This window comes from Anser brachyrhynchus, assembly GCF_964034855.1.
Source record: "Anser brachyrhynchus genome assembly, chromosome: 1".
NCBI classification, from domain to species: Eukaryota; Metazoa; Chordata; class Aves; order Anseriformes; family Anatidae; genus Anser; species Anser brachyrhynchus.
The window spans coordinates 71,964,441-72,252,798 of NC_137694.1; the positions used below are offsets into that span (position 1 = coordinate 71,964,441).

The following is a 288,358-nucleotide window of genomic DNA, read 5'->3' on the forward strand; positions in this document are numbered from 1 at the left end:
AAGTACTTCAGAGTCATGGCAGTGACAGGTCATCTGCTCATCTTTTCCATGCACACTCCTGCGTCTTTTCTTTTGAGGCAGAGAATGTCTAGCACTTGGTGTGCTCGGACTTATAACATATTGACTATAATATAAAAAAATGTGGCTGGGAAAAGCTCAGGGAAAGATGTATGCTCCGTCATTCCTCATCAGATACTGGCTCTGAAAAATCTCTCCTCATTGTACGATGCCTATCTTTGCCCTTAACAAAGCCTTTCCTTCTAAAGTTGCAACTCAATAAAGTCTTTTGTGAGCTTGGACTATCTCTATTTAAACATACAGGCCACTATCCATTGCCAAGTACTATTTTTTTTTTCTTCTGGATAGATTAACCCTCTTGTTAAGTATAGGCTAAGATCAAAAGTCATGTTAGTAGAATAGCTGATAGAAGTGCTATCATGGAAATGTACCTCTTGTTTTTTCGGTAGGAATGGATTAGATTAACCCACTATTTTTTTTCCCCATTTCTAGTATTCATGTTCCCATAAAGAGGTTCTCTGTTTTTAATGAACTGGTGTGGACTTGATTTCTTCCAGACATCATGTGATTCCTGCAGTTTCTCTGCATATCTTCTCCCTTTGCAAGTATCATTTCTGCTGCTAGGTATTCTTCCCATTAAAAGACCCACTGCTGATGGATGGCTGGATACCTGGACACCACAGACTTCCCTGTCATGATGGCCTAAGCAATGTGAAATGAAAAAGGCCAGTAGTTTCTCTGGTATCGGACATTAAGGGCTGCTGAGCTTCTGGCAACCAAACTAGGAGTGGCTTTTTGCCTCATGCAAAGCACCCTCATGATGCAAACCAAATCAGAGGTGTAAAAAACAGGGTACCTTGCAAAGAACAAAAACAAAACCCAAGAAAGAAACATGTATCTAGGGTTTCTTTTTTCTGGTCTTTTAAATCATGTTAAAAACAGGCAAGCTGAGACAAGATTCCTGGATGGCAAAGCTGTGGGGTGGGGAAGAGTTGTGAGAGGCATAAACAAACAAAGCCAAAATCAATTCCAAGGTATCAGTACAGCTATTTGGTCTCTAGTTCTCTACCATCAGTTTTTAGATTGGTGAATCATCTACCTCTCCAGTGGCACAAAATGATCCTGGAGTAGTTTCTGAGTAGTACAAACCATATGATGGGTCCCTTTGCACTGTCCTTAAGATGTAAGGAACAGTCCTTCACCTTTCACCCCAAAATTGCTAGCAGGTAAAAGAAAAAAAAAATCCCTTTTGTAATTTCAGATGTTTCAGCCTTTGCTTTTTTATCAAAGGCTCTGATCTGAAATTCTGCTTTGTGCATATATTGTGGGGTTTACGTATAAACATATATATATATGAAATGTTTCTCTCTATATACATATATATTTATATTCATCCCTGCCCCTCTCCCCCCCACTCCATTCTATCACTTCTTTACTAGAGGGAGGGACAATGTCAACATCAGTCTATTGCAGAGGTTTGTCACATTTATTTTTCTCCTCCCTGGAGCACTTAGGTGATTGGTTTTGGTCCATATGCCCTCAGTAAATAGCCACTTGCAGGACTCATGAGCCCAACTACGCTGGAATGCTATCCCAGCCAATACATGAAGGGTGACTCCTCTTCATTTGACAGACATGTGTGGTAAATTCTTCTGGTAGCTTCAACACATTTCCCAGTCGCAGCACATATACATTGATCCAAGCAAACTGGAACCCTTGAGCAAATCCCTCCTGTGTTGCTATTGTTTTACGCAGTGTTACATCATGAGACTTGCACAGAAAATAAGAGTGCTCTATTTCCATAGGAAAGCCTTCCCAAAAAAAAAAGCATAATCTGATGTCTTGTCCTATGTGAGATAAGGAAAATCAAACTGCATGTTTATTAGGGGGAAAAAAAAACAAATCCAACAAAAAAAAAAGAAAAACAACAAACAAAAAAATGAAACCAAAAAGAAAGAAAGAACTCAAGGGAGACTCTGCAGGAACAGTGAAGTAGTGCATAAGTCCAGGCTTTCTCCCCTTTACTTTTCTGCCAGCACCACTTCTGCCTGTTAGTTTGTTTTGTTAAGGTGCTTCAGGTCCTGCATGGTCTTCAAGCTAAGTGGAGACCGCAAGTACTGCTTCTGTGTTGTTGCTTCCCCTCCCAAACTGTGCCAGCCATCCAGGCAGATGTTTCTCCCGTGGACACACAGAGGCGGTGCACCAGTTCCCTTCAGCACTCGTCTTCTTGGTATGTTTGTTCATCCAGTTCCTGGGACTCAAGGTGCTCGAGGCGGTCTGTTCTGCCACTCATAATCTCATCTGGGGTCTTCATGAACCTGCAAAACAGAGAAACAAGTTGATTTCCCAGCGGTCTCAGCCTTTCTCCTTATCAAGATGCTGAGTCCCCTGACCTCTACAGCTCCCCAGAATCATCTTTGCTGTATCCTCTGGTATGACTTGGTATTTCCCAGCTTTTCCCCAGCCTACTGGTATCTTTCCTCCCCATACATGGAAATGAAGTAAGAAAAATCACAAGCATTTTCTCCTGCTCCCTTTTTCTAAAGTCCAAATCAAAACCCACAGTCTTTTCCAAAGAATGATATTTACTTCTTTTTCTTCATATTGTTTGCTGTTGCCATATAAGATGACAGTATGCCACATGTCCACTCATTTACGGAGTCTGGTGACAGAAATGTAAGTGATCTTTATTGTAAGCATATTTCAAAGCAAATCACTTGCGAGGCAGAAGGCTACTCATTTCTGCCAGCTTGTGTGCAGGTGAGTGAAGATAAATATGAAACACCAAAATAGCAGGTCTGGAAAAAGCCAAGGACCAAGTCAGAACAAGCTCTGGGAAATGAAAAAAGCCCTGAGAGAAAAAGCTTTTGGACTAAGCTTTAACTGGGAAAAGGGAACTGTGCACAAAGACAATATCTTCCTGTGTGACTGTAGCCAAGTGTAATTGCAACGTAGCAGTGTCCTCTGTAAATAAATGCCACAGCTCCCAGCACTAATGTCTTGATGCAGTAAGTCTGCAGGGGGTTAGAAACAGAAACTGCCTCTGGGGAGGCATGGCAGCAGTAGGAAATGGGAAAGGACATCCACCAGCCTGCAGATCAGATTTGCAGTCTTGATCTTTGCCAGGGTGCTTTTGTGTACCTCTGCATACGGACAGCACAGAAGAGCTCTGCTTTTTCTTTCTGGATTTAATGGCGCAGGAAGAGAAAATGGCACAGGAAGGATGAAATCCTAGTTTAAACACAAACCACTTTCCTAACTTGTAAGTACTTCTGGAAAAATCAGAATAGGACATGTTTATGCTGGAAGTGTTACAAAATGTTGCATTTCTTCATTAATTATGTACTGGCTAACATTCAGCAGTACAAAATGTGTTAATCAGAGGAATTTTACTTAGGTTGACGATATGCTCAGTATCCTGGCCCCAGTGAAAACAAAACCAACTGACAGGAGCCTCATTACTATCAGTGACCCAGAAAAATCACTGCTGAAGCTAATGGGCAAGATTTGCCTCCTCTTCTGCCTCTGAGGTTATAAAGTTTAGGGCTTTCAGTTTGAAATATCCAGGGCCTCTCAGCAAATGCGTAGCACTGCCTGGAACTAACCTTTTGCCACCCCTTCTAATTTTGGAAATCATGTGCACATGTGCATTTATGAAAAAGAGATCAGCTATGACTCACTTCTGTGTCACTCCTATTTGCATGCTGGAAGAACTCTGCTGATATAAATGGTGTTACGGTGCTCAAAAACTAGCATACAGAAGTGGTGAATCAGTCCCTGGTTATCCAGTGAAAACTCACCAAAGCCTACAGGCCAGACCATGCCCTGATTTAAACCCTGTGCTTGTCCTGTTGATCCTGAGTGAGGATGAAATCAAAATGGAACAATACCACTGTCCCCCTACCTTCTGTCTGTTCTGCTTCCTAAATCACATGGAAGATAGGCTGATAAGAACTGTACAGTATTACTTCGGGAATTCTTTCTGGTCTGTGTTTTAAGTCACGTCATGGAACTCAAAGTATTTGTAATAGCATTTGAATAAATTGAAAAGAAAAACCAACCAACCAAAAGCAACAACAAAACCGAAACAAAACAAAAACCCTAACAAACAAACAAACCAAAACCAAAAATCAACCAGACCAGAACTACCTGCCAACAAAGAAACAGTATCTATGACCTCTTTTGTTGCAGAAGGCATTCTGCCCATTATTAGAAGACCTTCTCTGACTCCATTAAACTTAAAGCTCTGTGCAGATATCTGCAGATGACAACTGCCTGCATGTTGCTTATAAAGTCACATTTCCTATTTTTTTCTGCGATTGCGAGAAATGGCCAAGAAAGGCACATTAATGGCTTGATTTTCTGCAGCTGTTCTTCTTTTTCTCTTCAGATATAAATAGGTCTAAGAAAACAACATCAATAAGTTCTTATTGGGAATTGTGCAAGAAATGCTTTGTTCCCTCCCCCCCCAGTTTCCAAAGGAAATGAGGTTTGTACACTCATGTTTTTTGCTGCCTGGTGACCTTTGGATCTGTTGGTCAATTCTGGGCAAATCTGACTGAGGAACTGAGGTCTCCAAGGGTATTAAGTTTCTACAGTTCTGAGAAAATAGGCAGCCTGGTTGAGGAGAGATGGACTCCTGTTTTGTTTGTGCTCCCACCAAAGGAAAAGCTCAAAGATAAGCACAGGCATTATTCAGCATCACAGAATTCCCCTGGGAAGTGCAATCTTCACACAAGGCTACAAAAACCCAGGCTCCTTTTGCACTGTTGCTTATGGATCAGCTTTAACTTTCTGCCAAAAAAAATTAAAATAACACAGTTGATTTTGCCTGTGATTCCTTTTTCCCTTCATTATCTTTTCTCTGTCTTAAGTCTCTTTCTAAAATGGTATCAACAAGACATTCCACAGAAACCTCTTCAGCTGTAGGTAGTCTGAGTGCTAATGCAGTTCTGTTAGACATTTAAGAAAACAAACTCCAAGACTGCCTTCCTATTGATATCATTTCCAAGAACATTACTGGATCAAGACCAGTAATCCAGACCAGATCCAAAGCAGCCTTTGGCCTAAGTTCAGCACTCTGTGGGTCAGACTTATACACTAGGATTCCCTGATCCTGCCTGCAGAGAACTGGAGTGCTCACACTCAGTGGTTCTGCCAGTTGCACTCAAGTTCATTCATTAACCCTCTGCTTTACACTGTTCAGGGTCCTATTTCCTAAATTCTCGGTTGTATCATCCTATCTGATGTTTTATGATCAGCTCTTGCAGGTCCCTCTCTTCCTTGAAGGCACTGCTGCCAAAGACAAGTTCATCAGCACTTCTCTTCTGCGATGTTGATGCTCTCGAGGAAATGCCAGATTCCTGCTTAGCATTCACCAGCAGCTGTGTCTGTAAGAGTTGAACATGGACTGGATTTTCCAGGAGTTTGGCTGAGATCACAAATCATTTAGCTAAGGTCTTAAAAAATGGCACAGCCTGCTTGAAGTGAGTGAAAAGATTACTACTGACTCCACTGATCACTGAAGCAGGCTTGTATTTTTCTAAATTAGTGCAGTTGTCTTGAAAGCTGGGAAGCACTGGTCTAGACAGCTTTTACAAATGCGTGCCCATTGTCAATGATGTTAGAGCCGTGGCAATGAAGTATCACACACAGAATTCCGTCTTCCATCTTCAAAAACTAATTGTCTGTAGAAAGGAATGGCAAAGAAAAGAAAAAATTACCTGAACAAAAGCCTTTGTCCTGGCTCCTTCCGGATAATATTTAGTTTGTAGTAGTGGCGTAGGGCTCTGGACATTTTCTCATAAGTCATATTTGTTCTGTTCTGTATTTTTCAAAAGAAAAGGGAAAAAAATGTGTTAAGATGATTCATGAAAACCTTCCTAAGCCCCCAAAGGAATTACAGAGCTATCACAGGTAGCTAAAATATCCAAGCCAGTACAAGAAATTACACGTTCCATTATTCTGCTGTTTGCAGGTCCATCCTGCCCCTCCAGCCCTCATCAGGAAACTTTTACGGGTCTCTTTTCATACAGTGCAATTTAAGCTAGAATGTCTACCAAAAATTCCAACTGAGGTTTTTCTATAGTTTCTTGGATCACACATAACAAAAGGCTTCAGCAACCACAAGAGGAGATATTAGATGGAGATGCTCATGCCACATGAGATGTGACAGGTCTGTTCTTAATGAAACCACCTTTTGTAAAAGCATAAGAACAGTGGCTAATAGACTGCATTCGTCAGCAATCCCTGCTAAGAGCGCTGTTCCTCTGGGAATCCCCTCCATTAACTAGTTGATGCTTACTGAGCACTGTGGAGATTGAGAGCCTGTTTCTCCTCTCATTATAGGGGTGTAAATCAAATGGTCCATTAAGTTGTATATGTGCCTCTGTGACAGAGCCTCCCCTTCATTTTGGGAACTGCTGACCCCACAGCCAGAGCACTGCAGAGTGACTGAGGCACGACGCCGCTTCAGCTGAGTGTCACAAGGCAACAGTGATGGGCATAGGCAGAGCTGCATGGGGCCAGCCATCACAGTACTTGCCTGGGTTGGGATAACAGGATCAGTCCCTCAGGCTACGTCTGCATGAAGACCATTTTTCTGGTACAAGAATCACTGTTTACCATGCAGGCAAAGAAACTCCAGCAGAGAGGGAACTACACTGGCACTGGCAAAACCATGTTTGCATGAGTATTAAGAAGCTGCCTTGCCATAGGCAAAACAAGCCAAACTAGAAGAAGCATGTTTTTGCTCTGTGAGCCTTCATGTTAAGAGTTTGGCTTGGCACAGCTCTGTCAATCCGAGACCAGGCAGAAGTCTATAGCGTTGACCTGCCTTTATTAAATGAGACTGATCTGCCTGTCCAAAATGGCCCCTAGTAACAGACCTCCATTGCTTGCCCTGACTTTGAAAAATCTAGACCCTGCTCAATGGGAAGCCCCCTGAAATAGTTTTTGTGTTTTTTTCCATTTCTTATATGCTAAAAGGCCACTACTGTGTCTCCCAAGTGACTAATGGTTTGAAGTAGCTTCAGTTTCAGACAGCCAACATGAGAAACACAAGGCCTAATTATCAGCATGTAGGTGAGGCAAGGGCAGTATTACTCCTCATTCACAGAACTCTTCATCCCATTCCCAGTGCTGCAGCCCAAACCCTCTAGGAGAGATTTAAGTCATGTCACACAAGAAAATCTTGACCGTATCAAGATGTATGCTCATACACAGAATAACAGTATGGTTAAGGTTGGAAGGCACCTCTGGAGATCATCTAGTCCAATCTCTCTACTCAAAGCAGGGACAACTAGAATGGGTTGCTCAGGTCTGTGTTCAGTCCAGCTTTGAACATCTCCAAGAATCTCCAAGAATGGAGACTCCTGTCTCTCTCTGGGCAACCCATTCCAGTGTCTGATCACCTTCCTAGTAAAAATGTTCCACACCTAGGGTCATTCCTCCCCAGGTGTGGAACTCTGCATTTCCCCTTGTTAGGTTTTATGAGATTCCCATTAACACATTTCTGCACAATGTCCAGGTCTCTCTGCAAGGCAGCACAACCCTGTGGTGTATCAACCACTCCTTCCAGTTTTGTATCATCTGAAAACTTGCTGAGGGTGTCCCATCATCCACGTCATTAATGAACATGTTAAATAGTAATGGCCCCAGAATCAATCCCTGGGATAATACCACTAGTGAATGGACTTGGTGCTGTTGATCACAAGCCTTTCAGCCTAGCAGTTCAGACAGTTTTCAGTCTATTTCACTGTATTCTTGTCTTGTCCATATTTCATTAATTTGTCTGACATTACAGGAGAGACAGTCTCAAAAGCCTTTCTTAAGTCAAGATACCCAATATCTACTGTTCTCCCTGCATCCACCAAGCTAGTCATTTTGTTGTACAGGTTGGTCAGGTAAATCTATGTAAATCTATGTTGACTACTCATACACTCAATATGTCTATACTTGTATATATATACACATATAGATATGAGTGTGTATCTGTACTCATATAGATATATGTGTACATACTCAGCCCCATACTGCAAATATCAGTAACTGCTTTCCAGTGAACAAGAAGAGCAACATCTTACACGGAAATACATAATCCTACAGCATTTGATGTCTGTCACAGGGCAACAGTCTCTCCTTTTGTGAAATCTGAACAGAAAGGAAGCTTCTGCTGAGGTGTAGTACACAACTCTTTGCAGACCACATCTTACCAGAACATCCTTAGCATCAGGTTTCAGGAATAAATGATTTGCCTTGAGAGAGAAGGACCGTTAATTCTTATGTTCCTTGTAATTTTATAATTAAAAGTGTTTATAACTAAATGCCTTTAAACCAAACCAACAGGTTCTTCATGTGAAGAGTAAGTTTTAGTGCTTGAGGCCGGATGCTTTATATTTCTAATATACGTACAATGAAAGATTACGACCTTCCAGGAGTAGTTTATATGCACATGCTTCCCTTCCTTTCTCCCCTGTTTATAAGTAAATCTTGTGATGTTACAAAAGGTGATGTGCTGTAGGAGGAAAAATGCATTGCTCCCTTACCTTGTGGTTTCCCCACAGCCGGGCCAGCCCGTTGGGATCCACTATCCGAAATATTTTGGATTCCTTATCTTCCCATCGGATGAAATTTTCGTACCGGCTGTCAGAAAGCAGCTGATAAACATAATCCCAAAGCAACCTACAGTCTGTGAAGAGAGAAGAAAGAAAGTATTAATGATTTTCTTTGGAATTAATTCTGGGAACTTCAGGGTGGATTTATAGTGAAAGCACAGTGGGGAACATGGCTGAAACTGCTACTGCAATCTGAAATGCAAATGACCTGGTTGGTATTGACTAATAATTGCAAAATGTACTGGAATATACATAGTCTCTTCTGATGTGTCCTGGTCCTCCTGACACTGACTGAGCATCTTTATCAAATTACAAGCTGTGTGAAATGACCAACTGATCTTTGTTGTGTTTACTCTTGTACTGACACGCATAAAACCATCACAGTTAGCCCTGATAATGTTGCAGGCTGTTTCAGGGTGGAAATCAAGAATCCTGCATCCTGCTCTCCCTACGTGAGGTTGCCCCATTCTGTGTCAGCTCAAGGGGTCTGAGGCATGGACAATGCTACATCTTTCCTTTGTAACAGAGGGTTTCACTGTTAGAAATCACATAAAACAGACACCTTCTGCCATTTTTGAATTTGCTTTTTATTTTTTAAGGTTCCTGGAAAACAAACAAACAAACAAACAAAAAAAACCCACAAGTATTATAATTACTTGAGTGCTACTGAGAGGTTAAATACTTTCTATTTGGATAATTGAATTCAAATTTCCTCTTGGCAAACACTCCTTAGGTCGCTAATTAAAGGTCTAACAGATACTTAGGTTTTAGTTTAGTGTTTTTCAGTTTCATGGCAGTCTCTTGAGATGGCGGAAGCCAAGAGCTGAGCTGCTCCTACTTCCTGCTTGCAATGTGTGTTGTGAGAAACACTCTGTAGCCAATAACATAGGCTCAGGAGAGGATCTCACTGAAGTAGCATTTTTATTCGCGATTGCAGCGGCAGGCATCCCGCAAGCAGAAGTGCACCTACTAGTTCCATAACACAGTTTATATACTTTTTTTTTTTTTTTTTTTCCCCGAGGACCGGAACCCTCCCCTTTTTCCCCATGACTGGGTTATCCAGGTTCACAATCCATCCAGTGCTTCACAGACAATACATGGCTTTCAGTTGCTGGCCTGTTATAAGTCAAATTTCTTTTGACTTTTATACTCTTTGAGGTGGTAATGTTTCTTACACAGTGATTTCTGCCTAATTGCTCTAAGGATTCTGGTTGTCTGCATTTTACAAGGTTGTCTGTTAAGCTTTCTTATCACTGCAAGCATATCTCAATACCACATTCCTTCCCTCTAAACAATGTAACTCTGTGCAAAAACAACATTTTTTTTCCCACAATTCCCCCCTTTTCTTCTTTATAAATTGTTGGGTTTTGCAAAACTTTTCTCTAAGGTGTAATTTGGTAGGTATCTTCCTCTTCTTCACTTTCTTTGCTTTCCATCTCCTCGATATCATCATCTTATCTGAGTAAGGTGGTGGCTCCATGGTCATTTGTTTCAATAGTGCAGTTTCAATTAACCACTGGATTAGTCCTCCTACGCAGGGGATAATGCAACAGCCGATGGCTGTCAAAACTCCTGCTACTGCGATCAAGGATGTAACTATGGACATTACCATCCTTTTCCATTTACCAAACCAAGATTCCAACCATCCTCTGATGGAAGTGTCTGTTCCCAAGTTTTCTGCCAATTCATTGGCAAGGGTGGTAAGCCCTTGCAATGCTCTAGTTACTATGCCATCCAGGACAGTATTGTTGGGGATAAAAGTGCAACAACGGTTGCCCAGCATCACGCACACACCTCCTTTCTCTGCGAGCATCATATCTAACGCTATTCTGTTTTCCCAAGCTATCTTGCTGGTGGCATCTAGTTGTTCAGCGATTCCTCTTATCGCATCCCTTGTATGACTTATGAATCTCTGCTGATTATAATAAATATAATTAATTCAATCCTCATTCTTATTGATTGTTACCCACCAGAACAGTGACTCAAACCCTGCAGCGATTTGATTCCTGGCTTTATGTTCATTGGGAACTCCTCTAGGCACCCCAATAGAATCTACGTATACTCCATCATCGAATGATACTCCTAAGCTTCTTTTACTTCTTCTGGGTATTTGTGATGTTTCTCTTTCAAATGCCAGGGTGAAGGGTATAGCTAATTGAACAAGTGCACAAGTGCCTCCCCAGTTAGATGTGTGGACCGTAAGATCTTCCCTCCACAGTACCACCAGAGATCTGCCCTGGGGATCTCAAGTCTTGAGCAGTTCCCCATCAAGTCCTTGGTAGCATTCAAGGTCCTCGTGCACAAGGCAAATTCTCCCAGATGCTGGGTAGCACTCACACCCTGCCGTGAGAGGCAAGCTGTATGGTTACCTATAGCTTTGGAGAATACACGGGGAATCCTGATATTGCTATCACAAAAGGAAGGGAATAGCAAAGAGAGAAACTTACAGGCCTCATTTCCCCAGGCAGTCTTTTCTTGGTACAATGCAATCATACATCACATCCCCTGGGAGTCCTTGGTCCACCCCAATGGGAAGGGCACACTATCTGGGCAATTGGTTGTCCCAAGGAACAAGCATAGCAATTGCTATGGTTGAGACTCTGGACAGTATATTTGACCCATTCTATCCAGGCATTCACATCCCCATACCTTGTTTCAATCTCAAATGTTTGCCTAAGATCTTTTATTTCTTTAACTGTGACAACTGCTGCATTTCAAAGAGGGCCTCCTGTTTTCTCCTTGAGTTTCTCTCTATCTTTGGTGGCAATAGAGGATCGTTTCCATTTAGCTATTTTCAACCTGGCTGTTGGGTCTCTCCCAGTTACATCTGCTTCGAGACCATAAGTATGGTTAGTAATGAAATCAGTCTGACTAATCGTTATAGTTATTGGATTACATTGTAGATGCTGACAATTGGGCTGAACGGTTCCTTTAAATATGTTCTTTTTTTTAATTATTTTATTTTTATTTTTCTAACCTCATGAAGTCAACAGCTGACATGGGTGTATGCGACCACCCTTTATGAATGGTTGTCCACCATCCATTAGTCCATCTTGGGCAAGGGGGTCCTTCAAACATCCCTCTTGTCTTAGGTTCAGGACAGAGATATTTGTTCTCTCTGCTCAATTGTTGTTGGGCATTTAAATCTCCACAAGCTAATACCTCACAAGCATCAAACGTGACGGATTGTGGTACATAACCCTCTGTCACATTCACCCATATTTTGACGGGGTATCCCGTCTTTGCTATTATCTGGTCATGCCTTTCCAAGTTGCCAATTAACCAAGGCCTTCTCTGAGGCCTACAATCACTAGAAACAAAATTAATAGTTGATTTTTCCCTGTCATTATTTTTAAACCTTAGGTTTCCAAATAATTATCAATACAAAGAATAAGATGTACACTACTACTAGAACAAAAACCCCTTGGTTCCCACTTTGATTCCCTATAGGCCAGTCCTTTCTCTCAATCACAAGTCACACTCATTAGTTACCTGTGAAAATAAAAGGTTAGTTTACAATTGTAAGCTTTTATCTTGCTCAGAGTCTATTATGAGATTTTTCTTTTTGATTTTAACTTTCAACAAGTCTTCTGTAGAAACATCTTCCCTGGTACTAGGGTCGATGGATGCTTTCACTCGAGTATAGTGAGTCCAACCTTTTTCTGCAGTTCTTACGCCTGTTTCAGTGGTTAGTAGTACTTGAAATGGTCCTTCCCATTCAGGCCAGAGTTTTGATTCTTTCCAGGTCCAAATCAGGACCCAGTTTCCTGGCTGATGGGGGGTGGGGGTGGGGGGGGTGAGCCAACAACCCATGGGTCCTGAGAGATGACAAAGAAGAGGACAACCCCAGAATACAGTTCTTAAGAAAACTCTCATTTCGTACTGTGGTATCTCATCCCTTCTGCCCAGATAGGGTAATCTGAACAGCATCCCATATGGTGAAATTCCTATATCCTTTCTTGGCGCTGTTTGAACCTGGAGGAGTGCTAAAGGTAAGCATTTTACCTGAAGAAGTTGGGTTTCTAACACTAATTTAGTTAATTGCTTCTTTAATGTCTGGTTCATTCGCTTTACCTTCCCAGAAGAGGAGGGGTGCCAGGGGGTGTAAAAATCCCACTCAATCTCTAAGGCCTGTATTAACCCTTGCAGTACTTGTGAAGTGAAATGACTTCCTTGATCTGAATCAATGTTTTCAACTATCCCATATCTAGGGACTATTTGCTCCGGTGATACCTTAGCCACAGTGTTCGCAGTGGCAGATACCAAGGGGAAAGCTTACACCCATCCAGTCACGTTGTCAATTAGGACAAACAAGTACTTAAGTCTCCCTACTTTAACTCAGTACAGTCTACCTGTAGACTTTGGAAAGGTCGAATCCCTGGTTCCCATCCATCTCTAGGTGTGTTACAGATGACCTTTTTATTTACCTTTTGACATATGGTACATCCTCTGCATATTTGCTTCACTAAAGTGTATATTCCTACACAGCCATACTTTCTTAGCACAACACCACATGTTGCTTGCACCTCCCAATGACTCTCTTGATGTAAAATGATTAATATTTGCCTCATTGGTGCTTTATTCAGCATTTCTCTCCCACCAGGGAGTATCCATTTTCATTCAGACTTTGTGGCTCCTGATTCCTTAAAAAAATCTTTCTCTTAAAACTTTTTAGTTCTTTCTTAGGTTTCAACAATTCCCTGAATCCTCTCTGGATTCATTCTCCGTTTTCCCTCAGACATTAGATGCCTTAAATACCTGACTTCTCTTTCTACATATTGTAATTTATTTTTCAATACTCCCAAGCCCTGCTTTCCCAGAAAGTTGAATAGCTTGTTAGTAGTTTCCTTCACAACTGTTTTCTCCTGTCCTGACAATAAAAGATCATCCGCATATTGTAACAGTAACACCTCTCCGTGAGGTTAGAAATGCTCCAAAATCTGTTCTAGAACTTGCCCAAATAAATCGGTGGCTCTGTAAACCCCTGAGGTGAAACTGTCCATCTGTATTGTTGCCGTCCCCATTTCAGGGTCTTTCCAGTCAGAGGTGAAAATACCTTTGCTCTCAGGGCCTGAGAGCACTCCATTAATAGCACTGTTATTCCAGTCTAACAATTTACTATTTGAATGCCCAATTTCATCATCAAATGCCTTCCCAACAAGTTAGTCCCAGCCTTGGTATCCCCTATTCTCCCACGTGCCTGGTGACAGGACGAGGGGGAATGGGCTAAAGTTACGCCAGGGGAGGTTTAGGTTGGATATTAGGAAGAACTTTACTGAAAGGGTTGTTAGGCATTGGAATGGGCTGCCCAGGGAAGTGGTTGAGTCGCCATCCCTGGAGGTCTTTAAAAGATGTTTAGGTGTAGAGCTTAGTGATATGGTTTAGTGGAGGACTTGTTAGCGTTAAGTCAGAGGTTGGACTAATGATATTGGAGGTCTCTTCCAACATAGATGATTCTGTAAGTCTGTGATGATTCTGTGAAAAGTGGCACTGTTATCCCAGCCCCTTCTACCCCCATCACTTTTTAGGGTTTCATTAGTTAACTTAATCCCTGATACTTTGCAGGCCAGTAATGACCTAGCTGCCCCAGTGTATTGGGTTCAATGGCAAGGTTCTGGGGGGCTGCAGTGGCAGCCCCTGTGAGAAGAATCCAGAAGCTGCCCCGTGGCAGATAAGGGACAATTTCATCTGGCCCCAAAGGGGCCCACCGCTGCCCAGAGCCAAGCCATGAGCAACACAATCCGTGCCTCTGTGAGAGCACATCCAAGAAAATGAAAACAAACAAACAAACAAACAAAAACCTGCTGCTGATGGGGTCCTCAATTAAAGGCTTCATCTCCTTCTTAAAACTCCTAACCTCTCTGCTGGTATGGGGGGGGGGGGGGGGGGGGGGGGTAGTTCACCTAAGAGGATACACAGTTAGTGTTAGTACTGTTAGTAACAGGGAAGGCAAAATTCTCAGTATCTCTTATACCTTGTTCTAATTCTTACCAGAGCCTAGAGTACGCTCTTTCTCTAGGGACAGCGTTAATTGCAGTCCCTGTCTCCCTTCCTGGAGCGACTGCTGCTGCCACCGGTGCAATATTAGGATTATAGGGAGCATAACTTGGCTCCTTCTCCGAAAAAGGAATCAATCTTACTGCTTACATATAAATTTAAAGCCTGAATTTTCATCAGACCTGTATTTTGGCCAAAATACTGATGTTTCCTTAATTGGTTCTTTTGTTCAGACTGATACACAATATTTAACCATTTTATTCTTTTATCATTTCCTCTAATTTTGGGATTCTTTTTCCAATTTCTTATCATTCTTCCAGAAGGACTGTCGGTAGGCACTCCCCCAGGGATATCTCCCTGTCCCGTGGAACCCCTATTTTCCCATTTTTCCCAGCGCTTGTCAGGGTGCTGCTACAGAAATTTACCTCCTGCAGGGTACCACACACTAACATTACAATTCTGGAAAATGGGGGTGTACTGCCAAGCACTTTCCCATGCAAGGGGTACCACACACCTATGGGTTTACCAGATTCGCTGGTGTACTGCCAAGCACTTCACCATGCGAGGGGTACCGTACACCAAATTTCCCGAGACTCTTCCTTTTTCTCTCTTATCTCACACTTGACTCGCGTCTGTCTCCGGCCGTGCCCTTCGTGGTGCTACAGAACCACGGATCAGGACTCCACACTTGCTTCGTACAAAAGTGCGTCTCAATCACAAGTCACACAGAGTCTCATCCGACCCCCCAAGGCAATACTTAATATTTCTTACCTTGGTCTGTGCACAGAGTTACCGGATCAATTCTCGAACCCGGAGTGCCTACCTTCTTCCCTTCCCCAGTACTTCATGGATCCTGCCTCTTTAATCAGTCTCGGGCCCTCTGTCAGCTCTCCACAGAACCGCCACCATTGATGCACAGGACCGCTGAAATCAGTAGGGCATGCCTTCCTGCTGCTGCTGCAGTGGGGCTCCCCGGTAGGTGACTGGATCCCGGCTGAGCCCCCAAATTGTGAGAAACACTCTGTAGCCAATAACATAGGCTCAGGAGAGGATCTCACTGAAGTAGCATTTTTATTCGCGGTTGCAACGGCAGGCATCCCGCAAGCAGAAGTGCACCTACTAGTTCCATAACACAGTTTATATACTTTTTTTTTTTTTCTCAACGACCGGGACCGTCCCGTGTTTTCCCATTGACTGGGTAGTCCAGGTTCACAATCCATCCAGTGCTTCACAGACAATACATGGCTTTCAGTTGCTGGCCTGTTATAAGTCAAATTTCTTTTGACTTTTATACTCTTTGAGGTGGTAATGTTTCTTACACAGTGATTTCTGCCTAATTGCTCTAAGGATTCTGGTTGTCTGCATTTTACAAGGTTGTCTGTTAAGCTTTCTTATCACTGCAAGCATATCTCAATACCACATTCCTTCCCTCTAAACAACGTAACTCTGTGCAAAAACATTTTTATTCCCACGGTGTGTACGGAATAACTGGCACCTATGAAATATGGAAAATGAGTTGCATAGAGCTAGGTAGGTGTTCTGCTGCTGTCAAAAACAACACATTTTTTTACAGTGCAATGGCCAGATCCCTCAGATGGACATGTAGTTGCATTTTACTTTGAAAGCAAAACCAGTCTCTGAGACACGGCTTGTTGCAGTGGTCAAAGGATAGGTAACCAAAGGCATCTAGCTTCTAGGTGCTAAAATGAATTTTTGCCACCCTGTCTTTCTTTTCCTTTCTGTCTCAGTTTGATATGTGTTACAACAGGGATGATGATATGTTCATCAGTATGAGAATATGAAATGCTTTTTGAAAAGGGATATGAATAATACATTCAGTGAGTGCACCTGAAATGGTTAGGGATATTAACATTATTGATGGTATTTCCCACTTTCAAACTGTAAGAGTTATCTCTGAAATGTGTACTGACTCTAAACCCAGAGCTTAGTTTGCTGCTGCCCTTACTATAGACTTCTCCTACGGAGAACAAAGCAGTGTATTTTGAAGAGATGATGTCTGGCAAAAAATGCAGACTTCTGTCCTAGCTAAAACCTACTGCAGTGGTAACCTCATCCACAGCCTCTACGAGAGGAAGCATGTAAAAGAAAGGAGGCACTCAGATTTTTTGGTTGGAAAAAACTACCGGCAGCTAGGACCAGAACAGGGCCTGAGAAATAATTTTCTCTTCTGCATTCCCTAATGACTAGCCTAGACTGGCCCCTTCTCTGTGCAGGGATGAAGAGAAACCTTCCTCTCCCCTTCCTCTCATCCCAAGTTGCATATGTAGCCCAGACACCTACCCAAGGCTGCAGATACAAAGCTGGTAGCTGGCTAAAATTAAATGCCAAACACAGCCGCTTCTAACCCCTTGTGCAGTGCTGGGCACAAGTGGCTTCAATCAACTTTCCACCAGTAATTTTTCCCATACATGCACTTAATCTCTCTGACATGCATGCATAAGAATAAATAAATATATATATATATTTTCTAGATTCATTTGTAAAGAGCAAGGGAAGGGAGGTTATATGGCTTTACTGGTCTGCACCTTTTAATGACATGGGATGTGCTCAAGTAATATAGTAATAAGTGCCTTCATAAGTGGTTTCTTGACACACATGCAATTCATTCCTGAGCTCTTTCACTGAAAGGATGTACAGAAAACATTTTTTAGTGCAGAAATCTTTTAAAAAAATCTTTAAGCATCATTTTTTCTTTTCCTTCTCCTTCATTTCCACTGGCTCTGACTCCCCCAAGGCATATTTTGCCAAATGATCACAGTTGGTAATACTGTTGCATTCCAAAAACTACCAGATTTTATTTTTCCTCCTGTGTAATCTTTGTTAACTTTAACAGTAAAACCTGAAAAGTCACAGTCAATGGTTTGTGTTGAATTCACCATTTTAGATTAGTTTTTCCCACAGATCCTCATGCTTTCTTTCTGTCAGGTTCTTCATTAAAATACCGTAAAGGTGATGCGATTCTCTAGGCCAGCAGTGAATCATTCACCAAGGCCACACAAACCATCAGCGGGCAATATGCTGCCACGTGCAAAGCTTATCTGCCAACTGGTCTCCATACAGATGTGCCCAAAAGGTACCTTCCACCTCTGCAGGTAGCTAACAGGTTGCTCCGCAGGTTACTGCAGTTGGATTAAGGATCGAGGGTGGCAGGAATGGTGATTTAGCCAGGAGCTGTGTCTTGAACAGTGGGGGCTGAATTAGGTCAGAGCAGTGCACTCCATGTGGATCCCAAATACTCCAGCAGCTATGAAGGCTGTCCACATAGCCATGCTCCAGGGTTTATTTCAGTATAGGAGTAACTCTGGCTTCTGCTGAGGCCTACAGGTTCCACACAGGGCTGTGTTGGGCTTGATCCGGCCCCACTAAGAGGTCTGTCTTGCTGGAAGCTGTTTCAAATTGCAAAACATTCACTTAGCTGGTATTAAGGAAAAAAGACACTTTTTGGTCAACGTGTGAATTTATTAGAAATCTGAGGGGAATGGAAAGATGCGTGGGTCTGTGGCTGAACCAGTGCTTTCAGGACTGTGCTAGGAGGGAGGTTGCTGAGGTTGTTGACGGGCATATGGTCCCAGCATGAGAGTGCTGTATGGAGTCGGTGTCCCAAAGTCAGTCATTTGGGTTTCAGTGTGCCACCACTGCTAGTCCTAGAAGTAGTAGCCTTCCTTGGCATCAGAGGGAGGGGTGGCACTTCCACAGAAACATGTGAATGTCAGACTGTCATATTCCTGAATACGCAACCCATGGCAGATGTTCTCTGATTACAGTAACTTACAGCTAATATTTACATTTCTGCAGATATATCATTTGCCCAAAACTTTACTTTCATCTCATTATTTGCAATGTGCAATGTTATTTATAATCAATAGCGTTATGCTGTAACTATGCTTCAGAAAATTTCCAAGTGTATAAACACAACTTTTACTGAAGGAAATGGCTGACTCTTCATGTCTTCTGTACAGAGGCCCCTGGAAGAGTTTAAAGAACCTGATGTATCCTTAAAAATTGACTGGAACTGTACACACTATGAGCATTGCCAAGACTGTACATTCACCTGTGTGTGACTAGCAAGTAAATTCTAGTCTAACATAATGGTTTTGGTTATTTTTCATTGGCTGTTATTACTTCCCACACACACAGCTTCTGCCCTCCCTTCACAAAACCGAGAAAGTACAAAAAAAATCAACCTGAGATGTCTGGGTGGCAAATTATTGGACTAACAACAGAGCTTCAGACTCTGAGAAGAGGTCATATTCAAGGGCAGATTTGTTTTTTGTTGTTCATTTAATTTTTAGAATAGATTCAGGCTAAGCTTGAATATAAATATTCCTCAAATGAGAACTCAGATCTGCATCTTGAGATCTTCATAAGAAAGTCCCAAGTGATCAAGGGCCTCACCCCATATTCTAAACTGACTGAGCTGCTCAGACTTGCAGAGGTATTTAGTAGGCTGGTAGAATTGCAAAAACAAGAAAACAAAACAAAACAAACAAACAAACAAAAAGCAACAACCACCCAAGTATCTTAGGCCTCTAAATCTCTGTTTGCTTCAACAAGAAACCTGAAAATTCTTGAAAATTCTGCTTGGCTCCTACAACGAATTTTAATCTAGTCTTCAAAAGCTACACTTGTCAATCAGCAAATTTAGATATATGTCTAAGTTGCAATAATTTAATGAGCTGGCATGCATCAATTCAACAATGGAAATTGTGTCTCCAGCTACTGCAAACAGGAAATAAAAAGGATTAAACAGCAGAAGCACTTTGCAGAGTACCTGCATCAGTGCCTTAATTCAAGTTTCAAATGGTAGACCTTTAGGAATGTGAACATTGGCACTCTTTTTTTCTTTTTGGAAGTGGGTATCTTTCTCTGTGATTTGCAGGGTTTAAAAAAAAAAAAAAGAGGTCAAAGACTACTTGATGATTCTTTGCCAGTGTAATGAATTTAGAGTATACTAGAGCCCATGTAGAGTAGACTGCAGCCTATGAAATTCAAGAAAACCTAAGAAAAGGCAGTGCTAGCAAATGCTATAAAGGAGCTTCTCCACTGGGATAGGGACACCTCCACAGAAGGCTGGTAAGAACAATACAGAAGTTGTGTTCTCCAGGAAGGTCAAAACTGTTAAATGTTTTTTCAGGATGGATGGAGAAACTGAGAAAGGGACTTGTTTGCAGATGGTTGCTTTGAAAGTTTAAGTCATTTATTTGAAGAAACTCTGGATGCTGTGAATGTCTCCAGGAAGCCAAAGCAGTTCCTTGTATGTCAGAAGGCCTCCAAAGGAGCAGTTTTATGGTAGGACTCTCCACAGGGTATGTGTTGGCTAGCGAGCTATGGCAAGAAAGCACAAGGATGTTGCCGAAGCCTGGCAAGTTTACACATGTGGGAGATTCAGTCAGGGAGTTGAGTCAGGGCTGGTACCTAAATTGTTTGGGCATGCTGCAATTTCCTGTCTTTTGGCTTATTTTAGCTTTCTTAGAAAGTAGCTATGTCTCTGTAGCACAAGGACACAACATTTCCCCCCTAACACACACATACTTTTTGTTTAAGTGAACTCAGATTGTTGAAATGTGTACAATCTGAAGCTAAAGGGATTTATCTGAGGAGTGAGCTGGGACTGAGAGGCTTTAAGGTGATGCAGTATCAATTACTGACTGTTAAACCCCTTTGACAGCAGCAAGCTTGCCTCCTTGCACTAGTTTTAAGCCCCCCTTTCACGTGGCAGAAGCACACAAGCCTCAGCCACTCCTCCTTGGCATGATCAAACTCAAGTTTCTCTTTTACAGTTTCTCAGTTTTTCTGTCTGAAAAGCTGTTTACTGCCCATGTTTACAGCACTCCTTCAGCAATGTTACAGAAAAGGGGTGACTGTATTATTGTTGTTAAGAATCCCTTGTGACAGTCAAATACATGCTGTGTGAGTGAAGGCATGTATTATAAAATCTTCATTCAAAATATCCTTTAAGTGTAGGGGCAGAGTCTTCTGAATATACACCTAAAGGAACACTGACATATATATGCTTCCTAACGGCTGTATGATGGTAATACATATATCCCTTAGACTTGAAATACCATCTCATAATGATCTATAAATTCAACATTATGTGTTTTAGGTTTCAAATATTTTGATCATTGTCCTGTCATTAGGAAATGGCTTCTCTGGTATCAATTTGCCAAGGTAGACACACATGATGTTACAGTGGTCAGATAACTCTTAAATACGTGCTCTCTTAGACTCAATAATGCTGCTAACAGTATAGGCATATATATGCAAAGACCTCTTTTGTTCAGAATATAACATTCTTCTGCAATGCAATATTCTCTAAAACATACACTGCATCTGAGACCCCTGTTGTCTAAGTGAGGCCCATGGCACTGAAGTAGAGCTAACTCTCTTCATGTATCAACTACCAAAATCATCTCTTAACCACAGAAATGTTCTAAGTTCCACCCACATCTTGCCCCGAAGATCATTATATAGAATGCATTTAATCTAGCAGATGACTGACTTGGAAGCGAGTATGGCTTCACAAAGAGACTATGCCAAAGTAACTTTGTCATACTCCCCTCTAACATCAGCTGATGACTTACCCCTTGCTGAGTAGGTTAGCCTAAAATTTCTCCAGCATGATATCATTTGACTTGAATGGTTCTGTGATTTCTACCAGCTGAAAAGTTTCCCCAAACTCAAGCCTCTTTTTTTTTTTTACAAGGCAGTATGTGCTTCAACTGCATTTGCTCACAGCAAAGCAAACATCATGCAAACAGCTGTTCACAACTGATGCTAATGGACAGAACTTATCGAGAACTACTTATGGTACTCTAGTTTCTGTAAGCACACCTGAAGTGTGGCTAAGATAGTTAACATGGTGATGATCACAGTATCACAGTTATGAAGTGGTAAATTTCAGCTGACCATAGCTGCTGCGAGGATAAGGTCCCAATATCCCTTCTATTTTATCCTTCCTCCTGCTGCTTACCTTGTGCTGGCTCCAATTTTGTTAATTTCTCTGTAAGCTGACTTAATTCACTTAAACAGAAGAAAACCAACCCTGCAAAAAACACTGGCCTGCTTTCTGCCATTTGAGAGCTGTATCTGCTTTTAGGAAAATCTGGTGAATGCTACAGCCAGCACAAAGAAGGTGGCAAGACTACACTGGCAGAGCGGGCAAGGATAGGGAGGAAAGAGGGAGAGGCACAGAAGGTGCCTGAGGACTTTCAGCCTACAATCTGTGATCATTCCCCTTGTTCAAGGAGGTCAGAAAGTCTCTGAAAAGAGGACACTACTTTGGGGCATCTGGATTTGTTTAAACTGCAGCCAGAACCAAAAAATCATGAAGTTGTTAATGGCTGTTCACTTGTATGGAAACAACAACAACAACAAAAAAAAGACTGGGAAAGAACTCCTGTGTCCTGACTTGTTTTAGGCTTGCCATGGAGATGAGTTCCAATTGCATTTTAACCATATCCTAAACTGTGCATCAGGCAGAGCTTTCTGGACATGCCGAAAGGACCTTCAGGCTATCAAGCTGGTACCTCATGCTCACCAGGCTGGCTGATACTGTAAGTCATTTCATGAGTATGGTGAGAACTAGTTTATTAGCTTTCTTTAATCACACAAATGGAGAGGAAGGAAAAATAAAGCTGGTGAGGAGAAGGAAGACATATGGCTGGACCATATCAGATCTTCTTTATATTTGCTGAAAGCCTTTTCTGTGGCTAAAGACAGCAAAGACAGAGAGAAAGAAAGAAAGAAGTGCTACAGCAGGATTACTGCTGTGCTGAGACAGTTCTGAACAATCCATCCTCAATATCTATTTAATTACATGTATTTTAGAAGACAAAACTACAAAAAAAATTAGTAAATGAATCTCATGACTAAAGGGTTAAATGGCTCTAAGCACTGGGATAGGATAAGTATTGATACTGAGATGAAGCTGTCCTGCTCATCACTATCTGGTAATCTGTGTCCAGGTTACCGAGGGAAAAAGGGTTTTCTTTCTATGAACAGTGTCTGCTGTTAGAAGCAGAATGGTAAGCTAGTATAGTAAAGCCAATGTTTCTATGTGAAGAAACCTTCTGACAGACAACTGTTTGTTCAGCTCTGTAAATTCAAGCTGGGGCTGGAGAAAGAGGTTGCCAGATCACACAATAAAACAGTTGTATGTTGCTTCTGTCTTGTACCCAAATGCTGAGTGGGAGACCAGGCAGAAGGAGAACAGGAACCTGAGATTGTCATGCTGTGAACAGTTGTCGAAATAACACAGAAAGATGAGGCCAAGCTCTGCCTTTGGCAGTAAGAATGTGTGAGGGGTAGGAGGCTCCAAAAGGTTCATATCCCTCATGTGACTGTGGAAAAGAGCACTCGAATCACAAAGAATATGTAATGGATGGGCCAGAGACTAGGAAGGGACAGTTTGACAGATAAAGATCTTGGAAGCTAAAGGCTACTGTAGTAAGAAATGTGATCCCTGTCCTATTCTTCTGCTCCATCCCTCTATCCCCAACAAACAGACAAGTATTTCCAGTATTAAGTTTCAAATGTTGTTCTTTACCTGCTCCACCCCAATGATAAGGGAGCATTCTTCCATTTATCTTGCTAAAGGAGTCTGCCTCTGATCCTCCTATGGCTTTTCCTCACTTTTATTGCTCATGAAGGGCAATGACAAGTAACAGGGAGAGAAATTCAACCTCTGCCTGTTTCCATGCACTTTAATATCCTCCTACAAACACCTCATATCTTGTTTGACATCAGAAAAGGGACCAAATGCTTTATGAGGATTAAAGATGAACCTTCATCTTCTGAATTCTACTTTATGGAGGCAGATAAAAGTAGGAGTGACTTTACTACAGTAAAGTACCCAACAGGGGTAGTGATTTGTGACCTCACAATGTGAAACGCTCCACTGTCTTCTGTTACAAGCTCAGTTGACCCTTGACTTGTGAGGTATTTGAGCTGTTGTTTTGTTTTTTCAAAAACAGAATATCATTATTTACTGGAGACCACTGTCCAAGGACCTCACTTCTATGCTCCGTCAGAAAGCCAGTGCATGGCTGGAGGATGTGGCTCCTGGTATGTTCCCAGGAATTCCTTCCTGAACGGACTTCTTCATAAGCTGTAAACTTGTCAGTTCTGATGGGCCCCTCGCAGAAAACTGGAATGTGACCTCCCTGTCTGGGGGTTAAACCTCCTCATTTAGACATAGCCAAACCCTTCACTAAACTGAGATGGAAAACAGTATGTTACAGGGACCTCATCTATATTTGGAGTCCTATCAGATTAAAGGTGTGCATTTGAATTAACATAAAATGGCATAAACTTCCGTATGCCACTTGTAACAGATCAATATTAAAACCAGTCTTAAATAAGCCTATCTCTGAAGAGAGTAAAGTGTAGTGTCAACATTAAGGTGTATTTTCCTGGTTTAACTAAGAGGGTTCAAAGTGATGCAAGTATGCTTTATAGAAGAGAATCTGAATTACTGACATGACTCCAGCCTGAAGAAAGTGTGAAATATCAGGGAAAATAAAGGTAATGTCTTCATTAAAAAGCTATGTACTTCAAGTGTTTAACATCCTGCTGAACTCAATGAAAGCTGAGGGTAGTCTGAACCCACTTACCACATCTGTCTAGCCATGACACGTAGATACTACAGTACAGTAATGAGAAGGATGAAGACTAAATTAAATGGTTGAGCATTCCTATAGCTTGGTCAATCCTAGCTTCTGAGTAGACCAGAACAAGCCCCGGCTGCAATTTCTGCTCCTGCAACTGTGCAGCACGGAGGCAGCTGTAAAGCAAGACACCTCACAGAAAATCTGAAACTATCTATCCAAGTTATTGCCATTCAGCTATTGCTTGAGTGTCATTAGTTAAACCGGCAGGGAAGGCACACTTTCATGCTGAAATTAATTGTTAATGCCATGTTAAGATGACTCTCAAGGTTATAATGAAAACTTATCCTATGAAAATGAACTCTATGAACTTAATTGTCATCCATACTTCAGTCTCTTTATAGTAGTCTGGATTTCCACTAAGGGCTTAAAATGGATGTGGCATATACTGCAAATCTAACTCTGTACATGACTGCAAGGGCAGGTGATTTAACGAGGCCAGAAACATTATCATTGTCAATCCAAATGGGAGTGACAGGACATGCCTACATCAAGAATCCCAGGTTCTTTCAAGGCTCTGATCTGTTGCCCTAATACAAAGGAGGTCAGCTACTTGGAAAGCAAGCACTGAATCCCCAACCCTTACAGCTTAGCATGCTAAAGTGAACCAGTATTTTGGCTTTCTGTAGTTTGCCAGGCTGTAACTTCTACCTGTTCAGCTGCTAAGACTGGAGGTGGGTCTTGTCACAGCTGCTCCCAAGTAAAGGCCATGCTTCACAAAAGCTCACCAGTCAGTATTATGTTGTCAGCCCTGGCTGGGATCATGTCTCATGGGGGGTGAAGATAGTCTTGGAGTGCGTAAGTAGTCTCCTATACAGCACTAGCAATGATATGTGCTTTCTTAAAGAAAACAGCATACCTCTAGGGAGGCACACAACAAAAGCTAAGCCTCTGCAGCTTGGCTTGTCAGTCCTCATCCTCTGCAAAGGAGGAGAGAGCTATCATTTTCAGTTCAGATATGAATTCAGCACAGTGAAACTCATGAGGCAGCTCTGGAAGGGGGACAGTAACAAATCAAACAGTGATGCACATCCCTGTCTACATAGTAAGCTTGAGGGCTGGTGCACACAGGGAACCTGACTTTCTTTCCAATATCAAGTGCTACAGTAGGTCTCTGTGGATATGTCTGTCCACAGCAAGTGAATGTCTTCTACTAGTTTTCTACTTACAAAGCAATATTGTCATTCTGGAATAAAGTCACTTACCAACCACCGGATGACTGTAAGAAGGAATTAGGTTCAAACCTTTACTACTAATACCTGTTGTGCTCACTGACTTACACCTGTAGGCAATCCATAGTGCAAAAAAAAAGACCAGAAAGGCCGAATTAGGTTCTAGAACCCAAATTACTGTCCTAGTAGTAGATGGGCACACTTTTGGGCAGGTTCTGCTTTTACATAGAAGATACAACTGCAACACTGATGTGCAAGTGCCTATTATCACATAGATAATAGGCAATAGACAAAAGCAGGAGCAGATAGCTCAGTAAGGCATGTACCTGGCGTCTTGAGTTTATGGCTAGCTCAGGTTGCTCTTATGATGAGAGGTGTAGCAAAGAGTAAAAGCAGGACTATCACACTGCAGGGTCTTATTTGTTTCAGTTTTTAAGTTGGGTAATATTTTTTTTAAATAAACTGGAACCTCCAAATGTGAGGCACTGTAGCATAACAAAAGGTGTTACTAGTTATTAGAATCTGGAAGTAAATTTAACCTACAATTCTGAGTGTGGGACTGGTCAGACGGTGTCTACTGATACATATTTTCTGCTATACTGTATAGTTCTCTCTTCCCTACTGTTTCTGATCAGTGCTGGAACTCTTGAAAACACCTTTCACCTTTCTGTGCCCTTCCTTTCTTCATATTTACCTTCTCTGTTTGGACAGTAAACTCTTTGGGGCAGGGACATCAGCACAATAGAGCCCATAGATACTACTGTACTGCAAAGGGAACAGGAAGCTGCATCCCTTATGTGAGGGCTAATAGTATCAGCTGCTGCAAAACTTTTAATTCTTACTTTGTGCTTAGTTTTTGTTTCTTACCACCCTTACTGTACAGGCATAACTGCTCTTTGTCTCCTTTCCCACCCTCCTTCCCTACTACCCAACATAAGCCATTGTATAGCAACCATGCTTCTATAGCTGTTTTGTACAGTAAGGAAAATAAATTGATGTGGTGTAACTGCATTTGTACAAAGGATTTTGCTGAAATATCGGTTAAAAAAAAGATCATCCTACAACTTGACGTGGTTGTAAATCTCACAATGACAAATCTGGAGTAAATGCAGATGCTGGGACTCCAATTCTAGTGGGTAAATTGAGGAGGAATCACCAAGTTGCAGTATTTTGAAGTGCAGTGACTTAGAACGTAGAAGTTCTAAATGTTTAGTGTTATGAATCTAGTAGCTCAATCAGCTGAATTTGTTTTTCTTATCGTTCTTCAAAAGAAGCTTTCCAGCTCAACTCCAAAGTAAAAAAATAAGTACCAGTTGATTCACAGCTTTTTTAAGCACTATGTTTGTAAAAATTCACTCAGTTAACTCCTCTTGTCTTTTCCCCTCCTATACAAGTTTTTAAGAAGTGATTAAGTTTTTCAGACAAAGGTAGAGGAGAATCCTTGATCCTGTTCCTCCTCCAACCTCTCTCCACATGCAGCTCTGCAAAACTACTGTCTTTACAGAGGTTTGGGGTGAAAGACGTCCCCATGCTCAGAGCCAGCACATAGCCTACGCCTATTATAAGCACTGTTTTGTAGATTTCAGTAGAACGTGAGTCATTCGTGGCTGATGTGCTCTCAACAGGCAGGGGACTGCATTTTCAGTTTTGGCAATCAGATTATTTATATTGAGGGATCGCTTATACAAACCTGTGGGTTTCATGCTATGTCCCTGTACTCTCTGGGCTTGTGGCACACCGAGGGACTGAGATGGACAGCAAGTCAGAAGCAGAGCTGGAGGGAGATCTCTTTCATAATTTTGACAGGGTAAGAATCTTGCCTATCTTCATTCCGACAGCAGTCAATAGTTTTACGGGCCAAACCAACACAGGAGTAGGCAATGTGCCTCCGTACACTTTAAGCATTACCCGGCTTTTCCTCACACTGCTAATGGGGAAGAAACAAATCTGGCAGCTCATAAAGCTAAATACAGCCTAGTTGCTAAGGTAACCCAGCTGATAAGAACTGCATACTAATAGACAACAGCAGGCACAAGAGACTCACCTGCCTTTGGATTTTTTTTCCCTCCTGAGAGCGGAGCAGAATCAAAAGTAATATGCAGGGTGGGGCTCTATAGCTATGCTCATCCTTCCAAGCCGCTTGTACAAATTGGATAGGTCTGCCTTAGGCGTGCACAGGGAGAACCCAGAGTTTCAAGGGTTTCATCGGGTTCCAACTCCAACAGGACATGGAGCCCCTGGGAGGAATCCAGCCACACCTACCATTGCTCTCTGGCACCTCGCCTTTCCTACCTGCACAGTCATTCGGTTATTACCTGTACTGGATGAATGGCAATGTCAGAGCAAAGGGGTAGCACAATGTCTGTTCCCAAAGTTCCACTGCCAGTGGTTGCCTGGATTCATGAACAAGCTGTTCAGTCCCAGAGAGCTGGTACAGAAACACACTGGAAGCTGGAAATCTCAGAAACCCACTTGGCAATGTATTTCCCCTCACAAAAAAAAAAATAAATTTAGAATTGTATTAGTGAGTTTTAAGTGACTGAATCAAAAGTGAGGTAATTTGAAACATATCATTAAATTCTCACGTTCCTAAGCCAACCTCTATGTAATAAAAGTTTGGATGAAACCAACCCTATTGTAGCTGCCTTTAACTGCCTCTTGCAGGGACTCCTATGTCTTCCTTTAGGTAACTGACAGGTTTCTGGTTAGATCAAGTATGCCAACCACCCATTTTCCTTCGTGCTAGTAAGCTAAAGTGGACCTTGCTACTGGAAAATGGACATTTTTGACACCTACACATAGTTTTGTGGTTAAAATCAGCCCTAGTTGGAGTCAACAACAGCGCTTCCAAGAAAAGCAATGGGTGCAGAACTTCAGCATGGCTGCAAGGACAGTTTCTGGTGGCTATGGCTCTACCACGGGTGCTGTGCATGCCTCAGTCACGCTGCGCTCAGGAAGCCTGCCAACGCAACAACCCTTGCCTATCCTTGTACCTTGGGGAAGTACCTTTTATGAGATATCAAAGTCCTAAAATGTTTGACAGCAAAACCCTCCCAGTTAGAGGTGTATGGGGAGTGGAATTTCCATTCTGCAGAAAAGCTAATTTCAAGCACCAATCTTGATCAAAACTGCAACTGAGCTTAAAAAAAAAAAAAAAAAAGAGAGAGAGAGAGAGAGAGAGAGAGAGAGAGGGAGGTGTTTTTCCATGGGGTAGAATTCTTTGAGATGATTTTGGGGGAACCAAGATATACTGTTTTTTTTTAGTCAGCCAGACAGAGAGCCTGCTTGCTAGAGTTCAAGTTAGGGGCTGTCTACCAACACTGTTGTTGCTTTCAATTAGAAGTTCCAGTGGGAAAATTGTCTGTTACACAGTTTTGCTAAACTCCCTTTCTTAGGTACTTTTAGTATTTTTAAATGATGTCATAACTAGATGACTATTGATGCCTGAGTGAGTTAGCTTAAATCTTGGCTAGTGTTATTTAAAGGGTATACAAGTCTGCCTTTGGATTATCCCAATCCAATGTCCTCTAGTTCTGACAAAGTTACAGAAAGGACTTGTGCATATTGTGTTGATAAGATAGCTAAACATGTTTTTTAAAATCAACTCTAGCCACAAATGAATAATAAATGGAACCTTAATGAGTAACATAAAGATACTCTATATCTCTTACTTGCTAGAAAAGTGTAAAATGGCCATAGAGCAAAAGAAAATAAGGTCTTCAATTTTAAATTCTTTGCTGTAAAAGAGAAAGTACTTTACTGGTAAAATTAGTATTTTGAGAAATGATATTACATAAAAAGGTAGGAAAGATTAACCAACCTGTTGTAGAGGTCATTATTTTGTCTGACAGGAAGTCTGGAGCTTTATTGATTGACTTTCTCAAAACATAGTATTCATAGATAGCACCAAGCAAAAACATTGTTTTCTTCCTCAGCACCAAATAATTGCATACTGCATTTAAAAACAGTCTCTATCTACAAGTAAACAGGTTTATGAGGCTGTGAGGTATCTTAAGTCCAGGGAGAATTCCTTCTACGTTTTAACATATTTGATCTTGGAATAGAACACGTTTTGGAGCTCAGCTCAATGTTTTAGTCAGCAGCCCCTGGGGCTTCCTTGGTAGCTGCTTCTCATCACTGTCTCCCATGGCAATCACCTGCATGCAAATGGTTAAGCCAATAGAAAGTCCAGGCTCCCTTCTCACCAGTGTAAGTAAATAAGTACTTAGCTCTGCAACTGGACTATTGGTAAGTGTTTCCATTACCCTACCCATCAGTCTTTCTCATGCATAACATGGAAATAATGCCAGTGATTTTTAAAAAGCTTTTTTCATCAATACATCTATATTGACGTATCTTCACAATGTAAGAGCCCAGTGCTGAAATTCTCATGGTCTCTCTTAAATCAAAGTGGCAAGTCATGGTTCGTCAAAAGCCTCCATGTTATCTATAGCAGTGTCAGTAAAGATAAAGACACTTGAAAAAAGATTTATGTTGACATACAAAAGAAATGTTCATACAATGAAATCATTTAATGTCAAGACCTCTAAATTGAAGGCTATGAGATGGCGGGAAGCAGGTAGAAAGGTGTGTGCTTTCTTTCCAGGGGACCTAAGTATGCTGCCATTGAATTCAACGGCACAGATAAAGTTGACTTCAGGTATGAAAAATGGGCTGTTTACATTTTTGGTAGTAATTCAGGTTTGGCCGGCTTTAAATAGGCTGTGAGCCTTTTATAGAATCCAGCTACACTTCAGAATCCAAGAGAAGCCAACCAGAATAGCACTAGCTTGTGCCTTCACAGCAACTGAGGCTTGTTGGTGTTTACAATTTAATTGGGCATGGAGTAGCGATGGAAGAACACAGATTTATCAGTAGAAATCTAAGGTGTTAGCAGCTGCCAGATAAGTAACCCCTCTACCTTTGGCCATAAAGTACTGTTCTCATCGGAAATGAATGCTCAAGTAGGCCTCAGGTCTTTTGGTATGAAATACTTCACCAGTTATTTAAGACATGCTACTGGTTGGTCTAAGCAAAGCCACTAAACTGCAAGTGGAAGCAGCTCAGGCTGTGTGTAACACTTTAAACTACTACACATATTTGCTAAGCAACCGTGTTAGGCCCAAATATCCATGGCATAAGGCACTGCTGCCCTGCAAGCAACACAGGGTTGGAGTGGATGCGAGAGTACTAGTTACAGGGCTGGTGACATTGTACCCAGCGCACAATGTACACCAAAACCAAAGATTCCTAATTATGTAAGAAAACTCCAGGGTTTAAATTTGAAAATAAAAAACAACAATAAAACAAACAAACATTTTTTCTTATATTCTTTCTAGTCTAGGCTTCATTGTTAGAGAATGTTTCCTTCTAAAAAAAAAAGAAACCAAACAAATAATCCACCTGATTTTCCAGTATTATTTCAAGGAAAGGAAATTTTCAGTAATGAAACCTGTAGGGTATCTTCTCTGCCATAACATCAAGTATATTTCTTAACTTGCTGAGATTAGTATGGGTAATAAAAATCAAAAGGAGAGACACAAATGTCAGTCAAGCAAGAATGCCAAAAGATTAATTTCCATAACTTATCTCTCTCTTAGGTGAAAGGATCATGATCCTTTTTGTGCTTGTTGTGTGACTAGCTGGTGAGATACGTACCTTTTGATATAATGTGATAAGTCTTTAAAAAATAGAAAATCTACCTCATTGAAACTTAGGCAGCATTGCATCTGGAACAATTTTAAGGCATGTAAGTACAGAAATGAACACGGTATTTTGACATATACCTCTGTGGACACACGTAATACCCCACAGGAACTGGGTATCACTTTAGCTTGCTGCTGACATAAATTCGTGGAACATTTTTGGGTGTGGTATGTATTTACATCTCTCAAAAGAAACTAGTTATTGGGGCATTCAGCATATTTCTGAAGTGGTTGGATTCCCCTTCCCTCTCTCCCTATCTATTTACAGTTCCCTTTCAAGTACGAAAAAAAAAATCTGTAACCTCAGCTTCCTGATTCAGCTGCTGTGATGTCAGTTATTTACGATAACAAAAGTGAGACAATGACTGTGGTTTGCGTGGGACAAAGGCAACCTTGTTTCTGTAAAAAGGGACAATCCTAGTGTAAGAAGCACAGGAAAGCCTACAAAGTAGGACTCTGAGATGTGCTTTCATTAGTCCCACCATCTCTATCATAGCAGGCTTGACACTTTATTGTCTCAAAGGTAACCGACAGAAGGTGTTTGCCTTTCCATTGGGCTCGACGCTAGTGTGAATGCAACTCTTGGAAAATTACCCTGGTAGGACAGGCCTTTGGAGATAGGTATCTTGGGAAATAAATGGATTGCTAGTGGGTAAAGAGGCATTAAGCATCAGGACACAAGTGTTTCACTGTTACTAATTATGCATTCCATGGTCACAAGAATGTCACTGCATCTTTGCTTACCTGCCATGAAACTGGTTTAATCATACTTAACTGCCTAAACCACAGATGTGGTGAAACTTGCAGAATGCCAGTAATTTCTGAGGGAGGTCGCAGAGTGGCAAAAGGAAACGAGAAGCTATTAACACAGTATGTTAAGTTATGAATGAAGAGTGTCAGCTTTGGTGTAGCCTAGAGAATGTCACTTACCCGCTATTCTTCCTATTGGCATTGCATGGTCCTCAGGAGGGGATACAGACACCATGATGTGGTTCATGTAAGCTAACTCTTCTCGGTGGGACAAGTTGATTGGCTTTACCTCCCTGTGCAGCCCATCCTCAGACAACCTTGGAGGTTTGAAATCGGAGTGCCTGGGGTTCAGTATCAAAGGATGCATGATAGGGCTGGGCATCAGCTGGATGACCCTGGTGTTCTCCTGGCGAGGGCTCGAGGGCTTCTGGAGCACCTCAGGAGGAGGCGGGCAGTGGTTGTTCTCTACTGGGGACACTGAGAGAGGATAGGACTCCTGGTGGTTGTTCTCTTGCTGATGCCTTGACCCTGGCACCCTGTCAGCTGGGGAGAGGCGACGGATAGTGTTGTCCATAGGGGACTTCAGTGGCCACTGATCGGGGTCTGGTGATGGACGGTGGTTGTTGGTGATGGGTGATCTAGAACGATGCAACAGTTCAATGGTTGGGGTATTGTGGTGGACTGTTTCTGTGGATGGTCTTGAAGGCCTCTGGACAAAGCTATCTGTGGAGACAAACAAAAAAAACCCAAAAAATACAGAGAGTCTATATTGTGATCTAGCTGTAGGATCTAACTGTTAAACTGCTAGCTGGGTTTACTGGGTACTGCTGTTAGCTGGAAAATGTTTTTGTTTGTGTGACTTACAGATCCCCTGAAAAATACCACATAAATGTAGATAGTTGTTACTATACTGAACAAAATCAGTACCATGAAAACAATCTCCCTCCACCACCACATACGAGTGGCTCCTGGGGAAATGTGTTAAGAGAAATCCCATTTTGAGTAGCTGACTCGAACGCTTGTGAAGAAAGTAAGATCTGATCTAGCTATACTAACTGTATTTCTGTGCAACTGCTTTGAAACTTTTATCCTGTCATTCACATCTCTATGTGTGGTTCCTGTTACTGTACAATGAGCACTGCAAGGTAGAGGACGGAGATAAAAAGGAAAAATGTCTCCTGGAAAATACTGAGTGATACGTTTGGGATGCTAGAGACTTGGGTCAAGGCACAGAATCTTAGTTTGAAATATGGACTGGGTTATCCAAGAAAATTCACTGGTAGGCAGCTCTTCATGAAACACTAGCTAAATTTTATCCCTGCCTTGATTTTAAAACAGTGTTAACAGCTTCATATGGATATTTTCAACTTCCTGTAGTTAGCTTGTGCTGCCTTGTCCCACATAAGCTCTTGTATTTCTTCAGCAGGAGGACTTCCAGTGTCACTTTTGCATGGGCATACTTCCTTGGCTGTGATTCCTAACAGCTAGGGGGGCATAAATCATGTCTCTGGATAACTGTCTTTAGATACTAATAATCCCCTCACAAAATGAAATGCTTGGCATAAACAGTGCACACTTTCACCTTAGCTAAGGCCATCAATTTTGACTGGGGAAATTACTGACAGAGAGGAAAATACCACCAGGGAGCACTGACTAACAGGTTTTTATCTGAAGAACAAAGATCAAATTTCAATGCTGTTTGTTGAAAGCCTTGGATGGTAACAGAAGGAAACTGCTGGGTACATGTCAACAATTGAAACAAGTATCTGCCTATTTGTGGCTGCCTGTTTGTTCACTCCATTTGCTCTGATCCTCTGTAAAAGAACGATTCTCTTGCTTTCTTGCCAAGGCAGTGATACACGTTGAAGACCCTGTAGAGGTGCACAGAAAATCCAGGGGCTTCTGCCATCCTGGAACCCAGGCAGGCAGCAGGAGCAGGATGAACATGTACCTAGAGAAAGGTATGAACAGGAAAAGCTCTAGTCCTGAGAAAATGCAGTGCCAGGCATTGACACAGCACCAGCCTTCATATCAACTTTTTTCCCCTACTCAACAGACTGCTCATCTAAACAAGGACACTGAAGGCTCCAGGAAAACCTAAAATTTCAGGTGGATACTACATGGCTTCCAAATACTTATTTCACATCCTTGAGGTCCCAGACAAGAAAAATACATTTGTAGAGCTATTTAAGGTACTCACAATGAAATACCTGGAGGAAAAGAAACTCCAGAGCCATGTATTGTTCTTGACTAAACACAAACAGCTTTAAATACAATGTGGCAAGCTAGTATGTTATAACCAAAATGATGTGAAGATCAAAGAAAAGGAATTAATCTACGACTGCACCTACCTTTTGACAGTCATTTCTTAAAGTCTCATTTCTTTGCCACAACTGAAAGAAAGCAGTAACTATTCATACCCTTCCCCCCAGGTTGTACTCAGTGTCTTATATTCTGCAGACTATCCGCTCCTGTCACTGTACTTTTAAATACACGGTGCTCATTCCTGGCCTGTAAGTGTATACTAGAATACTGTACTGTTTGTCCTACTTATTTGAAGTGACGTGTCTGTGGGGAGCAGCTATCCTGAAAGCAGAAAGTATTGTCTTGCTGTGCTTTCCACTGAGCTCTTTGCAAACATTAGTTGGCTCTGACAAACTCCAGACAGAAGCAGACCTCTCTGTCTGATTCCAAACCATGGTGATCCTGAGCCAGGATAGGGCAAGAGGAAGAACCAGAAAAGGATTCACACCAGCATTCCCTTCCCTCCACGATCTTCACTTTGAAATATTTAACTAAAGAATCCCCTCATGGCTGAAGTTGCTGTTTGCCACAAAACAACCCAAACTCAAACTCAGCTCCAAGCAGTTCCATTGCCACAAATGGCCCTGAACAGAATAAAATCCTCATCACATTCATTCCTTCACACATCTGATGACTGTGAGTTGAGCACATATGGTATATCATTTCCTGCAGGAACAGATTCATTCCTCAGTCTGGCTTTTCATTCTGAGCAACCAACAGTCTTTTCTTGAAGGGAAATCTGTGAAAGGGAAATCGTCGCTCAGGAAAATTGCTAACCTATCTAATCCATACAGGGACGGGTGAGGCTGCACGCACTGTGGATGTGAGCAGTCACTGCAGTGGCAGTCCCAAAGACTGGCACTCTGTGCTTACCCATAAAAGAAGTGCAGGGAATGACAGTGTAAGCTTCCTGTATGGCAACCTTTCAAATGACTCAGTGCTGCATTAGAAAGACCACTGGAGATGCAGATAATTCACTCTCCATTGCTCATCCCTGTATAGGGCCAGAGACTGATGCCTGGAAGGCAGATTCCAAGCCAATGCCAATGCACCTTGGAGATATCCTCAAAGGTCAACTGGTTTCAGTCAAGCTCACTTTGCTTAAGTTAGTAAAAAGCCATTAGATGTAAATGTTGATCCAGACTCAGATGATTCTGGATTAATGAATTTAAAACATTTAGAAGCAGAATCATAAATGTATTGTATAATCTATCAAGAAAGCCAGAAGAGGAAAATGAAAAAGGTCACTGAAATAAGGACAGACTCTAAAAAATCATCTGTGAAATTTAGCCAAATTTAGCCAATTGTGCCAAACAAACACCTGACCCCCCTGCTCAGTTTGTAAATTAGGCGGGGTTAAGCTCTGCTTCTCACATTTATTCTTTTTTTGTTTAAAAAAACTAAGTTGCATTCCCTTGAGGGAAAATGGTAAACTTAATTGTGCTAGTTTCTCCCAAGTGACTTTGTGGAACAGGAAGAAAGAGGAATGTCAAAGTACATAAATAAATTCACCTGCCTATACATTTTTGGCATAAAGATTTTCTGGTTGGTCAGAGGATGTGGCAGGCAAGCTGTAGTCTTTTTTGTTTGTTTTGAAGTTCCTCTTGTACCAAAACAAAAACTACTTTTTGTTATTGTACGAAAAGTTTTAAGTAACAGCACATATCTCTCAAAAAATACAGTGGTACTATTAGCAGTCACAAAGGAGAATATCGTGAAGGAGAAATGAGAATGGTTTCTTAAGCATCCTGTACTCTGTCAGAAGTTGGACTAGAATTCAAAGGGCTTATGTTTTAAGTGACATGTGAAAGACCAACTCAACATCCCAGAAATCCTCTGGGTTTTCTAGTTTGAAATTCAACACTTTTGTTCAGCTGTTCTGTATCTTTAGTGCATGGGTGTCTGAGAGGGCAGCCTGTATTTCTGTTTGAAATTTAAAAAGGGAAAACTATGGGTGAATGTCAAGCTTCAGGAAAAAAATAGAGGTTTTTATAATGGCTGCTGCAAAATGCCTATCTTGAAACATTAGGCAACTTTCTCCTGCGCAGCTTTGCCAATTCAATCTCATCCTAACCTGCAGCACCCTCTTCTAATCTGAAATATTTACACAGCTTTGTGGAAACGCTTTGGAGTATCCTGATCCCACCTGCTGCTTTCCTGCTCTTGGCTTAGTCTCAAAGTTTTGCTGGTGCCCTTTGATTCTGGCTTAATTAGGCTGGCTACAGGCTCCTTGTACAGTGCCCCTGAATCTTGTTTTGCAATCCCATGTTGAATTCTGAGACAATTTGTTTATCTTTTCTCCAGTGAGCAGAGACTAGGGAGATACCCTAGCCCAATTCTGTTTTTTCATCCTCCTTATTTAAAAAAAGGAAAAACACTTATTTTTCCTATTTTTTTTCTAATTAAAAAAAGAAATCTATTTGGTGTTTTCATTGAAAGGACCTCTTGAAAAGCTCAGGCTTTATATTTTTCGAGGTTTGGAGATAACCAGGAAGTTCTTTAGTATGTTTACTTCCAGAAAATAAAAACTAAAATTTCCATTAAAGGAAACACGCTTATATTTTGATCTCTGCTGATACTGAATAATGGAAGCCCAAATCTGCAATGCCACAAACACATATCTATTCTTTCTTCACCACCTGTATGTGTGGTGTGTTCACCACCACGGTATGTGTGGACACTACTAGAAGGCTAACTAATAAAATAAGCAAATACTTCCGATAGTAAAAATGAGAGAAAACCTGCAGAAAAAAAAAAAAAAACAACTTTTCTCAAAATGAATTGTTCAACCATTTCAAAAGCTGAGCAACAAGATGGGCTCAGTGCCAGGAATAATGCGCTGACAGACTGTCATCTGAAGTAAACTTTGAGTTAGACGTTCCTCTCTGAGTTCGCCTTTTCTCCTACTCTGCAAACAATTGCATCTAGTTGCATCTACAGGATACTAAAAGTCCATGATGCACCTTTTCTACCCAACTGAGAATGAGGAGAAATGAATCAACGGGGTCAATAAAACTTTCTGGCATGTTTTTTTAAACTACATTTGGCATAGTTTTTAAGCAGGCTTTGGAAGCAGGACCGAATAATAGAAAATAAATGGAGAATAGATAGTTGACTCCCTAGACCAGGTGACTGTTAACAGCTATCAAGACAAAGGGAGGAGAGTAACTTTATTTAAGTAACTTTGGAGCAAGAAAATGACATCATTCCTCACAGCCTTACTCAAGTGGCCTCCATAATAATAGCTCCCATAAGAATGAGACAGTTACCTTCATCATGGTTCTGGTGTAATAGGACCTCTGGCTGAGCATGGATTGAGTTCCCAGGGTGGAAAAAAGGTGGGAACAGCATACGAGCTTTCCTTTGCTTCAGGATATTCTGAAGGAGTTCATACAGAACATCGCCTGAAAGACAAACAGCAGGAAAAAGGAAATGAACACCTACATACTGCTGAGAAGACTCATTTAGCCATCTGATGTATGAATTCATGGCTCCTGGGTGCTATTTTCAGATGCAAACATGCCTGAAGTAAAATCCTGCAGTTGGCTGTTTTGCAACATTCTTCCCTGAAAGGAAAAAAAGAAAAAGAAAAGCCACGTGTCACACCTCTGCGTATGACTGTGGAAGAATGGGAGAATGAGAAGTGTCTCTTATAATCCCAATACAGGGCCTTTTCAGGCTACATAATTGCCTGTCTGGGATTTCAAAACCTTTACAAGCAGCAGTCAATTCAGTGTCCCACCTTCTCTCATCACAGCCTCAGTTTTTTAGCTAAGACACCTCAGGACACATAATTCTTAAATACAGAACCCATGACTATGCAGTGAGTTGCTGGGAGCAAATGCAGTGTTTTTCCCTAATTACTGACCGATTTAGGCTTCATGAGGCAAGGAGGAAGAAGATTTTGTAAAGCCTCTCCACGCAACACTGTTGCCTCAAGTGCTGAGGCAGTGCGCTACTGGCTACTCCAATCTAGGAGATAAGTTACTTTGGGGTGAACTCAGAGACTTGAAGAGATTTAACTATCCTGAACTCCCTTGCTGTGGTGACAACTTCTGCAGATACTTGACTGCTACAGCTGCCTTAGGAACTTCTGTACATCATTCTTGGTGTCCCAGGACGGACTTCTCGAAAGCCCAAATGGGGTCCCAAAACTATTTATTTCTTGATACTAGACTCTGTATAGGGCTCACTGCAACAGGCAATATTAGAAGAGGGATATGATGCATACTAAGGAGCTTAATGCAGAGGACTTGGTGCTCTGGATGGACAAATACAGTCTGCTAGTTGCTATTGTATCACTCTTCCACAAAAGTGTCTGCAGTAAATTCTACTACACCAAGCTGACATGACTTAATCCAAATGCTTGTTTCTTTTAGGGGTGCAAGCAGACTGTTCGTTGCTTCTTCCCCCCATTCCGTCACCAGAATTGTTATATCCTTCCTCAGAGGAACACTTCGCTGTAGTTATCTAGGAGACCAATGTGTTAACTGCTTCCTTTGTGTCTTCTTAAGTATTACATCTCATACTGATGCCCTCCCTTCAGCAACATCTATATGATATACCTAGGTACTTACATGTTTTGTGTAATGTAACTGATTGCACATTTCAAAGTAAAAAGGTACACAGGGTAGGAAGTCTCCCAGCTTTTAATTCTGCCTCCTCTCCTCTGTTTTTCATACCTCATACTATAGAGGACTAGGTTACAGCAGAAGCATATTATCTGAAAAGGAACTCTGTGAAGTTTCAACTAGGAAACCTTGGATTTTCTAGGAAAGTTTTCTCAAGTGTGTGTGGGGTTAGTAATTGTTCCTATGAGACTGTAAGCTGTGTGCCATTCAGTTGTTTTCTCTACAAACTGCCAATGTTCTACTTGTGGAGAAGTTTGGTGTCTTAGCATGAAATAGTTAAAGCTATCCTGCTTTCCACAGTTCAGCTTCCTCTATTTTTAGCACCTTGGCTGCTTTTACTGTCTCAGCAGTGACTTTAGGGCATTTTAAAGAGGTGATAGTAATACCTGAATATCTAATTAAAAACAAAGCCTCAAGAATCCAGTTACCATTTCCATGTTTAGTACATAAAAGTCTAAAAAGTGATTTTACCACATAATTTGCATCTTTGAATGCAATAGTGGCATAATCGTAACTAGTGCTGTAACACTCCAAGCAATAAGGTAGCAAATTTGTACCTCTTTCAATTTGGCCCGACAGATTAGTGAAAATGTTCACACAACTGGCAGTCTTTTTCTACCTAATAAAACAGTTATATTTATGCACCACAAAGATGCAATTGTACTAGCTACAAAAGTGAGAAGTCTCTTCCCACTCTCTCCCTCCTCTGCTCTCTCCCTTTCCCTCGCCAGCACTAAACAGGAGAACAGCTGTGGGGCTGTGAGCCCACTTTATTGCTAGGACCACTGGGGGGAGTGGATGCTGTTCTACTGGTTTAACCATGAGTGGAATGGATACAGCTTTTATGTACCTACACTCCTGAAAAACTTAAAGCTCTATGGCAAGCGTTATTTCATAGTTTTTCTTCGACTTCATAAGTAACGTGTAGTTTGTTTCTGGGAAATGTTTAGGTAACCTCCCTTTACCTATAGTCACTCACATTTTTAGGGACTTACTGAGATATCCTCTAAAATGCTTATTATCAGTAGGGAATATCTGGAGAAAAAGAGCAGAGAAAAGGAGAGGGTGGAGGCCATTTAAACCCGAATTTAGGTAAACAAGAGTTTAACCTTCTGCACTGAGTGTATTTAAAAGCCAGAGGCTCTTTTCTTGGAATGCTCTATCTCTAGCCTACAAACATTTTAATCCTACTCATTTCAAGAGCCATCACAGCACATAAAGGGAAGAGTAGAGGCATAACTTGTAGGCAGCAAGGCACTGGGATGATAAGAGGAGTAGCAAACAAGATACACACAAAGCTGTCCTCTACCGTCCTTACTCACTTTCAATACTCCTTTTGTCTTAAGGCTGGGTTATTTTATAATGAAATGATTCAAAATGGTGTACCAATATTAAACAGAGAATGTTTCCAGGCATCAGTTTTCACTAATGTATTATAGTGGTGATAGACATGTATGTTTGGCATCTCCTTCCATATAAATTTAGTCCTCATTTAAAGCACATGCCTTGAAAACTTTGTACAGAATCAATGTAAGCTATAGTTTGGGAGGCAGATTCTGCAGGAGGATAGTTGCAGTGGTGCGTTTGAGGGAGTCACTAAGCAGCTTGACGCAGAATTAGTGCCACTGCTTGTTTATCAGCGAGAGCCAAGCAGCGCCAGCTGTACTTCTGTGCTGAGTGAGCCTTGTGCTGGAAGCCTCATAACAGCAGTTCTGCAACCATTTGGTCCAAATTCTTCAATAACCTACAGTGATTGAATTACAAACCTTTTTATTTAACAGGAGTACCTTGTATGGTCATAAGAAAAGCTCACAACTCTTTTTCAGTTAAACATCCCTGACAAAGGAGGGCGGAGGCTTACTCTGACTGTAAAGCTGGAGCAGACAGACCACAGGGGATATAAATACAGGCAGTCCACATAACACATTTCTAAATCTTCTTTGTGAATAAATGAAGACATAATTTGAGCAATAAGCTGATTGATTCACACACCTGTCTGTGTTCTGCCTTGGGCCAGACTCCAGCACGTGAGAGAATATGGCGAAGTAAAGTAAAGCCCACAGGGGCTGTAAAATAGAGGAAAGGTCCCCCAGGGATAAGTTTTGCAGTCACTTTTAGCAGCACATCAGCCAAGCCAACTGTGAGGCAGAATGCTAATACCAGCTTCTTAAGAGGCTGGAGCACTTGATTAACTTACTGCTGTAGTTGGGTCTGTGAAAAGATAACCCTTTATGGGGAAGTCATGAAGTGCTGCCAGAGAAGCTTGCTTTCTGTGGAGTTCTGCAGGGAGTTTTAATGAGAAACAGGTTGCATTGTTTTGTTTTAGAGTTGCATTCAAAATTGCCTACAACTCAGGTGTATCTGGATTTCTCTCCCACATTGTTCTTTTTGTCCTTGCCTCATTCAAGCAAGCAGCTCTGTCCCTTCTCTCCTCCCTGGCCCAGTCCACCCTAACAAATATGACTGTATCCTCCTCTGTCCCTCTCCAGATTCTGTTCCAGCTTCTTCTTTCTTTTCAGTCATTGCTTCAGTAAGAAATCCTCACCTGAATGAGGAGACCTGTATCGAAAGTCCTCTTTGGTCAGGAGCAGCAGAGCCTTGCCATTCATCTCAAAAGTGTTGCTCTCAATCGGCCTCAAGGAAAACTCCTTCTCTGCCCATCTGAGCCACTGTGCCACATCATCCCTGCTCCAGTAAACGGGCTGCAAACCTGTGGCAGGAAGAGACCGTGATTGTGTTACAAAATTGAGACAACGCATGGGAATATAGGCAAATACCAGTGAAACCCCATTTCTCCCCACACCCTAACATGCAAAGTCTCTGAGCAAGGTGTGGGAGAGGGATGCCATGGTAATGTAGGATTACACTAAGCACTGGACTGTGCAACACTTCATTAGCTTAGGCATCGTGGTTTATTTTAGACATTCAGAAAAACAAGAACTGCCTCAGCATCCCCCAAAGCTTATAGGATATTACTTAATTCCAAGTGCCCAGTGTGAGATGGAATTGTCCCCCACCTGCTCCTTCTAAGGTGCAGAGCAGGCAGGAGACTAAGCTGTTGGCTCCATCCCTCCTTTGTGTGTGTCCTCTCCTAGAAGAGAGGAGTGTCCTCTCTTCACACCCCTCATAAAGCAACAGATCAAGCATAACAAAGAGCAGTCAGATGCAAGAGACCTCTGTACTTCCCTGTAGGTGGGTGTGGACTGTAAAGAATGGCTGCTGCACATAGCCTCTCTAACAGTGTATGTGTAAGTGGGTATTGTTTAGAGAGGTGCCTTCAGACCGGCACACCGCTCCTGCAGATGCAGTTAGGCTAGTAACTCCTATTCCCATACTGGAGAGGAAAGTAAGTGCTGAGGCTCTGGCACCTTTAGTACTGCTTCATACTGTGTCTCCTGTACAGCAGTAAGGTACCACCAGTGCAGCTCTGACCATATGAAGGCGGTACGGCGCATTATTGTAAAGTAGCAGGTGTGTTGCATTGGGCATAGATTTTCCAGGCCTCCAAGGAGAGTCCAGCACTCCATTTCCCCCAAACAGCCCATGCAGCACATACAGCCTGGAGTTTAGCCACAGGGGCCCAACCAAGTTACCATGAAAGTCAAAGATCTCTTGCCAGCCACATTCATTGGGCCCAGGCAGAGAGATATGGGAGGTGTGACAATTCAAGATCTGTTTTACAGTCAGAATAAAACCAGCTTCCTTCTCCTGGAGAGAAGACATCACAGTGAAGAGCTGTTTATACCTAGGTAGACAGATTATCTCCAATCCACTGGGAGATAAAAGCTTTCTTTCCTTTTCCCCTCGTGAGATGACTCATTGTTTAACTTGTTACAATGTGTTGCGTAGAAATGAAAGCTTCACACTGTGCATAGGAACATAAAATTTGCCATATCTGATCAGATCTCTGGTACACAGCCTCTGGCAGGGGCTAATACCTTATGCTTCAGAGGAAGATGAACCTCCCTTCCTCATATTGCACCTGGCTGATTGTATGCTGCACATGGGAAGAAATTTCCTTCCTGGCACACCACTCTATGAAATCTGATTACCCTCATCTTACTGAGTCCTAAAAGAAATCTGGGAGATTTGTACTGTTTTACTGTTTTGTTTTGCCTTTTTTTTTTTTAGCTGTTTTAACAGATAGGCAACCCTGTTTTCTGTTTTAGCAAGAGTGAATTGCATTCTGCTGCTATGCCAGATTCCCAGACAGAGGCTTTGGAAAGTCCCAGCACCACAGCTGCACAAAGAACTGAATCTGAGCTGAAGCAGGCATGGAGATTGAGCCTGAAAAAGGGTCAAGGCCGACCTGAGGAAGGGATGTCTTCATTGCAGCTGCAAGAGTTTCCATCAGCTTCCAACTACCCCTGTAGCACAGTGCCACACAGACATAAGAAGTAGCATTTACTTATTTATGAAGGACTTAAATTCTCTCCCCTCATATTGAATTGGGATCTGATTGCTGAGGTCAGAGTTTTCTGTAGGTCCTTTCTTTTCGAAGGGAGTGCAGTCAGGTGTAGGTCTGCTCAGAGACATACAAACTGTCATCTAAAATGCCAAACTTATACCTGCAGAAAACACACTGCAGATCCCAGTCTACTGCTGGGTAGGATGCACATTGACTGCAGCTAGGTAAAGCAGAAAGAAGTTAAATGCAATGCAGCCAGAGCACAACTTGTGAAAGGTATAAAAAACATCTGGGAAGAGCGTGAAATGCTCGTGCATGGCTTCTGCCTCTATCTTCCCCCTTTGCCATGCCATGCAAGCAGTAAGTTGCCTAAAGGAATGCTGTAATGTGGAAATCTAGCTGGAGTTTTGATGCGCTCTTCACAAGATGAGGCAAGAAACAAAACATTGCTGGGAAAATCAGGCTGCAATGAGCAGAGCTGTACGATAACTTCACATGATCTGCATGTTCCCTTACTGATAACAACGTAATAAATAAATCACTCCCTGTACAAACATTAATCCTGACTTCCTATGTGCTGGTTGACAGTGTACTTTTGCATTCGTTCAATTAATTTAAAAGTACCATGTCTAACAGAGCTTCGACTGATCAGCGCTAGACACCAAACAGCCTACAGAGGCTAGTCCGAGCCAGGTGTGCTGTGCTGGCAACTCCGAAAGAAGACACAACACTTCACAGTGCCCATCAGGTCTCTGCTGGGTTTCAGCAGCATCTCTGTAGTTTGTGAGAAAGGGAGACAGAGTCTTCATGGGGAAAAAAAAAAAAAAAAAAAAAAGAAGCCAAAAAGTATTATGTCCTAGGACCCCCTGGCTTCTGGTTACCAAAAATGAGCATGCAGCCTTTCTAATTCAGTTTGGCTAGCACTAAAGTGAGGGGGTGGAGGAGCTATATCTCTCCACCCATGGGGTGATACCATAATTCAATGCTTGCATTGTGTTTTGAAGATATGAAGTACTATAAAATATGTTATCTGCTTTTCCCTGGATGGATTGCCACTTCTCTCATTTCCTTCTCTCCCTGCCATGTCACCTTCCTGGCAAGTTGGTTTCTCCACAAAGCCCTCTGTAGTTGCCTGTCCCCACCGCATGCCCATTTGCTTTGTGAGGCTGAATCAGTTCAGTCACAGGAGGCTTTCCTCAGGGTGCACACCAGCGCTGCTGAAAGTGCTTCAGAAACTGCCGTTCGTAAATTCTTTCATGTGCAGTACTGCATTTGCTAAACTTGCATACCACCTTCTTTGCCCTTTCTTAAAAAGAAGCTGTTGGTATTGTGAAAACAAGGGCATGAGAGGGTTGGCTTTGCAGCTGAACAGATTTTACAGCACAGCATAAATGGCTATCAGTAGGTCCTGAAAATGCTTTTCTATACTCTCCATGAAAGAAAACTAATCCTGCTTATACAATTTTTTCTTTTTTGGATGCTGTTTTTTATTTTTCCCTCTCCATCTTCTCTTTTATTGTCATACCCACGGTGGAGGAAAATGGGCTCTTTTATCTCTCCAGTTTTCTCCTCTGTGAAAGCTAACAGCATTGTCTTGAACTAACAAAGATATTTACCAAGCAGAATAAAGTGAGCAAAGAGAGTGCTGTGCTACAAAATGAGGACGGGGTTTTGCCTGCTGGACTGACTGTTGAAATCAGCGGGAAGGCTTTGCTGCTTTCAGTAGGTGCTGATCAGGCACAGCGGACTCTGCCTCTCTGCCAGCCTGCCCCCTTGGTAGCCAGCGTGGCCATGGACTGCAGAGGGTGAATTTTGCCTTGGGAGTCAACCTGGCACTGCTCCCATCTCTGCCACTGCTCTACTAGTTCAAATCTGGCAAGCGTTCCCAACCTCAGTCTCCCTCTTTGTGTAAAAATAAACACTAACGAAAAGTTCTTGAACTCACCAACTGAAAGCAGATTAAAAAGAGCCACGTAAACTGTCAAAATCTGTCTCTGAGAGATCCCAGCATAGTTTCTTGTTTGTCTTCCATCAGCTTCCAAGCACTATCACCAGTGTAGTAAACTACAGTAATTTACAGATGTGCTTATGATTTGATAGCTTCATATGCATTAAACAGGGAGCTAAATTCCTGGTCCCCTTTCTAATGCTGCAGGCTGGAGCACTTAGTAGTCTACTGGTGTCTTAGTAGATGATCTACTTCTGTTGCTTGTTCCTCACCTGAAGTCCTGCTTCTAACACCTGTTATATCAGCCAGCTTATAAATGCCAAGAGTGATCAATTCTCACACTCCAGGGGCACAGGCTGATAACCATCTGGACTGCAGAAGAAATCTCTGTTCCTTTACATTCTTGGAGAGCAAAAACAAGTACAAAGAAGAGGGGCTAATTTACACCTTCTTCTTCGAGTAGGCAGTAAAATTGTTTACATATGTTCAAGCATTTATGCACGCACGCACACACACACAGCACTTCACATGCACACACACACACCAGAATGTACTGGTGTGTTGAAGAGGAGTTTAAGTTGATGGTCTCTAAAGGCTTCACTCCTGTTTTACAGTGAGCCCCTCAGGAAACTTAAGCATGGTCAGGCTTTGAGGCTGGAACGCAGTGCTCTGACCACCTGGACCAGCCTTTGGCACACAAAACTGCAGTGTCAGCCAGCAATATTTGCAACAGGCCATAGACTCCTGGTGGGGTTACAACTTTGTTTTTTAAAAAGATGTGGCTGACCTTGAACCTTGCGATGCACTCATGTTTAGCAACTCCTTTCCTTTGGAAAAGAAGGTATGTATTTTATGGTATGAGTTGCTATGTACAACACACGTAGCAGATACGTCTGAAACGTGAAGTGCAACGTACTGTAGGCTGTTTTCACCTTGACTCATTTGGAACAATCTGAAGACGCAAATCCAGTGCAAGATGTCATGTACAGTGTAACTGAGAGCTGCTGTTACGTTTTAGTTTCAATATGAGGACACGGCCACAGTAGAGCCTGCATGATGGAAACAGCACTTGCAGTGAGTTTCGTTTATCTTCTTGTTCCACTTCAGCCCTCCATCCTCTACGCCTGGCTGCCTGGCAGGCAGAATGAGGAGGCGAGAAGGGGGTAAAGACAGACCTCTCCTTTATCCCTGCGTTCTGGAGGGCAGATAGAATTGTTCTCACTCCCACGCCCAAAGCTACTTAGCACAGTTGGGCAAACAGCAAAGCGGCCAGCGCATGCAAATCTGCAGCTCATCTCTGAACACCCAGGGACAGATGCACCCTCATGCTGGCAGCATCAGGCAGCCTGGCTCCAACTATAGGACAATGCTTGAGCCTTTACTGGGAAAACAACTCTGGAAAAGCTCAGAAGACTCGAATGTCTGCTACCAACTAGCTCTTTTGGAACTGAAGCTCTCTTTTTTGTTATTAATTAAATAAATTCTTCCATGATACCCATAAAGCATAACATGTTGTTCTGCATACACTGGTGCATGTGAAACAAGACAGAGGCATGAGCATGTGTTTCTCTCTTCATTTCTGTGCAAAGGCAACACAGTCTGGAAGAAAGGCGTATGATTAGATTCAGATCCTTCTCCCAGGCTCTGTGAATGAGACTTTTTAAAGGTCCTCTCCTTCTGTCTTATTTCTTTGTTTGGAAAGCTACAGTACCAAAAAGCACAGAGGTGTCATGCCAGTTAACGTGTGAAGTGCACTGAAAGTGCAAAGTGCTGCACAGCAGCTTTGAGTGAGTCCTGCTCGATATTCCTGCAGTGCTGTCCTTGCTGCTGCCTGGTTCCCCTATTGCTCAGAGGCACTGATGCTTGATGTAAGCCAGGAGCCCTGCTCTGAACCTCGCAGCACAAACTGTGAGATACTGCTCCCCGAGATGGGCTGCAGCAGTGAGTTCAACAGCTGAGAGCTGATTACGCTGGAGGAAGTTTCAAGTTAGATCACGAGCTGGGCGCTCAGGTCCTCCTGAGAGTGCAATTTTATGCTGTATTTTTTGATCTTCTATTGCAAGTGCCTTCCCTTTGCTACCAGTGCTGCCAGGCTCCCACCCAGAAGGTGCTCAGCAGCCCTTTAGGCCTACCTGGACTATGGATGGTAAAGGCAGGAAGATGAAGGACTCTGCTTCCCGGGGAATTCTTTCTAATTCCTCAGAGCTGGGGAGCAGGTGACAGACATCTGGGGCATGCTTAGCCATCCCCATGCAGGTGGGAGCCTAAGTAAGTCTCCTTGAGCTGGCTCACATGTGGATGATGCAGCGGAGAGGCAGTAGCCAGTTGCTGCTGCTGGCCCACGGAGATTGCTTCATCCTACAGTAAAAGGCTGGCTCTGTAGTTTGGAGGCCCAGAGATAAGCAAAGATATAAAAACAGGGAAAGGTTAATTCTGGCTAATCCTCAGGGAGAATTATTTGGGAGGCGAGTACAAACTAGTACAAGGGAGATGGATGGCAGCAGAAGAAAATGTGCCTTTACAGACCTTGTTCAGGAAAAAAGTGATTGGATAGGGAACAGAGAACTTGTGTGATGGGCAGAAACAGAGACCCTGGTGGGTCTTGCGTGTCCTTTAAAAAGGTATAAAACTGCCTGTAATCAGAATGACAAGGCTTAGGGAAGCTTCCCACACTGCTGGGAACAGAGGGTGAAACAGCTTTTTTCAATAGTAATCTGAAATAAAAGGAATAGGCTCATGTCTCCTGCTGTCCTGTTGAACAGGGTGTTGGAGATGGAGCACAAGTAGACGCAGTGCTTTGTGCTGAGTGCCTGCTTTGGGGCCCCCGTGTATGCAGACATGCTACAGAAACAAGCCTTGTGAAGCACTGGGACAGATTCCTTCCATGCTGATTTTGCTAGCATTGTGCCCCGTGACCCAGCCTTTCTTTTCCCACTGTCTGTACAGAGACTTGCAAAGTTGACACACCCTAATCCCTTAGGGCTCCAGGGTCATAAAATAAATAAAATTGCTTTTCTAATGCAGCCTTTGGAAAGCCTGTAAGAAACATATTGATTGGAAAATGCTTGATTAGAATGATCAAGCGCCGAGCTCTCATACAGGGAAATAAATCTTTTCAATTCCCCACACCCAGTGCCAAGCTCAGCTTCCTGGAAGCAACTATGGCCCTTTCTGGAACTGAAGTGAAAATCCCATGTTCCATCACCTCTCTGACCTGCTGACATTACACACAGTTTGCATTTGCTGATCAAATGCACAAGCAGGACTCTAAATTAGCTTGCTGGGTTGAGATAGCTTGCTGATTAATGACGGCAGATGAAGTCACCGGTACAAAAACCCCACAAAGTCTGAAGTCAGTTTAAGTGCAAAACGAGAGACGAAAGGCCACACTCTGCAGAATATAACACGAAGAACATATTCTCACTCTATAGCCAAACCTTTTCTTCACACATACAGGTTAGTAAAGTAAGTAACTCTCCTATGCAAAATTACTCAGCTATGTTTAAGACCCTCTGCCCCAACAACAGCCAGAAAAGTCCCTGAACAGTGCAGACCAATTCCTGAAGTCCTTACAGTTGTAACTGATGTCAGAATAAAGCTTCAAGTGCAGCCACAGTCATTTAACGTGGCCAGTTGTGCTGCACTTCTTGTAACTGAAATCAGTATTTGAGCCACAGTGGCCGCCCCACTCCTTTCTGTTTCCACCTGCATCATCTGGAGTTTGCTTGCAGAAAAAGCAGACCTTAGGATTTAGTGCTCTTTCCTCTGTGAGCTGCCCCTATATGGGATCAGCCACGGAAAATGTCATGATGCAGGAGCAGCCTACCTGCTGTGGACAGGCAGTTTGCAGCCTGGATGGAGAATTCATGCAGGATGCCCTCCTCTTTCCTGGGGCAGATCAGTCTAGATAAATGGTGCTGATATGCATGCTGAAGAGGCCAGTGTTCTAAGTTCTGGAAGGAAAAAGCTACCAGCCAAAGAAGCAAGCATCCAAAGGGGTGATGAAAAGACCAGCCTGTTTTCTAGGCACTCGTTCCATGAGCCATGTCCAAGAGTTTTCAAGAACTGTGCAGAACAGCTCCAGCTTCCTTTCATGCTGTTTGCAAAAACCTTCTTAGAAGCCCAGCAAGAGTGCTCCTTCCAGGGGAGGATGAAGGCTGGCTTTTTGCATCTGGGCACCACATTCAGGGAAGGCCAGAGCGTGACAGTGAGTCAGTGAGCTGCTGACAGCACAACGCTGTTCGGCTGACTGCACCCGCTACCGCAGTTACCACACACAGCAAAGAACTTGCCTGGGTCCAAGATGACCCCTCTCTTTGCTCTTCTCATGACCACAGCTGGAGAGGGCAGGTGACCATGGGATTCCTACCAGAGCAGCTCGTGCAACAGAAACAGCTGGCAGGGAGATGGGGAATGGGGAAATGTTGGCTTGGATCTGATCCCAGTCATAGTCCTAATCCACTCCTGACTCCTTCTCAACCAATTCTTGGCTGTTTTCCACAAAGCAGACATTGCTTTCCTACTGCTCCCTTCCAAAAGGAGCTGAAAGAAATGTCTTCTGTTGCTTTTTTTCCTTGTATGTGCAAAAACTATATCCTAAACAAAACTAGCTGAGCCCTGACACTGACATGGGTTAGTTAGCTCAAAAGACTACACTGCAAGAAGCAAGTGGTTTTGCAAGCAAAAATCAAGGAGATTATAAAAAAAATCATTTACTTCTCAGAAAACCTTTACTGTTTCAAAACAATTCATCGTAATCTAGGTCAAAATTCAGACCTAAACACTCTTCACAGTTTTCCTATACTGAATGACAGTCACTGCTGCATCCGTGAATTACTACTATTAGTAATACTTGCACATTTACACTACACAGTGCCTTACAACTGCAGACAGATTAGATTGTTATAGCTTTTATAGATGGGACGTACAAAATCACTGGACACCTGCCCATACACCAAATCTATTATAGTAGGAATTGAATCTAGGAACTATATTTTGCTCCTTTTTACAACTGGACAACTACAGAGCACCTTTACACCCTTAGTTAACACCCACATTTCCCTCCTATTTCTTGTGGAGCTTACTCAGGGTGTCCTGGCAACAGTAATTTTAACTTCAAGTAAGCCCGCCCCCCCCCCCCCCCCCCCCAAAAAAAATATTTATAATGGATTGTTAATGTTTTTGGTCTTTTTTTAACACAATATAGCCTTGATCCCTGGCTGGGGTGTTGAAAATTTGTAAGCAATTAGAAATAAATAGATCTTGCTAGTCTTGACCTACATATGGTTTTACTTAAGTCTTTTGCCTGCTGCCTGCTGCACAGTGGAGAGGGGTGCTAAAGCTATGACCATGCTTAGTAGTATTACTGGTGATGGAACTGAAAGCCCTGATTTTGGGTATCCCATCAGCGCTCCACAAAGATATGAAAAACTGGTGAAATAGTTGCTAGTTACCATCAATGCAGCTGCTAAAATTAAGGTGGTTCTTTCAGCAATTTATCAGTTTAACCTAATATCAGCTAAACCACCTTGATCTTCCAAATGGCTGCAAACTTATAGGTGATTCTACCATTTCAGAAGAGAGGTCAGAAGTCCTTTTTGCACAGCTGAATCAAGTGGAAAGTTTTGAAATCTCAGTTTCACATGCCAGCAAAACACCACCACCAACACAGCAAGACACTGTAATCCTCCTGTATTAAGAAGCTGCTTTCTTCTCACAAGGAGATTTTGTTCTCAGAGGCTCACATCCTGATGAATCTGGGTCCCTTTCCCTTGAGGAATTTTGGCTGGGACTTTGTTTCCTAACTCAGCCGTGATTGTAAGAGCTGGGGAGGGGGGAGTGTATACACAAAGAGTATTTTTTCCAGGCTGTTTCCAGGGAACGTGAGGCCAGCTCCGCTACAGAACAGTCTATGCTGTGACAGCAAGATGTCACACGTTGGCTTCCTCAGCACTGGGGCTCCAAGCCTTGTGAGGTGCAGCTGCGTTCGTGCTGCTACTGGGAAAGCAGAGTTTGGCAGTGCAGCCAGATCCATGGCTTGCTTTGCCTGTAACCATTGAGCAAACCAGTGTAAAGGAAATTTTACCACCAGCATGTGGTCAGAGTATGTCATACATTTGCTTCAAACGATTTCACTTTTGGTCCTCTGTCTCTGTCCATACAGGCATTCTCCTTCAGACTCCTAATCCAGGAGGGCTATAAAAGCCTGCTTTGATCCACCAGTGTATTAGTTCTTCTGTGCTTTATGGAAAGACCTGCCTTCAGGTGGCATTAAATATTAAAGAACTGGGGGAAATGGTTAAAATTACAGCTCTAGAGACTGCACGCTATATGTACTCAGTTTTGAACCATATCTTGGGGGTTGCAGGTAAAAGCCTGCTCTTAGTGTGCTGCAGACATTTTCTGCTCCCAAGATGCTGCAAACCAGAGCTCTGACATGGTTAAAAACATTCAGATTTAGCTTCACTTCTTGATGGTTCCTTAATGAACCAAATCCATGCAGCTCTTGCAAACTGTCAGTCATTTCTCTAAGACGACATTGCTGTCCTAGAGGAAGGTCAGGTACTTAAAACAACAACTGTAGATGCTGGGAGTCCTCTTCCACGCCCAGGGGGATGCGAAGGCCACCGAGATGGACTCCAAACTGCACTACAACACATTTCCCATACAGAAGAAGTAACTGCATTGCATTTGCATGGGGCCCTTTATCTCTACCCTTCCAGTATAACCTGTGCACAGAAAGGCTTCTTGCACTAAGGTACTTGTGCTTGAAATACATTGATAATGAGAACAAATTAAGTGTGTGCTCTTTGATTATCAGATGATAAATTATCATGATTATCTTTGCTGCAGCTTGAGAATTGCTTCCTCTTCAGGGTTTAACTCCTGCTTGCTCTGAAGTTAGCACACTCACTAACTTCTCATATTAGGACCCCAAAAAAACTGGCTCCCTCCCTGTTATTTCTGTGGAAGTCTAATGAAGTTCAGACAGCTCTTCTATTTGGGGCCACTTGGAACACACTCTCCAAGCAATCAGAAATCAACAAACTTTATTAATTGGGATGGAAGGCAAGATCCCAATTCATCAGCTTATCAGATTAGAAGCAAGCTGCTGTGCTGTCTGTCTGGAAGACGTGCATGCTGCAGCCAGAGGCATGTCATGCCTGGGACACCCTCTGAACTAGCTCCCCAGGGTCCCAATCACAACAAGGGCTTGAGCATCCACTACATGTTCAGCACACTCTCCCTGACACCATGGTAGCTAGTTCACACTGAGGTCTGTGGTACTATGGCTTTGGCAAGTTCTTGGACACATCTAGGCATGAAAGACTCACCCTGACTGCAGCTATGTTTACCTCTCGGTGACAGCTGAAGATGTCAGAAATATGTGTTTCGTTTTCATCCCTCCAGCTTCAAAGGTGTCTTGTTTGAGTCCTGTGCTTGAGGGAAATATACTCCTGAACTGGAGATATCAGTCCCCCTTTCTGTTATTCTGTCTGGCATGAAGGAGGCATAAGGAAGACGATGATTTCCATCCTGACGCTGGCACGTCAGCACTCACTACACCACCCTTCAAACAAGCTACTTTCAGGCCACCACTCAGAACTCAGTAGCAGCGCTGACTTAGTATTGTTCTTTGGCTCCTTCCTCTGATATGCCAGTGAAATTGGCAGGGGGCTTAGGCTGTGGACTTGATGAGAGAGATAAGCTGTATTTAAGTATATACATACACTGGATTCTGCTGGATCAGCTTTCTGGACTGATTAAGAGCACAATTGCACTAACAGTCAAGACTGCAGTAACAGGTCAACACAACAGGTGAGGGGTTGACAAACTACAGAAAGAATAATAGCTGGATGTGGTGACTGAGAAGGGAAAAAATGCTTCAACTACTATTGCTAAAGAACACATCATGTCACTGAAAAATGCATGGGATCACTGTATTATTTGAGTTTAATCTTGATGATGTCATTGAGAAAGGCTTGCTTCCAGGACTGGAAAAATTACTGCAATGTCAATAGAGGCAAATAATTTACCTATGCACTTCCAGTAGAGGATCAAGCTTTGAATGAAAACAAATAGATGAGATAATTCACAAGGAGGCTCTGTCTCATCCTGCTTTTTGTGTTTCTTGCAAAGGTAAAGGTGTTGTGAGAGAGACCACATACCTAATAATACTGGGTAACTGATACCACCACCAGTTCACTATTCCTAATACTCTGTAAACCCATTGTGCTAGTATAGACACCTGACTTCAAGATCAGTGAAGCTATCTTGTGCTGTCCCTCTTTCAACACTTCCATTCCCACATGGAATGGCCATCCCTGTGCTTGCTATCTCCATCAACCTACTGCAGATGTGCTGTGGGAAAGGGGACCTGTGTCTCTTGAGAGGGGTGTTATATGCAGCTGGGCATCCCAGGGCCTCCACCATGGGGGCAAATGTCCCTGGGCACAAATCAGGGATCCAACTGAGGTCAGATCGACTGGTGACAGAAGAGAGGGGTGAGAAAGTTACCCCTGTCAGTCCCACTAACTGTGACCCCTCTTTTGAAAAGGTGGGGGATAGCATGATTATCTTTCTTCGTTTAAGTATTGTGAAAAAATCAAGTGATATCACCTGTCGCAAATATTTAGCAACCCCTGATAGCTACTTTACATTGCTTACAGTTGTGCCTACTAGTATAAAACATTAAAAAAAGGAGGAATCCCTGCCTGGAGGATGTAACAATATAAACAGACAGGATAGGAAAGGGATCGAATGTACAAGCAAAGCGAACAATATGATGGTGTGCAGACAATGCTGGTCCCCCTGGGAACCAACTGAAACTACTGCACTCTTTGCTAAGTGGATATTCTGAAAATGTAGTTGAAATACTCTTTCATCAACTTGTCTAATTAAAATTTTCATAGTAGCTCTTCCCCTTACTTTGGCAAATTTCAACCAGCTCTATGACAGACACTTGTCAAATTACATCTCTTATCTGATGCAGAAATCCAGATTTGTATGTATATCTGTTCACACAATTTCTATTCACAAAAACTGAGACATTCACAATCACATTGGAGTCAGGAATGCAACAGAGGTGTCTCACTATAAGGTAGCAATTTCTCTTCTGTTCTTCCAATCCTTCACGACTTGCTTAGTTTACAAAGTCCAAACCAGTTTAGCTTCATTCTTCAGTATCATAACTTCCAAATCTTCTCAAGTTTCTGCTCTCCTGGGAAGACTGATTCACAACCACCTTGCACAAGAGAGAACATCTTTTAAAAAATCCACTGTTTGGACCTACTGATCATGTGTCTGGACTTGTTTGAACTTGGCCATCCTTGATGCACTATATTCTGTCCCACTAAGAAACGCTTGCTTGCATCACCTCTCTCTGCTTTAGCAGACTGTGTCACAAGTTAAGCACCCATGAAAGCTGCTTTTGCCAACCATACTAGCAAGAGCAATTTTTTGGAAACGCTCTTCAGTATTAGAACAAAGGAAGGAAAGTTTCTTGATAACCAGAGCACAGATTTCAACTGCTTATAAGCTGCTCAGGCTGTGGATTAAAGTGTGCATTTGTATGAGAGGAAGATGGCAGGGAGTGGAAGGAGTAGAAAGAAAGACTTGAGAAGTAAGAGGGTAGGAAGTGAACAAGCACATTAGGGAAGGATAGTGAACCATGTTTTGAAGAAAGGATACCTTTTAACCTATCAGGTTGCCTTAAGTCTTCATGGCTGTTTCTACAATTTCTACAAGCTAATACATACACGTTATCAGTGCAAAGCAAGTTGATATTCTAGGTCTTTTCCTCCTACTTAACAACCTAGAAGTGAAAAAATACTTCTGTGAAATGCTTTGCTTATTAATGTGATTTTTATTTTTTTCATGTGACTGGGGTCAACTGGCTTAGCACTGACAGCATGGTACAGAAATGCAGACATGGGCACAGTATCAGTTGGGGAGAGGGCCAGGGGGGTTAGCTTAAGTCTCCTTCAGCAATTTCACACAAAATGACATTAGGAAATGCAACGTGCCAAAAATTTTCCCGTGAAGCACTGAAAAGATCTGCAGACTCTACATGTCTCACACACTCTGGCAGATAATAAACAGAGAGCATATGGACTCAAATACTGTATGTTCATGAAAACACAGTACCCCGTGTTTGACACCATGTTGAGTTTCTGAGAACGTGAATGCAATTTCTAAAAAGATTTACGTCCTTGTTATTCAGGTGTTTGGACGACTAAACAATGGAAATTCAGAAAAAGATTTATTTGTGGGCTGGTTTATTCCATAGCAAATCATAGCATTTTTTTCTTATACCTTCCTCTGAAGCAGCTGGAATGGGCAACACTTAGGCTGGTCCTGTCCAATCCTGTCTCTTCCCTAGTCTGACCAATTTTTTTAATTTCTAGGTCCTGAAACAAAACTTGACTTTAAGATTAATTCTCAAATGAAAGTATGATTTTTTTTAAACTTCTGGATTACTTTTTTTGTTGATGCCTCATTTTAAACTTTTTCTAGATTTCCTCTTCCCCTCATTACCTCTGAGGTGTGTACACTGTGTGAAGAGGAGCTTTCTTTTGTCAGCCCAACCTCACCCTTATTCATTTAGTGCTGTCACAGTCATGCTTTCACAACTGCTGACGGAATCAGGTAGGAGGAAGGAGGAGGAGGCTGATTCGGCAAGAGGAGTCTTTTGTTTGCACGTAAATAGCTCGGTGTTATCAGAAAGAAAACAAGGAGTGAGCAGCCTGTGTTGAACAACAACAGCAAAAAAATCACAGCACTATTATTCTGTTTGCCCATTCTCTTCCAGAAATATAAGTGAGCTTCTGTGTATAAGAGAAGGGCTGGTGTAGATAACAAGAGTCGCTTCACTGCCTCCCCTCTGTTACTAAAAGGCATCCTTGTAGCAATTACAACAATTGCTAACATAGAGAAACCATACTGGGAAACAGGTTGTTCTCAGTAAGGGGTATTAAAAACTCCACATAGAAACTAGCTTTGAGGAAAAAAATTATTTAGAAAACTTACTAATGAAGAAGGAACCTAGAGGAATGGGTTTGGACATTTGGCCAATAATAAGGCCAAAGAGTCCCAGACAGTATACGAGCTTATTCCACTCAGCTGAATGTTAAATCAGTGACCAGTTAATACCTGTTCAAGGTTTTAAAAACATTGGCCTTCAGTCCTGAAAAGCACGTCTGCATCTCCTGTGGAAATCAGTGGCAATTTCGACTATTTAGCTGCAGTGTTGGGCAGCTAAGACACTGGGTTGCTAGTGTCAGGCACTAGAAGGGACAAAAAAGCTTCCCAGAACATCAGAAGGTCACGTTCCTGATTTTGAATGTAATGTCTTTCTTTTGTGTTAATTACCAAAACACTTCATAGATCTTGACACACGCTGCTGCTTGGAAAACGCTGCATAAGATTAGCCGGTGCTTTCCTTTGCTTCCGTTCAGCTTGCCCAACTGTGAGAGTGGATTTAATCATAAACGATAAGACAAAAGGAGAGCAGCACACCTGGATCAGGCATGCTGAGTAGGGCTGCACAACAGGAATTGTTTCCTCCCTCCTGTCTTCAGAGTGAGAGTCTGAACGGAGGGACATTAGCACAGAAATTTCTGTGAGGCCTTCAAAGAAATCCAGTACTATTTCTGTACCCTCGTCAAAGCCTAGTGGTTCCTTTTGCTCCTTTGGGATGCTGGAATCCATATGAAATTGAAAAAATGTAAGAGGGATACCATCAGGGTGCTTGCCCTGTCCAGGATTCATTTAGCATCTTTGCCAACCTCTTAAAAAGGCATAAAAGAGGAGACAATTTTTAATCTCTTTTCACAGTGTGGTTGCCAACATTGCAGGCTAAAGCTGCATCTCCTCAGGAAGAGGGAGCTGAGTTTGTCCGTAGCTGCTATTTCCTAATTGGCAGGCACAATGGAGAAGCCTTTTGGTTACCCTGATAAGGTCATTTGCATAACTCTACCCAAGTGGCTTTGCATATATTTTTTTCTCTTATTTTTCCTTCTCTCTCCACTTCATCAGTTCTCAGACACTTCTCCCTGTGTCAGAGAACTCTAGGAAGAGCTTGTATGTCGTTAATCCCTATATTCATTCAGTTATACATTTTAGATTTATTTTTTATTTCTTGGAAATAGCCAGTCCATTTAGGTAACTCTATTCTTATTTGCACAATGTTACAAAAGAAAACTACAGTGTTAGTGCAAAAAGAATTCTGCTTTCTCCACATAGGTTTCTTTCGAATTCAGCTAAAATAGCTGTGAGTTATCTTTCTACTTTTAAATGAAAGCCTCCTGATTGCAATTGTTTAAATGAAATAATTGAAAAAGCTTGTGAGCTTTTCCTTACACAAACACTTAAAGTGATTTTAGCAAGATGCCTCACTTGGTAACTGCCTTCCAGGGAAAGAAATGCCTGAAAAATGTGTCTTACTCTTGGTTAATTTTTTTCAGAAATGCATATTTTTAACCTAGAATGGTATCTTTAATTCCAGATTCTTCTGGAAAGGATTATGATGAAATTTTGACACATTCCAAAGTTCTCACTAACTATACAAGCTCTTGCTTTGTGTTTTTTCACAGCAGCTAACAAATATCCAGTAGCTGTAAATCAGTGGGACCGATGCCCTATTTGTACAAAAGGACAGAACAGTTATTTTACCAACTACAGCAGCTCGTACAATGAGGCCCTGGTCCATGTGAAGGGCCAGAAGGCACTGCCCTAATAGAAATCAAATGATCCTCATCATCTAATTTAATACTCCTGCATTACTATTCTGCTTAATTGTAGTCTCTCAGTTGCAGTCACAGACCAGGACCCCAGTGTGCTTGGTAAAGCACACAAACAGGAGAGAAATTATAGAGAGTTTCCCTAGATTGTAATCTCTACATAGAGCTATGAAGAGGATGTAGTTTATTGGTATTTTACCCAAATCTCCATCTCATGAAAGCTAAACAAAACAGAATGATGGAGTAACACTGTAGAGTGTGCTACAGGAAGCAGCACCTTTGTCTCCACAGATGGTAAGTGAGGGAAAATGGGAGAAAAAAATAAGAATAAAAAAGAGTTCATGGCACTCAGGAGACTGGTAAGCCTCTAACAATGTTTGTTTGAATATACAAAATCAGATCCACTGAAAAAATAAAAAGGCAAAAATGCATTATTTCATGGCTGGTATTAATCTGTTGCATTTGAAACAGAAATACTTTTCAGTGCTTTCATTTCACAACGTTTACTGTAGTATCTATTTTGAGTTTTGGGGCAAGCAAAATTTTCCATAACTGTTATGAGAATCTTTTTGATAACCACTGCTAAAATCTCTTTTTATCCAACTTAGAATATTTTGGAATAAAAGTAAAAGTTTTTATAGTACTGACCTCTTCTAAGAAGAATTTTGTTTCAAAAACTGCTGCTTGTATACTATTAAAAATTAATGCCAAGAAAGTTTACTGACAGATAAGCTCTACTAATGACTTCACTTCTGAACCTCATTATTTGTATTTACAAATTAACGGTATGAATTCTCAGTTTACTAATCTGCCAGTTGGATCATTTTTTGCAGCCTTGAGCTGTTTCACTTTACTTCACTGAAAATATTTAATAGCCAAGCTGTATTAAACTCTCATTTCCCCATGACTTTATTATGTTTACACAATATATTACAGAACATTTCCTAGTGTATTATTAAGCATTATGAATTATTAAAACCAAATTACATTTTTTGAATGAACGATACGGTGCTTTATCCTGGACTTTCTATAGCACACTTACTCAGTTTGTAAAACCCCATAGCAAGGTATATGTATTACTGCTACAGCATGAGAAACACACTTTAAAACACACACCCTAATATACAGATCTCCCAGTCACACACCTTATGACCTAAAGGAGTTAGGAAATGGAAAGCCTTCCTCTTGTGATTTGAGTGGACTCAGGTCTCCTGATGAGTGAATTTCCAGCTTGATAGCACATGTATATGTTCAGCAACCTTCGCACTGTCTCAGTTTAGCTTACCAATTCTCCATCTCCAGCCTGCAAAACACATACTGGTGATCTGCAGACAGCTGGCTCTACTCCTTTTTTCTCCATCGCTAAATTACATTATGGATTACTAAAAATATAATGAATACTTTCCTACTATTACTTTCCCACATAAACAGCTGAGTTATTTGCCACAGGGATACTGAATATGAATGGAAGGGAAGGTAGGTCTGCACAATGCTTCAAAAGGAAGATGCTTCTCTCAAGGAGGACACTGGTCAAGGGACCAGAAAAACCTGAGTTCGGCCACAGGCCTCCTATGTGATTTGGCACAATCCACATCTGACCTAACAAACCCGCAGGTACTAAATACAGCTAGGAGGAAACTCTCACACACTTCAAAGACAACCATTCCAGTCCAGCTGTAGTGACCAAAGCTGAAATGGTTATGGACAGCCTGCAAGCTGAAAAAACACTAATCACACTAGACATCAGTGAGTAGACCAAGGGTCCCTCAGACTTAATAAACTTCTCCTGTGATCTTCTCCACTGACCATATGCTTACCCTCTTTCCTCTTCATTAGTATTTAGTAAACTTATTCATGCAGAACCTGGAGTTTCCACTTTACTAGATGCTGCATGTGTTAATGCATATGCAAAGCTTGTGTAATTAAAAGATCAATGTGCATACAGGCAATGTTAATTCTGACTTTTCCACGCCTTTACAATATTACTATCTGTAACACAGAGTATATACATATTGTGTGTAATTTTTTCCCTTGTTTTTAAAGTATCAGTAATGGGGAGAAAAAAACTTCAGAAATTCCACCCTGGCATCATAATGAAACCTGCATGGGTCAGCAGAAGATCTATCACTTTTAGATCCAACCTACAGACCTCTGCCATTTTTTTTACTAAGCGGGACACTGACAGCAGCAGCAATATGCTGTCTCGTGTTACAGGATCCAACACTGGGAGTAAGGCATGTAACACTTGCCATGACCCCTGCTCATTTTGCCAGCAGGTTATGCAGATGTCCGTGACAGCAAAGGAAGGGTGAGGTTAAGAAATCCATCCTCCTAGCTCAACTTCAGGTCCTTCTCTCTGCACTTCTGGTTGTGGTCAACGCTAATCTCCTCTACCAGCCTTCTTGCTCCAGGCTCTTCCCCCTGCCCGAGTCTGAGCTTTGCTCCTTTTTGGTTGTGAATAGGCAGATTCCTCTCCCATCTGCAGGGCCCATCAAAGGGGACGTGGAAACAACAGCAGACAGCCTCTCTTCCTTGAAGTCTGTTCCAAATCTTAGGACGCTAGTTCTTTTGAGAGTTTAACACCAACGTACTGTTCTGTCCTGGCAAAGAAAATATCAGCCAGAGCAGCTAGAAAGTAGAGAAGTTGTAAAACTATCAAAAATAAATTCTTATCATGGGAAGTATCTGGAAACCTGAAAAACAAGTGGTGCTAACATTCACTCCACAAAAAGAGCTAGTCATTTTTCCTGGATGCCTTTAGTCCATAGCATGTTACACAACATGAGGACTGGTGGCTATGTATAACCCCAAAGCCCTTTGTTTGCCCTACCAGGAAAACATAAACAATGCCTTGATCTTGCCTGCCCCATAGCTGAGAAGCAGCACTTGCAATTTGGGGTCCCCTATCAATGAAGAAATGACAGACAGTTGGCCTATCTCACAAACCCAGGTGACTGGCTGGCTGGCCACTTGGCCGACCTGCATACATTTATGAGTATTAATCAAACTGAAACAGTTACTACTGTTTGAATGAAGGTTTTATTGAAACCCTGCCATATTGAAAACGAAAAGCTTAAAGAATCTACCTTTTCTCATCTAAGGGAAGTGGACCTTAAGAAGTTCTTTCAGGACTTCTTAGTTTAATTTAATTTGATGTCAACGTGAATCTCTAAAATAAGACAAACAGAAAAGCAAGGAGGCAAATTGAATGTATTCATCAGATTAAAGAGGTTAAGCTGTAAAGAAAAACAGGAAGATCCAGGTCTGAATGTCTGGAATACTATTCTCTTTTCCATCTGTTGGTGTAAAATTGCCATAGGTTCCTGGCATAAATCAACATAAAAGAGTTACATGCAAAAACCAGACCCTGTCATATAAAAATACTTAGGTAACTGACCACAAATGGAGATGAGAATACTACAAAAAGGAGGTATAAGGAACGTTATCATAAACCAGCACCATTGTAAGAACTGTAAAAATCATTGTGTGGTACAGATGCAGACAGCAAACAGCATGGAGAGCTGAGGTATTGTAGGGGCAGAGGAAACAGTTAAAGACTTGCAGGGGACACTGCAAAAGGGTAGTTTGGTAAGAGAGAAGCTCAAAGTATTGTTTATGGAGCAGGTGTACCACTGTGTTGACAGACTGACAACTCTGAAGTCCTACTTACACAGCCACCACTGATCTTAACTGAGTAGATGGCATGGGGGTAGAAAGAAGCACTAGCACCTGAGGAAGCTGAGGTACTGTGAGGTTAAATAGCAAAAGCTGTGGAAGGATGTAGGTCATTTCCAGGTACCTTTACGAGCCTCAGCTTTCCCCAAGGTCTCAGCTAACTGCATAAGCAATGTGACATCTATTGGCATTGTGTGCATTTGGCTTAAGAGCTTTGCACCAGGCTGCTTTCCCCAAGCAAGTTTCAGACTGTCAGCTTTGGACCAACCAAACCACTGTTGCACAGTTGCAGGTCACTGTTCCTGGGAAGTCACTAAGCTTCAGTCTTGCTGAGCCATATCCCTTGCCCAAAATAGCAAGAGATCTCTGCCAGAGCCTAGGGTGCCATTTTTATTAATAGTTACTTGACATCCAGGCCTTTTTTTTTTTTTTTTTTTACCAATAAAAGAGCAAATTGCAGTAAGTGATAAGAATGCATATTTCACAGACTGCCAGGGACAGCCACAGGCTTGAGAACGGTACAGCTGCAGGACCATCTCTTCAAGAAAGCAATTAGTAACAGATGGGCAACGTTTTTGAAAGGTGGAGACCTTCCATGTGGCAATGTTTTTTCCCTTAACTTGTGAGCTTTAGGGCCATACTTGGTACCCAGCTCGCAACGGGATTCTTAACTACACACCTTCTTCAGAGCTTAAGAAATGCTGACCTGGCTGACCCATAAGGAGTCCCGTGTGATAAAATGAATCCCTAGCTTCCAGGACTTGGGCTCAACAACATCAAACTGCAATGGCTAGCCCTAGCAAAGATTTCATCAGTCAAAAGCAGTCACGGGTTTTCCAGTGAGCCGTTCTCCTGTCCTATCGCCCCAGATCACTCAAGAAAGTGGCTGGCTCTTCCTGCCGCCCAACCTCCTCCGGCAGAAAGCGCCAGGTGACAACGCCTCTTCAGCTGCTGCGGTTTGCGGGTTCGAGCGTCTCTGTTATCTGCCCCCGGCAGCATCTCGTCTGACAGGAAGTTTCCCCCGAGTTTTCCATCACAGGAAATTTCCTGTGGGGAAGCACTTAGTAAGCAAACAAAGAGTTCCTTGGTACAAAAGAGAAGTGCACACACATACAGCTGTAAGAAAAAAGAATAAAAACAAAACAAAAAAATACCGCTGAAGCAGCTTGGGCAAGGGCGCTAGGTCACAGGGCCCGAACTATGTGAGAAGAACCATGCTACCTGAGATACTGGGGCTTAGAGATCACCAGACGAAACCATTATGCTCAAGCTTGGCTCATTAGGTTGAAGTTCAAATGTTAGAGTCAGCTGCTGTTTGACCCCTCTGAAGAGATTCAACAGCCTTAATGCTGCTTTCAACAGGGATGGAGAGAGCACAGACCACAACCTCAGGCACCAGTTCAGTGGCTTTTTCTTTGGCACCTTCTCCAGCGAGGCCAATCACCAGGTACAGGCAAAGGGTGTACCTTCCCAGATTAAGTTGGGATTAAAGTCTAGGACACACTGCCAAATATCCATATTGAGCTCACTCTGCCATCACCTAATAATGGGTCTGATATCCCCTGTTCCCAACCTCCTCTGTAGGCTGTTTTGAAAATCCCCTCCCCAGGGCATGCCTAGGTAGTTTGTAAAGTCAGCATATGAAAGCTGGTACCAAACTGCCACTGACCTTCAGGTGCCTTCATTTAACGCAGCTCGACACTGCAACCTCTGAGACAAAGTCTGTTTTTTTACCTCAATTAGGATCTACCATTAGGAAAAATACATTTGTTTCCAGAATGCCTAGTTTCCCTTTTTATAAAATCTGTGCTGCTGGTGTCTTTTTCTTTCTCTCCTCTTCTCTTTCTGCCCTTTGAACTATACTAATTTCCTGCTGTTATCCAGGGAAAACCCTGCTGGACAGTGCATGCTGACTAGCAATGTCTCATATATCCCGCAAGGTACCGGACTCTGGTGGTCTACAAAACGCAGGGACTGAGGATTGACTTCATTCTCAGGTGTGAGACCAATCTTGAAGAGGTCTCCTTCTAGCAGCATCAAACCCTGGGTTACTCCCATGTACACCAGGTTAGTCAGAACTGTGTAAGGTGGGCATGAAGTACAAGTAGAGACAACCTACAACTCTGCACCATTCTTATTTGCTCTTTCTTCGGTTATGAGAGCAATCATCTGCAAACCCACAACCCTGATTTAACATTTACTCATGTATTATTTTTTTTTTAAACTGTCTAGTTCAGACTCCCAGCTTGAACTATATGCCTGCAAAAGGCAATGCTATTTTCCACCCTCTTCTAGTTAATTGCAGCTGTGGTAAAGGGACTTCTGCCAACAGACCCACAATGCTCTGCTCCACAGGAAGTTCCCAAGATCTCTTCCTGCACAGGAAATTTCCTGTGGTCCAACAGACATTCCTCTTGGCTTTTATCACTCACATACATTTGTTTTGGCAAATATCTGTTCTTAAGAACAACAAGAAACGGACAGAGCAAAAGCAAACAGTGACGAGAAAAAAAAAAAAAGGCAGCTATGGTTAGGGTAACAATCATGACCAAATTAGCCTCCGTCACACATGAAAATATATGCTCCTGGAGCTGACTTGTGAGGTTTTCTACCTTAAGCGTTATTCAGAAATAAGGCCTACTTGATATACACAGACATACTGCTTTGAAGAATCCACACACAAGTTTTCTTTGCCTTTTTGAAACATTTTACTGATGCAGTTTCCTAGAAATGTTAGGCACTGTGAAAGGAACTCCGAATTTTACATTTCTTATGGCCCTAGCTCTGATTTTATCTCGTGATTATTAGCATCAGCAATGTCAACAGAATGATAAGGCTTCCTATACAACTTTACCTCAAAAAGAAATGTTTTGGCTATATTTCACCAGACGCATCTTCCTGTAATCAAAGCCCCTACAAATCCTGAAGCACTGTTCATAACCACAAGAAGGATAACAGTTTTGGAAGGAAAAGAGATTTTACTTTCAAGTTTTCAAATTACTAAAGTCATGAAGCCCAGCAGACTTTGGGTAGGATTTTCAGATGTACTTTCACACTTAAAAACAAAGGTAAGAGCCATGGGGGACCTCTAGAAATGCCAGGAGAGTGTAAGATCTACTTTGCTCAAACACTCCTTAGAATACCAAAAGGCACCTGGTTACTGGTTAAATACATCTGGTTTTAAGCAACTGATTACTTTTAATCGCTTAAAAAGTTGAAGTAAGAAATTCCAACTGGAAAATCTCTTTCATCATGAGGACACTCAAGCACTGGAACAGACTGCACAGACATGCTGTGCTGTCTCCATCCTTGAAGGTTTTAATGACCAAACGAGCTAAAGCACTGATGGATTGTCCATCAGCTACAAGTCTGACCTTGTAGCTGAAACTGCTTTGAGCAAGAGGTTGGATTAGAGGCCTCCTAAGGTCCTTTCTAACTTGAATTATCCTGTGATCCAAAACATCTCTGTAAATTCAGCCCACTATCCTTTAAAGTTCTAATTTGAAACTACTTCAGCCTGTAATTTTTCTTAAATGGCAATAGCAGAGTTAGAGCTCACCATTCCCATCTAAAAGATAGAACTTTTGAATGGACTTCAGTGAATTAGGAAAATAAAGGGAATAGATGATATCTCGTAAACTAGGGTTTCAATTAATTTAGGAATTGCTTGTGATTACAGACTATTCTGACACTCAATTAGCAACTACAGTCACAATCAGTCCTCTCCTCCCTATCTCCACACCTTTTGTTTTGGTTTATTTTAACCCCCCAGCAGACTAAGGATAACAGTCAAACAGCATGAGGTTTCCTTCATTTTCTCAAGGTTCATCAGCCTGCACATACCACAGAATCACAGAATAGATGAGGCTGGAAGGCACTTCTGTAGACCATCTAGCCCAACCCTGCTTAAAACAGGGTAAGCTAGAGCAGGTTGCTCAGGAGCAGTCAGGTTTTGTGTATCTCCAAAGGTGGAGACTCCAGGACCTTTCCAGGTAACCTGCTGCAGTATTTGTTCACCCTTCCAGTAAAGAAGTTTTTCTTATGTTTAAATGGAATATTTTGTATTTCAGTCTGTTCCCATTATTACTGTATACCACTGAGAAGAGTTTAACTCTGTCTTTATTCTCTCCCATCTAGTATTTACACACAACTATAAGATCCCTCCAAGCCTCCTCTTCTTGAGGCTAAACAATAGCAGCTCTCTCAGCCTCTCCTCATGTGTTAGATGCTGCAGCCTTTTAATCATCATCCTCTAGTATGAACATGTGTCTCTTGCACTGGGAAGCCTGAGACTGGACACAGCACTCCAGATGCCGTCTCAACAGGGCTGAGCAGAAGGGAAGGATCCCCTCTGCCTAATGCAGTCCAGGATGCTGCTAGCGTATCTAGGAGACTGAGGTAGAACAAATGACATGTTTCTATGCCACCAACAGAAATGTTACATCCTAATTGCAAACATTAGATTAGGCTAGTCAACATCAGAGAGTCTCAGCGTGGAGGTTCAGAGACAAACCTTTTTCTTTAGTCTCTAAAGAAAACAGATCACTACAAAAAAAAAAGCCATTTTTTGAGATGATTTGCTTTGGAGAAGATCTCTGAAAAAAAAAAGGAATAAGTAGAAAAAGAAATTCAGCAAATCTCCAAAGAAGTGAGGAGACTTTATAGCTCACCTTGCTATGCTACCTGACAAAGTCTCTTTGGGGAGTCACCATGCAACCCCTGATGGACTGTGCAGGCACTGGCGCAGCACCCAGGCTTCAGCTATTCTCTCACGTCTGGGTAGTGGCTGTAGCTTGCTCTGTAAATACTGGGCCATCCAGTGCAGTAAGAAGTGCCAGACAGTTAAAACAGCAGGTACTACAAAAGATGCTTTCAAGGAAAGCAGTGTGACAGAACTGTTCTACAAGACAGATTCAGCCCACCACTGTCAGTTGGACAACTTCAGTCAGTTCAGTGCTTGCTTATTGTCCTGAGCATCTAATAATACCATGAAAGCTTTAGTGATCTCTTTATTATTCTTTGAATATACAATTGCACCATTTCCTGGAATGTTTTTCTTTCTGGACCAGACAACTTGTATGTTGAAAGTGCCAATGTTACACCCCATCCAGTAAAAGTCATTACCCTCATGCGTTTTGAAAAATCTGTCCTGGGCACAGTGCAATCCACAGAGGACTTGGAATTTGATATACAGATCATTTGTACACATACAAGTACCTGGGGTTAATTTCCATTTGGAGTTCCAAGATTTGTAGGGATATTTAGATTTGCAACAGGATTTTGTTTCCCCCATTACATCTGTCTAAAAATGTGCCTGGTTTCTCACTATTTCCATTCTTCTGTCTTTCAGACACTATTTCCTCATTGGCAGCTCCCTATCTTCCTCTCCCATTCTCAGACAGTGAGGCATAAAGGCACTGAATTTTAAATATATACTTAAGCACACCCATCTACAAGTAAATACAGAGAAAGAAAGAGGAGTAGAGTGCAAAGTACCATGGAGATGGCGGCAGTTGCCAACGTGGGCACAGTATACAGAATAGATAAAAAGCATCGGGTAGCCAGGATGATGACTGGCTATTTGATCAAGACTCATCTTTTGAAAACCACAGTAGGTGACAACAAATTTCTGCAAATCACCAATAGCTGACAGAGCAGACATACACACAATGAATGACCTGAATAACTCAATCAGCATGTCCAGCTATAAACTGAGAACATAGGTGTTTCACTAGGTGCATATACTGATAATCCCTACTTGCCTTCCCACTGACAAGAAATTGCTGACTGACTTTGAGACCTGCTGTGATCTACATCACAACAAAATCCTTCTCACTTAAATTTATCAGCCGCTGATAAATGCAACATAAGACAATCAATAAGTGAGAAGAGTTATTGGTAGGATGACCTCATTCAGTGCCTCAGTCTTGCTTCAGAAAAACAAGCATCCTAGTGTTTGGAGGGAAATACTAGTGGTCAAAACTTATTATTAGCAATCACAACCATTTCTAAGAGTAGTCCCCCAAACTGAAAAATGGAACAAAAGCTGAGATGTAATTAAATGTGCTTAGAGCTGTGATCAGGAGTTATGTTGCAAGAAACACTCTCAGAGTGGGGCACAGCAATCTACGAGACTACAGCCTCTGAGCATGGAAAAGTGCTCTGCTAAGAAAGCCATTTGGAAACAAGCCTGATAAGAGGAAAATCCTACAGTTTTTTTTTTCTTCTCTGCTCGCACAAGCATTCTACCAGGGAACTGCATGTGCTTTATAGAGTGAAGCAGTGGGAGGCGACAGACAGGTGAGACAAATCAAGTCCTCACATCTCCAGACAGAGCGACAGACAGGAGCCTTCGCCAGCTGCAAACCCCGATCTACTGAAGGCTCCATGCCCTCTGGAGCTCCTTGCCCTGCTTGCAGCCTTTATTCCCTGACACCCTACCATCCACAGCAATACCTGAGCTCAGTGCAGTGGTTTTCTGGCAGTCCTGAGAGAGCTTAGGAGAGACGCACACATCCTCTGGCCTCTCCTGGGACTGGCTCTCCCCATGTGATGAGTCACTTGGGAATAAGTTCCTTGCTGCAGTCTCAAAGTAATCACCTCAGCTATCTGCTCTTTACTTCCTAAAAGCCATTACTCTTACCTAAACAAAAAAGTGGACATAAATCATACTAGTGGAGTAAGCATGCAACCTCTCTCATAGTACAGGGAAGAGTAAAAGCCAGAACCTTTGGCATCCAAAGCACAAGGGTCAACTCTATAGTTAAAGAACATAAAGCCCCTCATTTAAGTGACAAAATCTTGGGTGAGGTTTATTGTAGTGATGACCAGCACCACAGCTCTGAAATCCTGGATTTTGGAAGAGCTTCCTTTGACAAGCAGCAGAGGACACTCCCTATGCTGGCTAGGTGTGCAGTGTCTACATATGCATCCAGCTCCAAGGGAAGTGTTAGTATTCTCTCAATGTTAGCACCAAAATTCGGAACATTCAGAGCCAACAATGCATGTTCAAATATGCCCCCCCCACAAAGACCATGCATCAAACAATGCTTTTATAATGCAGCAAAACAAGGATCTTGCCTAAATAAAGCAGTGTAGCATTGTGTGTTTTTTTTTCCTGCAGTACACATTAGGAAAAAAAAATAAAGCAGATGCTGGCCAGATACCTAGTAAAGCAAATTGCTGACAGTTTATTGCCACTTGACTTCTTTTGATCCTCCATCACGCCTCTAAGAAAGTGAAGTCTCGTTCTTCTGAGCTGTGTACTTTATTGATACCTATTCAGCTGCTGAGACAAGGCAGGAGGCTTTTACAATCACCCAGCAGTAGGAAATTAAGACATCTTCCTGAGGGGTCTTTTCCAGTCATGTTTATTCTAACTTTCTTTGGGGTGATCTCAGCTTCCATGATCTTTAAGATTAAAAACATTTTGGAAAACAAGGGGAGCAAATACTTAAAACTTAGTTTTTGTTTTTAATGAGATCTGATACAGCCTCACTCCTTTTTTTCTTTTTCTTCTTTGTGTGCGTATGGAATTGAGAATTTAATACCAAGTTCCTCTGAGAGGACAATGAACAACAGCCAGTGTGTCCTGAGGGATTTAGGCTAAGACCAAAGCTCAAAGAGCTTTGGCCAACGTGAAAATGCGTGCAGGACTTCACTCTGCCCTGTACATCCTTTTAAAGCTGAAAATTGGACTTTGCCAGGAAATAAACACCAGGAAAAGTTTCTTCCATGTCCCTTGTTTCCCTGGCTGCTCTTACTTGTAAGGACTAGAGGTGTCACACCTGTAAATCAGATGATTAAGGAAAAAGAAAAAGGAAAAACACATTAGAGTGATTAAATGCTATTATTAGGCTAGGGGGAGTACGTTTTTCCATGTTTAGAGAACACAGATGAGAATTAGTGGATTCCACATCTTGTGCTTGACAGTTGCCTCTGTATGCAATGTCTCTGCTCTGCACTCACTGCTTTGACTACAGCTGGTGTAGGCTGCCCAGGCTAGCCACAATTCAGATACAGCAGCAAACAACCTGACTTTGACCCTGTGCACTCTAGCTCACTGGACTAAAGCTGACTTGTGGAAGCCCACAACAGTGGCATGAACAGACCTTAAATAAGCTATTTAATTGTACCTTGGGCCATAGTTTTTATGAGCGGTTTAACTCAGTTTTAACTGGCACTGCCATAATAAATCATTCCTACCTACTCCCGTCTCATATTCCAGTTTTCATACTGCTCCTTTGAAACATAACGTTCGAGTAGTTGTACAGCAGGCTGATCAAGGAAAAGACTCGGGTAAAATTCACTCTTTTCTCCCAGCATTAGTTTCAACGCAGAGGAATCTCTCAGTCTGAATATTTGAAGAGAAGAAATAGAAATTTTGTCAGTAGCCAGTGTGCAGGTGGGAAGAACAGAGAAACAGGAGGTCAAGACTGGCATTTTACAGATATAACACTACACTACCCTGGTTTACACTATGTGAGGAAATTACAGCCTTGACTTCCACCTTCTCTGAAATGGGCAATGGTAATGATAATAATACCACCACCTTCCTCAACAAGGACTGTAAGGGTTTTGGAAGACCCTCAGCAAAAATGGTATTTGAGGAACTTCAGATGAAGAGCATCATTGTCATACAAACTCACATGCTTTTATTAGCAGCCAGATCAAGGACTGCATTAGCAAATGATCCCCTTTGAATGCTATTTTGTCAGTGGCATGGAGTATTACCAAGGCTTTAACATTGCCTGTATGCTAGGTATAGACAATTAGCATGTTGCCAGGGTCTTCGACTCCTTAATCCTGCAAAAATAACGTCAATGCCTTCAGCATACCAAACAATTTATTCATAAAAGAGGCTTAATCTCTTAATGGTTATTTGTTGAAGAGCTTCTTGCTGTGTTGAAGAGAATTATGATTGTTGATGGTTGGACTCCTTGTGTATGTTTTGTTATTATTGTTTTACTGATGATTAAAGTCCTAACCGTGAAGGAAATGCCAGGGGGCGGAGGGACTGACAAAATGCTGAGTTTGTGCTTATTTTTTAATTCGTTCAGCTGACACGTGAGTTTTTCTTGGCTTCTCTCCCCTCTCTGATGCTGCACCATTTATCTTTATCACTTTCCATATCACTTCCATATCTGAAGGGAAGTCAGTGCTGCGGGAAATCATGGAAAACCAGCTCTGAAGAGTGACATGATCAACAAGACCTCTATCCCATAGAACAGAAAAGAGCTATATTACATGTCTCTGCCTCGGCTATGTGTTATCCCTGGCACGGAGAGGCCATTCTGAGCTGTGAGAACCTGTTTTACTCTAATTCTTCCTGACCTGGCAGATCAGCTATCAGCTCATGGCTTCACCTATACTTGGTTTAACGATGTGGGCTGGATGTGCATGGACGGTTCTTCACTGAGGACTGGACAGAGAACATCCACTCATTTAACAGAAGCCACCGAATCCAAGTGTTTATTTACAATCACTGCTAGCATGATTTGGACTCAACCCAAATCTATTAAGGTTCCCCTGAGCCAGCTTGTTCTCCCTTCTCAACCCTCCCTCTCATTTCTCCCCCTAGACTGATCCATGACTGGAATAAGAAATTATGTACATTACATGGGTTTTATACCCCATCTGGCAGGCTATCGGGTGGATTTTGGGGAAATGGAGTTGGTGAGGTGCTAAGAGAACAAAGCCTGTACTAATAAGTAGGGCAGAATAATAAACTTGTTTTTTAAAATAAGCAAACAACAACAAAAACAGACTGGAAGACCAGGACATAAGGAACACCATCTCTGAAACACATTTGAATCCCAGTATGTTTGGGGGTATGGGAGGAGGCAAGGGAATATGATGAATCAGAAAAAGCTGTTGAAGTGGAAGCTTCAGCTCTTGCAACCAGAGCTTATTTAGCTGAGTATATGTTCAGCGTCCCTGATCGTGGCTGTATAAAAGGTTCTGCATCAGAGGACATGGGTCATCTCACTGGAACAATTCCTTCCGGGCAGTTCGAGATTCCCCATCTATCTTCTTTAGTATCTCTGTAAAGGAGATTCCAGTTTCTATATCATGTTTCTCTCACAATAAACATGGAATACGATGAAGCAGGACCCGGTCCAGGGCAACCTGGACCACTGGAGTTGAAGATTCAGATTGAATTTCCTTACTTCCTGCAACCTTAAGAAATATCATAAAGTCTCATGGAAAAGAGCAGACTGGAAGTAAACTGGCTCTGGACAAGCCCCAGCAAGGCTCTCTTTCATTGTTTTCTACGACTCTGAAAGCTCCCTGGACTATGAAAAACTTATGTCCTCCACTTAAAATGGTTTACTGAAGCTGGAATTTTTTGCCTGTTACTGGACTGATTCTGTTGAGCCTCGCTTAGAACAACCAGACAGTCCTCAACTAGCCACAACTTTATGTCAGTCCTTACTGAGTCAGCCTTCTAAAGTTGAAGACACCTCTTTGGCACTGTCAAGGAATTTGGCTTTTCAGGGAGAGCTACTTCCTTTTAACAGCCGTTTATGCTTATGTATTTAGCAGTCATCTTTATATTTACCTGAAAAGTAAATAGTTGGAAGTCTATAGTTGATAGAAACCACCCAGACCAGTAAACTGCCAATAACGTGAGGTAACAAAAGGGAAATAATTAAATGCAACACATGTCAAGGCTTTTAAAATAAGACAAAAGATAAATATTGGTACTGGTCTCAAATACCAAAGCTTAAATCTCCTTTCCCTTTTCCACAAGTTCTGCATTGCTGCAGATCTGCTCAACTTTTGTCTTTCTGAAATGATACCAGTAAGACTGAAATCACCTTTACTTCAAACACAGTCAAATCAGTGCCTCTTAAAATGAATTAGATCATATTGCCTTTCATCCTACAGAAACCCTATGGAAAATACAAAATCTGCATTTGTTTTTTACGTGCTTGAAGAGAAATTTGCAACCAAACCCCACACAGGAAACAATGTCAGAGCTACTCTTTCTGAAGTTCCCAGAGTATGCATTCACCGCTATCACTACTAGCAGTAAAAAACCCAACAAACCAACATGTCTTGCTTACAGTAATTGAGCCAAAACATTTTCCAAAATGCCACCATCATCTTTTTCAGTGTAATCAGATTATTGTGACCATTTTGGGAATGGACAATGGAAAAGAATTAAGCTGTCAACAACAATGTATAGCTACATTCAAAGTCTTGATAACTAAAAGTAAGGAAAGATCTCCCTGGATCAAGTTTTGTTTACTCTGCTCCCTCCCGAGTTATTGTTGTATTTTACAGACTTACCATACATCTAGGGATGGACTTTGGAAACACAGATGTGATAAGACATAATGCAGCTCCAGCCTCTCTCAACACTGCACAGTACAAAGGCATGCTCCTGCATTTAGCTGCCCTTCCTCAAATGGTTGCAGATCTTACATACTAAAGGCAGGCTTCTCTAGTAGATAAGCTTCCAATTGTCAATGCCTTTTGACCCATATTCCTTATTCTTCCATCTTCTTTAGAAAGAATTATTGCTAATACTCTGGAGATAGTGGAAAGAAGCACCTTTCATCAGCAAATTTCAAAATATTTTCTAAGTATTAATGTGTTTATCCTTGCAAAGGACCTTTTTCTGGGTAGAGAAAGTGAGTAGCATCATGCAATAAAGTGTCACAACCAGTAAAGGATTGCAGAAGGTTTGATAACCTGTAGATCATTAAACACAGCAAATGGGACAGTTTTTTTATCAATAATGCAAGCCTTGGGCAAACTCACGTAAGTGAAGAATGACACATAAACTCTCTGTTTGACAGTCAGATAAAGAAACCACATCCGTCATTCTGGTGATGAGTCTCACCATTTGATTATCACCCAATAAAATGTAAGAGTGTATTGATTCATTCATATTCATTGCCTAAGCCTTCAGAAAATCAACAACTTCTGCTGAAATAATGTGTTTTGCACCCATTTGCAAGTCACATGATGCCAAGTACGCCAATGTTTTGTCCCAATGCAGGCAGCTTATCCCTAGATTCCTGCCTTTCCTTTTCCACAGAGCAGACTAAAGGTATACTGCATACCCATTACACTCTCACCTCTTGGCTTCACAGAAAAATCCTATTCTGTATTTCACTAACTCCCCAGGTAATACTTTTACTCATCTCACCTCTCTCTTCTTCTTGGTCCTGACTCTAATCCCTTCTACTAATATACACACATACAGTCTGCATGGGACAAGGGTTTCTGAGGCATGTGATAACCACAGGTAAGTCAATAAATCTCAGGTGTTCCACACATCTCAGGCACCTTCATAAATCTTGACTTGGAAGACTTCACAGAGCACTCCAGATTTGTGGGAGAAGAACACAGCTTTCAGGCCACAAGCCATTGGTTTAGAAGGGACCTCTAAGTGAATCACTCTTCAGAAGGTATCACCAAATTGAATCCTCTCTATGACAATTCTATTTAAAAGCACCTTCATCAGCCGCTTAGGTTGCTTGAGCCACTAATCCTGCTGAATGGCTCTTAGAATCTCATTCCTCTGACAGCTATACACCTTACATATCCCAGATCAATTTGTTCATGGACATTACTGGTTTTGGTTTTCATTCATGCAAAGTCAGAGGTTGGTACTGAGATTTTACTTACTTTAATCACTTGATTATCCTAATTTCTGTAAGACTCACCCCTCTCATTGCTGAGCACCCTTGTAATAATGAAAGTTATAGTACTGAGAGACAAGTAAGACATTCTGCCCTTACAGGCATATCATGCATTACAGCGCCTGATGTACAGTTATGCAGTGGTAACGCCAGTAAAACAATACAACCTCTAGTTCATTTGTAGGAGCATATGTAGAATATACTCTGGTGGGGAAGATTAAGGTGAGAATATAAGGCTGTCATTTAAGTCTGGCATGGTGCTGAAAGCTGAAATGCAGATCTTTGCTAGGTTGGGGTATGTTGCATCTTTCACAGAAATTTTTGTGGTGGAGTTGGAAATTGCTATTATGTCCTAGACCTAGCTGTCACCACAGACCATACAGAACCCTATGGAAGTAGAATAAAATAAGTGATCCACTAGGAAGCACTTTAGAATCTCATCGCGCAGCCATCTCCCTCTTAGTGCTAGTTCTTTGACTGAACAGTAAATCTCATGCACTAGTCCTCGGAACAATCCCTGTGGTTTGGCACCGCACACAAACACTTAGGCAGGTACTATTCATGCCCACTTGTGTGTTCAGTCAATGAATAGGGAAGAAGAAAGGTATATTTATTCTCTCTGCTCCAACAGCTGCAGAGAGTACATGGCCCTTCAATGCTAAGGGATCAGCACTCACATTTATTTAATAGCTGAGATTCTTTCTTGAAATTGTGCAATTCAGCCCATGGAAATTTCCTTGTTTGCATAATTCTGTCATGTTGATATTGCTGGGGTTAAACTCAAAATGTTGCATGATGATGACTGAAAAATCTCTTCTGGTAGAAGTAAAGGGAGGGGGGGGATTTTTTTTTTTTGTTGTTGGTTTTCAAGTTAACTTCCAGTAAGGCTTGGAGGTCATTTTGGGTTGAATAAATTGCAGGCACAAGTCATCCTCTTCTGAGTATAAGCAGTACAATTCCCAGAGTCTTAGGCATAACAGCTAAAACAGTATTTAGAAGTTCTGGCTCATCTGCTCCCAGATTTCCTGGACAATGGTTTAACACATGCAAGAAAAACCTGAATCAGTAGCAATGGAACACAGAAGTTCAGTCCTGCTGCTCTTCTCTTTCCTGCCCAGATTTTCTCAATGAGGCATAAAAGTCCATCCTTAACCCACAGGCAGGGACTAACAGAACTCTCTGAGGGTTGCCACTCACCAGTATTTAAAGGATCAGTCAGACTTTCATAGGAGATCTGACTGAACTTCTGTCATGCTTGTTGTGTCTCTTTTGTGCTTCTGTTCTTCCTAGCTGATCTTCAGGCTATGACATTAAGCTGCAGGGGCTCACTGCTGGCAACATAATGGCAAGCAGGCTTTGATTTTACTTTTTTGTTCTTGTAATGTTACATTACTTTACATCAGAGTACTTCCGTATTCAGGGACATGAATCTGTAGCTGCTAATGACGTAATAGGCCAACTGACAATACGTTAAAAAAAGCAGAACTAGGAAATACCTAAGCCCTATGCCTTTAAAATACCCTTGTCTTTTTAAATAGTTAACAGAAAGGAGCTACTTCTAACAGACAAGTTTTCATTAGTGAATGGTACGTCACCAACGGCCTTTTCCAGGAAATGTGTAATCAGGGCACTCCCTCGACTCATACTGGATTTAAAAATAATAATAATAATTTTATATGACTAACTTCCTTAGAAAGGAAATTTCCCTAAGAAAAACACCACTTTGTTTTGCTTACACCTGAGAAAAACTGTATGAAATTACTGAGACAGATCACCTCTCTTCACCTGCTGCAGGAATGCTAACTGTCCATCCCTAAAAAAATTTAAAAACAGTTATGGTCACATTAGTCTAACTATGACATGGGTAAAAGGGACAAGGGAAATTCAGATGATTTTGGTTTCAAATATCCCAGCTCTTGATCTCCATTGTTTTTTGAGACTACTCTTCAATGTGAGCGTGCCACAACTCCTGCCCTTCTGCTACATTCCCTGGCCACCAAACTGAGCAGATATTCAGTGAAAATGACAAATACTTTCTTTTCGAATGCTACTTTGTGTACTTCAGGGGGTCTTTTGAACTATGTCCAAGAAGGCTTTGGGAGATAATTGAAAAAGTAAACCTATGGTCAGTAAGCCTTGCTTAGCGATACAGGGATTGTCACCTGCCCTGGAAAAAAAAAAAGTGGAAAGAGCAGCATTGGAGAGAACCACAAATTATTGAAGACTATGAAAAGTCTGACTTGGCCCATCTTATCTGTGCCTTATATTGAATTTTAATCCAGGTCTTCAGTACTAAAAAAAGTAGTGTACCAATTCACTATATTATTCACACTTTAACAAAGTGAGGTGCATGGGGAGTTGCATCTTTTTTTCACCCTTTTCCTTAAATGTCACTTTAAAGTAACATTTGTTCAAATACTGGGACAGAGATTTCCTGGAGAAAATCATTACGTCCATCAACAGTTAGTAAGTTAAGCATTTTTATACACAATCAGGCCTAGGAATTGAAAACCCCTAAAATCAGGGACCGCGCAAGATTTTCACTTTCAACCCTAGGGTTTTCTACGAGAATCCATTTTCTCATGGGAAGCAAGTGCAGCTGGTGTAGAGCTAATGCCATGTTGTAATGCAGTCATAGTGACAACTTGGGCAACATACCAACTAGCATTGCTGCACACGTAGTTCTCTCTCCCTCCGGATCCCCAAGAGAAGAACCTACCTCAAAGTTAGGCTCTCCCAGGACTCCCTGGGAAGCTCTATTTTATTCTTAATCGAATAACTCCCTCAACACAAACATATAGATATTTAGAGGAAGTCAAACAGAGTCAGTGTTTACATCTCTTTCCTGTTAACATTTCTTGCTGCAATAGATCTGTGATGGTAAATTACACTGAGGTGAAAAAGGAAGCATTTCAAATGATCGGGGCAAGATCCAGCTTGATAAAATACCAGTTACTCTCCTGACAGCCTACAAGCCAGAATAGGACAAGAATCTGAAGAATGGTTACCTTGAAATGATCTTTAGCCCAGGCATTCTTTCCCCAACTATTCCAACACCAGATCTGCTGAGTTTTCTAAAACATTGCACATATATCATGCAGCACTGTAGGAGAAGCAGTGTAGTGAGAGAAATGCCTGCACACAGCTGGTATCAACACCATGCAAGCAGAGATTTTGAGCGGTCCAAGTCAGTGTAATTCAGAAAATGGAAACTTAGCAGGACCAACGGAAAATGGAGGCTGAATGCCATTCTCCTATGGGTGAGACTTACTTGTCTCCCAAGAGAAGTCATAGAGGCTCCACCAAAATGGACAGGCATGTAACAAAATGAACTGTGCTGGAGTGGGAACACGTATTATACCCCTCACCATCTCCAGCTTCTCTCTCCTTTCAAGCAGAAATATATGCTACACAGAGGGACAGAGCTCAAGATAAGGACACAGAATGCCACCAGTAAGAGCAGAGTCTTTGGGTAATAAGTTGTATCCTACCTCATCTCTCCAGTCTTTCCTTTGTCCTCAAAGACCTTGCATTGTAGCAGCTATTCCTATGATAGGATGAATTGCCTACAATTTATTTAAACTCCATTGCTGCTAGTTCTTAGCTGATTAGAGAAATCCCTATTGACCCACTATTGCCAGAAGTGAAATATAAGATTTCCATCCTCTGCCAACCCAGCAAGAACGTCTACTAGGAATCTTTGGGCTTTCCACGTGGAAGTAGGAACAATACCCTTAGAGATCAGTCGTGCGGTTGTGATTTTCATGTCCTTTTTCTATCTCATTTCCTTTCAGCACTCTTTTGATATCATGCCAAGAACAAACAGTGAGTGTGTTTAAAGCAAGAAAAAAAAGAGCACAAATTAAGTGTCCTCCCACCCGCATTTTACTGGAACTCACTATCATTAAGCCGAATAGTGAGCTTGGAGTGGCACCTGATTAACAATGTAAACCTCTGTTGTAAAAGAAAAAAAAACTGAGTGGAACTGTTCTGTCCTACGTGCAGCTCAACAATTGTGCTCCCACTCAGATTTCCTCCTGGCGTGGCCACGGCTGCTGCCGCTGCAGGATATTACCTAGATTTTAGTTCTGACTAGATTGGAAGTAATTCAGTTTAGTTTTTACTCAAAAAAGAAAAATACAACAGAAATTAGTTCTGTGTTCTTTGGGGAAAGATGAGAGACTAGGAGTTCTCAGTTTGGGAAGCAGGGGTGGTAAATCGCAGAACTGTTTGAGGCTGCATCAAGTACAGAGAGAGGAACAGTTCACTCTAGCCTAAGAAAGAGGCAGGCAGGCATTGCAACTGCAACGAAGTTTCTTTAGGTGGAGATTAGCCGAACAAATTACGTTAGCAAGGACAGAAAGAGGAGCAACATATGTAAACAGCATGATGTATACTGATTTTAAACATTACTTTAATGCTATCAAAGGTGGGGACAGCATAAAGGCCTTGAGCAGGGTGTTTATCCATGCTTTGCAATCAGATTGCCTACTACACTTCTGGGTGCCTCAAAAATCAACAGTAAGAAACTGGCCAAGCAGTAAGCCTGTTAAACGTCCCACACAAGGCCCCATCCAATGTATGTCATCCACTTTAGCCAAATGTTAACAATTTAGCCTCTAAGACCTTTCAAGCTGAACAGACATTGTATCTGGCATGGAAGCCGCTTCTGAGAGGCCATCCTCAAATTCCAAATCTGCTTCTGAAAGCAACAGCACTGCAAGTAAAAGTTACCAGGTATCTTACAAAACAGATTGAAAACAAAGTATGTATTTCCATACTGTTCTTTGCTGGTCTATATCTCGGCTGCAGAAACTGTCTTTTTAAAACCAGCACTACTTACAACTGCATTCAGCACTGCCTTTTAAAATGTTTCTGTTCAGGATTTTCATTGGGTCAGGAAGTAGAGCAACTCAAAATGCAAGTGGTGGTAAGGATTTTTCTGCTCTGAACTTAGTTTGCAACCCTTTGCAACCCACTCTGTCTCAATAATACAGCTGAATGAATATGAGAGCCTACTATCACACACCAAAAGCCTGCCTCCCCCAGGAACGCCTATATGCTGTAGCCCTGTGGCTGCACATCCTTTGTACAGGTTACCGAGAACGGATCCTTCCTTACTTCCATTTAAGAAGCAGTACCGTGTCTTCCAATTGCTGTAAGACAGCCCTGGCCACATCACAGCACGGTGTCAGATTTGCTTTCACAATGCTGTCATGCATTGTATGCATGTGGTATATAGTATACCAATCATGATGAACAAAGTTCTACATTTTGAACTTTACACTTTGCATATCTGTACAATATGAGGAATGATTACAAGTCGTTATTGATGAGACAGTCTCCTAAACTAGTAGCAGAGTTCTGTTTCTTCCATACCTCCAGGACTACCAAACCCAAATATCTGAAAATGAGGCAACTGGACTTCAGTGAAAAGAAGTTAAAACTGACAAAGCTGTGAAAAATAAGTCATACACATACGATCTCACACACGCATATTTTTTCTTTGGTGTCCTTCGTAGCTGGCTTCTGAGTATTGTGAATCACATTTCCTTGCTTTTCTTTATGCAGTCCAGCAACTTGCTTAAAAAATACAAATAAAATCTCAAATTCTTTCAGTCATGTGACTTTAGCAGCTGCAATTTTAGAGAAAAAAATCCCCAAACTGACACACTCACTATAAAATCCTAACAGAAAACAACGTTCTGCCAATGATTCAAATGTCTCAAAAAGCCTAAAGTAACTACTGAAAAAAGTGAGAAGGCCTCCTTACCAGGAGGCGGCATATAATACACACCAATTCAGAAGGCTACTGCAAAGTACTAAAGCTGTTTTAATTACCAGCTGAATAGGAGGCAGGGAATAAAGGCCCACTCTCAAAGGAGGAAAAAGAAAATGCTGATTCTACACTTGTTACCAGTGCATACCAGATAAATTTGTACAACTAGGTATTATTAACAGGATGATCAATAAATTTTACAGATGAAGTAGTTGAGACAGAAAAGAGTGAACTGAAACTTTTGTATGTTCATTTCCCCTATATCTATGTCATCTGAAATCATATCCTCCAACTCCATCCCAAATGTGTTCAGCAACCCAAGCAGTCTCATCTAAGCACTTTGCCCAGTTCACCTGAACTCCCAGCTCTAGGAAACCCATAGGGCACAGTGACCCACTAGTGCTTCCCTTCTCACTTCTCAACCAATTAGGATCGTACAAAGCAGGAAAATAACATGAGCCAATTTGTGCCTATTGAAAACTCTGCTGTAACAGCCTGAGCTCTCTGGGGATGCCCTCCCTCCATTGTGTCTTGGCTGGAATGGAGCAAAGGTCCTTTTTTTCCTCTGATTTAACAGGAAACACATCTGCAACCCCTCCTCCCTGTCATTTTCATGATCACGCCAAGATGTTCCTTTTTATAGGGACTGACTTAAACTCCTTGGTACCCCTAATTTCACCTTACACAATCACATGCACAGCCACGGCATCCAGTTCTCGTGGTAGCCACTTGCAGTTTCTAGGTCCCACGTCCGGGGCTCTGGTAGCACCAGCAGGGCTTAAACCGGAGCCATGGGAGGCGGAGCAGAGTGTCTCCTCCATTTAACAAACCATCTCCAACATCACACCCGTCTGCCTCATTGGTTGGAGGGGGTTGTAAAAGATATATGAGACAGCAGCAAATAGCAGGGGAAAGGAAAAGGGGGAGGCAGGAGAGGAAAGTGAGACTTACAGGGAGGAAGGCTGGGGGGAAGGATATGCTCTGCTACAGAGAATCCAGTCAGGATGCAATTTATTTTCATTTTGTGCAGGAGTATAATGGTGTACTGCCTGAGCTCCCTCAATAGCTGTTTTGAAGCGAACCAGGCTGGTATGTCTTTAATTTATCATTTCATTATGAAACAGTTTCCCTTCCAAGAAGCCTTCAAGTCAGGAAGCTCTGTCTGCCCACACAGGAAATTCCTTTGCAGCAACTTCCCCAAAAAGGAAATTTCCCTCAGAAGCAAGCCCAGCTCATGCCTTTGAGCAGAGCTGTTTGAAGAGGCTCTGGCATGCGAGCCCCACAAACACCCCTGGCTTCTCCCTGCAGCCAGCGTGCCGGGATCTGCGGCTCTGCCTTTGCGCTGGTGTGCACAGACCCCGCTGCACTTGACTTTTCTCCTGCTTCCCCTGCCAGAGACAGCCAGAAGCACTCAGAGGAGACCAATTTCTGAGCTTTTACTAGAGAAAAATCTCTCTGTTCAAGAAAGAGGCACAGGACGCATGCATACATAGCTGAGACTGCTGTGAAATAGCGGTGGAAGAGGACGGTATGCTGTAGGAAAACTTCCCAGACTACTCCAATCCCCTAACTTGGAAATCAGGGGGAAAATCTGCAGTGTGTCTTAGAGCTCTTCCAATGGCACCCCAGAGACCGCACTCCGGCCCTTACACGTACTCTGGTTTTAATTCAGTGAACTTTTGCAGTGAAGATTTGCAAGCAAAGGGGAAGGGAGGGGAGAATATATGGATGGAAAGGGGGGGAAACCACATTTACAAAAATGAATCTCACAGACATCTTGTGAATCATTAAGTGGGAGAAAGCCAAGAACATCCAAGCCAGAGTGAATAACAACATACAGCATTTTATGAAGCACCTTAGCAAAGGGGACAGACATAGATCAGAAGCACTGCCAGACTTCCAGTAAGTTTTCAATTTACTGTGTCAAATCACAAGTAATACTGAATAACTTTTTTTTAATGACTATGCCCAGAAACCCAAACTGGGGTAAGAGAGGAAGCAGAATTGAATTTCACATTACACATTATATGGATGAGACAGGGCCACATAAGGGGCACATGCTGAACTGGATCTTGGACTGGATGACAACAGGAAAATGAAAGCAACCCGCTGAGAGCATGTGGGAGAAACAAGTGCTAGGGATGACAGAACCACCTAAGGGGGTGATTACAGTCTACTGGAGGCCTATACACTACGAAGAAATACTCTCAGCCTTTCCCCTCACTCTCTACTTTAAAATTTGTTTTTCCAACACTTGATGGGAGATCTGGTCCTTGAACCCAAAGCTCCAGCAGGCAGCTGCCTGCCCTCCTCTCTCATTCCCTCCTTCACCAGATAGCTTTGCCCTGTTCCCTCGCCAGCTAATTTACATGACTTTTTTTTTTCTATCACTGCCCTTGGCATTACGTTCAGTGATTCAGTCAGCTGTTGTGTAAAGAGACTTTTGTCAGAATTGTTTAAAGGCAAATCCCCCCACTTTTATCCACAACCACTAGCTGATGAGTTAGTTATCACCTAAAAGAGCCCTTTGGCATAGCAGATGCATACTGAATACTTATTTACTTGGACGGCATCCACACTACTGTCAAGCCACTGGAGAAGGTTATGAGATGGGGTAAAATTTAAAAACTGCCACACTAGAAAAGACCGCTGGCCCATCTAGCCAAATGTCTTTGGGAGTGGTTGCATAAGCAGAAAGTACAGGGAGTAAGGAAGCATTAAGTAATCTCTTCTATAACACATTGCTTATCTCAGTCTCTGGTAATCCATGCTTTAAGGACGTCATGAGCTGTGGTTGCAACCAGAGCATTGTCTGAATAGTATAAACATAAATAAAATATAAAGTATAAAATATGTATACATAGTGTAGAATATACTGACCAAGTGACCTACCCCTTCACAGGTTTATTTTGTTCTTCTTAGATCCAATTACACTTTCAGCCCCCTAAATATCTTCTTGCAACAATTTCCTCCATATAGTGATGCATCCTTATTCATGTATCTTTTATGTATGCTGCCCAATAACTTACTTCAGTTCTCTGGATTTGTTGTTCTGGAAAGAACTGTGAATACCTCTTCACCTTCTTATAGCAAGTGTGATTTCATAGCCACATGGTAACTAACATTCTTTCTCCGTGTCAACCCATTCACTTAGGAAACTATCTTATCCTCAGACTGCAAAATCCTATCGTTGTCTTTAGTCTCTTGGGAAGCAGAAAACTGGGGAAGCAGAGAGTTGTGGTTAGGTTCCTTATCACAGCAAAAACGACACTGTGGATAAGACCACAGACTAAGTGGGACTGAGTTTGAACAAACACAAGGTATTAAAAAAAACTCTCTAGAAGTTCACGAGACTCAATAAGGAACTTCTACTTCCTAGCAATTTTGGTGCAAAATCATGGAATTGATGCAGAGTTGCTCAACAAACTGGTGACTGATTTTTGACAAATGTCTTTGCTTCACTTTGCACTCAAGGGACATTCACAGGTTATAAAGTAAACCCCCATCAAAATGTCATAAGCTACTCACATTCTTAACTGTTTTCTACTGAACAGCCCCAACATCTTTCTGGGTGAGATTTCCCTGTACTGTGGTCCCATACAAACACCAGGAGCTGAGCTGCTGTCTCTCAAGAAGAAATGAGGAACTATTATTAAAATGAGAATAATTTACTGTCATCCCTATTCTGAGCGACACTTGGAGCAGTTAATTTAGCAGATGACCATAACTTCAAGCGGTAAAGACATGCTAGGCCTTTTATTCATACAGAAAACGATGATGTCCATGCTCTTCCAGTTGTCAGGATCTATTAAAGTGCAGTTCTCCTCAGATGCAAATTATAAAAAGTGTACATGCAATTTAGAGCTGGTTAAGAGACAGGTTTTGTACCACTTTAACTGTATTTTTACAGACTTTGTATTTTTGATGTTACATCAACTTACAATTGTTGTAAAAATGCTTCAGAGTGGGGACCGTGTAATTTCAGAATAAAACTATCAACGTAAACTGCCTTTATTTACTTTCATAGAATCATAGAATATCTCGAGTTGGAAGGGACTCACACGGATCATCAAGTCCAACTCACACAGGTTTACCCTAAAATTCAGACCATGTGACTAAGTGCACAGTCCAAACGCTTCTTGAACTCCAACAGGCTTGGTGCAGTGACTACTTTCCCTGGGGAGCCTGTTCCAGTGCGTGACAACCCTCTCGGTGAAGAACCTCTTCCTGATGTCTAGCCTGAACCTCCCCTGCCTCAGCTTGACACCATTTCCACAGGTCCTCTCACTGGTGACTAAAGAGAATAGATCAGCACCTGCCCCTCCACTCCCTCTCGTGAGGAAGCTGTAGACCGCAATGAGGTCCCCCCTCAGCCTCCTCTTTTCCAGGCTGAACAGGCCAAGTGACCTCAGCCGCTCCTCATATGTCTTCCCCTCTAGTCCCTTCACCATCTTTATAGCCCTCCTCTGGACACTCTCCAACAGTTTTACATCCTTTTTGTACTGTGGTGCCCAGAACTGCACACAGTACTCGAGGTGAGGCCGCACCAGCGCAGAGTAGAGCAGGACAATCACTTCCCTCGACTGACTAGCGATGCCAGTTTGATTATTTCAGTTTCCAAAGTGGTGACAAGACTGTTTGTGAATTAGTCTTCACATTAGCAGTCTTTAGGAAGTGGCCGATGGAGTGCATTCAGTAAGAAAGTACTACATGCAGCTGACTGGGTTGCACCTGTAACTCTAACAGATTTCAAACCATATGCAATACTGCCAACTCTGTGCACCTGATCTCATAAAAACAGATTGAAAGATCATTTCACCTGGGCCTCTACTTTCAAACACAGGCTAACTCTCCAGAACCTGCTTCATGCAGCTGAGATATGGGGAAGACAGCACTGTGAGCCTACTGGGGAGAGCACGTAGCACAAGAGGTGCTGTCCACCATTTTTGTGTCCATTTTTTCTGATCATAAGCAATAATTTTACAACTTTGCCTAAAAGGGGTGGTTGTAACATGCTGTGTTAGTAAGTTTCAAGGGAAAAATGAAGAGTAATAGAATCTGTGTATGAAACCTAAGTTCTTGAGCTAGCCTCTTCTCCATCAGATCTAAGTATTTCAAACATGTACATACACACGATGTGTCAAAGTAAAAAATAAAAAAAATAAAATTGAAGCTTCTCAGCTTTGACAAATTTTGACTGCTAACTCTTCTCTGGGTTGAATTTTTTTTTGTGCATACATGTTCTCACTGCAAACAGCGGAGCACCAGGAAGGCCCAGGGTGGGAAGCAGTGCTTTCATGGTCACGCTGGATTCTCCCAGAAGTCACACAAGAAAATCACAGTTACGGAGGACTCACCACAATACTAAATATCCAACCGATTTGAGAGAGAGATGTTTGGATTTACCTCTGGGCATTCTGTTGAACCGAATCAGACACCAAACTTTGAGATTCAGCCATCATTACTGCACATGCCGATAATGCCGTGGTAGGAGGCCAACAGCAAACATTGACTCTTTACCAGTCCAGCTGCTTCAGGTCTGCCCACCACAAATATGGCTACTCTTGCTGTCACCCTCAGTCCCTCTGCTTGTTTTTCATTCTGATTTTAAAATTGAGAGAGGGTTTAAAAGTAGATGAGGACTGTAAATGTTCCATCTCTTACAGACATTGAGTGCTATCCCTTATTTGCATTCTGCTGAGCTCCAAGGCTCTGATTCTGAACCAAATCTTGAACTTCTACTGTACGTGACCCATTTGCTGCCACCACACACTGTGCATTGCATCTGTGAGAACGATACAACATGGAAGTAGAGAACAACTCCTGTGATCTGGCTATGCTCCCTTTCAACAGGTGAAAACCACCAAGCAAGTTGCAGAGCAGTGATGAAACAAGCTCAATGTATTTAACAATGGTATTTGTCACCAGTGCTTATTAGTATTTAAAGAGCAGTAAAAAAAAAAAAATACCTCTAGTAAGAAGATCAAGGTGCCTTAAACAATTACACACCCAGCAACACAGTAATGACTACCCATAGTAATGCAGCTAAAAGCCCAGAGGTAATAGGACTAAAGAAGTTTCCAAGGAAGCAATATACAAAGAAGTATGACACAGGAAAAAAAAAAAGAGGGAACAAAGAAGTATCTGTGTTTTTCTGACAAAAAGCCTTCACTAAAGCACAGAGAGGAAGTGAAAGCCAACAAGGAGGTTAAAAACTGAAGGAGACAGATTGCTTGGAAGAAATCAGAACGGAAGAGAGACTAGGAAGGAGGAACTTGTATACATAAAGGGAGATTTCCCCCACTAGGAAGTACACAAGGACACACACAAGTGGCAGAACTGAAATGAGTAACTGGTTTGTGGACCAGCAGGGACCAGGGCTAATTCCTTCTGCACTACCGAGAAGGAGGAAGTGGAAAGGGAGAAATTCTCAGAATTGCATAAGACAAAAGTGGCACAGTTGTTCCTTCCTCTCTTCCCCCAACCACCGTTCAAAGTAGAAGCACAGCACAAAACTCCACGTTTACTTCTACACAAACATTCTGAATAAAGCCACAGCAGCTGCTAAGGCAAAGACAACTCCTATTGACAAGTGGATCCAGAAGGTCACACACTTTTTTTCACCCTGCAAATATCTATTAGGCTGGCTTGACAAACCCTTTCTGGTTCAGTACCAATGTTTTCATCTAGTACTTGTGCATTTTTACTCAGGAGAGTAGATCCACAGTTGTGCTTCCTGAACCTTTCTTTATCACTATTATTGATATCAGAGCCCAGGGCAGCAGGACTTTGAGCTCTAGAGTCTGTAAGGAAGGAGGGCTTAAATATCACAGCATCTCTCTGTTGGCTTGAGTTGGTGGAAATGTTCTTTAAAGCTCAGCATCAAAGCATTCACTGTATAAGCTGGAAGCTTTGGTTCTTGTGCCAGCAGTGACTTCTCCCCATAATTAATTAATACCATATTAATTGTGCATGTTCCACAGGCCTGTTGAGGAGGTGCGGCAAGACCTGCACACACAGATCAACCTTTTGGGTGCAGCCCCAGCGCACAGGAGGGAGAAGGTAATGACATTTCAAGTACTCTCCAAGGAGAGCAGATTACAAACGATGTGCTCAGGAGGCTGTGCAAGTTGCTTGCAAGCCCTGCAGTGGCACTTTAGCAGGTAACACACAGCAGGGGCAAGGAGGGATCTTCCACCAGCTGCACCCTTGTGCAATCTGATGGGATCCAGGCCAGCTCTGAGGACAACCAGCAGGCCAAGAGGAAGGGCCCATGGCAGCTGAGTACCCTCGTGGGTAAGATTTGGCCACAAGTCATAAGATCCTGCAAAACTGCTGGAAGGAGAAAGGGGTGGGAGGAGGAAAACAGAGATGAGTTGACCCAGTCCCTGCCATGCTGGGACACATCTCTCAGGTAACTGCCATTGGCAAGAAAGTCACACCCATCCAGTTGCTTTGACCATGGAGGAACCTGTGCTCCCCCTCAGAAAACCAAGAGGAGAGTTGAGACAGAAACCAGGGAGAAAAGAGGACACAGCCACCAACGCCACCTGTAAAGCTGCATGTCCTCAGACACGCTGCAGGACGCTGCTGGAGATGGCCACCCACCCATCAGCAGCCACATGAGACGCTTCAGCCCATGGGCAGATGCAAGGATTGAAACCAGCACTAAGGCCTACCTGTTGATGAGGGTGATTTATGGCATGGACTCATCCTCCATAAAACAATCATGCTGGTGGACACGTATACATTTTCAATTGCAATCTGAACAACGGGTACAGCTGGCCTGAAATCTAACCTGTAAAGAAGTTTTCACTCTACTGCTTGCACCAGATTAACTCATCTCTATAAAATTTTGTGTGGGTAAACAATTATTTGCTTTTCTGAAGGTATTGTGTGTTTGGCACTGCTAAAAGAACTATTTAAAGGAACAAAGAAAAACAGGACTAGCAAGGGAAAATTTTAGCTAGAGTCCAAAACCAAAAGCTGCAACATTAAAAATACATGAAAAAGAACCATAAAAAAAAGGGAGATAATACAGAAAATTTGCAAGGCTTATACACTAACAGCACAAATTTATCCCAACAAGTTACTTTTAGAAAAAGGGAAATCTATGCCTTACTATGAATGTGTTACAGCACATCCACAGAAAATACTAAAAAAAAAAAGAAAAAGTAGTTAAAAAGAAGTGTAGATAAAGACCATGCTACCTATCCTGAGATTACAAGTCACCTTAACAAACTATATATAGAAAGAGAACCAATAAAAAGCAGGCTTATAGCAAAACCATTGTGAATTCTGCTTAAGGCAAGTAATACTTTTTTTCTCATGAGGAAGGCTAAAGGCAATTTATGTTAACCATATAGAAAGGTAGCATTTTTTTCCTTTACAATGGCATGAGAAAGACAAGCAGAAATAAACAGACAACTAAACTTTATGTAATGTAATTAGTTGTATAAATACAGATTAAAAACTTAATCTGTGGATCTGGAGATCCAGTGAGTGCCAAATCTAAGACTCCAATCCTATACTGTCCCATTCTTTCATCAGTTTGAAAGAAAGGCTGAACAAGTCTCTCTACATTTTAAAAAATAAAAAGGTAGCTATTTATAGCTGCATTTATTGGAGCTGTTTCCTTATCAGGAAGCATGTAGCTGGGAATTACTGTCTGCCTACATCGGAAATTCTTTCAGAGATACAAAAACCCAAAAAGGAAATTTCCCTTCAAAAATATTCTTCTTTTTATTTTTTCCTGCTGGTGGGTTGAAAATAAAAAAAGTTAGTGCTCTGACCCGGTCACTGCCCATTTGGGAGGTCTGTTCTGTCAAGAAGCTTCAAGACACCTGAGGAGAACATTAAAAAATGCTTCTATAGACCTGAAAGAGCACTTTGCCATAGGAGGAGTCCCTCATCCCGTCTCTCCACTGAACACATACCACACTACACCTGTGCCTCTGAAGGCAGGAAGGACAGCTGGTGAATCACTGGAGATATTAACTTAATTTTAACTTGTCACAGCTTAATTTGACAGTTTCATTTTCTGATCTGTATAATTGCTGTAGAGTTACTTGACCCTGCTGTCAGTGGAGAACAGACACTTTCACTCAGTGGGATATAGAAGTATACAAAGATCAAAATCACACAGGCATATGTAATAAATAAAGCAGGTTGCCCAAGGCTATTCCCAGGGTATGATTTTTATGCGTAAAGATCTATAAGCAAAGATTTGGAGCTGAGCAAACATCCCAGTTCTTTGACCATAGAAAGCCCATCAGTGGTCACTGTTCATTAACTCCCAGCATCACTAATTGTATTCCTACTAAATATATAAACAACTCCACAGATCTTGAACAAAGATCACTGGTACAATAATAGTAGCATGCTAGTCCTGTACAAAACAAAGTTTGAACAAATATGTTCACTTCTTGTGTAAACATATTCATTCCACAAAAGGCAGACAGTGCACAAGCATCCACAGCAGAGGACTGGCTGACTCACAAGTGCTTTCCCCCTCCAAATACATCTGGAAAGTGATTTGAGAAGAGATTCTTAACTAAGGTGTTGGTGGCTGGGCCTCCAAATCTGGATAGAACCATCTTACAAAAGACTTCTTCAATGAACATACAAATCACTGAGTCCTTCTGCTCCAGCAGTAAAATGAGGAGTTGTAAATCAAGCATTTAATGGAGATTCTATCAGGCTGTACTTGTTAAGTATCAAGAAGGAGTGCCAGCACAGGGGAAAGAAGACATACAAGTAGTGCAGAAGGAAATCCAATGCAATAAAAAGGACATCAAATAATTGGTGTGTGTGTGCGCGCGTACACACACATCTCATTACATTAATCCCAAGTGCCTTGAATCTGTAGTAGGTTTCTCCTCACAAACGATGAGCCCCTCTAATGCTGGACAGTGGTGTTCTCTTCCAATGTTCAGAGGCTCAGCCCTGTTTTATTATTACAGGACTGGACATAGCATGCATGGCCTGTTGCTTCTGAAGTTGTGTGTTTTTGGTTTTTTTTGTTGTTTTTTTTTTAACCACACTTCTGTTTTTTGTTGCAAGGTGCTCGACACAAAACGGTTTGTTATTGTGGAGTTTCTAGTCATGACTTACACACAGTCTGTCTTCTGTGTCTTCTATAACTGCAGCATTATTATAAGTATCGGGCTCTTTACATTAATTTTAGTTCTTAAAAAGATTAACGTAGAAGCATTTGTAACATAACACAAACGAAAAAAATAAATAGACACATTTGGGATGGAAAAAGAAAAAGCAATCTAATTTTAGATTCAGTGATCTTGACAGCATCCCTTTAAGACAAAGCTAAAAATGCTTCAAACACAGCAATACCATAAATGTCCTGCTGCTTTTGATTCTTATTCCTCCCCACACTTTCCAGGGGAATTCCACTAGGGATCGGCTTGAATCCCACATTAAAGGGACAATGCTCCCTTTCCCCTCTGAGCAGAGGTGAGTCTGTGTTTTGAAGACTTAAAACCCTGGAGTGAAGATTTGCAGGAGTATAACAGGCTGGCTTAGTACCACTGGGAATCCCACACCACAACCTGTATATGCCCCAAAGCATGGGTCTCACCCTCCCACCTTGGGGCTGCTTTACAAGTTCCCTCTAGGATAGGAAGGATCCTATCCTTCCACACACTTTGACTGGGATTGTCACTGCAGGAAAACACTGCACTAACTTCGTCTGCGTATATACATGCATGTGTGTGTGTGTGTATACAATATGATACACACATACACACAAAAATACGTGTATACATAAATGCATATATAAATTAACAAACAAACAAAACAACACTCAAGTCCAAAATACTCTCTCAAGAAGCAGAAGCCAACTCACAGCACTGTCCCTCTAGGACACTTTTCACACTTGATCTGGATGCCTCTGCCAACAGTAACTAGGCAGCGGTAAGGAGATTTAGGGTTCAACTCGCCTGCTGTTTGTATCAGGCTTGACACCTAAATGGTCCCCGAGTCACCCCGCTGTAAACCTTGTGACAAAGGGCTCAGTTTCCCAGAGGTGATGAAAAAAGACCACGTCAGAAAAATGTAAACCAGGATTTTCCTGATGCAAAGGTCACGGTTTTCACAGCTGGATCAGTGATGAGGGTTTAGCCCTCCCAATCCAGCATATTCTGGATCAAGTTCTTTCAAGAAGAGTGGCTGCATCTGTACTGTGTTCAGACATGGTGCCAGAATGAATCTGAGACTGGGCTTCCCACCCATCCAAAGTACCAGCCTGTATGATTGCTTCAAAGCTGGCTGGAGATTCACTGTAAGAAACACCCAGGAGGCAGGCTGTGCTTTATAACACACCCAAGAGGTCAAAGGCCTGCCATATTGATAAACTACATTTTGCTAAGCTTTAGCATACATCCTTTGCTTTTGTGGCACGATCTGAAGCAAGCAAAAATACAGACAGTGGTCCCTGATACTAGAGAAAATCTGTAGATGAGTTAAATTCAGATAAGCCACTGGGGAAACTGGCCTTTTAGGCAAGAGACAGGTATAACTGACCTCTCAGAATCACAGAATCATCTAGGTTGGATGAGACCCCCAAGACCACCTAGTCCAACCTCTGCCCTAACACTAACAAGTCCTCCACTAAACCATATCACTAAGGGCTACATCTAAACGTCTTTTAAAGACCTCCAGGGATGGCGACTCAACCACTTCCCTGGGCAGCCCATTCCAATGCCTAACAACCCTTTCAGTAAAGAAGTTCTTCCTAATATCCAACCTAAACCTCCCCTGGCACAACCATAGCCCATTCCCCCTCGTCCTGTCACCAGGCACGTGGGAGAACAGACCAACCCCCACCTCTCTACAGCCTCCTTTAAGGTACCTATAGAGAGCGATAAGGTCGCCCCTGAGCCTCCTCTTCTCCAGGCTGAACAAGCCCAGCTCCCTCAGCCACTCCTCATAAGACTTGTTCTCCAGACCCCTCACCAGCTTTGTTGCCCTTCTCTGGACTCGCTTGAGCACCTCCATGTCCCTCTTGTAGCGAGGGGCCCAAAACTGAACACAGTACTCGAGGTGCGGCCTCACCAGAGCTGAGTACAAGGGGACAATCACTTCCCTAGCCCTGCTGGCCACACTGCTTCTTTTACAAGCCAGGATGCTGTTGGCCTTCTCGGCCACCTGAGCACACTGCTGGCTTATATTCAGCCAGCTATCAAACAATACTCTCCCTTGTTCATGCTTTTCATCCTAACAACTAGATGTAATTCACAGTCATGAAGGAGCCAGGCCCAGTCACTTCACTAGGGCTGACCAAAATAATGGTCACTGAGGCTGAAAGGACGGCTAGCTAGCATTTCCGCAGTCCAGCCAGCCTGTCAATAGATTATTATGAGTTATAAATTGTGCCTTAAGACCACAAAAAAATTATGATCTACTAAGGGAGGCACTGCTAAACAGTGTAAACAGATAGACCCTGCCCTTAGTAGCTCACAATATAAATGTGCAAGAAAAGCCCACAGTGGAAGAAGATGCAACAGCAGAGAGATCAAACATTCCAAACAGCAAGGTGGTAGTGAACAGTGCAATTATTCTGTTTTTTTTTTTTTTAATTATTATTATTTGTGTGTTTTTTTTATTTGTCTGTGTTTTTGTTTGTTTGGTTTTTGAGTGGATTGGGATTTCTTAGAAAAGTACAAGCTATCCAGAGAGAGAATAAAACAAAACATAGAAAGGAGATGAGGGGGAGAGGCGAGCCTATAAAGGACAGCAAGAGGGAGGAATGAGGCTTAAGAGGCCATATTGTGAGAGAAGAGCAAAAAGGGGTATGGAAAAAGCCAATCATCTCAGAAAGAGGCCAGTTCAGATCCTGTTAGATTCAGTGGGAATCATAGCACTCATTTCAGTGGGACCAGGATTAGTCTCAGAGTCATTAATTTGACATTCTGGCCACCTCGCACAGTCCCTTTGTCTTATGAAGCTTTTATTTTATTTTCCCTGAATGTGCGTCAGTTAGTTTTGTTCCACAAAGATCCTTCCAAAGCAAATATTTTTATTGCTTGCTGCTCTAAATGTGGCTTAGGGTGAAGGGCTTTTTTTCCCGTCTCATTACATACTTTCAGTTCAACGCACTGAATATTCTAGTAACTAAATAACAATATGCTTAATGCTTCGAAGTGGCTGTTCCAGCTGCTAGCCAAAACTGCAGAATAATTAACAGGTGCCAAAGGATTAATAAAAGGAGTAGCATAATTAATAGACACTACACAGAAAAAATGGATCCTTGGCAACCCTGACAGTGTTGCTGTTTCCTCCTCCTTTATTGTTTCCTGCATTCCCTTAAAAAAAGAAAACTGGTGCCCTTAAAACACAAATGACGCATCTAAACACCAATGTATGATCAGGAAAAAGAAACTCTTGCTTGCTTTCTTTAAATTAATTTTGGGTCTGATAAATGCCTTAGGTTAAAGTACCCACCAACTGAAAGCCCTTCAACTGCTTGGCCTGCCCTTCTAACTCATGTCCTGACTTAACCATGACAAAGAGGGCCTTTTTGCAGAATGTGGTACAGCTAGGGTCACGAAGATGTACAACCAGCACAGAGTCACGAGACTGTTCTCCACTGAATTAGAGTTTCAAATACCAATAAAAAAAGGCATGCAGGAAGATTCCTATGAAGTACTCACTTAAAAGTTAAAGTCCTTAATACAATCATGTCAGAAAATTAAACAGATTTCCTTTCTGTCCTCCTCAATGAAGGCAGTAGAACAGACAGTAGATACAAGGGACACAAAGATGTTAAGATAAAAAATATGATCAGACTAGCTGTATATGACCAGAACTATATGCTCTGAAGTTCATCAAAATCATCTGTAGCCTGGAACATATCCCAGACTGGAAAACCAAAGACCAGAACCCAAGCTTGCATTTGAAACAAGGAGTTCTCAAAGAATTTTACAAACAGGTTCCCATCTTCCTCCGCCTCCCAAGCCCCCATCCTAAAAAGTGAGTGAAGTCAACATGATGACAAACACCACATTCCCTATGTAAAAGTTCACCCTTTTGAGGCGATGCATGTACTGTGACCTCTGGGGGTGCCTTTTCACTCTGAATATCAGTGCAGGCTGTCAGGAGTTCAAAGAAAGGCAAGAGCAATAAAAGTTAGTTGCTGCCAAGAATAATTGGTATGTGCGTACAGAAAAGAATGTGCAACGTGCCTTGCTATGACAATGGGTTGCAGGCATATAAAGGATGCCAACACTAAAGAAAGAAGAGTAATTAGTGCAGAGGAAGAAATGAACTCTTGTTCACGCTTGTATCAATAGAGAACACTGAAATCTTTGCCTGTGAGATAATGTCCATCTCCTTAAACAAACACATGCGTTCCCAAAGGAAGGCGCCCTTCAGAGATAAAAATCAGACCGTACAAATTGACAGAAATGTGTAAGGGGGAACGCTGCTTTACAGGCAAAGACACAGATCAGAGCATGCAACAAGTCCTTTTTCAGCATTGATATTTCTGTCTCTCTTCTTAAAGAAGTTTTATGTTCTCTCTGAACATAAAAAAAATAATCATGAAGCCTTTAAGCACATAATTACAGTTGCTGTTCTAGAAGAGAAGGCAAAACACCTTATTTTTATTCTGTATATTAAAAAAAAAGGAAAAAAGGTTTTCTCTCTGACTTATTGCATATTAAGACACATCCATAACTTAAATGGAGTTCCCTCTATTCTGCTCCAAGAGTTTTTTACCCCAAGGTATTGGCCATAGCAGAAAAAGAGTAACTAATAGCATTGAACCAGATAAAAAAGGTTTTTGTTTGTTTTTGTATTAAAATCTGTTAAAAAAAAGAGAGAAAACTTTTTCTCAATTGTAATATGAAGTAAGCTTCCTTGGAGTTAAGGGGTTAAGGGGTATGCAAATAGTTTCACAGCTTCCACCTATCTCAGCATTCTCCATTATCACAGTATCTGGGCAGACACTTTATTAATCTTCACAACTTCTAAAAAAAATCTATGCAATCACCGTTTTTTCATTTTAGAGTAAGGAAGCTAAATCAAGATGCCCAAGGTCACAGAAGACACCAAGGGCAGAGCCTTGTATGAGAACTGAACTTGCTTCTCTGGAGTTCTTGGTAAACATCTCCATTTTCCAAATGTTCTCTCTACCTGACTTCAGTGCAGTCTGGTAGAGATTAGATTTGCTGCAAAGTTACCACAGCACACACACCAGGGACAAAGAGCAAACTGGAGATGACTGTACATTCTGACTACATACTTAAAATAGAGGAAAACAGTCTCCAGCTCCCCACTAACAGTTTATTTACAACGCTCCCAATACTTATTTAATAAATAAGAAGTGGATGTTAGGCAAATGTCTATGTTTATAAGTATGGGTCAAAAATCTCTTACAGAGAAGTACAATACCAGAGAAAATGTTGCACGATCAGAAAATCATTCTCACTATTCCACAGCTTTATAAATAATACAGCTGATTACACTGCAGTTCTATACTACAGCAGTAGTAGCTGGGAAGAAACTTGCTAGTTAAAAAAGAAAAGGAGGTGTAAGAATGGAAAAAACTTTTCACATCAACCCCAGGATAAGGGGTTTCTCTGTAGACTTCAATCTGTGTTGACCAAAGAGAAAGGAGAAGTGCTTTGTATGCTTGCAGCTAAGAGGGATATGCATCCCACTCTTCCAAACTTTTCATTTCTCTTTTCTCCAGTCTCTGGATCAAGTCAGGCCAGCATAGCTAAGAACCATGTGCTCACCAAACAGTGAGGAATAATTCATAGAACCAAAAGAAATTGCTCTACTAATTGTCCAGATACTATTGGCTATTAGCACCTTTAAAGTGCTCTTAAACATTAGCAAAAGTGAAATTTCCAATAGGAAGGGACAGAACACAGTCCGAATCTATCGAGTGCATTTCATGGTCCATCTGAAACATTTCTCTCCTGTTCTTCTCCTCCTACATTGCCACTGAAGGTGAAAATCAGTGCTTGGGCAAACTGTTACTTTCACAGTTGCACTTGTAGCACAGCTCTTGAATTCGCAAATTGGCAGAAATGAAAATGTACAGTTTAGGACACTGAACTCTTGCCTTTGGTTTGGTAAATGTCATCAGAATTTCATGAAAATAGAGAATGAGGGGAGCCCTCTCCAACTACCAGTTCTGTGTATGGCTGCAGACACTTACCAGATTTCCCTGTTGCATTGGAGTGAGGGTTAAAGGAGATTCTTAATCTTTATATAATGCTTTACCTAATCAACAAAAACAATAATAAGAATGGAACCAAACAAAAACTCAGATTTAAAAAACCCTCAGACTTTGGATCTAGATCTAGTCTTCATACATAGTAGCACAGTCTGAACTAGAACATGGCTACTTTCCCTTTTAAGGTAGTTCAGATCTGGGTCCAAATCTGTGCCTCAGACATCTCTAAAAAGTGAGAGGGGTACATGCACGATTTGCAAAATCCCATGTTAATACCTCTTGAACCTCATGACCCCAAATCCAAATGGTACTTAGCTTTTTCTATACCTGGTATTAGGAAGACTGCTCCTGGAATATGATCTTGAGCTCTGATGTCCTCATTTTAAGAAGGATGTCTTAGATGAGAAACAGTTCACAAGAGATGATACAAAAATAATTTGAAATCTAGAAGCAGTACAGAAAGATTGACAGCTTTGAGAACCTCTCTTCCTATCCAGTTTAGCCAAGAAAAGGTTAAGAAGTGACTTTATCTAAAAGCACCTATATCAAGAGTAGTCTTTTGACAGTATTTAGCAGGAAAGGCGATAATGAGATCTAATAGTTTGAAAATGAAGATTGACAAATTCAAACTATAAATAGGGCACTTAAAAAAAAAAGCAGCAAATAGGGAGGATAATTAAGCATTGAAACAACTTACGTAGAGGCCTTCTATCCCTTTCATCACTTAAGTCTTTACATGGAGAGAAGAAATCTTTCAGCATAACATGCTCAAACCCTTACTGAACTTAAAGGCTACTATAACTCAGGTAGTAACAAATTATTTTAGAAATGCATAACGGTCCCTTCTGGCTCAGCTATGAATCTGTATACTTTAAACGGTGGTTCTTAATGTGACTATTACTGCATACTGAGCTAAAAAACACTATACTGACATGTACCATAACTAGTAAGGCTATGTAAACGTGCTTCGCATTGTTTATTATCTGATACACCGACTTTGTGGAAGGATATTCCACAGATGCTTAATGATTAATCTTCTATGTTTTTACACTGTAGCACATCAGACCAGTGTGGAAGTATTAATGGGATGAAAGCCTCCTTGCAAGTTTAAAAATATGCCAATCAAAACAAAATAAAAAAAAAATAAAAAATCGAGGCAAAAGTTGAATCACACCTAAAATAGCAGATAAAAAAGCTTTGACTGAAAGGAAACCCTTTAAACTTCACACTTTACCTAGCATGCCGGCTAGCTGATGGGAAGGAAGCTGGTAGTAAATACACTGAGTGCCCCACCTCTTTCAGTATCAAGGGTCTCCGCCTTCCCGTCTTGTGCATCTGCTAAACCCAGTTGGGAAGGCAATAATTAATTTGAAAGCCAGCCATGATCCTAGGTTTGGAAAGGGCAGTGACTCCCAATGAAGAATTAAATAGCACCAACTAATGGGATGAAAAGGAAAAAAAAAAAAAATCTCGGGCTAAAAGCCACGGTGTGGAGAAGCACTGCTTCTGTGTCTCACTTTTTCCTCTAAATTTTTGACATAATCTTCAAAATGCATTCTAAGTGCCACAGCAAGTCCTCCCTGGACTGGGGAAAGAGGCCAGCAGCCACATGCACAGGCAGGCATGCTCTGGGAGCTCTGGAATACTGGCAGAGGCCAGAGCCAGGCAGAAAGGCTGCGGTGCCAGCTTGCATTCCTGCGCATCAGAAGTACAACCTGGGCTATGCTGCAGAGCACAGGCAGAAGGGAGCAAGAGGCAACAGCAGGCAAAATCACGACTGTGCAGAAAACAGCATGGGCAAGGAGTGATCCTGGGGCAGTGCAACTCACTGGCCTGCAAGCGAGCAAGCACAGGATTACTGAAGTGCTGGGAGAACAGTTTGCATCCAGAAAGGAATGTGCCTGAAGATTGCTGAGGACAGGAATGAGAACATCTCATGATAAACATGGACTTTTTTTTTTTAATAGACTACCTCAAAGACCATTTCCTTTTCTAAAATCCCAAAGACATCTGTGGGTTAGCAACACAAAGTTAGTTTGCTGCTGACCTTGTTGCTGCTTGTTGTTCAACTACCCCAGGAATGTGACACCTGAAAAAAGTTTTCTTAAAACCTCTCTATTTACATCAGAACTGTTTCCTCTCTAAAAAGGAAAATTCCACACTTCCTCATCCCCGCCCTATCTCACTAATTCACCTCTCAATGGCCAACAGCCCTTGGCCTTTCCTATTCCTCAAACATTAAATCATTTCAGTAAGGAAGTGCCTGGCTCTTGCCTCGCCCCCAGCTCCAGCTTTTGTTCCAATGTCAGGGATGTGCCCTTCCTCCTTTGCAGCATCCTTTTGTGCACAGCTAGGCCCTTTCTTCCTCTTTCCCCACTGCTTCTGTCAGTGCAGTAGTAGTGTGTCTGGGCACCAGGAGCATTTACTACTGAGACCCGTAACAGCCTAAAAAATACATCTGTCACAGTTTGTGAAACTGACCTTGTGCCACAGCACATCACTGAGAAACTCCCACTACTTGGACAGATGCACAGTGCTTCCCATCAAAATAAAACCTCCATGTTTTTCCCTGTCATGAGAAATAAGCCCAAACTTTGATGAGAAGTGGAAGGGGGGAGATGACAGAAAATAACATCTGCGCTGTAATTGAGTGAATTCCATTGTTTAAAAATAATATAGAGAGAATCAAACTAGCAAAAGCTTAGAAGAAAGTCTAAAGCCAAGGGCTTCCCCCACTTCTCTTCCATGAAAATAAATAAATAAAATCACCCCCTCACCCTGCCCCGCACCCTCCTCAGCTGCAGGAGGCATGCCTCCGCACTGACACTCACGCAGGTGTGCTGGCAGTCTGATCGTGTCTTCCTCCATCCTTATCGCTCGAGGCACTGGGACATGTAGTGGTGTCGAGGAAGTGTGATTTGGTACCGGGCTCGCTGGAGGTGTGTAGGAAATTCTTTCCTGCTGTTAAAAAGAAAGCAAGGGGGAGAGGGTAGAAAAAAAGAGAGGACAATGTAAACTTTGGAACAGAGGTGTGAAACCAAGCCGGGGAGGGGGATGCAGGAGGAGGGATGGAGGGGTATGCATGGTGGGGCCAAACGGCACCGGGGGTCACGGCTGGACCACAGCCTGCTCCGAGCCTGCAGCCAGAGACTGAGCAGCTTTTACAGTGATGGTTTTAATTTTCAGGAGGCCCAAGAAGTTTCCAAGGGTTTTCTCAGAAATTTGCTAGGGGAGGAAAGGGAAGTGACACAGAAGTGGGGAGCCTGAGTGGGTTTTATGTCGGTGAAAATCTGACAGCAACAACATTATATGTGCAGGCGTACTGTTACAGAAAGCACTAAAAACACTTAATCTTGTGCTAACAAAGATCTGAGCTTGTTTATTAAGTATTCAACAGTTCACACCTTCAGAGCATTTTAAAGACATTGGTTTTCTGCAGCGAAGACAAAACTAAACTATCACTGAAAAGTACCCTATCTACCACTGAGTAATGTGGCACTTTTTTTTTTCTTCCCACCTAAACTAGTTACCAGCACTTTCTTTGAAGTAGTTTATCTTGCAACCAAATAAATCAGCATACAGAAAGCAGCTAAGCAAGGACAGCAAAATAGAGTTAAAGGACAATCCGCAAATGTTGTGTTAGGTTCATAATTGTCACTTTATTTTTTTTTTTTTTTTCTAATGAAAATGTCTGCCAAGAAATTCAAGACTGAAATTTCATCCGATCTGGTGGGAAAACTCTTCCATATTCTAAACATGACCTCCAATCACAAAATAAATTTTACCCTTTGTAAATAAACATAGCCACAATTCAGTAGAAACATAAAGAAATCATTATCATATGTTTCTTGGAAGGCAGTGCATATTATGCCCCAGAATTGGGCTGCCAACATTTAATGATGGCAGTGCAAAGAGCGTGGATTTACATCCACATTCTGTAGAAGCAAAAGGAGCTGCTTTTGCTCCCAAGTGTTTGCAGGACAGTATAGGTGCAACTCCCTACCCTCACCCTGATCTCTGGCAAGTGGAAATGACAAGCCCCGTTGGAGGAAGAAAAAGTAATCACTTCCATTACAAACTACAACATTATCATGGCTGTGCAACAGGGAGTTGGACTGACACTGATAGAGGCACCTGTACAACATAACATTAGCACCCTCACTGCCAGCAAAGGGAAGTAGAGCTTTGTACAATATGAGTAAATAAATATACTAAAGCAGAAAACTCTTTGGGCAGACTAGGTGACATGTCCAAAGAGAAAAGGGCCATGCAACACCTGGAAAGTCCCGTGTCTCTCAGCCACTGCTTCTAACCAAGCCCAGGTCAGCCTGGCATAAGGTGCTGCTATCAGGTACCTGCTCAGGTAGAAGCAGGAGTCTCACCTCAATGTCTGGATTCCCACCACTGTACTTTATCTACCGCTGCTGACTGTCAGATGGAGAATAAGCAATCCATTTTAACACTACCTGTTCTGGGTTTAGGCTGAGTGGGATGGCGGGCTGATTCTCACTCCACCACCACTACGTTGCTAATTCTGTGAGCACAGCCTCCCTGGCTTTCAGCATACTACTTTGTACCACAAACTGTTCACTTTTATGTTCCAGTCTTCCACAGTGTCCTTCAGTGTCTTACTCTGTCCACTCAGGCTCGGCTTTTGTCCATCAGCTCTTATGAATTTAGGTATTCTTCATCAACAGGGATGTTCACTAGGACATGCTTGAAAGACACACCTGTGGAGCTTTCTGCTCCACAGCATTCTGCTTCTAACTTACACAGTTCATTCCCTGACCTGAAATGGCTGGCACTAGGCCTCACACTCCTGGGAGGTTCAGATCCATGCCCAGAGCACATCCTGCAGCCTCACTGGGAATTTGCACCTTCTCATCAGTGGTGTACATACGAGCGATTAGCAACAAGACCAGCCACTTCCTAGCATTTCCTGCTGCGATCCACAGCTCAGATAATCGAACCACACTGCAGCTGCTCATTTTGTTTATAGAATATTTATAAAAAGAGGAACACTTCTGAAACACAGCCACACAGATGCTTGCCTCTGCAAACAGGCACTAGAGGACAGATGGGAGACCTGAAGTCCTTTTCCCCCTGGAGAACACAGGGTGCAGACTGACCTCAGGTCCCACTTCATGCTCACACAAATACTCAAATCACCACTGCTAAGTCAAGTGCTGAGCATCTTCAAAGGGCCTTCTCACTGGCCAACAGCAGGAGGAAAGTAAAAGAAGCAGACAAAACTAAATCCAATGCATTTCCCTCAACACCCAGAAGGTGCTACACCAAAACAAGATGTAATGCATGCAGTACAAGCTGCCTTTCCCTCAGCACTGATTAACCTCCTAAAGGCGTATGGTAACCCGATTAATACCAAGACAGTTGCATGGAGATGTACTGTTTTAAGTAAATACATTTGATTCATTGTTTCCTAGTATTCATAAGAACAGGACAGCAGAAAACAAAAAGAAGTTGTGGAAATGCAGACTCATTCATTCTGTCCCAGTTATTTTTTCCACACAACTTAGATATCCACAGTAATGTGTGAATTGGTAATATTTGCAGAAAACATTTTAAAGGTACAAAGGGGAATTAGTTCTCTGGCTCTTATTTGTGCCTTTGAAATGTCCTCTCTTACCAATTCTGCATTTTTTCCAGCACCTTTAACCCAACTATCAAAGCAATCTGCAGACATTAGGTAAGTCTTTTTCTTTTTATTAGACACATAGGCAACCTGAGTTACAGAAAGAGCAAAGCTCAAATGAGCTAAGTAATTTCAGAGTTAAGCTGTCTTGAAAAAAGACCGCATGTGCCTCTCAAGTGCAATAGACTTAACAAGTGCATCCTGAAATAGTGGCCCTCGTAACTGTCCTGGCCAGATTTCCAAAAGGTGTGGAATAGTAAAGTCACAGGGAGGTCAAGTCACTGGGCTCGTGAAAAAAAATTAACATCATCCCTGTTTGCAGCATGAGTCAGTAACATGGCTGGAAGCAGAACTGCAAACATCATTCCAGCCCTGCAACCTACCATAGCTCCGTGCTTCAACCATACACAGCACCCTGCCTACACAAGAGTGTGAATGCATGAGGTCACACATGCTTCTCCAGTATTTTTGAGGCTCTTAAGAGTCACGCTTCCACAAGATATCTGTTGTCTTCATACCAGTGAAAACAGATTGTTTGAGAACGGTTGTGGAGTTGTGAAGATAAAAAACAAGTGGTACTTTTCCTACAGGATCCATCAAACAAAATATGGCTGGCATCTCATGCTCTTAAGGTTATGCAACCAGATACTCTCCTACAAGAACTTTTTCTGAAAGAGTTTCGTAACCAGTCAGTTAAATATTTTCCTTTGCATTAAGGCCAAGAATAGATGGTTCAATGGTAGGGTTGTTCAAGCAACAGCTTGGGAGGCAGGATAGGTAGTACAGGGAGCAGAATCAGGATGAACCTCATTGTGTGTACTTGAGCCTTGCTGCAGTTTAGTCTACTAGTAAAAGAGGCTAAGTCAATACACATTTGTTGTGGTCCTCAGATTATTGGCGATGAGTGCTAGGAAAGAGTTTGGCATTATTGCATTCCAGATTCACCATGCGCCAAGGGACTCTAGAAACACTTAAACCCACAAGGGATCAAATGCTCAGCCCCAAACAACTAGAATCTACAAACAACTTCAAAAAATAGCAGATCCCTAACATTTTGCAAGTAGCCACAACGCAGTAGATAAAACAAATGGCACCTTGCCTGCTGTGATAGTTTTTGAAAGGCTTTCTTTAGCTCACACTGAGTCAGGGAAGTTTCACCATGAAATGTCACCTTGATTACAGGAAGTCAGCCTTCACAGAGTTTACTCTAGGGGTTGCTCCAGTGGCTGGTGCTCCAACAGTATCACTGAGACAACCACCCAGGCAGGACTGCTGAGACCACAGAATGCTTTCAGCTGCCCTATCTAGTAGGGACTGATTTAGATATATGCTTAAGAACCAAGACAAGGTACCTTTTTTTCTTCTTTGTACTAGGAAAGTACGAAATACTAAATATCCAGGTGCTGAGAAAGCCTCAGATCAAACCATCCTGTCTAAAAAAAGTAAGGTAACTTAACAAGCTGTATTGATCATGACTACCTAGTGGAAGTGTACTTAACAGCTGACCAGACTCCTGAAGCCACTACACACTGATTTCACATTGAAGAACTGAGATAGATCCTTTACAGACAAAACCTAAACAATTAGAAAATTCTGGTTAGGAACACAAATTGTTCATACTGCCGGGTTTTAAATATACATGTATATCCAAATCGTAAAATTAAATTTGTAGTCGCCTTTTAATAATAGTTAAAAAAAGTTTAACAGTTGAGGATGAGTGACATTGCAATTTAAAAACAACTTCACACCTTTGCTAAATGTACACCCTCCTAAACTCTGAAACAGTGACCTTCATTACAAAAGTTCTCCAGCTTGCACTCTAACAGTCTTGTCCCTTTATTAAGTCTTCTCTGATGGCATGCACAAAAGACATATAATTTCACATAAATTAAAATAAAATACATAAAGTATGGTAAGCAAGCCCCTATGTTATCCCAATGACATGACATTGAAATAGCTGGATTGAGTGGTATGCCAAAATGACTTTTTTATTTATTAATAAAGCAAAGAAATATGTTACCAATGCAGCAGCCTCCAGGAAATCAAAATGGCCAATGTTGTCTGCAAATACGCTACGTTGGATATAAGGCAGCTGACTTATCACTGTGTAAAAACCTATTCCTGTACTTAATGCAATGATATTACAAAAGGCAAGTCAACCAAGAGAGAAAGTTGATATGCACTTGCCACCCAGGCTGCTGGTGTGCCTCCATCACTCTGCCCATCTCATTACATTTCCTGCTTACCCTAGCTACTCCAAACGGCCAAGGCTTCCTCCAGCTTCCCATGAGAAGTGGGTGGTACCACTAGGTGGAGATATGGAAATTTGGGTTGTGGTAACTATTGGGGGGCAAACAATTAGAAGTAAAAGAGCAGAACATTACCTGTTGTGTCCTCACAGGCTGTCCTTACTCATTGAGATGCTGCTTTAAAGGGAAGCTCCCAGCTGCCTGGGTATCATCCTATCACCCTACTCCAGTTCCTCACCTGTGGGATGCGTTCAGAGAGGGCAGCAATAGCAGGTGTGCTGAGGTTTTGGTGCCCTCTTTGATTCTGGGGAAGCCCTGGCTTAAAAAACCCTGAAGTAACACACTCTTGGATTGCGCAAATCCAGGTTTGAAATGTATGGTTGTAGCTCTCGGGACCACAGAAGCCAATGCTCTGCACGTAAAACCATACACCCCAAATCATGGAGGATGTTCAGCTCTGCAAGGACACATCACCAGGGCTTCCACCTCCTTCAGCAAACATATCTAGAAATGGAAAGTGGTAAGACAGGTTCTAGGGACCAGGAGCTGGGGGAGCCTGGAAGTCTGGGGCGGGGGGGCTGTCTTTGCTACTGTGGCTCTTCTTAGGCATGGGTGCCTTGGGTAAGTCAGCAGGAAAAAATAGCCTTGGAGGAGAGTGCTGCTGGTGGGAAGGAGCTGCTTGCAGGAAAGCCTCAGAGGGCCCTGTATTTCTGGGCACTCAACAGGGCTATGCCAGCAAACCTGCCGAAGATTAGCACAGGAGTCGACAGCAAGAGAGCAAGCATCATTAGGGACGAAAGTCAGGAGAAGAAGAAAGGGAAGGAAGATGTATGCAGTGTTCACCAGTGTTTTGTGTGCAATGCTACAGCTGGATATAAAAGTCCAAGAGACCACCCACAGTTACAGGGTCTAACGCAGGGAGGAGGGAGGAAATCGGAGCCCCTAAGAGTCTGTACAGCACTGGGTATACAAGTAAAATATTGTGGGATTTTGGTCAATGTTGTAGCTTGCATACTCTAACTGCTGCCAGGGAAGAAGGATCAGGCTCCAGAAAAAGAAAAGTAGAGCTCTGCAGTATCAGGGTATGAATTAAACTCTCCACTTCCCTCCCTTCCCCCAGTTGCTGTCGTCTCCTTAATTTCCATGGCAGACTTCTCATTTTTGATCCCATTAATACAGCAATTCACGTCAAATCTATAGCAGCATAATCAGCACACTATCAGTAATTAGAGAAATTAAAACAAACACAGCTCTCTGGAATGGACCTTATGCAAAGCAGCACTGGGAAAAGATTAACATCTCATTTCCTGCACACAGGGAGCAGAGATTGTCTCAGTGACCTTAGTGATTTTGTGAAGTTCAGTTCCTCCCCGCCTCCTGCCTTCAGCCTGCCTCTGATGAAACTCCCAGCACAGGGGCAGGAGATGGCTACCCCCTCAGGTCTCAATCCTCACTCAGGCAGATAAAAGACAGAGAGGTGCAAAAGAAAGGGAAGGGGAAAGGAGACAGTAGGGAAGTTCATGCCTCTCCCAAAATGATTACAGCCACTGCTCTAATTAAATTTAAGTCTTACGGGCAGCAATATTAATGCATTCAAGTGTTGTGAGAAGGCAGCTTGCGGAGGTCAATCTTGTTGTTGAAAATGCCATGAAAGGGTTCTATTATTGTCTGAGCACCTCAAAATATCTCTAACAAGCAAACATAAATGAAGCAAGAAACTTGCTGAACCACATTCTCAAAAAGTATCTCTTCACTAAGGTCACTGCTAATATGGCGGAATAGAGGGTAGAAACAGGCTGAAGGAAGATAACATCAAGTAAAACTACAAGACAATACTCAGGCAAAGAGCTTAGTAAGATTTAAGAAAGGATTATTCATTTCTATGAATAAAAAAAGACTGTTGTCCATAGATATCCAAGGGAGGCATCATAAAATATATATGGGAGGCAAATCCTGGTTCAAAAATTGCAAGAGGAATTGTCAGACACCAAGATGGGAGTAAAGCCTTACCAAGTCGAAGCAGGAGACCCTTCCAGGCTCCGCAGAGAGGCAGCAAAGCTCACAATTGGCCCACCTGGCCTGCTACTTCAAGGCAGAAGTCAACCTTGAATTCAACTGCCTGATGTTAAGAAGAAACTCCAGCTCCCTGTGGTCTCCCCGGCTCCCTTCCACCTGTAACTACGAAGTTTGTGTTATGGGGTTATCATCTCAAATTTCTCTGAAAAATCTGCTGCTGACCTCCGTTCAGCCAAGATATGGTGAAAGTTAGCTGCTTCTGTGATCCAAACAGCAACCCCTTTTGCACCTAGACCATGATCCTGCTTGCACATGCTCTTAGCACAAAGCACCACAGAAGGCTCGAGAGAGAGGTTACAGCAGGGCTACAAAAACACGAGGCTTTAAAGTGCTGTGGACAGTGAGCAAGAAGCAGGGAGAGCAATTGAGAGACTTTCCAGGCTGAGATAGCTAGCTGCACACATCAGGGATTTTACTGCACTTTTTTTTGCATTCTCATTTGTAAAGCAGGGAGTGCTGGGGAGCTTCATCTCTAGCATATGGAGGTTGTACAACCCTGTCCCTGTGCATGGGAACTCACACCCTCAACACCCATCATGGGAGTCACGCACTCATCACTTGAGTGCAAAATTTCCGGAGGCCATGAAACTGAGATGGGAAAACAAAGGGGAAACACGGTATACAAGGAGCTGCCCTCTCTCATGTTACAGGAATGGACAATCCCAGAGCTACCCTGCGGTTTCTTCGGACTAGCATGGCAGCTCAAGTGTTTCCACTTGGTCACATTAGGGAGCTGTGAGGATACTGGAAAGCTGCAACATTTTTACTGAACCTACAATTACTATGAACAGGATCTTTCTTGATAGGGGATATTAAGCACTTCCATAGCGCAAACCCCATGTCAGAACCATCACACGGACAAGTTCAAGTCATTCACTGCCATGGATTATCCACGTGCCCACCAGTCAAGCAGAAAACCCAGGGGAGAGTAATTCGTGTAAAAGTCACAGTTTCTTTTAATCATCAGTCATTAATAGAAACAAAATTCTTGAGCAGCTACAACATTGCAAAATACACATTTTTAAAATACCATAAGTATAAGAAATGGCCTATCTCAATCCTGTTGCATGGCTGGACTCTGCTGTCATCTGTACCTGCAACGTTCTCCAGTAGCTTTCTGTAAGCAGCAATTCTGGTCCTGATTTAAACCATTGGAAGTAAAGTCCACATAGCCATCTCACTCAATCTTTACCTTCCCCAGCAGTCACTTAATTTTACTCTCTCCCCATATCTACATGAAATCAGTTGGAACCTGAGGGTGAACGGTGTGTATACCTGTTTGAAAACAACTTGCATCATGATATGCCATAATTATCTTGTAACTGTTATCACTCAAAAGTACAGGCACACCCAAAAATCAGCTACTATAACAAACTGAAAAAAAGTTGTTTGTGTGTGATCAGGTAGGTGCCTGCCCTGGTAAGTATGAGAACGTGTCCTCTTCAAGAAGGTTATCAACTTCTGGAGGCACTGAGAAAGCAACCCTGACTGCAGGCTTGGCTTCTGGCACTAGAAGACCACTTCAGACTAGAGAACAGTTGCACCAACTGACTATCCCACAAAACTACAGTTTAACCCTGCAGGGTTGAGGTCTTTACAACTTACCTCACCAGCAAAATGAAACACATGGCATACACTGCACCACCTCATATCCATGATGGCATTTTATTACACCTCAAACTTCCCAAGAAAAAGGACATACCAAATAAATACCCAGAGAAACCCGAGGGTGCCATGACAGGGTCTAACCCTACACCTTACAGTTGCTGCTCCTGAAGGTTCAAATGGTACAAAAGCAACTCAGCATAGGCAGCCAGGCAGAGAATGTGCCATACCCTCCTGTTCAACACCACCTCTAAGTAGGTAAAGGCAACTTTCCAGAGGGAATATAGGCCAGTCCTCCCTCTCCTCCCCCAGCCTGGGAAGAGGAGAGCTATAATAAGGGCTGTTGGTGAAAAAACAGGCAGACCCACTCGGGTGCTCAGGTAAACCGAACAGAATCCAGGGAGAGAGAAAGACAGCCACATAAAATACCCATTCTCAAAGATCTTCTTAATAAGCCAGTGCAGAAAGAAGTGGAGATGGATATTTGCCACAACAAAATATCAGGTCGATTCAGATTATTTGAACCCCAGCATACTGAATGCAGAGGGAGTTCCTAAAAAGGGCCATACTTCCACTGACCTTGTCTGCTGTACAGAAACTGGATATGGAAGAAACATCAAATTACAATCCTTCCCTCCCACTATCTTACACCTACTCCAGCCACTTACTTTAAAGTGAACAACATGAGATCAGTGTGACTAAAAAGGAAACTCTAACAAAAGAGTATATAAAAAACAGCTGGCAGGATTTCTCGTAGAATATTGCATCCTGCACATTTGGTGGCTTCTCATTCTGCATTTTATCCTATATGCACATATATATATATACACACATATATACACACATCTCCATGTATACAAGAAAGACAACTATTACAAGAGTCAGAAGGTCTAGCTTATAAGGAAGGAATAAAGGAGCTACAGAGACAAAGAGGGATATGACAGATACAGCCCAACAGCCAAAAGGAAATAAAAACAAAGGAAAGGAAATATATACTGTGAAGACATTGTAGAAGGATGATTAAAACATTAAGATTCAATGGAAGACCACTGAAGGAAGCTGAGTTACATCAGAAGAAATAAAATCTGCAGACAGGTTAACCTGTAAAAGAAACATTTTTAGCAGCTACTCAACAACTTCTTTAGCAAGCTATTTAACATCTTTTTGAAGGTCCCTCCAGACAGCAGTCTGTGAGTATCAGAATGCACACTAGAAGAAACTGAGCCTTCTGCTGATCTGATCAACACATCAGATACAAAGCATTACTTAGAAAAAGTAAATAAACCACCTTGGAAGATAGCTTGAGGCACAGCAAAATCTTTTATTTCCTCCAAAACATGGTCCTTCCAACACAGAACCATCAGCATTGGCAGAACTTTAAGGAGACTTTTTAAATATGTTTGTAAAGAAACAACTGGCATGGCATATCTGATTTAAAAGAAGAAAAGATGAGCTTTCACATGGGCTTGAAAAGAAGCTGAAGATTCCTAGCAAGCCATCCTTTTAAGAAGAGGTGATAGGATGAGAGCAGGGACTGAATTTAACAATATGGTCTGTATTCTGGGGACAATGACAGGGTCGAGTGATGTCTCTTTATTAAATGCTTTCTCCTCCACTAATGCTGCACACTCTAATGATCTGGCCATTAGCATTAACAAATCTGCAATGTCCCTGCCTGGAGCTAATAAGTAATGAACTAAGCGGGTGAATATTCTGTTGTGTAAGGAGCGCTATTAGCAATCCTTTCCCAACTGCTCTGAAAACAAGAGATGCCTTCCAGGTACGACCTGTCCATGTGACAGAGTACATCCCACACAACCCTCACGCTGTGGAAATTCCACAGGCACTCCCAGCACTCCAAAGGGGAACAAGAAGTGGATCACCCGCTGCACGGTGCTGCTGCATGGGGCTGGGCAGCAGGTGCTGCACCACGGGGTGCAAGACAAAACATGCTCCACAGAAGAGGCTTGAAGAAAAATGGTGAAAAGGACAGGAGATGGGAAGTTCTGTTCCAAAACTCACTCTAAAAAACAAGTTGTGGCATTACCACAGCCCTGTGAACCTCTGTTGTGCCAGGGAGGCAATGGGATAACGCTGAGCCCACAGGCCTGTCAAGCCTTGGGATGGCTAAGTGCAAAATCATCAATTTAGCTATTCTTCTGCTATCGCTTTTCCTGGTCACTGAGTACCCCAACTTTTAATTGTTCCTTTCAGCCTCCGCATTGTGTTTTGTTCTTCCTCAAATTATTATTTTGTTCTAGCTTATAATCCCAAAACATTGGTTATGACACTGCTCCTGGCAAAAAAGAAGTGCTAAAGTTTCTCTCTGGTTGTCTTTGGCTTGTTTTCACAACGAAGAACTGCTAGTTCATACCGGAACGGACACTGCAGTGAGATCCCCTCCACCGTTACCGTAAGACTGCTGATGAGCTGCAAATATTGCCTCACTACAGAAATGACAAGCTTGGGAAGTGAGCCAACTGAAATCTTGTAAATCGATGTCATCTTTAAGAAAAAGAGTGAAATGCTAGTTCTGGGCCAATTTTGGCTCAATATGAAAGCTTGTTTATGGGCCCCACCACCATGCTATATCTACATAGGCCCCATAACATCATTACCGCTTTCCTGCAATGAAGAGAAGTGTTCTTACACTCACCTTTAAAAGCAGAGAGACCCAAACACAAGGAGACTAGGCGATTAGCCCATCAGGAGCACAGGGCAAAGCAAAAAGCTACTTTGACACCTTAGCAGGTAATATTCTCTCCTAAGAACACTATCAGGATCTAAAACCAGCTATTACGACGTGACCATTACACCGTGATAACACCCGGAGGCAAACCAAACCATAGTGCTGTTGTTCAAGGTGCTGCAGAAACACAGCAAAGGATAGCCCCAGCCCTCGAGAGCTCAAAGACAAAACAGTTGAGATGGAAAAGCACCAGATGAAGAAAACCTTTTGAATCCTATTTTACAATCAGGAAATGGAGGTGCAGGAAGTAGCAGGAAGTTGCCTACTTCCCATCCTGACTCTACCCGCAGTGTCGTGTTTCTGCGGTTACACTGCTGCTCTGGTAACAGAAGGACAAAGATGAAGGGAAAAGCTGACTTCAGGGAAATCAGGCAGGCGAGGTGGCATGCAGGTATCATGTAAACACCCTCAGAAGGCATCATTTCATTTTGCATTTTAATATTGATTTTAAATACCCCTCAACCTCCAAAAGCACTTCTGACTTCTTAATGCTCCTCCTTGCCAAAGCATCGACCAAAACCTTCTGACAAGCACGTAGCAGAGCTCATCTGCACAAAAGAGAGCCGTGAGCCCATTCCAGAAACATGTCCCTCCTCTGCCACAAGAATCGGGACAGAGGCGCCCCAACCCTTCCCCCAGTTATGCAACTCCACAGATCCAGCTTGGAAGGCAGGTTTCCCTACCCGACCCAACTGTCACAGCACAAGTGCCTTGAAAAGCAGCACAGCATTTCTCAGGCACAGGCAGAGCAAAAAAAAAAAAAACAGAGGGCACCAATCACCCCCACCTAACCAAGCTGGGTGTGTTTAACACCCGAGCTGCACTGTGAGACTGTCAGGGGAGATGGGGTGGAGAGGGGGAACCACAACAAACTGCTTACAAGAATCACGACAAAATGCTGCTTCTGCTCCTACAACCAAGAAGGTGGCCGGGACAATTGCCCAGCACATTCCCAGCATCTGAGGACACACATGTTCATTCTAGCAAGCGTCCCCCAGCCCTTCCCACCACACACCCTTCCCCACAACCCTGCTCACACATAGCAATGGCTGAGGTTTTCGTTAGGGGAAAATTAACCGGATTTTTTTTATTTTTTTTTCAAGCTGGCAACAAAGATGTGCGACTTTTCCTGGCATTTCTCCTGTTTATACAGGACCTGCCAAACCGGTTGTGTGATTTTTATGCTGCTTTCTTTTCCACAAAGTCCTTCGAAAGGCAGAATAACAGAAAGCAAATAAGGAAAAGGTTTGGTTATATAGGTCCAAAGATCAACCCTTGGTAATACAGTTGAAAATCAAAAATTAACTAGAAACTTCCTAAATTTATTTTGAATAACCAAAGTTGTTTATGCTTGTTAGGACTATGTCAAAGCAGAGCAGTTGCTCTGACTAGTGAGAGGCAGTCCTACTTCTAACTGTTTAACATCCAAACAGGTAAGGTATGCAGCAGATAAAATGGAAAATGAGGCACGGACCAGTCAAGTGAGTCGCTCTAGGTCACACAGAGCCAGGGAAGGAAAGCAGGTCTTCTGATCATCCACCAAGCTCCATGGATATTGGGTCATGCCATTTCCCTATGTGCATGCGTCTAATTCCCAACCAAGGTTGGCCTAGTCTATGTGGGTATGGCTGCCTTACCTTCAGCACAAAATAGTTCCTAAACATGGAGAAGTATGCTGCCTTTCCTCCTACAATGCACTACACAAGCACTAATTATCCATTGTAACTGCCCAACGACAAATCCACTGCCAGGGATCTGAAGACCAGAAATGGTAACAAATTTTACAGTTCACATTTCTCTCAGCACCCACAAAAAAACAAAATATTCCAACAAAAATAGCTATTTCAATTGCTACATAACTTCTTTTATTTTTATTTTTTCAAAATAGCTTATCTTGATTGCAGTGGCACACTGTGCTGCTGCACTTTCCAAGTGGAACATTTGGTCTTTGACTCAGAAGAAACTTCTATTTTGATATTAATTTTGCTATCCACATTCAAAAACCTGAAGCAAAATGAAAAAAAAAAAAGGCAGCCATGCAAGCCTAGCTTTCCATTTGGAGCACTCTTGTCTTGTTCTACTCTCAGAATTTCCTCACAGGATGAAAACGCTACAGGCATAAAAAAAAAAATCAATCAAATGTATAAAACCGGTCACTCTACCTACAGGGCACTGGGTGCCCAGTGTTTACTCAGGTGTTCCCCTATCTTCTCAGATGGCACAGAAAGCACAGCTTTCTGGCAGAGAAAGCACAGCTTTCCCCTCCAGCACTGGGGTATTGTGCGGCTCTTGCCCATGAGGCCACCTAGTACGCAGGGAGCCTGTCACTCAGATGGCCCTGGTGTAACTGACACAGTAAATATTCATTTACACTGGGCTGTATAACAAAGGATGAGATAAAACCTTGAGCAAACAAATGGGCAAAGTTCGAGCTTACAGCTGCTCCTTGTGGGCCACTTTGTACTGACACACCTGCTTCTTTGGCAAGTGGTTTTGCTCCCAAAGGCTTGGACTTTGCAAGGCTGCTGCAGCAGGGCTGGATGATGTGTTTATACAGAATCCGCCTGCCAGCCAGAAGGATCCTGAAGTGATTTACAAACAATTTAGGAGTGCTCACTGCACAACAAGTGAACAGGCACCACTGCTTAACAAATTGCAAGTAAAGAAACCACTAACCAGGTTCCATTTACACCAGGAACACAACTGTACGGGAGCTCTTAAATTGGCTTAGATGAGAACCACCAGCCCTCCTGACCCCGCACACTACCCAGGAACACCATCCCTATGACTGTAAGCTGTCTGAGCCGCACCAGCTCCCTCCCAGCACCCAGCAGGGCACAGGCACAGGCATAATGCAACCACCCTATGCAGAATCTTCTATAGCGTGCGTCTTTTGAGCCACTTCTGGGCTCAGGCACAGACACCCCACCCATGGGCACTGCGCTTCTTGGCACCACGAGAACATGGTCTGAATTAGCATGGTGCACGCTGTACATGTGATGGGATGATGTCCACGCAACAAACTGTGTTCACCATGCAAGCAGCAACTATTCCACTTGTCTCCTGTCTGCTAATCTGCTTCTACTGTGATCAGTGCTAACATTACATAGCTTTGTGAACTGCCACAAAAAACGTATTTCTTTTTTCCCCTTCTCCAAAAGCTTCTCCTCTTCCTATCCCCAAGGCCCCAGACTGGAAATGCTGAAACTACTAACACATTTAAAAGCAGAGTTTGTAAGGAAACCTCTAACTTTTTATTGGATTAGTTGGTGTCATTGTCAGAGTGGACAGGCTCCCAGGCAGAGATCCATCTTTCAACACATGCCTGCATGTGTGCACATACTGGCACGCTGTACATACATATCATTACATACCTCCACCGCAACTTTAACCTTAGTGTTGAAACTTATAGTAATGACCTGTGCTGAAACGCATCTAAACCTGTGAGTCTGTAAAAATAAAAGCACGATCTTAGTCTTTGATGTTGAATGAACTAATCTTAAAAAAACTGTGAGTAAGCATTTGTGTTACTACTGACAAAAGGGAGCTACAGGTTTCGCTGAACACTGGAAAATACGGAAGTGGGAAATGGAGATACCGGTATCTTTAGTGAGCAGAACTACCTGCTCCTATTACTTGCAATAGCTGGCTGGTGACATAGTCTGTGATACATTGCAGCATGACAATAACCCTTGCCATAGCTAAGCCCATAATTACAGAACAGCTGAAAAAAATGCATCAACCCTGTGGGGAAAAGAAAATAAAAGAGCGAGAACAGAGATGCATATAACAATCTTGGCACAACAGAAGCGATCCTTAGATGTATACTGAGCTCCTCTCCAGGTTTGGGGAGAGAATAAGGAAGCCTGTTACTGAGAGGGAAGGATTTAAGGGCACATATTCCCTTGCACACGGAAGAAGAGAAAAATGAGATACGCTGCCAGCCCTAGCTATAGCACAGAACACAAAAGAGAATCACATCTCACCAATGGGCAGGGAAAGGAAACACGAGGTGCCCAGGAAGGCAAATGGGAGGAAACCCCATGAGCTCTCTGGTCTGAAGCAGCAAAGACTATTACCTTCAAGGTATAACCATGAAAGGTGTGAAAGTCAGAAAAAAAAAGCATTCTTTTATAAACATTTTTAATTAAAGATTTTTCTTTTCCTTTACGGAAACACAAAGCTCTAAGGGCACTAGATAGACAGACTTCAGACAACTACAAATTCAAAAAAGCTTGCAAGTCCTAATGAACAGACACTGAAGTACGTTTGTGCCTACTAATACAATGAACAAAGCAAGTCTTTTTTCCTTAAAAAAAATAAATAAATAATGTATTTTACAACACCCACGTACCCTATCAAAATTAGTTCTTCTGCTTAAACGTAAATTTGTAGATTTCTTTTGGTCAGTGTGGATTCATTAACACCAGCTGCCTCTGAAATACTTAGACAAAGCCTAGACAAATTCTTTATAGAGAGACAACTCAATGCTAATCTTACGATAAAACTCATTGCTGTGCTGGTGGTCATATCTAGTGTTTTGTTCTCCTATATTAATTCAAAACAATTTATCTCAGTACACATTAGAAGAGACATTGCAGGTGCTGCAACAAACATATCACATGCCGTCAGTCTCAGAAAGTGGTGTATCAGCCTAGGAAAATCACCCACAGCAGGCATCCTTAACGAAAAGTTAGTGTTTTTTTTTTTTTTTTTAAACTGTTAGTTAATTTCAATTTATACTGGACTGCAACTTCCAGTCCAGCCAAAGCACAGGGTTCAGCAAACAACTGTAGGGGTTTAATTGCTGCTCCTTACCACCCTCCCATCAGCAGTCACTAACCCAGAGCAGATTAGGCAGAGTGCAAGTGCTCTGTACCCACTCAAGCACAAAGTCCTGCACTGGGGGGGGGGAGCAGTTCAAGCCCAAGCAGGAATGACCCCCAGGTTAAACAGAGCCATTTGGCTAGCAGCACAGTGACTGCATCAGCAGCTGCAGAGTTAATGTAACTATCACTGCTCTCTCTCAGCCAGGTCTGTAACTTGAGCTCCGGTAACAGAGGAGTTTCAATGCTTAAGCTCAAGGAAAATGCAACACTCAGGTGGAGGGAAGGATATGCATATAAACAGGAGACAGCAGAGGAAAAACTGTAAGTACAAGATGAACTCTCAGAGCAGTGAGGACAAATCTTTAGTGGCCAGCCTCTCTTGAGATTGTTTTTTTCCACAAAACAGGTGCTAGTTACACCATACAATCTGCATCATTAAAACAAAAACCAACACACTCCCCAACTCCAAGAATTCTAGTGCAAATCAGACAACCTGTGTTTTGACATATTGTGTATACACTTAAAATACTTACCTCCCTCTTCCCCATTTCGATGCATGATCCCTAACCTCCTGGCAGCTAACCTGTTCAGCAATGAGGGTAATATCAGGTGCAAGCGCTTTGTTCCCTGACACAGATTTACAGGGGCAATTTGTATCATTAAAGAACATTAGCAGCCACATGACTATTTGCCTATCTTTTTCTTTACATCTTTTTCTACCTATCAGTTCCAGAAACTGTGAACACAAAAAATAGTGGCTTTGTTCACTTCACACACCGACACAAGGTCTTGGCCAAGAGTCAGTAAATCATCAGCACCCAGAAACAATCCATTGCTACTTTCTGAACATACACCTTAGGCTGTGGTTGCCCACACTAACTCCTGCATGACACACACTGGTGTAGATAGGGGAGAAAAAAAAAAAAAAAAAAAAGCTTTGATGGCTGGGCAGCACAGACTGAACAAGCTTTGAAAGTAGAAGCAGTACAGCCACATGAAGCCTTGCTGTCCTCACATTGCACTATGCTGAGGTTATGATTCCCTGGTGCACCTATACAAACATTGACCAAAATGACACCTCAGCCTTCAGAAACCTTCAGGTCTGTATAAACAATCCTTACCTCGTTATTCCATATGATGTGCAAACACTTCTAAGGATGTTTGTACAAACAGTAGCTGTCACATGCTGTTTTGTTGCTATCATTCAGCTAGAATTTAGAAGTTCAGAGTTTTATTCAAAGACCCCTGAAGCTCATGGGAAAAATAAATAAATAAATAAAACAGGGAGAAAAAACAAATGAGCTTTTCAGTTAGATTTTACTTACACTGATGCTACAAATCTCCACCACCACTGCAAACCCACTGAGTCGGGCTGAACTTTGGCCTCATTTTCTTCAAGTTTCATGAAAAAAACAGGCTTCCAGACAACTTGGACATGGTTTTGTCCCTTTACAAGTACTTGAACCATAGATTAAACAAACTTTGACTCTTCTTAATCTCTTTACCATGGGGATGACTGTTCGCACTTCTCCAGGCAGCTCGTTGCTGCTCAAGTGTGTCTCCTGTCACTCAGGGTAGGTTAAGATTTCAGGTGGGGGATTAGCAGCAGGGGCAGACAGATTCTTAAGAGGCAAATAACATTGTTTTCATGATGGCATTGTTTGCAAGGAAAAGCCACTGGAGGAATCTCCTCTCCCCCCCCAATTATGTCAAAGCAGAATTTTGTCAAGTAAAAATCTTGTCCAAAGTTCCTTGCTGCTGGCCTTTTGGATGAAATACTACAACATACTTCCTTTTAAACCACTGTCACCTGCTTCTATCAGACCACAAACATCTGATTACAGAACCCCTAATAAAGGCTCAGCACCAGACAATTTCAGGAGGTGACTAAACTGCCACAGTAGAACGGCTCCACCGCTCAAGGAAAAACCTGTTGTTACAGGAAGGGTTACAGCCACCTCCCTTCAGCCAGAGCTGGAAGAGACCAAGCCTGTCTCTCAGCACAGTCATCCTGCTAATGCTCACGCTTATTGCTTAATCCTATCTCGAAGTCCTGTGAAGCATCCTTCCTAGCAAAACATGAAATCAGCAGGATACAGAGATGGTTTATGGACTACATGCTGCTGAGCACAAGCCTTGCCGTTTGCATCAACAGTTAAATTTAATATAAAAGAAAGGGCCTGAAAGAAGGGACACTTTGCCCCACCAGACTGATGAGACCCTCTGCTTCTAACTCTTTTCCTTACTCTCCCTAGTCTTTTAGAAAGAGGAGTCACTTTCTCAGTAGTTAGCAGAGGGATGAAAATTGAGCTTCAACAGATGTTGCAGAGCTTGTGATAGAAAGTGATTAACATTTCCATACAGAGTACACATATAATCGCCATGGAGGCAGAGGAGCCTGGTTTTGCATGGAAGACCTCCTGACCCCAGGCAGTAACTCTGCCCAATCAAGCCAGGAGAATCACAGAATCACAGAATCGTCTAGGTTGGAAGAGACCTCCAAGATCACCTAGTCCAACCTCTGCCCTAACACTAACAAGTCCTCCACTAAACCAGATCACTAAGGGCTACATCTAAACGTCTTTTAAAGACCTCCAGGGATGGCGACTCAACCACTTCCCTGGGCAGCCCATTCCAATGCCTAACAACCCTTTCAGTAAAGAAGTACTTCCTAATATCCAACCTAAACCTCCCCTGGCACAACTTTAGCCCATTCCCCCTCGTCCTGTCACCAGGCACGTGGGAGAATAGACCAACCCCCACCTCTCTACAGCCTCCTTTCAGGTAACTGTAGAGAGCGATGAGGTCGCCCCTGAGCCTCCTCTTCTCCAGGCTGAACAAGCCCAGCTCCCTCAGCCGCTCCTCGTAAGACTTGTTCTCCAGACCCCTCACCAGCTTCATTGCCCTTCTCTGGACTCTCTCAAGCACCTCCATGTCCTTCTTGTAGCGAGGGGCCCAAAACTGAACACAGTACTCGAGGTGCGGCCTCACCAGAGCCGAGTACAGGGGCACAATCACTTCCCTAGACCTGCTGGCCACACTGCTTCTTATGCAGGCCAGGATGCTGTTGGCCTTCTTGGCCACCTGGGCACACTGCTGGCTCATATTCAGCCGACTATCAACCAATACTCCCAGGTCCCTCTCGGCCAGGCAGCTTTCCAGCCACTCATCTCCCAGCCTGTAGCTCTGCTTGGGGTTGTTACGCCCCAGATGCAGGACCCGGCACTTGGCCTTGTTGAACTTCATGCAGTTGACCTCAGCCCATCGGTCCAGCCTATCCAGATCCTCCTGCAGAGCCTTCCTTCCCTCGAGCAGATCGACACACGCACCTAACTTGGTGTCATCTGCAAACTTACTGAGGGTGCACTTGATCCACTCATCCAGGTCATCGATAAAGATATTAAAGAGGACCGGCCCCAGCACTGAGCCCTGGGGGACTCCACTAGTAACCGGCCTCCAACTGGATTTGGCTCCATTCACCACAACTCTCTGGGCCCGGCCATCCAGCCAGTTTTTAACCCAACAAAGCGTACGCCAGTCCAAGCCCCGAGCAGCCAGTTTCTCGAGGAGAATGGCGGCAGCAGGTCAGCTAGAGCAAGGCTGGGATCAGAAAATACATCATGGCAATGAATTACCTGCTGATTAAAGCTGCAGGGTGATAATTTCAATTACCTGCAGCTCTGAAACCCAGCCTATAGGCAGATGGGAACAGCACCTCAGCTGCACAGCTCCTAAACTAAGCCATGCTCTCTGTGCCAGCTGCAACTTAAATCTGCAGAATGGTTCAGGCTCCAAGGGAGAGGAGTCTCTTCATCCCCAGCTGCCCACAGACAGGACAATGCTGCAGCAAGGCAAAGCCTGCAGTAGTAAAGCTGAGAGACCACGACACTGCCCTGGCTGCTGGGGTGCCATGCAGTACAGCCCAAGGGCAGGAGCAGGCTGGCTGTGTGGAGGTGCCCTACAAGCCCAGCCGATGGAAGGATAACTGTCATCCATGTTCATTACTTCTGGTTTCAGCCCGTGCGCTTTTGTTTCCTCTGTGGCTGTGAGAAAGTGGGAGCTCGCAGCAAAACATCCCTTTTGCACCAATTAAGTATCGACATCCCTGAACAGATTTCAGGCACACACGCCCAGCCAGACACAACACGTCAATGCCAGCAACACCACTGCCTTGTCCACACAGCGCCTTACAAAGGAGATAGCACCTTACACCCCTCAGAACAGCATGCAAGCAACCAAAGGGTGTCCAGGTTCACCTCTCTGGCCAGCGGCAAAGCCAAGGGAAGCAGCCCGGCTCCCTCCTCCCATCACTGCAGCCTGGTGATGCCACATCAGTGTGTTTGCAAAGATGGGGTACACCTGCAGCACAAGTAGTTGCCACTCCAAGTACCGCTTTCTGAGGAGCCACAAAGTGAAAACACCACTGCTTCTCAAGAAAAGGAGAGATGCAGGCTGCCCGGTGCTGAGGTGGCTGGGGCACTTTCCATGCCATCACTTAACGCCAAAACAGGAGGGGCAGTGGAGGCACTGACAGCAGCACTGCTGCTAGTTTTCCTGCCTTGGGGGTCCTGTGCGCCCCAGCTTTCTGGCCAGCAATCCCATGGGATCAGAGATGGGGAGCCCACATGGGGAGCAGCATGGTGACAGAACAGCCCCGCCCAGCACCCCAGCCTAGGCAGCCCCCGGCCCACCTCAAGCCATGGCCAAAGCGAGGGTCAGGACAGGCCTTGGGCAGCTGTGCAGCACCTCAACAGGCAAGCCAAGACCCTCCCCACACCCTTACCAGAACAAGCCATTCCCCAAGAGCAAATAAAGTAATGCACGCTGCCAAAAATTCCTGCCATCTGCTTTCCATATTTTCCTATAATGGAAAAATAGATCCTCTGCTATTTTTAAACTAGACTTAGTTTGCTGTCTTCTTTTCTTTTTAACTAACGTATTTACCTCACTATATATGTGCCACTCAGAAAACAGGCTTTAAATATAGGAAAAACCTGGCTCAGGAAATCAGAAGGGACCCTAGGACCAGAGGGAAGTAAATCCTCTTAACCTATTCTCCATATTGGAAATACTCCCTACCCCAGGTTGAAGCCACTCAAAATACACAGCTACCAGGGGCAGGAGGGGAAGGAGAGTTGTGTTAGGAACATGGGAACCTCAACTTCCCAAACAATTTCACCATTTAACTTAAAGAAAATGTCAACTTCCTAATTAAAAATAAAACAAAATCCAGTATCTAGAACACATTAACAATAATTTTAAAAAGCAAATAATTTCATAGAAGTGGATTAGGAAGCAACTACAGAGGCAAACCTGAGAGAGTAAGAGTCAGGTTGGAGGTAGAAAGAACAAAATAATATAGCAAGAAGCCTTTGAGGCAGCATCTCTTCAATCCAAGTTAGTTCCAGACAGAACATCACATCTGACCAGCTCTTCAACCTGATTTCTCCAAGTCCTGTGACATGCTGATAAGCTTCCATATCTATTTGAATTGATAACAGGTGAGGGCACTCAACAGTTTTTACGACAGATGTTCATAGCAGAGATCAGAGCAGATGGAGAAATGGCTGATTTTCTGTTGTGGTTTACAAACTTAAGTCCTTGTTTTTATGAAAAGCTGTGTTTCTTCTGAAAATTGATGTAAAAGAATGTGTTTTTTAATTAGAAAGGAAAACCTATAAAGATATCATTTCTTTTGACATTTTCCATGGAAAATGCCCCTTAATACTACTTCTATTTCTCATCCTGCAAGTTCCATACTCATATATGAATTTATGTATAACAAAAGGAAGGGACCAAGTAAGTTTTACTTTAATCCCCCCATCTTTTTTTTTGTTGTTTTTTTTTTTGTTAAACTCCTGCTTTATTCCTGAAGTGGGTGCTTTAACACATCATCATGTGGGTGATTTTCTAAAAACTGGCTTGTGAAGTATCTGGAATTAACATCATGCATGTGCATGTGTGTAGTGTATTAGCCAGTATTCACATTAATAGAAAAGTTAGAGAGGTTAAAAGTACAGCTAAAATAGAAAGGAGTCATGTAAAAGCTTTGCAAATGAGCCCAAAATGCTTAGGCTTACAGATCTTGTTAGATCCATGGGATTCAGGCACAAACGATGGAAACTGTAAAATCTCATCCTTGGGGTCTGTTCCAAGTCCATTTGTAGGATCCAAACGTGTTGCAATATGAGTTAATTTATTGGATATTTTTCTTGTTCTGTACTAGTGCAAAAATGCAATGACAGATAAAACTTGTCCTCTAGGTTGCTTATCAACATCTCCATTGGAATGTGAGAGTGGGTAACCTTGCTCAGGGATCTCAAAAATAACACCGTTCCAATGCTTTGAACCGCCTGGGTCACACCCCAGATTCCCCATGTGTTCACCCCCAAAGCAACAGCAACACTTACGCTCTTCTACTAGTATGGGGCCACAATCCTACAATCAGATCGGCGTAGGTGGGTATCTGCACATGTAAAGAGTCCCACTGAAGTAACAGGCACAGAGGTCCACCTACACAGACCTGATTGCAGGATCAGAAGTTTGGCTGGAGTCCATAGTAAGGGCTTGTCTACACTTGGGTTTGGGGTTGTTTTCTTGTTTTGTTTTTAACTAGAATAACTACAATTCAGCAAAACTTCACAGCAGGAGAGCTGTGCTGATATAAAAAGGGATTCATGTCACTGCCTTTCACCTCAGTTTAAAACACACATTGCCTACAGAAGGCAACTGAGCAGCATAACTATTGCAGATGAAGCTGTTGCCCAATTTTTATTTCGGAGTAGCTACCCATGTGGAGACAATTCTGGAATCAAAGTATTTTTGCTCCAGAATAATTATGCTGCTAGTAATGTGGGTAATCTATTCCACAGTAACTAAATTACAGCAGGATAGCCATTCTAGAGGAACTGAGGTAGTTAAACATCCCACCATCATCCCATACACCCAGTAGACTAGGCCATAAGGAATACGGGATAGATCTGAACACCAGTTAAAAACAGTGGGAGCCTTCGCAATGACTTCAGTGGGCTTTGGCTGAGGCACTATATAAAGGAAATTGCTAAATTCCTGTGTATTTTTAAAAAGGACTCTAAAAAAAAAATCATACAAAACTGAGCTGCAAGCCTGGAGGCATTCAGACACGTGAGTAATCCCACCAAACCCAGTGGGAGTTGTGTGCATTTGTAGAACTGTGTTCTTGGTGTGCGAAGCCTACATCCATACATCAAGAGCAGCCAGAGTAAATTATTAACCCTTAACTTTCTTAGTGAGAGACAGTCCAAGAGAAAGTCTCAAAACCTGTTCAACCATGACACACACCTTGCTTTCATCTACCATCCTTCTCTTACCTTGAGCAATATGAAATTAGTATGTGAATTAAATATACCATGGTGACAAGCACTGCAATCAATTCCTTTAAAAAAAAATCACTCCATATAACGTTTTGTCCTTCTTGATGGATTTATTTTGTGGTTGTTTAAGCATCAGTGATTTTTTTTAAGGATAAAATCTTTCCATCTAAAAATTCTAAACAGATGTGGATTTCAGACTTCCAAATTTGGGAATGTTCAGATCAAGAGCTGTTGTTTTAGTCTTTTAGCCACGATCATCACTGTAAACATAAAAGTTTTCAATTATTTCACCCCCAAACCATCAACAGACTCAATCTATATTTGGCCAAAACTAAGTACAGGTCCGTAAAGATCTCAGTAGATGTTTACAGGAGCTAGGCCTAAATCATAAAACCTTTGATCGCACACATTTCGCGCAATTCTGCTAATTTGATTATGAAAGTTCACCAAATTCTCTGATGCAAATCTAATGTATGGCAATTACCTGGGTGAGTTAAGGACAAATGTCAAAATTGGTTATCTGTGCTCCCCACACCAAATCTGGATCACAAATTGCAAGTTTCTAAGAGAGGTAAGTATATTCCTTTCTCCAGCAGGTCTCTGTTAATTGTTAATCCTGGTCTCCTGAGATGTTGCAAAGATGATCAATCCCCTTCTGAACTACTAGTTACATCTACCCCATGCATCTCCCAAAACAAGAGAGAAATGAGAAAATATTCCTTTTGTACTATGGCTTTAGCTTTCTACTAACAGCTGAAAGAGAGGGGTGGGAGGAAAAAAATATTACTATGTTCTTTGTGTTATTTAACTAATTATTAACCCTTCTGCCTACAAAATTATAAGAGGTTAAATTAACTTGATCCTTAACAGTTCAGTAGTACCTTTATGGCAGTGATCAATTTCTGTTCTCCTTCCACATATCAATTTTTGCTTTCCTTTTTCACTCATCAGTTTAGACATCAGTCCATCCCCTTCGATCTTTCACAGAATTTGCTTCTCCTCCCTGGAAACTAAGTTATCTACATGTTTCAAACAGCTCAGACAACATCAGTCCATCCCTGTTACCAGTTTGTCCTTACATTCTGTGGAACATGTTTGAGGATTGCTGCATGCTGTGCAGACAGGAAAACAGTTAAAGCCTCCCAGCACTGTAAGGCAAGAGAGCAGCATTCCTCCTTTTTTAACACAGGAAACTGAGGCACAGAAGAGGAGCACATAGAGGGCTCAAGGAACAGCCCATAAGAGAACAACATATATTGCACATACCATCTTATGATGTATATAATGTATATTGCACATAACAGCACACAGTAGTAACACACAACAGAGACTCATTTTGATCCCAAATTTAAGAGTAGAAATTTATTTCAGTGGCAATTAGTAATGAAAATTGCCATTGATTCTAATTGGAATAGATTACATTCTGATGCTAAGATTATACGGCTCACAAAAATTCTGAATTTACAGATGTAAAGAAACAAAAGTATGTATATTCCAGAGGCACGATACTGAAACTTGCCCTCTTGTAAACAGTCTCATTGAATAAATCGAACCCAGGTGAAAACTTTGAATCATATCCTTCCAAAATCAATGGCAAAGGCCCCAAGATGATCAAAATGTCCAGAGGGATATACTGAACTGAGATCGGCCTGCAGAGTAAAAAATGAAGAGTGTCTCACATGATACATGAGAAGAACTCAAGCAGCAAATGGACTTGTAACACACTTTCTAGGCACTGAAATCCCACCATCCCAAGTTGAAATCCCACCAGCTCCCAAGCTCCCACCAGCTCCCAAGTCCAGACTCTGGAAAAGGTAATTTTCTTGTTAACAATAAACCGCTGCTCGTACAAATACTAGGCTGGCTGTCAAACCTTTGAGTTCATTAAAGCAGCTTCCCCTGCCAACCTAAATCTGCCCCTTAGCATCACCACAAAACACGTTATGCCAGGATTGTTGCGAAGACTGAAGCTCTCTTTGAAGACAGAGAAGCAGATGTATGGAAAGAGTCACTGTGTGTTTGGTTTGGGGTTTGTTGTTTGTTTTCTTAGGTTGTGGTTTTTTTTTTTTTTTAAACTGAGGCACTGCATCGTTTAAATGCTCAAGGCATGACTAACAGGGGTCACAGCACGGCTGTACGGATGCATCTGCTCTGTGACCCTCTGCTGTCTGTGTGTGACTGCTCTGAGCCCACCTGGAGGATCATGAGTTTCTTTTCAAGCCAGCTCCATCCACGAGCCAACCACAAGGCCACATTTGTTTGTCTCCATCTCCTGCAACCCAACTGGTAACCTTTCTTACTGGTATGGATGACTCTCCGCTTCATCTCATGCATCTTTACTGGTAAAGCAGGTTCTACAGGCCAGATGTTGACCTCCTTTACACTAGCAAATACAGCTTTGTGCTGGCTGACAGCTTGGGCAATGCTAATGGGTTGGCATAAGTGGAAACAGCCCTGCAGTCTGTGCTCAGCAAACAGCTCCATTCATACCGTTCTGAAGAGAGAAGGAACTCTAAGGGCACGATTGCCATGTCTACCATTAAGCATGTGCTTAAGTGCTATGCAGGTGCCCAGAGCACTGGGCTAGGACAAACTAGGTCGCTATTCCCATCTTAGGACGGCATATGCAAATAAGCTCTTCCCTTTCCGCCACTTCTCCTCTCTGCTCATTTTCCCAATTAGAAAAGCAGAGGAAACAACACTGATTTGACCTGTAACACCTTTGGAAATAGAGGCGAGAACATGAAACCAAAGCTGGGCCTCGCTTCACTGTTGATGCAAGCCCCAGTTACTGTCCAGCAGATCACTTCCCTCATACCCCACGCTCTTTACCGTGTCCTTTGGTGCCAAGGCATTTTCCAAACAACCCAGAGGAGAAGACAGATGGTCGACTTCTGTCATTCAGTGGTTACATGGCTGCTTAAGGGGGAAGGAAAGATTGCCCCTCTGACTACGCCATATGGAAAGACACCTTCGTTACTGCAGTATTGAGGATTACATGCCCCATAAAAAAGGAGCAGGAGCTCACTCAACAAGCCAACAGAGAATTTCTGGGCCATCCAAGAGAGGCTAACAGTGGGGCAGGAATGCCTGGAAAACCTAACACAGGATAAAAAAGTGGAGTTTGCCCTAATAACATTTTAACACCCTACGGGGAACAAACTTTGGCTGTCATCCATGGATGAGAAAGGGTCAGGAAAAGTCTTGAAAAGGAAGCTCAGAATGAGAGTGAGGTAAATGAAGTCTTGTAAGTTCAGGTGCTGGTTGCTACCATGACTTGAAAGCAAGCCTCCACTGTCCCATCAACATCCAATACCTGACACAACTGGCTTAAAGGCAAGGAGTGCCGCCCTTCTTATCTTACAGAGGCTGGAGGAAGGATGCAAACACTGATGGACCAGTACCCAGCCTGACAAACCATGCACTTTACAGATCTGCAAGAGGAGAACACCCAGCTATCTCAGCTCTCCTCCCAGGTGCAGTGTATGTCACAGGATGTGATCTGAGCTGTCCCTCACACCTCTTCCATCATTTAGAAGGGCTGCCCATACACAACAGGCATGTGCAGACCTACCATTATGCTAGAAGTGCACTTCATGGACTCAGCCATGCTGGTAAAACCACACTCACGTTGGAAGAGTATGCTTCACTAGTGGACAGTGGTGATTTTTACAGTGCTACTGCTTTGCCACGTGACTACTTTTATCCTCAGGCCACTCTGTCAATATGCTCTGTCTGCTATTCCTGTCTGTGTAAAGAACTGATATAGCTTCAAAAAGATTTACTCTTCCTTTCTCTGGCCTGTACTCCCACACTTTCAGGAAGCTCTTTGAGCTTCCCAACCTCTCATTTTCTGATCTGCTATTCCTACACACACACACAGTCCCCAGCAACTCTGCTTCAAACCACAGGTGGCCAAAAATCCATCAGAACTGCAGGACTGTGGGAGTCAAGAAAGGTACACCAAAACGTGCAGCACCACTACTCAAGATGTAAGTGGTAAACAAGCCACAGTTCCAAGAAGCACAGAGCAAGGCACATTTATACTCACCACAAAATGGCTACAAGCACACGCAAAATGTCTCAGGGGTCCCGTGGGAAATGCAAACTTTTCCAGGAACCTATCATCCTGCCCTTTCTCAAGGCATTTAAGAACCAGCAGTTCTTCACAGGGATATCCCACAGGAAAGGGAAGATGCTCAGATGGAGCTCCCTCCCCCGGCACTTCAACCACCTCCTTCTAAAGCTCACATTGGCACCTAACTTCCAAATAAAACCTCAGCCCCCCAGCAGAACATGCAGGAACAATCTTTGGTGGTAAGGGGAAAGGACAGAAAGAAATGACCCACGAAGAGTTGGAGACTATTATTTACAGAGCTGAAAACATCCTCCCACACACATACACACACCTTTCCTTGTCTGCTATACTGGTCCCAAGTAGTAATTGCACAATAACACTGCTTGAGCAGTGTTCTAATTCAAGGATGGATCCAACAAAAAAAGATTCACAGAAACATAAGCAGCAGGGGCAGCTCCAAAATCCTCTGTCCAGCTGCTCAAATAACTGAATAGGGATGCAGATTCAGTGCATCAGAAGTCTGAAGGCTCAGAAAGTGCCTGTTCTCAAACAAGGTGGCAAAAATTTACCACTTTAGCCTAGAAAAGGAAGAGGAAGGGAGTAATCCTTGGAAGCCAACAGCCAGGACAGAGCCACTGTCCCTTAACAGGCACTACCAGTGAGACAGTAGTGCTTGTGGGATGTATTTCAGAGAAGCATGGAGGGCAACACACAGTCATTCAGCAAGGCTAGCAGGGATGCTGTGTTTCTAAATCAAGCATTTCCATTTTTACATTATTTGCCTCCATCTAAAAAAAAAAAAAAAAAACAAAACACACCTCTCTTTCAGATCATTAGGAGTTCTCTTTGATAATTACAGTGTTCTGAGAGCTAATGGCTATTTGTTAATAGCCGAGTCTTCTAGATAAGGCTTCTCTTCTTTCTTAAGCTAAAGAAAGCAAAATCATTCAGCACTGGACCTCTTCACTGCCTGGTACAAGTTTTCATTCCATCCACATCAAACAAGTCTGCAGTACTACTAGTCTGCCCTCACACCAAGGTACCTTTAAATGGTGCAACGGGATTGGGGAGGAGTAGAAGGGAATCATTTCTCTGAAATAGGACCAGAGACAAAACCAATATAGACAAGTACTGTAAATATACCAGAAAGTGATTTAAACAACTAACAGATTTCTTTCAATCACAATACACACAAAGACCTGATAACAGAATAACAGCCAGATGAATGAGTGGAAATATTCAAGGCCAGGCTGGATGGGGCTTTGAGCAACCTGATCTAGTGGATGGTGTCCCTGCCTGTGGCAGGGGGTTCAAACTAGATGATCTTCAGAGGTCCCTTCCAACCCAAACACTTCTCTGATTCTATGAATGGAAGACAGGTGGATAACAGCTCACCCAAGTAATCAATAGCTGCTGCATCAATTTCATACTTGTCTGAGAGACCTCCTGAATGTTTTACATTTCACAGGAGGGGGGGAATTGAGAGAAAAAAATACAAATCCAGCCTGTCAAAGTCTGTGAGCCTAGTTTTCCAATTTGCAGGAAGTTCAGAGGTCTGGGAGGAAAAGATGCCTCCATGTGATGCACTGAGGTGGGGCAGCATAAAGCAGCTTTGTATCACAGCCAGCATGAGTCCCTGCCTCCTTTCTCTCCCATCAACAGTGCACACACATCAAAGAGAGCTGACTCATCCTGTCAAGGTCAGCCTTAATATCTGTCGGGCTTCAAGTTGTAAAATCTTGAGATGGGGAGGAGGCAGGTGATCAGAGAGCAAGCCACCTCTCGTAGCTGCAGAGAAGCAACAGCATCAGGCAGAAAGGCTGCTGCCCACTGTATGAGAGCTGGAACAGCCAGCGAGTTGCCCCTTCCCCGAGCAGGCTGCCTGTTGGACAGAGACATTGAGCAAGCTCAAGAGACACAACACCTGCACAGTTTCAGGCGGTCACCAGCCTCACCTGAGACTGGACGTGAAATATGCACAACTAGCTGGGCTGAGGGGCAAGAACAACAAAACAAAACAAACAACATAAAACAACAGAGGGTTTGTCATCCGCCTGCCATGCAGGTGCCATGGGTAGGACACAAAATACTGGTTAAAAAGATGCAATGGACTCCTCTCGTGGCTTCTTACTGGCCCTGTGGCCTTCAAATTCATATATTAAAAATTAAATTAGAAAAGCTACTTAGTACCACCATTTTCTATTTTTGTTGCTGTTGGTGCCATCAGCTGCAGAGCTAATGAGAAATTGTCTATTAGAAAACAGGTCTGATTTCTGAGGGAAAGGTAATGTTTCAGTCAACTTCCTTAAGCTGCGTCAGGAAGAACAGCTGAAGAATGAATCAGTGTCTTGTCTCAGAATTCCATTCTGCTTTGTACAAGAGTAACTCAAAATAAATAATAATAAATAGACAAACTGACTTTCCTCAACAAATTTCCTTAACAAATACCTAGGAATCTGACCAGACATCCAAACTTTCTTAACCAATGACATTTTTTTCATCCCATGTTTGAACTTTGGAAGATGAATTAATTTAGAAGCAGTGATGTCACCTGTGTAACATAACATCTGTCTATTGACTAGCTTTCAGTATAGCCAGTGCCAATGCCTAACTTTAAGTTTTCCTTTATTAGTTATCCCTCGATCAATTACCACTACAGGCTTCAGTCAAAACCTCTTAAGTCAGTGGAGCACAGGGATCAGGTCCACTAAAATATTGTCTGCTAATCTCTGGTAAATACTTTTGTCATGAAGAGTGACTTCTCTCCTCCTTTAGCTGCAGAAGGGTTTTTTTCAGTTTTTCAAGTAACTCTCAAAGAGGTAGGATAATTTTTCAAGTCTTCACCACAATGATAATCTAAGCTGCTACCAGCTGGAAGGAACTGTTTTACTATAATCTAACCAAATCTCCAGTGCTAGGGTAATACAAACTGATGCTCAGCAGTTCTAATACTAAAATGTGCACAGCATAATTTTTGTTAAATTTTAAGTTAATTATCCAGCCATGGTTCAGGCCTCCTTTCACGTGTGAACAAATACAATAGTATCTTTGGGAGTCTTCAGACAGTTCAAAACAGAAGGTTTAAAACACAAAAAGTGAACTGACCAAAAATCATACCCAGGTACTGTTAGACCCTGTGTCCTACTGACTATAATCCCGCAATGTTAATCATCCCAGTAAGGGTTACAGCAAGATCATTACTAATTGTTCATATTACAGAGGCACAAGAAGTTTCTACCCTCAATTAGATTGCATTTTGATAGGCATTGCGCTTTATAGAGGGGCAATCACACTAAATAATTTCAAGGACACAGAGCATTCAGTGGCAGAGCAGGGACTGAACTAAAACCTCCTCTATCTCTGTTTTGTACCTTTAACCCAAGCTTATTCTTCCTGTCACGGATAACAAAGTATACGTGCCAGCCTGGTATATTTTTATAACCATATCACAAGGCCAGCATATAAAACGTAAGAAAAATAAAACAAAATCTATAAGCTGCTCTCACTTTCTATTGAGAGGACGTCAAATTCCTTTCATGCCGAAGCCAACACAAGGCATCTATCAAGTTCCCAGGAAAGCTGTGATGAGTGTGGATCACGAAGAGCTAGTGTTTACAGGCTGAACGAACGTATCATTTCCGTGTTTGCATGTTTCAGGAACGCAATTTTAATAGATAATTGAAACTCTGAAATGACCTCTAGATTAGGTGCACGGGACGAACTTCCTCCCCTGACCCAGAGAGGCTTCACGCCTTGACGCATGGTTATGCAGGTCCAGACCGTCTGTCAGCACCAGCACTACAGAGCAGCATAAATTTGCAATCATAAAGTGTGGGGGGCTGGCATTTGGAGTTCTCAGTCCGTCTCTGAGGACTCGATACGTGCAAGTCTTCCTTGTATTAAAGCAGCATTCTCCTACAATTAAATCCAAACACCACAGTCAAGGTGCGTGCAGAAATGCAAAGCAAGCCACAGCACAGTCGGAAGCCTGCAGATGACAGCAGTGGGGCCTCACGCTGATACCAGAAGGCTCGCTCATACCTCCAGGCAACAGCTCTACCCTTCACACTAGAAGAACAACCCATGCTGCTTCAGATGCTTGGTGTCTGCTGGCATAAGGAGAGGAGAATCGGTTTCTCAGCAAACAAGGAACTGTGTTTTAACAGCCAAAAGCTAACAGTGACCAGTCTTCCTGGAGCTACTCTATCTACCCTGAAGGGACAGTCCCCATAAAGAAAGCAGGTGGGAGTCTTTACAAGCTTTGTTTCTAATTCCAGGTAACACACATCTGGCCAAAGCCTTGCTCTGAGTTTCATCAGCACTTTAATCCCAAATCAACTGACAACACCGCAGAAAAAAACGTGTCCTGCCCTCCACATGTTCCCAGCTGCTTGTTCCCACCTCCACACTGCTCTCTGCCTCGTGCTAGCACACACTGTCCACTTTAATCCTGGTCTCTTGCTCTATCCAGCACACATCCACCTAAACTTTTGTGCCAGCCCAAGGGAAGAGAAAGAGAAAGGGTGGGACAAGATCTTCCAGGGTGCTGTCACCTTATCCTGCACCGAGGTCCTCATCAAACTACTTTGGCAAAATAGCAATGGTGCACTTTTGTAGCACCTTTAAAGAATGGTAAAAAGCCTGTGCAGAAGCAACCAGCTTCACATCAGCCTCAAGCTGGACATGGGCAAATACCCCTTCACAGGAACATCTATTGTCATCTGGACATCTACATCCAGGACAAGAGGGAATAGCCTCAAGTTGGACCAGGCGAGGTTCAGGTTGGAAATTTGGAGACATTTCTCCTCAGAAAGACTAGTCAGGCATTGGGACGGGTTGCCCAGGGATGCAGTGGATTCACCATCCCTTGGGGTGTTCAAGGAAAGGTTGGACCTGGTGCTTAGGGACATGGTTCAGTGGGTAATATTGGGGGGGATGGTTGGACCAGATGACCCTGCAGGTCTTTTCCAACCCTAATGGTCTGACTCTACCTGAGGCAGGGAGGGATGGTATCATATAGCCACACCATAAAAGAATTCAGGAACCTGCAGGTTCAGTGCAGGATGAAGATCCAGGACCCCTGACCAAGCCACAATTTTCACTTGCCTCACTACATGCTGAACAAGACTCTTCTTCACATGCTTAAAGTGCCTCACCTCTAACAGTGTCAAATCCCACTACGCTTCAAAAGAAAACAGTTCTACACAGAAGCTCTCACTGAACAGCTTACGGCGTAGCCTGATGAGATAGCCTGTGACCTCATACGTGCACTTTTACACTAACAAAGAATCATGGCAGAGTTTAGAGAGAATGTCCCTACCCTCTGAAAAGGGAACTGACAGAACATACAAGAGTCAAGAGGAGGCTAAACACTAGTTGGCCTCGAGAGAAACAGATGCCTCAGCACAAACAACTTGGGCCTGGAAAAATGCTTGGTTTCCAGGGCTCCTTAACGAGCCCACACCCAGCAGAAGGAACAATGGAAGGCAGCGGAGGCCCTGGAACGGTGGGAAGTAAGTTAACGACCTGGCCACGCGAGCAGCCTACTACTTCTGTACACTGGAATCCACGCACTGCCCTTTCATTTCAGGCAGATGCTAGGCAAGCCAGCAGCAATGGGAAGTCAGAAAGGCTATGATTACCCTTTCATCTGATGCAACGTTACGAAATCAAAGTTAAGGTACTTTCCATTAATGGTCTAAACCAATCCCAGTTTACCATTGTGTACTGCCATGTAGACTATCAAACACTTGTGTTAGCCTTTCTTCCACTGGAAAAGATCAGATTAGAGTATGTCTGCTCTTTAAAGCCAGGCAAATCATTTAGCTCCCGTTTCGAATGACTTCAATAACAAAAGGACAGACTTTGCAATCTGCAAGAGCTGTGTTTTCCCACTAGTCTTGTCACCATCACTTTTCAGGGCTGGGCTTCAGTGATGTTAAAGGCAAGGTAAAACTTGAGGTACAAACCTGAAGAAAAACACAGCATGGAGACTGTTGCGTAAATGAACAGACTTTCCCTTTGGAAATCTGAGAAAGGAGCAGGCTGAAAGCTGAAAAAGGCTGGCATTAGAAAATTTAGCCCTGCTTCACCCAGCCTAAAAATAGGGTTGGATTTGAGAGTGCATAGTCAACTGCCCATTTGTCCACAGCTGGTGTTTCAGCATCCAGTTCTGTGATGCCTTGAACAACAGTGATAGTCAAAGCCTAAGACTGAGTAGGAAAACTAGAAGTTAAAAAGTTGAGTGCAATCAGCTAGGCTATCAGAAGTCAAATATTAAAGATCATCAACAATACCTGGGCAAATAATATGCTCCTTGGTCACAGGATCATGTTACTACTGTGCTCACACATTGAGGCAGGAAAACATAAGTGTGACTTGGTAGTTAGTACATGGACATATTTTAAGTCACTTTTGTATGGAGTGGTAAAATTAACTTGCTTGTGTGTAACACTGGGAAAACAGAATTCCCTCAACTACCAGAGTATTTTGGGAATTTCTGCTTTTGTTTCCGTGCATTGGTAGCGGGTATAACACCTTCAGACATTTGGGTTCTGTGTACACCCAGGGCTTGGAAGAGCCAAGGAGGAGCCTGTCCCTATAGGGACCGTCCAGGCTTGTGCAGGGGGAGAGCACTTCAGGAGGCAGTTTAAGGCGAGCAGGTTGTGCGGCACATGCAGACAGCACATACACACCGCATGAGAGCTAGCTGCTCTGTTACCTGTCTGCTGTGGCACACCACTCCAGATGCAGGGCTTGGTAGAGGACACAAATATTTGCAGGGTTTTTCTTCTCCTTCTTTTGTTTCAGCCAGCTCACCTTTCTAGTTTTTTAATTGCCGGCTAATTGCATTAACACGGGACAACAATGGTTTGAGAAATAGTTCACTTGCACTGATGGAAAACATTTTGTGTATATAGGGTCCCATGAGAAGATCCTGTTTGCCAGCTTACTCATTTCTTAATCATTATGAGTAGAAAAAATGAAGTCCAGGCACTCAGTAAACAACACTTCCTCCTCAATTTTCTCAGCTATTAGGAACTTGAAAAGAAGAGTCAGGGAACGAAAGGCAAAGAGATTGAACTACCAAATCAAGATAGTCACTCCAAAGCAGGCTGCAGGCACGCTGACGGAGCAGATGAATGGAAGTGCTGAAACTGTCCCCGTATTGTCTAACACCTGTTCATCAGCAACACAGTCACACAGTGGCGTGTTTGTGTCATCCAAACAAACGCATCCTCATCTTGCAAAGAACTGTGTTCACTTGTCTCTTATCAACCATCAGAAGAGGTGTGGCTGACACTGCATGTAGCATCTGAATTATCTAATTATTTTTCCATTCTCTGTCAGCCAAATCTTGGGCAAAACCTGCAGAAATAAAACAGGTCAAAGCACTTTATGCCAACAAATGGCATAGACCAGGAGGAGAATCAAGGACAGGAAAATCCCCAAGAGTTTTCTGGAACAACATTCACTGAGAAGTCCTTCCTAATCTGAAGAACATTCTCCCCATCAATTTCAAATGGTCAGGTTGCCTCTGCTGAGGAAACACCACAACAAGAGCAAGAAACGGAGCAGAAGGCTTGATTCACAAGTGGTTTTCTTCACTACTATTTTTTCACTTGTCAGAGGTATCAGCACAGCACCCAAATATGAAAGGCCTAGATGAAAACAGAAAAACAGTAGTTCTGGTCACACCAAAGGTCTCTGTAGGCTAGTACCAGATCTCCAGTAACATCCAGTAGGAGATGCTCAGGGAAGGAGCATAAGAACAACCCTGTTGCATGCTCCCCCAGCAATCTACAGGTCCAGGGCTTTCTGAGCCAAGGCCTGTGTTTTTATCTTTGCAATTAATGGTCCCACATAAATCCATCTAGTATGAGCTGTCTTTTGAAAATGGTCTCCTGTTTGGCCCTACATTGCAACTTCTGGCAGTAAATTTGGTAGCCTCACTGTACACTGTGTGAAAAAATTACTTTCTTCTGTTTAAAACTATTGGATGCTTCCATTTGATCCTCCTAGTTCATAGGAAAATCTCATACAATGGATTTTTCATATTACGAGAAAAAACATTGCCAGTTCAGCTTCTCTCTGTCTCTAGAGAGAAATTCCTTCCAGAGCAAATTTTCATGATTTTCACAGGAGCTTGCAATGGGCCCAACTGCTTGTAGTTGCTGTCACAGCAAACTCCTTCCCTTTACTTCTTAAATCCTTTATTCTCAATCCCACCCTATTTCCCTGGCTTATGTTTTCCTTCCTCCACTAACTCCAGAAAACTGTTACAGTCCCATAACTTAATGTAGGCATAGTACCCGGTCTGTGTTCGGTTCAGCTACCTATCTGTAAAGGGGTGGAGAACCATCCCATGTCAAAGCTTGCATCTTGCAGCAGTGCTGAGTAAATTTGTCTGTCTAGCTGTGAAGGCAGATAGGCATATGAGGGAAGCTCTGGTGGAAATTAAGACAGAAGTTCCAACCCTGAAGTATAGCATTGCTCACATGGACTTTCCTCAGCACCAGCATACATCTAGAAAAACCTGCAGGTGAACAATTTTTATAGAGCTCTCAAGTCTATGACAAAAAAAAACGCTGTCTCAGAAAGCTCACAGTGATGAATTCTGAACAAAAATGTCTATTTTTCAAATATAAGTCCATAGGGGATTAGGAAAATCCACTCCAGACCAAAGGAAAGTAGTAGCCCTCTCTTTCACAAACATTTAAGTTCGCCTTCTCTCTGACTAGCTGAAACAACGGCAGTACAGCTCTTTGCCACCTGGGGAGGAGCAGCAGGACCACAAGATACTCTCTTAGTGCTCACCCCAGTAAGCAGGAAGGGAGACCATGAGTGATGGGGCAGGCCACCCCGAGCACTGCATGATCTGCCACGCAAAGAGCGAGAGGGGAGTCCCAGGTAAGATGCAGGCAAGGGGCCCGAGGAGACTGTGCTGGTAGATCACGGCATTATTTTACTGCAGCTTTAAGTACCAAGAAACTATGTGAAGCCATTCAGCTCCTTACTCGTGAAGCAGGGCAATCATAGCTCCCCACCTCACAAGGAACTGGCTGTAACACCACACACATTAAAACACTGAGCTAATGGAGACTTTCAAGTACTTTAGAAAGCATACAGACACCTATACTATGGAGTGCAAGTTAAAACCTATTCTTTCAAAGCCTTGTTAGTTTTTTGGGTTTTGTGTGTTTTTTTTTGTTTGTTTGTTTAATTTGGAACCAGGAAGCTTGTTTGACATTTAGGACTGCTTTCCCCATTGTCTGCAAAACCAAACATTGATGCTAAACTGGAGAAATACCCCTAATGTCAGCTGATTTTTTACTGCTTCAGACCTACATTGCTCATGATTGATCTTACCACTAAAGCATTAGCTGAAAAATCACAATAGGAGATAACTTACAGAGGCCAGAAGGACCTTCTGACTAATGCTGTTTTCAAAATCCACCAAGGCATTATGGCTAAACACACATAATTTTTCTAAGGCCCTTCATTTAAACGTGAAACTAAAGAAGTGTATTGAGACCCAGTCATAACTATACTAAAGAAAATAATTTTAAAGTAAATCTGAAGTACAGAGCTATGCCAAAGAACAGAAGTCACATCACTTGAACTAGTGGGACCCATTGCCATACACCTAGAGCCTAGGCCTGCCAAAGAGCCAAGCTAGCTTTTGGCAACAGGTACAGAGAAAATATTTCCTTCTTTCAGTTTAGTCAATTATCTCATTCCAATGACTGGTTCACCCAAACCTGAAAAATGCTTTGGAGCTGCAGAAATGGAAGGCTTGTTTTCTTCCTCCAGTCAACAAATAAACATGAAGGGTGAGGGAGCAAAATCTACTAATATTTAATCAGCATGACAAGAAACAATCAGTGCAATAAAAAAAAAAAAAGACAATATTTCATTTGCTTAATAAGAAAAGCTTGGTTTTTAATCAATTAAATAATATTACCTCAAAATGTACCAGATGCTTCCTTTTCATGTATAATTATCAATTTATTTATTTTATTTTTTAAAAAGATTTACTTTTAACGCCCAGGACTTTTAGGGGGAAGGTTGCACTTGTAACTGCATTTCGCTGCAAAGCCATGTGCAGTCTATCATACGTAGCATTTTAAAAAATAAAAATTAGTCGTTCACCAAATAAGGTCATTCATTATTTTCCAAAATCAAAACATTTAATAAAAAGTTAACTAAGTCTGTATAAGGCTATCTAATTACTTAAACAGATGCTTATGGACACTGTATAGATTAGCAGAAAGGAGAACAAAATTTAGGTTACAGGCCATTCTTAGCTGCACATCAGTACGTTTTAATGGCTCTTCACAAATGTGGATCAGCTTCTCTTTAGGAAAAAGAACTAAGAATTACACATGTAGAACTGATCAAATTCAAAAACGATGTAAATTAATTCTTCTCCTTGCAGCACAAGCCTGATTCAAGGACTGTACACGACAGCACTTCTTTGCAAATGAGACAGTTCAACCACTGCTCACAACATTTGGTCAGGTAGTGAAAGCAGCTACTCTGATGCCCATCCCTGCAGGCTGCAGTGGGGACACCATTTGATCTGTCACATAAGTGGAAAAGAGTTAATGCTTCAGGAACACATTTCACATGGGTGATAATGGGAACTGGGAGACCTTTGGAAAAGCATAGTTCAACCCACATTTGGCTCCTAGAAGTAAACAGTATCTCTCCCTCAAAACCAGAAAACTTCCGTTTTTCAATGCTGATCTGTAATTCCCCTTCCATGTATTCCCTGAAGGTTTTCCCCTCTTTCATTTGAATAATTAAAGCAACAAAACCAATCTCTTGCTACTTCTAGCAATCCAGACTTCACAAACCCCTCAAAGTCACAGACAAAATCTTCCTCAGCTCTCTTCCCAAATCAGAAGCACTCTTGAAATGAAGAGCTGGGGGCTGAGACAGAGACTTTGGAAACAATTCACAGGAGATAAATAACTACTTGAGAACAGTCTTACAGCAGACTAAATTTTACATCGGAGCATCTACATGCCTATGTACCATCAGAGTACATCTATCTTGCCTGGGATCTCATCTCTAAAAGACACAAAGTCTGTTTCAGAAAAGGCTTAACAGACTGAAAAAAATCAATCTTTCTCCAGTGTAGTGACAGGTATTTTTTCCCCTTAAAGGCTGTCAGGCTTAGTATCTTCCTCATGTGTGTTCATCTACCCTCCTCTTTAAATCCATTTATACTTTTAGCCTCCACAGCATCCTGCAGCAGTGAGTTCCATAATTTAACACAGAGGGAAAAAGCACTCATTTCAAACTTGCTGGCTGGTAATTTCATTACCTGCTCTAGTTGTGTACTATCAGAAGTAATTGTTCCCCATACACTACTACTGTGTGATTTTATAGACCTCTGTTATACCTCCCTCAGCAGTCTCCTTTCCCAAACTGAGTCGTTTGGTGAGTTGTAGGCAATGTAGCTTTGCCCCCTGTGGAAGTTTCCCTGGGCTTTCCTGCAACTTCACTACTCATTTTTGTTTATTTTTCGGTGCCACTACAAGCCCTCTTAATAACAAAGAAACACATGCTGTAACAAGAACTGATACGCAGCATGGATTTAAAACATAACAGGCAGATCATTTCTATTTTCCTCTGTTCCTTTCCTACTATGGTTTTAATTGCCTGTTTGGCCCCCAGTTGAAACCTGAGCTCAGTTTTCTCTTTCACTTGTCCTCGAAACTGTTTCCTAAAATCAGGTTCCAGGTGTAAGACCAGTTCTGGAAGGCCTATCAGAAGACAGTCCTAAACTAAAACTACCAAGAGGAAAAGGAAATAAACAGGAATACTTCCCTCTGTCTGCTTCTCTGAGCCTGCAGAACCCAGCTACTGCCCATCAGCATGGTTCAGTTGGCTGCGTGCTATTAGTTCACTCTTTTCTTGCTTTGAGGTTTAAGAGAAGTTGTAATTTGTCCCAGTTGGGAGGTAATAACAGCCAGCACATGATCAGTCACGGATGGCTCTGATGACTCAGCTGGTGTGGGGTAGCTTACTAAGGCACTACCTCCGTGGTGCCTGAGCCCACTGTTTATTGTGCAACTTGCAACACACACATATCTCAGGCCACATGCCATGAAATATTTTACAGCCCATAACCTTCTACCCCTGGAAGCTGCTCCCACACTCTTCCCCAAATTCTCTTCCAGAGATCGCATTTGCTCGAGTCATTTGACAGTGACACAACCACTCGGACTGTCAACTGAGAAAAATGTTTTACATCTACCAGCGCTCCTGTTCCTGTAAACTGGTGCCCTTCCTGGCACCCTGGGACTTGGCAAGATCCTTGTCCCTCGGTGAAGACAGCTCAGCCCTTCATTTCCTCAGCTCCCCAGTCCCCACACGGCCCTGGCTGCCCCCCTCGTCCTGGCACTCACACATGCCTAAGTCAGGCTGTCCGACCAAGCACGGCAGTGCTCCGAGCTGGAGGGTGCTGGTCCTCCAGGGCTGGGGTGAGGCTGCCGGGATCAGAGCCTCCGTGGTGGAAAGGCAGTGAAACAGCTGATGATGACCCGCCAGTGCTACCCCAGTGGCTCTGCGGGTTTCAAGCTGCACCTCAGTGGTGCCCACTGGAAACACCCGAGGCTGTTCCTCAATGGTTCAGCAAAGAGGGGAGGGCCCACCTTCCAGCGGCCTCCACTGAGGAGTGGGAGCCTCACCACGGAACCTCTGGTTCCTCGCATCCTAACACACCTGTAACCTCAAGCCCTGGACAGGTTGGAGGAGGCTTGTTTCTGCATGTGTTTTTAAGCACAGGGTAGCTATGAAGATAAGAACTCACCGTTCAAGGGGCAATGTGCTGTGACAAAGTTGTCCTGGCCTATGCCACCAGAAGAAAGCAGAATTGTATCAGTCATAGGGAGGAATCCCAACACAGACCTCAGATGAATTCCTAGATTGCAGGAAGGAGCTCCATTCCATTGCTATAATACTGGGTTTGCTCCATTTGACCTCCAAGCACATCCGTAGTTTCACTGAGCCCCATCAACAATGGAAGCTTCTTTTTCAGGAAGTCCTTTTTAGGTGGGGGAAAAAAAGGAGTAAAATAAAAAGAAAAGGTGGTTTGCAGATACTGAATGCCTCACTGTGGCCCTACAAACTGGATAAACGTGTCTCTGAATTCTAGTAGTACTATCTCTGGCGGTTCTATTAAACATTTCATTTATCTGGTAGAACTCCAAGCCCCTGGATTTCCACAAGATCACATACAATTTAGAAAACATTCCTGCTTTCTGTTAATAGATGTTTTGGAGGAATCCACTGAAAGCATAATGGAAAAATCACTTCATCCATAGTATGTTGAAATACAAACTATATGAATAATCCCGCTCTCTACTACATCCCATCAGTTTTAAGGATACTCCTTATTGGGTGCCAGTTGGCTTCTTCCAGGTTAAACTCTCAAGAATTTTCAAAACGAATAATTTCCAAGCTTGATCAGACCCTACCCGGGCTAGCTGGGGAAAAAAAATTCCACACAGCAAGAAATCACTCATAGCTCCTATTTATAGAAGCATTTTATTTTATTATAGAATTAAAAATCCAAACTCTGGATTTAATATTAGCCAGCTGTTAATATTTTAACATGTAAAGCATGGTTGTCACATTCGAAGTATTTTTGCGGGGTTGTACTAACATTTAACTCTCTCGGTCACACCCAGTGTTACTCTTGGCATTATACACATCTTAAAAACGATTTACAATGCTATTTATTTCCATGTGCAAACATTCCACAGAACACCAACATAAATACCACTGTGTCTGTCTCTCTTTCACACCCATCCTCTCTCCAGACTGTCTTAATGGTGACATTATTTGCAAACTATACAAGGACAACATTGAAGCAAAGGAAACTGCATGCAGTTTAACATGGAATAACCTTTGGAAAATCATTTGGATGAAGAATCATTTATAGCTTTCCTTAATTGCTATGCCCAGTTCACTTTGGAGCTCAGTGCTATTACAGTGGAGAAGCAATACCATCTATCAGTGAAAAACTTAACTTCATTCAAAATCCTTTATTTACTGCAGTTCCAAATATTCCATAAACAAATACAACTTCAGCTAAAGTTTTCTACATTTGTTTTCTAGCCAGCAGTGGCATTTTTGAAGGGGAAAAAAAAAAGAAACAACAGGATAACCTAGCTTTGAGTTCCATATGCTACTAAAGAAGTAGGTAAAACAAATAGCTGTCCTCTGTGCTCCAATAAAGCACTGCCTAAAGACAGCTCAGCAACACCAGAAACACTATTGCCTACGTTTGGCTGGTGTTGTAGACCTAAAAAACAACCCAATAGTAGAATCAATTGCCGTAACTCTGCTGTCAGAAGCACAAGAAGCTTTGGTAGCCTGCTTGGTCTCTGTTCAGGCTGAACCTCAGCACGCCCCTGAGATCAACAAGCACACTTCACAGCCACGTGCAGAAGTGCAGTCCTAGGACAGAAACCCTACAGTCCCCGGCTTCTTCAAGAGCAGCATCTGCACATGAACTGCCAAATTTAATAGAGATACGTCCTCCTTCCCCCAGGAAAAACACCACCTGGGACAGCCACGTGCACAGCCCACTTTGCATGTGGCTTTAGGGAGCCCTGGGAGAGACGGCGGAAGGCAGCAGGGATGCTCTGGCTGTGGCAGGATGCCTATGCCCGCTCCGCAGTGCCAGCTCTCCCGAAGCAATGCCCGAGGCGCCTACAGATGCGGCTGAGCTGCAATGCTGTGCCCCCACTGCTCAGCGGAAGTGGGGGGACCCAGCCAGAAGAACCAACAGCCAGAAAACAACCACTGCTGCTGCCCCCCAAAACCATCACTCCCCGCACACCGCGCGACCTAAAAAGCCAGGAGCAAATGGAATCAGCCTGCTGCCGGCGTCTGTGATGAACGCCATTTGTTTCCCAACACTCAGCCTCACTACTGCCCTGAGGAGGTAAGCTCATTATTATTTTATGCCTGTTTCACAGATAGGGAAAGCAAAGGCCAAAGCAAACAGTTTCAGAAGCACTTGCATATGGTTTGCTGTCGCTCTGGGGATTCCCAGCTGATGGAACTGAATCACTAAAACTTTAAAGCAAACGCATACAATTAAAGGAAAAAAAAAATTTTTAAAAGCAGTCAGTTTTTGGATCGTAGGTTAGAACCATACTACTGGCCAAAACTACAGGTTGCCCTCGCTCTCCTATGTCACAGATTACATGGAAGCCTTTTGTCAGAAGACTTCAGGATGCAAGCTGCCATTGGGAAGCACTCGAGGACCCAGATAACTTTTCTAAAAGGCAGAACAATTACTTCTGTGTAACCATATGAGGCTTCACCTCCTGATTATCACCATTTCTATCAGCAGAGCGTTGCTTAGCCACCTCCCTTCAAAAGACACTTTGAGATGCAAGGTGTAATATACATGTAAATTATCATTAAAGTATCCTCTGTTTAATTGGGGCATTTCAGATTGGGGCTGCTGTTTTAATGGGTTGCCTCCCAGGAAACTGACTTTGCCTATAATGACACAGTGAATAGTAATGACCAGTGTTTAATTGGGACTGTGTTAGTAAAATTTGGCTTCAGAGGGATTAAATTTAACCGGTGCCAAGAAGTTAAGTGATTAATCAGACGTTAAATACGTATGTACTTCTAAACTGGTCTTCTCCCATTCAGTCCTACACCCTCTGAACTTAATGGGAGTTTTGTCATTGATACTAACACAAGAAGGATCAGCCTCCTAGTACACACATTCACTAATAAACATTAAGAAGCGTACTCTGTGCTAACAGATACTCATCTGTGGTTAAGGGTAACAGGATTCTGTCTGCCTGGTGCTCAACAGTCCCTGCTTAGCATGGGAAGCTTTCGGTGGGAGAGGATTATTCACAAAAACATCACGGTATTAATGAAATATTAGGAAACATAAAGCACTAATTAAAATTAAAAAAAAATCTGGGGAAGCCAGTTAAGGTTGAAAGCTCAACCACTGTGCTGATTCTTTGCCCTTCGGCTTACATGAGCAGTCTTTTTTTCCCCTCTTCCTTTTCTTTAAATGATTACAATGTACATCCTTGAATCTGAAATGAGCACTGGTGAGACGAATCCTCAAGCTACAGGGTTGTGCCAACTCCTGCAGGGTCCTTGCAATCACAGGGGCCACGTACAGCTCACTGCAAGGGAGAGCGCTCACATCCACCAGCGCACAGCTTCACAAAGGCGATGCAACACGGGAACCAGTTGTGAAACCTGACTCACAGGAAAACTCCACACATTCAGTGCTGCCCACAGAAAGCACACTCGGCTCAAACATCTGATAGACACATGCAGGGGAGTTTGGGCTTGGAGAAGCCCTGGTCTCTGCGATCTGAAGCAGCCGATCCCCCACAGATTCCCAGTTTTAGTTCCCCCACAACTCCGTGCTTGTGCCAACACACTTGTTTGTACGGTCTCATCGTAAATCAGGGTAAGGAAATGAAAGTGCCAGGTTTATTTTATAGATATATTAACTACGTGTCTTTATACATATATTATGGGACATTTCTATTGGCCTTTGGGACCCTTCTATTTGCCTGCTGAGTTCTGAGCCTCTGTATGACAGCACAGTGATATTCTTAAGGTATTACTATTTCAGTGGAAAAAAAAAGACCCTTACAATCAGAAAGCTCCAGGTGGGGTTTTAGACAGACCTCATTACCACGTGGATCCTAACTGATCACAAAAAGTTACCATCAGTGTCCAGGCACCAAGCTTGTAGCCCTGGCTCCTGTGCGCCTTTGCTCTGGTGTAATAAGCCTTTGCCAAGATGTTTGCACTCTTCCTGTGCCTCGGTTCTCTCGGATGGAGGAAAAGAGGCAAAGCCATAAGGGTCACTTGCTCATACGGTAAGGAGAGTGGGGGGAACATCGTGACAGTATATATGATAACGTATCTGTTAACTGCTAAGGCTCAGGAGTAGAGAACGGTTTGCTACCAATGTAACATCCCAATGGCAGGGTCAAAAAAGGCATCCAATAGTGACAACCATATATGTCCCTTCTCAGCCCGCTTTGGAGTCACAGCCCTTGGGCTGTCCCAGGCTGGAGTCTGCCGCAAGCCCAAAGCCTACCAGTTCCCAGCAGCGAGCCTGCCAGTGCCCGAAGTTGTAGCCAACACCGAGGGCTCAGCCTCCACACCAACCTCTGAGCTCCGAAATGCCATTTCCAGAACGCCAGCAGTGACTGCTCCCTCAGATGTACACCCTTCACGCAGACACTTCGCTGCCTGCCGCACCAGGACAGCAGGGCTCCCGGGGCTGCCTGCCATCAGGCAGGCATGCACACACCCAAGCGCTGGCAAGAGCAGGACGTTAGCCCTGTGCTTCTCCTGGACAAGGAGCTAGTGCAAGTAAACACACACACACACACTTGCCGCAAAGCAAACACGTATCAATATACGATCACACACACACTGATAAGTACTTGACGTGAACCGAGATATTACTGCAAGTTTATACTGATTGCAAGCAGCTAAATACATACCAAAATTTCACCTCCTCAAAGTTTTCCTAAACCTTATTAGAGTGCCTCTCTAATAAGGTAGATAGGGAGACCACGCATGGAGCATCCCGGCATAAACGGAGGTCTAGCCTTTACTCCCTTCGTTGAAGCTTTCCATGGTTCATCACCCCAGCTGCTGTGGAATCTACTGCACACAGCCTTGCCCCGTGTCAGGGGAGGGGAAAAAAAAAAAAAAAAAGAAAAATAAACACAAAATACAGCAACCAGCACCACTGCTTCCAGTGCACAGGCTCCTAATGAAGCCCTGCAACACTCTCCCAGCACACTTGGCTACTCCTCAGGGCAGCGCAGCAGCCACACCGCAGCACGGCTCCTGCTCACTCCTCTGCCTCTGCCCCGCGCCGCACGAGCTGGACTGGCGCGCTGGGAAATAACGCATCCTACTTGTACAGTCACACCGTGGCTTGAACTACTCCTCTCGAGTCCAGCTGCTGATCGCAACCAGCTTCCGCTCGGGCTGGCTGAAACAAGCGCCCCAAAAAACAAGGGTGTGTGAAAAACTGAAGGGAAAGTTATCCAGAATGGCTCGGTGAAGAAATGTTACTGTTTGAAATACGTATTTCTGTCCGAAAGCTTGTACTTCCCATATTTGAAACTATTAAAATCATCACCAGGAGAGAAGCAAAAAAAAACTTCTCCCCATTTTCTCCTCTGTCCCTCTTTGAACTTTTTCCTCCATTCCAATTAATCTGCTTTTCCTGGCCTTCAGGACACCCTCTGAAGTACTTCACCTGGACGGTAGTTCCTGTCTCTCTACAAAGACAGCTGCAAGAGTCGGCACGTGAAGAAAATGCATGCTACAAAATAAGTTCAGACTGCACTAAGTTCAGCATGGCACTTGAAATAGGCAGCTGCACATACAAATGTGAAGTCACAGAAGGTTTGAGGTTGGAGGGGACCTCTGAAGATCACCTGGTCCAACCCCTGGCAAGCAGGGTCACCTACAGCACGTTGCACAGGGTCGTGTCCAGGTGGGTTTGGAGCACCTCCAGAGAAAAGCCTAATTAAATGTAATGAAAAATTGGCGTTTAAACGTTTCGGGGCTCCAAAAGACGTTTTCTTGAATCTGTCCTGCTAAGTAGCTAATCCTGTACGATAAGACTCTATAATGTACCTTAGGGTTAGAGAAGAAGCAGCGTTACCGTTCCTGAAATCAACAGTAGTTTTGCTGCCAGCTTCAGTAAGAGCAGAAGTAAGCCTCCTATTTTCAAAATGCCCCATTTCTAAAATAAGGAAACACAACTCATAGGCTGCTAGTTTTTTTGTGCGTGACATTCGCCTTCTCTTGCCTACACCCCATGTTCCCACAGGATCCACCAGGGAGAAAGAAAAAAAAAAAAAAAAAGACCAACCAAGCAGCTACGTTTCACTTTATATTTACCGGGATTTGCTTAGCAAACCGCACGCCTGTTGTACACAGGGGGTGCTCCACGGCCCCACGCCGCCCCAAACCTGGGTGCCTCTTTAGTACAAGCCGCCGCCACCCGCCGTGGCCCCCAAAATAGAGCCAGGCCGGCGAGCACCGTGCAGCGAAGCCGGCCGGGTGCTCGCCCTCCGCTGGAGGCTCTGGCGGCCGCGGGCAGGACAGGGAGTGCCCGGCCGGGGGAAGGAGTGGGGTAAGGGCTGCTTCCAGGGGGTTCCTGGGCACACATGGAAAAAAAAAAAAAAAAAAAGAAAAAAAAAAGGGCAGCCGGGTTTTGTTCCCATTGTCTCCGCTCCATGACACCGGGAGCCGCAGCCAGAGCTGGGCACGGCCACCGGCCGGGAATAAAGCGAGGGGAAGGAGGGGGAGTGAAGGGGAGGAAAGGGAAAAAACAATTTAAACTAAACTAAAATAAAACAGAAGCCCCAGCGCCCCCGCGGCAGCGCCGCCGAGCGCATCCCATCCCCGTCCCCGGGCAGCAAAACTTTGCGCGAAGTTGGCGGCGGGGGGAAAGGAGCACGCAGGGCGCCCGCTGCCGCCTCCCGCCGCCGCGGGGGGAAAAACAGCAGAAAAAGCGAAAATAATAACAATAACAATAATAATAATAATAACAACAATAATAATAATAATAATAATAATAGGAACACGCGCGGGGCAGGGCCCTCCGTGCGTAAACACGGCGTAAAAACAGCGCGGGGGGGTAGCACGGGGGGAGCCCCCCGCTGACCGCAAATAATAAAAATGATTAAAATAATGAAAAAAAAAAACCAAAAACCCAGAAGGCTTGTTTTTTATTATTTTTACCTTGATGCAACACTGGGCAGCGGCCTCAGACATCTTTCAGCCGGAGCGCGGCGCAGCGCGGCACAGGGGGAAGTTCTCTCGGTTCTTTTTTTTTGTTGTTTATTTTTTTTGCCTTCCCCCCCCCAAATTTCCGCTCCTCCGCCGGCCCCTCAGCGGGAAGTTGCTGCCGCCGCCGCCGCCGCCACCATCGCCCGGCGGCGGGCGCGGCCCGCGGAGCTGCCCGGGGGAGGCGCCGCCACCGGAGCCCCGGCCCCGTCCCTCGTCGGGGGGCGCACGATCGCCGCCCGCCCCCTGCCCGCTGCCCCCGGGCTCTGCGTGCGTGTGCGGGCCCGGGCGGGGAGGGCGGGGCCGGGCGGCGAGGGGGCGGCGCCGGGCGTCCCTCCCGGCCCCGCCCCCGCGCCGCCCCGCGCCGCCCCCGCGCCGCCCCCTCGCCGCTGCCCTGTTCCGCATCCCCGCAAGCGACGTCGGTTCCCGGCAGCCGGCCCCGCCCCTTAAAGGGGCACGGCGGCGAGCGGAGCGCGGCGGACAACAATGGCCTTTGTTCTGCCGCCGCCGCCGCGGCCCCTTTAAGGGCCTGGACCAGGAAGTGCGGCGGAGGGCACGGGAAGGGCGGGGCGGGGCGGGGCGGGGCGCACGGCAGGGTCGGGGCCTGCCCCCCGTTGTTGGGGACCCCCGGGTGCCTGCCCCGTGTAGGGGCGCTGCTCCCCGTCTCCGCAGCCTGCCCCGCCTCGCCCCTGCGGGGTTTCCCCTCTTCGCACGTTTTTTCCCTTTTACTGCTTTTTTTCCCCCTCTTTCGCCTTTTTCCCCTCTTTCCCCTCTTTTTTCCCCCTTTTCCCACTTTTTTCCCCGTTTCCTTTTTTTTCCCTTTTTCCACCCACGCGGCCGCTGCCGGCTGTCCCTGGGTGCTGAGTCACCCGTTACTGTGCACCTCCGGGCAAGGAGCTCTCGCGATTCCTTATATTAACCGTAACACATCAGAACTAGGAATTGGATGAGAAATGTGGAAATATGCTAAGCGTAGGGGTGCGGGGTGGAAGGGGCCTGCTGGGTCACCCTAGAGGATCTGTCCCCTGTACTTTTAAATGGCTCCGGTAGCGGGGCTCCCGCCTCCTCTTGGAGGCTCTTTCACAGCCCCTGCGGTCAGGCAGGTATTCAGCCTGTATTTCCACGTGTCCAGTTTCACCCAATTACTCCTGGTTATAACCATGTATTGCAGTCCCCTAAACAATTTTTCTCCTTTCTGGCAATTCGTGCCTTGCACCCAGGTATCTCTACTTTTCCTAGCCATTGCCATTTGTCCTGGTTATCTCCTTTCATTAATCATTCTCTGCATACACAGGCGTTAGTCTTCCCTCATCCCCACCCAGTCGGTCCCCATCTCCCCGGCCCATGGATGCCCACATTTAGAGGTAACTACCTGCCTCATCCTTTGTGCACACAGCCCAAACGCCGGAATGGTTTAGTTCGTCTCCAAATTCCCTCACAAGCTTGTTCAGAATTTGCCACCTGCCAGCAGCCTGAATCAGCGTTACTGGCATTACAGTGACATTACAGCATTACCAGCCCTGTTACTCCTCATCATTCCCCTTTGCAATGCAGTTGCAATCTGATTTTCTAAGTAGAGGTTATGGTGAAGCTTTGTGTCCTGGATCTCATTTCTCTGCCTGTAGTTTCGGTGTCCATACGTCCTTCCTTTCTGTGTTCACTGGTACCTGCTGTCCCTCCCACTTTGCTTAATGACCCTTACAAATACAAGCCATTAAAATCTTGGCAGACCTCTAAACCAGTACAAATGGATACAAGTGTCTGTCCAAGATAACAGCCTGGTTTAGAGCTGTTCTCTTCCAGCTCCTTGCGCTCCTTTCCCCACTGCTCTACTGAAGGTGAGCGCGATGGCTGGGGAGGCAAACATGTCTGGATGAAGCACAGGCCACACCACCAGCTGGTCTGTATGTGCCTACAGAAGCAGCGATACCTCAACCATTCTAGCCAGATACTCGCTACAGTGACTCAAGAACATCTTTGACTCCTTTGAATGAGGAGGGCCAAAATCCTTCTTCTCAGCTTGGTTCTGCCCTTGTTTTCCTAACCCGATTTCCCGCAGTTCCTCTCATTAGTTACATCTCTTGAGACCTCAGACTATGTGGTCCTGGATGCTACGCTGTAGGGGAGATGGGAAATGCTGCAACGACTCTTGGTGAGCAGGATGGCCTGTGGTTGCAGGATGGTTGCTCTGGAAATGTGAGGAGAAAGCTTCTTCAGCTGTCAGCTCCCCTTTAGATCTGCTCTATGTGAACATTGCACAGCGCAGAAAGGAAGTGCATTAGCTTATATTAAACCTCCAACAGGCTCCCAGCTAGTTTCCTTCCCTCTCACTAAGAGGCTACTGCTTAGCTTATCTCCAGGGAGGATCCTTTAGCAGGATTTACGATCCCACAGAGACACCTTTCATAAACGCCCTAGCCAGAAATTCCCTAACTTTTTGCTGCAATGATGGCAGCAATACTAATTCAGGCAAAGGGTAACCACATTCTGGCCTGTAAGGTGACACCAAGTTCCTGCCTTTCTCAGAGCTCTCCCAGGAAAGGGAGATGGATGGGGCATTGGGGGGCAAGAGCAGGAAGAGAAAACCATAAAACAAAGTATGTTCTTCCTCCTCATAGTGGCCTGGAAATCTGGGTTTGGGAGCTCATACTTTCCGGTCTAGAGTTTGTCCCTGAAAATAGAGCAAGCCCTGCAGAAAAGAAAGCAAAACAACTTTTCTGCGGGACTTTAATTTTCAGTCCACAGTGTTATCATCTGTGTACCAGGTTCCACCGATTCTCTGTCACCTGGGCCTCTTTTACAGCCCTGAGACTCCAAATGTCGTCCTACATCCACTTTCTCAACAGCTGGGCTAATTCTCTCAAATGTCTCTAAATGATGTTGGAACCTGTTTCCCAAAGGAGACTAGACACTTGGGAACCTACATCCAGCTGAAAGCCAAGGTTTTCATTTCTCCTTTCGTGTACTGTTTTTTCCAGTTTCAGCAGCGTAGAGCAGTACCTCGGACATATGCAACAATCATTGCTTTCACCTCATTTCTTAATAAGGAAACTTTGTTCACATTATTTTTTTTCCTCTTTATATTTGCAAAGGCACCCATTAGTTGCTGGTGCCTGTAGTTATCATTAACTTATTGTACTGTTTCTCTGCTGTTATCTTTTCCTTGCTTTTATCTTTGCCCAGTGAACCTTAACTGACTCACTTATTTGGTGGTTGCTTCTTTGCTTCTTTTTTATTAGCAGTTTTTTTTTCACCTTCCAAAGACTGAGCATACACAAAGAGTCACTTGATGCTTTTTTCTCCTTTAAGTTATCTTGGATGGAAAACGGTGTGCTGTGCCTTCAGTACTCCCTCTGCTAGGGCACATCAGTCCTTGCCCATATTCAGGTTTCCTTCTGCTGCTCACCTCTGCAGATCCTGACCTTGCAGCTGGGTCTGTTGACGTTTCTGTGACTCGACAGGGATTACTCTTAGAGGTTCAGGCACAGGATCAGGCTCTTAAGGAACAAAACGCAGTTTGAGATGGTAGTAAATTCCAAGAATGTGAAAGCAATTGAGGCATACATTGCTGTTAGCGTGCAACAGAGTTTTTGATCCTCAGGAAAAAACAGGAAATCCATGAGAGTTGGTGCACAGATGTGCTCTGGTAAGGGATCGCCGTTGCACATTTAGCACTAAGATTCTTTTGTCCTTCCCAAATTGGTTCCTGAAACTGAATTGTATTTTATGACCCCAGTGTGCATCAATCACACTGCTTCTCATCATTTGCAGTAAGATTAGCTTTTGCTTCATATTCCCAGGCAAGTCCTTTTTCCAAGATTCAGCTAGGCTAATGTTTCCTGTGGTAGAAGTCTCTAATCCTTGGCTTTTTAGGAATATACATGAAATTCAGTCTGAGGTGTTATAGCAAGAAATACTCTATCCATCAGAGATATTCATATAGCTTTCCTATTTGGAAACCCATGACAGTCAAAACTGAAATGCAAAAATCCTGGTGTGACACCTATTCGTCCATCAGCCAATATATGTAAAAAATAACCCTGAACATGCTTGATGCTCTAAGGCACGCCATCCTCACACATTGTCACATACTGGATTATTTTGATTCACCCACTATGTTGCTCCTGTAAATAAGAGAAACAGTTTTCTACTACTGTGAAAGTGAACATTCTGGTAGAAAAAAGGGGAAAGATTGTAGTGCGGATTGTACTGATTTAACTCCTCTTCATTGTTCAAAGCAGTGCAACTTCTTCTGAGAGATGTGTTTATGGTTACATTTGGGGAACAGACTTCTTTGCACAAGTCACAGCATAGACACGCGTTGACAGTGCTGCTTCTGGAATGTACTTGGATGTTGCAGCACTTACGAGTGACACCAGCAGGCAGTGGGCGGTCCTGACAGAGCTCCCGAAACGACTAACTCCAGTAACACCAGCCCAGCAATAGCTAACCGGAAATATCAGATCGGGTTAAACTGAGTGCGACCACAGGACCGTCTCTTACCACTGTGGAGCAATGCTGTGGCACCACTAGGCAGTTATAAGCCAAGCCCTTGGCTGCCTCTTCTGGGGTACTGGTTAGAGCATAATGCCACAAAACAAAGCTTGCAGGACTAGCGCCCCATAGCAGTGCCCCATCCCACGCTCCAGGTCATAGCATACCCTCCTTTGGCCACACCATCAACCGCCTTTAGCAGTGTGAGAAGGTGCAAGGAATATATGGTGTGTGTGTGTCTGTCTGTCTGTCTGTCTGTCTGTCCTTGTATGTGTCCATGAGCATGTTTACAGCTAGCTCAGTTCCCTGAACTGCTTGCTGTGGTGCAAGCAGATGGGGACTGGCAGGGGTACTGTGAACTTGTGGCCTTGCTGGGTTGTTCACACAAACCCAAGGGCAAAGGGAAGTCCTTTGCCAAGGACAGCTGCAGTGTAGACCATCAGGGCCTCCTCTTCTCCTTCTCAAGCCGCAGGAGGAGGAGAAGCCAAGAAGGATCAGCCAGCCCAGCAGAGCCTGATCCTGGCTGGGAGCTGGAGGAGGGAGCCTGGGAATCAGGCGGCCAAAAGCCCCTGAGCTGTGGCTGCCACTGTGGTGTCAGGACAAGAAGGGGAAGCAGCTGAGAGGAACCGGGGAAAGATTGCGGAGGGAAAACCAGTAGCACGCAGCAGCAGAGGAACCAGGGTAGGTGAAACCTCCCTGTTTGACCTACTTTAGCAGGGGTGGTTGTTTACATGGAATTTAAATCTCTGCAGATATGTGGGAAACTTTATGACATCACCCAAAGATGTGCAGTGGCAGGGCTACGCAGGTCACGTGCCCACACGTGCACAGCCAAAACCATGTCCAAGGCCCTCAATGCCACAGAGAGAATACCACATGTGCAGGCTCATTTCTTGAGCAGACAAGGCTCCACAGGGGACATAAAAACACTGGTAAATGAGGTAAAGCACAAAGGTGTACCAAAAACAGGAAGACAGTTCTGCAGTGCGCTAGGTCTCCAGCTACCGATTTCAGACATAAACTGTACCTGCTTTGTTCTTACGTAGTCTGAAACTGTGAAGTGTATGTCAGTATTGCCAACCTCAGGAATCTGAAATAAGTTAGTTGCCTCTCACCTCAATATCACAAGATTTTGAAGGGAAAGGTTGTTTCGAAAAAAAATGTAAATTGTACATGTCTTCATTTTCTTATCTTGCATCTGGATTTTGTCTTGTAAAGTGCATTTTCAAACTTATCCCCCAAATTTTGAATGCTAGAAAACTTTCTGGTCTTTCCTTCTATGCTTTCTTCTTTCTTTTCTTTTCTCTTATCCTTTCTTCCCTCTTCTCTTCCTCCTTACTTATTCTTCCCTCACTCTCTTCTCTGCCTGACCCTTGCACATGTAATTACATGAATCATACCAGGAGAATTCAGGAAAAATAAGATAGATGACAAAACTCAAAGTAAAAGTATAAAAGCCATCAAGCTGTATGCTGTTAGTGCAAAGCATTCTAAAAAATAAAATAAATAAATAAAAAATATTAAAAAAGAAGAAGAAGAAGAAGCTGAAGGTATAGAGTTCATTCTGTGTCAGATAAGCCCAAACTGATTTCCATTTTATAGGTACTGTGGCTGATTTTTCCTTCTCCAGTTCACTTACCTCAGCTGAAGAGGTGAAGAAAACTTTTCTCAAAGCCTAATCCTCCCTATTAGTAATATTTTCACAGGCTGGTTCCCCTCCTCCTGCCCTTTTTCTGCATCTTTTTCTCCACAGTGTGACAGGATTACAGTGCTCATACCCATTCTGAATTGTGGTGCACACTCTGTCATCCATGTCATTGTAACTCTATATCTTGCTAGCAGTAAAAGAGTGACACAAATTGTTTTGCTTCCAGATTAACATTGTCTAGTAGATTTACTGCTCATAATCTAATGTGAGGAATAACATTATATTAGCAACAGCAGTCAATCTACTTACAACAATTGCCCAACATTGCTGAAAAATAAATAAATAAATAAGCCCTGCATTTCCATCTCTGTGGAAACAGAGCAGAGCCCAGCCCTGCACCCTCTGAGGCAGTGGCTTACAGTGGCATGACTACACAGCTGTAAAGCCAGCAGGATGAATTGGAAACTCAGCTCAGGAGAAGAGAAGGAGAAGGAGAAGGAGAAGGAGAAGGAGAAGGAGAAGGAGAAGGAGAAGGAGAAGGAGAAGGAGAAGGAGAAGGAGAAGGAGAAGGAGAAGGAGAAGGAGAAGGAGAAGGAGGAGGAGGAGGGGGAGGGGGAGGGGGAGGGGGAGGGGGAGGGGGAGGGGAGGGGGAGGGGGAGGGGGAGGAAGAGGGGGAGGGGGAGGAGGAGGAGGAGAAGGAGAAGGAGAAGGAGAAGGAGAAGGAGAAGGAGAAGGAACAGCAAACTCAAGGTTGATAAAGAGTAGTGCGTGTGTTCAGCAAAGTAGAGAAAGAAACCCTGGCAAATGGGAAAAAAAAAAAAGCAGTGTGAGTACAGCTTGTTGCACTGAATTGTGATTTATCTGCTTTTATTTTCAATAGTTCCAGTGGCATCATGATGTAGGATTTTATAGCCTATTAAATCATGTCTGACATATATGTATATAGTTTAGAGTGCATGCATTATGGATAGGCAGTAGCTTCTCCACAGCTGCACAGCAAACAGTTTCCACTTGGAGATCTTATTCCATCTTCATGCCCATTTATAACTTTAGCTTGGAAACTGCCAAATATACACCAAAGATAAAGACTTTGGCCAAGAATACAAAAAAAAATAAACACTTCTGAATTCCCTTTGAACTGCAGGTCATTTAGATTGCCCTGATCAGAGGTGGCCTTAATTTACATAGTTGTCTTCCATTTCTAAAAGCAAATCTGCATCCAGAAGGGTTAACTGCAGTCCTAACAGGGCTCTGCATGTTCTTCAATCTCCATCAGAGCAAATAGGTCACCCTTTCACAGGAAAGAGGTGGTAATCAGCTTAAGCCACTCACCATTTTCTTTGGTATGTGTAGGGAGTGGCATAATTAAGACTGGAAATTTGAGCTGACCCCAATATTAGGTTGGGAGATGGCTGAGAAGAGGCATAGAGGTGGGTGAACCTGACTGCCAAGGTCATGTCCTTATCGGGCCCAACACATAAGATGTGCACACATCTCTGGTGTCTATGGAGGGCCCAGCCCCTTTCTCTTGATGTTGGCCTGGACGTTGCTCTTGGAAACATCCATCCCTGCAGCATCGCCCTTTTTGTGTGCCATTTACTTGCATGGAAAGAAGCCTTGGTCCTACTGTCATGGGGAACACTGCTGGAAGGTAGCAGTGCATGTTTGGCTACTGGTGCTGGAGGACCAGTCACTGTCTGCACAGACCACAGAGGCTCCGTATGAATGTGTGAGAGGACAGAGGCCTCAGGCACTGGGCTTGTTGTCCCCACACAACCTGCAGTTCGTCAGGGGTGGCAGCAGCACCACCAGTACCTGACCTGCGCATGGTCCACTGCCCCTTCCTGTCCTCATGGGCAGGCAGCCCCTCGCTAGACAGCCCCATCTGTGTGGCAACTGCCTCAAGAAAGCTGAAGCCAAGTCTTGAGTTATACTGGTTGAGACAGGCTGGGAAGACAACTAGGAAGTACTGCAACAGGAAGGGTGTCATGGACAAGCCCTGTCAGTGGCAGCAGAGTGAAAGGGAAGAGTGAGACAATGGATGAGGATGGGAAAGGCTGTGGAGAGATGAGGACCAGGGTCCTAGCTTAGGAGATGCTGGACCAACAATTTCATGGAAAGAGAGATGGAAAGAGTAAGTGAAGGAGCAATTGGAGGGATAACCTTGACCTTCAGCCTACCTGCGTGGCATCCAGGAAGGAATGGGCTGCAGCAAAGGGAACTTGTCTGTGTCAGAGGAGTATGGTGCAGGGACTTTTGTGACCAGAAGCAGGGGAGGCTTCAGCTACACAGGGAAGATAATTTTATATGCCAGGGCCTGAACTAAGTGCAGATTTCAGTGGTCACAATTACTGTGTGAGAGATAAAGACATATTTCACTCTTAGATAGCATCTTACAAGTGGTAATTAAATTTTTACAACACCCATGTGAGGTAAGTGAATAATTATTGCTCCTATTTTAAAGCTATGAAAGGAGAGAGGTTAAGTGGCTTGCCAAGGGCCATGCGGTGAGTCAGTGGCAGTCCCTCCATTAGAAGTCAGGAGCTCCTGGTTCTGAGGCTGGTCTGCAACCCACAGCAGCGTTGCAGCCTCCCCGCTGAGAGATGAGAACAAGCTGATTTCCCAAGCACTTTGATGAGAGAAGGAAGGTTAGAAATAGCCCACGGCTGTTTCTAGAGAAAGTGTCACAATGGAGAGAGAATTTCTAAGGAGGGGAGTGGAAAAGTGCCAGGCTCAGGAAAGGGAACGGTGATAAAGTAACTATAGATATGGGTGGTTATGAAGGGAACGGAGCTGACAAACCAGAACCAAACGATGGGGAAGAAAAATAGGTCAGTGGCAAAGGTAGATTTCTCAGAGAGTTTTATGGCATTTGAGAGACCTGAGGGGAGAAGTGGGGAAGGAATGAGAGAGGAAAAAGAGATGGGAAGGGAAGAAATTCTGGTGAGAATGTGTACAGCGGCATTTAAAAGCAGTTGCACTGGGAGATGGGGAAAGAAAAGCCACGAACTGTGGGTCCTTGCAGCGCCTGCCCAATTATAATCATGTGATTGTCTTCTCTTGCACAGCAGCTGTAGATCTGAGTGCTCTGCTGAGCGAGGTAACTGTCAGCACCGTCATCTCGCTTATGGGAGAACCAGGGCTCAGAGCAGTGAAGAAACTTGCCTATAATCACACAGCATGGCCAACAAATTATTCTGGTGTAAACTATTACAATAAATGCAACGTGAAATAGGAGGACAGGCAGGGACACGCAGCTCTTACAGCATAGGAGAGTAAAAGAAAAAAGACAACCAAAGTCAACAGCCCAAATCTATTTTTCATAGCTCTAGAATACATAATGCCAAGTAAGATGACAGGTAGAGGCTGTGAGATTTGGATTATTTGTGCTGCAAACTACAGGCTAAGGAATACCAGCAGGCAGATGCTCCAGTATAAGCACACACACACAAATGCATATGTACACAACACAATTGCCCTGACACTGGCTTTGGTGTGGTATATGCCCTTAGACAAGTTATTTCTGCAGTTCCTCAGCTTTCCTCCTTTCAGCAAAATTATGGTAACAATTTTTACCTACAAAATGGAGACACACCTATAGCCCAGAAGACTTTCACAATGCAAAGTGTACTTAGGTTCCCCAAGTGCTCTGTGATCCTTGGCTGAAAGCTGCAGTTGACCACCATCCCAGTGGGATCATTTGTTTGTGGTCATTTTGTGCCACAGAGCACAAGCCACATGTCTGACAGCTTGTGGCTGCCACACCAGGAGGAGTGTCATCTGAAAAAGTGGAACTCCAGAAAATAGCTGCCAGCATTGCTGGTCGACTCCACCGTCTGAGTGTTTTCAGGGCCTGAGAAAGTGAGATGCTTCAGAACAAAAGTTCCCCTTAGTTTCAAAAGCCACCCTTCCTCACCTCTGCTTCCTCCTTCTCCTCACAAGAAATGAAGAAGCCGCAGATATTTTTGTCTAAATTTGAAGAGGGCAAAGAAGTATCCTCCAGTATAAAGTAAGAGGGAGAAAGAAACCCATTCAGCATCTGTTGAAAGAATCAGGAAAGAGCAGTGTAAAAGATAAAGCCTTTTATTAGTAACCCTCATTTGGTATTGAAGCTTCGACCATTTATTCCAACTTCATCACCTCTTCTTTCTCAGCTTCACAGGAGAATCAGAGGCTTCCTCACCCCACCTCTCCCTCCTCCGGGTGCAGAGGGCCGTGGTATTTCGGCTGTGCAGTGCTACCACCCTCTGGCCACCTTCAAAAACACAGCCCTCCGTCTGCGGGAGTGCCCTGAACATCAATCATCTGCCTCGTATGTCTTCTCCGTGAGACGAATGCCGCCTTTCAGCATACCCAGTGAGAGAGAGATGGTGATTTAAGCCTTCTGATGTGGCTCTACACAACGCCTGTTTTGATTTCTTCTTTTTATAAAGGAATTTCATCTGGGTGTAGGATGCAAAGGTTGACACAACTGAATGTGTTCGTCCTCCGCTGGTGCAGCACATGTGGCAGGGGGAGCCTTCTAAGAAGCCATCATACACATTAGAGTTGCAGCTGATTCCTGCTTGGAGGATGTCTTCTGTGGAAGGGGATGTTCCTGGGTCATTTTGAGATCAAACTGTTAGAATGGCATTTCTCCTGGTACCTTGACCAAGAGATTTTATCCTTCAGCTCCTCAGCCACACAGCTGTAAAACAGAGATTATACACCTTAGCTCTTGCTTATGGTATTGCCAGCACGAGCTTATTCATGGTTTTGATTGCATGGGTTTGAAATTATAAAAATGCCAAGTTATGCAGCAGTCCACACAGGTCACTCTGTACTGACACTACCAACACTGAGACAGCTGCAGATATATTTGTCAGTGGGGGGAGCTTCTGCCCATCTGAAATTGCACTGAGACCACTAGCTCATTTCCCAAAGCACAGCAAGAAGTTATGGGGTGGGAAGAACTGGATAAGTAAAAAAGAATTTGTGAGCAAAGCCCAAAGTACTTGGAATATGAGAGCCATTTCACATACTGGTGCTGAGTCAGAACACTGAGCTTATTTTGCTGAAAAATTCCCAACTTTTCATATTTTATGCAAGAAAGAATGCAATGAAAGCAAGTGTAGAGAGAAAAACAGGCTCAAAAGCAAAAAGGTTGCTTCAAAGTTCAAAGAACATGTTCTAGCATGATGCTTTTTTGTGGCAAGCAAATAATTTTTTCAGCCTTTATGGGACAAGGAAGTGCGAAGAACATAGGTAACAAAGTGTTTTCTTGCAGAATCTTGCTAGCTTTGTAAGTCTTCAGGCGTGATGGAGGATCATTCTGGCCATGTCCTGCTTCAAACAGTGAAAGCATCCATTGTTCTTTATTATTTCCTTGTCACAGCCTCGCCTTACAGGTGACAGGTTGGCACACCCTTTCCTAGAAGTGTTATGGGTAAAGAGGGTTTAAACTGTGTAGCACTCACTGGTACTTCACTCAAACTCCTCGCCTGATCTCCAAAATCTCTTTGAAGATGCTATTAGGTTTGTGATGGAAGCATATAGGAGGGAGCCAAGAGGCAGCATGCTGACATGTCCCTGTGACCCCATAAAGAACCTGGTTTGATAAGATGTCAGAAATGGCCATTTCAATCAGGTAAGAATTTAGCTGCCCCGATAAGCCATTCATGCCTGTATGTAGATTTTTCTATTGGTAGAGCAATTCATGCTGAAAGTGTTTTTTGTTTTTAGTGTTTTTATTTGTTTGTTTATAGTTTATTGGGTTTTATTTGTTTGTTGGGAAGGGAAGGGAAGGGAAGGGAAGGGAAGGGAAGGGAAGGGAAGGGAAGGGAAGGGAAGGGAAGGGAAGGGAAGGGAAGGGAAGGGAAGGGAAGGGAAGGGAAGGGAAGGGAAGGGAAGGGAAGGGAAGGGAAGGGAAGGGAAGGGAAGGGAAGGGAAGGGAAGGGAAGGGAAGGGAAGGGAAGGGAAGGGAAGGGAAGGGAAGGGAAGGGAAGGGAAGGGAAGGGAAGGGAAGGGAAGGGAAGGGAAGGGAAGGGAAGGGAAGGGAAGGGAAGGGAAGGGAAGGGAAGGGAAGGGAAGGGAAGGGAAGGGAAGGGAAGGGAAGGGAAGGGAAGGGAAGGGAAGGGAAGGGAAGGGAAGGGAAGGGAAGGGAAGGGAGAATCCAGTGACATCTCTACATTTCTCAAAAAGAAACCACCCCTTCTTTTACTCTCTTCCACCCTTCTGCCATAACCAAGTGATCCAAGTGCTCATTTTCTTTAAAGAACAAAAACAGAAGAAAAAGAAACAAAACCCATAAACTCTGTGTGTGTGTGGGGGGTGGGGGGGAACACATCTACTGGGCCCACCATTTTGCTATGGAAATGTGCTTCACAAAATGACAAACAAACAACTTTCAAAGCTGCAGCTCTTGACACATCAGAACTCATCTTTCCCTTTATCATGTCCACCCACGAGAGAGATCCTGGCTACCTGCCTAGAAGAAGACAAAGCCATGGCAAAATGAGACATCTTGCATCATGCCTTTCCATGCCCAGAACTGGCTTGTTGCAGGCTGTGAAAAGGAATAAATTTCAAAGGTGAAGGAACTTTTTATATAGACTGTGTTTTACCTTTCATTCCTCTCTGGGGACCAACAGAAAATCTGTCTTCAGTTGGTGATATTTGTGGCAAGTAAAGGTATTGTCTCTTTACACCATAGTTTGACTTTGGGAAGACTGGTTCTTAAGCCATTTTCTAATGTTGGTAATATGATGTTCTAAATAAATAATAATAATAATAAAATATTAATAAACCACAACTTAACCATCCAGTGAAGAAGATTAAGTTTATCAGTAAAACTTCTGATGAAAGGGAAATTTCCCATGTTGTGACTTATTTTCTCAGCTGATGTGGATTCCTTTTGAGAGACATATGTTAGGCTACAGTAGTTATAATTTGGTGGAAATTTCTCCACCTAGTTGTAACCAAGATAAGGGATAGGATTCTCTTGCTCTATGGCTCTAAATCTTGCATTAGCTGAGTGGGTAAAACCATGTACAAGGCTGAATGACACAGCCTTCTGCTTCACAGATGGATGTCTCTTCCATTATAACCTACTCAGACACCAGAGGTGAAGAGGGCATGTCCTAGATGTCCCTCCGTGATATGCCTTACCACAGATGAAGGCATATGTCCCACAGACATAGAGAATCCTTTCTCAAGTTTCCTTACAAGCTGGAAAGCTTCCAGCAACTGTCTTTGCAATAGAAATAACACTTTTTTCCCCCAGCAGCTTGTGTGGTTCCTATGACGCTTTTGTCTCCACAGATCCCAAATCAACAGGCTAGCTCCTAAATTGTTTATTAGGCCCCAGATTCTTCTAGCTGCCCACCACCCAGCAAGTCTGACCAACACCACGTAGGGGAAAGAGTGGGAAAAACTGTTATACATTGCAGTTTAAAGACACCAAATCCATAATGTGGAAAGTGAGGAAATTCACAAGTCCAGGCTTCCTCCCTGGAAACACTTGTCACCAGCTGGTTCTGTTTCAAATGTCTTGTTTAATGCCAAATGCCACATTATTATACAAAAAATAAATAAAATAAAATAAAATAAAATAAAATAAAATAAAATAAAATAAAATAAAATAAAATAAAATAAAATAAAATAAAAATGCTGATTGAAATGTTGCTTCCTAGTTTGTGAGAGACAGAACTCAAATAATCTAAAACTATGAAGGTCAATGCCATGAGTGTTTGACGAGTGATATTCTGCAGTTTGCTTCAGAAATACTATTTTGAAGGATATGTGTGTATGCTCAAGTAGGAAAAAAAAGTTTCATTCCAATTGAAAATAAAAATTAGAGGCTGACTTTTGTGAGATGTTCACCTCTTTTCCCTGTCAAAAAAGATGAAAGGAAAGAAGTAGGTGGAAAAAGCCCTAAACTTAAAAATACTTGTTGTCTTAATTTAACTAAAGACACCTAATGATCTAAACTGCTTGTGAAGAATTTGGGGATATTTTGAAAAGAAAAAAAAATCAAAAGAATATTTAGCTGCCTTTTTTTTTTTTTAATGAAAAAACGCTTCTTCATCTTCCAGAGGCTAAATGGCTGGCACCAAGACCAGCAAAGTCCTATTGTACTCCTAGGGTGAAATACTGTTTAACTACACATACAGGTTGCTGCAGCAAATGAATCTCTTCGGCAATATAGCAATACAGAACAAGCTTGTTTCATAATTTAACATTTTAAAATCTGGACTGTCTATAAATCCTCAGTTTATAGATGCTTCAGTAATAGCAAATGGAAAAGAAGTTACCTCAAGCTGTTTGTAAAAGAGTAGGTTACATGGATTTGTGAAGACTCTCTCAAGATGTACAAGAGGTGATTTTTCTGAGCACTAGGACTAATATGAATTAAATTCATCTTTGGGAACAAGATAACTTACAAGGGAAAATGCCATAATCTTATGTCATTTTTCTAGAGGAGGAAAATTGAAACAGCTGATCTAGTCAAGGTATTTTAATTTATTTTGCACAGGAGAAGGTCTAATTCAATGGACCTCTGTTAGTAAATTTAATGTTATTAATCAGTCATTTAAATCACAGGCCTGTCTACCTACACTCCCTCCTCCCTCCCCCATGGATGTGATGTTGGTTTTGCTGAGGCAAAGGCAAGGAGACAAATGGGAATAAAATGTGCAAGCAAGTCACGGGTATGCTGGCCCCAGAGGTGGGCCATCTGATCTCTTGAGCCTATGGTTACCCAGGCCATGCTCCTAGCCACCTGACAGGACAAGAGCCAAATCCCTCCACAGTAGGTCACTTTGGAGGGGAAGAGGTGTCAAGGAAGGTTTCTCATTTTCCTGTCCCCCTGTGGGGCTGCAACTGCCTTGCACAGCTTCCAGAGCCCAGAGACCTTGCAAGGCTAGTCAGCAGGTTTGCAGTCGCTAGCTCACAGCTGGAAGAAAAAAAAAAGCAGAAAAGTGGCACCCAAAGGCTGCAAGAAAGGCTGATAAAACAGGGGCATGATTTTCTCTCTCACCTTATGAGATTTGACAGGTCTCTGTCCTTGAACCTGGTCAGAGCTTTAGATTAATTGTTATTGTTGTCCCAGCAGTAACTTTGCTGTTTACTGAGGCCCTAACTGGATTACAACATGATGGATGTACACATACCCTGATTCTGTAGATAAAGTAATTAAGAGATTGATAAGGCATGTGCATATTTCATGTTCCAGCAATGCTTATGCTGAAACATTCTTATCTGTGGGGGAGGACCTTGTTGGACTCTTTGCAGCATGTGGAAAGCACAAGTCTTTGATCTGAGCTCCAGGAGCTGAAGCAATTTGGATGCCTGTGCAGAACATGCACTTATGCACAATGAGGGTTGACAGATCCCCGAGGTCTGAAAAATCAATTCTTTTTTTTTTTTTTTTTTTTTTTAAGTCATTATTATATGGATGCAGTGAGCCACAGTGGGTAAAATGCCCAGTTGGGCAATTGTCCTCCAAGTGGTGCTGGTTGATTGATTACAAAAAAGATGTTAATGGCTCCTCAGCATTTTTAACTAGGTGCTTGGTTTCAAATCACAGCTGCCATTTCGCCCATTGCTGATCATAGATTTGTTCAATGTGCCTGGAGGTGTTGGTCAATGCTGGAGATGGTCAGACCATACAGCTGAGAACTACCACATTGTTATCAGCAGTGTGCTGAGAACTACTGTGTGAGAACTACTGCATTGTTATCATCAGTGTGCCTTCCTTACTTCCAGATCTCAGAGAACACAAAACCTTGGGGTATGGTACCTTGCTGGGGGATTTTGTGCATGTGAGTTCACCTCTCTGTAACAGCTATTAGAGCTAAACATAAATGAGAATAACAGCAAGCAGCTGAGCACATACTGTGGAAAAAAACAGCACGGGAGCTGGGTATTATCGTTGCCTTGGAGAAAAGGTTTGTATTGTGACTTAATTTACCACACTCAGAGACACAAATTCAGAACCTACATAAGCTATAATACAACCAGGTCATGTGATTTGAAAGGTGAATGTGTTTATATGGATCTGACAGGTGTTAATGATGGCTTTCCATAGAAAAAGAAATCCTGGAAGATAAATTGCTCGTTAAACAAGTCCAACAGCATTAATGTTTTCTAACAGCATTGGTTTCTGGATCCAGGTGTTGCAAAACAAAGCGTCCAGCTACTTTTATTTAGGAGAAGATCCTTATGAATGTGATAATCTTTTAAGGTCCAATTGTACCATGTAATGTGTTTCAATCTATGTTTCCTATGTAAGCTCCATAATGAGATTACTGGAGTGTAAATCTTTATACAATTTAAATAAATAGTCTCTTGAGTGTCTGGCATCAGAAATATATTGTTCTGTATTTCCCTACGGGCACTGATGTTGCATCCTGTAATTGTGAAGTATTTATCTGTGTCATATTACAAGGTATTTGATTTAATTTTAAATGAGAGAGTTTCATCTCTTTTTTCGACCGTCATGTAATTTGGTTAATTAAAATTTGTTGGATATTTCTTTCCACTTGCCACAAAAAGACCAAAGTGTGTCATTTGGTGTTTCCAAAGTAGCCATATGGAGTGTCGTTGGGTCAGTGCGAGGAACAGCCCAGTACAGATATCACTGCTGTAATATAAAATTTACCCCATTAATCTCATCCTTCTAGATTTTTATTTATATAATTTTAAATTCACACAATCTAAATGGTTAATTCTCTTATTAATATTCTTAAGTGTTTGTTCTGATACCTGGATGTTTCCTAAACCTATAGACACATTTAGTATTGATCACTTCGTAATTACGGCCAAACATAGATAAAAAGCATACCAAATTCGGTTGCCCCTTCCTTCCTCAAACTGGGTTTTATTCTGCTGTCAACTTTACTGATGAACACTCAGAAAAAAAAAAAAAAAAGATAAGTAAATAAATAAAAAATCATTGCAATCAATAGAGCTGGCAGGTACAAATCTGTTGTTCCCCTATGATTTTGTGACATTGAGGGGGAAGATCTTGCATTAGTAACTGGAAGTTCATCTCATCCTACCGCAGACAGCTGAAACAGGACAGGAACAGGTGAACTTCCTTTTTCTCTCCACTGACTACAGAAGGAGTTTAAACAGTTAGTCAATGTCATGCAAACTCATATTCCAAACTGTTCCATTTGTGTTCACAGTGTATTTGCCTTTGCTCTGCATTACTGTGGCAGATGAGATGGACCACACTCTTCCAAGACTAAAAATATATTCAGCAGGGGAAGCAGTGCTGTCTGGCTCCCCCTGAGGTGCAAACAGTTACAGGACCATGACATCTGTTGTAATAAGGCCAGTGGCTTAGCATAGAAGGATTTATATCAGCATAAAACTGCAGTAAACTCCAGTGACTTCATCATCTCCTACCTCTGTTGTGATCACCTCATCCACCCCCATGCATTTTACAGGATGTATGGATTTCACTTGTTAATTCCTGCCTAAGCTCCAACAGTTTGAGGTTCAAAAGGACCAAATTCTTCAGAAAATTAATATCCCTTCTTGGTTCAAACCCCACCCCACAACGTGAGCTAGCTCATCTACATCCTCAGTGGGAGTTTCCTGTAGCTCATTGCCCCTATATTAGAAACCATAACAGTATCATATCAGTTCCCAGTAATATTCTGCTGGGGAAGGAGTTTTTCTAGAATTTGTTATTAATTTTGTAATTATTCCAAGGAAACAAAAGCTGCAAGGGTGTTGTCTCACAATATAGGACATAGTTTTTGCTAAGGCAAAAATGATGGGTTCAACAGTGTTAACAATCCCTGTGATTATCAATCACGACAATGGCTGATCAACAATAAAGGCTTTGCTCCCCATGTAGACACTTGCTTTAAAACAGCCAGCTCTACAGCATCACCAGCAAGATTTACTTCATGGCATTCTTTTGCCAAATGAGGGATCTGCAATTAACCCACCATCCCCTGTCTCCTGTTCCCCTCTCCAAGTGTTCATAACTCACTGGTTCATAACTTACTGCCTGTGAAGGAGCCAGGAGAAGCAATGAACCAAAGCCCGTGGCCATGGGAGAGGGGAGGAGGAAGGGACCTTCCTCCCTGGGTGGCCCAGCCTCTAGCATATGGCCTGGTAGAGGGGACGGTGCTTCCCCTCCTCCTCACGTCACCATGTCTGGCATGGGTCTTCATCGCACGGATCGGTACTGAGGTGTTCCTCCTCGGGTGACCTGGTGTAGGGACATGCCACCCAGGTTTGCCCAGCTGGCTATTATTCACCCTTCTCCATATCCATTCAATGCATCTGCCTCCCCCCACACACACACTTTTTTTTTTCCATTAATTTTCTTGTTTTGCTTGTTAGAATATTTCCAAGTCTCTATCCACAGCTGTTATTTTTAATTATTTTAATATATTTTAAAACAAAAGCTGTGCTTCTCAAGTAATTACCAGGCTCTAGGACCCGAGGCTTTAAGAAAAATAAATAACCATGGCCACTGACTGACAACAGATCCACAGCTTCTTTTACATCATTAGAGAAATATAACTAAAGCCTTAGAGGATTTTTTTTTTTGGTTTTCTGACTCCTCATCTAAACTTATTTCACGTTCTCTGGATCAACGCCACGGAGGGGCTGAGCAAGCAAGCACAGTTCCCCCGTGAAAACCCATGGGACTTTACGCCTGGGAGGAGCAGCTGGTGCTGGCACAAGTGGCAATGGAGGGGGACGGTCTGGGCAGTGAACTTACAGAGATGTGTGCCCAAACACAAGCAGATAGCCAGGGCTGGACAGCTAGTCTGCAGGCAGCTCCTCAGCTGGAAAAGGCAGATGCTAAGGAGACTTTGCTAATTTCCCCTGCCTGGAAATCTGTAATGAGCTCAGAGCAGGAGAACAACAAAAGGGCACATCTGTTAGTTTCTCCTAAGCGGGAAAGGGCTGAAAGCCAAGAGAGATGTCTAGGGGCTAATTTGCTGGCCTGTCTATGGTGCAGGAGAAAGTTTCAGCCCAGGAGAAAGCCTGGTGTGTTCTGCCTGGGAGCAGGGAAAGCTGGCAAGTGTCACAAGGAGCTCAGGGGCAGTACAGTTTATGGGATGGGAGAAAAGTTTATTCTCTTACTTTGTGTTCACTCAAGACTCCATACATTCATATTATACACATCCAGTGGATTCTATCTGGTCTTTCCTAGTAAGGTTAGTTAGCCAGTGCATCTAAATTGTATCTGGTACTCTCAGGTAACACGTAAACCAGTAAATTTAGTGTCCCTGAGACAGCTCTTTTGTCCCGTTATAAATGACATGGGGCAGCCAACAGTCCCATGCCTGTCCAAGTGATGACCAAATCTGAAGGAAAATTGTGGGAAAGGTACAAAAAAATAATAAATAAATAAATAAATAAATAAAATTAAACATTGATTCCTACTTCATGCCACAACCTTTTCTGCCCTACACTACATTGGCTTGATGATTTCCCACATGCCCGAAAACCATCAATGCTTTTTTAATCCAGAGTGAATGTTACCATAATCTCATTTTTTTCTCCTTCTTTTCAGCATTTTGTCTGTTTTAACACACATTCTTACACAAGTTTGCTATCACCCTAATGCAGACACATCATGGCTGACCAGCTGAGTCACTCTCTGGGGTCCTGCAGCTATATCATCAAGAACTATACCTGCTATGGAGACCAGGGAGCACAGGCGCCCTGCACACTTCCTCTGGCTCAGTCCTGTGTGCAGAGCTTTGTCACTGGATCTACTGTGGTCAGACAGAGCTTTACAATGTGTAAAAGGCTTGTGTCAGCCAGTGTTGTGGATTTTGACTCATAATCACAACCAATGGCTGAAAAACAAAAACACTTTTTGTAGTTGTTGTTGGAATCACCAGAACTAAACCATCCCGCTCCTGTTTCTTGCATCTTGCTTCTGATGCCAACACTCATCATCTTTTCACTTGGCAGGGGTTCAGAGCTAGAGCTAGTAGCATCTTGATGCTGGTGAGATCCCACAGTTGCAGTATGTAACCCCCACGAAATTTCCAATTCCTTCCCAAGCCTAAGAGGACAGACCATGTGGAGAAACACATGATAATACACTTCATTTTTAAACCTGTTGTTGTTTGTTAAACTATTATTTGGAAACGCAATATCGCAATATCAGTTAGCTGCTCTTTCCTAAAGACAGAACAATTTCAGAATAATTGGGATGGGATTAAAGTAAATGTAAAGCCTTAATCACTTGTGAATGTTGCACAGCAGTAACAGGCTTTCTTAATAGGGGCTTGTGTACTCCGACAAACAGATGCCTGCAGATCACAGAAAATAAGCAAGCCCAAAGTCTAGGAAAACTGGCTCCAGCAATGACCACAGGGATTTTATAATTAAGCACAAGCTGTGAATGCATGTCAGTAGTCTCAGTCTGGAAGATAATATTTCTGTGGTCACTGTAAAACACAGTTTTCTGACTGTGAAGAAGGAGCTGAATGAGCATTTATTATTTACTCTCTTAGGAAGATCAGAAATTAGTTGATAAAATGTTACTTGTTGTTTTAAAGTTATGTCACTTCATATCAGATTAATAAAACGTAACATTACTCCTTACAGCCACAGTCTCTTTTAGATGTTGAGACTATTACAACAACCCTACTATTTTTCACAATTCATTTGCTCTCTTCATTTCGTTTATGTCCTTATTTCCAAGAATACTGCAGAAAGTCTCTGAGACAAACTGCCTTTTTTACCAAAAGCTGGAGCATGGAGTTGTTCATTTGTTACTGTTTGTGAAACAGGGGGAGAACAGCACAGACTAAAGCCAGAAAATTCAGAATTCATGTGCAGAACAAGCCTCCATACAACAAATAAATAAATACTAACACCACCCTTCCCCCCCCCCAATAAAATTGTTAAACCTATTCTCAATCTGAGCACTTCATTTGACTGTTTTCCTCTAATTGCTATCATTGCAAAGCAAAAGTTTTGTGTCTTGCCTTAAAAATATTGCACAGGTGGGAAGAAATGCCAACACCGGGAAATGTAATGGTCTTAGATTGGTCTGTTAATCAGGAGGACTGACTTTCTGGTGGCATGGCACTCATTCTGTTTCTTTCTCCATATGTTTTTTTGTGTGAATGGTACTAATTCAGCTTGGTAATGTTTTATCTCAAGTTTTACTGTCCCAGCTGAACCCCTCCAAAGGAAATGTCACTGGCTTCAACTTATCACAGTATCACAGTATCACAGATTTCTAGGTTGGAAGAGACCTCAAGATCATCGAGTCCAACCTCCGACCTAACACTAAGTACTCCACTAAACCATATCGCTAAGCTCTACATCTAAACATCTTTTAAAGACCTCCAGAACTTAGATTCTCTAAACTATTCATGTTAAGCACACAATCTGATTTTGGAAGTCTAAAAGACTAAACACTAAAAACTTTAAAGTTATAATTTTTGACTGTTCCATTATTAATCCACATATTTCATTTAAGCTGTCTAACGTCGCTGCTTTACCTGCATGCACTCTGCAGTTGGTTATATGTACTTGTTAAGAGGGTTGGCTTTTATTTCTCTAAAGGACAATATACCAGAAGGACCACCAATCTCCAAGAGCAGACTTTCCTGCTCTATTCTCAGTGTTTTGATGAATTCCACCAATTTCTTGGCATGTCTTTTGTTTATATATACAAATTGGTAATTTTTTTTTTTTAATCTTCTGCTCAATACCTCATAAACATTTCTCAGATTAGTCAGTGGTTATACCCATTTTTTTATTTGGAAGGTAAAGTGACTGTTGAACAATATTTTGGGACCATCCAACTCCCATGTGTTTTGAGAAAACAAATATCTCCATATTGCTCTTTGTTACATGACTTCTATTAGTATAAACATACTATCACCCCAATGCAGTTAAGGAAAAAATAATCTTCAGTGTCTTTTGTAGGCTGCTAATTCATCTGGAGCAATACATTCAGTTCATACCTAATTCAGCTGATGAAAGAATAGACAGCAATATATCACTCTGCATTCAGCGAGAAAACACAGCATTTAATGATCAAGCATTGCTTAGAATATGCATTTATTTTTTAAAACTTGCTTGGTAATAGCAAGACTTCTACATTTCTTCCATCTCTCCTTTAAAACTACAACCTACAGCTTTTTGCTGAACTAGGCTTTCTTCCAGCTATGTACGTCTATATGAAATCCCAGCTAGGTTCGTACAAGCCACATACAATGATGTTCTGGCTGAGTCCTTGAGGACCACAGTCTGAGACGAGCAAGCTGATCTTCCAGGAGCTGGCCGGTGGGAAAGCAAGTGCATGAAAAGAGAAGCCCTGTGATGAGGGTTCTGAGAATCTGGTTCAACTCCAGGCTAGACTTTGAACATGACATTAAGAAAGACGCCTCACCTACCTTAGGCATATCCTTGGCTGCTATAAATTGCTGTCAACTCACAACATCAATGGTGCTGTGTCAGCTTTACACCAGCTGCTGATCTACTCTTTTCCCTTTATGTTCCTTATGTAAAATGATGGTTTGTTTGCTTTTAGGAGTGCCTTGCTTGCTTTGTTTGTCCCCAGGCACATTTTGTCTATGAAGACCGTAATGTGCTTAAGGGAAGGAATTCCTCTTACTTTGCATTTGTACAAGACATGGTACAACAGAGACCTGATCTTGCCTGGGGCCTCTAGGCTCTGTAATACTGGTTGTTATTTAATAACAATTAAACTGTATCTGCCTTTAAAAAATGAGCGGTAACTCTTGTTTAGCTTGTTTATGTAGGGGGCTGTATGGAAGTAAGCCTGGAGTCTCCTCTTCCTCCTGCCCAGAAACCTGGAGGACGGCAGAGCACAGGATTTGTGGCCAAGCAGCAGTTTCTAGACAACCACATTTCTGTCTGCCACTGCAGACGAGCAGGATGTACCCTTCCCAAGGATATTAAATCATCTCAGGAATAACACACTTGATACCCAGCACACTTTGACGTAGAGGGTTTCAAAATTCACTTTAGCGGTGGTGGAACCAAGCCACAGGCATGTTAAATTACGTACCCCAAATCGTGCTGTGTTCTCCCTAATGGAGAATGCATCCCAGAGCTCTTTGTCAAATCACTGGGGTTTTTAGTGTCATGCAGTAGGAACCAGTCACATTCCCATGGTTTGGACATAGAATATTCAGCATCCCTCCTCAGCCGCGCAAATGAATTATTGACCCACATTTGGGAGCTCTCTGTGTCTGCACGAGCCCTGTACTACTGAGCACAGGTGTTGAGACGCAGCTACCGGAGTCACAGCGTTACCTAAAATTAGGACTAACTGCCTGCTGCTGGTGAGCGAGTCAGTGAAAAGAGTTCGGGTCCCACCTAGTGGTCAAAAGCTCAGCTGCAGACGTGCTTCTGGGATGGACTGCTTTTATTGCATGCCTCTCTCTCTCAGGAACAGTGAGGAAGGTGTGACACAACAAATTTTTTACTGTGTCACCACCACAGAGTTGGTCCCTCATTTAGTTTCTGACCAGTCTTTGACCCCCACCCTTTCTGAGGCATTACACCCCAGAAATTACAGATTTTCTCCTACCAGCCACTGCTTTGGTTTTGTTCCTTTCTCAGGGCTCAGGGCCAGGAAGCACCTACTGAGGAGAGGTGCTCCAGCCTGGTACCGCAGCTATGTGAGATGCCGACACTGCAGCTGGAAGAAGAGATTAGGAAGACCTAAGTGACAACTTTGTGTGCTTTGCACTGTCAGCATGAGATTTAGTGGTCTGTTATAAACAATCCAGCCTGTGAATTGCCCTCGTACTCCGTATAGTTTTTTTCTTCACTCAGTTTTCAGCCTTTGTGACTGGTATTTCTGTGGATTTTTAAAAAAAATAATCTCAACTGTTGTTTCGGGTTGGCACTTAGTTCATTTTCATTAGCTTAGGGTTTTTTTTTTTTTTTCCTTCTCTTTAAATTCTTGTTGTTTTCATCTACTGTTAGCTTACTCCACAGGCCCTAAATCATGATAATATTTCATCTAGCCAAAAGCGCTGCAAGCAGCTCCTGCAAATTTTTAGCATCCCACTATCTCACAGCAAGGGGGATTGCTGAAGAGAGGCTGAGGTGCTCAGGAAGCTCTCTATGCTGCCGTTGCTCTATGATTAACTCTTGTGAATTCAGGCTTATGCTAAAAACTGGTAACTATTAGCTAATGTTTGTAGAGATTATCAGTACAGAAAGTGAACAACTGTGAAAAATGACTATAGCAGAGCATGCTGGGCACTGTAACAAGCATCTTTAGCTGATGGCTGGAAGGTTTTGACCTGTGCAGAACTACAGTATTAGGAGGAAATTGTAGTCTAGGATAATGCAAATATAAGGGACCTGGCTGATGAGAATATTGGAGTACAAAGGCCAGTCTGTCTGTCCTTCAGAATCTCAAAGATAGATAGATAAATAGATAGATAGAGAGATAGATAAGAAGAGCGGGAGACAAGGTGAGTTGTCCTCTTTCAAGAAAGCAAGAAAGCAAGAGACCCTGGAAGCCCCCCCCAAAAAGGGTATCTGCAAAAAGGCAGGTCACAGAAAGCTACAAAAAGGCTGGAGGCGATGCAGCACAGTGGGGCCCAGATGTCAATGTGTCATTGGAGAGAGCAATAGTTGGCACTAGAAGCATTAGTCCTTCTCCCAGAGGACAGAACATGATACTACAGATGGAAACAACATGTTCTTTCTCATTGTCCTGTTCTGTATGCACCTGTATTCCTGTGACTGAAGGGTCAGAGTCCTTAGTAGATGTCCTGGTTTCAGTTAGGAAAGAGTTAATTTTCCTCCTAGTAGCTGGTAGGGTGCTATGTTTTGGATTAGGATGAGAAGAGCGCTGATAACATGCTGATGTTTTAATTGTTGCAGAGCAGTGTTTACACCAGGCCAAGGACTTTTCAGCTTCTCGCTCTGTCCTGCCAGCGAGCAGGCTGGGGGTGCAGCAGGAGCTGGGAGGGGACAGACCCAGGACAGCTGACCCAAACTGGCCAAAGGGGTATTCCATACCATCTGACGTCATGCTAAACAATATATAGGGGTGGCTGGCCGGGGTGGGGGGGCTGGCTGCTCGGGGATAGGCTGGGCATCGGTCAGCGGGTGGTGAGCAATTGCATTGCGCATCACTTGCGTCGTACACATTATTACTAGTAATACTATTATCATTATTATTATTATTGTTATTATTATTTTCCTGTCTTAATAAACTGTCTTTATCTCAACTCACAGGCTTTACTTTCCCGTTTCTCTCCCCCACCCCAGAGAGGGAGGGGGGAGGGTGAGCGAATGGCTGTGTGGTGTTTAGCTGCCAGCCAGGTTAAACCATGACAGTAGACTATCTGAGGTTTCAAGATGAAATTTCCAATACAGAGTGGCAGCTGTTACCATTTCTCTTCCCTTTCTTAAAGAATCATAGAATACTTCAGGTTGGAGGAGACCTCCAGAGGACTGTTCAGCCAACCTCCTGGTCACGGCAGAGCTATCTTTGAGGTTAGATGGATTTTGTTCAGGATCTTGCCTAATCAATCTCTGAATGACTACAAAATGGAGATCCAACATCCTCTCTGGGCATCTGTCCCAGTTGTGACCACCCTCACTGGATGAGGGTGTTTTTTTTCCTCATATCTAATTAGAATCTCTCTTGTTTGTGGTCTGTTACCTCTTGTCCTTTCCCTGTGCATCATAAGAATCTAGCTCCTTCTGTGTAACCAATTCTCTCAACACTTCTGATAGAATACACAGTAAGGTCTCCCTTTGACCTCTCTTCTCCAGGTTGGACAGACCCAGCTCTCTCAGCCTTTTCTAGTATGTCATGTACTAGAGCCTCAGACAGCTTCTGGTGGTCTCCCATTACTCTCATGCCAATGTGTCAATATCCTTCTTGTACTGGCGAGCCTAAAGCTGCACACAGAACTCCAAATGTGGTATCATATGTGCCAAATAGAGGGGGAGGATCACTTCCTTGGGCTTGTGTCACTGAATAAGCCCCAAGGAGAGGAATGTGACTCACTGAATAAACCTCTACAGTGGAAGAAAGCTTGATGGAGATGAGCAAGGGTGATGCATGCATGAAGGTCAGAGAATGCAGGGTGTGACTGACCACGGCTGTTGCAAGGAACCTAACTTTATCTAAACACAAAGGGGACTGGAGTGTGGCCTGTGTTTTAGATAAAAATCAACCAACAGTTGAGTGGTTTGTCTGATGACATAAATGTTTCTCCCAGAGTTCATTAAAAAAGTGTGGTTGGCTCCCTGAGTTTGTCAGGAGAGTGAATATGTGGCTCAGACTAACATGGAGTGTAAAAACTAAACAGCCAACAACTGCCTGTCTGAGACCCTCTGAGTGGCAGGTCTACTTTTCAGCATTGTAAGTGCTCCTCCCAGTGTCTATGAGCTTGGTAAGGGCATGATTTTTCCCATCAACCAGGTAATTAACAAAGATGTTAAGCATCATGTTAAATGAATTTCCAGGAATGTTTGTGCTATACTCTTCTTGGAGACCAGAGGCTATTTCCACGTGCATGGTCTTTTAACATTGCTTCATTTAAAGGCTTTCACTATTAAGCTTTCCCTATTATCTCTTTGCTCAGAAGGGTTGAGAAAAATGCTATCCAGAGCTGAAAAATTTCCCTCTCTTTTCTCACTACCACCAACCATGAGAATCCTACCTGAATTAGAAAAAATGCTTTTTGTTTTAACTCTACTAGCACAAAGTTTCCTTTGGCTGACATAAGCTTACCTGGAGGATTTGCAGTTGTAAAGTTCACGTCAAGATTCTTTTGGGGTGCTCATGGCCCAGCCTTGTCAAATAACCTGAAGAAGCTCACTTGTAAGAATAAAATTATGAATTCATATCATGCATATAGATCAAATACAAAAATTGTCTGGAGAGCAGGTGCCCAGAATCGCTTATGCTAAAGAGGAACATGACCATCACCCAGATTAAACAGTAATCTGGGAATTTCAAGGAGGTTCTTGAAACAAAGAAAAAGCATTTAAAGAAGTATGAAAATTTGTAACAGGAGGGGACAGACCTTGGACCACAAACATCAGCACTCAAAAGCTGGTTAGGCACTGACAGAAGTCACCCTGCTGGCATCTCGACTCCTGCTTAGGCCAGACAGAGCAGCCTTCCTGTTGGTTGCTGAGGAGCCTGCAGCCAGCTAGCAGAGCCACAGCACGGGTCCAGCCAGAGGGACCCACACCTGGAAGTGTATGGGAACTTGTGGGGTGTTTTCTTCCTACTGTGGGACTAGTGGGTTGTAGGATATGGTGCAGGTACCCAAGAGGTTGGAGCAACACATGTGCAAACAGGGGAACCTTTAGTCCCAGAAGGGTGGAGGGAGAATTGTTTTTCCTGTGAGGGAGGGATTTTTGCATATATCTGCATGACTGTGTGTGTACGTGTGCATGTGCACATACAATTAGGCCATCTTTAAATTAGTACGAGAAGGATATTTAGAAATAAGTAAGTAGTTACTGAGATTTTATGAGTGTCTAGTACTGTTTCTTACCTGTTGTTTCACCATTATTGACCCTGAATGTATAGTTCACTGACTGGTGGCTAAATGTGTGCCATTAAAAAATGTATAAACCCCTTTGACCCTGATCTTGATTTATATTATTTGAACTGAGCACTTCTTCCCTGAGACAACTGTCACAGCACAGATTAGCTCAGATGCACTGACCTTCTAGCAATGATCCCAGCCTTCTCTGATAGAAAGCACCCAGAGTTGCCAGGCCATGAATGTTAGTGTGTGGTTTATAAATGTGGCTATGCCCACTGCTGCTGGCCTTCTGTGGTTTCTCTGTCTCGAATGAAAGAGGAAAGTGAAAACCCCAAAACAATAACAGTAGAATAAAAATACAGTCAAGTAGCGATGGCAGAGGCTGGAGAGATGAGGAGGAAACTTCATCCAACAACTCATTTGACACCGATCAAAATATTTCATTTGCCTACATTCACATAAATTGATGTTTCAGTCAGCTCTCTCAGGCTTGTTGTGTAGTCCCTAGAGTGTCCGTCTGAAGCACAGGCTAAGAAAGATGCTTTACATTAGATGGCATGAATATCTCCTTCAGTATCTGCTTGTTTGAAGAACCGATGGTTGGTAGCTCTGCCCATATCTGGCTCTCCTATAACGAGGACTGGAATAGTACACAGCTGACAAGAAGAACTAATCTAATGAAGAAGGACTACTGTTTATAAGCTGTGGCATTGTCTGTCATTCCCTTTCAAATCTGTGGGCAGAACGCCAGTTAAAGCTGTAGAAAGTCACTTGCCTGCATAACTAATACATCCCCTGGACATCATGAGTACCTCCTGAAAATCTTCTCCAATACTTGTATTCCCCAAAGTGGGAGCAACAAAGAAAAGAGTTCTCATCATCTGTGATTGCAAATGAATTCAGATTTTATAAATGGCAATAAACAGGGAAAAAACAACGAACAAACAAACAAAAAAACCTTTCTGAACTAGGAAAACTTGTAGAGATCTGCTAGTCCAGAGAGGCTGATGAATGAAAGGACTAGTTGGCATACAAAATACGACATAAAGGCAGCTATTAAAATTCTCTTCCACCATGAAGTCAACAAAAACAGTGACTGGAAATGGTTCAAAAGCAAGTCAGAGATTTCTGAACAGACTTCCCCATGTATAGTAGGCTTAAATTTGCACAGTGTTTGCTGACGCAGCAGAGTTTCAGCTACAGTGACTCTGGATTCTGCATAGGTTGTAGGAATGGTCCTCAAGGCAAAGGGACAGGCTCTTACAATTAATTCTGAGTGAGCGTAGCTCCCCAGACACTAGGGAAAGGCTGGGGTGGTTTACTGCCAGGCTTGGCTGGATTGGTTTCTAATCTGCAACTTCCCGCCAGTACAACCAGGGGGTGGCTGAAAACTATGTCAAATGTGTTTGTGGTGGTTGCTGACTCTGCTAACCTTTCTACAAAGTGTATGCTTTACATGACAGTGTGCTGACTTCTGTGGAAAGCTGAGATTGCTGAAAGCAAAGTCCTCTCTTTTATTAACAACAAAAAAAAATACTGAAAAATAAAAGCAGTTATGACTGCCACAGTATCTGAGGAGCCTGTTACTTTGGGATCATATGGTTAAACTTTCCTCTTTTGGTGGATTTTTCATCTGGACTTTATTTGGTTGTAATACCACTTCCTTTTGTTCTCATTAGGGAAGCACTGAACAGCCACAGTTGAAATGACGGCTCCTAGCCCTAGGAGCCTGGCACAGGTACAGTGACTCAGTAGTGGCAGGGCTCTGTCAGGAAAAGGAGATGTCCCAAGGCATGGGAGAGAGGGGGTAGGAAGCTTTTTAGAGAATAATTGGAATCACTCACTGCTCTGCTCTGTCACACTCTGCTCCCAGCTCCCTGCTCCTCGCAGAGCAGTCACCCTGACTCCTGCTGTGCAGTGCAGCAGAGGGAGCCCCATCACCAGCAACTCCTGCACCCCACTTGGTGGCTACCACCCGGGGGCTGTGAGGGCTGGCTGCTCTGCATGGGGAGGGGAGCCAGGCACCCCACGTAGTCCCCAAGGACTCAGACAAGGCACTGCAGGTCTGACAACAGCAGCCAGGCACAGCCAAGAGTCCCAGACTGCCAGGCAGGGCCATGGTGACGAGACAGGTCCAAAGTCAAGCACAGCAGTCTGCCTGTGGATCTGGGGCAGGGTGTGGGTACGTGGCCAGGCACAGGCAGGGCTGTGATGCAGCTGCAGCCTAGCTCCGGCAAGGGCTGAGGACATGGCTCTTAGCTTAAACGCAGTTCCCAGGAGAAGTGGGGGCAGCCCCAGTGAGACATCTGCCAGCTTTGTCTCAGAGAGCTCTGTTCAAGGGCAGGCAGGAGCTTATCAGTGTTGGCCCAGAGTCCAGGCAGCCCAGTTTCACGGGGTGGAGGTGAATGCAGTGAGGGCCCTGACAGTTACTTTAAACCCTGCAGTCACAGACGCAGGAAGAACACTGCGTAATGGAGGGTGTGATTAGACTGCCTAGTCTAGGGAAGGCATGAAGTTACTTTTGCTTATACCCCGCCTTTTCTCAGTAATGGCTATGCAAACAGAAACTGGTGATGTTTTAGAGAGGCTGAGCTGAAAGTTCTGCAGAGGTCAGAGTCAATAGTTAAAGATGTCAAGCTACAGTTAAAGATGTCACGCTGAACTGAGAGCAAAGTATATAGTGGTTTAATGTAAGAAAGGCTGTATGGTCCCTACCAACAGAGCAATAAGAAGAGTTAACCTTGTCAGGTTTGTACAATAGGTTCTGGAGATGTTTTCACATCAAGTGCTCTTCAGAGGCAATAGCACAACAAGAGTGTATTTTCAAAGGTATCTAACGTTTGATCTTTGACAACACCATGCCTCTAGTGATACAATACTGATGTGCAATGCTCCTAAGTCACTGTATTCCCACAGAAAAAGATTTACAAGTCTGTTGAGAAGGAACTACCCCACTAGATTTTGTTTACAAATGCACATGCATAAAAATGCTTAAAGAGAATCTCCTTTCCCCAGGAGAAAGCTCCAACATACATCCTGTCTCTTATATTTACCAGGTCTGACGGAGTGGTTAGATCTGCAAAGGGTTTGGTTTTGCAAGAAAGCTTTCATAATGATCAGAAATTGTGTTAAGCTGATTAGCCTTCCTTTTGCTACCAGTGTCTCTACAGAAATGCTTCCTGCTGCTCTTCACCTCTCTTACTGGTTCCAGCTCCATCTGAGACTTGGCATCCATATCCACATTCCTACATGCTTGTATTACTCCCAAATAGCCTGTCCCTGCTTCCACGTTCCGTGTATTTCCTTTTTGTGTCTCAGCTTAGTCTGGAGCTCAGTTTTCATCCACATTGGCCTTCTGTCATGACTGTTCCACTTTCTGCACACTGTAACAAGCCTTTCATGGGCTCTGAGGAAGTTGTGTTTGATGATAAATCAGTTCTCTGGGGCTCCTTCTCCCTGCAGGGCAGTTTCATATACGATCCTGCCAAGCAGGAATCTGAACAGACCAAAATCTGCTTTTCTGAAGCCTCTGCAGTCACCAGAGCTGTGCTACAACACATTTTAGTGGTTGGATTTGGGTTTGCACAGTCAATCTGCACTGCTCGTTCACTAACCTGGTACATGTATGGGTCTGTGCTGGTATCAGTGTTGGTATCTACATCTGTATGTCAAGGGCTACACGTGGAACTGGGTGCTGCATTGGGAGGTGTGTGTTTTTGACTGAAAGGGAGGAACCCCTTTGCTTCATACCAAGGAATATGGTTTGGAGGAGGGAAAGGAGGGGAATGACAGCCCTGCAATTCATCACCAGAACTTTCACACATCATTGTACTATGAAGTGACATACACAAGGGAACTAGGTTTGTTGTGATGGGAATGTTAATGATATGAGGAAGATATCTGCCCACCTGGGAAGTCCTGGCCAGCTGTGTGCATGATCATCTGTACCAGCAGTTGGAGAAGGGCTGTGACCTTGGCACATCATAAGCCCAGGTGCCAACAGCTGGGAAGACTCAAATCTAGGGGCAGCTGTGTAGCAGACCAGGTGTCTGAGACCAGCTGCTGGAGGGATCCACCTTGTACACATATATGTTCCCACTGGTGGACTTCTGTTCTGCTCACCAGAGAGGGGAGCAGATGGAGGTCTATGGTGCTGTTTCTGTTCATGTGAGTGCTTTGAGAGTCTGTCTGTGAACAGTGTGGCCACCTCTGTATATATATATACAGATGTGGTGTAAGCATGTGCTCTGCATGCACATGCTTGCTGGGAATACATTTACAGCTTCACTGCTGGTTGGACCTGGGGGCATGGATCTGCAGCAACCTCACCTCTCAGGTTGTTGCTTCCAGCAGGACATGTTCTCTTCTAAAAGAAACAATTCTGCTGGTTGTAACTACCAGACATTACCGTAGAGTCTTTTGTTTCCATGCTTTTAAAATCTCTGCTGGGGAAATGACTTTCCTTAAAAGCAGATTGCACTCTGATTTTTACTTCATAACATGAATGTATTCCTAGCAGATTCTTAATTTTCAGAGACTTTTCTTCTCTACAGAATTAAGAGAAACTCTATGCATAAGGCTGGCTGTGGCTCTGTGTTAAAGGTGTACAAGCATGCAGATTTTAAACACAAATATACATATTGATATGAGTGCAGCATGAATGGAAATGTGTGCGTGAAGGCACCAGAAGAAACAGCAAAACAAGTGTTAAAAGAATGGCCTGTATTGACGGTGAATACCAATGATCCCAGGACACTGCTCCCTTTACTGTTCTTCGATAGACAATCCTGTTCAGTTTAACTCTACAGAGTGTGGGCTCCTCGCAAGCCTCTGCTCTTCTTATTATTCACTAGAATGAAAAGGGCCTTTCCTGAAACCCAAACCCTCTTTCCTCCTCCGTTCACAGCTCCCCTCTGCTGTCTTCCCTTAACTATGGCAAAGGGATCAATGGCTACAAAGATTAGGAAGTAATCTAGGACAGTAGCCAGAAAGAAAATGGAAGGCAAATCCAAATCCCAAGTTAGCAGGACCAAGCAATTACTATGGCATCATCCTTTTGCTTCAGTCTGGCTACGTCTGCCTCCATACACTTCAGGCAACTCTCTTGATCATTTTCTATTTCTTTATTTTGAGTTCCCAAGGCTATAGTCTGCCTTCCTGCTGTAGTAACAGGAAAATAAATAGTATTTGTGATGTGCCGTACAGACTGTAGAGTCTGCTGCAGACAAGTTGTCTATGCTACAGAGCATGGGTCTTTGTGGCTTGAGAGAAACAAGTTATTTCTCAGTTTTACTGCCTTAAACTATCTCTCTGGTTATCAACACAGGCTGCTGTTTTAATTGTTCTGATGCTTGGACACACCGGTTTCCACTCATACTTCCCTCATACCAGCCAATTTTCCTGTTGCAAGTCTCTGAAAGCTGACTGAGTTTACTGAGGAGTCAGAGGAATACCAGAACCAGAGCAAACAAGGAGACATTTTGGCTGGAAGTAGAGGACGGCAGAGAGAAAGAGGTACAGGGATTACATTTTCAGCAGAAGCAAGAGGTTACATTTGCTCAACCATTTTTTCAATAGTTTCTAACTTTCAGCAAATGTCTTTGTATTTATAGCTAGAAACACTCACTGCCCTGAGAGAAGAACACTGCTCTGGGGCACCTCGATATGGCAATTCCTTCTGTCTCACCCAGCTGTGCTACTTTATATAAACAGGTTCTGTTTGAAGAAGTTGGTGAGGAAGTCAACTACTCTGGGCATTTATGTTTGCAAAATATTATACCAACTAGCAGAATACATCCAGTAAAGTTTCTTTGCTTTTACTGAGGACTGACCACAGACCCTCCTTAAGTGTATTTCAGAGCAATAGAACATGCTTGCCAAGGCTGTATTTGCAGCTTCTTTCTGCTTGCAGTCCTTCACTTCCATTTCCCCATTTCATGCTGTTACACTGTTCCAAAGCTGTAACCAGGAAACTCCTCTGCCCACGTAGTTGACATTTCTAAGTGGATTAATGCGCAAATGCATATTTTCACTGGAATTGGCTGAAAAACAGAAGACAAATAAACGTAAGCAAATGACTGAAAGGTTTGCTAGTTTCATTATTATTTTCTACTGCTTGGCATTGGCAATAGATTGCTGACTCACTGCTTATTTTCTACTTTATCAGTCAGATTTAAACCTACATCATGTATGGATCTGAGTTATATCATCCCTGACAACCTGTTGACAACCTGGGAACACACGTATATACGCATGTCTGGGACACAAGCCAGCCCAGAACTACCAATGCACATTTCTGAAACTAGAGTTGATATGGTACACTCCTCTTTCTACCCCTCCTTTTCTATTCTTTTATTTAAATAACTTCATTTGTTCCGATCTCAGAGCAAGGGGGCAAGTATAGGGAAACATGCCTGATGGAAAGATCCTTCCACAACTTTCCAAAACCACAGAGTGCACATCTCGGTCCTGATCTTTTGGGAGGTACTGTGACATGACCAGCAATCGCTCACACAGTGGCTGTGTGTACCAGGCAACACAAGCCGGCATCCGCTTCTCTGTCAGGGGTAATTAACTTCCTGAGGTGGGGGGGTGGGTGATCCTGCCTGCTTCTTTGGCTTGCATTGCCGGAGAGTTTGAAGGTTAAAGCTGAACTTTGGTGGATCTGACACTCAGCCCCCCCATCTTTCTGGTTCAGTTGCGTCTCCTTTTTCACACTCCTACTCCAGCATTTTATCAGGAACCGCTTCTTGGCTCTGCACCCTCTGCCAGGACACAACCGTGGCACTGGCAAGCAGCTCCCTGCCAACACAGAAGACAGAAAACCAACAGCAGCACGACACGAACACTAGAATTATATCAGGCCGCGAAGTTTCTCTTTTATTAAAGTAAAAAAAACCAACAACAACATGCAAAGAGCAGGCGGGCCCTCTGCCGCTCCGCCCCACGCCTTCAGTTTCGATTCCTGAAGGCAAGAGGCTGCCTCGTCGCCTGCCTCCTTGTCTCCCGAGGCAGAGAGGCAACGATGAGCGACCCGGTGGTGTGCAGCTTCCTCACCAAGACCCTGTGTGCCCAGGGCGGCCGACTGGGGCTCACGGAGCTCCGGGAGCACATCGACCTGTCGGAGCAGCAGCTGGTGGAGACGCTGCAGGCAGCGGGGCCCCGGCGGTTCCTGCTGACTGGAGATGACGGCCTCCCCGCCGAGGTGCTGGCCGTGTCGGACGTGCGGGTCTGTGTCCTCAAGGAGTGCCAGGGCTGCGACCGCCTGCACCTCTGCAAGCTGCACCTCAGGGGCAAGTGCAACCTGGGCCCCAGGTGGGCACCCTTGGCCGGGGGGCGGCTGTGGGGCAGGGGGGCACCTCCGTCTGCTCTGTGGGTGTGTGGGTGTGTGGATGGGTGAAATGTTGTGCCAAGGGTGAGGCGAAAAGCAAAGCAGCCCTGAAAGACAGGTGCTGCTGGGGATGGGGCTTCATTTCCTGTCCGCAGCACCCCCTTTTCTGCCCTTGTTGGGGGATGCGAAGGGCAGGCCAAGCAGCCTTTCAGGGGATTTGTTTTCTTTCTTTTTCCTTCCCCGGGGCTAACCGAATCTGGTAGCTATTAGCTAAGTAAATAAACAAACAAAAAAGTCAGGAAAATGAAACACAAATGCAGAAATGAAAATGGAAAGCAGTTCAATGAGAATGAACTCGAAAGAAGAATTTCCTGTCGGAGGCTTCTGTTGCAGCTCTTGGTCCTGGGGTGTTATCACCGGCCTTCTGCCTCTACAAAGCAGTTCCTCACACGCTCAGATGGGAAGGAGTTGGAGAGGAAAGGCCCGGTGTGTATCCAGATGGTACAAGTGAAATACTAGGCTGCTAAAACTCTGTTACTCTTTGTTGCTTTGCTGACTTGGTAAGATAAGGCTACGTAGGATTTGCAGTTAGAAATATCTTCAGGTGCACATAGGCACCCCCACTGGAAGAACAGAAATATGCAATGATTTCCTTTGTCATGCTGGAGCACTCCTGGGCAGCCTCCTACCCTCTCAGTAGTGCTAAGCGTTTAAAATTGCCTTTGTGTGTATTAATAACTAATACAAGGAAGAATATGCCTTTCAGGTGTATTTAGGGGACGAAGGGATGTTGATTAAAATGAGGAGACAGAAAGAGGGCTACATGGACCACATGGATCAAGACAGGTTAATTTTTAATTGATTTTAATCAAGGTTCGTTTCCAGATCTTGCATCCTTTTTTGTTGGAAAGGAAAACATCTGTGCAAGTTACTGGGGTCTTCCTGTTCAGTGAAATCACGACTTTTAGTCAAACTAAGTCAGCTTTTAACTTGTGTCTGACCAGTAGCTTTTCATTGCTTTTTTTTTCTAAATGTGTTGCTAAACCACAGTTGATGAGTCATCATAGCATTTCTGGGCTGTTTCAACCTTTGACTTAGAAATGAATACTCAAGTGATATAGATTGTTGTGTGGCTGTTGGTGGCATCAAGTGGGTGCAGAATCTAGTATCCTTAGAAGATTGTTTCTCAGGACTGGCAATGGCATATTCCTGCCCTTCAGACCTTGCATTCTTATTTATTTGGTTACAAAGCAATGTGTCCTACAGTTGGGTGGTGAAATGTCTACATAAAATTGTGTAATGTAATTCAGCATGTCAGGTAAAATGTTATCACAATCTTCAGTAGTTAACTAGGGCCTAAAAGGAAAAACAGAACAGAGGTTTGAGTCTGACAGGGTAACAGGTACTTATTGGTTGAATATGTCTAGCCTTAAGGCTATATCAAATTATGTTTTTGAAGGGCAAGCTTTCAGGAAACTATTTTACTGCATTAAATTATTGCGTAGATATACCTTATTTCTCCTCATACCATTGATTTTGAAATATCTTTACAAATACATGCAAAAAATTAGAATCTCTCTTTCTTTGTAATTCATACTCACTAAACATGTTTATCTTGAGTTAGTAAGTGGTGCCAGCATTTCACTAGTGTCCTTTAAGCATTCCTTTATCCAAAACTCCAAGTTCATGAACTTCCATGGATGTTGTGGTTTGTTGTTGTTTTAAAACTTCCCACCCAGTAGAGATAACATTCTGTTGTGTTCAGTTTCATTATCTCTTTGTTTTGGGCTCTCGGACTGTTGCATCTTTCTTTACATGCCATCCCTAAGACAACATTTTACATGCACGAAATCGAGCTCATTGCAACTTCCCTCACTGCTGACGTATATCCTCTAAAATCAGCATTCCCTCCAGCTGTTCAGGTTGTGTGACTTGACTTGCCTCTTACTGGAGAGGAAGAAAGTGTGGGGCAGACAGACTTGGCTTTGTGTCTGTGCTTTCTTACAAGTGGTCTGGCCACATTTATGTTAAAAATGGGGATAATAACAGTACTGTATTTCAGAGTGATTATTCTGCTTCCTTCATACTCTTGCTAATTTATTATCTGCATGTTCACAGAAGCTTTTGCCGAAGTGCTTTTCTCTCCATGTTTTTTATCAAATTGTATGTTATCTAAGGCTCTTTAAACCAACTTGACTGAAAAAGTGAACATCTGATATTTCTGTCTATTTTCTTGCAGAGCTTGTAGGTACTCTCATGACATCAGCAGCGCTGAGAACAAAAAAGTCCTAAAGACCCATGAGTTGTCTGGCCTCAGTGAGGATGAACTGCGAGTCCTGCTTCTCCAAAATGACCCTTTCTTCCTTCCCGATGTGAGTTGTTCTGATTTTTTAAGCTTTTGTTTATTAGGAATAGGAAAGGGTAAGAAAGAAGGTGGGGGTCTGATCTCAATTTCAAGCTCTTAAGTTATACCAGAAATATTAAGATTAGTCTGAATGAACTATGAATGGGAATGGCTGTCTGTGAAAGCACCAGAAGAAATGCTAAAGAGCAAGGGTTGTAGAAATGCCATGTACTGATAACTAAAAAAACATAACAGCAATAAAACTGTTAAACACAGAGGAGCATCTTGCTTGCTTATATAGCAGAAGGCCTGCACTTGGTTTAGGCCTTGTCACATATGACTTGTCAGCAGAAGAGCTACCCTCTGACAGCAGGAAACGTACAGCAAGCTTCCATCTGGCCTGTTCTGTGTGCCATTCCTCTTCCTGTTAGCCCAACAGGATGCCCATAACGTTACTCAAAACAAGCAAACAAAAGACGTCAGCAACTTCATCAGAGATTTACAGATGGTGAAGTAAGCAAGATGGAGGTGAAAGATCACAGTCACCATACATGCATACAGGGTATAAAGGCCTAGCAAAAAACCACATTTGTTGGCTCTTAGCCAAGAGATAATGGAAACTGGGAAGCAAGCAACCCTTTTCTTGTCCAGCCTACATAGGCCTGCATGTTTTGATGCTCATGGGCATAGAAGAGTGAGAAACATCTGTGAGAAAATGACCAACTGACTGCAGTCAGTTTCATGTAAAATCTGCTCCTTCAAAAGTGCACTGAGGCTTTCCTACAAAAACTGAGGTTACTTTCCTACAAAGCAACCTGTGTTCAGTTTGTATGTAAGTAATTGATTTTGTTAAGTTTGGCCGAACAATGCAATCTCTGGTTTTGTGTGCATGTGCATATGGGTAGTACAATTTTCAAAGTACTGTTTCAAAGCCAAGAGTATCCTATTCTGGCTACAGCTGTTCCTGGTTAAGAAATTACTGGAGTACTGCCTGCTGCTCTTGTCTTTTGGAAGTTATAGTCTCCGCAGATCTGTTGGCATAACAGTTCTATTGTTTTCTTATTCCCTGCTGTGACAGTGATGGACTTTGACAAAATAGAGCATTTTTTGGTGTTTTAAAATATGTCATGCTGGCAGATTCAAGGAGCATAATGGTGATGAGCAAGGAGGATTAATAATCTTCATCCAGCTCAGCTGCATCTACAACCTAAGTGTTTCTTGTTTAGTTACTCCCAGTAATGAGCAGATAGTATCAGCCATCATTGATTGGTATTACTCTTACACTCTTATCTGTAGATCTGCCACTTCTGGAGGGCATCAATAATCGCTGCTAGTAGAGCACTGTAACTCCTGTTACTGAGTAAAATAGCTCAATCAGTGGAAAACATTGACTTAGGCCATTCTACAACCTGAGAGCTGAGGCAGGGGTATGAAAGCCTGCTTCACTTTTCTTGCTTAGAAATGCTAACTGCATGTGTGCCTGCTGACAAATGAAAACCCTCAAGCAAAAAGAATCTTTTTTCTTCTGTGGACTGAACTTGGGAGCAGGGTAAGAAAAAGCAACAGTACCCCAGAATCAGGATTTTCTTATACTTTCCCTCGCCTTCTCTCTGGCTCTCCTTTTTCTTTTTGCTGGCAAATGCAAGGGGCAGTGTGTTTTCTTGCTGCAGCTAAATAGTGTGTTCTCAGTTTAATTGAGGCACAGCTTTGTTCTGGTTTTGTGGTTTATTATGATGCTTTTTACAAGAAGACATCTTATCTGTCCCTTCTGATGCTGTGGGAACATGTGACAATACAGCATCAGACAGACATCTATGGTGGGGCCATGGCATGCTGTGCAGAATCCCCATCCGTGGTGAGGTTCAACACTCTTGCTGTTCTTCACAACTTTATAGTATTTTTCCAACAAACAAACAAACAAACAAAACACTAAAGCTATTGGCCTTTTACCCATACAAAACTGAATGTTTTGTATAGTACACCAAGGTTGACCGAGAACATTATGCATTTATGCATCTCCATAGGAGCATGGTCTTATAAATGGTACATATAGGTTGTATTGTTGAAGGCAGTCCATGTTTATGTTCACAGTATGCTCTCCTGTTGCTTGGCTGTCGCTAGTGGTAACCTACAAGCCTCTTCAGCCAAGGCCTACAGGTCTAAGCTGATGAAAGAACTGGAGCATCTTTCCTATGAGGAGAGGCTGAGAGAGCTAGGACTGTTCAGCCTGGAGGCTCAGGGGGATCTGAGCAATGTGTACAAATGTCTATAAATACCTGAAGGGAGACGGCAAAGAGGACAGAGCCAGGCCCTTCTCAGTGGTGCCCAGTGCCAGGGGACAAGAGGCAGTGGGCACAAATTGGCAGACAGGAGGTTCCCGCTGGACATCAGGAACCCTTCTGTGCTATGCGGGAGACTCCACAACCTCTCTGGGCAACCTATGCCAATGAACATCACCCACACAGTACAGAAGTGCTTCTTATCAGTTTTTCTGCCATAGAAGCTGAATGCCTGTAGATAACAAAGAAAAAAATCACTGAATCTACTGTGCTTCTCCATTTTGTGTTGTATCTGTTCTCCCTGTTTATAGGTCTGCCAATTTTACAACAGAAGGGATGGTGTCTGCAACCAGAAAAACAACTGCAGCAGGCTTCATATTTGCCGACACTATCTCCAAGGGAAATGTAAATTTTTTGTATGCAAGAGATCCCATAAGCTGTTGGATGAACACCCGCGGAGAGTGTTGGAAACTGCAGGCATTGATGCGAAGATAGTTTCAAACTTCCAAATTATATATGATCACAAGCATGTGGAGTTCAACAAGGAACAGAACAAGGAGAAAAGTAAGTTGTAAGAAGAAATGGGTTTAAATAAGATTTTGAGATTGACAGACGTAGAAGCTGTTCTTTCCTTACCTCACAGCTAAACCCCATCGTCACTTCCGTGTTTACAACTACAAGCGAGTAGAAACATCGAGGAAAAAGCAGGCGGATACAAACAGCGAAGAACAGAAGCTACCTTTAGAAACCACAATGGGCTCTGGGGTGCATGTACCACCTTCGAAAGGTGAATCTAAATAAATACCAATGGTTTTTCCTATTTCACCTCTTACAACATGGAACTTTTTTTTCCGATTCTGCTGTTGATCTGCATTTGGGAATGGAGTAAGTCGTGGCTAAGTCATGTGGGAGGGAGAGCTGCCTTCTTATTGTGTGTAATATTGCTATCGAGTGGCTGCTGATAGTTGTGACTAGCTGGAATTTTTAACTGTTACTGCTGATCTGTCAGCAGTGGAGTGCCCTGTAAAATGATCTGTGCTGAATGTAATCCTCAACACACAAATCGGGATCTTGCCAGCTAGCTGAGGTTCTGTTACAGCACTGCTATTCATTCAGTCTTCTCATGCAGATCCCAGTAGCGACGAACCTCCTCAGAGCCAACCCCAGTTGCCAGCAGGTGCCAGAGGTAAAGAAGAAGGTATGGATTTTTTCTACTCTCCAGTCCTGAGATCAAGGGTTCTCACCGGGATTTGGTTTCATACAGTCCTACAGCTCCCTGTGGTAGTGGGAGAGCAGCTTATGAGCTTACCATACCATATGCAGAAAGTGTCAGACAGCCTGCAGAGGAGTGTTGAGATTTCTGCCTGAGCATTGTGCAGCATAGCCATGTGTGTGTCCAGTCTGGGGAGCAATTGGGAACAGTTCTGGGCCCATTGCTTCCTTCCTGGGAGGGAGAGGGAGTTGTGTGTCTGTGATCTTTTCCTTGTCCCCAAGGAATGGATACAGCTTTAGCAGTAGAGCGGTTATATTGATACACATTCTAGTGTGTGAATAGGAACTCTTGCATCTCCTGCCCTCCTGGGCAGAAGGGCCTTGGCTTCAAAGGCCTAATTCAGAATACAGGGATAGTCAGATCCTGAAGTGCTTGGCTTGGCTATTACAGTCAACTCCTTGTTATGTGTGGGATCAAATGTCAAATGCAGTATCTTTCTCATGGGATTGTTTTCACAGGGTAAATAAAGGACTGATGTGTTCCTTCTTGTTAGGTAAAAAAGACGATTCCTCTGCGAACACTTTGAAGGACAAGAAGGAAGATAACAGTGACGAGATCTGCTTGTTCTATGTCTGGAAGTACTGCAAACATAACGGTAAGCCTTACAAGAAATAATAGTATTTTGGAGAGCAGTGTCTGAAGAGGCACTGTCCACTCAATGGCTCTGACTAGTGGAGGCACATGGCGTGTCAGCACCTCAGCATTGTCCATGGCCAGTTATACATTCTCACTGTTTCACTTTGTTTCCAAGTCAGTAATGAACTCTGTTAGAACTGCAGACATAATCACAGGAAATTCAAGTGGATACACATAAACCCTCCCTCCTTTTGATAACATGTTTTTGGTCTATTTCAGTCACGTTGATGAGGTCATGCCTTGGGCATGATTTTCTAAAACCCTTTAACTGTTAAATGTTATACTTTCTGTAGCTATTAGATCAATTTAACAACTGGCCTTATGCTGATGGTTGATCATATGTCATCCTTTATTCCTGTTGTGTCTTATGGATGTCTGATAATAGGCGTATTCTTGCCCCATTAAGTCCTTTAAAAAGTGACCTGTTACAACGATTTAAGAAAACACAGTAGTTGTACTATGTAAGCTAAATGTGATTCTTGCTGTGGCCAATAATAGGGATCTGGGGAAAATATAAGTATAAGCAGTTGTATTCAGACACAGTCCCAGAACAGTCTCCTAAGCCTTAAGTGATTTAGGCTTCCTTGGATAAGAGGGATGTAGCATTAAATTTTTCTTCTGGTCAACTTGTCTGGTCACTTTCTAAATTTCTACTCCCTTTCTGACTTCCTGGTCTTGGCCAAAGACCATTTAACTAAGTCAGACTGTGTTCACTTTTTGCTTAGGAAGTACGTACTTAGTTGCTTGAAGATCATTTGGTCTCAGATGCTTGTGTGTGTTTAGCATTTCTGTAGTGGGTTTGTGTTCTTGTAAAGATGCAGTTCTCCCCTCAGAAGCTCCTTTTCTGAATCAAATGAGTAAATTACTCTTTCCCACTTAAGGGCTTGATAATGCCTCTTCTTCACCATTACTTGGAAGAGAGGCAGTGCTTTAAAAATAAATGATGCCTTTTATGGGTACTTTATGAACCATAGAAATGAAATCTAGCCCAGAGAGACCAAGTGTGGTTTTTTTTTTCTATAGCTTTTCAAGTTAATTTAGAGATGGTGCTTTCAAGACAGGGTGTGTTCTACCCCTATCAACAGAAAGAAGGAAAAAAAGAAAAAAGAAGTGAGTTATTCTGTTTTCATAAACAGGGCTAGTTGTCATATATTTTGTGGTCAGAAACGTCAAGGGAAAGGAATGATAAAACTTTTTGGCCCTGTCTCTGCAGCAGATACCCCAGCCTGGTATCACGTTTCTCAGACTCTCTCTGCTTCTTTAAGACCAGGCTTGAGGGTGAAGGTTATGAACTTTTTGACTTGCATGGTGTGAATGGTGTGCCCAGGCTCAAAGCGACTATACTGTGACCACCAAACAGCTAAACCCAACCACTGGAGAGTTAGTGTGTTTAGCCATATGGTGTTTGGTTCAAAAGTTGTGAATAAGAGGTTTGGTCCGTACTCAGATGTGGAGTGCACATCAGCTACCCTAACAGGGAGGTATGGAGGTCAGACTGTGCCTGTATAGAGCAGCATGCATTCATGCAGAGACGTTAAGGTCTGAACTCAAACTCACAGACCTAAAAAAAGTCTTCCCCTTTCTGTGTAACACAGGTCCCACATATAAGGCAGCTGAAGTTGTTGCTTCCCATGTTCTGAGAAGCAAAGCAGCAATTCCAATGGTGTCTAACAGTCTTGTTAGCAGGACTGTGTGCTACATGTTCCAGGATGAATGTAGAGTCTCTCTTGCAGGATATCCTGTGGAGTATTGCAGTCCTTTATGCTGCCTCATTCGTTGGGCTGGGCCTAAAGAAAACACTTTAACAGTCCATCTTGTTAATGAGCTCAGAAGCTCTAAGGGACTGAGGGAAAGAGAAGCAACTATTTTGGAGTGCCTGTAAACTTGCCCCTTTACAGCTGAGAAACATGGTGATGTGACATATAAACACTAACTTCTTGTCTGTGGCTCTGCTTTCCCAGCTGCCAAAGTCGTGTCCCAGCAAAGAGACAGTTGTGTTTGTTTTTTTTTTTGAATACATTTGGCAGGATTTTCTAGATAATAATAAAGAAAAACACACCGCTATCGTTTCAACACATTTCTAATTTCAGTGGTCTGTCTTTATTGTTCATACCAAAGCCCAGGAGGTAAAGCCAAAGAATGCAAAAAGTGTTTGTTCCTTTTTTTTTTTTTCTTGTCTTGTTTTACTTTCTGTGATTGCAGAGCTCTTGACTAAGTCTGATCTCGTTACAGACAAATGCAGATCGATTCATTACCATTTGCCATATCGATGGCAAGTATTTAATGGGTTCACCTGGAATGACCTTTCCATGATGGAGGAAATTGAAAAGGCCTATTGTGACCCAAAAATGAACAGGTATATTCATAGTTGGACTGGTTGCTTAAAGTGCTGTGGTTGAGCCTATGAGGGAAAACTCTTGATTTCTTCTTAGAGATGTCTGACTTCCATAACTTCTGATTAGTCTGATTAGTCCTCAGAGTCTGGGAGGAATGTACAAAGATGAGGGTTTTTTTTTTCCTTTCTAAAGAGAAAAGTAAAAGTGACTGTATGGAAATATCACCCCATTTTCATCTTCTAAAGTATAACACGTCAGTATCTTGCATTTAAAACTCTGCAGAGTAATAAGAGTAAAGTGGAATTCAGTGCTTAGAGTGTTAGTATTTCAAGTAATAAATCATAACGTATTTTTACTAACTAAGTTAGGTCTCTTAACAGTAGTTCAGAGCTGGTCTGTATTATGAAATGCCCTCTCCCTTTCCCTCTCCCTTTCCCTCTGCTTTTTCCTCTCACTTTCCCAATGTATGCTAGGGTCATTAATTTTTCCTTTAACTCCTTTCTGAAATCCACACTGTAAGTCAGCTGGATTGGTAGGGGACCCCAAGTTTGCCCTTGATAAATTGACATTGTCATTTTGGCTCTTGCCTTTTAAGCCAGAAAATTATTTTGATTTGCTGCTTGACTAGGCTGCTGCGTGGTGCAAATCACAAGCAAGATTCCCAAGATGAGGCCGCCTCAAGTTAATTTTTCAAGACTGCAAAGAGTAAAATTCCATGTAGCTCCAGGCAGTGGGATTTGTAAAACTCACAGTTGTGATTGTGTTCTTTGTAACCACAGAAAAAGAACAAAGCTGATAAGCTGCAGGTGTTTTTGGCAAAGTCAGTAAAGTGCTTACCAGCTTTCATTTTTCTACTGAGAAAAATTGCTGTGTGCATTTGTTTACTGCAGAAATCTTTGCCTGTTGTGTGTGTAGCCCCAGAAAGTCTGTGAAGCTGGCAGCATGTAATATGGCTAGTGACTGAGATGATATTCGCTCTCTCACAGGCCATAGCTCACTTCTGAATGTTGGAAGCAGTTTTCAGAGCTGCCATGCATGCTGTGGAAAATACTCTTATTTCAGGCCTAATTAAGTTCAGACAGTCACATTATATTAAAGAAGATTGCACCAGATTAAACAGGGGATTAGATTATTAAAATCTGTACTTTTTACTGTAATAAACCTCTGAATTTGTCCTTACAGTACAGCAGATAAGAACATTAATTTCCAGACAATGACCTGCTCCTCTTCGTTGCTTCGACGCCTCTCTACACCATCATCTGTCACACAACCCATGTTTGTATTGACTACAAAGTGGATTTGGTATTGGCAGAATGACCAAGGCCAGTGGATTGAATATGGAGAACAGGCAAGTCAACATCCTGTACACCTTCCTCATCCTGTGCTTTGAATCACTCCTGAAGGAATGTGTGGAGCTTCTTCCCTCCACTTCCTTTTACACAAACGAGGTTAATTAAGTAAATACTTGTGCTTGAATTTTAGCATCAAATAAGGGAGGGAAGCTACAGATATTCCTAACAGATGTGGTAAAATGGTGACAGGCTGGAGGGGAAGGAACACGCCTCTTCTCCTTACAGTGAGATTCAGTACAAGCAATTATCTTTCCTTGTACCTGGATGATTTGTCAAATCTGCTTTCTTGACAAAGATCTTGATGGTGAATGCAAGAAGACAAAATACCCTTTTTTTCAGCTTACGTTGACTGTTTTTGATGATGCTTGCTGGTTTCTGTCATCAGATTCCCATTTGGAGTTGTCCATGTCTTCTACATACTATCCCTGAGATATGTACCTTTTAAAATTATTCAGGAAGTAGTCTTGCCTGTTTTAAGCATTGCCCTTTTGCCTCAGAGATGTAAGGATTGCTGTCTCAAGTCAAACATCACCTTTTTCCTTGGGTGGGCAAATCCTCTTTAATGAGAGAGTGATCTATCTGAAAAATTGCCATCTGATGCTATGGGGACAGACAGGTTCTTTAGGGATCCTGGGCAGAATGAAGATGCTACTAAGTTGTAGTTATAATTGAAGCTTTATTATTCCGCAGAATTTTGTAATTAATGTAGCACCAGGTTTTATGATCAGCATAGCACAGTATTTTATAATCAGCATATCTTACAGTTAGTTAGTGTTTATTCTAAGCATCTGAACCCTCTGCAGGCTGGGTCTGTCACAAATTAATTTGGACAAGCTAGAACTTAACAGGAATTAGGTTTTATTAACATTTTATGGTAAACCACAGAATTAGTTTCTGTGATATTTAGGGATTTAGTTAAAGATTTGAGAATGGCAAGGTTCACATGAGACTTACTGCAAGGTACAGGGGTTTCTTAAACTTAGTTGCATGCTTTAGGGACATTTTTCTTTTTGGTGAATTACTTACCCTTTTGTTTCATCGGCGTATTCAGCAGATGATCGTTGAATCTCAACAAGTCTGGCCTTTGGTGAATTACTCACTTTCCTCTTTTTGCAGCATATGCAGCAGGAGTCTGCCCTGAGAGACATGCCAGCTTAGGGGGAGTTTTGGTTCATAGCCCACTGCTATCCTGAAGAGCTCAAGGGGCTCTTTGCTTATGACCAGTATTTACAGGATCACAAGACGATTGACTCTTAGTACTTTTACGTCCTGGTTATGAGATAGACAAGGAAAATCTGGTATTTTCCACCAACTCTGACATTCTGGTATCTTCCAGAATGTCCATTTCTGGTACTTCATAGACTCAGCTATGATCCAGGCCATAAGGGTTTGAAACATGATCAAGGAGTTTTGTACTCACCTGTTTGTACTCACCTGTTACACCTGTTGCCCATTGACAATAGAGGAATGATGTAATGTTAGTTAATCTTGAACCACAGCTGAGTTTGGGGGAAGAGCTACTCCACCAAAGGGTCAAATCCTAACACTTGGCATGCAATATAACAATCACAATCTACACTTGGAATACTTGGATTATGAGTCACTCGGTCCTTGAAGGAAGCATACCATGGTGGAGGCATCCCTGGCTGCTGGGGAATCATGGGTTTTGGCATCCAGCAGCAGCTCCAGTCCACGTCCCACTTAGGACCTGTAGCTGCTTGACTTTACAGGCAGTGCTTCATGTGCTCTTACACTTCCCTGGGCTGTAACAGGGTCACCACATCCTGTTTGGCCAAGTGCCTGGGATCTCGGAGACTGGCGGGGAGGGAAATAGTTGGCCTGATGCCCAGAGCCTTCAAGACCAGAAGGGAGGGAAGAAGTCAGCCTGGCACCCCAGGACCTTCAAGGCTAGTGAGGAGGGAGAAAAGGGGGGCTGATATATGACCAGCTCACTTACAGATAATGGCTGCTTACTCTACAAAATGGCATTAGTTATGATAACCATATTACCAAGGGTCAGGAGTAGGGGGCACTGGTCAGAGAAATGCAGGAAAATAAATAAATAAGGCATCTCTCCGTCTTCTCAGGAAGATCAGTTTTCCCTACCTGGTTCACAGTGTAGCTGCACAAACGGTTTTCTTGGCTGAACACAGAGTTGATCCAGGGACAGGGAAAGGTAGGTAGGGGAAGATGATAAATATAGTGGCTCTGGTAAAGTTGGGCCTTGATTTCAATCAGCAGCTTAGATAGAAAGTGTCTCCGTCAGCATACTCTGATGTTTTACATTGGTTTGTACACTAGAGAACTATATTTGTTACAGAGATTTATATGGGATACTTGTATGTCCAGTATTATGTATGTCCACATATTTAGGAGTGTTTGGTACTCACAATAGGCCACAACGGTTCTGGCTAGATCCCTGTTCATCCTTTTCATTGCTTCCTCTTTCCTTCTACCCAAACTAGTTATCTAAGGTTTAGTCTTGACTGTGTATAATCATTACTCTTCTCTCTCTCTTGTGTTTTTGTTTGTTCGATTTTTTCTTAAAGGGAGAAGGTGATGTTGTGAACTCGCCATCTTCTGACATACTTGAGAATTTGTATCTGGCAGATCCAGATGCCATCGTACCTTTCCAGGCTGGCTTGTATGGTTACCAGCTCAATTTTAAAGGTACTCATTTTAAAGGTTCTCATTTACAACTATGCAGGGTTTTACAGAGGTTAATTTGCAAACTATCCCAGCTTTTCAAGGCTATGCCTTTACTAATGTTACCAGATTTACTCACTGGAAATGAGGTGGTGACAGAAGTGAGGAAATTCCTTACAGAAGTACCCTTCCCCCTTACTCCTTGATGCTCTCTAGACTCACATAGGAGCAGAAATCAAAAGATCGAAGTCTTCACATAAAGTCATGGTAAACCTGAAGTGAGGTAATCTCCCCTTCTGTGCTGCTGGAGCAACTTTTGAAAAGCACGAATGACGTATAGGAGCAAGTAAGATAGGCAAAGGCTGAATAAGAGTTACAGGGAAGGACAAGAAGCTTACGTAGTCTTTGCGCAACTATTCTTCAGCAGATAGCATTGACAATGAATATGCCATTTTTCATTAATGAATGATTATCATTAATTAATGACCCTATCTGCTAGACTTATTCATTACATTTTTTCATTTTCCTTTCTCTTTTTCCCTCTAGAAATGACCCAGACAAACATTTCTTCTAAAACTAGAAGACGGGTCTGTAGGCGACCAAAGTTTGTGTCTTATGAAGAAGTGCAGAAGATAAAGCAAAGGTAAATGATGCCCTTAAGCTGTTTCATATTTGAGAAGTATTTATAAGGCAAAATTGCTGCCAGTGTAGATAGTAGTTGTGCAAAGAATTCAGCTGTTGCTAGAAGAAAACATATCCACTTGCTATATGATGAGCTGCCTGCTCGGTGCATTGCCTCATTTCTGGGATACATGTTACTCCAGGTACCACATCCACAGGATTGGTGATGGACATTCATGTCTTAAATTGGCACATGAAAGAGGACTGTGACAACTGAATGGCAGCTTACAAAATGAGTCTGTTTCCCAATTTCTCTGTGGTTTATTTTGTTTATTTTTAAATGTAGGAATTGCCCAAAGGGGATGCTGCCAAATTGAATAGTCAGAGCAGAACTAGAAATGATAACACTTTCGCACTTTCTTTCCCTTTGCTAGCAGTCAGAGGGATTCGTCTATTCCAAATCAAGCCTGTCCTCCCCACTGGGATTCATTTGCCTTGCCTGACTCAAAATACAAGGTATCTTATTTTTTAGTTTGTTTGTTTTAATTACTCACTCTAATGATATTAAAAAGTAGTCTTACTGGAAGAGAAACACAGACTGTTGAAGTCCTACAGTATACTAAAAAAATGCTTCTCGGTGTTATATTTGTCCTTTTATATACTGTTTTTGACCCTGATTAAGGAACAGTGCATCATGTTGAGCACAAGAGGTTTTACTCATTGACTGTTACAAAATCTTGTGTGATATTGATCAAATTGTATTGGCACAGACATACTGATAGCTAAGGGCAGGACAGAAGTAATACATTTTCAGACTGAGAATTCCTTCTGGCTATTTTCAATTGACATAGAGCTCCATTGCTATTCTCACTCCTTGTACTTGATTTTCCCTAGTGTTAATACATTGGGAAAGGCATGAGAACCAGAATTATCATGTCTCTTAGCTTCCATGGGCTGGTTTCTGTTACTCTGCTTTGTCCTGAATGTTTAATTTTACACTGACTACCTTCTGTTGGATTGTGCCTTACTGAATGTAATACTAGTATCTGTCTGTGTGTGTGTATAGCAAATTCATCTAAATACAGTTCTGCTAAAAAAATCAATAGGTAAAGTTTAAGTTAATTGCTTGGTACATTAACTCCCTTCACATCGTTGTTTTTCACAATTAGTAGAAAAACAAACAGGCAAACAACAACAAAACCACTAATTTTTTCAGACTGTAAAAGTTTCAGGTGTCTAGCACCTGATGGTTGAACTAGTAAGAGTTTGTGTGGGAACCTAGCAGCCAGACCTTTTGAAGAACTGGACCTGTGATACTCTGAGCTCTGTCACAATAACAAAGACAGCTCATTGGCTCTTCCCTTGGCTTTTTAGCAGCTTATCTGAATAAAGCTTGATTTTCAACGTAGGCTTGATTTTTTTCAAAAGAATGACGGGAAGACAGGTAGCTCAGTTCCTGTTAGGTCTATGAGTTGTATGCACTTAGTGCTTCCCTTATTTACTCTGAAAGTTTCAGTCTGAAAATTTCAGTTGAGTCCATTCATTTTGATGTTTCTGGAGTCACTGAAGTGTGTGTGAGAGGCTTTGGAATGTGACATGCAGATCCATGGTATCTCTGGTGGAACTTTTGCGGATGTGTGAAATTAAAGATCATCTTGTTTTCTAGAGCTCAGTTTGCTTGTTGAGTTGGGACCTAAGAAAACTGTCTCTTAATTTACAAACTAAATGCCTTTCATATGAAAGGAAACGTTAATTCTGTACCTAAAAAATGACAGAGCCCACAGTACGTTTTGGTACTAAAAATGAAAACCTGGGCTAGATTAAATAATTCTGTGTGGCCCTAAGCATGTTTTTTGCAGTAGGTAATATTGGGACTGGCTGGGATTCTGCATGCATGTGGTGACCATCGTAACATCTGACAATTATGACCTGATGAATTCCCTTCTCTTCAGATACTGATAAATAATTCTGGCAAACCTTGCTGCACTGGAAGTGACCCGTTATAAAAAGGAACACCTATGAGATAGGGAGAGAGTCTTTCTTGCTTAAGAAGAGCAGCTCTGTTTTGGTAACATTGCTTGTTCTTTGAGTGTTGCAGTGTCTTAATCTGTAAATCATTTAGTCATAGTGCTATAGAAAGTAGAGTATATGAAAAGCATGTTAGATGTTGGTAACAAACACCAATTGGAAAATTGGTGTGAATCTCTTTGCTGTTTAACAGACAAAGTTAGTAGCTGATAAACCTTTTAAAGGCGAAAAAGGAATTGATATTTTCTCTGGGACTTCATGTTGGGTTTTGAATTGTATCTTTAATGTAGAACTGAGAAATGTGTGTGATGAAGGTGGTATGTTTTTGTGTCAGTGGATTAGTCTTCATGTGGCAGCTATGTTTCAGAATCCTGACAATGTGTGCTGAAGACTGGTGTGCTGAAGACTACTGTGCTGTATCAAGGACGGAAGCTGATGTGTCATAATGGGTTAGCAAATGGTTGTCCTTGCTAGGATTTTCCTTTTTAAGTCTGAAGACGAAAAGAGCTAAAGAAGTTTTGTTATTACTAAGCACCAACCTGCAACAGCAAGGTGGTGTTACCCTTTGTTAGTAGGGGTTGCATCTTTGGGGAAATAAAGACTATCCCAAAAGAGAGTTTATGCAAAGTAGAACTGTCTTCGTTGATTGGAAGCCATCACATCATAAAATAATTGAAGTACCCATCTTACAGTTTTAGGCATTGTACCATGTAGCTGACATTCTGTTGTACCTAGAAAGTTTACACTTCCTTAGCAAAAGATTGAACATAGCAAAAGCGTATTTTATAGTCCAAGTAAGAATCGTTTATGTATCAATAAAGGATGTAGTACTACAATATGTTGACATAATTTTCATCTTGTAGGTGACAGTGAGCTGTGGTGTCAGAAAGCATGCAGATAATAAATACTAGCTGGTCCAAATTGTTTTGTGTTGCATTGTGAAGAGGCTTTGCAAAATATTCTTGTATTAGGGCATGGGAAAAGTTCTTCAACTGTGTAAAAACTTTTTAATAAATACAAAGAAGTAATTCTTCCTTGTGCAGCTGACTTTATTCTTGATCCTTATAAGACTCTCATAAAATAAGCCTCTTCTTCATTAAGTATTTAATGCATGGGTTAGACGTGATATCTAGAAAAACACTCCTTTATCTATATGCACCTGTAAAATTTAATCCCTGTTTTATCTCCTCTACAAATTTATCCTTCTAAAATGTGCAGCTTTCAACTGATAGGCTGAAGTATTGATTTCATATTACCTCCCTGAATGACCACAGCTTTCCTTCTTAAAACACGCCTTCGATAGGTGGGTTGCTGGGTCTCTCACTTTAAGTCCTCTTGATTCCTCAGTTGACTTCGGCAGCAGTAAAGTGAAAAGCGTTACTGCATGAATAAAGTAAAATGTCTTACTGCATGACATCAGTCTGCCAGCATTAGGCATTTTCATTCTAGTTTACAGAATATAAGTGCCCATTCTAGAAGATTAGAGAAAATTGGGAAAATTATTCACGATGTAAGCAGAAGAGCACAAATCATGTTTAAATTGTTTTACATTAACTTTTCTCTGGGAAAAATGTGCATTTCTTCACGGATTTTTAAACACAAAATGTGGATTAATAGACTTTGTTTTCTTTAGGAAAGGAAGAAATGTATTTGTTTACGTGGGTATTTAGTGTAACATTCCTATTAGAATCTTAATTGCTCTCATGTTTAGAAATGTAGCTTTTTTTTTTTTTCCTTAAATCTATATTTAAATGCAACTTTCCAAGTTTTAGCTTTGGAAAGTTAAGGAGGTTTGATGCTTGGAGACTGCATGTGTGTTACAAATGATAATTGTTATCTAATACTTTTGTTCTTAATCAACTTTGTTCATAAAACTAATATTATCTGAAATTATCAGTCAAGTTTGCTTTTTGAGATTACTCTTTCATTGGGATTTATAGCTACCAGTGTCAACTCTTACTTGGAGATGACAAAAATTTAATTGACCTCTTCCTCACTTTCAGTGTCCTTCCTGAAGAGAGGTGAGGTGTCCTTGCAGAGCAGGAGTGACATACTGATTTACATATTTATTGTTTGTCCTAATTATTCACAACAATTTAAATCATTAAATCAACTTCCTTACGTATAGTTTGAGGGCCATTCTGAATGTTTGTCTGCCGTAATCAGGCTTCTCTGTGTTATGAGCTAACTGAAGCCTCATGCCTTCTGCTTTGGTTTATATTTTATAGGCAGTGGAGATCAGTAACATATCCTCTGAATACAAAGAAATAAAGAAGCAGTTTGAGCAGACTATGAAAACCTACAACATCGTTAGAGTACAAAGGATTCAGAATCCATCACTCTGGAAAGTATTTCAGTGGTTAGTATTTGTTTTGTCATCCTTAAGGGCAGGGGGTCTGCAAGAACTGCTGTCCTAAATCTACTTCCTGGGAAGTGAAAGAGGTTGCCACCTGTGCTTTAACTTGACTGGTATTTCCTTCTTAGGGGCAGACTGAGGAGTGAAATTAAGTGACTAAGTGCTATCAGTCTAAGATGGACCAGAGAAAGCCATATTCCTAGGGAGAGCTTCCGTTTGCATGACTCCTTCGAAGGTGAAGGAGGGGGTGACAGAAAGACATGAATGACACAAAACTGTGATGAGGATATTGACAGTGGCATGGAATTGTATATTGTCAGAGGGGTTGAACAGAAACTGCCTGTTGCACGTGCATTCTGTCTGTTACAAATGTTTATCCATTATAGTATACAAAGTACTTGTTAAAAACACTTGTTTGTGCCAAAGAGGCAGTGGGAACAAACTGGCAGACAGGAGGTTCCCTCTGAACATCAGGAACCCCTCTGTGCTCTGTGGGTGACGGAGCACTGGCACAGGTTGCCCAGAGAAGTTGTGGAGTCTCCTCAGAAACACAGAATCATCTAGGTTGGAAGAGACCTCCAAGATCACATAGTCCAACCTCTGACCTAACACTAACAAGTCCTCCACTAAACCAGATCACTAAGTTCTACATATAAATGTCTTCTAAAGACCTCCAGGGACTCAACCACTTCCCTGGGCAGCCCATTCTAGTGCCTAACAACCCTTTCAGTAAAGAAGTTCTTCCTAACATCCAATCTAAACCTCCCCTGGCGCAACTTTAGCCCATTCCCCCTCGTCACCAGGCACGTGGGAGAACAGACCAATCCCCACCTCGCTACAGCCTCCTTTAAGGTACCTGTAGAGTGCGATAAGGTCGCCCCTGAGCCTCCTCTTCTCCAGGCTGAACAACCCCAGCTCCCTCAGCCACTCCTCGGAAGACTTGTTCTCCAGAACCCTCACCAGCTTTGTTGCCCTTCTCTGGACACATTCAAGCACCTCCATGTCCTTCTTGTAGCGAGGGGCCCAAAACTAAACACTACTCAAGGTGCAGCCTCACCAGAGCCGAGTACAGGAGGACAATCACTTCCCTAGCCCTGCTGGCCACACTGCTTCTTATACAAGCCAGGATGCTGTTGGCCTTCTTGGCCACCTGAGCACAGTGCTGGCTCATATTCAGCCGACTATCAACCAATACTCCCAGGTCCTTCTCTGCCAGGCAGCTTTCTAACCACTCATCTCCCAGCCTGTAGCGCTGCTTGGAGTTGTTGTGCCCCAGGTGCAGGACCCGGCACTTGGCCTTGTTGAACTTCATACAGTTGGCCTCAGCCCATCGGTCCAGCCTATGCAGATCCTCCTGCAAAGCCTTCCTACCCTCGAGCAGATCGACACATGCACCTAACTTGTTGTCTGCAAACTTACTGAGGGTGCACTCGATCCACTCATCCAGATCATCAATAAAGATATTGAAGAGAACTGGCCCCAGTACTGAGCCCTGGGGGACGCCACTAGTGACCGGCCTCCAACTGGATTTAACTCCATTCACGACGACTCTTTGGGTCTGGCTACCCAGCCAGTTTTTAACCCAACAAAGCGTACGCCAGTCCAAGCCAAGAGCAGCCAGTTTCTTGAGGAGAATGCTGTGGGAAACGGTGTCCAAGGCCTTACCGCAGTCAAGGTAGACCACATCCACAGCCTTTCCCTCATCCACTGAGCATGTCACTTTGTCGTAGAAGGAGATCAGGTTCGTCAAGCAGGACCTGCCTCTCATAAACTCATGCTGACTGGGCCTGATCGCCTGGTTGCCCTGCAAGTGCCACGTGATGACATTCAAGATAATCTGCTCCATGAGCTTCCCTGGCACTGAAGTCACACTAACAGGCCTATAGTTCCCCGGGTCTACCCTCCGGCCCTTCTTGTAGATGTGCGTCACGTTTGCTAGGCACCAGTCCATGGGGACCTCCCCTGATAGCCAGGACTGCTGATAAATCATGGGAAGTGGCTTGGTCAGCTCTTCTACCAGTTCTCTCAGTACCCTCGGGTGGATCCCATCTGGCCCCATCGACTTGCATACATCCAAGTGCTGTAGCAGGTCTCCAACCATTTCCTCGTGGATTATGAGGGCCACATTCTGCTCCCCATCCCCTTCCACCAGCTCAGGGTACTGGATATCCAGAGAACAACTGGTCTTGCTGCTAAAGACTGACAAAGAAGGCATTAAGCACCTCAGCCTTTTCCTCATCTCTTGTCACTAAGTCTCCCCCTGCATCCATAATACGTGTTTATGTATTTATAAAAACATTTTCTGTTATCCTTAACAGCAGTAGCCAGATTGAGCTCCAGATGAGCTTTGGCCTTTCTAATTTTGTCCCTGCACAGCCTTGCAACATCCTTATAGTCCTCCTGAGTGGCCTGCCCTCTTTTCCAAAGGTCATAAACCCTCTTTTTTTTCCCTAAGGTGTAGCCACAGCTCTCTGTTCAGCCAGGCCGGTCTTCTTCCGCGCCGGCTTGTCTTTGGGGATGTGGGGACAGACTGCTCCTGAGCCATTAAGATTTCCTTCTTGAAGAGTGCCCAGCCTTCCTGGACTCCTCTGCCCTTCAGAACTGCCTCCCAAAGGACTCTGCCAACCAGTGTCCTGAACAGCTCAAAGTCTGCCCTCCGGAAGTCCAAGACAGCAGTTTTACTGATCCCCCTCCTGACTTTGCCAAGAATAGAGAACTCTACCTTTTTGTGGTCACTCTGCCCAAGATAGCTCCCGATCACCACATCTCCCTCCAGTCCTTCACTGTTTGTGAACAGAAGGTCTGGCGGGGCACCTCCCCTGGTAGGCTCACTAACCAGCTGCGCCAGGAAACTATCTTCCAGATCCTCCTTGCAGATCTTCAAAAACCACCAGGACGTGGTCCTGGGCAGCCTGTTCTGGGTGGCCCTGCTGGAGCAGGGGTTGGGCCAGACGGCATCACCCTTCTGTGTGACTCTGTGTGAAAAAAGAAGTGGGCAAGGGTAAGGGTGCTTAGGCCCCTTTTTTTCCAGTCAGATTTTTTTAAGGCTTCTTCAAGAGTTTGAGTACCTCTTCTTAATGAAGTCAGTGTTCAGTGAGAATGGTGCATCCTTACGCTTTAAGATTATGATCTCTGTTTTCCAAAGCTCTTTTCTGGTTTTCAACATCTGCATCAGTGATCTCAAACTCTTGGTACTTGTGCCAAGACACATACCTGCAGATTGGAGCTGGCAGCAGGGACAGTGACCACGTTCAAGTGCATTTAGTAGCAGATTAAGTTGTTGCATAGAACAGTTGTCTAGTTTAAAACAAAAGCACGGATACATAATACAAGTATTCTAGGACCATTTCATTACCATTCTCAATGGTAATGAAGATGAAAAATACTTCTCAAATAAGTACTTTGACCTGTGAAGTAATTGAACCCAGGAAGTTATTGGCTAGTAATTCAATAAAACACTTCTATCTAGCAAAACTTAGGCACCTGAAAACATGTAATTTTATGTACTTTTAATCCTCCTCTGATGAGACATTTAAACTAACCAGGCAGAGTTCGACATAGTTATGAAGTTCTCTATCAACGAATTGTAGTCCATTGTTCTTATCACTTCACTAAGGCAGTTTTCAAGTTGGAAGTATTCTCCCCTCTACCTTGGTCTGTTAACTTTGTAGCTGATAACTTCCTGAAGAACGTTACTTTGTTGTCCACTTCAGCAGCTTCTGAAAATCTGTGGAAGGTCATGATGCTGTGCAGTAGTGATGGGAGATACTAGTTAAGTCTCCCATTGTGATTCCTCTTTTGGTACTGCTCATAGCTCGCCATCTGATGCTGGCCTTAAATTAATAAGGTCTTCAGTGGTGAAGGGAGGGTCAGTTTATCTCTTTCTGGTTCTTGTCTCCTCAGCAGAATTGCACGGGCAGGAGCTCAGGGTGGTGGAGGGTTATGATGGAAGGGCTGATACAGGGAATGTCAGGTGCATGCTGAAAGCTTGTCTCAGCACAGCCTTGTCCTCCTGCAGGATGATTGGCCCCATGTGCAAGGCAGTTTCAGTCTGCTGGAGGAGCAAAGAACAAGCTGCCTCTAGGCTTTATTTACTGCTGAAGCATGGAGGCTCTGGGGTTAGTACAACGTCCGCTCTGCAGCGTTTGTGTGTGTATGTGGGAAGGGACAGGAGACATTGAAGCAGAACTAGTATGACCCTGCACAGGAGCAAAAGCTGTGGGGACTGTAGTAGTGTCAATGCTTGCTTAATTCTGGCTTTTGTCAATGAATTGATCTAGAATTGCTGGGCACTGGTATTTGTAGATCATTCATCTTGCAATTTTTCATCATACTGCTAGTCTGTCTCATCTTCCAAGCTGAGGGAGGAGAAAGCAGACAGGAAATCTCATCCAGCTGATATTTACATGTACATCACGTACTTTTAATTATTTTTTAAACCCTTTCTCAGTTTTCTTCCATGGCTCATGCTCTCCCATACTGCCTTTTTCTGTTAGGAAAAAGGAGCAAATGAAGAAGGAAGCTGGAAAGAAGGAAGTAAACGAAAGGCTCCTGTTCCATGGAACCAAGGGTGCCCGCCTGGAAGATATCTGCATAAACAACTTTGACTGGAGAACTTGTGGAAGCAATGGAGCCAACTATGGAAAGGGTATGTAGGAAATGACTGAGTGTCAGACCTTAGAACCCCCTGATTTTGAAGTCTTTAAAGATGAAGACCCCCCCCCCCCCCCCAAAAAAAAAAAAAAAGTAGGAATTGGTGTTAGCATCTTCCTTCTCTCTGGGGAGGACAAGAATTTGCTTTGTGCAGGGGTATGCTTTTTCACAAGGTGTTGAGGGAATTTGAAAAAGCCCCTGTAGCTGGAGGTGGGATCTTCTAAACATTCAAGGTCATGATTTAGACTTGCCAGAGAAATAGCTGATACTCATGGCAGGGAACAAGAAGGTGTGCATTCCCTCAGCATGATCATGGAAGGTCTTTGTGTTTTCTTGTCTATCCCTCTAATAACAACACACATACCTGTAGTGTTTTTATGCCATGTTTGGTTTTTCTTTATAATTATTCCTATAATAGCAAATTCCAAATAGAAGTTCTGAGGTGAAACCCTTTCTCTTGTAAAATAAATAAGTAAATGCATTCTACAGTATTGTGTAAACTGAGTAAGAGGAGACCTGAAAGTTGGGTCAAATGCCTCCTGAAAAAGGTGATGCTCTGTTTTCACTGTCATTTTATACAAATCCCTTATAACCATATGTTTTTTTACCTTTTTTCTAGGAAGTTACTTTGCTAGAGATGCTTCATATTCCCATGAATACTGTCAGTCTACAGTGAAACCAAATGTCATGTTCATGGCTCGTGTATTGGTTGGAGATTACGTTCAAGGCAGGGCAGACTATGTTCGCCCCCCAACAAGGTCTGCTGACGGACTTTGGTCTTATGACAGTTGTGTGGACAACGAGTTAAATCCCTCCATTTTTGTTATTTTTGAAAAATATCAAATTTACCCAGAGTATCTGATAGAATATAAGGAGGCAGAAAAAAAATGTATTATATCTTGAAGTGATCAGAGCTGTTTGTATCCCTCATGTTATCTTCCAAATTGCAGGTGTTCTCATATTTCTTTTTAATACAACATTTTTGAATGTTAATCCAAAGAATTTTTGTGTTGAGGAGGACTGGCAAAACAGATGTTATATCTGTTGAGACTAATTTCCTTGTCTTCTCCCTTTCTCTCCCAAATGAAGCAAAGATATTTGGATAACCATAGCAGAAAAATCAGAATCATGGGACAGGAAATTGAATGCTACAACTTCTGTGGATAAATAATTGTAAACACATTTTCTTGGAAATAGAGTAGAGAGAATTTCTCTTTATAAACAGGTTTGGTTAAGACAATAATTAATGGTATGGTAGTTTTTAAGCTTTCTGGTTTTTAGCAGTTCTCAAGATTCTAACAGCATTTTGCAATGCTGAAGGCTTTGTAGAGACTTGAAAATTCTTTTCAGTGCAGAGTATGACTGTACTCAATCCTCTTGTCTATCATGAATCTAAACAAATCAGTGTATATAAGAATGACTTGACTTAGTTTTCAAAGTGCTGTTTGTTAATACCAGTACTAGTTTCAAGTTTAAAATGGTAAAACAAAGAATGAAAAGTTTAGTTTAATTTCATGTTGTAAATTCTCAACTGGAGAAGTTTCGTCTGTACAACGGCAGCTGCTGTTTTGATCAGGAAATTGCTGGATCAAATTCTTTTTGCAGATTTGCAGTAACTTGCTCTGTGACCTATACAGAAATGCATTTGGAGTGAAACTATGAGAATCACGACCTGTGAATAAGCTAAACTAAAATTTGGTGGTTTGGCTGCAGCTAATGGTTGTACGTACATAAAGGCTGTGTGACAGTCAGCTAGGCTTTCAAGTGAATGTGGCCATGTACTTTCTCACTGTGAACACTTGCTTAGCAAATGCTGTAGGACCAGAGAAATATCTTAAGAAACGTTGATCTTTTCAGTCCTACTTGTGTATGTAAATTTTCGTTTTTCCCAAAATAAAAAATAACCGGAAGAGACCAGTTATTTTATCTTGAGGCCAGTGGTAGAACTACTGGCCTAAGGCATTTCGTATATGTGTTTTGTTGCACACAGTGCATTCATTTGAGAATTCACTGTCAAGTGTAGTTCCTCTTAGTACTTCGAGCACAGTGATCCTGGATACTGATTAATTTGGTCCATTTTTTGGTATTTTTTTTTTGGTCTTTGTCAGTGAGGTACAACCATACTAACAAACAGTGGTTAAACCCTTTTAATTAAGTTAGATGTTTTTTCTCATCCCAAAAGGATAATGTCATATAGAGATTCTACTGAATTTTACTAATGAATTCGTAAGTAAATTGAAGAAAGTAGAAAGATATTCTTCTGCAGAAAGATATTCTGGCAGTGTAGCTATTGAGACAGAAACTGTTGCTGAGGCTAAAGAAAGACTAATGGTAATTTAAGACAAGCTTTACAATAACATGAATAGCTTCCTAGTAATTTGCATCTTGAACACTAGTCTGTCAATCCCGTGTACTACTCAAATTCTCAAAGTTACCCAGAGAATGGGAAAATACATAAAACTAGTATATCTTATTAGAATGACTGTTTTAGAACTAAATGAAAACATATCAATAATGCACTAAATGGGAAGGTTTTACCTATATTCAAATTCTCTCACTTTTGGTTTGCCTGTAGAGTTCCTAAATCACTGGGTTTTGGCATGTTTGCAAATAAAATGTGTTTTCAGTCACTTTTCATCTTGTTAATGTGCAGTTTGTCTCTATTTGTAAAAGGATGGCAAAACTCAACACATCTAGTAAACTAGCTACTTAATACATATGCTTACTGTCTTCCTTTCATCCGTGTTTCTAAACTGGGCAACTGTGTGGATGTAGTTTTGCATTTTAGTGTAGATGCTCAGCACCAAGAAGCCACTTGCTCACTCTCCCCAGGTGGGATGGGGGAGAGAATTGTAAAGGTAGAAGTTCAAGAACTCATGGGCTGAGATAAGGACAATTTACTAGGTAAAGCAAAAGCTGCACGCGAAGCAAAGCAAAACAAGGAATTCATTCTCTACTTCCCACCGGCAAGCAAGAGTTCAGCCACTTCCAGGGAAGCAGGGCTCACCACACAGAGCAGTTCCTTGGAAAGAGAAACACCATCACCCCAAACATCCCCCCCCTTCCTCCTTGTCTATCCCAGTTTTAGTTGCTGAGCATGATCCCATATGTTGTGGAATATCTTTTTGTTCAGACTGCGTCACCTCTCCTGGCTGTGCCCCCTCCCAGTTCCTTGTGCACACCCAGCCTCCTTGCTGGCAGGGCAGCATGAGAAGTAGAAAAGTCCTTGGCTCTTTAAAATTAAAAACATTGGTGTGTTATCACCACTATTTTCATTAAAAAATCCTAAACATAGCATCATGCAAGCCTCTGCAAAGAAAATTAACTCTATCCCAGCCAAAACCACAATAACTGAGTATATTTATGTAAATTAACTTTGTAGCTAAGATGTCCGTGATATTAAGTACTATGGTAGTTTGGTTAGACTCCATGTAATTAACAGCTGCTAAGTCAAAACAAAAAACAAACAAACAAACAAAAAACAACCAATAAGGCAAAATAGTAGCAGAACTATTTTTAAAATGTGGGAAAAATGTTCAGGTATTGACTTATTCTAAGGATGTATTGGAATACCTAGATGAGTAACTTTCAAAGAATTGAACTAAACACTTGCAAGACACAGCGCTGCACTTCCCTCCCTCTCTCCACAACCTGCCGTAATCTGCAAGACAGGCAAGTATATGTAGAATGAAGTGAAATGCTGACAAATAAACAAGTCAGTCCAAACTACAAAATCTGGAAGGACAAGGGAAGAAATTGGAACTCCAGTGCTGTGCTTCACATTGTCAAATTGCACTTCCATAGTGTGGCAGGAAATGGGAAACATGCTGGGTAGGGCTAAAATTCTCTGGTGCACACGATACTGGCTATTTAATCAAAGGGGGTGGGGGGTCATACTGTAGATGGGAGCTGCTCTGAGGAAAGAAGATAAAAACTTCCTTGTAGGTAACTGAGCTGAAGAGAGAAGAAAGCTACAAGAACAGGCACCCAGTAATCCTTTGCCCTTTGAGCTTGTTAAAAGACCTAGTGTGGAAGAAGACAGGAATAATGTTTTATGAAACATCAGGCAGCCACAGTGCTGAATTATGTTACCAGTTGTTGCTGCAACAAGCAAGCTTCAAGGTAAGACCAAATCAAAGTGTATTCATGATAAAGTACATAATTTTGGAAACAATTATTTTCATTACTAGTGACTCTGAACAGAAGCCACGTTTGCTTATTTCTGGCAATCCTAGCATTGCCTATTAAGCCTGCCATTTGTGGGCTGTGTTCTTCATAGCATCCTAGAATGGCTTCAGTTGGAAGGGGCCCTAAAGACCATCCAGTTCCAAGCCCTTGCCATTGGCAGGGACATCTCCCATCAGATCAGGCTGCCCAAAGTCCCATCCAACCTGGCATTGAACACCTCCAGGGATGGGGCATCCACAGCTTCTCTGGGCAACCTGTGCCAGTGTCTCACCACCCTCCAAGTAACGAATGTCCTCCTTATATCTAATCTAAACCTCCCCTCTTTTAGTTTAAAGCTATTACTCCTTGTCCTATCACTCCACTCCCTGATAAAGAGTCCCTCTCCAGCTTTCCTGTAGGTGCTGGAAGGCTCCTATAAGGTCTTTTAGGAGTCAGCACGATCCTTAGTTAAGTTCTTCCTCTGGTTCTCCTATTATTCGCTATGTGTTTTGTTATTTATTTTCTAAAATGGTAATTGAAAATGGTTCAGCACAGCATGGTGAAGCAAGACAGATTGAACAGAAAGACTGGTTGGATCATTTCAAATAAGAAGGGGATGACACGGCTGAAAAACAGAAATGCTCACTTATAGCAAGATGTGTAGAACTAGCTGAATGAAAGAGCTTCTAGTCACATTCATGGAAGAAAAGAGAATGCATCCTACTACAGGTTTACAAACTCAAGTCAAACAACTCATTTAAAAGCTTCATTCATACAGGCAAAGACGTCATATACTTGCTGCTCAACTGAGGACATCTTTGAATTTATTAATGTAAAGCAGACAGAATTCTAAATCACATTATATCAGGAGTACTAAAAATATCACTCTTAGATTTATGTAGCAATGCATCACTTACACTACACACTTCATAAACAGCCAGCAGATTTCTCAGACTTTCGTTGCATAGTAAGATTTATTACATCCCTTGAGTAAAAATTTATCTGTCTAAAGTCATTGCTTGACATGCCGTGATTAAAAATTAACAGTAAAAAAAAATGCACTAACTTTATCACTGAGTGAGCCAATCACAGCCATGGCTGGACAGATAAGGTAGTGACATACCTGAAGAGCAGTGAACTATGACTGTCCACAGGATTCAAAAGGCTGCAAGCAAGGACCGAAATACCTTATATGGTTTCACAAATTATCATTTTTTTAAAACTAAGCTATTTTTTCCTCAAGTGATGGTTGGGGGAAGAAGGCAGGCAGCAAGGCACTTGCATATCTTAAGCCTCTATTATGTAGGAACTCCAGGGCAAACGTAGGGCCAGCTATGCAAGTGCTTTAGGTCAGAAGGATTGTGTGTGAAAAGGGGCTACTGTGGGACATGTGGAAGAGCCCAAGCTGGATAGGAAGGAGGAGCAGACATGTCCTGGAGTGCTTGTAGATACCAAAGCCAGAGCTTGGAAAATTAAAGGGTGTGGCATTTCTACTCAGGAACAAGAACAGAAGGCATTAGATTTGGTTTGAAAAACTATCTTCTCTCCATTAGGGATTTCTGGATTACTGTTGCAAGACAAGCTTTTAACTCTGCTACACTGCAGGAATTGAGAGGCACAAGAAATTCATGGAGCTTTATGTCTCCTATCATGACTTATTTGCAGCACCAAAGCTCATCACATCACTTGCGCCAGGACAAAGCTTTGTGACAGTTCCCATTAGCTCTCTTTCTGGGGGAGTTCCTTTGCAGTCTTCACCCGCACTGAGATGCCCCAGTGTTCCTGTAAAGCTCATGAACATTGGCTTTAAACCTTACATTGCTAAACAAAGTGTCCCATGCTGTTGAGACGACAGTAAGGCCTGAGTTATCAGAAACTAAGCACAAAGATTCCAGCCCAAATTACCATTCAGAGACAGCACTGTTTTAGCTGAAATCCAGGCTTTTTCATTTTTTCCTGAAAGATTTAAAGGTGCCAAGCAATCACCCACATCAAAATAGTCCTAACCAGCAGTCAGCCATTGTTCCTCTTGTCTGGCTCTTTCACATTTTAATTTCAAGAAGTTCTGGGATTCTATCTTGAAATCTAACATTTTGTAAGAGACAGTTTAAAAAAAAGCACCTGGAAAAAGATCCTGAGTGCAGACAGATCTGTAATGCCAGGGTAACTCATGCCTTAATGGACTGGAAGCTTGATATGGAACTCCATTTATGCCTGTATTGGCTCTGGCCCTACACTTGCCCATCTGCGATGCTGAGAAGGTCTCTTTGAATTACCTGAAATGTTTACTCACTATTTAACATATTAATGAAGTAATAAACCAGGCCAATGAATGACTGAAATCCAGGCACTGTTTCTGTACTGAATATTATCAGGGTCGAGGAAACTTTCAAGGAAATATACCAGAAAAGTAGTGCCTCAGGATGCTACAGATAGCTGTGTATTATCAGCAGGTATTCTTATTTCCTTGTAGAATCATCCAAGATATAACATGAAATGCAACAGCTTTATATCTTTTAAGGAAATTGTCATCAGATCTCTAGCTCCTAGGGTGCTCTTACTCACTGTGATTCTCTAGCATGGGCTACAGCATAGCACTCTTCCACTCCCTGCACCCAGACTTTGATTGCTAAGCACATTGCTATCTCAAGCACAGAGGACAGATTTAAGCCATTGAATGAACTGCTGCTGCCTTCCTCATAAGTCGCTCTGTCATTGGTGAATTTGGTCTCATCACGTCGCGTTCCCTCAGGAGGCATCTGAGAAAGGAGAATAGGTAGCAGATAAATGGGATGAAGGTCATGAGTACAACATCATTTTTTCCTGTAAGATCATCTGCAGTGTCCTTATAAGAGATAGAAAAGAATACCTAAAGACCTGCTCTTGAGGTGCAGATTTCCTTTATTGGAAACATTTAGCCTTGGCAGTAAGTTTAGGCAGAACAGCGTGCTTCTTAGCACTGACAAGAGACTGAAAATGAGCACTCAGGGTGCACAAAAGAATTATTTTGATTTAATATTTATGTTTCAAAGAAACTTCAGGAGGGGAACAGGCAAGGCTTTACACCGTCCTGAGGATCCATTCTTTTAAGTGCACAGGCAGGCCCAGTTGATGACTTTCAACAGAACTCCATACAGGTCAATGAGCAACATCTGTGATTTCTGCCCAGCAAGACACATATAATTTGTACTGAGGCAAGCTCACATCAGGCTCTGTTAATCACATTTCCCAGTAAAACTGATGTTATTATTAGGATGGACTTGACTTTCAGCAGTTTGCTGAAGTTTAGGAGTCCATTAAGTACACAGACCAGCAGGCAAGAGGCCACTGTTTAAGACAGAAACCCTCTGAAAATCAACTGCCCTTAAAAAAATATAGATAAATCATCCAGACTGTAAGAATGCACATTTGGAACCGAAAGCAATTGCACTTTTTATCTTGATAAATGTAGCAACATTTAACTATGAATGCTTGTGTGTAATTACAGCACTAATTGAGTATACTTGCTACTACTCTTGATTTTTGAAAACTATTATTTCCATAAAAAAATCAGGAAAAATACTCACTTAGCAAGGTTTTGTTTGGCTTTTGATTTACAGTTTAAAGCAGCATGAATCAATAACTGGTTGAAAACATCTCTCTGAAAACAGAAAAGAAGTTAGCAAAATACAAATTAATAAGTAATTTAGACTTACATGAACATCATTACAATGGTTACAATGTCTTGTTTACCAAAAGCCCCCGAGGAAAACATTTTCTCGTTGACATGTTTGAATAGCTAACACTGTTAGTAAGTGTTTGTAAACAGGATTCAGTCACAAGCACAATTTTTCATTTTATAAGAATGAAGTGTTATTAGTAATGTAAGCATCAAAGGGAGGCTACTGGAAGAGGATTAAGTTGCATCAAAACATGTTTTATTGACCTCCTTTACCTGAGCATTACTGCCTCCTAGTTGGATTAGCTGGTAACGGATTGGATACAGCAGGTCTACTGCTTTGTCACAATTTCCTTTTTCAAACTCCATAAAAGCCTGGCACAGTGGTAACCCCAAACTAGGAGCCAGGGAAAGTTCATGGTCTTCACAAGGTGCTCTGTAGAATGAGAAAGTGGTGAACTTGCATAAATCAAATGATAAACATGCATATTTCAGTGCAAGTCTGTCACTGCCTGCAGACAGAATTATTCTTTTTACCCTGCAAAGCCTGATATTTCAGGTACAGTACTTGGATAATATTTTTTTTGTGTGGTTATGTTACCTTCACCTCTGTTACTCATTAACCAGTTTTCATTCCTCTGCACATATTTGCAAGTCACAAGCCCAATGCCTCCTGCCTTTGCAATAAATAGTTTGGGTTAAGAAAAAGGCAGAACATTCTACGCTAGTTTCTCTTCTGATCTTCTCACCAGAACATCCTATTGCTAGTTCTTTGACTGTCCTTGTCATTGCCAAAACTGGCAATCAGTCTCTTGCAGAGAGCTCCAAATATAAATCTTTCAAAACAACTTGCCACGCATCACAGTGCCTCACCATCGCTGTAATATACACTGCATTCCCAGTGACAGCTCTCAAAGTCTGCTCTCTTATTTTAACCACAATAGACTGTTTTTAGATGCAAAAACAGCAAGGGATTTTAGATAGCACTTGTTTTTCTTTTTTTTTTTTCTTTTAAATGCTTGTAACCTAACCCATCTAAGAGTGAAAGAGACATAAAGCATGACAATAAGCCTGCAGAAGTATACATTTTAGTAGACATACTTCCCAATATTAAAAAATGTAAAAATATAAGTAGCCAAATTGTAGCCGTTTGGTCTATAGGCAATATCTGCAATGGGACAATGTGGAATTGTTTTTCCACTGCTACAGAAGGAGCTGACAGTTATCACACCTTGACACTTGGAGGCAGTGCCATTTAGGTGCCAAAAGCTTGGTTGGGAGTACCAGAAGGTGAAGAGAGCTTTTTGACCCCAGCAATACAAATTCATTTCTGAGAATACAGAGCACAGGTCAATGCTATGAATTCCATTGGTTGCTTAGAATAGATTTTTCTCTAAATTTTCAAATTAAGTCTTTAACATTGAGGAACCAGCCTAGTAACTTTAGTCACTGGTTTCTGTTTAAAGTGCTTGCAATGACAGCTGAAAGCCACACTATTGCCTTAAACTTACCAAGCCAAAAATCTGATGATACAAAACGTACACATTGCTGTAAACAGAAAGCTATGCAACACCAAAGTAAATGCCCCATTGCTACAATTAACTCCTTAGGTAAATAAATAAATAAATAAATAAAGTGTGTATCTGTATGCTTTCTCTATAAACAATCAAAATGTCTTTAAAGATCTACTTTTCAAAGCACTAAGCTTTGCCCTAAATATTCTCTTCGAGTCACTATTATAAATCTCCCTTATTGTCCTCTAGGTCAATGCTGATTTTTATGTATACAGTGTTGCCCTATGTGTTTATCATTCCTTAAAATGCATCTTCCTCTGGAAAGTTAAAAGTGTATAACAGATCTGTATTTTAAAGAAGTGGTCTGAGATAGCTGAAAATGATGAAACAATCCTTCATTTAAACGATTCTTCCAGCTCTCAGAGAAAATGCACAGACATCAAAGACTGGTTTTTACTTCCTCTTGCAATTGATCTGAAGTATTGATTCATGAAGAACAATATATGCCCCTGCATTAACTAACATTTCTATCCACGAAAATAAACATGGGATACCAACCACCAGAGAGCGCCATGGAATTCTTTTTTTTTTTTTTAAAAAAAGGTAATTCTTGTCAACTTTAAAGCCCCAAATGAATTTTGTCTGCGTCAGTTTTATGACTGCTTTTTAAACAAATAAATAAATAAATAAGCCACAAGTAAAACACATCTTAGATATCATTTATATGCATGAATACAATATATTCATGATGCACAAATTAATCCACTAATCCAAACCATTAAAATAATTTCTTCATCTCACAGTCAGTTTTCTGAAATGACAAAATTAAGCTTCATAATGCTTCAAATTATAGCGAAAAATGTGCAGCTCTATTACTACAAAAGGCTGAATACAGGCAAAGAGAAACGCTAGGTGGAGAGATAAGTAGTGTGTATTCATTACAGCTTTCCTGAAGTGGTGTGTGTAGTTTTACACACTTTACATATACTTACATATCAATATAATTATATGAAAGATATTCACTGTCTCCTACTTCAGTCAAATCAGACACGCTTAGGCTTGATTTGACAGATTCTTGTTTTCATAACTACTCTTAAAAATTACATTTATTTTTGGTTAAGAGGTATTATAGTCAGAAACAAATAGTGAGAATTTCAGATTCTTCTTCCTCCTTCTTTTCTAAGGGAAGGGAAGCAATAGATGCTGAAGCAGGGGAAAAACAAGTTATATGGGGGAAGAATATAGAACTGAATGAAATTTTTAACTGGCAATTTAACTGGCAATGGTTGCCATACCAGCAATCATGGGCTTGGAGCAGGGTAAGCTGAAATTCCTAAGATGTTATAGCCAGAAAGCAGGAGTGGAAAGGTGGTAGTGTAACTCAAGGAAGTGAAGCCGGGCAAACAGGGATGTTATTTGACTGCAATTTGTGACTTTACCAGCCTACCAAGCCCATAGGTCAGGTTTGTGTTCTCAGACACAATCTCTCCAGATATCAGCAGCTTTCTATTCACTTTCAGTTGTTCAGCATTCATAAATTGAAAACCATTACTTGCACTTATGTGAGAGATTTCATTAAGAGTAACTAGATATAAATTTGTATTGGGTTAAGTATTAATCTTTTTTCTCCCCCATGTTTGCCGCAGAATCTAATCAGGTGGTCTATTGTTTACAACTTTGTAAATTACTATATTTTGTACTTAAAACTATACCATTTAAACCAGTAAGTTGTTTTTAGGATCTATCACCTGCGTTTACATAATCTATAGATCAACCCCTTCAAAAGAATTACAATCATTTACAGTTATTCAATACACAAGAGAACATAAAGAAAAAACATTGTTTAGTTGGAATACTTCGATATTCAAATTTTGCACATAATTCAAAGCAAAATACTCTCTAGAACTGCTTTAGCAATATTTAAAAATTGCTTTCCTACAGAGATACTTCACAATGCACCAAATAGTAGCTATTAGAATATTGCTACCAACTAACAGTCCATGATTAAAGAACTTTTTAAAGCAGAGCAGAAGTAACAACCACAGAGAGCTAACATATATTGTGCAATGTCCTCATTACTATACGGGTGAAATACTTTACTTATTGTATGTAACATAGCTTAGTATGAACTCATCAAAAGAAAATACAAAGCAAATGTGCTTAGTGCTCATGACTTCAAATGTAAGCGATTCTTGCTTAACAAAACAGAAGCCCCTCTAGACAGTACTCATAAAAATAATTATAGGGATCTTCTAATTGTACATCAGCTGATAGTGGGACAACCAGACTTGTCCCACTAACACTCTAAGGCAGAGAAGAGTATGTTGTAACACTTCTGTGAGCCACAGGCATTACCACCCTAAAGTTCAGAGGACAAAATACTTTTGCAGTATAACATTTTAATTCATTTACTTACTTGGCAAGTTCTTGAAGAGTTGTTAAAAGCTCATTAGTAGTTTTGTGGTCTTTGGCTCCAAGGGAGGACATCAAGATGTGTACATCGTTAAACAGAAGAATGTGATCTTTGGTGTGTTTCTTTGTAATCTTGAGAACATTGTCCCACCTGTCTCCAAGCTTTATACCTATGAGTAAAAGATTTTTTTTTCAATAAAAATACCACATGCGAAAGCATCACTTTGTAATCAGCATCACACAGCACAGATAGCACTGCTACTAAACTCAGGAAAACAGACCCTGGTGTGGCAAAATTATATTATAGAGTAATGCTTAGTTACAGTCTGTCGTATCTGGGCAAAGGATTTATTGACTGTCAGTAATTTATTGCCAGTATTCTAGACTGCATTAAACAAGGTTCTGGCTTTAATACAAGATTGCTTGTGTCTTCTGGGAGATGATGTTCATAGTGAATTGCCTGTAGCAATCAAATTATACAGAGAGATAAGATGGATTCCATAAACAAACCCAATGCACCATTAGTGTTTCAGTAAAACATTATGAAACCCTGCACCCTCCAACACCATCCTTCAGGAACTCCAGTGTGCAAATTACAGCTTTAAAAAGTTGAGAAGAAATGACACAGAGTTATGCGAGTACCCAAAGCCAGAGGCTAATAGATGTGTACTAGCTATATCAATCAATATCAGAATATAAAGTATTTCATTTGAAATTTACTTAAAGGAAGCTCTATAGCGTTTTAGAGACTAATGTACTCAATTATTCAGCCTCAGATCTCCAGGGACAATATAAGTTAAATTTTCCAGAAAAGAAATATGTGACCTCTGCTAGCTTGAGCTGAATGAAATACTGTGCTGGCATGGGAAAAAAAATATCTTGGAAAGAAAAAAGGTTATGCACATGATGTAGATTAACACTGGTAGGCAGCCAAGCACCACCCGGCAGCTGGCTCTCTTGCCTTCCCCTCAGTGGGATGGGGAGAAGAACAGAAAGGCAGAAGTGAGAAAACTTGTGGGATGAGAAAGACAGGTTAATAGGTAAAACAAACGCTGTGCACACAAGCAAAGCAAAATAAGGAATTAATTCACTACTTCTAATCAGCAGACAGATGTTTACCCATTTCAAGGAAAGCTAGGCCTTGTTATGTTTAACAGTTAACTGGGAAGACAAACACCGTAACTCCAAATGTCCCCTCTTCCTTCTTCTTTCCCAAGCTTTTATTGCTTAGCATAGTGCCTTAGGATATGGGATATTCTTTTGGTCGATTAGGGTCAGCTGTCCTGGCTATGCTCCCTCCCAAATTCTTGTGCAACCCCAAGCCTACTTGCTGGCAGAGCAACATGAGAAACGGAAAAGGCCTTCATGCTGTGTAAGCACTGTTCAGTAATAGATCAAATATCTGTGAGCTATCAACACTGCTTTGATCACAGATCCAAAATATAGGACCATATGAGTTACTATAAAGAAAATTAACTCTATCCCAATTAAAGCAGAACAGCAAAATATTATAAATTTCGCATTGAGGCTTTTCTCAAGAAAAGAATTTTAAGATTTCTTCTGTAACACTGACCAAGCTTGCTCTGTAAGTATCTTTAAAAACTTCTCCAACATGCCAGGATGTGTATTGTGGGGTGAGGGTAGGGAGGGGAAGTCAAAAAGAAAACTGTTCCTCTTGCAGATTAAGAAAGAACAGTTGGATATCCTACCTTCCAGACGAAGTCTGTACAGCATTGAACAGTTATCTACTATATCCAGCATGCTTCCACTTGACAGGCACTGAGGAGCAATCTGTAATCACAGGTATTCATAAACTGCCCAACTGATGTGCTAGCAGGAACTTACTCAGATAATCAAACTTATATTCAAAGTACAGAATTAATTTTATCTTTTTATTCATCCAAAAATACCTGTCTGACAATAGCCCTAGTTGCATCTTTTCTGAATGTGGTAATTTGCAGTGACAAACACACAAATTGCTTCATTTGTGCTGTTTTACATGTTATGGAGTTAAACTCAGTAAGCACGGAAGGTCATCAAGGTGTTTTTTTTTTGTTTGTTTGCTTCCAGTATAGTGCCATAAATAGTACTTCATTTTGCCAGATTTAGTAGACCGGAATCTGCACAGCAGCTTTCTTAATGACATTATTTTTACAAACCTTACAAAGATGTTATCCTACCAAATTTGATACCACTTATTTACTAAGATTGTTTTGAAATTTATGCAGTAAAGAACCATAACATATTAAGTAGAAATAAAAAGACATGTTTTTGTTGACTTAGTAGCTAACATGCAAAAATCACTTCTTTATAAAGGTAACTTGACTATACAAGAAAATCATTTCACATCCTTTTAAAAAGTTTTTTTTTCAGGGGCATTTAGACCTACACATCATGAATAAGAGATGTGGACACCTGGAAAACAGTACCAACAGTGCCATTACAGCTCCTCCAAGCAAAAGTGTAAGAAAGGCTTGAACTGTACAATATTTGAGTATTTGGGGCATTTCACTAGTCGACAAACAGCCTTCCAAACAACAGATATAAATAATATATATGTATGGCAATTGCAATAGGTTTCAACTTCATGCAGAAGGAATAAAGTATGTATTGTGGTCTTAAGCATGTTCTCCAGTAAAGATTAAGTCCCCTACTCACATGATTGTCATAAATTGTCAAAGCAGCCTCATATTCCCCCTATAAAAGCAAACAAGGACCGTATGATTAACATTCCAGGTAGAGAAAACAAGAGTGATGGGTAGTAACCAAACATATAAATACAATAGGTGCCATATTACTTCACTGCCTCATGACTTGTTTAAAAGAAAAAAAAAAAGTCAATGAATTCCTTGAGGCCTGAAAAGAAAGAACAGAGCCTAAGATAAACTAGGCTTTACTAGGTAAAATAACCAGTATGCTTAGGTTTCATTTGATAATGAGAACTAATCCTGCTGTAGGTTACACATGAGGGAGAAAGACAAGGTGTTACCTCTTTCTAATCTTCCTTTCAGGTTTCTTTGCAAAAATTACTGCATCATAAAGTTATGCAAAGAGGTAGGAATAAAACTGATGTTAAGCAGGCTATACAAAAGCTGTATAATAGTGTTAATAGTGCTGAACATAAGCAAGTTATCTTGTTTTCTGACCAACGTATGGCACTTTTTCCATGACGTCACATTTGTCTCCCGAATGAATTGAGACCCACAAGTACAAAGAATTATCAAGTCCAAGGAAATTCTGCATTGCAGCCTGATAGGTTGGGTAAGTTGCAAATTAAAGGGTTTCAATAAATTTGATCTCTCTATAAGAACAAGAATTAGTAACATTAATAATGAATAACATTAAATATTAGTAACATTGACTAATAACATAAGCCACCAAATTTAGAGCTGTCATACTGCCTCTTTTCTAGAGTCAGCAAATTTTGAGGTCAACAATTTAGTACTGAATTTGAAGAGAATTTTATTTTTAGACAAAGTTTTTGTCTAAAAATTAGAGATCCAGGTTCATCTTTCTATAAAATAATTGTGCCAAATGTAATTAGTGACATTATTTTATCTTTGAACATGTAATAATCTCGCAGCAATTTTTCAACATTCCAACGAAGATACTAGATCTTTGTTCAATGTAATTACAAAAAAAATTATTCTCAAAATAATTGTACTAACGAACTATCTTGTAAAAATGTCATTGTGCCATTTTACAAAAAAAACAACCCTCTAAACAGCTGAAAAAAAATTATAAATGCTAGGACTGCCTTTTAAATAGTATTAGATCAATTATCTACCTGGACCATAAAACATCTGTATGAAAATGTCTCATACCTTTTCAATGAAGTATAAAGCCCAGTGCCAGTAATTATGACAAGCAAGTATATCACTGTTCTGGAAAAAATAAAATAAAATAAAAATGTTATATACAAAATAACTTTAAATTTAAATGTATCTTGACAGATTTCTGTTTTCTTCTTCATCAAAAGTCAGTACATCAAGTGAGAGAAGAGACAAGAATTTTAAATCAGCTTGCCTACTTTAAATTTCTCAGTATGCATATGCTTCTTGAAATTCAAGGTGACATCTCAAAACCAAAGTTTTTCCCAAGTCATTTTCCAGAGGAGAATTGCACTTGGATGTCTCAGAAGAATTCACATCTTTCTCTTAGGAAAAAAGCATCTATAACAAGAGTAAGATTTGTCTAATCTAAAATTTAAGTGTCTTATTTAAAGTAACATGGCTAGGTAGTAGAGAGAGATACCCACCTTAGGAGGGCCATTCAGCCCACCCATCTAGATACCCATTTCAGACAGAGTAATCACTCCTTAAACTTATGTCCTACTACTGACTATGGAAGATACACTAGATACCAAACACACAGGCATACCAAACCATTAGATAACTAAATATCATAACTGAATATCATAAATATTCTCTGAACTGTACCAACTTTGCGCTCTACTTCTCAACTGGTACCAGAATTTTAAATATTCTTTCATAGCCTACACTTCAAAACAATGTAATTGCAGTTCACTTTTGTGAGTGCACTGAGAACAGACAGACAGGAATATAATTCCATAATCCTTTGGTGAAAATTAAGATACCAGAAAAGTTGTTCTCTCTATTCCAATTCTCTCTCAACGCTATAGTTAAATTTAATCTTCTCACAGGTGGAAAAATCTTCATTGTAATGATGAAACCTGCTTCACTTTCAGGAAGTACAAAGGTTCCCAGTGAACTTTCTGGTGCTAAGATAAATCCTCTAGTAATCTTTACTTGTTTAATATTATATTACAAAACCAATATGAGCAACTAAAGTAGTTAAGTGGTTGGCATAAACCTGATAATATCATGTTTACTACCATACCACCATACCAAATGCCATATAAACAAGAACATGGGATTACCTCACTGAATAAAACAAAACCTTTCTTCTACTGCTGATTTTGAGTTCTGAATGAGATTAAATTGCTAAGGCAGAAGTGGGCTTGCAGACTGCTAAAATAAATAAAAGCAGACTATGAGAACTCTTTGCTCTGGAGAAAAACCTTTCCCATTTAATAACCAACAGTACTGGCACAGAGGCCTCCTCTGGTAACACAATTTGCCCCTTTTGATTTTGTGCTGAAACATCCAAAAAAAAAAGGCATCTTCTTTATTGTGTGGAGAGGAACGATAAAAAATAAACTACCATGTAAAGAAAACCTTACAAATTCTTCATGACTCTTACTGGAAAGAAAGATGAATTAAAAAGAAAAGAAATTATGAATTAAAAAGAAAGAAAGATGAATTAAAAGCACCAAAAGTAGTGATGATATAGATATAGTGATAATATAGATATAGATAATATAGAGATAAAAGATCCTGGTCATTAAAAGAAGTACTAATTGTCAATTCACCAGGCCAAACATAAGCCCTTAGAAAGCCCTGCTTTTTTTTCTACGATTACATTTTAACTGGGTTCACGATCAAAAGATGGGTTCATGAAGGCTAAGATGAAAAATATTGCATAAAAGAAGTGATTATATACATTATCATTATGACAATGTCAGTCAATAAGTCTTAACTGTACTGGAGTGGGCATGAGGGTATTCTAGACAATTCCACTTACTGATCTGGCACTTTGTTTTATTTGGATAAAGGGTAGAAATCTCAGAGGCATGGAACTATTTTAAGAAACAGAGTTCAAACAGGTTCAAAAAGTCAGGGACTGATTTCAGAAATGGTTGTTGGTAGTTTTAAAGGTATCACCCAAACTGTCAGTCCCATGTATCACTGTTTCATTAACTAATATGTCAAATGACAGAATGCTTTCTAAGACATCAAAGATATGAACCTGAAGAGAAGGTTGACTTCATATCCAAGCTTGACATCTCAATGATTTAACTTAAAAAAAAAAAAAAAAGCAAAACCATCCTTCTAGCCTCGCTGTCCAGCACTGTTCTTTGGGTGACATGGAACAGTGAGCTGAGATGACTCTAAAACAAACTCTTGGGGGTTCTGTCAACTTCAAACTCCACAACCTTATGCTCTGAATATTATTATCTGCTCTTCACTTAATCATTAGGAAAAGACATGCTGTTCAACACAAATAAAAATTAAGCTCCACTTACAGCAAAGGACTACATGACAACTGTTCAATATACCGCTGAGAGATACTCAAATAAGTTGGATGTATGAGTAACTTGAGTAGACTAGAAAAGAGACAAAAGCATAATTTATCTTTTCTTTACAGCTGACCTAGCATCCTTCCCTATCTAGAAGTAAACAAAAACAAACAAACAAAAAATAATCAAAAAACTCATTAAATACATGAGCTTTTTGAAATGTTGCTTTGCCTGTGTTATCTCACAGCTGGTTCCCCTGCGGAAGTTTACCTAGATTCCTCAACTGACGCATGTTGTTCAGTCTCAGTCTAAGCAAAAAGTTTATGAAAATAACGCTGGTCATTTTACTTCTATAAACATGCGAGTATAAATAAATCAGTTTTCATATCTAATATTTCATCTTCCAGCAACGGCCACGACTTTATGAGATATAAAATATCTAGCCAGTTCCATCTGCTTAGGAAAAAGAAACTATGGCATGTGTGTGTACAAACTACATACTTGTTGAAAAGCAGTATTTTTTTCAATATTTCTAGCTAAAATAAGTCAGTGTGAGAGGACAGACTTTTTGTGAAACATGGCCAACCAATGTGTTTGGCATTTGTGTAATCTCAGCAGTCCTAGTTATGATGGCTTAAAGTGGTGCAAAGTATGTGTCGTTCATAATATACAATTTTTTTATGCTTCAAAATTGGCACAGATAACAGCACCACAAGTGATTTTTCTCGTAATCTGGGAAATTTACATTGCTTGTAACATGTATGGGGACAGGAATAAACTAGATGAAGAAACACAGAACTTGACTGGAGGAGATAAAGAAGACCTAGGAGTTTTTTTCAGAGATGCTATGAGAAAGTTTACCTTCCAGTTGGCTTCCGTCTCCTTCATAAATGCTAACCCTTTCTTCACCTCTGCTTTCATTTCATTTATGTGAGCTATAGTATGAACAGACCAGGCATCTGTCTGATCTATAGCCAAAGCCTGTGAGTGAAAAAGGGAAAATGTGATGAACCTTACAAACTTGCAAATAAACATATTTATTATTGCTGATATAGAAGCAAGCGACTCGTATTTATTAGCTGCACGTTAAGTACATCCCTGCACTTTTCCTACTAACCATAGCTTGGAAGACTGATTTGGACAGAAAGGAAGAAAATGTTTATTGGCTGACTTCACTTCCTGACTTCTACTGCACAGAGATGAACATGCAGAACAGCTTCAGAATGCAGGCTTTAATGAAGATTATCAAATGATGTTTTATTTAAAAGGCATATATCAATATGAGCCATAAAAGAATTGCATACACAGGCATAATATAGACCATAGCATAGGTAACCATTCTTGCAGGTAATCATTCCTTCTTTAAGAACATGTCCAGCTCTGACTATTGAGCAATTTACTCTTTCTCACTCCATTTTCCAGTAAGTTTTAGCCATTTTGTAAGGTTAGTCTTTCTTGTCATTTTCAGCCACTTGATGTAACAGAACCTTGGCAAAAACACCCATTAAAGATGAATTGTATCTGAGACTCCTGGAGGACAGGGATAATCCTGAGGACTGCAGAAAATCAGGTATAACTACTGTCTTCATAAAAAGGGAACACACCAAGTAATTTTGATCCCCAGGAACATTGTAGGCTTAATTGCTCAATAATCCATGAATATGCATCTGGAAAAAAAATGGAGGAGGAACCCAAACAGGGTGGATTGTCAAGAGCAAACTACATCAAGCCAATCTAACATTCTTTAATAGGAGTAAACAGACAATTATACATGGGGGAAACAGAAAATGGGATATACATGGATTTTAGACAGCTGTTTTGATACCATCTCACATGGCACGGTTATAAGGAAATGAAGGAAATACAGTTAAGATGAAATTGCCATGGTATGGCATAGATATAGGAATCTTTCTAAGGAATATTAATCAACAGTTCCTTGTGAAATTGTGAGAATTTCCATGCTAAACTTTATCTCTTTGCTACTTCTCTTAACAACTGGGATGACGAAGTCAGTTTATAGTATCTGCACAAAACATCACCCAGAGATAAGGAGCATGACTAAGAATTCTAAAACGTTTTACCATCAATAACAGGCCGTTTACCTCAAGGGCAAGCTTCTCAGCACGATCAAAAAGGTTTGTTTCCATGAGTCCAAAAGAATAGTAGCCCTTAACGTAGCTAAGCAAAAGAGAAACGAATAATGCTTCATCCAGTTAGAACTAGATTTAAGATAGGATTGAAAAACATACCAGAACATACATTTAACTCAAAACAGTCCTTACAATGCACTTTATATTGAACCATGCAAAGAGCTCAGATCCCATCTATTTTAAATGTGTCTCTTTAACAAAAGACCAACTCTTCTTCGTGCCCAACATGTATACTAAAAACGTGTAATCTATTTATTGTGTTAGCCAGAGCATCACATGGAACTGAGAACACTGCATTTTTGATTCTGAATTGTAGAGTATGTAGACAATATTTAGACTCAATGTCTACTTTTCTGTAGGTAGTCTAAACCACCATTAGCATTTTTCAAATTCAACACATTCTGAAGCAAACTGAGTTTTACCAACAGGGGAAAAAAAAAGCACCCACAAGTGACTTAAGATTTACAGTTAGAAACGGTGAGTGGGAATGTGTCAAAACACTTTCTGGTTTGTATAAAGTGGCTATTCTGGCTCTCCCAATCCAACAGGCTGGAGATGGAAAAAACTCACTGCCAGGCTGCTGCTGCTGGTGGTAAGCCACACTCCTAATTGTAGGATTCAAAGGGTTCAAGCTTGCAGAATACAGAACAATAAGCTAGCTCTCATAGGAAATGAGAGACCAACAGACACCAGCATGGAAATCAGGAACAAAATGCACATCACCAGTGTTTTGAGAGCTGACATTTACATCTTTGGATAAACTGGAATTTAGAGTTGCAGAGAAGAATCTGATCTCTGTAACATTCATAAAAATGCAAAATTTGATGGTCAGAAGCAAGAAAATACTGCCACCAAAATTATCTGAATATCTCAAAGGCAACGCATATGACTGTAGTCTTCTGCACTTTCTCCAGTGCCGACGGAACTATAGGTAAGTGCCTTTAAGTGAAGTGGCTCTTTAAAACTGGTTAACATCATTCTAATGTCACAAGGCATCCCCATTAAGCAATAAAAGCCCAATGTAAAGGAAAATTAGGGAAGTTATATGCTTCTGTGCATGTACACGATGCGGTCATTTTAAGAAATATTTAACTGCTATTGTATTTGCAGATTTGTAGATTGCAAAACACCACAGGATACATCTCTGTTTCTCAAAGTATCTGCTGGAGTTTTGGTTTTAAACTCAGGAGGCAGAAAAAATCTACTAAAACATGTGGGGTACATTGCACCTGATTTATTTCATGGTTTGAGAGGAATAAAGGTTGATTTTTTTTTTTGGCCAAGGTATCAATTCATACGAAACTCTACATGCCTGTCAGATTGAGGACATGGGATACCTGCCGGATTTCTATACTTCAAGAAATGTTTAATATATGGGTACTTCCTGTTGCTTTACATTTAAGTGGACAACAAGTGCACTTCTGTAACACTGTGTCCAGAAAAAAATACAAAAATGCAGTCAAAACTGCTAAGGAGTCTTACTTCCCCAACAAATGACATCAGCATACTGTAGTTAAGAGAAACAAAGTATTTTGTTTTTTTCTAAATTGAGATAACACTGCTGGAAAAATGAGACATTTTGTGGGGTGCCTTAGATTCATTATTATGTTAACATTCAGTCTATATTCTTTACAGAGCTTGTAGAAGAGAAAAAGAGAAAAGATTGTACTGGATATCAAGATACAGAGCATGGGTCTACATAAATATTCACAGAATATTTAGAAAATTATGTTTGACTATGGAGGGTCTATTCTATTTCTAAATGTTAAATGTATGTGCTGATGTATAATTTGATGCAGATTTTTACATAAAGTTAGCAGCTTTCAAGTAATTTAACAGGTCTTAAAAATAATTAAAAAAATTATCCCCAAGTAATTGTTTTTATCAATTAACTGCTTGTCAGTAGATTCAGATTACCCCGAATTAACCTTGGGAAACCAAAACTTTCAGGACTTAACTAACTAAATAAAATAAATAAGAAATAAAACAAACAAACAAAAACTATCCTATGTGGTACATGATGTGCCACATTTGCTAGCAAAAATTACTAACTGACCTAAAGCTCACTTCTAAAACAAACAAACCAAAAAATCACTAACAGTATCAGCAGGGATACAGGAGAGATGTTCCAGGTGTCTATAATTCACTTGACTTCACTTACAAGCCTGTGATCTTTTCTACGTCTTTGTTCAACAGAGCCTATCCTTCAGATGTGTTTGAAGTTAAAAAGACAAAGCATGTATACATTACACCAGATAAAGACCTATTTTTAAAACGAAGCATGACCTACCTGCTTAGAGGAACATCAGGTGTCCAGAAAGGAAAAACCCGTGCAACAGAGTCTCGCATTTGTATATGATATCCCAGGTAGAAATAAGTGTCCTGGGAAAATTTGAGGGCTAGCAAGTCCGTCGGATGGCTCTGCAGAATCTGTTCCCATAGATCACAAGCTTTGGGGAGCTGGCTAGAAATATAGAAATATTGTGAACGCTGAAAGAAGGCACACAAACCCGACTCTACGGTTAGTTCTAAACTCATGCTATTCTGAAAAAGAGAAAATTCAACATCAAAAGACTTTTTTTTTTTCTTGAAGGAATTTAAGGATGTTTCTTCTGTAAGAAACAATGACATTATCTTCACTGAGTACTTTCTGGGAAATAATATAAAATAAATATTCTTGTGTTAAAAAAACAAGCTGTAAACTGCACAGAAAAAAACAGAAGCTCAACCATAAATCTAAAGATTTTCCTATGGTGTTGAACAGAGTCCTGCTGTTATCTGCTTGAGGGTAGGAAGGCTCTGTAGAGTGATCTGGGTAGGCCAAATCAATGTGCTGAGCCCAACTGTATGACATGCAACAAAGCTAAATGCCAGGTGCTGCACTTGGGTTGTAACAACCCCATGCAGTGGGATAGGCTTGGGGAAGAGTGGCTGGAAAGTTGTTCATCAGGAAAGGAACTAGGGGTGCTGGTTGACAGCTGGCTAAACATGAGCCAGCAATGTGCCCAGGTGGCCAACAAGGCCAATGGCAACTTGGCTTCCATCAGGAATAGCGTGGCCAGAAACACTAGAGGAGTAATTGTCCCTTTGTACTTGGCACTGGTGACACCACACCTTGAGTACTGTTTTCAGGTTTGGACCCGCCCACTTCAAGAAGTATACTGAGTTGATGGAGTGTGTGCAGAGGAGAACGAAGCTGCTGAAGGGATGAGAACAGATTTATGAGCAGTGACTGAGGGAACTGGGGCTATTTAGTCTGGAGAAAAGAAGGAGGAGGGGAGGAGTCTTGGCTCTCTACAATTACCTGAAAGGAGGCTGCAGCAAGGAGGAAGTTGGTCTCTTTTCTCAGGTAACAAGCGATAGAACTCAACAAAATCGTCTCAAGTTGTGCAATGTGCAACAAATTTGTGCAAATGGTCTCAAGATGTTTAGTTTGGATACTAGGAAGAATTTATTCACACAGAGGGTGGTCAACCATTGGAACAGCTTGCCTAGGGAAGTGCTGGAGTCCCCATCCCCGGAGGTATTTAAGAAACCTGTGGATGTCTCACTAAAGGACCTGGCTTAGTGATGGGACTTGGCAGGTCAGGCTGACGGTCGGACTTGATGATTTTGAACATCTTTTCCAACCTAAATGATTCTATGACTCAATAATTAATCTAGCTTCACATGCACACAGATATCTTCCCTCTCCTCTAGTGGGAATTGATCCCATAGTAACGGCTTCGGTAGCTTCCTCTTTACCTTTGCTACAAAATACATGAGGTAAACCCATGTTCACCTGTTTGTTTGACGAATAATGCAAGTGAATGATTAGCCAATACTTTCTACAGTGCAAATAAATTCATCATATTCAATGGAACAGTAAGTCTTTACAGCACTTCTGACACTGCCATATCCCATTTTTCAGAGGAAATCTTTTTTGACATAGGAAGACAACAGAGAGGAGAAGAAAGGTCTGTTATAGACTTTGCTTCTGTGGGTCCAAGTCTGTATTATATTATACTGGACATCAGAGTACTTAAATATTAAGTATCTTAGTTCTAAACCATTTACTCCACTGACAGATCTAAGACAGATTTAAAACAAGGAGTGCTTCATGCTTTAAGAGAGGCCATACAGCACTTTTCCTCCTACGGTTCTGATGGCAAACTAGTCATGGTGATACAGGTTGGGGAGATAAATTTCAGCACAGCCACCAACATTGCACATTGATCCTTCGCTAGTTGTCTAGCTAGACAGCTAGGCAACACCACTCCCCAGCATCACCTCTACCTGTGGTAGCTAAAACTCTTCCCAGTCCTTTACATGTGAGGAAAGCGACAACAGAAGAGCAAGCGGGACACGTGCTAAGGCGGTACACAGCAACAGCAAGGAGATTCTGAATGACAAAACCAGCTCCTGTCCCCTTCCCCATAGGTCTAGACACTTACCCATGGGCAAACATGTCCAGCGCTGATACGTGAAGCTTCTCCCGCTCACTCAGAGGCTGGGATTTTGACAGTGTCATCATTGTTCTCATTGCACTGTCCAGCTCTTTGTTGAGCCGCACTGAACTTCCAGTACCAATCAACTCCAAACCATTAGCGATGACATGTCCCATTGCTAGAGAAACCAGCCCATTACAACTTGAGCCATACAGAACTGTAGGAAACTCATCTCTACATAAGCATTAACACAGTTTTGTTTTGTTTTAAAATGGGACTGATCTGTAGTGACAGGGGACAGAAAGGCTTATAAGCCTGAAGTTTTCTAGGCCTTTCATGATAAGCATTTAAGAAGACTTCAAATGAAAAGAAAAACACAAAACCAAACACATCATCCCAGCCTGCTCTTGACTATAAAGAATCTTTACAGAGTTCTGCAACCCACTGCTTCCCACTTGCCTAAATGAAGCACGGTTAACACAAAGAGGCAAGGAATTATGCAACACTTTCCATACTAACCATTAAAGATTATACTTACTAAAATTTGGATCTGCTGCTTTTAGCTTGGAGAGACATCCCTCAATACCCCCGAGACCCTCATCATTGGCCCAGGTTGCATACTGTAAAAGAGAGAGACTGTGTCAAGGAATCCCCAATGACATTGGGCATCTTCTCCTTCTCCCAGCCACGTGAAAGTCAGAAGCAAGACAAATGATAGCAGAGAACCTTTACATTCAAATACAATTAGCTCAGTTAGAAAACACAGAAGCTGCTTTCTTTAAGGTAGCCTGGCCACCAGCAGAACTAACAGCCTTTGTTCTCTGTGCAGCTTATGTCAAGTGTTTGATTCTCCAGGGTCCAGTGGGATGAGCACACTACCCTCCCACAGCTACAGTGTTTGGCATCACTCTCTGCTATGAGGGTTTTCTGCTGACTGCTAATGGCTGAATTCAGCCCGATTTGAAGAACACGTGTGAGAACATAACATTTCTGAGACCACAGCTTACCTGTCAGACTTGACAGCCAGTAGCTAACCAACACACATGCTACTGGAAAGAACCAATGCAGATACATGAACACAAACACACACACACTGTGATTGCCTAATCATGCCTTCCTCAAGAAACAAAACTCAGTACAGCTTCTGTCTAATCTTTCAGCTGTTAAGGAATGTAAAAATCAGCTACACCAAAGACTGTTTTATGCACAAGTCCCTTCAGACCCCATTTTTCGTCATACCTGGGTGAGCACTGCATCAAAGAGTTTACAGGCTTCATTGCTAGCAGTGGACAGGCCAAGTCCAGCATCCTGCCAGGCCTGCACAACAAACAGATGAGAAATGAAGGATTTCACACACTGAGATGACAGACTTTAAAAAGTGGTGATGTTCTGATGTTTTTCAACTGTTTATTTTTTTTTTCAAAACAGGAAAAAGCTGTGAGAACAATGTTAGCAGATGCAGACACTTTTTGTGCACCTGTACATACATCTCAATTTGTTGGGTTAGCAGTGGGGATAAAGAACCAAAAATTATACAGCCTTTCAAATTCTACAATTTATACCTTACAAGGTGAGGACTACACTTAACTCCCTGCAGACAAACTTGGGCTGGTTCCTCTGCTGAAGATACACCTTGTATGAAACAGTGACACGGGAAAGGAAGACCCCAGGTTTCTATATACAAAAGCAATACTGCCTTTTCCCAAACAGGATGGCCACACAACCACCACATTTGTCACCTCACTACCTTAGGGGCTTCCCTTCCCAACTTACTCACCTAACTAATACTGTAGTTGTCAAAACTTTTAGAGAGCCTCGCAAAGACATCTCTTCCAACAGTACTCAAACGCTTTCTTTTCTCACTGATTGGTTTAAAGGCTCACATCCCAACACTTCTAGTACTTGAGTGTCCACCTTACAAGCCTGGGAGACTACGAATCTGTGACTGAATGAAACCCAGGAGAGCCGAGTAGGTACAAGGTAGACGAAGAGCTTGTAAAGCAGCCATCACCTTCCTTTTTCACACATGCTGGCTCTGCTGTTTCCTGCGCTCATTTCCCCTCATCCTCCTCCCTAAACCCAGAACAGACTGTCTGCTGGCAGGCTTCCTGAAGGAAAGTGCAATTGCCTCCACTCCTTTTCCTGCTTTGCCTTTCCTCTTTTGGGCCAGACCAAAGCCTTGCCCTTGCTGCTGCTTTCCTGCTGACTTTTCCCTTCTAGCGGCGTCTCTGCTGCCATGCCAACCGGCTGTGAGCGATCAATCCCCTTTATTCCTCTGGTTCCGTGCGGCCGTTTCGCAGTGCTCTGCAGAACCTGCGGCACCCAGAGGAGCTTTTTGCTTTTCTCCCCCAGCCCCGGCCCCGGCCCCGGCTCCGGCCACGCTGCCCCGTGGGCTCTCAGCACCCCCGGGGCTCCTCCGGCCCGGCCCGGCCCGGCCCGGCCCGGCCCGGCCCCTGGTCGCGCCGCTCCCCTCCCCTCCGCCCCGCCGGACCTTGCAGTCCCTCAGTGGGGCGCACTGCTCCTGTCGGCCACGCTGGGCCCGGCCGCCCCGGGGCGCCTCTGCAGCCCGGCGGCTTTCTTGCCCTGCCGCCGGGGCCGGGGGGCAGGGGCCGGGCTCCGCGGAGCGGGTTCCGAGCTGTGGCCGTTAGACCCCGCCGGCGGCTGGGGCTTTTCGGCTGGCTCCCGCCCTGCCGACCGCAGTGCCGGTGCTCCCCGGGGCCCTCGGGGCGCTGCCGCCATGCCTCTGCACCCTGCTCTCCTCCTTCCGCTGCTCGGCTTGTTTCTCCAAGCCCTGCTAGCCCCTGCTCCCCGCCTGCAGCCACCACCGCTGCTGCTCACCTGCCCGGGCCCTCACGTACACGTCTCCCGAGGGCATGACACTCAGGGCTGCGTTGCATGCCCGGGGAGCGGCACTGTGACACTGCGCTACCAGCCGGCCCCAGGAGCGGGACCCAAGGCCGAGAAGGGAGGGATGCAGCCGCCAGCCCCACCACACTGCCTCTGGTACCTCAACTCAGCCCGAGCGACGAGCACCTCTGGCTGGGCAGGGCAGGTCACGCTGCACACAGGCCTCCCGAGGCCTGGACACGTTCCTCTGCCCGCAGCCTCTGGCCTCGTCACGGTGCAGTGCTCGTCCAGTTTGTGCTCGGCACCCACGTGTCTTCACCGCAACATCAGTGTCGTGATGCTGTCAAGACGTGCTGTCCTCAACAGCACAGGCATGTGCAGCAATCACAGAGGAGGTGCCCCACGGTTGGTTCGTCGCTCTGCACCACCCTTCCACCCAGAAGAAGACGCAGGACTTGTGGCAGAAGGGAGCGGCACCCCGAGGGGACTCGTGCCAGCTCTCTTCAGGCTCGCGGTCAGTGATAGCACCCCGAGAACAATGGAAATGGCGGTGCTTCGACAGGCAGCAGCCTGTAAGCTAAACTCTGTCATAATTCAAAAGCCTCTTCACATGTCTGTCATACATCAGAAAAGGGGCATGACTTTCTACCTGTATGCCAGAGTGCTAGTAGACTGCAGCCTCAGCTTGTCTATAAAGCCGCAGTGGATATTCTATGCTGTTCCGGACATGAAAACGAATCCAGACTGGGACAAACCTTTAAATGTGTCCTTCCTGCACGGTGCAGACACGGTACAGCTAACTGTCCCCGGTTGTACTCTGAATTACGGCACGTATCAGGTTTATTTTACTGCTACAGTGTATGTGCTTGGGACTAAAAGATATTTCAGTCGCACGGACAGAGTTTTCCTTCAGATCGAGAGAAGTGATCTAGTGGCAAATATCGCTGGAGGCACGTACCGGACGGTGGGTTTCTCGGATCGTTGGACTCTTGATGGCTCCGCGTCCTACGACCCCGATTCGCAGGAGGTGCTCGAGGGAATCATGTTTACTTGGTACTGCACTAAAAAGGTGTCGGACTATGAGACCATGAAAGTTAGCGCAGGACAGAAATGTCATCACTCCCAGAGGGACTTGAAATGGCCAACACCTACGGGTTCCATTCAAGCAGTGCCACCAGAATTCCTCTCAGGAAACGCTGCATACCACTTCCTTCTGGTCATTCAGAAGGACAGTAGAAAGAGCTATGCCAAGCAGACCGTAGACGTGAAGCCTGGCTCCCCTCCTCTTCTGGCCGTGGCATGCCTTGAGAACTGTGGCAGCACTGTCATTCCGACGGAGAGGTTTACATTGTTGGGAAAATGCCTAAACTGTCCAACAAAGAGCCAGCCAGTCTACCTCTGGTCCCTTTGTTTGGAAAACTCTACCGAAATCCGCTTTGACTGGTCTTCCAGGACTTCAACGGGCAGGTCTGGTCCTTACCTCTCTATACATGCTCTGACCTTTACAAATACTGCACATCAGTCATACACGCTGCTCTTAAAAGTGACCACTCGGGGCGGTGGGTCAGCACTCTACAGATATGCATTCAGAGTGAATTCTCCTCCCAGGGCTGGAAAGTGCAGCATCAGCCCACACCGGGGTACAGCCTTTCGGACTAAATTTGTTGTCCAGTGCAATGGATTTTCCGACAGCAACTTACCTCTGACATATAAAGTAATAGTAGCTTCTGATGTATCCCAGACCGCCAAAATAAGCTCAGTGGAGAAAAACACTTTTGGCACCATTCTGTACATTGGCTATCAGCCTAGAACTCCTCCATCTTTCCTGCCGGTTGGCATGCCCTCTCGGAAGTCTACTTTGACCCTGTATGTTCAAGTCAGTGATTCTCTTGGGGCATTTACCCAAGTGAGCTTATATATCCGAGTGGAGAACCCTGTGAAGAGTCGACCACTAGCTGTCATCTTTCATGAAATGCTTGCCTCAGTGAGCGGTTTAAGCGCACCCATGACAGCTTATCTCCAGACCGGAGACTATTTTAATGCTGGTTATTTGGCTTATCTTGCAGCCTCAGTCCTCAACTATATTAAAGCTGCACCAACAATCCAGATACCCAAGGCTCAGTTTCGGGAAAGCCTGATTAAAACAGCTCTAAATATTTCGGTTGAGAGCATGATGGAAATCAACCAAGTAGTTGCCTCCCTTTTTCAAGTCACAGAGGAACCGGAGGAAGTGAACATTCGTTCACAAGAGATTGCCATTACAAAACTGACCGAAGTAACGAGAGTGCTGAAAATACAGAGGAATGAGAGCCACTGGTCTGAACAAACAGAAATTCAGACCAGCGGAATACTAAGGTGCTTGTCCAACATCCTGAGGGCTGCTCTTCTGCCTCGCAGGAATGTCAATGTTGGTGGAGTCATGCAAGTCTTCTCCATCATGGAAAACTTAACAGAGATAGTTTTCCAGGGCAAAGTCCCCGGAGAGACAGACACTGTCATGGAAACGAAAAACTGGAACATCACTTTGAAGAAGGATGAAAACTGGAATGTCACCAATGTGTTCTCAGCCACAGAAACCTGCAGGAATTGTTTCTATCCAACACTGCAAAAAGGACAGAATTCAAGTCTGCCCCGCAACGCTGTCATTTCCACTGCAGTTTTTGAGTTTGATGAGAATCCTTTCCCATGGCTAGGTTACACATCGGAAATTGCAACAACCGTCTTGGGCTTCAAGATGGCAGAGACCAAGGCTAATGGAGATCTGCAAGGGATCCTGCCTGAAGAAGCGGACATTCTTATTGCAAGGAAGGATACTGAATCATCAACTTTTCCATTAGCAGTGGGACCTGATAGAACAGAAACCTACACTACTGGAGGATTTAGTCTTGAAGTGAACAGAAATACCAAGATTATATACGTCCAAATCCTGACAAAATTAAAAGTGACCTTCCAGGTGGTAGTGTTTACAAACACAAACATCACTCAAGCTTTTCCCATAGCCTCTTTTGATTCTTTTCCCGATATGCCAACGGTTGCAAGCAAAACCAAGACGGCTAATGCAGACTGTAACATCAAGGCTCCTTATGTTATCTGTCTCCCAGAGTCACTGCTGAAAGCTGCAGCTCAAGGAAGTAGTGCCGAGAGTCAGAACATCTCTATTGTCTTGCTGACGCCCTACCTTGCAAGGTATCCAACCACGGGGCTGGTGAGCATCAACATTTTCAGTGACCAGTGCTTGTTTCTGGGTGGAGTTCAAAATCAGTGGAGGGAAGACCTGTGCAGGCTTGGCCCCTTGACTGACTGGCAGAGGGTACACTGCATCTGCAAGATGAAGCAGAGTCACAGAAGCCTGTCAGTTCATGTGGCCTCAAATACATCCACATTTGACATCAGGTTCCTGGCAGCCAAAGTAATAGTTACTCCCAACACTGTGGACCTGGAGAAAATGCTCATAGCAGACATCCCTAAAAATCCTGTGACACTTTTAACGGTGCTCTTCGTTCTTGCAGTCTACTTGCTCTTGTCCATCTGGGCCATGCAAAAAGACAGGGCTGACAGGGCCAGCAAAGACAAGATTATAGTTCTGCCTGACAACGACCCCTCGGACAAAGAGAGCTTTTTGGTCACCTTATACACAGGCAGTCGCTGGGGAGCTGGAACCAAAGCTGACGTTTTTCTCCAGCTTATCGGTCAGAACGGCACAAGCGATGTCCACTGCTTACAGCACCCACAGGTTCCTTCTTTCCGTCAAGGAAGCACTGACTGCTTTCTCTTGACTACCAGGGAACGCTTAGGAGACATCTGTGCCTTCAGGGTCTGGCACAATAACAGAGGCCCATCTCCTGGATGGTTCTTAAGCAGAGCCAAAGTTGAAAACACGTCCACTCGGAAGACCTGGTTCTTTATGTGCAGGAAGTGGCTTTCTCTCGACAAGGGAGATGGCTTACTGGAAAGGACATTTTTTGTCACAAACCCCAAAGATCTCCTACCCAGAAAGGACTACTTTTTGATCCATCTCTCCCATAGTCTGACAGAGGGCCATCTGTGGCTCTCGATTTTTGCCCGTGTTCTTAATGGCAATTTCACCAGGCTCCAAAGGTTATCTTCATGTTTAACAATGTTGTTATTAAAGCTGCTCGTTAACATTATGTTCTTTAATGCTGACAAGGAAGAACAATCTCCAATACACTTGAGGTACTTGAGATCGATAATAGTAGGAATTGAATGTGCTTTGGTTACGATGCCTGTGGAGATGGTTATCATTGCCTTATTTAAGTATTCCCAGAAAGACCCAACCAGAAGTCCACCCCTCCTTTCTGGAAGGCTTAAAAACTGGAAGGAACCTTTGCAAAAATGGTACCTCTCAGAAACTTCAGCACAATCCAGGAATAATAATACCCTGGAGAACTTTCCTGGTCCCAGCAATGCACAGGGCCCGCTGCCTCACCAAAGGACGAGCAACCAACGAGCTCCCCAGAACTGGAGCAACTCCCCCGTTTCTGAAAGAGATGCAAATGCAACTGGAGCTGAGGAGCAGACGGCCAAAAAGAATTCCCCTCCAAAGGCTCAGGCCTTGCAGAGAGGGCCACCATCCAATTCCAGTTTCAATAAAAACTCTGCAGAAGAAGGGGGCAACTTTTTGAAAGAAATCAAGCCGCTAAATGTCACCTCCAGGCCCTTTCGCAAGACACCACAGGTGGTTTTTTGTTGGTGGTGCGTCTACCTCTCGTGGGCATTGGTTATAGCTGTAACTGGTGTATCGTCATTTTTCATTGTACTGTATGGTTTGTCTTACGGCTACCAGACTTCAATGGAGTGGTTTTTGGCATCAGCAGCCTCCTTTATTCAGAATGTGTTTTTCCTTTCTGTCCTAAAAATTGTTTGTTACTCAGCTTTGAATACACTTCGTCCTAAATGCTGTGAAAACATTCCATGGTTAACTCAGGAAAATCATTCTGAGATTAAGCTGGACAAGGAAACACTGAGTGAAGATGAGATGAGGGAGAAGCGCTTTAAACTTGCCCAAATCAGAGGCACCAAGCAGTATAAGCCTTTAGAAGCTGATGAAATTGCAAAGATGCTGAAAAGGGCAAAAATTAAAGCCAAGGCTTTCATTTTCATACGAGATTTCATTAGCCACCTTGTCTTTTTAGCTCTGGTATTACATTTTGCCTATTCCAGTGAGAACACCAACGTTTTTCACTACAACCAATTTATTCAGAACCAGTTCTCTCCCAGACTCTCCCCTGTGGACAAGATAGAAGATATTTACACGTGGATGGATGATATCTTCTTGCCCTTGATCCACAACAACGTTCAGCCTTCCTTCCTTCCTGAGAGCTGGTCCAAAATTATTGGTTTGCCTAGGATGAGGCAAATACGGGCTAAACAGACTGAGAAAAAATGTTTCCATCCTCACAGCTTTGTAAATAAATTTGTGATCAGCGAAAGCCACTGTCTTCACAAATACGGCAGGGACACTGAAGAGAAAGGTGACTATGCTGGCAGTTGGTCAAAGATTTCCAACCAGTCTGTTTCCAAGGATGCCAGCAGTCGGCTTGGGTTTACTTACCAGCCAAACAGGACTCCGTGGAGTTATTACTCATTTGGCAATTTGCACACATACAAATCCGGAGGTTACACCTTTTACTTTTTCCCCGAAGAAGGAAGACATAATTCAACAACAAGGCTGGATTTGCTGCAAAAGAGTCATTGGATCGATGAAGATACGTGGGCTCTGATCATTGAACTAACTACATTTAACTCCGATGTGCAGCTCTTCTGCAGTATCTCAGTCATATTTGAACTTTCGCACCTGGGGATCATAAAACCAAGTTTGTCAGTACGCTCTTTTGCACTCCCCATTTTTCATCAGCAAACAAAAGGTCAACAACTGCTTTTTGTTGTTTTTGTTGCCTTTCTGTTCATTTACATTGGAGATGGCCTTTACATCATTGTGCGAGGGAAAAAAAATACTAAAACCCCTTCTAACTTAATTAATTTTGGCTTAGTATCAACATTCCTCCTTTTTGTTCTTTTAAGGGTCCTAAAGTTTAAGATGGGAGCTGATATAGTGAAGTTCTACTTACTTCACCCAAATGATTTCATTCCTTTTCATGCAGTTTGTCATTTAGATCAGATTTTAAGGATTACTATGGGCTTCTTGGCATTTCTTGTAGTTTTGAGAACTCTAAAATATTCTCAATTCTTTTATGATGTGCACCTGGCACAGCGATCAATCATGACAGCTCTTCCTGTAATCTTCTCTATGGCTCTTGTATTGGTGGTGTACCTCTTTGTATTTATGGCCTTTGGCTACCTTGTGTTTGGCCAGCATGATGACAATTACAATAGTATGATTCGCTCAGCTCAGACTATATTCTCTTACAGTGTTTTAGCTTTCAGAGATACTGACTTTTATTCCAACAGGTTGCTGGGTGGTCTGTTCCTAGCCTCTTTCATGTTCGTGATGATCTGTCTTTTTATCAATCTTTTCCAAGCTGTTATTATATCTACCTACAGAGATATGAAACAACCTGTATATGAAGAACCATCTGATGAAGCCCAAGCAGTTGCTTTTGTATTACAAATGCTTAGAAAGATACTGTGTTATCTGATCTGTAGAACAGCCAAAGCAAGTGAACCCAATCTTTTTCACAGCGTGCTCTATGGCCAGCCTCAGAAGAGATGTCAGCAACATTTAGGCCTCAAGAACAGAAAAATAAAAGGAAAAAAAATGGTTTATCTTGTCATATGAACAATGCAAGATTTCATATTCCAGGTCAACTGTACTCTGTAATACTTATGTTTACTGTTACACTTATGTTTCAAATAAATGTTCATAAATACTTTTATTTTCATAATATTATTTTCATAATAAATTATTATTATTATTTTATTTTCATATCTTTTTTTTGTATGTTTTAACATTCAACCCCTTGCTACTGATTGTGCTTAGAGTTTCTCAGCTGAGAGAAATTGTGCTGAGAATTTAACATGGTATGACCTGACAATTAAAATTATTCATATCGCTGCATTTGTATTTGCAGGCAGATGGCTTCGTTAACATCTAACTTCTGGGCATTAACATTTGGCTGCAGAATACCATTTTATAGAGCCTCATTTTTTTTTTCTTTTAGTAGAATTGTGTATTTTAAAACTCTATCCCCATACCAGTCAGTATATTACAATCTGTAGATGAAGACTAACCAAGGTAAACTGCTACAGGCAAGATGGAGAACTTGCTTTGCTCTCATCAAAAACAAAACACACAGGAAAGGAGTGGAAAACTACCAGTCAGATGCTCCTTATATCCGCAGAAGTATACTTTACAAAATGCAACTGCAACGACACACTTCACCCTCTGCTGGTGATACAGTTGATCCCTGTGGGACCACCTATAACAAAGACTCGCTTCCTCCTTACTATATATTATTATTTATTTATTAGTACTATTATCTAAATGTAGGCCTGCATTTTGTTAGAAAAAGTGGGCTTACCATCAAAAGCACTGACAAAACTACCTACTCATGCAGCTTCCTTGGTACTACCCTTTGGGTTTTTACAAACTATTGGTACATTATTTAACTGAGAAAACAAAACGAAACAACAAGAAAACAACAACAACAACAACAACAACAAAAAAACAAAAACGAGTGGTTTTGAAAATTGATCTTGCCATATGCAGGCAGAAAAAACAAAAAGAACCTTGCTGGTACACTTAGAAAAAAATTCTTATTCATAAGACTGGGGAATTTTCCACACAGTTTACTTTGAATACAGAAGGATCACAGCATAGATAGCCAGGCTTGTTCTATGGCCAGCGATGCACCACCTTGATTTCTTCAAGGAGGCAGCTGACCGCGTGAGAGAAATCACAAAGTCTGTGAACACACCTTCCTGATTGGGGAGAACAGCCGGACTTGTCAGCATCACTGATAAGCACCAGCCTTGGGCAAAGGGGAGTTGAGCAGCTTGTTCTTGTCTATCTCTTTCACTAACTTTGTGGATCAAGGTCCGCAAGCATAAAAATCATCTGTTTGGCAGATGATAAAATAATTGTTTCTGAACCTTGGAGACTGAAAAGGTCTCCATGGGCCGCAGCCTCCTCCAGGCCACATCCACCTGCTCCACCGGGGGCTCCTCCATGGGCTGCAGCGTGTAGATCTGCTCTGCCATGGGACCCATGGGCTGCAGGGGAAGAGCCTGCTCCACCAGGGACCTCTCCACAGGCTGCAGGAGAAATTCTGCTCTGGCACCTGAAGCACATCCTGCCCTCCTTCTGCACTGACCTTGGGGTCTGCACAGCTGCTTCTCACTCCTCCCTCCCAGCTGCTGTTTTGCAGCAGTTTTTTCCCTTTATTAAATCTGCTCCCACAGATGCACAACCAACATCGCTCACTGGATCAGCTCTGGCCAGGGGCAGGTCTGGTTCAGAGAACTGGTTCTGAATAAGTGGGTTGTAATGAACACTGTTGGTTTTCTCAGTGGAACAGGCAAAAATTAATAGCAGAGCTAAAAAGACAAGGTGGCTGATGAAATTTGTTTGAAAACAAAAGCCCTGACTTTCATTTTTGCTCTTCCCAGCATCTTTGCAATTTCACCAGCTTCTCAAGGCTTACGCTGCTTGATGTCTCAGATTTGGGCAAGCCTAACGTGCTTCTCCCTCATCTCATCTACATTCAGCATTTCCTTACCCAGCTTAATCTTGGAATAATTTTTCTGACTTAACCACGTAATGTTTTCACAGCATTTTGGACAACATTTTGGATGAATCGCTCTCATAGCTGAGACAGAAAAGGTTTTAGGATATGAAAGAAGAACACTCTTGAAAAAGGAGGTTGCTGATCCAAACAGCCACTCGATTGATGTCTGGTAGCCGTAAGACAAACCGTATAGGACAATGAAAAATGATGATACCCCAATTATGGCTAGAACTAATGCCCACGAGAGGTAGACTCACTGCCAACCAAGATCTAAGTGTGGTCTCTTGTGAAAGAGCCTGGAGGTGAGGCCTACTGGCTTGCTTCCTTTCAGAAAGTTGCCCCCTTCTTCTGCAGAGTCCTTCTGGGCCAAGGCACGAGGAGAAGGTTCCCTCTGGGAAAGTTTAAATAGGGCAACGATAATCTTTTCCAGATGCCAGGTCACCAAAAATTCCTTTTATAAGTTCCTTTTATAATGGATCTCAGGTACCTCAAGTGCATTGGAGATTGTTCATTCTTGGCCACTTTGAAGAACATGATGTTAAAGAGCAATTTCAGTAATAACATTGCTACCCAACAAGATAACCTTTGGAGCCTGGTGAAAATGCCAGTGGGAAAGTGAGCAAATATTGAGATCCGCACATGGCCCTCTCTCAGATGATTGGAAAGATGGATCAAAAAGCAGTCCTTTCTGGGTAGGGGGTCTCTGGGGCTTGTGACAAAAAATGTCCTTTCCAGTAAGCCATCTCCCTTGTCGAGAGAAAGCCACTTCCTGCACATAAAGAACCAGGTCTTCCGAGTGGACGTGTTTTCAACTTTGGCTCTGCTTAAGAACCATCCAGGAGATGGGCCTCTGTTATTGTGCCAGACCCTGAAGGCACAGATGTCTCCTAAGCGTTCCCCGGTAGTCAAGAGAAAGCAGTCAGTGCTTCCTTGACGGAAAGAAGGAACCTGTGGGTGCTGTAAGCAGTGGACATCGCTTGTGCCGTTCTGACTGATGAGCTGGAGAAAAACGTCAGCTTTGGTTCCAGCTCCCCAGCGACTGCCTGTGTATAAGGTGACCAAAAAGCTCTCTTTGTCCGAGGGGTCGTTGTCAGGCAGAACTATAATCTTGTCTTTGCTGGCCCTGTCAGCCCTGTCTTTTTGCATGGCCCAGACGGACAAGAACAAGTAGACTGCAAAAATGAAGAGCACCGTTAAAAGTGTCACAGGATTTTTAGGGATGTCTGCTATGAGCGTTTTCTCCAGGTCCACCGTGTTGGGAGTAACTATTACTTTGGCTGCCAGGAAACTGATGTCAAATGTGGATGTATTTGAGGCCACATGGACTGACAGGCTTCTGTGACTCTGCTTCATCTTGCAGATGCAGTGTACCCTCTGCCAGTGGCCAAGCCTGCACAGGTCTTCCCTCCACTGATTTTGAACTCCACCCAGAAACAAGCACTGGTCACTGAAAATGTTGACGCTCACCAGCCCCGTGGTTGGATACCTTGCAAGGTAGGGCGTCAGCAAGACAATGGAGATGGTCTGACTGTTGGCACCAGTTCCTTGAGCTGCAGGTTTCAGCAGTGACTCTGGGAGACAGATAACGTAAGGAGCCTTGATGTTAAAACCTGCATTAGTCCAGGATATGCCTTTGGTGATATTTGCCTGTAGATCAGTTCTCCAGGGAAGAGGAGCACTTCGTGGTTGCACCTCGAGTACTGTGTTCAGTTTTGGGCCCCTCACTACAAGAAGGACATCGAAGTGCTCGAACGAGTCCAGAGAAGGGCAACGAAGCTGGTGAGGGGTCTGGAGAACAAGTCTTAAGAGGAGCAGCTGAGGGAGCTGGGGTTGTTCAGCCTGGAGAAGAGGAGGCTCAGGGGCGACCTTATCGCACTCTACAGGTACCTTAAAGGAGGCTGTAGTGAGGTGGGGGTTGGTCTGTTCTCCCACGTGCCTGGTGACAGGACAAGGGGGAATGAGCAAAGTTGTGCAAGGGGAGGTTTAGGTTGGATATTAGGAAGTACTTCTTTACTGAAAGGGTTGTTAGGCATTGGAATAGGCTGCCCAGGGAAGTGGTTGAGTCACCATCCCTGGAGGTCTTTAAAGGACGTTTAGATGTAGAGCTTAGTGATATGGTTTAGTGGAGGACTTGTTAGTGTTAGGTCAGAGGTGGGACTAGATCATCTTGGAGGTCTCTTCCAGCCTAGATGATTCTGTGATTCTATGTTTCTGTGGTGGGAGGCCTGTCTGCAGCATGGCCTGCCCTGCTCAGTGAGAGGTGTTCTTCACCCAGGCTGAGTTCGGGTACCAGAGGCAGCGTGGTGGGGTTGGTGGCTGCATCTCTTTCTTCTCTGGCTGGTAGCGCAGCGTCACGGTGCTGCTCCCCAGGCATGAGATGCAGTCGTGGGTGTTGCGTCATTGAGAGACGTGTCCATGAGGGCCCAGGCAGGTGAGTAGCAGGGGTGGTGGCTGCAGGTGGGGAGAGGAGGATCGCAGGGCTTGATGGAACAAGCCGAGCAGCAAAAGAAGCAGAAAAGTGTGCAGAGACATGTCAGTAATGACCTGAAGACCAAGAGGGAGCACTGGCATTGCAGTGCTGCCTGCAAGTGGGAACCAGCCAAGGAGTCCCAGCTGTTAGTTGGTGTCCTTAGAGATCAGAACGTGCTCCTTGGAGACCAGGACCTGTCCCCCTCCTCCCCGGCACAGCTGGCAAGGGGGCCTGGTACAGTTGCCATCCATGTCCCTTGGGCAGCAGCTGCCCGCTCCTGGGCTGCCTTGGCCCTGGTGTGCTGGGGCAGGCAGGAAAGCTGCCCACCAGCAGATGTTCCACCACCGTCCTTGGTAGCATACTTACAGAACAGCAGAAAGGCTGAGCCTTGAAGGGACCTGTTTCTCAACCAGGTTCACCTAGAGCAGGTTTTCCTGGACCACGCCATGGTGGTTTTGGTGATCTCTAATGAGGAGACTACACAACCTCTCTGGGCTACTTGTGCCAGTGCTCTGTCACCTGCACAGCACGGAAGGGTTCCTGATATTCAGAGGGAACCTCCTGTCTGCCAGTTTGTGCGCACTGACTCTTGTCCCCTGGCACTGGGCACTACTGAGAAGAGCCTGACTCCATCTTCTTTGCACCCTCCCTTCAGGTATTCATAGACATTGATGAGTTCCCTCTGAGACTCTGCAGAGTCCCGGCCCTCTCAGCCTCTCTTCACAGGAGAGGTGCTCTAGTCCCTTCATCAGCCTCAGGTCCCTTTGTTGGACTTGCTCCTGTATATCCACGTCTCTTTTAGTGAGGGGCCCAGAGCTGGACATAGTGCTCTAGGTGTGGCCTCACCAGTGCTGAGCAGAGGGGAAGGATCACCTCCCTCGACCTGCTGGTAATACTTAACCTAGTGTAGCCCAGGATACCACTGGCCTTCTTTGTGACAAATGCACACTGCCTGCTCATATTCTACTTGGTTTCCACCAGGATGCCCAGGTCCTTTTCTGCCACGCTGCTTTCCAGCTGGGCAGCCCCTAGCATATGGGGGTACATGGGGTTGTTTCTCCCCAGATGCAGGACTTCATGCTTCTCCCTGTTGAACTTCATGAGTAGTGCAGCCAATACAAGAGAACATTAACTTCCTGTCAGATCGTTTGTCCAGATCCCTTATCCAAGTTCCTCCAGATGGCAGCATGACCCCGTGGTAAATCAGCCACTCCTAGCAGTTCCATGTCATCCACGAACTTGCTGGGGGCGCCCTCTTCCCCATGATCCAGATCATTAATGAAGATGTTAAACGAGACTGGGCCCAGTAGTAACCCCTGGGGTACCTTGCTAGTTACTGGTCTCCAGCTGGACTTTGTGCCACTGATCACCCCGCTCTGGGCCTGGCCATCCAGGCAGTTTTCAATCACCTCACTGCCCATCAGACTGATAACATCGGGAGCTTGTGTAGGAGGGTTTTACAGGAGACAGCATAAAAGGCCTTGCTGAAATCCATGCAGAATATATCCACTGCTTTCTCTTCATCCAACAGACCAGGCATTTCACCATATAAGTTTATAAAGCTGGTCAGGCCTGACTTCCTCTTGGTGCATCCGTGCTGACTACTCTTGATTTTCTTGTCATTCGTGTGCCTGGAAATAGTTTCCTGGGTTAGTTGCTCTATCTCTTTCCCAAAGTTTGAGGTTAGGCTGACAGGTCTGTAGTTCCCTGCCTCGTCCTTCCTGACCTTCTTGAAGATAGGGGTGACATTTGCTTTTCTCTAGTCTTCAGGCACTTCCCCAGCTGCCATGAACGATCAAAGATTATTGTGAGTGGCCTTGCAATGAGAGCAGCCAGCTCCCTCCACACTTGTGGGTGCATGGCATCAGGACCCACGGACTTTGGAATGTCCAGTTTGCTGAAGTATTCCCCGACCTGATCCTCTTCCACTCAGGGTACATCTTCCTTGCTCCAGCTGTTCCCCTGGTCTCTGTGACCTGGCATTCCTGAAGGCTGGTCTTGATAGTACAGACGGAAGCCAAGGCAGCATGAAGGGGGTAGGTTTAGGGTTAGGGTTAGGGCTAGGGTTAGGGCTAGGGTTAGAGTTAGGGTTAGGGTCAGGGTCAGGGTCAGGTTCAGTGTCCGGGTTAGGGTCAGGTTTAGGGTAGGGGTCAGGGTTAGGTTCTGTTTTAGGTTAAGGGTTAGAGATAGTATCATGGTCAGGGTTAGGGTGCAGGTCTGGGGTAGGGTCCGGTTCTGGGTTAGGTTCTGGGTTTGGATAACTGTCTGTGTCCAGGTTAGGGTCATGGTCCGGTCAGGGTTAGATTTAGGATTAGGCTTAGGGTCAGGGTTAGGGTCGGGGTCAGGTTCAGGGTAAGAGTCAGGGTTAGGGTCAGGGTTAGGCTACGGGTCAAGGTCAGGGTTAGGTTCAAGATTGGTTTCAGGTTCAGGGTTGGTGTCAGGTTTAGGTTTAGGACCTGGACCCGGACCCAGACCCTTACCCGGACCCAGACCCTAACTCCAAACCGGATACTAACCCTGAACCTAATCCTGACCTGTCTATGGGTCAAGGTCAGGGTTAGGTTCAAGGTTGGTTTCAGGTTCAGGGTTGGGGTCAGGTTTAGTGTTAGGGTCAGTATTAGGTTCAGGTTAATGTCCCGGTTAGGGTCAGGATTAGGTTTAAGGTCAGGGTTAGGGTTAGGGTTAAGGTTAGTGTCAATATTAGGGTCTGGTTAAGGGTCTGGGTTAGGGTCTGGTTAATTTCTGGGTCCGGGTTAGGGTCCGGGTAAGGGTGCGGGTCTGGGTTAGGGTCACGGTCCAGCTTAGGGTTAGGGTTAGAGTTAGGGTCAGGGTTAGGGTCAGGTTTAGGGTTAGGTTTCGGTTAAGGGTCAGGGTGAGGGTTAGTGTCCAGTTTAGGGTCCAGGTTAGAGTGCATGTTAGTGTCCGGGTCCAGGTTATGGTCAGTATCCAGGTAGGGTTAGGGTTCGGGTTAAGGTCAGGGTTAGGGTTAGGGTCAGGGTCAGGAAGAGTGTGGGGGTCAGGGTTACGGTCAAGGTTATTTTCAGGGTTAGGGTTAAGGTCAGGGTCCAGGTTAGGTTTCGGGCAAGGGTCAGGGGTAGTGTTAGTGTCAGGGTCAGGCTTAGGGTCAGGTTCAGGGTTAGGGTCAGGTTCTGTCGTTGAGCCACTTGCTAAACATGGCTCATGCCTGTAGATGTTTTCCCAGTGCTTTCCTGCACTCTTCTTACAAAGCACACCACAGAACATCTCTCATATATGCGCATCTGTAATTTATACATGCCTGAGTAGGTTTCACTTCCTTCCCTATGTATGCTAACTTCAAGTAATATATGCAACAAAAGAATTGTTTGCAGGTCTAAAACTTTCTCACCCATTCCTTTCAAAAAATACAAAATTCAGTAGATCAAATGTTCTAGGAAAATATCCTAGGACTCAGGAACACTGCAGGACAAAAGTAGTTTTACCTACTGCTGACAATGTAGAGAGGCCCACCCTTATAGCATACACAAATTTTTATGAGCCAAAGATTTATCTGTATAGCTTATAAGGAAAAGTGGAGGTGGCTGTGTCACTCAGGCATGGGGAAACTGTGGGGCATCTTTGTGCAAGCAATCCCATAGTCCCACATAGGAATTTCAACATGTGGAGAAAATAAAATAAACAGAGCCCAAAAAGCAAACCCATTAATAACAAGCAGCCCCTGGCAAAAGAGTAAACTCTCAAGCAGAATGGATGCAAGAAGTTTTTATTGCATAAAAATCGAAAATTATGGTGAAGCATCCCACAAGACCCAGGTCACTGACGTACAATCTAACGACTTTGTCAAAAGATGTGCTTAATGCAACCTGCCCCTTCTCCCAGTGCAACAGCTGTCACTTTTAAGGGGAGTTATCAAATGTTTGCCTGTTTCAGAGCCCTGCTAAAGGGCTTTTGTTGAGACAGTTTCATCAAGTTGAGTTAGTTGTAATAAGGTGACAGACATAACGGATGTGAAGTTTCTGTTGGTAAATACACTTACTGCAACAGCACTAAGATATGATACCAGTGCTAGCAAAATGCTCTCCCAGGCATTCCTCACCAAAGGGTGAAGATGCAGAGCTTACCAAGAAGGCATCCCTGTCTAGGTGGAGGAGAAGGAGCACAGCCAGTCAACTGCCTATGCTAGGTTTACAATTTCTTCTTCTGTCTCTCCCCAGCTCTACTGTTTTCCTCACTCTATTTTTTTCCCTAACGCTAACTTTTTTTTTCCTTCTTTTTCTTACACTAACTCCTATCACTCTAACCTTACCTGTTCCTTCCCTGGGGGTATGATTTGAGTGAAGAGTTGAGTGCTAGAGTCATATGTGTTTTGCATGTACTTCATTAAGCTCATTATCCTACTCATGCGTATTAACTTTAAAATTTATTTTACACATAGAGAAGCAAAAAGTTTCACTCAGGCCCTGTGGACCTCAAGACTCTGTTCTGCCACCAAAACAGGGCCGTCCCACCAACACAAGACTCCCTCCTTCAGCAGCCTCTCCTACCAACCTTGCGGACTTCCATCCACAAAGCTTGTGAAAGAGATAGACAAGAACAAGCTGTTCAACTCCCCTTTGCCCAAGGCTGGTGCTTATCAGTGATGCTGACAAGTCTGGCTGTTCTCCACAACAGCTGAAGCCTGAAATAATTAGAGCCTTAGACACTTAAAGTGCTGTATCAATCAACCTGACCCAGCCACCCTGTGATCATGACAGTGACTCTCCAATGGGATTGACCAGGAGAGGAGAAAGAACAATACCTTTACATTCTGCTGCTGCTGCTTTCCTGGGGAACTCAAAGTGCAAAAGCTGCACTGAAATGCCATGACAGTATTTTTTTATGCTGCAAATAACCTCAGAGAAGGCAGACTCACCTGTCCAGGAGTGCTCAAGAGAGAGTTACCAGAATAAAGGGCCCTGCGTTTCTCTGGAAATTTGGGAAACTGATAGCCTCCTGTCACAGATTTTCAGAAAAGAGGTCTGTCTTATCCACTCAGTGTGGTCAGCCCCTGTCTGCAACATAGTCATCTCTAAGTCCTCTTTTCCTTCCACATCTCATCCAGGTTGCACAACAGATGGCCCCAGAAAATGCTACCTTCACTCCTTGCCTAAGCATTCCCAACCATCACACCAAAGCCATGTATGACACCTTGGAAGTAACAAAGCAAATGGTTTGCAGACAGGGCTACCATGGTAAGATTTGCAGTTATTTGCAGAGGGGTGAGCTGATGGTAGGAAGAGAATTATATTCTTTCAGAAAGGTGTTAGATGAAGTTTGTGAAGAGAGGTAGTATCTTTTTCAAGACCAAAAATGTAGTTTTGTTTTTCAAAAAAAAAAGAGATTCTTTTGGGCATGAGCCTTTCTTCAGATCTTGGAGTGATTTACCAGTGTCATAGAGTGTGCCACATGGGTTAAATGGCATAATTTTTTACCTTCTATTCTTATGTTACAGAATCACAGAATCAAAGGGGTTGGAAGGGACCTCGAAAGATCATCGGGTCCAACCCCCCTGCCAAAGCAGGTTCCTTAGAGCAGGCTGCCCAGGTAGGTGTCCAGACGGGCCTTGAATATCTCCAGAAAAGGAGACTCCACAACCTCCCTGGGCAGCCTGTTCCAGTGCTCCGTCACCCTCACTGTGAAGAAGTTCTTTCGCATGTTGGTGCGGAACTTCCTGTGCTCTATCTTGTGGCCATTACCCCTTGTCCTATTCCCACAAACCCCTGAAAAGAGGTTGGCCAAATCCCTCTGTCTCCCACACCTCAGGTATTTGTACACATTGATGAGATCCCCTCTCGGTCTTCTTTTCTCCAGGCTGAACACACCCAGGTCTCTCAGCCTTTCCCCATAGGGAAGATGTTCCAGGCCCCATATCATCTTTGTGACCCTCCGCTGGACTCTTTCCAGGAGATCTTTTTTTGTACTGGCGAGCCCAGAACTGGACACAGTACTCCAGGTGAGGCCTGACCAGGGCAGAGTAGAAGGGGAGGATCACCTCCCTTGACTTGTTGGCCATGCTCCTTTTAATGCATGCCAGGATCCTGTTCGCCTTCTTGGCCACCAGGGCACAGTGCTGGCTCATGGTCAACCTGTCGTCCACCAGGACCCCCAGGTCCTTCTCCTCGGAGCTCCTCTCCAGCAGGTCGTCCCCCAGCCTGTACTGATACATGCGGTTGTTCCTTCCCAGGTGCAGGACTCTACACTTGCTCTTGTTAAACCTCATTTGGTTTGTTCCTGCCCAGCTCTCCAGCTGGCCCAGGTCTCGCTGAATGGCAGCACAGCCTTACGGTGTGTCGGCCACTCCTCCCAGCTTCGTGTCATCTGTGTACTTGCTGAGGGCAGACACTATTCCCTCATCAAGGTCATCGATGAAGATGTTGAACAAGACCGGACCCAGCACCGACCCCTTGGGAACACTGCTAGTCACAGGTCTCCAGCCGGACTCTGTGCCGCCCATCACCACCCTCTGAGCTCGGCCAGTCAGCCAGTTCTCAACCCACCTTACTGCCCACTCCTCTATCCCACACTTTTTCAGCTTTGCTAGCAGGATGTCATGGGAGACAGTATCAAAAGCCTTGCTAAAGTCAAGGTAGATGACATCCACTGCTCTCCCCCCATCTACCCAGCTGGTGATGCCATCATAGAAGGCAACGAGGTTGGTCAAGCACGACTTCCCCTTGGTGAATCCATGCTGACTACTCCTCATAACATTCTTCTCTTCCAATTGCTTGGAGATGGCATCCAGAACAAGCTGTTCCAACACCTTTCCAGGGACAGAGGTGAGACTGACTGGCCTGTAGTTTCCCGGATCCTCCTTCTTGCCCTTCTTGAAGACCGGAGTGACACTGGCTATCCTCCAGTCTTCAGGCACCTCTCCTGTTCTCCAGGACCTTTCAAAGATGATAGAGAGCGGTTTGGCAATCACTTCTGCTAGCTCCCTCAGCACACGTGGATGCATCCCATCGGGACCCATGGATCTGTGTGCGTTGAGCCCACTCAGATGCTCCCGAACCACTCTCTCGTCAACCAGGGGGGAGCCCTCCATTTCCTAAGACCCTTTCTCCTCCCTCCAGGGTCGAGGAGTTCCAGGGGGGGAGTCCTTGAAGCAAAGACTGAAGCAAAGAAAGCATTCAGTATCTCCGCCTTCTCAGCATCTCCCATTACCAGGACACCCCCGTAATTCAGCAAGGGAAACACATTATCCCTAGTCTTCCTTTTACTGTTTACATACTTAAAAAAGCCCTCCTTATTGTCTTTTATCTCTTTTGCAAGCCTCATCTCTAGGTGGGTTTTCGCCTTCCTTGTCACGTCCCTGCAGGCCCTGACAACACTCCTATACTCCTCTCAAGAGGACAGGCCCTTTTTCCACATTTCATAGACCTTCCTCTTCCTTTTGATCTTATCGATGAGCTCCTTGCTCATCCACGCAGGTTTCCTGCCCCCCTTCCCCCATTTCCTACTCTTAGGGATGCACCAATCCTGAGCTTGGAAGAAGTGCTGTTTAAATGTAGCCCAGCTCTCACAAGCACCCTTGCCTTCTACCAACCTAGCCCATGAGATACCCCCAAGCAGGTCCCGGAAGAGGTCAAAGTTGGCTCTCCGCAAGTCCAGGGTAGCAATCCTGCTTTTAGCCTTACTTCTTCCACCAAGTTCCATCTTGAACTCCACCATCTCATGGTCGCTGCATCCCAAGCTGCCCCCAACCTTCACATCCCTAACAAGCCCATCCCTGTTGGTAAGGACAAGGTCCAGAAGCACCCCCTGCCTCGTTGGTTCCTCCACCACCTGCGTCAGAAAATTGTCTTCAATGCATTGAAGGAACCGTTTGGACTGCACATGCCTGGCCGAGTTGCTTACCCAACAGATGTCTGGATAATTGAAGTCCCCCATGAGAACCAGCGCCCGTGATCTTGAGGCTACTACCAGCTGCTTGTAGAAGGCCTCATTGACCTTCTCCTCCTGATCTGGTGACCTGTAGTACACCCCCCACAACAGTGTCCCCCATACCAGCCCACCCCTTAATTCTCACCCACAAGCTCTCCACTTCTCCTTCACCCTCCCCCAGGTGGAGCTGGGTACACTCTAATTGCTCCCTCACATAAAAGGCAACCCCACCCCCTCGCTTCCCCAGCCTGTCTTTCCTAAAAAGGACATAGCCCTCCATGACAGCTTTCCAGTCATGGGAGCTGTCCCACCATGTCTCTGCGATCGCAACGAGATCGTGGCCCTGTGACCGAACACAGATCTCGAGCTCATCCTGTTTATTTCCCATGATCTGCGCATTGGTATACAGGCACTTTAGGGAAGCAGCAGGCACTGTTACCCCTGGAGGGATGCAAGAAGAAGATTCTGGACGGGGTATCGGGATCATTACCTTCGCTGAGGAGCCCTCAGACAATCCTATGGGACAACTCAGAGGTTTTTCCCTACTATCTTCAACAGTGACAGCAGTGACAACTTCCCCCAGCCCTTCTCTGTCACTTTTAGCTCCCCTCCCTTCCCCCGTCAAACCTAGTTTAAAGCCCTGGTAATCAGCCCAGAGAACTTGCTCCCCAACACAATTGTGCCCCACTTGCTGAGTTGGAGTCGGTCAGCAGCCCACATACCCAGCTTCTCAAAGGACTGCCCAAGACCAAAATACCCAAATCCTTGGTCCAGACACCATCCTCTCAGCCAGTCATTCACCTGTCCCGTTCTCCTCCTTCTTTCTGGGTCCCAGTCAGCCAGCGGGAGGACAGAGGAGAGGACAGAGGAGAACACTACTTGCACCCCCGATCCCTTCAACATCCTTCCCAGGGATGGAAAGTCCTTTTTAGTATTCCTCATTTTTCTAGTTGCAGCTTCCCGGGATCCAACCTGAATGACAACAAGAGGATAGTAGTCCTCCGGTTTAATGAGCTGTGGCAGAGCCTTCCTAACATCTCTGACACGTGCCCCAGGAAGACAGCACACCTCTCTGGATAGATTATCTGGGCGACAAATGGGAGCCTCAGTGCTCCTCAGCAAGCAGTCTCCGATCACTAAGACTCTCCGCTCTTTTTTTGTGGCACCGGTTGTGATGCAGTGCTCCATCCGGCCCCGCTCCCTATGCTCAGTACTTCCCCCAATCTTGACACGCTTCTCAGGGTTGCTTCCCAGGTTCAGACTACTGTCCAGACCCTCAACCTCTTCCTTATCCTTCCTAAGAGCCTCAGATCTACTACCCAGGGACACCGTGGGGGTTGGTGGCACCGTGGGTGTCGGGGGCAGATATCTCTTTCTGCTTCAAGCTGAGACGAGGGTCCAGCTCCTTTCCTCTTGTGGGCGGTCAAGCCCTCTGTCCTGCATGTGATCAGCTGGGTCAGTTACTACCCTTTGCAGGGACTTAGGAGGGGGCTGCTGGCCATCAGCAAGGACAGGTTGACACCTCCTGTCTGTCACCCTCAGACACTCCCAGGATCCCCTCAGGCTGCCGATTTCTCGCTGCAGCCCAGCCACCTGCTCAAGGAGTTCATTGAGCAGGGCACACGTGCACCGACAGCAGACCTCTCTTCCCTCAGGACCCAGGTATGTCTCCAGATTCGGGAGCTCCCTGCAGTCTCCAGTCTGGACTGCCACTTCCCCCCTCAGGGGATCCACCTGAGTGTCCCCATGAGCCCAGAGAGGCAGTATCTCCTCCGCTTGGGTTGCCGCCTACGGACCGGCCACTGCAACGGGTGCCCACCATGGTGAATTCTAGGTTCTAAGAGGCAGAGTTCCCTGAGGAGAGGAGGGGAAGAGAAAGGGAGGTGGGAAAGGGAGGAGAGAATCCTCCTCGCACTCCTCCCTGCCCCGCCTGAACTGCCCCGCGCGAACTGCCTGCGCTAACTGCCTAGCCAGTCCTCTTAGCACGTCCTGTTGGCGGCGGCCCTGGGTCGGGGCGCTCCCTAGGCCTTGCTTTTATAGCGCCAGGGGGTGGGTGGGCTGCTGTCAGCCCTGGCTCCGCCCTCAGCACGTCAGCGCCCGCGGCGGCACAAGCACAGCTCCTGCCTGCTCGGGGGGAGCGGTCCGGGGCTGCGGCTCTGGCCAAGGGGCTCTGTGCTGCGTTGTTGGGGGGACCGGGGGGGGTTAGGGGTTGGCTCCGTCCGTCTCCCTGCCAGGAGCCCTCGCTGCAGCCGATCCGCACGAGGTCCTCGTTGAAATGGCCAATATATATTCTTATATTCTAATTTAGCAAGTTTCCCAACTTGCCCGAAACTTAGATCTTGCCTAGAAACAGGGATATTACCTCTAACACAGAGCCATAGTAACCCTGGTAAAAAAAGTAATAAAAAAACCTGATTTCTTGTACTGCGTCAGTAGAGGACAGGCTTTGCTTACATTAAAGATACCTGGGATCTATGTAGGTGGTATAGAGCTGTGTATATATTATATAGACCTGTATATATATATACATATATATTTCCTGGCTGGTCAAGTAGCCTGAGAAGCGAATTTAACGAGATCCAGTGTTACATGTCAACCAGGAAAGCAGTTAGAGACCTGAGGTTGGCTTAAGCTCAGGCTGCTCCACAGAAGCCGTATTCCCTTGTACGCCGGCCTCTCCCCAGCATTCACACCAGGCATAGACGGGTGGCAACGATTTATTAGTTAGGCGAAGACGGTCTGGGCTCCCCCGGCGGGGCGGTGAGCGCTGCCAGGCACTGTGATCATCTTCGGTCGTGAAATTTTCGGCTGTGAGCGCCTCTTGCAGGGAGAATGGTACTTCCAGCTGGCTTGACGGGCATCATGTATACCTAGTTAGACATCATATAATAAATTACAGCTTATTATTAACCGCAATTAAATTGTCGTCTATGCATTGTTTCTGCTCAGAGGGTGAAGAGGCGCTGGCCCTTTAAGGAGGGGGCGGGATCTAGCCTGGCGGGGAGCCGGAAGCCGGAGGCGGAAGCGGCGGAGTGGTGCCCGTGTGCGCGCTGTTGCCGTGGCTGGCCGCAGCGGCGGGGCGAGGGGGCGCCTGGCGGGGCGGAGCCGTTGGATCAAGGGCGTGTGTCCGCCCTCCCCCTCCCGGCCGGGCCGGGCCCGGCCCATCCCGTCCGTCGGCCGAGACAGAGGTGGGACAGCGCGGCCTGGCCCCGGGGTTCATTTGTTGCATGAAGCCCGCGGCCTCTGTGCTGCAGCCCAGCAGCCACGGAGCGCTTTGTGGTTTTGCGAGGAGCTTTGAGCTGAGGGTGGAGCTGTGGGGTGCAGCCCTGGAAAGGGCTGCGGAGAGGTTCCAGGGAGTTGTAGGCTGTCTGAAGGCAGTACGCAGTGCTGCTTTGGGGCGTGCACAGGAATGGGCGTTAAGGGCTTGGGGGAAAGCCTGTGTCCTGTGAAACTTTAGCGTTTCTGGTACAAGCTTGCTTGCACCTGACCTAGTTGGTTTTGGGATCACGACTTCGGACTGGGAGGGCTGTAGAACTACAGAAACAGGGAGGCCAGAGTGCCTCATTCAGAGTACAGGTGGCCCCTCAGGTACTCAACTCCCTTTTAAAAATGAGGAGGAAATGAGAAGTTTGCAATATGTACGAGAGGTGGTAGCACAGTTTCTGAATCTGCTCAGAGAACCCCAAGAGAATACTTCCATATCTCAAAGGTGCTAAGGGTCATCTATTAAGAAGAGAGATTAATCATGTCTCTAAGGTGCCTGGGCTGGAAGGAGAGTCTGTGAACGCTGCAAAGTGACATCAAGATAAAGCCAGTTGTGTCTTTAGTCTGATGGACTGAATAATCTCTTAAACTGTCTTCCATCTGTAGGCATCTGTGAATCAAAAAATTGGATTTGTGTCTTAGTAGTTTGTTATACCAGTGTGACTCCTAGCAAACATACTGAGCATGACTCATGTAATCATTTAGGTTTTGAAAAGACCTCTAAGATTATCTAGTCCAACCTTTAATCTAGCATTGCCAAGCCCACCACTAAACCATGTCCCAAAGCACTACATCTGTGCATTTTTTGAAGACCTCCAGGGATGGTGACTCAACTGCTTCCATGGCAGCGTGTTCTAATGCTTCACAACCCTTTCAGTGAAGAAATTTTTCCTAATATCCAACCTAAACCTCCCTTGGCGCAACTTGAGGCCATTTCCTCTTGTTTTATAACATCGTGCTTGGGAGAAGAGACCGATCCTCAGTACTCACATGTTTGTGCATTAGTTAAGATTTTTCCATTAGTACTTTTCCCTGCTCTGATTTTACCAATATAACACCTTGGAGGGACTGGTAGACGTATGCAAATGCGAAGATACCATATGTTGATTAATTTTCCTTGACTGGTCTAGTTCGCAAGGTGTACTGATACAAATGCAATTTTGTGACCATAACTAATGCTACTTGAAGGTGTTACGCTACTTTAGCTATGTCCTTATAATTAAAGTGATAAGAAATTAAAGATATGTAGACAGAACTTAAGTCCTTCATGCTCCAAGATGGAATGTCAAAGACATTGTTTTCCTCATGCATTAATTTCTGAGGTAAAGGGAGAAATTTGCCGGGCAAAGTAGCTGTTGTAACAGAAGGATTATTTTATATCTCATCTCAAATACGGTAAGGATGTACATCTCTACAAATAAGGCAGAGTTGCATCATCAGGAACACTGGAGAATCCCTTGAAACTTCTACTCTGCACAGATAGAGCAACCTGGGGTTGCTTGGAGGTGTTCTGACTGAAGAAGGTTTATTATTTGATGTCAATAGTAGGAAAATATTTCAGTTATCAGCCCGACTCAGAATGGAGACTTGCTCCGCAGACTTGTTGAGGCACTAAACAGAAATAGTCTGTACATTACCTTTATGCTGGCCTTTTTGCTAAAGGAGAGTGTTTGCTGGCACAAAAATCAATGAACCAAAAAAGCTGAAATAAATGAACCAAAAAAGGCTGAAACTTTTTTTTTTTAACCCCCTCAACCAGTATAAATCGTGAGTGGGGCAATGATTGTTCTGTAATGTTCCTTTCCTCGATACCTGTTGAAAAGAACCCTTTTTACCTGCTCTTTCTGTTTTTTCCTTTTTATTGGCCAGCTGACCCGTGAAACATGCTGCCTCCAATAAGGTCATCTTCTAACTACCTAATAATTCCCTGCTAAGCCTTCTTTCCCCTCCTGTTAATTTTGTCATAATTTTTCCATTGCTCGGTTGTTACTAATTAAACACAGGTTTATGCATATGTGCAAAAAGGAAATGTGCATTTAAATCTGTAACATAAACTTCACAGCATGCTTAAGTGCTATCTGTAGCTGTATCTGATACTTTTACAAACTCTTGACGTAAACGTATGGCCTATAAAATTTCTATCAAGACCCCATCAACTTTGCTACTTAACTAGCTCTACTCTGCAGTTCAAACTCTTCTCCTGGACCTCAGTGAGGTCTTAGCGCCATTTACACTTGCTGAACAAAGAGATCTGAAGGCAAAGAAAAGCTACTTAAATATTTATGGCTTATTGAGGTTGCTGCCAATTGTCATTGGATTTTTGATCCTCTAGGGCAGCAAGACACAACTACCCTGATTTTGCACATCTGTTCTCCTCGCATATGACCCAGTAGGAGCAGACCATCCTGTTGTGGTGAATTCTAAGATCTGTGCACCTTCATCCACCGTGAGATTTGTCAGTGTGAAAAACCTGCCTCCTTCCTGTCTCACCTGTGATGAACAGAGCAGGAAATTTGTCCAAAAGAACTTCTGGAGGGGAAGAGCATAAGCGCACATGCTTGGCTGACAGGCTGTGCAAAATACAGAACACACACACACACACAAAAAACCAGACTGTCTGTCTATGGTAAAAGATGTCTCCCACTGTCTGATAACAAATATCATTTCTCTGTGTCTACAGAAAATCATGGAAGTGAGCCTTGATATTTATTTAGTGAGAGTATCAGGTATTGAAAGAAGCAAGTTCAGCCTTAGCTTCTGTACATGTTTTTAGGCAAAGTAATCCAAGTAATGGTTGGAAGCAAAGTCTTTCAGAGAAGAGCGAAGGGACTAACTGGAAAACATGGTAAAAATTCATGGTGGTAGTGCCTGGCTGATTTCATGTTATTTCATATCGCTACATGTCAGGAAAAGAATTTACTACATGCATAAGTGAGGAAGGCTTGAAGCTGCCAGCTCATTTCTGAAGCTCTGATTTGCACTGTAATTGGAAAAAAAAGGAAGTTTTAGAGCTCCCACCAAGTACCCTGGAAAAGAAAACTTTCTAAGGGTTAAGTGGGAGTGGGCTTCATAGAGGACACCTCTCACTTTGTTGTTTTTTCTAATGCTTGCTGTTCACAACAGCTGGGACAACAAAACTTGGGGAATGCACCTTTCAGGGGAAGAGGATGTGCCTACAAGAAGGTGGGGGGGGGCTACGTGCTTGAGAGTGTTATGCATATAGTGGGGTCAGGACTTCATTCTGTATTCTCAAACTTTCTTGAAGCAGGCAGTATGTACCCCGTACCACCCCACCCCAACAGTTCTGTGTTTTCTTTTTAAAGGTTTTGCTTTTCTCCATCACGAAGTCCTCACCTCATGGTCAGTCCTAGCAAACAGAGAGCATCAGCTACATTTTACTGGAAAGAATTCTCTTCCCTTGGTATGTTAATGTGAACATTTTCCTGGTCACAGGAAAGCTGGCGCTGGCTGTCACAGTAAGGACACTGCAGCATGCAACCCCATGTAGTAGGGGATATTTCCTTCCAGTACCAACTTGGCTTTCTGCAGAGAGATAAATCACTGAAGCTATATTTAATTCTTTCGGGATTATGTCAAGTTGCAGTGTCTTATTTCCCAATACAGTTCCCTTCTCCTGCATTTCCACCAAATCTTAGTGCTCCTATTTTAGGCTATGTAGGAAAGTGTTGCACTAAGTTTAGATTATGCTTAACCACGCTGATACTTTCACTGGTACATTTGTGGCCCAACGTAACTTCGCTTAAAGGACAACTTAAAGGGAAGCATCATCACATATATTAGTAGAGCCTTACTACCTTCTTCTTCTTCCCCACTATGGATATTAATCTAACAAAGCTATAATAGGGAGCAGCAGTTTGGAGGGAGGACAAAATCAGTTCAGGACTGGGTAGCCTATGGCTGTAGCATGCTTAGTTATTCTGGTTACACCAGAAGGGAGATTTAATGAAATCAGACCTCAGGTCTGTTTTCCCTCTTTTGGCAAGGAATAGCTGTGATCCAGAAGTGGTGTTATATTAATTGTGTTCACTTCATTGTTTGGGTGTCCTGTGTTACCTCGTCTCCACTAAGTCCCTGTAACTGCTGTGAGAAGAGAAACAAATTTCCTTGTCCTTCCTTTAATTAATTCTAGGCCATTTTATGTATAGAATGGTTAGCATGGATGATAATGATGTGTGATAAGATTTGCACTCTGCTTAGGAAAGCCAGTTAGGAGAGCAGAAGAAAGAGTAGTGAGGGGAATTGAGCAAAAGAACAGAAAAGACCATAGATAATTTCAGGGCCCAAGGAGGGGAAGGAAAGGAAGAACTAATGACCCTGCAGTTCTCCCTCTTCAAGGTTCTGCCACACAACAGAGGTCCACCACTCACTGTGCTTCTGCAGACAGACATGGAGAGATGGCTTCTACCATGCGTGCTTGGGCAACTTGCCTTTGTTTTATTCTAATTCACTCTCACTGCACAATCCACTTAGTGGGGCTTTTACATCTGAGTCACTCGTAACAGCTGGTTTGCTGAAAAAGGAATCCCCAGCAGCTACTAGCAGCACTACAGCCAAGCAGCAGGGCTGTACAGTTCCGATGTGTCCACTAGAGGACAGTGGTATATACCCAATAATTGGTGCCCTGTTCCAGCATTCCTGCGTGAAGCTGTTAAATTCTCACCTAATTTGAAATTCTTTATTAAATGCTGTCTAATTCAGAGCTGGCTGGCTGCTATGTTCCCGTAAGGAGTAGTTGGGCTAGTTGTGTTGTGTTTCTTTTTTTTTGTTTAAGTGATGGTTTCTCAGCTTTGTTAAATCATGCATTTTATCGATAGGTGCCTTTTTGAGATTAATCTTATGTTCCTAAAACCTTTTTACATTAGGAATATTTTTGATTTGCTTGTCTATATTATTCCTTTCTTTCCTCTGACACACTTCCCTGTTCAAGCACTTCTCTCCAAGTGTTCAGAAAACATGCTTTCGTATCTCTGGCCACCTCCAGGGCGAGCCCTATAATGTAGCCCCTGGCAGGGCTGTTTATCCTGCTGCCCCAGGGAGCCCAGGCTAGCTGTCATTAAACAGCAGGGCTTGGGGCCTGCTAGAGGGAAGCCTGTGTCCTGCTGTGACATCAGTTCCTTCAGAGCAGAGGGAGCACAGCAGTACCAACACCAACCTCCTGGCCTGAAGGGAGAAGTTGCTGCAACAAGTCAAGGCTTAATTCAGTCAAGTGATCTTTGGGAGAGGTAATAAGAGTAGAAGTTCCAAATGGCCATGCTTGGTGAAATTGCATTCCTGGGCTAATTCCTTACCCTGAGCCCAAGGTAAGTCAACTCAGGAAGAGCAGGGAGGCAGCCAACAGGTGACCTAAACATGCCTTCAGGGCAATAACATGAAAGAACTAGAGGGAGAGAGCTGTTCACGCGGGGATTAACTAGCAGTAAGAAGGTTCTGCTGCATCTGTTAGCTGGGCAATTGGGCAATAGATGATTTTTCTGAAGGAGGTGAGTGTATTCTTGGTGCTGAAGTGTATTTAAATTTGTATCATGCCAAATGCTTCAGAATAACTTGGCATCGACCAGGCTATGAATTCAGTGGCTCCTAGCCTTCCAGCAGAGAGCACTCCTTCCCACTGAGGGTCAAGCTGTGAATATTTTAATAGGTCACCATCATCAACACTGGATATGGCAGGAAAATCTTGGCAGGAAGAAATGGGTTTAATTGGAGAGGATTAAAGGTGTGTCAGTGTTGGTTTTATTTGACATCCCTTCCGACCAAAGTCTGTGTTTGTAAGCAGTTTGTTTCTTGCATAATTACTCTAGTTTATTGGTGATTCAGAAATACACAAGTCTCCTGTGGAGTATTAAGGGAGGCTTTAACCTTTGCATTGTAAAGACTTGTGCTAATGAGGTTTCAAGCAAAGAAAATCAGATTACTTATCTGTGCTGCTACTTTGCCACTGACCCTGACAATTTGGTGGTGATTTATTACTTCTGGCATGCCTTCCAGGCCTGTTAGCAGAATGCTCCAAGCAGAACTGCCCTGAAGTTTTTAGGAGTCCCTAGAGAACCGGACTGGGAGCCGTTTCCTTCATCCATAGGATATCATATATCAGTCACAGCATGGAGAAACACTGTTACAGCACTGCTGTCTAACCTGCACCTTTCTTTTACTGTAACTATTTCCTCAGTATGGCATCTGTGTGCTTTACCTTTTGCCATGACACGTGGGCCAACCTCATGCGTCCTGCAGCATTCTGGGCTTGACTTGGCAAGTTTCTGCTGAGCATGCTAGTTCAGTGTTTGCTTCGTAATCAAGCGTGTGTGGGTAGCTGTTGTTCTTTTCAGAAGAGCTGTGCATGTGCTTCAAGTAAGTATGTGTTTAAGTACCATGTGGCTTACAGCCAAAATGTTAAACCCTTGGCAGAATTTGGTTCTAAACAAGCTGTTCTTGAAGATTTTTTCGGTACATCCCAAACAGCCAGACATGTGACACGTTACTGGGACAACATGCTTCTTCAAAAATTCCCAAAGAAAACAGAAACATTTGGTGCCATTACTAGTGATGATTCGAGTCACTTGAGGTCACAAATTTACCTGTCATGATTATAATAGGATAAGTGTCCTTGACTTTTACCTCCTCAAGAGATCCTTCATCCTGTAATCAGTATATACTTGTTGTCTGTCAGTGTCTGTCTATCTTGACTGTGGTTTTATCCCAGAATTGCTTTTGTGCATTTGTTGTCTGACATAAAAATACGGTTCTTTAATTGCAGATGAGCTTTTTGGAAGTACCAGAAGTTTTTTGTGAGTAGGATTTTTCTGCTTGCTGGTTTAGACTGAAGCTGTGAAGCACATGCATAAACTAAAAGTTTATTACATGTCATTAAAATTCTTTCTTCAGAAGGAGAATGGCTTTACTTTGTTATATAGCAAACTTTTCTTCCAAGTGGGAACATTCACCCTGAAATCTTTGTGTGTTAATTTCACACCTTGAGTTAGTGACCTTAACTTTCCTAAGTGTTGCTGTGTAGACAAGCTCTCAGGACAAATGCCGTTCCCAATGAAATAAAACTTGGTACAGCTGTTACTAGTGACTTACAAGCTTGAAGTAAAATGGAAAGCATCATAAATTCATCTGTGCCTTGCAGGCAGGATCATATGCTTTTCAATTGGCATAGCCAAAAATCTGTTTGTACATAGATATCATTCCTTCCCAGTGGTAGTCACTGAACAGATTCTCTTCTACATTCCAGTGGTCTATAAGAGAGCAGGTGTTTCTATATCCAACACACTTCAGCTCTGAAGCCAGGGCTGTTCTTTTGACTTGGAATAAGGACACATTCATTCCAAAGTCTGTGATACCAACTGCCATAAATATCCTTTTTTGTTTTTGTTTTTCTTAGCGTTTTGCTTTATTTTAACAAAACGATCACTGTGATGGTGTTCTCTATTTAATTCAAATAACTTTCCATATTCTACCTCTATAGGGTTAATTATTTCCTCTTTAAAAAAAGAAAGTCCAAAAATTGCATAGTGTGCTAGACTGAATTTCATTTAGACAGGTCAATGTCTTGGTATTGCTACTGACTGCCAACAAAAAAGGTAACTTTAGGTATATTTGTGGGGCTTATGTTTTAAACCTAAAATGTAAGGGTCAAAAAGCAGGCTTCTTATTTGAATTTGTATAGTTTGAAGAATCCCAGTTTTAGTATACAGGGAGAAATATGTTATTATGTACACACTTTATATCTAACTGAAAAATTGGAAAGCACTTAGTTAAATTTTCTCCACATCCCTATGAGGTAGGTAAAATACATAATATCCAAGGTTTACATCACTTTGCAAAAAATGTAGTTGCCTTAGGTATTCAAGAGTTGTGTTTATTTATGAATGTAGTACCCAGCCCCGTTTGTGTTACATTTGAAGAACTCCCTGTATCACAGAAATGCCAGGAATGGCAGTGGAAAGGCTGGTGGTAAAGGAATGACAAGGTAAGGGAGATTATTCACGAAGTTAAGTTTCAGGATTTAACTGGGTAGGACTTTATGAACTAAGTGTCTGTTATGAAGCCTCTGTAACCTCTGAGGATCTTGGGGCTCCCTGTTCTTCTGGAATATTACATGACAAGTAGTCACAGCTCTACTTCACCTTGCCCCCAATTCACCTTAGCAGCATATGTCTCTAAGGATTCAGTTTCACCACATAGGGTGAGCAGAAATAGCAGCTTACTGTCATTGAAAGGGGGAAATACAGGTCCCTTATCTCAGCCCTCCCCTTCTGGCTGCGTAGTTGTGCTTCTTATCTTCTACTACTGCTAGCAGTTGTTGGATTCCTCTGCAAGCCAATTTATCCCACAGCAGGAAAAAAAAAAAAAGGCATTGAGGAAAAAAAAAAGGTAGCTCTCTTATTTTTGACTACATTAGTAACTGATGTGTTACAGTAAGTGAAACCATAGACTGAAGTATTTGATGCCAGGTATCAGCTGCCCACTCTATATGTTTCAGGGTATTTCAAGTCCTGTCCTGTAGAGTGAATGCCCATTAGTTGGGTGTTCAGGTCAGGGTGTATTAGGTGTGCTTTTGGAGCACATATTTCATGTGAGCTCTGTCTGAAACTGTCCGGTTTGTGTGCTTTAAGACTGTTCTGTGATGCAGACCAAGTGGGGACAGTCAGGCAATTAGTTCCCAAAGAACACCCCTGACCTAAGCTGAAACATAAATAGAGACACATCCTTAGTGAACTGAATCAGCTCTGCAGGGGAAGGGTATGTATGGAAAGCTAAGAAGAGGGGGAATGACCTTCTGTCCTTAGGCAGCAGGGAGCTGGATGTCAGCTCAGCTGTGAGCATGGACAGTGTAACTGCTCAGATACTGTCCAAATCTGACTTCCTAGCATCTACCTTTTGAACAGCTTGATGCCGGCGCTGGTTCACTTAAAAAAAGATGAGAGGCTTATAGCTGAAAGCTGCATGCTGTGCAAGGCATGAGGGCATTAGCTAAAACTTGACTTTTCTTACTAGCTGCAGGGTGAAAGTGTCCATTCAAGATAATGGTGCAGGTGAGCAAAGATACCTGATTTGCAAGCAAGTGAACACGTTTCATTCATGGATAGGTGCAAGTTTTGGGCACGGACGTGGTTAGCTGTGTTTGATCTGATCATGCATACACAAAAAAGTCAGTCCTAAAAGAATACGTGCCACACCACACTTTTTGAAAACTGCACAGTGTGACTCTTAGATAGTGGAATTAGTGAAGGCTAAGCTCCCAAATGGAAATCCATGGCCAAGATTTTAAACAAGTAGTATCATAAACACCAAAGCTGATGAAGGACAGCTTCTGATATTTTCTGCCTTGTATTGATAAATACACCTTTGTAGTGGGTGACCGAAATCTTTCAGTCATCTCATTTCAACCTCTCATTTATAGAAATATACGGGTATTTTCAATGAAGGTAAAGCAGAGTCTCCTTCTTCTGCCTATTTTCATAAAAGGTATAGGAGCCAAACATTTTTGAGAGTACCTTCTCCACTGTCCTGTGTGGTTTGAATGGGCCAGTATTCTACCTAGATACAGGGTGATTACACAGAGAATCAGTAGGGTTGGAAAAGACCTCCAAGATCATCTGGTTCAATCACCACCCTACCACCAATGTCACCCACTAAACCATGTCCCTAAGCACCAGGTCCAACCTTTCCTTGAACACCCCCAGGGACAGTGACTCCACCACCTCCCTGGGCAACCCGTCCCAGTGCCTGACTACTCTTTCTGAGAAGAAATGTCTCCAAATTTTCAACCTAAACCTCCCCTGGCACAACTTGAGGCCATTCCCTCTAGTCCTATCACTAGTTACCTGTGAGAAGAGGCTGACCCCCAGTTCCCCACACCTTCCTTTCAGGTAGTTGTAGACAGCAATGAGGTCTCCCCTGAGCCTCCTCTTCTCCAGACTGAACAACCCCACTTCCCTCAGCCGCTCCTCACAGGACTTGTGTTCCAGGCCTTTCACCAGATTGAAGTTCTAAGTGAATAGGTGCACTTTTATATTTAGACTCCTACTCTGTAATTTCTAAGCCTATCTGAAGAATTTAGAAATTTAACTGGGACATAGGAAACCAACTTGGTTTGCGAGAAAAGATGTATTAACGAGGGTTTAAAATAGTCAATTTTCTGTTTAGTTGCAGGCATGTACTGCATTTTGGAGTTGTAAGATTTTTGCTTTTCTCATAGGTGACTTAAAGATGGATTCTCCCAAAGAACCTCAGCCTACAGGAGAGTTCAAATGTCAGCTATGTGGCTTAACAGTTCCATACACGTACTATGGGCAGAAACCACCAAACACACGCTCTATCGAGTAAGTACAGTCTTTCACATTACAGACTTCATTTATGCTATGGGCATCAGAAGCCTTGTGCTGCGGAATGATGTGCAATGTGTGAACCCAGTAATATGCCATACTGACCCTGAATAGGAGGTTTAGTACTTAGTGACCTCTTTTTTTCCAAAGGAAAAAAACAAAATAAAATTTACAGCATTGACAGCAAGGACAAATACCAACTTTATGATCCTGCTTCAGTGTCATGCAAAGATTTGTATTTAATGTATTTCCTAACCCTGCTGGCCACCCTACAATTTACCTGTGCCATAATTTACTTACTAGAATAATGTTGACTGTGTCAGCACAGCATTTCTGGAAATCGCCCTTTCCTTGTGGCCATGTCATCTGGGCAAAACATAAACACTGTATGAATTAAATATGTATGGTAAATACAGTTTTTAAGAGCTGTTTGGCATGTGGAGTTTTGAACAGCAATGCTTTCTTGCATGAATTAGACAATTCTTTGTCAGATTGTATGACATTAAAGAGTGGCAATTTAGTACATACCTACGTTTTAGGAGATTCAAGCCTTTTTCATCTCTGCTAAGTAGGGATAGGTTGACCAGAAAAAATGCAGTTACTATTTTGTCTGCAGACATCAGACTCTCCACAGAACAAAACAGCTTTAAATATGCGAGCAGCTCTGTTGAGGCCATCCCAGTCAACAAACCCATCAGGAAAACATGGTCAGGAACTCAATGGAACTGGAAGTCAGGCATGTACTCAGTGTTTCACCCCACTAAGACTGCTCGCTTTCTTACAAAATGGAAACAGCTGTTGGTCACCACCTAGTTGGGCTGAGATCAGATGTGTTATCCTGAAGCAAATGTATTTTTATCATTCCAAATTCCATAGTGCTACTGTTTTTCCCCTCTTCCACTCAGAAGAGCAATGGACCCCCTTTGATCAGGTCCTTTCATAGTGTGAATCAAAGCTGAACATGAACCTTAACTTTAGGTTATCCAAGCTCAGTTTTAGCATCTCGGCTTTATTTGAATTGCTGGGATTCAAAAAGCAAAAGAATAATGCTGAAGCATAACATTTTTGTATGTACATAGAAGAAATAGCTTTGCATTCTATCTTTATTGACTTATTTTCTGGTCCACTCATGAGGCCTAATTGCAGTGCTGCAGGAAACGTATGCCAAACCTGAAGACTTGTAAAATGGCCTGGACTCTGCACTGATGATAACTAGATTAAGACTAAATCTTGCAAGGGGAGCTTTGTAAAGATAATCCAGTCTTTGTACACTAGAAGACTTGTTGAGAAAGTGATCTGCCATGTAAAGATCCCTGATCCTTCCTAACAGTGGAAGGCTTAAGCCCTGCCACTTTTTCTTTGAATGGAGGGAAAAGGAGAAAGGAATGCACTTACAGATGCACGTGTACATACATGTGTGTGTGTATGTAGGCAATTAAAAGGTAGTATGAGTTAACAGAATACCTTTTAAATATGTATTGTACTCCACATTACTACAGAATCCAAGCTTGATGCAAGAATAAGCCAGCCTTGCAGGGTGCCCTGTGCAGACACCCACCCAACAGACTTCTGCAGTGTTTTGCCTGGAGCTCCCAGGAAGAATAATGCCTTAGTCTTTCCCAAGCAGGTTGCCAAATTATTAATAAATGCGTTCCCTTGTTACCCTGAAGCAAACAGTACAGTCTCTGACATAAAGTAAGAATATTTCAGATCATTGTAATGTTCTGTGCTAGTAGGTCCTGCTAGCAAGAGGTGGGAACCATAGCTTTACAGCGCCAACATAATTAAGAGCAGTAAAAGCTCTTTTTATTTTATACTCAGATGCAGACAGCTTCAGAAGAGAAATCCTACTTAAAGTTGTGCAATTGAGATGATAACTTGACATGGTACTGAATCCTTTGAAGGAGTGCCTGTCATAAAAATGGACCATAAGGAATACATGAAGGTGAAACATTGAAAAAAGCAAACCAACAACAAAACTAATAAGGCAATGTTAAGATTATCATCCTAATTCTGGAAGATATAAATTGCTGTATTATAGGACTGAAGGCAGTCACAGTGCTGATTGTGAAGTGGAAGGGAGTTGCATAGCTGCTACATTGCCTTGTGCAACACCAGGCTGTGCAAATCAAGAAGAGAGGGCTACCACCTTTTCAGCCTCCCCAGCTGCCTCCTTTCAACTCTTCCCATACTGCGAGATCTACCTTTAAAAACATGACATTCTTCTCTTATAGGCTTTTGGAAGACTGCTATGTCATGAAGGATCCTTTCACACCTGACAAGGAAAAAATCCTCATCCTTGGGTCTCTGTGCAGTTTGTGTGGCCGATCAGTGTGCGTTGGTACAGTAAGTAGCAATCAAAACAAGTTTCTTCAATCACTTTTTGTTCCAGCACTGGTGATCTATCAGAGAAAGAGCAAGCAACAAAAACCCAGAGAGACTATTTTTAAGGCAGGCTAATTGTATGTTCTTGTTGATTCCCCCAGATAAAGCTCTTTGTATAAAATAGAAATGATCAGCAAATTTAAGTGCGCCATTTACAGAAGAGCACAGTCTAGCTTCACAAAAACAGTTCATGCTCTTTCTACTTTATTAGCACATGAAAAGGAAGGGGAGTTCACATATTTCTTCAAGACCTTTAGGTTCCTTCTTAGAGTATATTGTACTATACCAATGGTAGATTTTTCTTCCTTAAAGGGGTTATAAACACCCGTGGATTATTAGGTTTGCATCCACAACACAGGGTTGCCATCCAATTTGCAAAAGCGTGGATGTAGAAAGTGAGCAGGGAGGATAGTTGTGCAATGCTAGGATAGCTCTCTGAAGAAGAATGAATTTGAATAGCAGCCGGTAGGCAACCTTAAGCTATGGAATCTGAGTGCAGTCCAGAAAGGTGGTGTAAAATTACAGTTGTCTTAATAACTTCTCTTCAACGCCAAACTGATCCCTTTGTTTGCTGTGAGTTCAAAGCAAAAATGAAGACAAGTTATTACACAGTTATCAGTGTCTGGAGGCTGTTCTGTGCTTCTTTGAGGCAGCAGAATGAATTGGGAAAACTCAAGGTTCCACTCTTTTCCCTCATCAAGCCAGTTCTGTGGCTGAAAGAGACTTAGGACTCGTGCAATAGTCAGATGCATGGGTGATTCAACCCATGAGGACATGTCATCGGGTTGTTTACTTGTACAACAGCATGTGTTTGTTCAACCAGACACCACTGTGTCAGCACAGATAACAGCCAGATCCTGGCCTTCTCTACCAAAGTGGTTGTTCTTAACCTGGAGCAATGTGCTTAAATCACATGTGCCTTGGTGTCAGCTAATGTGTCATCTTTAGCAGTTTTCAAATACAACCTTTTCAGCCCATTCTCTGGCTGCAGTTGCTAGGGGCCAGCTTTAGTGACATGATACTTGATGAAAGTAGCTGGCAGCATGAGTTTAAAACAAACAAAACAACAACAAAAAAAACAGATGTGCACTTTGTAAAGGTGTGGAATTTTTTTTTTTATGGTTTCTGGTGGCCAGTTATAATTGGATGAAGGTAGGATGAAGAACACCTCTGACTAGATCAGAGCAAGAGGTGAGATGGTACGGACAACTGAGACAGTTCATATGCCAATGCCTGCCAGTTTCTGTGTTTGGGCTAGTGGAAATTCTCTTGAGCAAGAAACAAAGGGTCAAATTACACTGACAAAATTTAGAGGGTTAGACAGACACAGCTGAAGAAAATTGGCAGTCTTGAACAAGTTTAGGTGTTAACCTAACTTGCAGGGAGGTAGTACTAAGGATAGATTTGGTCTGCTGCACTAAGGAGAGCGTGCAATAGCACCTTTCTCCTGATCAGGTTTGTTTCCCTTTTCTGAAGTCACTTCTGTCATTTAAATGAATGAAAATCACCAAAAGGTCAGATTAGAGTTTGCAACTGAGACTTGATTTTCTTTCTGGAACTATCTGAGGATTCCTGTGGGAATCAGATGAAGCCCCAGTGCTTTCTGGTTTTCGATAGCTGGGTCAAGTTTCCAGAGCCAACAAGCTTAGGGCAGTTGTGTGCGTGTGCACTGTGTGGAGGCAAAGCTGATATGTGAGCAAGATCTTCCTAGTGACAATGTCCCTGTCTTGGCTGGTAGCTGCCTCACTCCCACATGCAGCCAGAGGAGGAGCAAACATACAGGCAAGTACAGCTGGCCAGATAGTTTGGGCTTGTGAGGTTGATTCCTGTCATAACAAGTCAGGTTCATCCCTCCTTTTTAGCGGCATGGAATTAGTATTTCAGGCACATTTGGGGCAAACTTGAGCTCATTTCGCTATTTGCATTCCCAAATTAAGGGTGTTGACTTTATGAAGGATTTAACAGATATTTTTAAGTCTGACAATTAAATCTGTCAGAAGTTCTGAGTTTCAGCCTCAGTATCTTCCCACACAGTGTGCCTTTTCTGAATGAAGGTGGGCCTTTTTCTTTTAAAAGATTTATTAAAACTTTCAGTTAATCTAGGGCATGACTGTATGGAGGACATTAGCAGTGAGCCAGTAAAAGTCTCTTTTAATATTTTTGGCATTCTTGCCTATTTCGGTTATTGTAGAAATATGTCGGTCATTTATTTGTTGTACCTGAGTCTTCAAGATTCCCCTGATGGTATCAGTCAAGGCAAAACCTTGATTGTAAATTATTGAAAATAAATTCATTACCAAACTGGCCAGGCCAGATAGTGATTCATGCATACAACTATGGTTTCAAAATCTATTTAGCAGTGCTGCTTAGGTAACATTGAAAGAGATCTGCATAAATGATAATTAATGCTTTAAACACCCACACCAAAGTAGGTAAACACATACTATTCCTCTTTCATGTAGGGAAGATTAGAGTGCAGGGAAGTAAAAACTTTCCAAGGCAGTAGAAAGAGCCAAAGTCAGAATAATATCTCTGTGGGCTGTTTTTGGCTCCTTTTTGTGCTCGACCCAAGTACATCAACTCAGCCTTACGCTGAGTGTTTCCGTAATGTTTTAACATAGGAATTGAAGTTAACGAAAATCGTTCTTTCTTGGGCCTCTGTTGCAAAGAAGCTGGACCAGTATGATGGAAAGCTTTCAGTGACAGATTGCTGTGATTTTTATGTTAATTCAAAATATTAGTAGGCTAACATGTGGTAAAAGTAAGACTTTTCTGACCATAGATTTGGCAAAGGGCTGGGATTAAATTTGCTAGCTTTTATATCAAAGGAGGCTGATCAGATTTTAGGCTTTTCTTGAGACACCCTGTGCTATCTGAAGGGTCTTCCCTTACCGTTTCCATGTCAAAGTAACTCAAGACTTAGCAACTGTTCTGCATAATGGTCATAAGCTCACTTCAAGTATTCTCTGAAGTTTCACCAAGTTCACTTACTTCAATCAGCTTGCAGCACCCATCACCCTGCTGAACCAATCATTAGCGTAATGTATTGGTAAGTGCGTTTGGTCCAAGTGGAATAATTCTAATGATTATCTGTAATGTCTTAAAACATGCCAAAAATATAAAAAGGAGGATAATAAAAATACTGGTAAAAGTCCTTAGAAAGGTCAAGTGCCCTTTTCCTGTTTCGGAAAAGGGGAGAGGAAATGTACAGCCTGACCATATTAGTCATTTAAAACAGCTTTTTCTTTTTCTTGCAAAACTTACTTAACAGAGGTTTTAAACACCTAAAAGAAGTGGCTTTTAGAGAAGAAATACAGAAAGGGAGCAAATTTCATCCCTTATTGCTCACCACAGCAGAAGCTGAGTAAACACTGATCCTGGACATGGTTGTAGGTATTAAATGATAAATGTAACACTACAGCTACTTTCCACTCAACTTTCAGTCATGTAAGGTCAGTCCTAGACAAGGTTAGGCACAACCTTTCCTTTACGTTAGAGTTTCCTTTACAAGTGTGGTTAAGATAATACCCCTATATATATATATATATAACTTTGAGATACGATCCTTGGGAAAGCAGGAATAAACTCTGGCAGTCAGCTTTGGCAGCTCAGTTTTGCCTGCACTGGACTATTAGGTTTGTAATGAAAATGCTCCCTCTTGCCTTGGTTGCAGAAGGGGTAAAACACATTAAAGAATTGAAGAGCTATCCAACTAAGGGCAGAGTCTTATCAGGATAATGATCAAAGAAGGGCTTGAGTATACACAGTAAGTGTAATTAATCAGGCTTTAAAACAACAGGTAGGCTGAATTAGCCCGTTACTGAGAGAGGGGGGGAGGATTAAAGGGGTGTGGACCCAGCATCCAGATGTGTATGGTTCATAGTGATAGTTTTGCATGAGTCCCATAGGTGGAAATCAACATAAGTTGGCAATTCATTTCACCTAAAAGACTGCAAGATGAGTGCCTGTATGTCTGTGAGTGGCTGAGTCTTAACATATCAGTTTCCCATCTGCAGAGAGGGGGGAAAAGCCTCTCCTCTCCTTTGCCATTGCTGAGCAGTAGCCTGTGGTGCAGAGTCTATCACTATGGAGCCATGAACTTAACTTGGGGGCAGGGGGAGCCGAATGCCATATTGTAACACAAACAACAATAGTAGGACTAAGTTGAAGTCTAATCTTCCCTTTTTAATCAGCAGCTTAAAGTATTAAGGATATCAAGAGACAAAAAACAATAGGCTGTGGAGGCTGGGCGACTGAAATCCGGCCTCAGACCATTCAGAGCGCTTTTTTGGAGACTGAGGTCTCACACTGCTGTGAATATGAAAGAGCCTGGCAGCCAGTGCAGAAAAGGACAGTAGGTGAAGAGAAGTTGTTCCTCAGGACTGAAAGTCACACAGAGACAGGGTGATTGTGATTTTGTTATAATCACGTGTTGCCTGCTGCTGAAGTGCAGGTAGAGGCATGGGAAACAAAAGCGAGACCAGAAATGCGGAAAGATCCAAGCCAAGCCCCCAGAGAAAGACCAGCCACAAATGACCATGGCAAGAGGAAAACTTGGCTATTTAGGTAAAACCCATGGAATCCATTACTCCCAAAAAGATGTCCTGATCCATCTGATGTCTTTATGCATAAAACCCCACGAATAAGTCCATCAGCATCACCAGCCCAAGCTTACCCGTTAAATCTTATTTGGAATTTAGTGATGGGCACAACAGGACCATGTGCAGGGCAAAGAAATAACACTGTAATAAACTTCTCCTCCAGTTGTCCAAACTCTGCACTGCAAATAGATCAAAATATTCCAGCAATTTTGCTTGTTCCTGTTGCGTAACTGTAGCATCTGGTTAGAGCTAACTGCATGAAAAATAAATTTGGGGTCTGTAACACTTGCTAACCAAATTGAATGTTAACTATGCCAGATCACAGTGTCACAGTGTTTGCCCTTAGGCCATTTTGTGGAAATTGGTGAGGAAGAACTTTCTGAGACTTTAAGTCTCAAATGCCAGTGCAGGAAGTCAAAAGATCCTCCCAGTAAGGAGAAATCTCAAAAAGCTAAATGAAGATTTAGCTTTAGAAGAATCTCTTACTCCCAGAAAGATGTTATGATCTATCTGAACTGATGTCTTTATTCTTGTGTAACTCTCCAGGGATAATCCATCAGCAACAGCAGCTCCTGCTAACCCATTAAATCCTGTTCAGAATTTAGTGATCACTCCAGGAGAATCATGGATGGTGGCTGAAGGAAAAGCCAGTTGTAAGGAAATGAGTAACTGTTTTCTATAGTAGTAAGCTGATGAAGGTCACTTCTTTAAAATGAACAACGTGATAGTTCATTTGGTTAGCAATTGTTACAGTCCAGTTTTTTATTTATCACACAGTTAGCTCTAACCAGATGTTAGAATTACTGAAAAGGAAGGAGCAAAATTGCTTTGTTCTTTAACCTGGAAGAATAATTTAATTCAGAAGAAGAATTCTAAATACAAACGTGGTTTAATGAAATTGGAATTTAAGCAGTTCCATTTTGTGTACCACTAACAATACTTATTTATTTATTTTTTTTAAACAGGAATGTAGTCTGTTCTATTCCAAAAGGTTCTGTCTCCCCTGCGTGAATGAAAACCTACAGTCTTTTCCTTTGGAAATACAAGAAGATATGGATAAAAGAAAGCCCCAGCAAAAATCCTTCCCTGGTAAAAATATGGATACAAGAACATAAATACTGAAGGACAAGAGAGAGAGACAGTTCTTTGGCTTAGCTTTCTGCTCTCTCCTTTTTAAGACTATCATGTTGCTCCTTTTAAAGAAGTGACCTTTATCAGCTCACTACTACAGAAAACAGTGACATATTTCCTTGCAGCTGGCTTGGCTTCAAGCATCATCATGCAGCAGTTGCAGCACCAGCAGTAACGCCTTAAGGTGTTGAAAAGTTAGAAAGAAAGGCAGACAAGCCTGTTGTCACATGTCAAATGCATGTAGTAAAAAACTAAACAGTGTTAAAGTATAGGAACTATGTCCAAATTTCTCATTTGTTATTTTACTGTTTTGTATTGTTCTTGACACTCCTACAGTGTTATGAAAAAATCAGGGAGATTTATCCATTTGGTATATATAATTTGGTATATGTCCAAGAAAGTTAATATATACCAAGTGTTAACCTGACAGTGCTAGCTTGGTAAGATTACAGTAGGAAATGAATTCAAAGCTTTATTTTCAAGTCTAAAATAAAACTGTTGGGAGAAAATGTCATAGATACCTACAGAAATACCTGGATTCAAGATCCTAATCTCAGTAATATCACAGCATTAAGACTTCTGAAGGTAAGAGCATTTATAATGTAATAAAAAAATTTTAAATGTGATGCAAGTCTGCAGTCACTTTCTACTCAATCTTCCAGCCCATGTCTGCACAGCAATAGGAGATGTTAAGGACCCTTACTACGTCTAGCTTAATCTGGAAATAGAAAGGTTCAGCTCCTAAGCTCAGTTCTTTCCTAAACTGGGCAATTGAACAGCTACAGTAGAGATCTGAGGAACAGTTTCAGTCAAAAAAAGAAAAGAAAAAAGCATAAAAAAATTGTTAGGGAAAAAGCAATTTGTTCAGTTTAAATATTAGTTTCATGATTATCTGTGTTGACATTGACTTAATTACAAGGAAAATTTAAATTTAAAACTGTGTATCTGTTAAAAAGCAATCAACGTAATGAGATATTTTAAAGTTCTTTAAGACTTTCTAATGTCTTAAAATCCTTCATTCTGTTTTTACTGAGCCCAGGATATTGGTTTCCCCTGTTGGAGACTGGAATTTCTTGCAGTTAGTAAGAGTAGCAACGATGGACCTATTAGTACATTTTTCAAGCTCTGGTTGCTTTAAGACATAAAAAACATGTGCATCATTAATTGCCTAAAAAAGTTACATGTTAGAACTTAATATTTCAGAGTCCTTTCTGTATTATTCTTTCAAAGAAAGTGATATAAAACTTATTTAAAATGAATAGTATTAAACTTCAGTTTCATGTTAGACAACCCTCCCCCCACTTTAAAAGTTGTAGTGTATCCTCTTTGTACAAATAACAGAGGCATACCCTATGCTCAAATCAGAATTCTGAAGAGTGAGGTGCTATAAATGGAATCATATTGCCTTTCCATCTTAAAATTGTAGGTATAAGCTGACAAAAAACAACATACTTATGTGAAATCATATCATGTGTTTATACCGGCAAATGGCTTTCTCAAACATCATCTAAGTGTTTATTTCCTTTATTTCACAATGTTTGCAACAGGTTGTATTTTAACTCTCAGCCTGAAAGTAGGTTTTAAAAGCTTGGCTAGAGCAGTTCACACCTCAGTAAGAATTGAGCCTTTGGGTAGTATGGTGTGCAGGCATGCTACGGGCCTGGAAGGTGTACCCACTGTGTGCTGGGAAGGTTCTCTCTAGTCTCTGAGCTGTTTTCCCTCCCATTCAAACTTCTCTGTGCCTTTTAAGGAAAGCGCAGTTAACTCATTTATTCATAAATATTATCTTTGCAATCACAATCTAAGAATCATTTAAATCCCTCAGAAATTACTCTACCTTTAAGTACTTAAGTTCAGCTGGAGGGGGGAGTAGAATCCATATTAAAAGGGGGAAGAATCTGAAACGACACAATCTTTGATTTGGCCCTGTACACCTAGTTTGTTTAAGTACAGTACAACAGAAAATGCTACGTTAAGGACACCTCTGCTTCACAGTTACCCGGTTACACACACCTTTTAGTTGAAGAAAAACTTACTTCCAAGCAAATACCACAAAATGGTATGCTCTGTGGGTGTGTGGGTGTGTGGATGGGTGAAATGTTGTGCCAAGGGTGAGGCGAAAAGCAAAGCAGCCCTGAAAGACAGGTGCTGCTGGGGATGGGGCTTCATTTCCTGTCTGCAGCACCCCCTTTTCTGCCCTTGTTGGGGGATGCGAAGGGCAGGCCAAGCAGCCTTTCAGGGGATTTGTTTTCTTTCTTTTTCCTTCCCCGGGGCTAACCGAATCTGGTAGCTATTAGCTAAGTAAATAAACAAACAAAAAAGTCAGGAAAATGAAACACAAATGCAGAAATGAAAATGGAAAGCAGTTCAATGAGAATGAACTCGAAAGAAGAATTTCCTGTCGGAGGCTTCTGTTGCAGCTCTTGGTCCTGGGGTGTTATCACCGGCCTTCTGCCTCTACAAAGCAGTTCCTCACACGCTCAGATGGGAAGGAGTTGGAGAGGAAAGGCCCGGTGTGTATCCAGATGGTACAAGTGAAATACTAGGCTGCTAAAACTCTGTTACTCTTTGTTGCTTTGCTGACTTGGTAAGATAAGGCTACGTAGGATTTGCAGTTAGAAATATCTTCAGGTGCACATAGGCACCCCCACTGGAAGAACAGAAATATGCAATGATTTCCTTTGTCATGCTGGAGCACTCCTGGGCAGCCTCCTACCCTCTCAGTAGTGCTAAGCGTTTAAAATTGCCTTTGTGTGTATTAATAACTAATACAAGGAAGAATATGCCTTTCAGGTGTATTTAGGGGACGAAGGGATGTTGATTAAAATGAGGAGACAGAAAGAGGGCTACATGGACCACATGGATCAAGACAGGTTAATTTTTAATTGATTTTAATCAAGGTTCGTTTCCAGATCTTGCATCCTTTTTTGTTGGAAAGGAAAACATCTGTGCAAGTTACTGGGGTCTTCCTGTTCAGTGAAATCACGACTTTTAGTCAAACTAAGTCAGCTTTTAACTTGTGTCTGACCAGTAGCTTTTCATTGCTTTTTTTTTCTAAATGTATTGCTAAACCACAGTTGATGAGTCATCATAGCATTTCTGGGCTGTTTCAACCTTTGACTTAGAAATGAATACTCAAGTGATATAGATTGTTGTGTGGCTGTTGGTGGCATCAAGTGGGTGCAGAATCTAGTATCCTTAGAAGATTGTTTCTCAGGACTGGCAATGGCATATTCCTGCCCTTCAGACCTTGCATTCTTATTTATTTGGTTACAAAGCAATGTGTCCTACAGTTGGGTGGTGAAATGTCTACATAAAATTGTGTAATGTAATTCAGCATGTCAGGTAAAATGTTATCACAATCTTCAGTAGTTAACTAGGGCCTAAAAGGAAAAACAGAACAGAGGTTTGAGTCTGACAGGGTAACAGGTACTTATTGGTTGAATATGTCTAGCCTTAAGGCTATATCAAATTATGTTTTTGAAGGGCAAGCTTTCAGGAAACTATTTTACTGCATTAAATTATTGCGTAGATATACCTTATTTCTCCTCATACCATTGATTTTGAAATATCTTTACAAATACATGCAAAAAATTAGAATCTCTCTTTCTTTGTAATTCATACTCACTAAACATGTTTATCTTGAGTTAGTAAGTGGTGCCAGCATTTCACTAGTGTCCTTTAAGCATTCCTTTATCCAAAACTCCAGGTTCATGAACTTCCATGGATGTTGTGGTTTGTTGTTGTTTTAAAACTTCCCACCCAGTAGAGATAACATTCTGTTGTGTTCAGTTTCATTATCTCTTTGTTTTGGGCTCTCGGACTGTTGCATCTTTCTTTACATGCCATCCCTAAGACAACATTTTACATGCACGAAATCGAGCTCATTGCAACTTCCCTCACTGCTGACGTATATCCTCTAAAATCAGCATTCCCTCCAGCTGTTCAGGTTGTGTGACTTGACTTGCCTCTTACTGGAGAGGAAGAAAGTGTGGGGCAGACAGACTTGGCTTTGTGTCTGTGCTTTCTTACAAGTGGTCTGGCCACATTTATGTTAAAAATGGGGATAATAACAGTACTGTATTTCAGAGTGATTATTCTGCTTCCTTCATACTCTTGCTAATTTATTATCTGCATGTTCACAGAAGCTTTTGCCGAAGTGCTTTTCTCTCCATGTTTTTTATCAAATTGTATGTTATCTAAGGCTCTTTAAACCAACTTGACTGAAAAAGTGAACATCTGATATTTCTGTCTATTTTCTTGCAGAGCTTGTAGGTACTCTCATGACATCAGCAGCGCTGAGAACAAAAAAGTCCTAAAGACCCATGAGTTGTCTGGCCTCAGTGAGGATGAACTGCGAGTCCTGCTTCTCCAAAATGACCCTTTCTTCCTTCCCGATGTGAGTTGTTCTGATTTTTTAAGCTTTTGTTTATTAGGAATAGGAAAGGGTAAGAAAGAAGGTGGGGGTCTGATCTCAATTTCAAGCTCTTAAGTTATACCAGAAATATTAAGATTAGTCTGAATGAACTATGAATGGGAATGGCTGTCTGTGAAAGCACCAGAAGAAATGCTAAAGAGCAAGGGTTGTAGAAATGCCATGTACTGATAACTAAAAAAACATAACAGCAATAAAACTGTTAAACACAGAGGAGCATCTTGCTTGCTTATATAGCAGAAGGCCTGCACTTGGTTTAGGCCTTGTCACATATGACTTGTCAGCAGAAGAGCTACCCTCTGACAGCAGGAAACGTACAGCAAGCTTCCATCTGGCCTGTTCTGTGTGCCATTCCTCTTCCTGTTAGCCCAACAGGATGCCCACAACGTTACTCAAAACAAGCAAACAAAAGACGTCAGCAACTTCATCAGAGATTTACAGATGGTGAAGTAAGCAAGATGGAGGTGAAAGATCACAGTCACCATACATGCATACAGGGTATAAAGGCCTAGCAAAAAACCACATTTGTTGGCTCTTAGCCAAGAGATAATGGAAACTGGGAAGCAAGCAACCCTTTTCTTGTCCAGCCTACATAGGCCTGCATGTTTTGATGCTCATGGGCATAGAAGAGTGAGAAACATCTGTGAGAAAATGACCAACTGACTGCAGTCAGTTTCATGTAAAATCTGCTCCTTCAAAAGTGCACTGAGGCTTTCCTACAAAAACTGAGGTTACTTTCCTACAAAGCAACCTGTGTTCAGTTTGTATGTAAGTAATTGATTTTGTTAAGTTTGGCCGAACAATGCAATCTCTGGTTTTGTGTGCATGTGCATATGGGTAGTACAATTTTCAAAGTACTGTTTCAAAGCCAAGAGTATCCTATTCTGGCTACAGCTGTTCCTGGTTAAGAAATTACTGGAGTACTGCCTGCTGCTCTTGTCTTTTGGAAGTTATAGTCTCCGCAGATCTGTTGGCATAACAGTTCTATTGTTTTCTTATTCCCTGCTGTGACAGTGATGGACTTTGACAAAATAGAGCATTTTTTGGTGTTTTAAAATATGTCATGCTGGCAGATTCAAGGAGCATAATGGTGATGAGCAAGGAGGATTAATAATCTTCATCCAGCTCAGCTGCATCTACAACCTAAGTGTTTCTTGTTTAGTTACTCCCAGTAATGAGCAGATAGTATCAGCCATCATTGATTGGTATTACTCTTACACTCTTATCTGTAGATCTGCCACTTCTGGAGGGCATCAATAATCGCTGCTAGTAGAGCACTGTAACTCCTGTTACTGAGTAAAATAGCTCAATCAGTGGAAAACATTGACTTAGGCCATTCTACAACCTGAGAGCTGAGGCAGGGGTATGAAAGCCTGCTTCACTTTTCTTGCTTAGAAATGCTAACTGCATGTGTGCCTGCTGACAAATGAAAACCCTCAAGCAAAAAGAATCTTTTTTCTTCTGTGGACTGAACTTGGGAGCAGGGTAAGAAAAAGCAACAGTACCCCAGAATCAGGATTTTCTTATACTTTCCCTCGCCTTCTCTCTGGCTCTCCTTTTTCTTTTTGCTGGCAAATGCAAGGGGCAGTGTGTTTTCTTGCTGCAGCTAAATAGTGTGTTCTCAGTTTAATTGAGGCACAGCTTTGTTCTGGTTTTGTGGTTTATTATGATGCTTTTTACAAGAAGACATCTTATCTGTCCCTTCTGATGCTGTGGGAACATGTGACAATACAGCATCAGACAGACATCTATGGTGGGGCCATGGCATGCTGTGCAGAATCCCCATCCGTGGTGAGGTTCAACACTCTTGCTGTTCTTCACAACTTTATAGTATTTTTCCAACAAACAAACAAACAAACAAAACACTAAAGCTATTGGCCTTTTACCCATACAAAACTGAATGTTTTGTATAGTACACCAAGGTTGACCGAGAACATTATGCATTTATGCATCTCCATAGGAGCATGGTCTTATAAATGGTACATATAGGTTGTATTGTTGAAGGCAGTCCATGTTTATGTTCACAGTATGCTCTCCTGTTGCTTGGCTGTCGCTAGTGGTAACCTACAAGCCTCTTCAGCCAAGGCCTACAGGTCTAAGCTGATGAAAGAACTGGAGCATCTTTCCTATGAGGAGAGGCTGAGAGAGCTAGGACTGTTCAGCCTGGAGGCTCAGGGGGATCTGAGCAATGTGTACAAATGTCTATAAATACCTGAAGGGAGACGGCAAAGAGGACAGAGCCAGGCCCTTCTCAGTGGTGCCCAGTGCCAGGGGACAAGAGGCAGTGGGCACAAATTGGCAGACAGGAGGTTCCCGCTGGACATCAGGAACCCTTCTGTGCTATGCGGGAGACTCCACAACCTCTCTGGGCAACCTATGCCAATGAACATCACCCACACAGTACAGAAGTGCTTCTTATCAGTTTTTCTGCCATAGAAGCTGAATGCCTGTAGATAACAAAGAAAAAAATCACTGAATCTACTGTGCTTCTCCATTTTGTGTTGTATCTGTTCTCCCTGTTTATAGGTCTGCCAATTTTACAACAGAAGGGATGGTGTCTGCAACCAGAAAAACAACTGCAGCAGGCTTCATATTTGCCGACACTATCTCCAAGGGAAATGTAAATTTTTTGTATGCAAGAGATCCCATAAGCTGTTGGATGAACACCCGCGGAGAGTGTTGGAAACTGCAGGCATTGATGCGAAGATAGTTTCAAACTTCCAAATTATATATGATCACAAGCATGTGGAGTTCAACAAGGAACAGAACAAGGAGAAAAGTAAGTTGTAAGAAGAAATGGGTTTAAATAAGATTTTGAGATTGACAGACGTAGAAGCTGTTCTTTCCTTACCTCACAGCTAAACCCCATCGTCACTTCCGTGTTTACAACTACAAGCGAGTAGAAACATCGAGGAAAAAGCAGGCAGATACAAACAGCGAAGAACAGAAGCTACCTTTAGAAACCACAATGGGCTCTGGGGTGCATGTACCACCTTCGAAAGGTGAATCTAAATAAATACCAATGGTTTTTCCTATTTCACCTCTTACAACATGGAACTTTTTTTTCCGATTCTGCTGTTGATCTGCATTTGGGAATGGAGTAAGTCGTGGCTAAGTCATGTGGGAGGGAGAGCTGCCTTCTTATTGTGTGTAATATTGCTATCGAGTGGCTGCTGATAGTTGTGACTAGCTGGAATTTTTAACTGTTACTGCTGATCTGTCAGCAGTGGAGTGCCCTGTAAAATGATCTGTGCTGAATGTAATCCTCAACACACAAATCGGGATCTTGCCAGCTAGCTGAGGTTCTGTTACAGCACTGCTATTCATTCAGTCTTCTCATGCAGATCCCAGTAGCAACGAACCTCCTCAGAGCCAACCCCAGTTGCCAGCAGGTGCCAGAGGTAAAGAAGAAGGTATGGATTTTTTCTACTCTCCAGTCCTGAGATCAGGGGTTCTCACCGGGATTTGGTTTCATACAGTCCTACAGCTCCCTGTGGTAGTGGGAGAGCAGCTTATGAGCTTACCATACCATATGCAGAAAGTGTCAGACAGCCTGCAGAGGAGTGTTGAGATTTCTGCCTGAGCATTGTGCAGCATAGCCATGTGTGTGTCCAGTCTGGGGAGCAATTGGGAACAGTTCTGGGCCCATTGCTTCCTTCCTGGGAGGGAGAGGGAGTTGTGTGTCTGTGATCTTTTCCTTGTCCCCAAGGAATGGATACAGCTTTAGCAGTAGAGCGGTTATATTGATACACATTCTAGTGTGTGAATAGGAACTCTTGCATCTCCTGCCCTCCTGGGCAGAAGGGCCTTGGCTTCAAAGGCCTAATTCAGAATACAGGGATAGTCAGATCCTGAAGTGCTTGGCTTGGCTATTACAGTCAACTCCTTGTTATGTGTGGGATCAAATGTCAAATGCAGTATCTTTCTCATGGGATTGTTTTCACAGGGTAAATAAAGGACTGATGTGTTCCTTCTTGTTAGGTAAAAAAGACGATTCCTCTGCGAACACTTTGAAGGACAAGAAGGAAGATAACAGTGACGAGATCTGCTTGTTCTATGTCTGGAAGTACTGCAAACATAACGGTAAGCCTTACAAGAAATAATAGTATTTTGGAGAGCAGTGTCTGAAGAGGCACTGTCCACTCAATGGCTCTGACTAGTGGAGGCACATGGCGTGTCAGCACCTCAGCATTGTCCATGGCCAGTTATACATTCTCACTGTTTCACTTTGTTTCCAAGTCAGTAATGAACTCTGTTAGAACTGCAGACATAATCACAGGAAATTCAAGTGGATACACATAAACCCTCCCTCCTTTTGATAACATGTTTTTGGTCTATTTCAGTCACGTTGATGAGGTCATGCCTTGGGCATGATTTTCTAAAACCCTTTAACTGTTAAATGTTATACTTTCTGTAGCTATTAGATCAATTTAACAACTGGCCTTATGCTGATGGTTGATCATATGTCATCCTTTATTCCTGTTGTGTCTTATGGATGTCTGATAATAGGCGTATTCTTGCCCCATTAAGTCCTTTAAAAAGTGACCTGTTACAACGATTTAAGAAAACACAGTAGTTGTACTATGTAAGCTAAATGTGATTCTTGCTGTGGCCAATAATAGGGATCTGGGGAAAATATAAGTATAAGCAGTTGTATTCAGACACAGTCCCAGAACAGTCTCCTAAGCCTTAAGTGATTTAGGCTTCCTTGGATAAGAGGGATGTAGCATTAAATTTTTCTTCTGGTCAACTTGTCTGGTCACTTTCTAAATTTCTACTCCCTTTCTGACTTCCTGGTCTTGGCAAAAGACCATTTAACTAAGTCAGACTGTGTTCACTTTTTGCTTAGGAAGTACGTACTTAGTTGCTTGAAGATCATTTGGTCTCAGATGCTTGTGTGTGTTTAGCATTTCTGTAGTGGGTTTGTGTTCTTGTAAAGATGCAGTTCTCCCCTCAGAAGCTCCTTTTCTGAATCAAATGAGTAAATTACTCTTTCCCACTTAAGGGCTTGATAATGCCTCTTCTTCACCATTACTTGGAAGAGAGGCAGTGCTTTAAAAATAAATGATGCCTTTTATGGGTACTTTATGAACCATAGAAATGAAATCTAGCCCAGAGAGACCAAGTGTGGTTTTTTTTTTCTATAGCTTTTCAAGTTAATTTAGAGATGGTGCTTTCAAGACAGGGTGTGTTCTACCCCTATCAACAGAAAGAAGGAAAAAAAGAAAAAAGAAGTGAGTTATTCTGTTTTCATAAACAGGGCTAGTTGTCATATATTTTGTGGTCAGAAACGTCAAGGGAAAGGAATGATAAAACTTTTTGGCCCTGTCTCTGCAGCAGATACCCCAGCCTGGTATCACGTTTCTCAGACTCTCTCTGCTTCTTTAAGACCAGGCTTGAGGGTGAAGGTTATGAACTTTTTGACTTGCATGGTGTGAATGGTGTGCCCAGGCTCAAAGCGACTATACTGTGACCACCAAACAGCTAAACCCAACCACTGGAGAGTTAGTGTGTTTAGCCATATGGTGTTTGGTTCAAAAGTTGTGAATAAGAGGTTTGGTCCGTACTCAGATGTGGAGTGCACATCAGCTACCCTAACAGGGAGGTATGGAGGTCAGACTGTGCCTGTATAGAGCAGCATGCATTCATGCAGAGACGTTAAGGTCTGAACTCAAACTCACAGACCTAAAAAAAGTCTTCCCCTTTCTGTGTAACACAGGTCCCACATATAAGGCAGCTGAAGTTGTTGCTTCCCATGTTCTGAGAAGCAAAGCAGCAATTCCAATGGTGTCTAACAGTCTTGTTAGCAGGACTGTGTGCTACATGTTCCAGGATGAATGTAGAGTCTCTCTTGCAGGATATCCTGTGGAGTATTGCAGTCCTTTATGCTGCCTCATTCGTTGGGCTGGGCCTAAAGAAAACACTTTAACAGTCCATCTTGTTAATGAGCTCAGAAGCTCTAAGGGACTGAGGGAAAGAGAAGCAACTATTTTGGAGTGCCTGTAAACTTGCCCCTTTACAGCTGAGAAACATGGTGATGTGACATATAAACACTAACTTCTTGTCTGTGGCTCTGCTTTCCCAGCTGCCAAAGTCGTGTCCCAGCAAAGAGACAGTTGTGTTTGTTTTTTTTTTTGAATACATTTGGCAGGATTTTCTAGATAATAATAAAGAAAAACACACCGCTATCGTTTCAACACATTTCTAATTTCAGTGGTCTGTCTTTATTGTTCATACCAAAGCCCAGGAGGTAAAGCCAAAGAATGCAAAAAGTGTTTGTTCCTTTTTTTTTTTTTCTTGTCTTGTTTTACTTTCTGTGATTGCAGAGCTCTTGACTAAGTCTGATCTCGTTACAGACAAATGCAGATCGATTCATTACCATTTGCCATATCGATGGCAAGTATTTAATGGGTTCACCTGGAATGACCTTTCCATGATGGAGGAAATTGAAAAGGCCTATTGTGACCCAAAAATGAACAGGTATATTCATAGTTGGACTGGTTGCTTAAAGTGCTGTGGTTGAGCCTATGAGGGAAAACTCTTGATTTCTTCTTAGAGATGTCTGACTTCCATAACTTCTGATTAGTCTGATTAGTCCTCAGAGTCTGGGAGGAATGTACAAAGATGAGGGTTTTTTTTTTCCTTTCTAAAGAGAAAAGTAAAAGTGACTGTATGGAAATATCACCCCATTTTCATCTTCTAAAGTATAACACGTCAGTATCTTGCATTTAAAACTCTGCAGAGTAATAAGAGTAAAGTGGAATTCAGTGCTTAGAGTGTTAGTATTTCAAGTAATAAATCATAACGTATTTTTACTAACTAAGTTAGGTCTCTTAACAGTAGTTCAGAGCTGGTCTGTATTATGAAATGCCCTCTCCCTTTCCCTCTCCCTTTCCCTCTCCTTTTTCCTCTCACTTTCCCAATGTATGCTAGGGTCATTAATTTTTCCTTTAACTCCTTTCTGAAATCCACACTGTAAGTCAGCTGGATTGGTAGGGGACCCCAAGTTTGCCCTTGATAAATTGACATTGTCATTTTGGCTCTTGCCTTTTAAGCCAGAAAATTATTTTGATTTGCTGCTTGACTAGGCTGCTGCGTGGTGCAAATCACAAGCAAGATTCCCAAGATGAGGCCGCCTCAAGTTAATTTTTCAAGACTGCAAAGAGTAAAATTCCATGTAGCTCCAGGCAGTGGGATTTGTAAAACTCACAGTTGTGATTGTGTTCTTTGTAACCACAGAAAAAGAACAAAGCTGATAAGCTGCAGGTGTTTTTGGCAAAGTCAGTAAAGTGCTTACCAGCTTTCATTTTTCTACTGAGAAAAATTGCTGTGTGCATTTGTTTACTGCAGAAATCTTTGCCTGTTGTGTGTGTAGCCCCAGAAAGTCTGTGAAGCTGGCAGCATGTAATATGGCTAGTGACTGAGATGATATTCGCTCTCTCACAGGCCATAGCTCACTTCTGAATGTTGGAAGCAGTTTTCAGAGCTGCCATGCATGCTGTGGAAAATACTCTTATTTCAGGCCTAATTAAGTTCAGACAGTCACATTATATTAAAGAAGATTGCACCAGATTAAACAGGGGATTAGATTATTAAAATCTGTACTTTTTACTGTAATAAACCTCTGAATTTGTCCTTACAGTACAGCAGATAAGAACATTAATTTCCAGACAATGACCTGCTCCTCTTCGTTGCTTCGACGCCTCTCTACACCATCATCTGTCACACAACCCATGTTTGTATTGACTACAAAGTGGATTTGGTATTGGCAGAATGACCAAGGCCAGTGGATTGAATATGGAGAACAGGCAAGTCAACATCCTGTACACCTTCCTCATCCTGTGCTTTGAATCACTCCTGAAGGAATGTGTGGAGCTTCTTCCCTCCACTTCCTTTTACACAAACGAGGTTAATTAAGTAAATACTTGTGCTTGAATTTTAGCATCAAATAAGGGAGGGAAGCTACAGATATTCCTAACAGATGTGGTAAAATGGTGACAGGCTGGAGGGGAAGGAACACGCCTCTTCTCCTTACAGTGAGATTCAGTACAAGCAATTATCTTTCCTTGTACCTGGATGATTTGTCAAATCTGCTTTCTTGACAAAGATCTTGATGGTGAATGCAAGAAGACAAAATACCCTTTTTTTCAGCTTACGTTGACTGTTTTTGATGATGCTTGCTGGTTTCTGTCATCAGATTCCCTTTTGGAGTTGTCCATGTCTTCTACATACTATCCCTGAGATATCTACCTTTTAAAATTATTCAGGAAGTAGTCTTGCCTGTTTTAAGCATTGCCCTTTTGCCTCAGAGATGTAAGGATTGCTGTCTCAAGTCAAACATCACCTTTTTCCTTGGGTGGGCAAATCCTCTTTAATGAGAGAGTGATCTATCTGAAAAATTGCCATCTGATGCTATGGGGACAGACAGGTTCTTTAGGGATCCTGGGCAGAATGAAGATGCTACTAAGTTGTAGTTATAATTGAAGCTTTATTATTCCGCAGAATTTTGTAATTAATGTAGCACCAGGTTTTATGATCAGCATAGCACAGTATTTTATAATCAGCATATCTTACAGTTAGTTAGTGTTTATTCTAAGCATCTGAACCCTCTGCAGGCTGGGTCTGTCACAAACTAATTTGGACAAGCTAGAACTTAACAGGAATTAGGTTTTATTAACATTTTATGGTAAACCACAGAATTAGTTTCTGTGATATTTAGGGATTTAGTTAAAGATTTGAGAATGGCAAGGTTCACATGAGACTTACTGCAAGGTACAGGGGTTTCTTAAACTTAGTTGCATGCTTTAGGGACATTTTTCTTTTTGGTGAATTACTTACCCTTTTGTTTCATCGGCGTATTCAGCAGATGATCGTTGAATCTCAACAAGTCTGGCCTTTGGTGAATTACTCACTTTCCTCTTTTTGCAGCATATGCAGCAGGAGTCTGCCCTGAGAGACATGCCAGCTTAGGGGGAGTTTTGGTTCATAGCCCACTGCTATCCTGAAGAGCTCAAGGGGCTCTTTGCTTATGACCAGTATTTACAGGATCACAAGACGATTGACTCTTAGTACTTTTACGTCCTGGTTATGAGATAGACAAGGAAAATCTGGTATTTTCCACCAACTCTGACATTCTGGTATCTTCCAGAATGTCCATTTCTGGTACTTCATAGACTCAGCTATGATCCAGGCCATAAGGGTTTGAAACATGATCAAGGAGTTTTGTACTCACCTGTTTGTACTCACCTGTTACACCTGTTGCCCATTGACAATAGAGGAATGATGTAATGTTAGTTAATCTTGAACCACAGCTGAGTTTGGGGGAAGAGCTACTCCACCAAAGGGTCAAATCCTAACACTTGGCATGCAATATAACAATCACAATCTACACTTGGAATACTTGGATTATGAGTCACTCGGTCCTTGAAGGAAGCATACCATGGTGGAGGCATCCCTGGCTGCTGGGGAATCATGGGTTTTGGCATCCAGCAGCAGCTCCAGTCCACGTCCCACTTAGGACCTGTAGCTGCTTGACTTTACAGGCAGTGCTTCATGTGCTCTTACACTTCCCTGGGCTGTAACAGGGTCACCACATCCTGTTTGGCCAAGTGCCTGGGATCTCGGAGACTGGCGGGGAGGGAAATAGTTGGCCTGATGCCCAGAGCCTTCAAGACCAGAAGGGAGGGAAGAAGTCAGCCTGGCACCCCAGGACCTTCAAGGCTAGTGAGGAGGGAGAAAAGGGGGGCTGATATATGACCAGCTCACTTACAGATAATGGCTGCTTACTCTACAAAATGGCATTAGTTATGATAACCATATTACCAAGGGTCAGGAGTAGGGGGCACTGGTCAGAGAAATGCAGGAAAATAAATAAATAAGGCATCTCTCCGTCTTCTCAGGAAGATCAGTTTTCCCTACCTGGTTCACAGTGTAGCTGCACAAACGGTTTTCTTGGCTGAACACAGAGTTGATCCAGGGACAGGGAAAGGTAGGTAGGGGAAGATGATAAATATAGTGGCTCTGGTAAAGTTGGGCCTTGATTTCAATCAGCAGCTTAGATAGAAAGTGTCTCCGTCAGCATACTCTGATGTTTTACATTGGTTTGTACACTAGAGAACTATATTTGTTACAGAGATTTATATGGGATACTTGTATGTCCAGTATTATGTATGTCCACATATTTAGGAGTGTTTGGTACTCACAATAGGCCACAACGGTTCTGGCTGGATCCCTGTTCATCCTTTTCATTGCTTCCTCTTTCCTTCTACCCAAACTAGTTATCTAAGGTTTAGTCTTGACTGTGTATAATCATTACTCTTCTCTCTCTCTTGTGTTTTTGTTTGTTCGATTTTTTCTTAAAGGGAGAAGGTGATGTTGTGAACTCGCCATCTTCTGACATACTTGAGAATTTGTATCTGGCAGATCCAGATGCCATCGTACCTTTCCAGGCTGGCTTGTATGGTTACCAGCTCAATTTTAAAGGTACTCATTTTAAAGGTTCTCATTTACAACTATGCAGGGTTTTACAGAGGTTAATTTGCAAACTATCCCAGCTTTTCAAGGCTATGCCTTTACTAATGTTACCAGATTTACTCACTGGAAATGAGGTGGTGACAGAAGTGAGGAAATTCCTTACAGAAGTACCCTTCCCCCTTACTCCTTGATGCTCTCTAGACTCACATAGGAGCAGAAATCAAAAGGTCGAAGTCTTCACATAAAGTCATGGTAAACCTGAAGTGAGGTAATCTCCCCTTCTGTGCTGCTGGAGCAACTTTTGAAAAGCACGAATGACGTATAGGAGCAAGTAAGATAGGCAAAGGCTGAATAAGAGTTACAGGGAAGGACAAGAAGCTTACGTAGTCTTTGCGCAACTATTCTTCAGCAGATAGCATTGACAATGAATATGCCATTTTTCATTAATGAATGATTATCATTAATTAATGACCCTATCTGCTAGACTTATTCATTACATTTTTTCATTTTCCTTTCTCTTTTTCCCTCTAGAAATGACCCAGACAAACATTTCTTCTAAAACTAGAAGACGGGTCTGTAGGCGACCAAAGTTTGTGTCTTATGAAGAAGTGCAGAAGATAAAGCAAAGGTAAATGATGCCCTTAAGCTGTTTCATATTTGAGAAGTATTTATAAGGCAAAATTGCTGCCAGTGTAGATAGTAGTTGTGCAAAGAATTCAGCTGTTGCTAGAAGAAAACATATCCACTTGCTATATGATGAGCTGCCTGCTCGGTGCATTGCCTCATTTCTGGGATACATGTTACTCCAGGTACCACATCCACAGGATTGGTGATGGACATTCATGTCTTAAATTGGCACATGAAAGAGGACTGTGACAACTGAATGGCAGCTTACAAAATGAGTCTGTTTCCCAATTTCTCTGTGGTTTATTTTGTTTATTTTTAAATGTAGGAATTGCTCAAAGGGGATGCTGCCAAATTGAATAGTCAGAGCAGAACTAGAAATGATAACACTTTCGCACTTTCTTTCCCTTTGCTAGCAGTCAGAGGGATTCGTCTATTCCAAATCAAGCCTGTCCTCCCCACTGGGATTCATTTGCCTTGCCTGACTCAAAATACAAGGTATCTTATTTTTTAGTTTGTTTGTTTTAATTACT

The 288,358-nt window shown here is 42.8% G+C and overlaps 6 protein-coding genes and 1 long non-coding RNA gene across 24 annotated transcripts in view; 5 read left to right on the forward strand and 2 right to left on the reverse strand.

The window, feature by feature from the left end:
- Window positions 1-1,639: 1,639 nt before the first annotated feature.
- Window positions 1,640-147,034, reverse strand: ETV6 (ETS variant transcription factor 6). Of its 7 annotated transcripts, none has more exons than XM_080576615.1 (9): window positions 146,680-147,033; window positions 139,703-139,936; window positions 99,120-99,246; window positions 41,427-41,591; window positions 37,520-37,654; window positions 32,127-32,669; window positions 8,565-8,707; window positions 5,742-5,842; window positions 1,640-2,336 (listed from the first exon to the last, which is right to left on the reverse strand). In XM_080576615.1, the coding sequence occupies exons 3-9, from the start codon at window positions 99,154-99,156 to the stop codon at window positions 2,231-2,233; spliced, it is 1,230 nt and encodes a 409-aa protein (XP_080432741.1). In that variant the 5' UTR covers window positions 99,157-99,246; window positions 139,703-139,936; window positions 146,680-147,033; the 3' UTR covers window positions 1,640-2,230. The 7 variants fall into 7 exon arrangements, 6 of the variants coding, with proteins under 6 accessions (XP_080432741.1, XP_080432740.1, XP_080432739.1 ...); XM_080576614.1 differs by having other exon boundaries at window positions 99,120-99,249; XM_080576613.1 differs by lacking the exon at window positions 139,703-139,936.
- A 4,071-nt stretch (window positions 147,035-151,105) lies between these two features.
- LOC308188038 lies at window positions 151,106-168,675 on the forward strand. 6 transcript variants are annotated; one of them, XR_013945111.1, is made up of 3 exons: window positions 151,106-151,899; window positions 157,021-158,492; window positions 159,314-168,675. It is a non-coding gene; the product is annotated as an uncharacterized lncRNA (long non-coding RNA). The 6 variants fall into 6 exon arrangements; XR_013945112.1 differs by lacking the exon at window positions 151,106-151,899 and adding an exon at window positions 153,531-153,690; XR_013945115.1 differs by lacking the exon at window positions 151,106-151,899 and having other exon boundaries at window positions 155,567-158,260; window positions 158,371-158,492.
- A 12,332-nt stretch (window positions 168,676-181,007) lies between these two features.
- Window positions 181,008-206,929, forward strand: LOC308188024 (protein mono-ADP-ribosyltransferase PARP12-like). 2 transcript variants are annotated; one of them, XM_080576583.1, is made up of 15 exons: window positions 181,008-181,674; window positions 182,084-182,176; window positions 183,930-184,062; window positions 186,625-186,877; window positions 186,957-187,100; window positions 187,443-187,511; window positions 188,080-188,181; window positions 190,455-190,578; window positions 191,741-191,910; window positions 194,464-194,580; window positions 195,103-195,199; window positions 195,612-195,693; window positions 199,434-199,564; window positions 204,058-204,209; window positions 204,834-206,929. In XM_080576583.1, exons 1-15 carry the CDS (start codon window positions 181,385-181,387, stop codon window positions 205,115-205,117), a joined length of 2,241 nt encoding a protein of 746 aa, XP_080432709.1. In that variant the 5' UTR covers window positions 181,008-181,384; the 3' UTR covers window positions 205,118-206,929. The 2 variants fall into 2 exon arrangements, with proteins under 2 accessions (XP_080432709.1, XP_080432710.1); XM_080576584.1 differs by lacking the exon at window positions 182,084-182,176 and having other exon boundaries at window positions 181,023-181,674.
- Window positions 206,930-209,173: 2,244 nt separating this feature from the next.
- Window positions 209,174-231,381, reverse strand: LOC308187606 (tetratricopeptide repeat protein 38-like; the record flags this gene model as incomplete). Its single annotated transcript, XM_080575741.1, has 15 exons — window positions 209,174-211,140; window positions 211,948-212,021; window positions 212,316-212,475; window positions 215,970-216,135; window positions 217,675-217,756; window positions 218,624-218,662; window positions 219,790-219,849; window positions 222,927-223,046; window positions 224,168-224,243; window positions 226,506-226,679; window positions 228,649-228,820; window positions 229,181-229,262; window positions 229,882-229,959; window positions 231,134-231,277; window positions 231,376-231,381. 15 exons carry the CDS (start codon window positions 231,379-231,381, stop codon window positions 211,047-211,049), a joined length of 1,527 nt encoding a protein of 508 aa, XP_080431867.1. The 3' UTR covers window positions 209,174-211,046.
- On the forward strand, window positions 231,380-238,310 carry LOC308187613 (polycystin family receptor for egg jelly-like; the record flags this gene model as incomplete). Its single annotated transcript, XM_080575752.1, has 1 exon — window positions 231,380-238,310. One exon carries the CDS (start codon window positions 231,380-231,382, stop codon window positions 238,244-238,246), a length of 6,867 nt encoding a protein of 2,288 aa, XP_080431878.1. The 3' UTR covers window positions 238,247-238,310.
- A 13,805-nt stretch (window positions 238,311-252,115) lies between these two features.
- LOC308188035 (cysteine-rich DPF motif domain-containing protein 1-like) lies at window positions 252,116-272,916 on the forward strand. Of its 3 annotated transcripts, XM_080576634.1 has the most exons (5): window positions 253,245-253,751; window positions 257,151-257,248; window positions 264,050-264,173; window positions 266,411-266,522; window positions 272,128-272,916. In XM_080576634.1, exons 2-5 carry the CDS (start codon window positions 257,185-257,187, stop codon window positions 272,275-272,277), a joined length of 450 nt encoding a protein of 149 aa, XP_080432760.1. In that variant the 5' UTR covers window positions 253,245-253,751; window positions 257,151-257,184; the 3' UTR covers window positions 272,278-272,916. The 3 variants fall into 3 exon arrangements, with proteins under 3 accessions (XP_080432762.1, XP_080432760.1, XP_080432761.1); XM_080576636.1 differs by lacking the exons at window positions 253,245-253,751; window positions 257,151-257,248 and adding an exon at window positions 252,116-252,225; XM_080576635.1 differs by lacking the exon at window positions 257,151-257,248 and having other exon boundaries at window positions 253,540-253,751.
- A 120-nt stretch (window positions 272,917-273,036) lies between these two features.
- LOC308188026 (protein mono-ADP-ribosyltransferase PARP12-like) overlaps window positions 273,037-288,358 on the forward strand; it is a 26,521-nt gene continuing 11,199 nt past the window's right edge. For 2 of the 4 annotated variants that reach the window (XM_080576590.1, XM_080576593.1), the window contains exons 1-11: window positions 273,037-274,806; window positions 276,560-276,692; window positions 279,255-279,507; window positions 279,587-279,730; window positions 280,073-280,141; window positions 280,710-280,811; window positions 283,085-283,208; window positions 284,371-284,540; window positions 287,094-287,210; window positions 287,733-287,829; window positions 288,242-288,323. In XM_080576590.1, the coding sequence (XP_080432716.1) occupies window positions 274,643-274,806; window positions 276,560-276,692; window positions 279,255-279,507; window positions 279,587-279,730; window positions 280,073-280,141; window positions 280,710-280,811; window positions 283,085-283,208; window positions 284,371-284,540; window positions 287,094-287,210; window positions 287,733-287,829; window positions 288,242-288,323 (1,455 nt within the window). In that variant the 5' untranslated portion in view covers window positions 273,037-274,642. Of the gene's footprint in view, window positions 274,807-274,855; window positions 275,167-276,559; window positions 276,693-279,254; window positions 279,508-279,586; window positions 279,731-280,072; window positions 280,142-280,709; window positions 280,812-283,084; window positions 283,209-284,370; window positions 284,541-287,093; window positions 287,211-287,732; window positions 287,830-288,241; window positions 288,324-288,358 lie in introns of those variants that run through there. The other 2 variants (XM_080576591.1, XM_080576592.1) reach the window with 2 other exon arrangements.

Excerpts from the sequence above, each read along its gene's own strand:
- ETV6 (XM_080576612.1), bottom strand. The coding sequence starts at position 146,712 with ATGTCTGAGGCCGCTGCCCAGTGTTGCATCAAG. Across the intron at positions 41,592-99,119 it reads CAGACTGCCAGCACACCTGC|GTTTGCAGCCCGTTTACTGG; the intron begins GTGAGTGTCAGT and ends TTCCTGCCACAG. Across the intron at positions 32,670-37,519 it reads ACACCAGAACCATGATGAAG|ATAGCTTTGTCCAGAGGCCT; the intron begins GTAACTGTCTCA and ends TTGTCTCCACAG.
- LOC308188024 (XM_080576583.1), top strand. The coding sequence starts at position 181,385 with ATGAGCGACCCGGTGGTGTGCAGCTTCCTCACCAAGACCCTGTGTGCC. Across the intron at positions 186,878-186,956 it reads GGAACAGAACAAGGAGAAAA|CTAAACCCCATCGTCACTTC; the intron begins GTAAGTTGTAAG and ends CTTACCTCACAG. Across the intron at positions 190,579-191,740 it reads TGTGACCCAAAAATGAACAG|TACAGCAGATAAGAACATTA; the intron begins GTATATTCATAG and ends TTGTCCTTACAG.
- LOC308188035 (XM_080576634.1), top strand. The coding sequence starts at position 257,185 with ATGGTCAGTCCTAGCAAACAGAGAGCATCAGCTACATTTTACTGGAAA. Across the intron at positions 257,249-264,049 it reads GAAAGAATTCTCTTCCCTTG|GTGACTTAAAGATGGATTCT; the intron begins GTATGTTAATGT and ends CTTTTCTCATAG. Across the intron at positions 266,523-272,127 it reads GATCAGTGTGCGTTGGTACA|GAATGTAGTCTGTTCTATTC; the intron begins GTAAGTAGCAAT and ends TTTTTTAAACAG.